This window comes from Phallusia mammillata, chromosome 6 (genome assembly GCF_965637545.1).
Source record: "Phallusia mammillata chromosome 6, kaPhaMamm4.hap1.1, whole genome shotgun sequence".
NCBI classification, from domain to species: domain Eukaryota; kingdom Metazoa; phylum Chordata; class Ascidiacea; order Phlebobranchia; family Ascidiidae; genus Phallusia; species Phallusia mammillata.
In genome coordinates, this window is record NC_137257.1 from 17,893,702 (window position 1) to 18,106,906 (window position 213,205).

Genomic DNA, 213,205 nt, shown 5'->3' on the forward strand with positions numbered 1-213,205 from the left:
CGTTTGTGTTGAAAAAGTGTTGGCTACCGCTGGCTAGTAACTGTGGACAAACCACTTAGCTCTAATAGTCGCACAGTCGATATAATATGATAAACACTTTAATTGATGGTTACATACCTTTAAGTATTCAGTTAATTTTGAATCCCCGAGGTAAATTATTGTACTAAATAAGTAACTAATTGTTAATAGGATAAACGTCTAAACAACTTTTTTAAACAAAATTAAACATACTTAAATTACAAGCCAACAAATTGGGTTAAAACATTTTGTAGCGAACCTCCATATAAGTTTAGAGCAACTGTTATCACTTCGCTTTTATCTCAAAACGGATAACCAAACGTATAACTAATGGTGATGCCTATAAACACCCAAGTAAGTTATTTAGGTTCTACAGTAAAACGTCATACTTAACTTTAGAAACAGAAACCGTTTTCTGTATGAGCCTTGTTCACTTAAAATTCGCTGTTATTTTTACCACGCCAAAATGCGCAGTACAATATCCCATTGTTTCACATTAACAACCCACGTTATAAACGCGAAACGACGTGTGTATTCAAACTCTATTTAGTATCATCTCTGACGTAACAGTCGCTTCGGTTTTCTGGTTTTCCAGAAATTTCCATGACAATATTGTTGACCGGCGCCCGTGGATTAGAATAAATCATTTATGGACAACCTGCCTACGCCACAGGAGACACGAGATCACGTGTTAACGCAATTCAATCGATTAATTACGTCACAGCGGTTGGTCACCGGAAGAAGTGACAACTCGTCTAAATCGAACGCGCATGCTCTGTTGTCCAGGTGGGACTGTTACGTCACAACTGGTTGCATTGTGACGTCACAGGGATGAGCGAGGGAATCTATTTTCGCGCTAGTTTAATTATTAACGACCGGCAACAATTGTGTGTGTGTGGTCCCGAAATTCTCAAAAAACACCTCTTTTTAACGTCACAGTGGAAAATATATGCATTTTTTTGTTTCCTATATTGACGCGACTTCAAAAATGTCGATAAAACAACGTCACTTTAAAAACGATAATCTGCGATCTATGCGTTTATTTTGGTGTGAATAATACACAAAACCAGGATGGGCAACCTTTTATGCACAATGCCTTATAGGTGTTTTATTTTAAATTTAGACAACCCAAATAAATAACTGCTTGGTCTTTTAAATTTACTGACTGCACATCCATCGAACGTTACACAAGCAAACAAAAGTCTTGCAAAATTGAACTTTGATAATCATGCCAGCGTTTTTTAATCTTTTTTTCCACTTTTTTCACTTTTACAAGTCGATTTAAATTAAAAGTCTTTCGCACACAAGTATCATGTTAATAATAGAACCATGTATATGACATGCAAGCAGGTTTCGCCTTTAGATTTTAAATTACAAAATGCCCTAATGAGCAACATATACGCTGTCCTACTGTTATATTTATTTTCTTGACCCGCTTATTCATATACGTGAAGAACAAAAAATCGATCGCTATTAGACATCCGAAATTCCCAACGCACAAAGACGTCAGAGAACATTGCTTTGTTGCATAACAATCCAACGACGATTTATTTTTAAAACTTAAGATTCCGAAAAACCTTTCATGACTTTAATGGTCCGCAAAATAATATCTTATACGCTTTTAAGGTCTCAAAAGTTTGATAAAGAATGGTTTTGCGTGAAAATGAGTCGGAAAGAGGTGAAACGTGTTAATTTCTGTACAGTGAAAGAATAAATATTTTAATATCTAAATCGGTGCCGCGTTTTATTAACTGAACTATGGGTTCAAATACATCAGGGTTAAAAAACACCCAAACTTTACATGGTATAAGGAGTAAAATAGAATTTTTTAATGAACCCGTTAACGCAAATTTCTCTTATTAAAAACGAAAAGCTTTGTACTTGGTCTTTACAACATTTGCTTAGCTTGTTTTCTGCCAATAATTCCATTAAACAAAAGTTGCGAATCCCTAAAACATTTGGCATGAACCCTAAAGCAAGTAAAGCTGGCAAACACCTTTGCTAAACATAAAAGTTGTTCACTACCTAAATACGAAGGTTCCCAAACCTCGGGTTTTCCCAAAATCTGTGGGCTTTTCACTGCTTTACTGAATTTCTGGGTTTTCTTCCCAAGTTCTAGGATTTTAAAGAGGTCGTAAATTCAAACTTTGTTTTCCATTCAAGTGGTTCTTAACCAGGGATAAATTGACTCTAACCCGCAAACGGATGACTTGACATTTTTGAGGGATGCATTAGATCTTCTTTTTTGTTGTTTTCGTGATGTCTTAGTTTTAAACTTACGGGGTTCTTATTTGAGCAACGACAACAAAGGTTTCTACCAGTTTGGCCTTCGCAAAAAACAATGAAGTAGAAATCAACAGTGACCATGAAAATTTGGTGAAAAAGATAACTATTGTAGTAAAATCCCAACTTAAAGTTTTCGAAGTAACATTCGAACAAATAAATGGAACACGCTTGTTTTAGTGCCTAAAAATAAGTGTTGGATAAAATATTTGTGAATTTTGTTTTTGACAGCAAACTATTTTTTTTTTATATAAATAAACACTTTTACCAGTTTAGGGTAGAACTTTACCAACGAGTGGCAGTTTCCTTTAAAGCTTATCGTTTAATGACTACACTTCCCTTTAAGGCAACGAGCGGTATTTAAAACACAATGATTCATTGCGTAACGCAATTCCGGAAACAACTCTCGAAACCGCATTTGGTTGACAGCTTATAGCCCCGAATCAATGACATTACGACTACCTGTAAATGCGGTCTATGTGGCAACATGAAAAAGCGCTCAGTCTCTACCTTGCGTGTTGGACCCCTGTGGCATGTATGTAAATTGATGACAAGCCATCTCAAATCAAAGCGGAAATTTAGACGGGTCAGTTTGTCTTTTTGTGCACGTGTATAATGAATAGTTTACCGCCGCCGTTGACGCCATTTGGTTCCGCAAACTTATTAGATGTTTTTAGGCCCCTAAGTTGCCCAAAACAGGTCTAAGCAAAGAAAAAAAGAAGAGATTTTTTCTCGAATCTTTAGCCGTTTCAATATTTTCATGTCCCTTAGGCGGCGGACATTTCAATATTTTCGGCCACGTATACGCGTGTGGCGCCAATGAGCAACGAGACCGCAGGTTTTAAAGTCAATGAACGTTCCTGACAGCAAACGCCTGCAGAATGACGTTGGATGTCGACAGTTCTACGATGAATACTGAGCTCATTATCTTATACACGATTTTGTAATTTTGAACAATTGGTTTAAAAAAAACATGCTGTTTGACAGTTTTTTCTTACTAAACGACAAAAAATGCGTTTAACGGTTTACAACAAATTTGTCACTATACTGAATTTGTTTGTTATGACGTTTTCGTTAAAACTTAGCAACAATTGAGGTTCGGTGCAAGAAAGCTTAAAAGACGGAGTGTTAAAGCGGCACCAATGCTGCACACATTTGCAAACCATCAATTTAAACGCGCTCAAAATCAAACCGGTACAACAACAACTTTTGACGTAGCTTTAAGTCCACAATCTGCAAAGCAAACTGTCAACGTAGCAGCTCAAAACAGCACGTAACAGATGAAACTGGACCAGCTAAAAACTAGAGACAGACGTTCCAAGCACCCACACATCACAATCTCCTTACTTTTGAGAGCCCTTGACGGTGACATGAGCATGCTGTTATTTCCTGTTCGCTTGAAAACTGATAGCGGCATATACGCATGGCCGCGTACGGCAGTGTAAGAAGACAACCGTTTTTTAGCACGTTTGCTTGAATGCCATAAAGCTTGACGCCTGCCCACTGTTACGTAATAACCGATTTCGAATCCGATAATTGTGCAGTACAACAACACAAAATTTCTAAACATGCTGTGTAAATAGCTCCTGCTAAGTTTTAGGAAACCTAATATTTTAAACGCACGGCTAATTTTGATTGAATGCACAAAATTAAGTGGAATTTCTCAACAAAATCACACGGTTAGGCATCTTATGTTATTTTTTTTTCCACGAATCAACTTAAGGACCTTGGTTTTTGTTATCCTAAATTGCAGCACATTTCCTGCCAAATTAATTTTAACATAATGTATAAGTTCTCATTTTCCGCTACAAACAAGGTAACAAATTCAACTAAAATAAACCTTTCCCTTTTGAAAAACAGCCATTGCACATTTTTTACCAAAGCTATGTATTTGCTGTAAACTGCGTGCAACTTTATCAAGCACAAATCTGAACTAAGTCGACGGTATCCTATAGTTCTTTGCTCTAAGCAACTTGTACGTTAAGCCTAATGTATCTTTATGACCAATATCCTCAAATTTTGCAACTCTGCATCAATACCATTTACAGCGCGTCGTAATGTGCTTTCTACATACCAACTACCGTTATTGAATAACCTCTTTTGTAATAATACTGCATTGACACAAATGGCGTCAATTCGAGGTCATATGCAAATCAATTGACGGTGATGAGCAACCTTACTGCACTGTCTCATAATGTGTAAGTAACAACCATAAAAACTAGAATTCTAACCTAATTAGTCACGTAAATAAATCCCTAAAACATTCACAGGTGTCAAATAAACTTTTTGACATGGCAATTGGACTTCAAATAAACTGCTGTGCTTCCTAGAGAACGGATAAATCAAAAAGACGTTCACCCTGTCGTCAAACAATATAACAATAAAATTCCGGTGTTATCCGGTCAAACTGGACGGCCCTTTGTTCACTGACCACTTTTCGGACTCTATCGGCGTCCCACGACCTGGGCCCGGAGGCCAGTACACTCGGACTGTTATTTATCTCTCTAGCAATGGGAGACATTCGGTTGTATTGATTCGAATTTGCCCTGTTTATGACGTCACAATCGACATCCGGACCACGGATTTTGTGTATTATTGAGCGAGGCGGAAAGAAAACTGTGTTACCGCGCAGTTTGTGTAGGATTTCGCCAACAAAAATTATATAGCACATATTTTCTTTTATGTAACTTATGTCTGCAATTGTTATCACTTCAAAACAATACAGACGGTTGTATTGTGCATTTTAAAGTAAACTTTGTAAGCTACATGACACCATTAGGCTGAAAAACCCACACTTTAAAAATGTTACTTTATAATATTACATTACATTAACTTTAATTAAAATGGGGAAAAATCCCTAGATATAAAATAATCTGAAATTGCCGATGTACAATAACCACATCAAAATGCGTGACATTATAGTTTTCCGATCTTTGAACGCACGTACACAGCGAGGTATACTAATATATTTTATACGATGCGTTAAATACTTGAGTCATACTGCGTCGACCAAGACGCTTTTTAACATAGTAAACAAGACTTGAAGAGTTTTTAAAAGCAAAGTTTTTTATGCTTTGCATGCATTGAACAAAATGATTGTTTTGAAACAAACATAGCGAAACATTTAGTTTTCCGTTCACTTGTAAAAGCTATAGCAAGAAGCTTGAACTAGGCAATGCATACAGTCAAAAATAAGCCCTTATATTGATCAATTCTTTACCAAAAGTAACACACGTGACCAAAGTATACCCATAGTGCACCAAAACCGGTTCGATTATAAATGACAACTTGTATACTAAGAACTACGTGTAGTCAGCAATGGCCACCAATCTCAGATTATCCTCGCAAGCTGCAGTGGTGGAACAAAGTTTAAACATAAACAAAGTGTCGGAAAGCGGTGGACGAAACGCAGAAATCGGATCATACGACTGGTTTGCCTTACATCTTTCAAGCTTTTTTGTTCTTTTACTGCATCAATGATGGTTTTATATTAATAAGTGTTTTCATAACATGGTTCTCAAATCCCCATTTATCTTGTTGTGTTTTACGCAACCAAAAACACTATAAGCTGTCAACCATTTGTTCATTTCTGCCACAAACTCAAAACATAAAGTGACAAATTAAATGTTGTCTGTAGTATGGACAACGCCAGTCAAACCGGGGCAAATCATGCAACTGTTACGATAAAAAAGGTTTTTATGACCTTTGTTGCCCATTGAAGCCTAAACCGACAGACCACTGCATGTTAGCAGTGCAAATAAGTCGCGTTAATGATTGTCTCAATTCGTACTGCATTCCACTGTTACATAAACCTTTAATTGAAACGTATAAAGTATATACACCCACAAACTTGCATTTCCAAATAACCATTGTCCACAGCCGTTATAAAATCCATTGGCAAAATAGAGTATATAATGCCGCATATATTTGGTGAACGTTTGATTCGAAGTAAACTTCAAATCTGCTCCAAATGTACAATCAATAAACTTTACAAAGCAATATTTTGACGGGATTAAAAGTGTCTGTAACAGTTGCCGAAGTATACGCATTCCTACACTGTTACACAACCAATCTTTTACACTGACAAACTCAGTGACAAGCGGAAATGTAATCAAAATCGAAATCTCCAACAATAATATCGAATCAAATCGACCATCAGTACAGACTATTTAAAGTTCATACAGTTTTAAGCACAAATTTGTTTCCGCAAAAGAACCAGAAATAGCACATCGAATAAAACCACAACAACATCACGATAAAGCAGCGCCCTGCTGGCCCCCAGAACTAACGAATAATAACACGGAGATTGCCACTGCGTTTTCCCGTCGCTTCAGCGTGAGGAAGCATATGCTGGTGGCACGCGTCGCAAAATTCTGTTTAATTATGAGAAGAACTGCCATGTCATTAGCGTGATGTTTATTTACGATTAGGCACATATGGGCCCGCCCTGGAGACGTGCTGGCAGTTTGAAAGGCCATATAGAAACTTTTAAGATTGATTGCTTTAAACAACTACATTTGTGGTCCATTGATGTGGTTTCAAGTATAGTTTTAGGTTGACTACATCTAAGTTTCTAAACTTGCCAATTTCGTTAGTTATTATTATTATGAAACAAATATGGTAAATTATCCATAATATGTGTCTGAATTTTAACATGATTCTATAAAAATGAATAAATAAATTACTTTTAATAACCCCTAACTCCAGTAAATTGTTTAGCTAAAATGCCTTTCTTTTCAAAGGAGCAGCGAAACGCATTTTAGAACGGGAAATCTGCAGCGCGTTCAGCCTTGATCTATACCAGCTGTTTCCTATACTGTTTTGCGCGCCATTAGGATTCAACCTTGTGCAATGCTACTGTGTCGCTATATTTTCTTCCACTGATTCAATTGAAGGCTACATGGACCTTATGGTGTACATTTTAGCAGACAGTGCTATACGCAACTATGCCAAGAGAAAGCAAACAGGTAAAACACAACTAGGCCAAGGGAAGGGAGCGGGCAAAAACACGAATTGACACACGGCTGCACCCTTTTTCGTTTTTCACACATTCACATACCTTTGATGCAACTAGATTTTCAAAAACATTAAATGTAAGTTTATGCAAAAAATGCTTACTCAAGATGCATGTTTTACATTGTAAGTTACAATTACAATTTGTAACATGATGATGCAAACTGCAATCTACGAACAGCGTCAGGTGTGAAAGCACAAACAGGACACACACTCGGCTGGGAGGTGGCTTGGGATACAAACGAGCCGTCAAATAACAAAACCAATTGATTTCGATTTCCCAGCGAGCGGCGCGTCAATACATTTGTAGTGGAAACCGTCACTAACAACCGACCGTTAACCTACACAGGCCTTCGTGTCATCCGATACACGATACCTGGTCCTGCCTTTCCCTTTACTGACTCTCCTTATCAGCTGCTATGTCACGTGACCTTTACATAATGACGCACCAGGGTTTGCAACAATTAAGACAATAACATTTTTGACAAAATTGCGGCTGGTTGCAAATAATACCAATGTCTACAGCATCTGAAACCAAATAAGCCTGTGCGATTGCGTGAAATTTGTGTTTGATTAAAATATAATAAATTTTTATTGCATTATTTTTCTACCCGTTTGCAAATGATTAAAACTATTCTATAGCATAATTCGTCACCTATATTGACAAATGATTTTTGTGCTATCTTTGCAAGTACCGAAATAGTCCTTTTGCTGGAAATAAATTTTGCCAACGCACTGATAAATGCTCCATTACCCTGCCTCACCTACACACATCGGTAAACAAATTTATGTCTGCAACACAAACATTATCGCATTTTGGCAGGTTTAGTTTGCATAGCACGGGACATTGTTAGATCATAGCAGAAAGTTTTGCACTAAGCGAACTATGTGGACCTTTTGAAAGCTTAAAATTTCATGAGGCCAATTTCGTGTATAAGTCCTATGAGACACGGTAAGTGGCACACGGTTATACAGTTACACACACAGACGTTATAGACCAGTGGCTGGGTCATGGCCCAGTAGTGGGCCACCAAGACATTTTCAACGGGCCACAGAGCCATTTGAATAGATTCTACTGTTTTGTTATACTGTAGATGTTATGCGCTTTGTTTTGAAAAACGTAATTTTTGCAAAGAATTCTGAATCTTGTAGCCAAATTTCAGGAGCATGTATCTCATTAAAAATAAATTGCTGGATAATTTCGCTTTTTTGACTTATTTTTTTGTTTGTGCCTAAATTTACAGCACGTGGTGGGCCACGAATCGCTATGAAATAGACATTTGGGCCACAGACCAAAAAAGTTTGAGAACCCCTGTTATAGGCAAGTCTGAGGCATTTTCGCATAGCAGCGAGGCAGAAGGCTACTCAGGGGTCGAAACCAAGGTTTTGCCGCCTATTTTTGTCTCCAGTCTTTTTACACTAGGTATCAGAGCAACGACAAAACCAAACGAGCTATCAAATTTGCTCAGTTGCCAGGTGTGAAATCAAAACTGGCAAATATGAAAACCCTATACTTCCATCGATACAGAAAACATTACACAACAGAACACACTAGGAGGTAATATGATTGCAACGTTACATAATCAGTTTCAAGGCGCGTTTTTTTTACAAAAATCCAATACATTCCTTTTTTCTTAGCGCATGAAAATGTTGCGTAACAATTTCAATTGCGTTTATTGATTAATTATTTTTAGCGAACGTTCTAATCCTATATCTCAGTCGCTTGTGTTCCGGTCCCTTTGCCATTATTTCGAGGGCTCGCGGTCCTTAAGCTGGAATGTGCATTTCAGGAAAACGAAAGTTGATTGCAGGATTTTCGCTAGTTGTGCAAAATTGCGCATAATAATGATCTAAACTCTATAAAAGACAGCTTGTGACATCACAGACAAGACAAAAAGCAGTACGATTGTGCGCGAACAATTGCATTTTTGATAGTTGTCTTTCAATAAAGGCTATTGTTTAGCAATGGAGACAGTCGATTTCTCAATTCTCTTGATTTAAACTTATTCAGTAGCACAAACTGACGCTAAATAAGATTATAGAATTACTTGACCCGCTTCGCGGTCCCCCCAAAATTGCCTCACGGACCCCTAAAGGACCGCGGACCCCAGTTTGGGAACCGCTGCATTAAGGCATTACTTACCTAGGATAAAAATCAAACAATAAACAACCACAATTTTGGAACCTTAATTTGCCAAATTAAAGCCCACAAATAAACTTCTATAATTTATCCTAAAAAAGTTAAATACTATATCTCCGAAGGAAAAACAGCGTTTGAATATCCGTCGCTTTTTTCTCAGATAAATTGTTTACTGTTCTTTGCATTCGGTAAACCATTACAAAGAGTGTCAATATGGCTTAGCCCAGGGGTTCCCAACCTTTTTTGCTGCTCGTACCCCTTTGTCAGGCCAAAGTATTCTTCGTACCCCCAAAAAATTCTGATGGAATTTTTCAGATATATATTGCTAAATTAAATTGCTATTATAGCTCAATCAAACGCCTCCTTTATTTGTGAATTTTTTTCTTCACTTTGTGCTTTGTTGCTCATTGCTGGCATTAAGTAAAAAAGCACTGTTATGGGGCAATGATGCTTTTTACTAAACAACAACAATTATGTGCAAATTAAGTTAGCTTGCCACAAGTCCAGGCAAATATACAAAGCGCCAAACTCAATAAGTACACTGTTTGACAGACAGAAACGAAACAATTCGAACTGAGTTATCCCACAATACTTGGATGCGTCGGCCAGTTCCAACCGCTAACACAATCGTGAATGTTTTGTGGCGCTTCCCTCTTTTGAAAAAGCACTCGCGAAACACTGCGGAAGGCTATGTGAATTGAAATCCGTGCAGTACCAGAGACGCAAAACATGTGAAATAACAAAAACTCGATTTACTTAGTAAGATTTTGTCATAAATTGATGGAACGAGCATTAATCAAAAGTAACTCATTATATTGGACTCAAAAACATTTGTGTTGAGTGTAAAACATTACTCAAATTGTACAATTTAATTTTCTGTTCTGTGCTAATTTCAATTGATTTTGGCGCAAGATCAAAATCTAAAAAAGACGTTCCAAGAGACAACAACATAGTTTACCTTTATACATCGACATTGTACCTAAATTGCACCACTAGCTACCCAAGATGCTCTACGGGTATAAAAGTGGAAAAATTTCAGGTCACATCAACACGTGAACATTTTGAAATAATTTTGGGAAAAAAATTGAAACAAAATTGCGGAACTTTTTATTCATCCTGGCTAATCACCAGGTACGTTTGATGTTTTCCGTTCATAATTCGTTCCGCTTTTTAACCCTTTGTGTCTTTTTCCACGAGCTAATGATTCATTTACGCAAAAATATATAGTTAAATTAAAGAATATAACGACATAATAGGTGTAAAACAGAAATTTTGATACAAATAGTTCACCTAGCATTATCCTATAAAACGGATCAGGCTATTTCAGCCATCAAAAATGACATTTTCAGTTATATCAGTTATTTTGTTCTGCAAATAATAACAAAAGAATACATAATCCAACAAACAAGAACTCAACCAACCAAAAAAAACATCTTTTCGCTTTTACAACTAACAAAACTTTAAAACGCTCGTTTTTACATAACCATTAGCTAAAAACATTTGTGTTCCATTCACAATACTCACTTTATTCAGCAACAAAACAAGCGGACAAAAGATTTCAATGTTTACTCTTGCAACCGTACATCCGTGTGTGAGCGAACAAAACAGAAAAGCGATTGTTCCATTTCGACTAAATGCTGATTATTGACTTTGTGCAACAATCAATACATTTACACCTACTCCAATTTGGTAACTTTGCAACAATACATAGCCTTTCCTAGCTCAAAATGCGTTTTGACCAAAACATTGTAAATTTTACACAGCTTAAACGTTGTTCAATTGGCTTTAGGATCACGGCAAAAACAGCTAACCAAATTTTAAGCCACACTCACGGCTCGAAACTGCTGGAATGCTCTCCCATGACTCCTGCGCTGCGACGCTCCTATTTATCCCTTTCTGTTTCTTTTTTTCTCTTGCTCTCTCACCCTACTGCTCCTTTTTTCTAACTTCTCTCAAATTGCTTTTTTCGCAAACTCCCGCATCGGAGACCGAGAATAGGAAATTTGCCGCGGAGCACAAGCTTTGATTGCCCAACAATAAATCGTGCTTTCCCTAAGGTAAAAATTTGTCGTTTCTTTTCGGATAAAAAAACACGAGTCAGCTGTTGTTTAAATTCCCTACAGTTCGATTGGGCGTCGATACGGGAATTTTTGTAAAGAACGCCTTTTTTCTTGTGAGAAATAAAAGTCAGTGACCGTTTTTAATTTATTCCCAGAAATATTCATTATCATATTACAAAACAAAGTAAATAATAACATAAACTTTTATAATGAGACATAAAAAATTAATACGAAAACGTCAGGATTACGTCATCAATCGTCACGTCATGGAAAGGCAAAAACAACGTTGGAAAAAAACAAGAACACCACAATTATACCAGTTCCCCATTTCACAAAAACTGTACTAAGGAACTAAACTCATTTCATGACGTCAACGCAATGGTGACATGAAAAATATTTAGGAAATGTAAACAGGAACATATTGCGAAACAAAGTAGCTCGTCACTTTAAAACACACGTTTACCGTTGCTTTTGGTAAAATCCCTACGGGAAAGTGTGTTGAAATGTCCTGAATTTAAATACTAAAAAGTAAAAACCAACAACTTGATAATAAACTGCTTTTGGGTAATACTTTATGAGATGTAGTTTTGACCTCACAAAAAAAAGCAATTAAACTTTCCCAGCATGTACAATTAGGTATTTTGTACGCAGTCTTATCCGAAGACTCAGCGAGCCTACTATATTATAAAATAAACATTTCAACACACATAAAAAGTCACCCAGTAAACACTTAAAAGTTTATCTCTGCCTGCTGTTAATCACAACACTAAAAACCTTTAATTACTTGCATAGCAACTTCGCTCAAGGCCGTAATCTGTGGTTTGCTGCCACTCAGTCAAGCTGCTGTGACTCATTCGCTCAACAATAAAATAGACAAGTCAGCGGAAAAGCTGCCCCTAAACCATGCGAAGCGAAAACAACACCTTTTGAGTGGTGTCTTGGGGCACACAAGCTTGTTTCGATACACAATGTTAAGGAGTTACCGCTCGACTGATCCTAAGGGAAATCCCCTATCGTCACACATCGTCTCTTTTGCTTTACGACTTGACTAAATTATTAAGCTAAACAGCAAAACTTGGGAAAGTTTGAAAAGTCGATCTGAGGGTCGCGGGTTCGGTTCCGCGGGCAACAACAGCTTGCAAGGTTACTGAAAGAAGTTTCCCGGTCGGTCGAACCGTGGATAGGTTGTCACGTCTTGAGCTATACCGGAAAAGATAAAGTAGCAAAGAATGCCAACGCTCTTGTGGGAATTTTGAGATTTTCAAAAGGGGAAATGTTGACAAAAAGCTGGGTTTTGTAAACAAGGAGAAATGCCAACAAAGGCAAAACCATGTGATTTTCGGCTTTCAAATACCTTATTTGGTGCTATTGATTGAAGGTAAAACGTTGGCAAAAAAAGTTAAAAATAAATTTGCACGTCTTTACATTAGCAAGGAAGTGACAAATGTCAGCTAAATTAGAAAATAGATGACATACTGCTTCTCCAAAAAGGCGTTTTATGGCATCCAAAACGTAGCATTTACTTAGCCTCTAAAACGCAACATAAAAAAGCTATAAACGCACTTTTGTGGTTTAATTTCGTTTTTTGATCTTTACCTTCCTTGAAAACGACAAATTAATTTTTTTTTTAAATTTAAAAACGTTTTTCTGAGACATTAATTTCCAGCAAGCAATTAAATGTGTTTGTCATTTCTCGTGCAAAAAACACCTCACTCTAAAGCACAATGACAAGTGGTGCTTTAGCTGGCCATAAGACACTCTAAGTAGAACGCAGACTTAAAATTAAGACAAACCCTTCAGAATATGCTATTTCAATTAAGCAACCGATTAGCGTCCTTATTGCGTTCCAACCAATCTTAAATGAGAACTTGACTTGCTGTTTGTGCAAGTAATTGTTCGTTCACAAGCGCGCGCCGTGGCAGACATTAAAACGTTGTGACGTCATAATGTGACAAGTAAAAGGCGCGCTAAGAGAAAAAACAGGGTTTTTCGTTGCAAAACAACACCGATTCCACGAATTCAAATTTGCTGTTGTAGTTTTGTAGCAAAAGAGGGGCGAGTACATAATTCAACATCAGCAGATTTCAGAAGTGTTTTTTAGTCAACTCATGAGATGAAACACTGACAATTTTTTTGTGAAACTGTTGCAAAGGCAGTTTAAATTTGGTGTCTTTTTGATAACCAAGTATATACCACCAAACTGAGTTTTTGTTGCGGCTTACTGTAATAAACGTGTGGCATTCAAAGTGAAGCAAATCAAATCTAAAACCAAACTTGTACGTAAATGTCCTAAAATAAACATGTTACCGGTACAAAAGATCATTGCAATAAAACGCTCAACGTTTTGACTCCAGACTGTAACCATCATTCATTTGTCACTCATTTCCGCGGCCAGGTAGTGGCGTGGGATATATCAATCATAGCAAACAACCCTTTTATATTTGACATCTACACATACCTGAACGTAGCACTTTTGATTATTGTCTCGACACGTACAAACCAGCAAAATATCAAAACCACAAGGGAACGCAGTATATTTCATTTTCGTGACGCGAGCCATATCTTGACCAAACGTCTTTTCGTTGTCTGTCATTGATTGCTAAAAAATCTACATCTTCGCACACGGGAAATGGCGTCTATTTTTATCACAGCGAACCCAAACGGACTACTATGACCCTGGCACGCAGTGTGTGACAGCCATTGACGTGCAGTGTGCTTCGTCTGTCTCAACAACATTATATTGTGTTCATACCCGAGGTATTACACACTCCCGTTAACTGTTAACTAAACGAGTTAAACCTGACTTACAACAAACTGCAAAATATTTTCCAAGTAACAGAAATAGTCAATAAATTTACATGGAATATATTTCTATAACCGATAAAGGCTCATCCAGCAGTTTTCGACATTTCGACGTCCTATACAAGACATCATATATTTCGTCTAACTGGAATTTTCGGCTCCTAAAAACCACAAGATAAAACATAACAAAAAACGAATACAACCACCATTTAAACCGCGTATCTTAAGTCTTAGTTTATAAAACGTTTCTGTGATTCTACCACCACTTCACGGCATACAAAACTGCTTTAAACTCCATACAATTTTTTGCTTTACTCTTCTAGGCAAAACTAGTCTAAGACTGAAGAACAAAACCACTGTCGCTTAGAACGTGTCGAATTCAGATTTAAAGCAGAGAGCAACTCGTCATGTGTTAATATAGCGTTTTGATCGTGACGCGACAGGGGATTCACCGGAGACGAAACCCAACCGTTGAAGTCGCTCGCGGTTTCGGTTTTTGGGACAAAGTCAAGAGCAATAGGAGAAACTTGTAAAGGCCATTGTCCTGCCACAGCTCTTTGGCTTCTGCAACCGCCTACGTATGACGTAACAGGTTGCGTCACTAGTATGGGACAATTGAAACGTAGGAATAGTTTCTATAGTCGAAGTTTTGTGGCATGTATCAATTTATAGATAACTCGTGGACGAAAACCAATCCGAAATAGATTGAGGAGACAACATAATAGTAACTGCGTAATTCTTGGAAGAACAAAGACTGCTATGATTAGCACATTTCCGGAAGTTTAACGCATTTATAAATAGTTTGTCGACAAATGGGTTTCTTTTTTTAACGGAACGACATTTTTAGTATTACGCAACAACATTTGGGATTGCCAAACTAGGAAGAAATAAAAAATCGCGAACAAATAAACATGTTTTTTCGATCACATGATAAAGCGGAAGGGAAGGCCTATTCATACACGTGATTCGATGGCCTTCAGTATAAGATCAATATAATAACCTTATGCTTTCATCGCCTTATAAGAACTTGGTGTTACTGGAAGGGGCCTTGTATTGGATGTTAATACGTCGGTTGTTTGTAATAAAACGGTTGGAAGAGCAATATTCGTAAAATACGTCCATTAAACAAGTATAAAGATTCATATACGTTAAGCCTTGTGTCAAAAAAGGTAGAAAAGGCAAGTATTAAAACTTCAAATGAACAATACGGCTGACGATGTGGGCCACATCATCATGTTCAACTGCCAACATTCAAATCGTGCCATATGAAAACGAATCAATAGTACGACCCGAAATTTATTTCAAAATGGAACAAAGGTAGACACCGGGCAAATAAGCAAAATAAAAAAGAAACCACATGGTCTGGAATTTTCGTTTACATTTCAATTGCGTTACAAGATGTCTTATCGTGTCAGGGATATGACAATTTCCTAAATCAACCGTTTGCGGACAAACCCAATTGACAAGGTGTTCCGGACCGAAAACGACCATATGTTGTTTATTGTTTTTTCGTCGGTCTTCACATAATGTGTCGCCCTTTGAAGTGTTATGCCAATTATACTCTCAAGCACAAATGTTCTGGCTAGCGAGAAAATTCCGTGTCAAAAAAATCGTTTTATTTAATGAGTGCTACATTTTCCCCTTAACCAGCAACTCGTAAATGAAAACATGGTATAATTTCGAATCTTAGCTAACAAATGAAAACATTTGTTTTGTATATTAAATGAAAAACTCAAAGAAAAAATTGGTAGACCATGTTTTAGATTGTGTTCAGCCGTTATTGTCATTATCAGTACAATTTGTCATAAACCTTATGTAACTGAAAAATATTTAACTGAAAACAGGTCTTTTCGGATAGAAAGTTTACAGTTTCTTTCATTTCAACAAAAATACATTTAGATTATATATTTTGAGCAACAAAAACATTGCATGGCCTTGAAAATGGCCTTCAATACTTCCAAAATAGTTTTTGAAACATATTTCCGTTTCGAAGCGAACGTCACAACAAAGCGAAATACACTTTCGGGAAATTTCGGCCCACGTGACATTCGCTTGCGCATCCGAGGATTTCCGAAGTTGCCTGCGCGAGCCGTGTTTGCGTTTCCGAGGATTTCCGAAGTTGCCAACGCGCGCTTTGTTCGGGTTTCCGAAGTCGCCCACGCACGCACAGTAAAGGGAGTTTTACAAAACAGAAAGCTACAAAATCCCAGTACCGCTACTAAATTCACGTGACCAGTTGCTGAGCCAATAAGAAACCAACGACAGTCAGGTTCATCTACGGAATTTTCCTTTGTCAAGGAACACTTCACTGTCAAGGAACGGAAAGTTTTTTCAAAGAAAGATTTTTGTTTTTGTTGCGGCTATTAAATGTCACAAAGTTATCTGCGCGAGTTGCTAAGCATTCATAGGTCAATTAGTGCTTGCGTTTTTTATTTATGTTTTTGTAACGATGGGTAATTGACAAGCTAAAAAGCAAACAATAATTTTACCGTAAGATTATATCCAATGGACCTAAACTTCCGAGTGTATAGTAAACCTGTATGTTTTTATTTAACAAGTCAAAAAACTGCATTTGCAGTGATGAAACAAAACCATTTGGGAACAGGGTTTAAATTATATGGATAACAGTTTGCCTTTTCCATAGTTATGACGGTAAAGGCCTTAAGTCGTTAAAACTATATCGGTCAAAACAAAATTTCAGGTGATCGAAACATAAATTTTGCTTGTTTGTCACCAAAAGTACCATATTCAAATATAACCAAGACAAACAAACCATCAAAAGCAACAAGACAACGTACATTTACGAGCCTAATCCAATCATTGTTTCACTCGAGGCAAAACTGAAAAGCAAACACACGTTTTCAAAATTGTATTAGCACTTGTCTCCTCGTTTCCGAAATCTGCACTAGAAAGCAAAATCGATTTACCGAAATTACACACACCCCTTACGTTACAGTTCCCAGACGTTCCATTTCTGTGCCCGACCCATCCCAGCACGAAAAAAGTACCGGTTATGTACCTTTGTCGACAAGGTCAAAGTACATGGTTGACAGGAAATCTTGTTACCCTTGCAAGCCAACCGACGAACAGGTGCACGGGGTCTCAATTTAGAGGGGCAACTCTGTATCCTTATTGTGTTCCACCAATCCCTAACCCCCACCGCTAAATCTGCGGCAAGGCGCTTTATTACCCACATCTAAAGGGGGACAATTTTATGGGTTATTGCAAAAATGAGTGAAGGTGTTTGTGGTGAAGACAAAGGTATGCCTTTTTTCTCATCCTTTAAAACTAGGTCACTCTCAAGGACGTTTAAAGGGGATAGGCTATAAATTATATGCTGTTACGATAAAAGGGAAAGTTTATTTTTGTTTTGTGTGTGATTTGAACATTAGCATTTTTGCGCAACTACGATTAGACCTAACTTTGGCCATCGATGAAAAAACATCTGATTCATTTGTACAAAATACATTTTACCAATAATTGGCTCAATGCTACGCCAAAAACGAACATAATTATGACGTCACTGTAAAATAATGACGTCACTGCAACAATAGTAACGTCACGTATACACCTTAAAACAAATGCAACGGAAAGCTTTTTTGCATTGTATTCTGCAAAAAAATCATTGAGTTTAGATCGAATTCTATATTCTAGTATATCAGTTTTTCTCTGGCCTTGTCTAACCATGTTTTACAAAACCAGATATGAGTCAACGGTCTTACGAAAACCAAATGATGCCTCCCAGGAACGCTAGCTAAAAATAACACTGTCACGATGTGACAAACTTGTATAAAGACAGATCTAAGCTCTTTTCGAACCACAAACAGTGGTAAAAACTAGTGATGCACCGAACCCGCCTAAAAAAGTTCGGGCCGAATAATTTCGACCGAATCAGGCCGAACCTAAAATCCTCGTTTCTATGGATACTTTCAACTGAACCTTGTGTCGTTGATGCGAGTAAATTGATTTATGACAAATCAAAATCAGTTTCACAATGCGTAAGCTTTACTAAACTTGTAATATTTTGCAGACAACGTGACTCGTATTTTATAGACACAAAAATTAGTTAATTTAGGACGTTTTGTATTGGCGAAAATGATAGTTTAGGCATTAATTCCATGCAAAAAGTCGGTTTCGGCCGGATTTTTAAAAAAGTTCGGACCGAAACCGAAACATCTAAAAACAGCGTATTCGGCCGAAATGTTTCGGCCAACCGAAATTTCGGTGCATCACTAGTAAAAACCATAAATCCTAAAAAGTGCAGAAGCACTACTTCTGTGTCCCAAAATAATTTTGCCGCAGTGAACAAAAACGGCCTGGCATTGAATTCGGTCTGGTGCATTAATTAGGCGAGCTAATTGTCATGACATTTCATTTTTAGGATTATTACTTGGAATCACAATGACAAATACCCTGAAGTTGATTGCGATATGTGATACTTCACAACATTCCTATTCTAGGTTAAAGTGTAAAGCGTGAACATTTTTGTTGGCCTGGTTACAACTGTTTACTTTTGCTTTAAACAAAAACCAAATATTAGCAGTAAATAGCTCAATTAATGATATGGAAAATAATATTGTAACAAGGCATAAAAAAAAACGCATGTTTAATTATTTGAAACACTGCCTAAAGACAGTCACACTTTACCAAGGTCAAAGAATTAGTTTAGCATTTTCAACGCATTGCTGTTCGCCAAAAGTTTGTTAACGTTTAAATCAGTGGTTCCCAACGAGGATACTGATGAATTCCCCACTTAATAATCAAAACATTTTCATTCCTCTTCATTTCCTACAGACTACATAGTAGATGCTAAAACCTTTTAAAATTGGGTCTTTTATCCAGTTCACAGGTTATATTTCTAGAGCAAAAATGTCTATTTACAAACCATACGTACAAATTCCTCCCCTCAAGTTTTAAACGCCCTCCTTTGGGAGGAATTCCTTCCCGTTTGGAAACCCCGATTTAAATGGAGTTATCACAAATCTTTCGTTTTTTCGGGAACACTGTTTCAGTGTTCTTTCCGTCTTATACAACTCGGTGTGATCAAACCAACTATCTTGTGGTCAATATCTGTGCTTAAAAACGTATGAACACAATGAAAATATGAGAAGAAAATTACGGCTTATAGGCTTGACGACTGTCTGTGGGTAACCAACACACAATATAGAATCCTTTCAACACGTTTAATCAGCCGTGTAGTTGCTAAATAACTCGTGAAAGCACGCACGTAGGTTTGGTGGAACCACAATAAGCAAAATTGCACGCTGTATTAAGAGTTTTAACTCTCCTCTCGAAACAATATCAAAAAAGTTTTTTTACACTTTTTTTCCGTTTTGGTATATGATACAATTAACAGTGTATGGTATGTATTGTTATTGATAAATATACTGATTGACCTAATTTACAAGACAATACCTTACCATCTGCACAAATATCATGTGATTCGCTGATAAGGTGGTTATTCAAAGCCTAATTCCAGCTAGAACGTGCAAACACAATAGGGAAAATCGTTTAAGCGTCTGAGAAAGTCCCTGAGCACAGGCCAAGAATAATATCACGCCCACGCACAAGCAACACACATAACCGGTATTGGTAACTATCAGGGAATTGTACGTACCGAGAGAGTTAGGTAACGTGTTTAGCTAAACCAAGTTTCAACTAAATTCTAAAGGTTAGCTGCAAAACAAAAGCCGTATTTTTTGGAAAGTTTCCCATATGGACAAATTAAAAAATAGTGTACAGAAAAGTAATTTGGAACACTACATACGGATCTGTTCATATGAAGGCCACATCAGAAAAATTGTTGCCATAAAAGGCTGAACAATAAGTTAGCTAAAAAAGACTCTTTCATTTATAACATAAAATTTATATTCTTTTTTCGACTACATGTAATTATTCTCACATAAATTCGTAAACTTTTTTCCAAAAAGAAATTTAAATGGTGACTCCGTCGAAACAAAAACATCAAATGTAGAAAAGGTCGCGATTCGCCACTAACCTTTCAATTGAATCACGTGACCTTTATTGTGACGTTATTTTGTCGACGTGCGCTTCGAGAAATTTCTCTCGGGGTTCAGAAAACAAACTGACGGAACTACGTCTGGGAGTCGAAAAACGTCATCAATTCCCATAACTGCATTGTCGCGTCGACTAATAAGATGACGTCACTCTGCCTCTCGAAAAATTTAATTGACTTTCCATTCCTCTCGAAAGGTAGGTTTTTTGTTTTGGTGCCTTCCCTCAGTTAAATAATTTTGTTTTGTGCCTTTTGGCGAATTTCTTTTGGTGAGACTTTTTCTATTCTTTCTTTTTTTTATTTCTTGTATTTCTTTTCCTTACTTTGGTGTCCGGTATTTTCCAAAAAATCGTCTCCTAATTTAGGACTTTCGCGTTTACTCATTTCAAGGAAACCAAAGGCGTACACCAAGCGTCTAAAAGTTCAACGACGCAACTCTCTTCTTCCAATAAGCAACGCGAGTGCAGTAGCTGCAAACCATTCCTGGAAAAACTAAACTAACGCGGATAACACGCTCTGAATCGGCAGCCAGACATAAAGGTCAACATGTCGTGTTCATTCAGGTATCCTTAATACATTACACGGCTCGAAAATAAAATTTAGCTCAAAACGTGCTTGTGGGTGTTTCTGCCACCTGCAGTGTAAAACGACACCGGCGCGGTGGCCCATCTTCTCTGAGTCAGAACTTAACTTTGAGTTGGCTTACCACAGAGTATGAACTTTGCGCAAGGTCTATGGCGCGTACTTCACTATTTTGCGATAAACAGCAAAATGATGTGGGTGAGTGCTGTGGCGTCGACGATTGCAAGTGAACGGCGGACACGCGAAAATGACTCAGTCGATCTTTTGGTGCTAAACAGTCGTAATTATGTTGCTACAACAAAGACCAGACTTTTATGTGAACGCTAGTTAGCGAAACTAAAGAGTTACAAACAATGCAACACTTGCTTGCTTGAACAACACGGGAAACATAAATAAATACATCATTCTGCTATTTAGGAATTTATTTCAAGTAGCCTATGTGCTTTGAAACATTACAAATTTGACATTTTGTGAGTTCTCTGATTTATTAAATCAAAAACATAACTGCAAGAGAACTCGTGTATACAGAATACGCCAGACAGACGTTTTAACAACCGCTGTTGTCATCATTAGTGCAAGTTGTCAATCAGGAAAACACGTGAATGTAAGATAAGAACCGGAGATATTGATCAGGTGTTAAACAGACGCAAAGCCATGGCCACTGTGTTGATTTTAAGATCGTGCTTTTGATTAATTCATACTTGGCAGTTTCGCATTAATATCTCAAGAATGAATAAAGCGACAAGGTCATGCATCGTCTGGAAGAAATTGGACTAAACTAATTATTCAATAAACGGTCATATCTGCCCCACATTAAAAAACTCGCAGTACTGGCGCCGCTAGTGACAGTAATTTAATTTTGAGGTCTGCACACCTGTTGCATGCGAAAGTTAACGAAGTTTGCAGAAACCGATATGCGTATTTGGGGTAAGTCACGAAGCCGTTTGAAGTGACTGCTTGACGTACTGTGGCAATAACCAACGTTCGTCCAACGCTCGTTACGTCCGTTGCAAACAGTGATGTAAGTAAAGTAAGTCAAAGGCCATAAACCTAATAAAGAAACGATTAATATGACATGTACTGCTATTATATATACACAAATGTAAAGCAGTTATAAATATATAATAATTGTTATACCTAAACGATCCCATATTTGTCAACATCGTCCCGAAGCCACAGCCACAAACACAACACCCAAATGCTACGAACCATAAAATCATTACCGAGACAAACTATTGCACAGAAAACAAAGATTATCCAGTGATTTTTTAATTAATTTTAACTGTGTGCATGATTACATATAATCACGAGTCACCAGAGACTCTGTGTGGGGAATTGATACAACACTCTCGCTTACAGACTGAAAACTTTGATAAATCTGATGTGGTCCATCGTTTTTTGTTGATCATTCTATTTGAATTAGATACTGATGATGCCAACTACTTAAGTGAAAATATATATTTCATTAAAAACGGTAGACGTTTACGAAAGTTTTCATTATGTATTATGATATAGCCGATACTTGTTACACTTTTGCGTTGTAAAACGTCGTTTCAGCAATAATTCGTGGTTACTTTTCACCACTAATGTGAACTTTTCACCACTTAAACCCCTGGCAGTTATAGTGACTAATTGTAATCCATGCATATATAGAATATGTTACAAGTATAAATTAGACGTTCTCAATGACCGTACCGAGTAATTTATATATGACTGTCATGATTGTAAACAGTACCATACAAATAAAAAGCGGTACAACTCCACCCTAAATCAATGCAAAACACTGCAATAAGCGCACACATAACAATTGTTGACCACCGCTTGTAACGTCTGGTTTTCTACAATCTACTATCTTCGCTTCGTTGAATTTTTCGTTCGAATAAACAGCAATGTCACCATGACATTTGTATTTGAAACCAATACCGAACAGTACGGATCAACTGCAAGCCGTTAAACTTAAAAGCTGCTGTTGCCAGGCATAATATCAAATTTATAGAGCTCTTCTGGCAAATGTATTTTATACCGACGTTTAGACGTCCAATACAGGTCGCCTTCATCAGGGAAAATAACACTGAATGCGCGTAGTACAGTGCACGATAGTCCTGCAACTTTCATTTAACATTGTGCAATTGTCAAAAAAGCTAAACTGCTCGCAAAACTGTTACGGCGGAAATAGGTGTATCCCGGAATAGTCGAAAGCAACTATAAAACTCAATTCGCACAACACGAGATGCACGGCAAACATGTAAACAAACAAGTAAATAAACGTGGCACCAAAGCGACGCCAGCCAATGTTAGGCGTTAACTGGTTCAACACCAATAAATTTCTAGCTTTACTATGTGGTGTCAGTCTCCAAAAGGCTCCAATATAATTTATAACTTGGCAGATGCACACAATCAACGATGATACAGGTTTTTTTTTTATAAGCAAAGCTTAATTAAATTTGGGATGCTACGCGAAATGAACGTTTTAGGAATGCGTGTTTTACCACGCGTTAGTTTCATTTGAAAACCACTTTTACAATCTGCAATATATTAACAACGCAACATGATGTATGTTTAAAGCCAAACAAACTTAGTATTAGCAACCCACACCCATAAATGGAGACAATTGTTTGGGTTATAAGTCAAAACTATGCACACTACCAGTGTTACACACAGTTTGTAAACACACCATTTGCTTATCTACGATTCACTAGCATTATATTTCGTCGCCAGCGGCGTTATCTGTAAAATCAATTTGCATTTGCATACAGCACTCGCAAAAGTTGCAAAAATGCTTGACCCATATATAGGCGTCAAACGATTTTTGTTCCAACACGACTGTCTGAACTCGCTCTGTATCAGAGAATAGAAACGCCAGCCTTGAGCCACAAACAAGGTTTGCCCCACACAAAAATGTATTTCGTTCTACCCAACCTTTCAAATGCATTAAAATTACGTTTAGTATTGTTTTCCAGTAGCTGAAATGTAAAGAAAACCAAAACGGACGATTGCAATACTTTGTTCTAAGTGAAAAACTGCTATGGCTGGTTTAACTGGCGGATCAGTCTTAGCACGGATCGCAGCAGGCGATTACGATTTGCAAAGGAGACTTTGAACTTGGCATAGCGCGACTGCGTTAATCCAAGTTCGAGGTGCGGCGCCTGCGGTTTTGTCACACCGACTTATGCAAATTAGCAAGAAAGGATGTGATTATATCAAACTGCGCCGGTTTATCGGCCGATTACAGTCAAGGCGTTCATAAAATTAGGGACAGAAAAGGCAGCATGGAAACGGATTATTATAAGTAAGCTCTTATGTAGTGCATAGAACTGTAAGAACAACTGAAATATTGTCCTTTTAGAACAATGAGTGTGAGTGTACATTGTGTAACCATTATCTTTTTTACTGTTCTATGGCATTTTGGTCCAAAGCCAACAAATTGTAAGTAAATCTAAACAATGGTTTAAACAAGTAGTATGCCAAACGGATTGTTCATTTTCTGCACAACCGCCTCGCTTTGCCTCAACAGGTATATATTTGCTTATCCGCTCTTGCATTTCAACTACAAAACATCAAGATTCAAAATCACCAGCTTCAACAAGCCTAGGGTTAACAACGCGTAACACAGCAGCATTTGTCACCAGCTGGGCGAAACTTAAAGCCAACGTGAAAAACGAATTAGGACAAGACCAACAGTGGTAGTCGTGATTTTCCTAACGCCTTAACAATGCCTTACTAGAACAACAGGTGGTCGCTGTGTTTGGTTTGGCAATCTTAAAAAGCGATAGTCGATGGAGACCAAGTTCGAACACAATAGAGAGAATGACAATGTGCGTCCGGGATAAGCCTTGTAAAGCGACTGGTGTACATAAAAAAAACTGTGGTGAGATTGTGCTGCGGTGTTTTTTGGTTGAAAGATGAACGTTTTGTGTGTTTTGTTTGTACGAACATGGTATACACAGTTCAGGTGTTCGTAGTTTCGTGGTATTTGCCCAGTAGCCGTAACCTTCACTAGCAAATGGTACATAATTAATAATATTGTCTTTCCAGCAAAATCTAATCTAGAAGGCCTACTTTCAAATCTGTAATACAATAAATCTTCTTGAACACGCGATTTGAGGACATAAACAACAAAGTTACACTGCCTTTGCAGACTTAACAGTTTCGTCAAAACTACTATCTGTAAAATATTATGCACCATAACTCAGCGCACATACTTTATTCACGCTATTGCTGGTTCACTGAAGTACACGGCTTCTGACGAGCGAAGGCATCAAAGGCGTGGTAGGCATTTTTGCTGTTAACCTTAGTGTAATTCTTTCAGCCTAATGGAACACTTTTTTACCACCGCCATCATGTAAAAAAATAAAAAAATAAAAACGATTTAGCATAAAACATATTTTTGGGCAGCACAATTAAAATCATCATGGGGGAAACATAACGTGCTTAAACAGAGAAAAGGCGAACACAGGACTAAAATGTCAGCCAATTTTTCCTCAATTTGCAAATTTTCTTTTGTTTTCAAAAAATAAAAATCGAAAGAATTTGGTATTTCCAATTATGGGATTGCATTGCAAGACAGTCACGTAACATGCAAAGATTTGCAGCAATGCACAGATCGTACGACATGAAGATTAGAACGTAAATTCCCTGGAAATTTGGGTTATTTTTATTCAGCTGGCTTTTTGCCGAACGCCGACATGCTAAATGTCGATATAATTAACAAATCACGATGCATGGCTCCACATGCAGGTCACGCAAAAGGCCTATCTCTGCCAGTTTCGAAAGCTTTCAGTGCATGAGTATTGACTAGAGATGTACCGAATATTCGGTTTGCCGAATTTATTCGGCCGAATCGGCCACTTTTCCAAAGATTCGGTTCCGGCCAAATAATTTGTTACGATTCGGCCGAAACCGAATCTTTTTAAAACACACATTCAAAGCGTTAAACTCGACTTTTTTGCTTAGTACCAACGAAAATCGCCTCAATTACTATATTTTTTGACACATTATCGTTTTTCCCACTGCAGACAAAAATCAGTAATTCATTGTCGGGTTGGAAATCATGCTTAAAGCAATGTTAAGCTCACAGAATTAAATAGGGGACGAAACACAACTATTCTGCACCAACTGCCTGGTAAAAAAAAACACTTATGTTTTCATGTCAAACGCATAGCTTAAGACTTCGCGTGACGTCATAATGATTCGGTTGATTCGGCCGAATTTATTCGGCAAAACCGCCGAATATTCGGCTCGGCCGAATCGAAATTTCGCCGATTCGGTACATCACTAGTATTGACATTAGAGTGGCAATTTTGTGTCTGTGTTTAATTTGCGTATGACATCGCCAACGCCATACTTTCTGGTCACACGAATTTGAAAACAAACAAACAAACGTTTCGAATATGAACACTCACATCCAAACTGTTTTAGTATTAGAACGAGTTTAACAAGCTGACCTTTAAATGTACGACTTGGGAAAACTACAACAAAATGATTCGTAACACACTAAAAAACGAACAACACTATAACTTGTATGTTGTGTAAATGCCACCAATTGACCGCCGTCAAAGAAAACATGTTTCATTTCCCAATACTGAACAGCCTTGTTTGCGGAAACACACACTATGCATGTGTGCTCATAACAGTCCTTAAGTGCTGTATAAGTGCGTAGTAAGGTGACAATGACCTCTTATCTGGCATTTAAGCGGATTGTGGAGAAATTAAACTGACACATTTGTTGAATCAGCGCTTGCAATTGCCATTCGAAAGACAACAGTAAGGGTGATCAATGTTAAGGAGCATAGTTGCAACTGATTAACCCCATAGAAACGATCACAAAGGTGACAAACTAATGCAAATCCTTAACCGGATCTCGATATGCAAAACACACAACTTGATTTCCTATTATAACAATAAAATTTCGTAGCACGAACACCTCTGTAATCCTAAAAGGAAATTGCCAGATCAGCACTAAAGTGCACTCGTTTGTTCGTGACTGTAGAAAAAGTTTGCTAGATTTGGAAACCACTTGATAAATCATACACACCGGAGCTACTCAAACTCGAGACCATAGTAGTGTTTGTTTGTACTAGTGTTTGTTTTTGTATGCTGTTCCAACAATTATCTGAAACGTTGGCTTTAAGTTTTAAACCGTTATCTTTGTCAATCGCAAACGAGTGCATACACTTGTCTTATTTACACCATAATATAGTTCTATATAAGGAAGTATGTTTTGCCGTTGGAATATAGGGTCTGATATTTAGAGAAAATACACAGCAACCAGACAACATACACAGTGAAGTGGGCATCTAAAGTTATGACCAATAACTACAGACATAGCAATACTAATACAAACATATTTAAATGCAAGAACCGGTTTCAAATGTTAACCAGATGGTTTGGTATTATAAATTTGTATCCAACTGTAGCAGCAGAATAAAACAGTTGCAAAGGTTTTAGCAAATTTCATTTCAGAATATTGAATATCAAAATCGATAACTTACATTACTATACCGAGCGGTTACCGCAGTTAAAACTGATCCAGCATATATGCTGGTTTAAAGTGCTCAAAAAAATCAACCGATTGGCAACATACAATAAAAATACATTCAACAGTGCGAAACTGGCTTCACAAATAAAGGCTAATCCTCGTATGCGTACGTTGTGTTGTTTCAAATACACACAGCAAAAAGGTATGCTAGTGGTATTCTGTACGATTTCTATTGCCAATTCAAAGTTTCAAACACACACCACTCAAGTCTTAACAACTTTTTTAATCTAAAAACAACTAACCGAACTTGCAGCCACAAATTTACCGGTTTCCCTTTCAAAAGTTCAAAAGCTCTGCGCAATGCCCTGACTGCCCGCTTTACTGAAAGGTCACAAGTCTATTGGCTTAGTCTTGTCATCGCCCTATTCTATACGCTGTATCAGTGGCGATTATAAAAAGGTCAGGACTGGCCAAGCATGGCCAATCCGAAAGCCAGATAAAAACCATAATCTTCATTATAGGTCGTTTAGCGAATGCGGCTTTTGTGACGTCACGTAGGCTTTTGTTAATGTCGAATGGCATAACTAAGTAGAAGGGCGAGTGCAAAGACACCCAAGCGGCGCGTTTTGTGGTGTCCTGACTTATTAATATTTAATTTAGAACAAAATAAATAGTCACGGTAGTTTGTCTTCGTACTTACACACCAGTAATATTTCATAATCGTTGTTCCAAAAGGCTTTTAGAACTTTCAGCGATTACTGAAAAAGCACCTACCTCCGTGTACACTTGTTCTAGCGACTCTCCAAATTCAAACCTTTTTAATGTTGTTGATTTTCGTTTGGATTACTAATTCTTAGGTCGCATCGTCCTGAGCTGGTTTTGCTTAATGCTGATGTACAAATGTGTCTTTTAAGTAGTTCTTACAGCTGCAATTCCTAATGCACGGTTGAACACAAAATACATCAAAACCATAACACATAGTACAGCAAACATAGAAGCATGCAATAATCTAATAACATACTTGCCAGCATAACCCAAATCTAAAATTCTTACATTAACGTGTGTCCTAAACTGCTGAGCTATGCACACAAGTAACAAACAAACTGCCCTGTACTTGCATTGGCATAGGCCTATTGTATTTGTTGTTCAACACGTTCGCCTACAAGCGCCCGAAGCTAGTTTTGGTTAGATACAGGATTTAACGCTTCTAACCCGACCGCAACCTAATGCCTAAATCTAATTTTCAGCTCTTAAGTACGTTTTCAAAACAGGTAGTCGTTCAAATAGCCAATTTGTTGCATTCGGAATAGCTAAACACACAACATTTAATGTTTACCATATAGTTTGGAGCCTAACTCGGAACCCAAATCCTTCTAAATATTTTCAACACATACACTTGTATACGCTGACTCAACAAGCCGTTCAAAAACGCCAGAGAAATGCGACAATCAAGCTTCATAGATCTCATTGTAGTGATTACAGTAAAAGGCCTAGCATAAGCCTTGCTCAGGCCAATGTCACGATCTGCAATTACCATCAAATACCAGCGCCCGGCATTGAGCGTGCAAATGATGCTGCAATTAGAAGCCCGAACTTACGTAGTCAAACTGCTGACAACTTAACTTTGCGGGTTTAGGAAGTGGGTCACGTGATAATGCATAATGTGCTTAACTGTCGCTTGCAAGCAAGGTCGTAGACTTGGGATACAGAAAGTGCACAATGGGTTTGTCATGAACGACCTGAGGAGTACACTAAAAAAGTCGTGTGCTTTAAAACTGTAAGTGTTTATTTTACCAGTTAAATGCCACGAATGGCTTAACACGATACTTTTTCACCAAAACCCTAAAGAAAGAAATGTACAATGGCTATAATGATGCACGTTTTCGTTATCAGAGGTCCTTATTTTACAAACCGCTGCCAAGGGTCTTGTTTTTCGTTTATATATTGCTGATGTAAACAAATTATTTATCTCCTAATATTCTATCTACTGGAAGTCCTGATTGGTTTCTTACTTGATTCAATAATTAGGCAAAACGATTTGCCAATCAGTCGCAACTGTTTACGACGACACCATATGTATCGTTACGTTCTTTGTTGCCTGTTTGTTAAATTGTTTGCGCATAATAGGCGTACATTGGTTAGACGCGTATGGCTGCAGGGCCTGTAATGTATGTTTTCAACCAAACAAAATTCAGCCAAAATTTTAAAATTTTAATCTAGAAAAGAGTTTTAGTCAGTCCACGGCCGCCAGTACATATATTTTAATACACATGTTCACGGCCTCATGGTTCGTCTCCGCGGACGCAGGTTGTGCACCGTTGAAGAATGTGAATGCTGGAACTTGTTGGAACCGTACAGACAGGTGGTTAGATCACAACTAGCGTTGCATGAGTAATTGCTTTAATTAAAAACTTGATTGAATTTGAGGGGCAAGCTAAGACATAGTCAATAACGTCACCACATAAGAAATAAAAGAATATGCGTTGCACTAACTTAAAGAAGAAGTCTTGTGATAACTGTCAACCAGTGCACAACGCCACCTGGTGAATGGTTTCCTAAAATAACCGCATCCTACCAAAAAAGGACACGTTCGTGCGACTGATGAGATAATGCATTTCTAATTTGGTCGCTATGTCGCCGGTGCAAAAAAAAGGCTCTTACCGCATTTTAACATACATGAGTACACTGCAGGAAGCAAAAACGCAAGACATTAGCATAAAATGACCTAGGGTTTACGTGCTGTGGTCATATCTACGTGAATTCTATGAAAACACCCGCAATGGTTTGCACGCTGGAAGCCAAAGGGCCTTCACCTGACATTGACGCTTCACACATTTACGACCACGCGCTCGTCTAACGGTTAAATTTGGTACAAATGCAAATTGGATTCAGTGGGAAACCTACGATGACTCGCGGAATCGCAGACATTTCCTCTGTTGATCAAACCCGTGTGGCAATTGGGAAAATCCGAGTCAAATGAATCAACACTAAATATCGTTACATCAATGCGAAACAAAGCAACTAGCAAAACTAACGACGACTTCTTACAGATGAGTAGCTGCTATTCACTTAATATGGCATTTTTATACGCAGGGGCTACAAGAAAGGAATGATAAATTTTCGGAGTTTGGGCTTTATCTGCCTATTTCTGTGTAATCTTCTTTCAATATGGAAAACCGAAACCACCGAAACAACTTGAATAAAGGAAAACGGAGCCAACGGTTTGTGGCCAATTGCTGCAATTGAAATGCACAAAACCACATATTGACGTGTCGAATATTGGGTGAAAATTAATACTGACTGCAAGTTCCATGCAATCAGCTGTGTTACTCTCGGTCAAGTTGAACGCAGTGTGCACCATAAATGGGAGATATTAGCTTTCAATTTCGGGGAAAGTGTTGGCTGACATTGAAACGGGAAGTTATTTGTCACGGTTATGTAAAATGTCCGAATCACATACGACTAGGAATGTCACCTTTGGTTACATTTTAAGCTGTGATGCAGTCTAAGCTTAAAACAGCACGTAATATATCAAAGTTCAAGTTTTCCTTAGCGTTGTTCATTTCAGGTCAACTCAAAATCTTTATGCAAAATAAGAAGTATTTGCAGGTAATAACTTTCCATAAATAGCCTCAGCTCTACACTGCAAGTCTGAAATTAAATTTATGCACTGAAGATGCATCAATAATAATAGGTAATATTTGAATCTTCAAATTTACTGATATGTTTAAACAAATATTGAAAACACTTCGCAACGGTGACAAAAAACTTGTTGTCTAATCTTGGCTGACGCAAACTTTATTTGTCAATTTATAGAATAGAATAGACCGTCATGGCATTGGGCACAGTAGAAACCGATGTGCATTTTCTTGGCCGCCTAGCCCTAGAATTTCTGGTCTAGACTGCTGATTGGTATCTAGCCCTTTTGTCCTATGTTTGATCCCATTTCTTTAACAGGATTGCCAATCAACAAGTAATTATCAGGTTGCAGGAAACTCAAAGAGGTCATTGTTTAAGTATGACAAAATAGAACAATTTTACAGTCATGAAATCTTGCATTCTAGGAACATAATGTCCGTTTATCTTAAATTGTGTTTCTTTATTTGACTGAACAACAAACGCCCCTATTGTTATACTCGACTTACCACAAAAATCCACTCTTAACCATGGCAGTGCGGTAAATGCATCAAGATAAATTACAGATACAAAATTAATCGCATCACAGTCAGACTGGAGAACAGAAAACAACCACGGCTTCATCCGTTTAGTGACGTCACAAACGAAGAACAATGTCGTTTCAGAGGTTGCCTACCCGTGGCAGAGTGGTTTTGCCCATTGCTGTCAAAACATAGCAATTCTAGGCGGTGGATTTGGCAAGTGTGGTTGCCAAGCCCGTTTTAAAAGCACAGCACTCGACCACACATGCAAAACCCTTTGTCCTGTGGTGTTTTTGCAGCCGTCAAGCACCTCTCATTGCCAACTTTTCAGCCAATAGTACTGAATACAATGTAAACGCAAATGGTGGTAATACTACACATGAAATTCGAAAACACGGTCTATCTGCATTTGTACATAGTATAATTAAATTTTGCAAAACGTTAAGCCTTGTTTTTTTACAATTACAAGAGTATTGCATTTTAAACATGCAAATTTTACCTTGCCTACAGTTGAATAGAATTGACGAACAGGTACTGAATTACAGTGCGTCACGTCTTAAAACATATCCATCTTCATAAACTAAAACAACTTAATGATGCTCCAGGTTTGATTGAGTTCCTGCAATCGGTACTTTAACAGACATGTTTAACCAAAAGCGCAATCTGTTAGTATTGCAATTTAGGATCCTCCTTGAAACTGTTTTTTTTTTCAAACTTCACAATTCGTTTGCCGGTTTGTTTTGCTTCTCATTTATTGCTGTTTTTGCAAAACACGTTTTCTTAAGGATTAGTGTTGTAAAAACTATTTAACTTTGAAGTGAGCACAACGTGCAGAGAACAATTTAAAAACTTTTGTTGACGTTACAATTATGACGCTATATTGCTTTGTTAAGGACACTTGTTGCACAAGCGATTTTTCAAATTAAATTGCAATCTAATTTCGGTGCGCTGCAACGTCACAAAACACTTGGAAGACTGTGACGTCACGCGAGAGGCGGGCCAGTCGCGGTTTGCGGAAACTTCACATCGGTTCGTGACGGACGGCGACCCATTTAGCCTTGGTCGCTTAATTCCGAAACCGAATTGCAACAATTAAACAATCGGACGCGTGCGCAAGGCAAGGACACCGAAACAATCATAACTTAATCGTCGCTTGCGTGCCTTTCATCGCTGCCACAATTTTCCTCTTTTGACGTCATAATAGCTGTGACGCGTGGGCATTTGTGACGCGACAGTGCAGCAAAATGTACCTGATCGGAACTGCAATTTGAGTAGGTAGTTACCTTACACCTGTCATCCTCGACACATCAGCAGTGAAAAAGCTATTACCAAGACAAGGTGCTTTTACGTCGCCGCCACACGGACAATTTAAAATGCGCGTGAATGGTTTGAAATTGCTTGTAAGGGCCTTTGCGATTTCACGTTTTTTAAGACGATTAGTAAGATATTTTTGGAAACACGCAAGTAGACAAGCAAATTTGCAGATTTAATTTCCAAATTGCATGATTAAGCGTTTGATATTACTTGCGCTGTATTTCTTAATGAGTGTTTAATCTTTACAGCTGAAAAGCGCTTTGCAAAATACACTTCAAAAGAATGCTAAAACATTGCAAATTCTTTATCGCACAAAGAAAAAAACTGAACTTTATTGTAATGCACTATAAATTCCACCTAATCACAATGTAAAATCCGATTCTACAATGTGTACAAAATACTTACATTTAAAGAGAGTCTGCAAAACATATTTTCATCATATTATATTTGTACATTTTGCATTGCCCAATTTGTTTACCGCGGTATTTAAAAATACATTTCTAGCCTATGAAATGCCTGTTATCCAATAGCCCACAGCAAAGCGATGAGCCATATACGGATTTTTAACCTGACTTCACGCTGGTCAATTTTTGTGACGTCACCTTACGGCCGCAGGCGCGTTCCTAAAAATAACAGCAGCAGCACAAGATCAAATGCATTTGTTTGCCAGTTTTTGACACTTTGGAATGTTATTAAATGCGGATACAAATTACCATTGACCACAAAGGTCATTTATCGCTAATGGCAAAAGTTTAATGGCCAGCGATTTAATATTGAAAACAACATGCCTGAGACTATGGTACCAAGGTTCTCAATCGTTCTTCTCATACATCCCTTGACAGAAATTGTTGACTAATTTGCACCTACACCCAAAATTAATTACGTACACCAAATAGATGAGTGTGGATGGCAAATTTACCCCAAATGTAAAAATTTACTGACCAAATAAGCGATAACTGTCATCGGTTTAATGCATATTATTTTTTAGTGATTGACCTGGTGCCTAAAACAACCTTCCAATATCCCTCTTTATTCCCAATACGCAAATTCAGGTCATAAAATATCCTAGTAGCTGGAAAAGAGGGCTATAAATTCATGCATACGTATACGTAAACTGGGGTAACATAGGTTGTGGGCGCTACAAATAGTAACGAAAATGGTTTCATTCAAAACAACATGTCTCTGTTTTGCTTGTGCAGCGCAGAATAAACGTTCCCGATTGAAAAGCTTGTGTAACCTACGTCAAATTCCAAACAACACAGCTATCGACGAGTCACGCTCTTCTTGTATTGCGTCACAAAAGGGCACGGCGGTATTGTAGCGACAATGAATTCCTGGCGACGGCATTTCGAACAAATAAAAACCAGGACGTAATGTTCAAAATTACATCAAAATGGAAACATATTTCCCGTCAAAGCGTCATATCTTACGTCGATAGAGCAACCACTTCCAGGAGAAACGACGGTTCAAAATGGAAATCGAATTTTAGAAGCTTTGGTCAGACAGGTAACGCTGTTATGACAGGGTTTGTCGTTACTGTGTCGTCGTTTCAATGGATAGAACCATAAAATCGAGTAAATATCGCAAGGACAGCAACCTGACAAGCTAGAAACAATGGTAATGTAAACAATGTTATTGTAAACCATTTTAAAGATATTTTGGAATAAAAAGCAGAAAAATACAATTTCAGCCCACGGCCTTTTCGGCCCAATTTCGGACGATTTGTTTTAAGAAAAAAAATTGCGACCTTATTACAAAGGGTTTGAGTCCATGAAAGATTAAGTCCACATTACATTTGCACTTCGCAAAGGAAATGATTATTCCCCAGGACGCTCTAGTAAACTTGGTGCGGGATTTAAAAACACTATTTTAAGCAACAGCCATCTTAACAACACAAATTAATGTTTACTGCACGACTTCATTCGTTAGTATGACGCATTATCGTCTTATTGACCGCACACTAGCGTTGAAGCTCAACCACAAAAATAAGTGTTACAGCTAAACTAAAAATAAATCGCAATAATTAGATTCCAATGCACGAAGTGAGTTTATTGCGTGTTTTAACAAATCAATAGAATTATATTGTGACGAGTTTAACGTCACAATGCTCAAGTTGAACGATATCGGCCCGAAAAATCTGATTGCAATATGTCAAAAATGACATTTGAGAGATGTATTAAGTTACTGAATACTTATCTTGGCGAAAAAGTAGGGTACAGCAATGCTGTTCGGATTTGCTAAATTAGCATATCCTCCACTGCTACCTGAAGAATGTATAGCAGGCTTTTATTGATTCATTTTGCACAAACCAAGAATAAAATTTTAAAAACTGCCCTTGTATACATTTACAAACTGCCATTTAGTACTTTTTGTCTTAGTTTTAGAGGAATTTATAATAAGAGCCCGTTTTACTGCATTGAATGTGTTGGTATTATAAAGAGTGTTTCCTAATGCAAATGTATTCAACTGTACAATACCGGAAAAACACAAAGAACTCATCGGACAAGTTTTACCAGTCGGTTGTGAATTGCAGCAAGCATTAAAACAGCGGCAAGAAAACTTCTTCACACCAAGCCTTGTGGTTTGAGGTCGTTCAAATACGCTGCAATCATTGGACGGTGTCACAGGCTACGCGTTGTGTTTACAGTACATCAAGTACTTTGTGTGTGTTGGATTTACTGGAAGTTACGGCCCAGGGCTATTCGAAGGATTGCTTGTCGTGGGAGAACGTCGTACCACAGAATTTCCCACTGATTAATCTCATTCGACGATATCTCGGTCCAGGTTTTTTTTTAAGGTTTGGTTCGGGTGACCGCTAAGTAGTTTTAAGAGACCGCAAGTGTTTCATTTAAATACCAAAAAATAGCCAAGTCCAAATTTTGGGAAACCGCTGGAGAAATTTGGGGGACCGTTTTGGTTCTCCAAAACACCTTAAAAAAACACTGTCTCGGTCAACGATTAAAGTACTTGCTTGATCCTCCATTTTGTACAAAAAATTTCCGTTGCATGTTTACATTCAGATTTTGCCATTGCGCTTTTCGGTATTGACGATTCACACTTTGGTAGTTTTCTACATGTATTCTGCCAACATGCCTTTTCTTTAATTTAGGCCAAGTGTACTTTTATTCCAAATGATTCCTTTACTTAGTCTTAGGGGCAGAATATTTTTTCCGCTACACGTTTACGCTTAGATTTTGCCATAAAAAAGTAGTTTTTTACAAAAACTGTTTAAATATGTCTCGCAAGATATCTTCCTGAGCCCTGACGAAGGCGTCTTGTACGGGACGTCGAAACGGCGATTATTTGTGATAAAAACTGCTGGAAGAGGAATAAAATTTAAAAAATTATGTTTCGTTGCCGACAGGGGCAGCCCCTAACATGAAATGATTTCGAAATGGCTCGAAAGTTGGTGAAAATTCGACATAAATCAACAAGTATGAAGTCAGAATCAACTCTGTTTTATTTTAAATTAAAACCTAACAGCTCGGCCAAGATCCCGCTTCAAGAAAACCAAACCAAATTATGTTGATGCTTAAAGTTTGACGCTGACACGAAAATCTATATTATATGACAAATCAACATACACCCTAACCACATGCACTTGAGTCTAAGAAAGCAATATTTACCAAATAACGGGAAAGTGTAAATTTTACTTAGAATTTAGTCCGATTTATTACATCTTTAAGTCCGGATCCTAGACACGTGACTTACAACTCTGCTTTCATGGTCGCAGTGAAAATTTGCGATGATTCAATTTTTTTTAGGAACCGGTACACTAATGGTGTCCTATAATTACCACAGGGACTTTTTACGCCAGCTATGCCTCGGAACCGGGCCTTACGACCGCCAACCCACCTACGCACAGAGATTCATGTCAATATGCACAATTCCTACTATCAAAATCATTACTGTTAACGGGGCGGTTAAATCACGTCACTAGCAATTGCGTCATTTCATACGTTGCACCATTCTTGCGACATCGAACCGAAAGATAAATTTCCAACAAGTTTGGGCTTTTCTAGGGGTTTGGTTCATATCATATTGATGTCATCAACCTGGAGTATACCTTTTTAATCCGATATTTGCAATAAAGAAAAACAACATATCTTTGATCTAGCCATACTTTTGGTAAATTATTATAGACAAACAAATCAAATTTAATTTCAAGATGTTTATCAAATTTAGCAAAACACTTATTTCTCCCAGTATTACATTTGGAAAAGCGTCTTTAAAAATTGATATTTCCAGAACAATGCAAAATAAGTAGTTAAACGAAAACCTTGAATTGGATCACATAAGAACTGTGGGTGCCGACAGAAACTTTTGCACGAGTAATTTTTTTTTGTATGTACAATATCAAATAAATATGTATTAAAAAAAGAAAACCTGAAGATGTACAAAAATCCCAACATAACCAAGCATCCTTCACGCTTTTATTTCGTGTACAATTTCGTCTGCTCGAAATTAAGCAACGGTCATCATGTTTTTCCACAAAAATATGTAAATTTGAAGGAAGGTGGGCAAGTGGCCCCATGCCCTCATATGCCGATGACAATGAATAGAATACCAACAACTCAATACATGACAGTTTTCAGCTTTGTTTCTTTGTTCAAGCAAGAAAACAATGAATTGGTTTTGCTTTTTGGATACAGGTCGTATTGCAACGAAAGCGTTGTTGCTCCATAGCGCCATCCAGCGACTAGTATTCCCCGCATTCTAGACACAATTTTTGCTTTAGGGCGTTCCCTTGTTCCAAAGCTGCAAGCTACAATTGTTTCGATAAAAGCAATAAAAGCTCTGCAATAAGTTATGGGACAATAAGAGCAATAGGAGAGAAATATGAAAAACAAAAGTTAAAAGGTATCATCCGGAGCGCCTGCGTTTTTCCACGTTCTCTTCAATAAGGCGAAGGACTTCCTCTGCCGCTTTGGGAAGTCTTGTTCCGGGGCCGAAAACACAAGCTACGCCGGCATCGTACATAAATTGGTAATCTTGAGGGGGGATTACACCTAAGAAAGAGTTGAATGGAATAATTTAAAGCGAAACGTTTGGACCTTTATTTCGCCATGTCTATTTCAAAAAACGTATCATGCTATAAAGATCCTATTTTGTATACTTTAACAAAATTGTGACGCGGGCCACATTAAAAAGAGAAGCGGGCCGCAGGTTCCCCACCCCTGCTATAAACTGTTTAGCACCGGGCACATGTACTCGCTTATGACTTGCTAGTAACAAAATCGAGTAGTTACCTCCAGCAATTACGAGTATATCGTCTCTTCCCAGCTTGCGTAACTCGACAACCAACTCCGGGACCAGAGTTTTGTGCGCCGCTGCCAATGTGCTGATTCCCACACAATGCACGTCCGCGTCAATCGCCTGTTGCGCGACCTCTGACGGGGTCTGTGACGTCATCAAATGCATTACGTCATTATGAGAGAAAAAAGTTATACGCAATCAACACTATTATAAGTCGTATGGTAAAGTATCTAAATAGATAACTTAGTACACCAGGCAAGACATAGGCTGGAAAAATCTAGTCTGCGGTGGGATTCGAACCCACGACAGGAGGGACTTGCACTCTACTTGCCATATATGTGATAATGCTGGGTGGCTGATTCGGTACAAGGCCTTCAGTAGGACTGGCGTATTATTGTTTATATATGAGGGTCCTGCTTTAATCGCTGGTCTGCATGAACCATTTAAGGCCGTACTCCGATGTGAATGAATGTTTATCTTTAACTTGTAATTCATTTTGTTACAATTCGTAACAGAAGTGTTTTATTTGCTCAAGGTTAATTTAAAAGTAACCACAAAAAACAAGCTCATTAGTCGATTAACAACTGGCTGCGTATCAATTCCTTCGACCTATTAGCGACAACAAGCAAATGTCTGAGCTTAAACTATGCTACTTCAAACGTCTAACCCGGAGTTGCTTGAGCCAGTTTTAACGTTGTGACGTAACCTAACAAAATATTAACACATTACACTTTACGTTCATAGCCCGGTAAAAAATGATGAGTTTTGTCCATGAAGATTCTATTCTGCCATTTTAAAGCAACAATTTTGGTGAGTTTAATTGATGGCAAGAAATAAAAACAAGTTAAAAAAGTTAGATATTAGTTAATTATAAAAAAAGCTATGTAGGAGGGTATAAAAATGCTTTAATCGGTTACCAGCGAAAGATACAATAATTTAAGCCTGGTGAGAAAAAAACGTAAATTTTGCAAATAACATAATTTCAATATTAACAACATTGTAATTTCCTCTTACATATAATTGCATATCATATCCCAGTGCAAAATGGCGGTTTTACAACATTCATTGCTCATAATATCAACTGACATGATTGAGCTGCTCGTTCCAGTCATAGAGCGGTTTCAACGAGTGGTATTCTCTTGTTCACTCTTTACACCAAACAGACCAGAGTGTATTTATACCTGGCATTTCACTCCACGCAAAGAGTGCTTATATCGAACGCACTAAGTGCCAATTATCTAAAGCACCCGGTGTTTGTTGCTTACTAGGGCGAGTTTGAGAATAACAAGAGATATTTAAAGCTTAAACGCTAACAAAAATGCATAAGGCCGAGTGTTTGAGAATACTTTTGCTTTATTTATTTATTTATTGGGGGGTGGGGTATACTTTGACGATTTTAGTTTGTGTTTTAGCTTAAATATTTCTTTTCTCTTGGTAAATGCTATTTATTCTGTCTTTGAAACCAGGTATTTTCAAGGCCTAGACAAACCCATATTATTGGGACGACAAAATACCTCAAAAAAATGTTGTGAAAAATAAAGGCGAATGCTTTTAAGTCAGTAGCCGGCAAACTGTTTAGGGTGCCATACCAAGAAACCACACCAAACAATACGGGCAGTTTAAACGTTAAATAACTTGATCGTTATGCTTGTGTATGTTTCTTTTCGTGTGTGTTGTTAAAAATGTCGCAACCAAACGTGTTTCGAAGAGCGTAATAATAAACGAGTTAGTTTCAAGTAGTTTAAAATAACGCTTATGTATACTTTTTGGGAAGAAGATTTAGGTATAGTATTTCTCGCAGAAATATTTAGCACTGTGTGGCCCCGCGGTAATAAAAGTTAGTCGACCACTGCTTTAAGTAATTAAATGTGGGAAGGGGCAGTTACTTCTGACACAGAGAGAACCAAACTTAAAGCTCAATTTGTCTCAAAATACATTAATTTGGGAAATTGTAAAAATAGCAAAATATAATATTATATGCTCTAAACCAGCGGTTCTTAACCTTATACTATTCGTGTACCACCTGACGATTTTTTCTATTGATGCGTAGGATGATGAGCAAGGGTGTCAAACTCAAACAATTTTGAGGGACATAAATCAACTTTTAAGTAAGTTGAGGACCGAATTATCGAAACATTTGTAACAATGTAACATGACAACAAAAACGTTGCATGATAAACTTCCAAAAGTTACTTCGCGGGCCACACAAGAACTCTTGGAGAGCCCTGGTATAGAGTATAGACTAAGAAATACTTGAATTAGGTATAACAGAAAGCTACTCGCGTACCACCTCAAAAGCTCCGGAGTACCACTAGTGGTACGCGTACCACCGGTTGAGAACCACTGCTGTAACTAGGGATGGCCCGATAGTACTGTATCGGCGCCGATACCCGACGCTTCGAGCAGTATCGGTACTCGTCCGATACTTTAGCGGTAAAGGTACAAGTACCAATACTTTTTTTGAGACTTTATCATGTGTAAAATTGAAAATGAAAGGAGGCAAAAAAACAACTATCGGCTGTGATAAAATATTTATGGGACTACATTTAAAAAACGCGTTCGTTTTGGATTTAATGAAATAATATGACCTAATTCGCTACAGCGACTTAATGCCGACTGAATTGGAAGGTTAACAAAGCAAATTTTCCTGCATTATTTCATTTAGCAAAATGTTTTTTAGGACTGCCATACAGTAGTGTTGCTTGTGGGCGATTATTTTCTGTTGCCGGTAATATTGTGTCTCCTTTAGGAAACCGTTTGTCACCAGAAAATGTAAACAAACTTATTGTCTTTAAGCACAATGTGTGAAATGATAACTGATTACTCATTTCAATTTCTGATTACTGTAAAAAAATGTTGAGTGCCAGTAGTTTAGTGTTGTTTCTTGGTGCTAAGACTAAAATGGTGAAGTGTTTTGTTTAGGTGATTTATTAGACTGTGTGCGTTGTTAAATTAACTGTGATGATAAAAAAGCAGTTAATGTGTTAGACTCAGTGTGTTGTTATATCAACTGTGATGGGAAAACACATTACAAATACATCAGTTTGAAAATGTTTTTGCTTGTTTGCAAAGTATCGGGTATCGGTATCGGATCGCAGTACTTTTGGGGTAAAATATCGGGTATCGGTATCGGTTCAAATTATTGGTATCGGGCCAACCCTAGCTGTAACCATACATAAAACACTTCTAGCTGAATTTAATTGCCTTTAAATTTAAACAATAACAAAAGAATTTACATCACACATGCTAAAATCAATTTAATCTTATCTGTTACCTATAACCATTCAAAAACGAAATGCAGTTCTTATTACTTGAAACAAAGGACCGATGTCCACGTCGAAACCAAGGTCAGCGAACCCAGTTGCTATGACCTTTGCCCCCCGGTCGTGACCGTCCTGACCCATCTTGGCCACCAGGATCCTAGGCCGGCGTCCGTCCATCGTCTCAAAGTCTTCGACACGCTTCATTGCCGACGCTATTTCATCACTTGCACCGAATTCGGTCCTGATAACAAGTTAAAGGAAAACTGGATAAAATAACATAAATTAAAGGAAAACTGGAAAAAAAAATAATTTGCAGGAAAATAGGTCAATAATAAACACTCGATAACATAGAAAATAAAGGAAAACGGAATGACAAGATAGTAAAAAAATGAACACAAGAGGAAACAATTTATGAAAAACATATTTTTAAAATCACCCAGCCAAGCAATGATAAGATACCTTTTTGGTCGAAACAGCGTGCACTACGACTACTAAGTAAATCCAAAACGAGCCCAACTTTGCTGTCTTCTAAGGTTAAACTGTTTGCAAAAACGCGAGCATGCCAAAATGCATATAAAATAGGTAACAGAGCCTTTTCGAGAACACGCCAACAGTGATATTAATCCGCAACTGGATGTCAGAAAACAGCCCCATTGGGCGGGAAAACCCGGGCAACACAACCCACGAAACTGAATAAGGATGATGGAATGTTACCTGTATGCGCCGCTCACAAGTCGATCCACTGCTTTATGTCGCCCAAAAGCGGTTTCCATAGCGCTTGATATTTCCCCCACAGTGCACCGCGCCCTCGCGCAAGCCACTGCGTGTTCAAGTAAATTCCCATTTCCCCTAGTTATAAAAGTACAATGATAAATATTGGCATACGTCGGTTAAAATTGGACAAAACCTTTTTATACTGAAAATACTGAAATATATAGTTTAAAGTTTTATACTGAAATTGTCGTTAAGTCATATTTTAAAAGTAAAATTAAACCTCGCAGCATCTGTAAGTGCGGTGAGTTCTGCTTGTGCTTTAGATTCGTCTCTCGTCGCACGGATATTCTTTATTTTGTTGATCTGAACAAAAGTAAAGTATGGATACAGTGCACTTAACAATGTAAATCCATGGAAATAAAATAGAAAAGGTTAGAAAAATGTTTTGGTAAGATTTAGGTCAAAATTGCAAAAGCACTATTTTAAACCAAACCTCTGTAACCCAAATATCACTCAAGTCCAGTGCTGGTACCTTAAAGCAGGGGTCCGCAAATAGTGGGTCGCGAGACCTTCCAGTCTGGGTCGCGAAATATTTTAAATTTTCCATGAATATAAGCATCGCATCTATAGTATTAATGAACTTCAGCTTTTTCAACCTCCTAATTATTATTGCATTGTTACAAATGACTACGTAACTGTTACATACAGTCTATGTAACAATGCAATAAGTTAAGCGCACCTGCGCAAGCAGTCATGCTTTTCTGTTACCATTTTGCAATGCAAGGTACGTTCGTTCATCTACTGTTTTATGTGCTGAGTTTCGCTTTGTTTCGCGCAAGAAAATAACAACTGACAATAGCATTATAGCAGTAGTAATATTTATGGCAGATATTTAGTTTCTTAGTATTCAAAATGCTTGGGTCGCGAGAATTTAGAGCAATTTTTTTAGGGTCGCGCTAAAAAGTATTTGCGGACCCCTGCCTTAAAGGATTTGTTACCAGCCTGTAGAGTGACAGTGCATTATCTAGATTCTAGACATAAGAAACATAATAACAGTACCATTTGCTACTATCACTGTAGGACCCTTTTTCTCAACCCGTTTTACACGGCTTAAAAAAACGTTGTTTCAAAATCTCCTGACACACTATATTGTATAAGCATGGCAAAGTTTCATCATTTAAACCAGGGGTGGGCAACCTTTGTCACTGTGGGGCCAAATACAATTGCAACTAGAAAGGTGGCTTTCTCATATACTTCCATTTTATATATTCTATACGATATTTACAAATTTACTATACACATCATTTGATCTACATATATGATTGTTTTTGCAAGCAAAAACAGATGGGTCCCCACACGCGCGTTTGTGCGGATTTAACGTCCTGGTTATTTTTAGATGCTTAAGAAAACACTTAACCAACTTTAGCAATAACCCAGCTTTAAAAGTTTTGTCCGTATTCTTTTTGCATCATTATTGTCATATAATTACAAAAAAACAGTACATAAGAACGAGAAAAATACTTTTAATTTAATCTCATGCTTTGACCTTGATATTGTCGTTCAAGGTCAGTTTTTAACACAATTTTCCACAACTGAAAATGTGCTTGATACTTAATAAAACGACATAGCATAGCTGTGCAAAAACAGCTGATTTCTAATCACCGAAACGACTGTCTCGTAAAACGTCTGTCCGGACGTCAAGCTGAGCAATCCCGCTGTATTCACCCGCCTTAATCGTATACAAGTGAATTACTCCCTTGAGATTTGAGACTTCTATCTGACTGACAGTGTACACATATTATGGGCTGTAAAAGTAACTATTTGGCCGATTAAGGCAAAATTTTAAGTACTGAACGAATAACTTACTGCAAACGATTGTTTAACATTACAGCACATTAGAGCTTGTATTTTTGGCCTAAAACTTATTATTTGGGGGTTTAAGGGGTAAAATGGGTGAATCCAATAAAAAGTTACAAAATTCTTTAGAATACCTTACATTGCACCAACCAACAAACCATGAAACTCTCAGATTATGTACTTTAGTCAGTACAGCTGTTTTTAATTTTTTTGGGGGGGAGGGGGGAGGAGGCTGTGGGTGAACCACTGGGTCGTTTGGGGTCAAACTTCAGGAGGATCAAATTTGGAACAATAACTAACATCTGTGCAAATTTGAATAAATTTAAAGCACTCTTTCTTGACCAAACGCATTTAACAAACCAGCATTAGACAGAAATGAATATTTAGGGGTTTAAGGGGTGAAAATGGGTGAATCGAAAAAAAACATACTAAATTCTTTGAAATATCTTATATTGCACCAAACAACACAGCATATCACTCAGAGATGCTGTACTTTAGTCAGTACAGCCGTTTTTAAAAAAATACGTTTTGGGGGCCTGCGGGTGAACCGCTGGGTCATTTGGGGTCAAACTTCAGGAGGATCAAATTTGGATTAATAACTAACATTTGTGTAAATTTTATTAAATTTGAAGCACTCTTTCTTGACCAAACGCGTTTAACAAACCAGCGTTAGACAGAAAAAAGAAAAAAAAATACGGACAAAAACAATATGTGTCCCCTTCATAGAAGGGGACCCATAAAAACATATTTGGGGCTGTAAGAGTAATTACTGAGCCGATTGCACTGAAATTTTTAATTTTTAAGTAATTACTGAGCCAACAATGAGCACCCTATCCACAGCTGTTTAAAATTTCAGCAGGTTAAGTCTTGTATTTCTGACCTCATTAACATGTGAACAAACAAACAAATATTTGGGGGTAAAGGGGTGAAAATGGATATATACAACTTCAAGTTACAAAATACTTCAAAAAAAACGCTGCAATGTACCAATCAAAAATGTATGAAACTCCAGAATCATCTGGTTTAGCAAGTGTAGCCGTTTTAAAAATTTCACGTTTTGGGGGGCTGTGGGTGAACCGAGGGATCAAACAGGGTCAAATTCACATGGATTTTTGGACCAATATCTATAATGTGTGTAAATTTGAAAAAGTTTGAACCATTCTTTCTTGACCAAAACGTGGGAACGAATCCGTGTTAGACGGGGAAAAAAATATAGACAAAAACAATATGTGTCCCCTTCAGGGAAGGGGACCCATAATAATCAGATCGCGGGCCGCACCTTTATATGACACAAGGTGATTTTACTTCGTTGCATACCAAAAATGCCTTACTACAAGTAAAATTCGCATTCGATTCTCGCAGCATATTGTCAGGTCGCAGAAAAATAGCACCAGGCGCACTAATCTGCTCAAAAACATATAATAATTGGACTCGTTTGCCAGCACATTTGAAATCCGTGTCTCTGCGGGCCGTCATATACTTAAGTGGGAAACCTGCTTTTTAACAAATAATCAAGCAGTGCTAATGACAAAATTGTTTAACTCTAGTACTTAATGTCGATCGGCAAAAACCGACTATGTACAGCAGAGCAATTTGAAGACGCTGCCTAATTAAGGGGATAAAAATCTTCGTATCAAGCGATTTTGCGTTCTAGTGTTACTTAAAAATACAGACGAATCCGGTTAATTGCACATTTCGTTTAATCGACGCAATTACTCGTTTATGTGATTAGCCGGACGATTTTCTTAACAAACCATAGACAACGGTTTCGGATTTTAGATTGCTATGCAACTAAATAGATTATGGTATGCGATTATCCGGATTCGTCAGCAGTAGATAATTAACTCTAACTAGTTAATCAGAGATTCGTGTAACAACATACCTGGCTTTCTCGGACTTGTGTGTTGTCGATTTCCAAGACTTCGATGGGATCTTCCTTCTCCAAGCGATGGTTGTTCACCCCAACTATCACCTCGTTACCTAGCAACACATCACATCAACCAATCAGAATCGTTTATTCGCAAGCTAACGAAAAACGGCATAAATGTAGCAATGTAACATGAGTTACGACCTCTATGCTACGAATACTGTTCAGGGCAACATATTTATAAGCTTTTTTTTATTTTGTGGTGAAGATTATTGCTTAAACGTTTGCAATAAAATGTTTCAGATAGTTTTCATAGATATCTTTTTATGATGTGAATTTTGCTAAATTAAACATAATTTCACAGAAAGGGCTTTAACTTTTGTTTCTAAACTTTGTTTTATCGTTTCACCAACCTTTGAATTATTCAATATTTTTGGGGCACACCATGGGTATAAATGTGATAAATGTCATCCTGAAACTTAAGAACCATATGATAAACAGTAACTTCCCCTATTTATTCAGTTGTATCTGGCCATCTTCCTAGGCACATAGTTTGAGGACCACTGGTCAATCAAACTACGTTGGGATTGGTGAATGGAAACATGGCAAAAACGGTAGCTGTGTGAATTTCTGATACCTGAATCAATCCTAGCTTGGCGTTTTGCTGCACATTCTTCAATTCTTAACTTGGGAATACCTTCTGCTACTGCCTGTGCCATACCACCCAAGTCTTCAATCTCTTCAATGACCTATAACATAATACGATTAAATAGTAAAAGTCTCCAGATAGTTGACCTAAATCAATTAGTCATGCACTTCTTTTAATGTCAGATATACACAATTTTGTACATGTGATAAAGAAACTTTAAAATTGTTTTCTTATTTCGATTTAATTTTTTTGTGTTGACTTAGGTTTAATAACCTAAAACAGAATAGACATGTCAGTTTGCAATAGATAATATTTACTTATTCCATGGGCACAAAAGCTAATACTGGTAATACCACAATTACTATTTACATTAACAAGTTAAGTTTACAGGATGATGCACATGAAACCACCATAAATACTTTTAGTGTCTGAAAATTTTGTAATATGTTTTCTGATGGTATAAATAAGAACACCAGTTGCCAGTCTTGAGCCGCAAATGAACATGAAATACCTTTAATGCAGCATCATAGATTTTATCAGTGAGGCTTTCCATCATATGTGAGCCACCCCATGGATCAACAACGTTTGCTATTCCAGTTTCTTCCTAAAATACAAACTAATATCAGTAATTGTAGGGTAAAACAAATTTTGTGAAAAAAATAAACCAAAATTTAATCAGTAAAATCAGAACTTATATCGGTTTGATACAATCCATTACATTTATTTCATGCATAAAACTACACATACAATAAAATTTGAAAACTGTTCGAAAGTCTTAATGAAAAGTTTTTTTCCAAAAATGACTCATTCATTGATCAAATCTTTTGTTATTTATACACTGTATACTTATATATACCAGAATAATTACGAAAAAATTTAAGACAACTTTACTTTAATATATTTAACATAAGTTAAACTTTTTCAATTATTTTCAAAATTTAAAATTAATTCAACTGTCAATAAATGTGCTGTTACTTTAATATTTCTCAAAATTAATGTTCTACACAAAGTGCACCTGTAAAATAATTTGCGTATTTCGAGCAATTCTTGCACTTGTAACAGTTGGTAGACCAAGTGCTTCATCGTATGAGTTTGTGTGGAGGGATTGTGTGCCACCAAATATTGCTGCCATTGCCTCAACAGTTGTGCGAATAATATTGTTGAATGGATCTTGTTCTGTCAGTGACCAACCTGTGAAACAAATTTGGGGTTTAAACATTCAGTAAACTTGCTGTTTTTGAACGTTATAGTGACATGGGACACACATACATTGGAAATTACAGAAACAAAACAATACTCGTTTTATTTTTTTGCGTAAAATAAACTGTTGTTCAATGATCATAATTTGTAATGCATCACTTTACATTAAAATTTGATACGTTTTACGATGTTATGATATAGTATTAAAGAAAAAATACAGAAACAATCAATCTAAAATTGTTATTTTTGGGTAGCAACCAAAATATTGCTAAGAGTTTTTACGTTAATGATAGCAGCTACTAATTAAAATTCAGTATGCAACCTACTAAGTTTGCCCTTATTTGGATTGTGATTTTGTATGTAATGACTCTTCCAAATGTCTATGTTAAGCTTTCAATGACTGTGAATTAAATTTCCAAAACCTCAAGGAATCCCCTTTGTGTGCATGTGTGTTACACAGAACCCTGTTTAAAGGGCTCTGCTTTAGCTAACACAGTGGGTAAACACACACACACACAAAAAAAACAGATTGCAAAACAATTTGGCACAAATAGACATCACAAAATTATGCAACTTATAGGCAAGGCGCATTGCTTTGACCTGTAAGATTTCCTCAGCACAGTTGGTGACAAAAAAATTAGCCTTACTGTCTAGTCAAGCCATTGTTACCATGCATGTAAGTCCCAACAAACTGGAGGGCCATAGCCTAGCCATACTAGCCTGTAGATCTAATCTCTTGTCGCCCGCTACACTGATGAGACCATTTAGGTCGAAACAGTGTGCACTGTCTGCAGCTAACTTATCATTGTATCAGGACATTTATTTCACAAATGACTATTATTCTTTAAACGGGTGTATAGGGATGTTCAAAGTAGAATAACTGGGTATTCTAGAACAATTGTTTCGAATCTAGAATATCGAATCCAAGTCTTATATTATGTTTGCCTGTGCAATCATTAATCTTGATAACAACGAACGTAGACCAGTTTAATACATTATAAAACCTTCTTTATCATTTAAAACGTAAAAAAAGAACCAACCAAAACAAAGATAACAAATGTGAAAAAAATTGCACAACTCCATTGAAACTAAATGCCCGAAAATCCACATAGACAGAATAATTAGCATTAGGTTAAAAATTAATTAAACAAATTAATTAAAATAACAACTTTATTGGCACCCTAGCAAACGTTGGGACATTGGGTGATTAACTTTCAAACCCCAATTAAACTACCTGCGATTTTGCAACACAACACTTGGACTTTACACCTTTTACTCAATGTTAAAAAATAAAAATGGCTCAAACGTCATGTGTTTAGGGATTTTCCTTCACTGTTTTTGCAATATTAACAGACAATCCCAATGCAATGACCGTTCAATGTTTTTTTTGTCAAAGTCGGAAAACACGTTGCAAATCGCATGGCATAAACATAACCACGTGATCAGATGCCTAAAAACAGGTGCGGCAATCGCTAAATATGCCTCCAATACACCACTGTCGTTATGGCGTTGTTATGGTGACTCGTGACTTGGCATTATAGCGTTGTATAGCGCTCACTGATTTGACGGCGACGAGTCATTTGTCGTCTTTTTTAACTAGTACAATGACTTGGTGTCAACGTAAAAATGTAAGCGTGTGTTTACATTTTTACCCACAGCGAGAGCACACATTTATATCGGTTCCAATTATCCGATTTAAACGGCAAAGAATGATTCGAATCTAACTGGATTCGAATCCAAAGGATTCGATATTCTACTTTGAACATCCCTACGGGTGTAACAAATATAATGAAACATCATACCTGAGGTCTGGCTGTGTGTACGTAAAATACATGATTTAGGATTCTTGGGTTTAAAGAACTTTGTGATTAGATGAGCCCACAACCTTCTTGCTGCCCGCATCTTTGCTATTTCCATGTAAAAGTTCATGCCAATACCCCAGAAGAAGGATAGACGGGGTGCAAAGTTGTCAATACCTAACCCAGCCTAGAAACAAAAATTTGTTCCAACTTGTGAACTTGATAAAGAACATTTTGTTCAATAATAATAAAGCCCCATGCAGGATGCCTAATATGTTGTATTTTTGTTTCAATGTTGCAAATACTTTTTGTTTAAAATTTATTAAGCAACAGGCCAAACAAAAACAGTATTTGAAAAACAAAAGACATGATGTGCTTTTGTTATTAGATTGAGAATGCAAACATGCTGTTTACCGGTTTAGTGTATTTTATTGCATAGAGATCATAAAACCCAACCAAAGCCAAAATCCATGAACCATAATTGTCTACAGTTTCGTTTTGTTAACAAATTTAACTACTAGCCTCTATTCCGGTGCGACAATATTGAATTCCATCAGCAATTGTGAATGCAAGTTCCAGCACTGCATCTGCTCCAGCCTCTTGCATGTGATAGCCACTGATGGAAATGCTGTTGAATCTAAATGTACATAGACAGTTCTAACAAAGGTACCACTGGAAACATCATTAAGCTAAATACAGGAAATATGCAAATGATAATGATGAGAAAATACATTTCAGTATATGTTACTAAACATAAATTCCATTGTAAAAATACTGTTTTCTTTGAGTTTACTTATACTTAAATACTTTTATAACACATTTTTATAATGAACCTTGTTGAAACTTGATTTTGTATAATTTTACCATTTTTCGATAATGGCCATAATAATGGCCTGTGCCTTGGGCATAAAAGAGGTATATACAGTTCTGTTATAGTGGATATCACAAGTTTAGATAAATAAAAAAAACAGTCATACTTTGGCATATGCTTTGAGGTGAATGCAAAAATGTCTGATATGATTCTCATTGATGGTTTTGGAGGGTAGATGTATGTGTTCCTCACCATAAACTCTAAACATAAAAGAAACCATATTATCATGATGATAGAAAGGCAACATATCCATTTTAGTTTGGACTGAAGACCAGTGGTTCTCAAACTTTTTAAGCATGAGGCACATTAAAGAACTAAAATAGTTTCCACGGATAAACAACAAAAGTTCACAGATAAACAACAAAAGTTGTTCAAAAATCGTAATTTTCAAGTTTATTATGGTGCTTTTTATTACCAATTAGTAAAATGTGAGCTTTGAAATGTTGTCATGCACACAAGTATTTCGACATGAAGACCTAAAATAGCAGGGAAGGTTTGCACTTCAAAAAAGGAAATATTTTACGGCACACAGTTTGAGAATCACTGCTGTAGACCCCTGGTTCCGTGAAGTCACATTTTTAAAGTCGAGTTGGGGTAAGTTTTTTGAAAATTAAGTTGAAGTAAGGTTATTGTTGGCGAATGGTGAATCTCACATTTGGCGAATTTTGTTTAAAAGACAACAAATTGTGCAAAGGGCATAAATATTTTATCATTTGGGTAAAGAGTTCCAAAAAAGTTTGGGTCGAAAATGTTTAAACGACCCTACAAGTACAAACCTCATTTTAAAGCAAACAGAAACTTATCGCACTAATGACACATAAATATTTTTTGATTTTAAGTTTGCAACATAAAGTTTCTATTTGAAGAAAAGTGAGACAATTCAAAATGACAAAACCACAAGTTTCAAACCTTTTAGAATATCATTTTGAATTGTTCCAGTGAGTTGCTCTGACTTCACTCCCTGCTCCTCTCCAGCCACAACAAACATTGCCATTACAGGTATCACTGCACCGTTCATCGTCATGGAAACAGACATCTTGTCTAGTGGAATTCCCTCAAACAACCTTCATATAAAAAGTAAAGCTAGAAGAAACAGTCTACAGCCCATTGTTTGAATGAAATAAAACAAAATGTCAACCACGAATTAAAAGATGAAAGATTAATGACAATTAAGTTCTAGTTCCAATTTTCAACAATCTTTGGATCTTTCTCTTGTAACCAAATGAGCAGCAGGCGAATCTGCTTAATAGCATATTTCTTAATTGCCCAATTCGGTTAATTGCATTAATAGTTTGGCAAATGGTTATGCAATTACAGGTATTGGTCTGTATTTTTTTCAAAATGGTATGAGTTGAATAAAAGTTACACTGTCAGAACAGTTACTAAAAATCAGAATAGCTATGTCAACATTTGAACCAATCTTATCAGCTTACCTTTTCATATCTTCAACAGAATCAATAGCAACACCGGCCATTCCCACATCTCCTTTTACCCTTTCATTATCGGAGTCATATCCTCTATGAGTTGGCAAGTCAAAAGCAACACTCAGTCCCTGCTGTCCTGCTTTAATGTTGTCTCTAAAAACACATTTACACAAATTAATCTGAAATGTTATGTAAACCATTTTTCATGTGTACAATAAAAAGACTTGTTTTAATTACCATTGTAACTAGAAAACACATAGATCTTACACATATGAAATTGTTTACTGGTTTGGGCATTAATTTACGAAGCATCACGTGTTTTTTAATCATAAAAGTAATTTAGTACCTATAAAATTGGTTGCTTTTTTCCACAGTACTGAAACCAGCATACTGTCTGATTGTCCACGGTCTGTTTGAATACATTGTTGGGTAGGGTCCTCTGGTGTATGGGTACTTGCCTGAAATTAAATAAATAACACATTTTATCATTAAAATTGGATATAGCAGACAAAAATATGATGTAGCAGTTGGAACATTGTCAATCTAAGTTGTAAGTAATGATAGAGGGTAAACTTATACCAATCAAAAGAGTATCTGTGTTGCAATGACAATTTCAATAACTGGTAACAATAGTTACTTATATAATAAAAGTTGTAAAACAACACAAAAATTACAAAGTGCATGTATTTTAACAAGCAAATTTCCTGTGCTGGAAAAGCATTTCTAGATAAGCAATCATTCAACAAAAGCTTGTCCCATACCAAGTTACAATACATTTGTTTTTTACACAGCATGCTCACTGTTTTGTCCTGTGTTTATTTTTTGCTTGGGGAATAATTGTTTGACTTTGTTGATCGTTAAAAATTACTCTCTTATGTTGAGTTTTGCACGGTTAAATATTTGTCATTTTTAGCATTAATGCAGTTTTAAATAAGCAAAAACATTGCATTGTTTCAAATTTACCAGGCAATTCATCTTCTTTGTGTTCTGTGTCTTTTTTTGTGTAAATTGGTTTCAATGTGATCCCTTCTGGTGTGTGCCAAGTTAGCTTTTCTGCAGGGTCGACTCCTCGGAGCTGTTTTTTAGCCAAGTCGATCCATTCTGGATGCAATGGAGCCTCAACGGACGAAGAGCATCGTGAAGCAAGAATTGTTCGAAGAAATATTAGTTGCTTGTTTGGAACAGATCGTAACAACGCTTGCGACATTATTAAAATGTGTTTTATCAACTGCACATTACATGTATTTTTTTTAATGTTTATGCTTATCTGTAAAAAAGTTTGTAATTTGCTGTAAATTAGGACTCTGTTTTGCAAATTTATGATTGTTATTTATGACATGCGTGAACCCGCTACGCTTGACTGCACTTTCATGCAATGTGAGCACAGAGATCATCCGAAACATAACACGTCATATGTTGTTGTTCGTTTCATTTTTATCTTTGTAGGGCGGGCAACGCCTTAATGCTAAATAGCTGAGCTGCCTTGTAGTGAAACGAATCATTATTTACGTGAATGCTTTGAGAACGTTGCCCCCCCAGTCTCGATGTCCAAATGCGCCAACCTCACCCTCCGATGTGAGTCCCCGTCAAATAACGCTTATAATAACGGTGTAGCTGCAGCGCGTCTTCCATCCCTCCACCAATTGTACCCTCATATTTGTCGCGCTTTTTAACGTCCGAGTTGTATTTGTCCGAGATGAGTTGTACATATTTGTCGCGCAGCTATTCCCGGCCTGGTGAATATTTTAGCGCAATTGTGCTGCTACGATTTTTCCCGGCGAAATAAACTCAACTCAACTCAAGTTCAGCTTTTAATACCGGTTTTGCTGGGTTGGAGCAATTCCGCCCAACTGCCTTGCTCAGGGAAACACAGGTGGTCGAGATAGAATTAGAACCCACAACCTTGACAACACACTGCGGATGCGCAAACTACTAGGCCATATTGGCAACGAAACAAGCACTTCGCCATTTAGGATTTTGCGTTATTTTGAATCAAATCTGTTGTCTTTTTCTTCAATTTGTTGATACTGTAAACATGTTTACAACAGCACTGTAGTTCTAGCCTATTTAGCTTAAACTTCAAAAGACTTTCGTTTTTAATCTACATTGGCCGTATTATGACCAATTATGTTATTGGAATAATTATAATCTTCTGTTTAAAAACTCACAAAATACAAGATTACAAAAAGGGATGAAAATTTTATTAGTGCGGTGTTAATGCGATGTAAGGAGGCTGGCGAGTTCTTCAAAATTATGACTTGATGCTACTTCTGCTGCGGTTTGTCCGTCCTATAAACAATAATAAACTGGATTACAATACCATAAACATAAAGTATGTTTATTTTAAGTTGTGGGAAAGCATATCAATGCAATATGGCCTAATTGTTTGCCATGGTAATGTTTTGCATTATTTTTTTTCATTTAGACGGGCAATCAATTTACACACACACTATGTGCGTGTAAAATAGACCAATATGGCAAAAAATGCTAATTACGCATTCCAAGATAACATTCAGATATTGTCCTTTTGCAAAATAATACTCGGTGTGATAACTTATCAAATGGCATAGGCTAAAGACCTCTTTTTGAGACGCCCTGATTTCGTTTTTATAAGGTTCAAACTTTGGTGGTCCAAATTACACGAGTTTCCCCTATATAGTGTACCAATATAACCCATCGGTATTTTCAACCTTTAAAAGTGGCGCTATGGTATCACTTAATTAAAAAAACGTAAGTATAATTTGGATCATACTTTATCTTTCAGTTCAGGCTTTACACCAAATTCCAAGAGAGCTTCAGCAACCGCTAGATGTCCATATTGAGCTGTAGCATGGAGGGCCGAGTATCCACACTGTTAAAAGTAAGCTTGGATATAACAATATGAGGATATGGGTTTTCGTTACACTTACTTTTAGAACGCCAGTGTTTGGAAAATACTTCAACAGTGACGTCACCACCTGCACGTGACCTTTTGAAGCGGCTTTAAAAAGAGGAGTAACGCCGTCCGTGTTTCTTGGTCTAAAAGAAAAAATATAAAGAATACACCTATCTTACTTATAAAGCTGTTACGTGAGTCAAAAATTGGAGTTTACGTAGTTTTTTATGTTTTTTTCAAGCTATTTTCTCACACATTGATCACTGTAGCCAAAAGCCATAACCTACTCTTTGTAAGCTTGAAATTTATGCCAACAAAGCCTTACTTATCAATTTGAGCGCCCATAGAACAAAGTTCCGTCACAATATCCTCATGACCCATTTGACTCGCAATCCAAAGCGGGGAAACACCGTCCTGCAAAAAATTCATTCTTAAATATAAATCATTTTCGTTTAAGACCAGGCAAAGCGGCAAAAACATTTTGATCCAAACACGGTTGGCATGTGCTCATTAAAACAAAAATACATATGCAATAGTGAAAAGTACACAATGCTCATGCTCTTCTTGTTGTCCACTTTTTAACTTTAAATTAACATTATTAAAAAAACATATTGTCAGTGATCGTCGGCATAGGATGCCTACTACTGAAGGTAAAGATCCTGTAAAATACAACTAAAACTAACTTACAACTCTTCGACAATTAACATCCGCAAGATGACGCTCGAGTGCACGTACAACTTCCAAATGACCGTTTTGCGCAGCAACAAACATGGGTGTGGTCCAATCTTTCAAAGACAAGTGAACGTTAGCTCCGTTTGTGCATAAAAGCTCAACGATGTCAACGTTGCCCATTTGCGCAGCCGCAAAAAGAGGCGTTCCACCTGTCTGTATATAACTATGTTTAAAATGCATGTTTGAAGAATAAGTGGTCACTGAATGTTCGAAATATAGCTTATATGAATATAAAATGTAGAAAGTTCTCAGTTATAGAAAATTCATAAGCTTTATTTTGACGTATCATGCAAAAAGGGTTCTTCTAAAATACGCAATATATTTACAAAACGTATGAAACTTTCGAAAATGTTGAATACGGTTAATATTTGTGATCGGTTGAAGATTTTTGTAATAACAATAGCGTTATATTTCGATCTCAAATACCACTATTGGTTAATATTCATCTTCATCGTATGTTACCGCTTGTAAACATGTTAGCCCAAATAGAGTATCTGAGATTTTTCTATTTAATTGCATAGATTGCGTATTTTCGACCTTCTTTAAGATAATTAATAAATGGCAAGTCATACATAAATGAGGTAACAATTTTTGAAACGTAATGTTGAAACGCAGACGCTCGATCGTAACAAAAATTTTGCCTATATCCTTGATACTTATGGTTTTGGTTTGTTGGAAACTGAACCGCTTTTAGACTCACCTGGTTTTGAGCATCAATACAAGCGCCATACTGCAAGAGAGTTTCGACCACATCGTAATGTCCGCATTGTGAAGCAAGGAATAAAGCAGTTGAACCAGTCTAAAATTGAAAAATGCTCAACATACTGATACAAAATTGTCCCAACTACACACTCGTTTTATAGGTTCACATGGGCCCTTACTTAAACCAGTCCCGTACAATTCCTAAATCCGGCCCAAAACCCGAAAATATAGATTTTCTAAAAAATAAGTCCGAATTGCGACCGAAAGCTCAATTTACAAAATGCACGAATTAGGCAAACATGTTTAGGAACGATTTACACAAAGTTTGTTTGTAATTAAAATCAATACACGTATCAGGTTCGGGTCGGGCCTGTATCTTTTCCCAAAGGCTCGTTTACAATTTTGTTCCAAATATAATACATTAAGTGTTTTCCCTGTAAAATAAGGCCCCAGCATTAAGTTTAATAAATTACTAATTTTGTTCATACTCACAGAGCGTCTTGAATCTACAAAGGCGCCACACTGTAACAGAATTTCAGCACAGTCGATATGATCCTCCAAACATGCAAGCATAAGGGGTGTCGTCATTTCCTGTGACGTAAGCAGTTTTACTGCACATGAACTGTAGTTATGTAGAACAACGATATTTTAACTAGAACATGTTTAAGTCAGTTGAACTGTTTTAAACTTGTAAAACATAATACGCACACAAAGCGAGTTTTCGTTTTATTTATTTACGGCTGAACATTTTTCGTAAATCTGCAGCAACAAATTCAGCGAATAATATGTACACAACAACATAAGGTCCTGATTACGTGATGGTTGTGTTTTAGTGGCTGTTCGATCTTGTCCGTGTGTGGCCTTTTTTACCTGAAAAACAACAACAACTAAAGTCCAAAATATCGCAGATAATTTCATAAAGCTGCTATAGATTTGAAAAAAAATATTGCTAAACGACCTTTTTTTAGAAAACTTCTTCTAAGACCATATTGGTGGGATTATTGCTAACGCGTTTAAGTGATAAAAAATGACACCATTTTTACAATTAATCTTAGTAATTTTTAACGATTATTATTCTACGCACCACTTGGCTTGATATTGCAAGCCAAGTGCTCACCATCGAAATGCTAGTTAATTTAAAAACGGTTTGTATATGAGTACAAGAAAGAGAATTTCAGCCAGTTAAAAAAAAACAATTTGGATTTAAATACAGAGTATAGGTACAATATCATTGGCAGTAACTTTTGATGGAACGACATATAGCGTTCAATAGACAAAAAATACTCATTTTTTGATCTCCCTTCTTGCAAACAAAAACTTCCCAACGAAAAACCTCTCTTCTTATGAGAATCCTTGATTCTAGTAACTAAGTATACTGACAACATAAACTTTCACCGATCGAGTTATTCTCACGTGAAGATTTAGATTGCAGTGTGTTGTACCAGCGAACGTCAATCACATTTCGATCGCCGACGTAATTATCAAAGTAGAATTGTGGGTCTTCCTGTCGCAAAAGCCGATCTTCCATACAAAGTGTGTAAGATGTCAGTTTCACTGCACCCTGCTTTGGAGGTTTTGCCTAAAAAGTAAATGAATTTGCTCAAGGCTATTTTAAATTGAAAAATATTGCAGTTAAAAACAGGTGAATACTTGAAAACCAAAACTTTGATAACTTTGAAAAAATTGTAGTAATTACATATTTGATATTTGAAACAAATTTTTTGTTCTAGCTTGACTAACATAAAAAAACATACATAAAAAACTTGTATCTAGTAATGCCCCCATAAAAAATAAAATAAATGAAATTAAAAATAACAATTTTCTAGTCCCTATTGTAGGCTACAGACCTGTTTTGCTGGGACGAACTCTCCGCCAGTATGTTTCAAGGTGGTCACGTGATTTGAATCAGCCAATGCGGATTGAGCTTTTTGCGAGTTGTCTCTTGTTAACTGAAAAATAAGAAAAACAACAACTTAGTTTGGGTTACGGATTTTGAAAAACGAAATAGATAAATCTTACATCAATTTTTGACTTTCGGGATCTTGTGATGGTTTTTGCAGCTCGTGTGAAGAATGAACTCTCTTGAAAAGAATATTTCAAATTAAAAAAAATGAATTTTAAGGGATACGTTTCAAACATAGGAAAAGTAGTTTAAATAAAACAAAACACTTAAGGAATTTGTTTGTAGCAACTATGTTACGTCGTGTTCACAATTTGCTTTTACTGAAACAAAACAAGGACCTACTGTATTTTTTGAAATGTCACATGCTCAGCTTTAGGTGAAACAATAGCAAACAATAAAATGCAAATCAAAAAAAAAATATTGTTATTTTTTGTGAATTTAAACTCCTACTGACCGTCACTGAAAAATTTCTTCTTTTCGCGGTGGTTGAAATTCATAACATCAATAATAGCATCCTTGTTGTATTTTGTTTTCACTTCCTTTCCTTCCAAATCTGAAACAATCAAACAATCAAACAATCAAAGACTTCTTTAAAATACTAATCACTGATAGAAAGAACATGAGAGTGATTAGATTAAACAGTATCAGACCCTCTAACAGGCAGCATGGTCGCTATCTATATATATTTATGAAAATATTTTTCAAGTAACAGAATTAGTGAATGAATTTACATGGAATATATATATTTCACCTAACGAGCATTTTCAGTTCCTTATTCAAATAGAATTAAAAAACATGGGCAGGGACGCAGAAGAGTAATATAAAACTTTACGATCCAAAAAAGTAATCAAGTAAAAAGTGTTCTAAAAATATTTAAAAAAGTATGCAGCAAAAAAGTACTTTTCAAGAAAAAAGCTAAACCACTGATCCAAAAAAATACAATTTTACGTATAAAAGCCTAATAAAAGTTAGTGAAAGTAAAAAATAAATATCATAAAATGCACAAACCGCTAGATGTCGCTAAATGCGCCAAAGCGAGAGGAGATTTTCCTCCGTCTTCATCAGTTTGCCTCATCACCATTGAAGGTTGACCGCGCAAAGTAACGCTCCTTCCCACTCTTTTTGTTCTCTTCTTTTTCTCTTTTTCTCCTGCTCCTCCTTCCGCCTCCCCCTCCTTTTTGGGACTCAAAGCAGGAGAATCAAAGTTAGCCTTTCCAACGAGGTTTTGGGTGAGCAACGCCGGAGACTGCATTGAGGCTATTTTTGTAAGGGTTAATTCGTCCGCTGTAGCGATCGCTGGGAAAGTCCCTTTTACTGCACCGTAGTTAAGCAAAAGTCCTCTTGCAATTGAGGGGTCATCTTTTTGCTGAGATCCGCTGTCTTCTGAGACTGCATCTTTATTGTCAACTGGTTCTGTTACTTTTGTGGATTGTTCAGTATCAGACGCCATTACTTATATCAAATGTCCAAAAAGGAACTTTAAATATTTTAAGTGGTAGTCTGTACACTGTAACGTTTATTAATAAAACAAAATTTTACATATTTTACAACTTTCTATGGTGTTTTCTCTCTAGCAAAAATGCTGCAGTGCGCAGTCTTCTGTTTTTAAGTGTTTGTTAGATATACTATGATTCTAAGCCGTTCTATAAATAGTAAATGAATTTAAAATGTACTTTTCTAAAATATGATTTAAATGTAAATGTTTAGATCATTTTTTTAAAAGAGTGGAAACTATTTTACGGGTCGTCTTCACATTCTATTGTGTAATAATATAAAAAAACGCTTTTACCCATTTATAGCCTTCTTTGATGTTTCCCGCAACTAAAATACTGTACTACCCCCTCTCCTGTTTGCCAGTATTAATAAAATAAAACCATTATGCTTAGCCTTTCCATCAAAAATATACGACTACAAAATGTGTTTTTTTGTAAGTGTGTGAAATTCAAACATATAACTTCGCAATACAAAATATTTTTACCAACGCACGATTGAAATTCACTGCCGACATATAATCTTGATAGCTGAAACGGATTGTCAATTTTTTGACGCTTCTTCTATTTCTAACATCACATCGACTACCTCGTCATTTCCGTTCTAAAGTTTCTAGGCCGTCAAATGCCTAAAGATGCGTTGAACTGACCCATATGACATAACGTGTGGTCGTGACGTCACGTTCTACGCAAACCGCGACTTCCGTAAGGTGATAAGTGCATGGACATTACGTTTTAATAAATACAACATTTGTGACCTCAAATCATAGGTCATGCATAAAGGTGGCTTATTTGTATAAAGCCTGATGTTACGGGACCCACAGTGCAATTAAACATTTTCTACTCTGCCCGTTTTATAATTTGATAATATTTTTCGAACACTCCAAGATAAACATATTTATTAAACTAAAAATACCTTGGTAAAATAAAACTGTGGAGTTACCTGATAAAAAATTATTTATTCTTTTCGAAAGTATTCCCACAACAATATGAAGAATGAATTTAATTTCCTAAGATCACTTTGCGAGGTAATGTTTCAAGGGCAATTCATTACTTTACAAACAAGAAATTTGGCGCGAACAAATGCCTCTTTTGTTACTTGAAATGAATAAAGGGCCACATTTTGCTAGAATACTTATTTATCTGCCATTTTTTGCTTGTACAGTTGCAAGGCTTAATGTTACATAAGATTGTAGAAATACTTTAAGATCCTCGCGGTCCCTCTGAAATCGCGTGGTGGACCCCTAAGGAAACGCGAAACCCATTTGAGAACTGATGCAATATAGAAAATCGTATTTTTTAGCTTTGTATTTGCAGGAGCACCCTACTGTACTTCTACAGTAGTAATTATATGTTATAATCGCATAGAAGTGCAGATCTCTTGCTGTAGACTAAAAATTCAGTGGCCTGGGACCTACCCAGCATATTAGGCTTTAAAAAAATAATTCCAAAAGAACTTTTGGTCCAGAATTAACGTTTTCAAATTAATGTCAACGTAGACTTACGCTCCCAGCTGTTTATCATTTTAGCAAAGCTAATTGGCTCAGAGTTGTAATTTGGAACAGGCTTTTATGTCGGGTTTAGACTTGAGTTTAAATATAACAGGCCTGATTCGGAACTGACTTAAAACTTGACTTCATTTGTGCCTTAATTGTATCAACGTTTGGGTCTAATTGTAGCTTTGGTAAAACAAAGCGACTTTAAACCGGTTTTCAAGCACGCACTTTTTGAGTTGGATCAGGAATCACTTTCACAGCTGCTTACAATTTTGCAGTAGCCAAACTGGTTAGCGTAATATAAACCTGCGATGCAACAGTGTAGAAAAGTGCTGCAGACCGAATCATCAAAGAAAATGTGGCCTAGTAATCAAATCCTTTTAAACAAAACCTATACAAGTAATTAAAGTTAAAAAGGCCACTTGTTGACCTTCGGCATTTAGCATGAGCAACACGTTACCGACAGTTTAACATCAGTCGTGGCTCTAACATTCCAATTATGACCTGATGACGCATTGTGTAACCCTATTTTAGATCTCATAACCCCAGGAGACACCAAACATCTTATTGGTAGGTTTTTATTAGTGAGTAAGTCAATGTCAGTCAGCTAACCTAAATGTTGACATGGGTGACGATGTTTCATGCAATACTTATGCTGACTAGCATTGCTACAATAAAATGGTTACAAAACGTCAATCTGCTCATCTAGTTTTTATCTATGCTTGGCCGTCAGTACATGACCTATGTTTCATTTACGAGAGTGCCAGTATAGGTTATGTCCTTGGATCCTCTGTCAATTGTATTGCATTTTGTATAAGCATCGAGCCAATAAATGCCAGTTTCCTCTGTGGTGTGTGCCCAGTTGTGGCATCGCACAGAATAGATGAGACATTGGTTTTTACCCTGTTACTCCCAAGTCCCTACAAACTGGAGTGTCGTTGGATGGCTACACTAGCCAATACCGCCGATCTCTCACCAGCTGCACTGATCAGACCTAATAGGTCGAAACAGGCTGCGTGCACTGTTCTGACGTAGTTACACAATGACTATAAGTACAGTTGTAAGCGGGCCTGAAATTGGCCCAAAAACCCAAATACAATTCCAAAACTCAAAATTTTGTTGACAAGTTGGTGAAATAGCGCTGCAAATGATCTTAAGTGAAATGCCCTGATGAAGTCCATTGAATTAAATTTAAGCTCAAGCCCTGTTTGAACATGAACTCGACACAAAACCCTGCGGTTCGTCTTATAACTCTTCATAATTATAGCTAAATCACAACTATACCTAAGCAGTGCTTTTTATTTAAATGCTACTTCTAAAGAAACTGTGACGAAAGCATGACGTCACTTACCGCGTCACATGCATCCGCGGCGACGTCACCCGACTCTAGTATCTCAATGAGGTGTTGTATCTGTCCGTGGTGCGCAGCACTAAATAGTGCTTCCTCCATGGCCGGTAGCGTCTAAGGGAATTCAAAAAGACAAAGGTCCTGAAAAAAATAAACGCTAAAATGACCAACACAACAGAGTTTTTAAAGGTAAACATCGCAAGGATGCGACTTTAAAAACTCACGAAATAGTTTCAGTGCTTGGTATTTAAGTTAGTTGCTTCGGTTTTATGAACAAATGACGTATGGTGGTGATGAGTTTTAATGATGATATTGGTAGAGCCAGTGTTTTTTTAAGGTGTTTTGGGAGACCGGTCTCTTAAAACTACTTAGAGGTCACCCAAACCAAACCTTAAAAAAACCTGGGTAGAGCTACTAACATAAGAACTAAGAACAGACAAAGTTAAATACTGGTAGACGGCGTAAAGAGCAAAGTTATTTAAATTAACACTGACAATTGAATACCGTTAAGAACTAAATTTAACGTTGGGAACAGTTTTTTAAGTTAGGTTTGTTGTTAATTTTTTATGTATAAAAAAACCCTGATCCAAGCCCTATAACAGCTTTCAGCTTCAGCATTTTCACACAGTTTGCGGTCCTTTGCGTCACCTATCGGTATTTAGCAAACCGTGAGTGATTTTAAGCGAAATTAGTTAAATTGAGTGCACTTAATTTAAGTCCTAAGTGTTCCTGAATGAAAAGAGTTAGGTCGAGTTCGCTCAAGTGTCTATTGTGAGTTATGAGTAAAATGAGTTGGCTCGAGATCACTTCAGTACACGATGTTTCGACGTAAAATGAGGTAAGTTAAGCATGCTTAAATATTTGGCTTTTCGACTCATTGTTTGATCAGTGGACAAAACATTTCATCTTGTCATACTTGATATTCACAACACAATTCATGAAACACATAACCAAAAAACAATCAAGCAAAATTGCATGCAAATCACTAAACAATCATCTTTTTTACCTCTGCGTGCACTGTCTAACGGGAGTGGACGGGTCAATCAGAAGGTCACAGCCAGAGTGACCAGGCAGACACACAACTCTTCTTGATCTGTTGTAGTTGAGGAAATCTCCACTAGCCACTGTACGATTATCTTCTTTCATTACGCCGACAAAGCCTAATTACATCTACCACACAACCTAAAAATAAAGCAAAGATGCTGCAGGCACATCCAATTTAAGAAAGCCTTCTTGAATTCATACGCTTGATGCGGTAAACCCAGCGACTTTTGTGCTGCTGATAAACTTGAAAAATGACTCCTGTCATGGATTATGTTCATAATTTTGAAACAGAATTACACATGCAAACACCTACATTGCATACATTTGCAGTTTTAAACAACATGAAAGCCTTTAATTTGCCCAAATAGAATAAAATAACAAACTATATACAGACGACACTAAAGCCTTCGTTACACTTTGCTTTAAACCAGTGGTTCCCAAACTTAAAAAATCCCCCAAAATTGCCTCACGGACCCCTAAAGGACCGCGGACCCCAGTTTGGGAACCGCTGCTTTAAACCTACTGCTATCATTAAGAAAAACTTTCTAATGCCTTGCTTCTCAATAAAGGCTAATATCAACAGCAGTAACAATTGTAAAACCACATTTTGGCAACATACACAGGTGAAGTTAATAAATCTCCTCTGGCAGCTGTCTCCTCTGCGTCATTACTGGCATACAAACTCGTCCGAGACATTCCAACCACTAATCAGACTCAGAAGAAACGCGTTTAAGAGCACAAGGCACGGATAACAGCTTCTTTTTATACATTTATTTTTTGTTGTTGGGGCTATAGGCTATACTGTATATTTAACATATCTTGCACAAATTACAGCTCTTTAAATATATTCTAAGGAAGAGTTTACAACATTACATTTATAGCTTGCTTTCTCTATTTGAAATGAAGGTTACTGATAAGCAAGGTCTATATGATTAACCTTTACTGAAGTTGCCAGACGCATGCAAAGTTTTTCCCTGAGGATTTGTCATCAGTTAAATGCAGCACCATTACGCAACAGCACATTTGAAAACCCATAAGACTGAATTCGGAGATGCGGTTTTTGGCAAACTTGTTGTATCCCCACACCTAAGGCAACTAGTTTCGGATACTCTTAAAACTCTCTCATTCCCAAAATCTTTTCCGTTATGTGTTTGTAACCATTTGGAGCAAATTGCGACTTTTTTAAGGAAAGCTATTAGTTGTTTTGATTTTTATCAACTTTCGCTACTTATGTATTAGCTTACCTCTTCACTACCCTCATTTAAACATTTAAAATTTTCCATTTAAAAAAATATATTCGTGAAGTATTTTTTAACGTAAAATGTGTGTTTTAAATACGATTTCTATGATCAAAAATTTGCTGACTCATGAAAGGTGTATCCCCGACATGATGTAGCAAATTTACCACCCTGAAGTTTTAACTCAAGTTCTTGAGCATTTTTATTTGATAATATCATGATTAGAAACAAGCTCGTTGTCCTTTATGGATCTCAAACAGGTATACTTCATTTGTGTTGATCGCTATTTTATCTTCGGAAGTGATCCAAAGCTAAAATGGTGTGTCCTTACTTTTGTTAAACTCCGCTTTTTCTATTTCACAGGTCAATCTGAATCTATCGCAACTGACATTCATGAAGACGGGGTTTTTCGAAATTATGACATCGAATTGTTTTGCCTAAAAGATGAAGGCAAACTATTTAACATTTCCGAAATTAACTGTGCTGTTATGGTTTGCTCAACAACAGGTATGTATCTGGTATGTGTCTTGTTACTGTATTGTTTTGGTCCTAATGTCGGGTTGTTTGTATCTGTATATTATATTGTATGTCATTCCTGCACATAACACTGAAGATTAAAAAGCAACATATGCCCCAAGACACCAATGAAACAGCCGTGAAAGCCTCATGGTTGAAACTTAATGAAAAACAAACATTAGCTACAATGATAAAGAGCACAGCAGTTGCACCTATTAGACTTCTTTTACAAATAATGTGTAATAGAGATTTTTCAGTCGGTAAACTATGGCAGTTAAACAACCAAGTTGTGTTACAATTTTTTTGCATACAGACATACTGCTTTAAAGGCATTGTACTGCAGGGACATCTTTATCATGTGCATTGTACTCCCTGATATTGGTATTGAATGCGCACTTAGGGGTTAAGCACACAGGACATGTTGATCCTGCATGTCTGAGATCTGGTAGGGAACTGTGATATTCTGCTTACTTTCCTATTGATAGATATATTTTACATTTGTGTACTTGGCTTTGGCACAATATTTTTTCATTGAATCACCTACCATTATTTGCCCAAGAGAATACAGTTTCACCATAACCAATGTCCTACGTTATGTTGTGAAATCTTAAAACAGCTGAACTTGAATGGAAATTTTTGCTGTTTAGACTATTTAGCTAACAATCTGTTGTGTAAAATTATCATGGAAAAGCTTCACCAGTGTCAAGTTTTTATTGCCTCATTTTCTCTTCTTAAACTGATTTAAATTACTTTTTAGGTGATGGAGATCCCCCAGAAAATGCTCGGAAATTCATTAGAAACCTTAATCGCAAAACACTACCCGAAAATCACCTTTCTCAACTGAACTATGCATTGCTTGGTCTCGGTGACTCAAACTATTCTACATTTTGTGGAGGTCCTAAAAAGCTTGAGAAAAGCCTAAAAAAGTGTGGAGCAAAAAGTTATTACAACTCTGCATTCGCTGATGATGCTACAGATATGGAGGATGTAATTGAGCCGTGGTTAGATGGTCTTTGGCCTGCTGTTGAAAAGTTCTTTAGCAACAAAAAAGCATGCATGTCTAAAAACGAAGAAAATGAAACTACTGTAATTGAAAGCAGTGCAGAAAATGATACCAATAGCGAAAATAATGTTATTAATTTTTCTGGGGTCACTGCTGCAAAGATACAAAGTTGCAATAAGTCAGATGCACAATCTACAAAGCAGCTTAATGATAAAGAAATTACGTTAAACTCTAAAGATACAAATTTCAACATCAACTTGCAAGAGGTTTCCACAAAGTTTTTGGACATGAGAATATGTAGTACCCAAGTCCCCTTGGAACAATGTTTACAAAAAGGCAGTGATGAACTGTCAAATTTAGACCTATCACTGCCTTGCACATTTCCTATTTATCTTGAAATCGAGTACCTAGAAAACCAATTACCAACTTCTGGTTCATATCAAAATGGAACCAAATTTCCTGTTGCAAGTGGCGAGATTATTGAAGCGAAAATTGACAACATAAGGCAATTAACATCAGATGACGCACTGAAAAGAACTTTGGAATTCACATTAATTTCTGACAAAATGTTTGACTTCAAACCTGGGGATTCTTTCGGAATTTGCTGCGAGAATGAAGACAGTGAAGTTGAGTGGTTAATTAAAAGGTGAAACATTTTCATTTGGCACAGTTTTCGAAATGTTAAAAGTGTGAGCCATATGCACTGCTTTAAAGGGATTCTTGAGCGTAAATGTATTTTTGACAAACTATTTGCTTTTTTATATTCCAAAAATTATTATGTTCTATGTGGTAATGTATTAAACTTGTCTAGACTAGGGCCACTATTATTACTAGACCAAGTTTCAATTAAATGCTGAGTTTAAGCAATGCCACTAAGGTTTTTTGGTCAGAAAAATTAACTAAAACATGAATTCATTGTAGAGAACCATAACAATGCAATAACTTTTTGGTATTTGTTGTCCCTGTCATAAACATTTTTGTCATTTTGCAGGTTGGCTTTGGAAAAATCTGCCGATATCCCAGCACAACTGTCCATCAGCAAAAACACTCCTAAAAAATCAGTTCCAGCTTTCATACCCTTAGTTTTCACCATAAGACAAGCACTTAAAACTTGCTTTGAAATACGCTCAGTGCCGAAAAAGCCATTTCTTCGTGCACTGGTAGAATGTACCAGCGATCCAGCAGAAAACCGAAGACTGCAGGAACTTGTAAGCAAGCAGGGGGCCTCAGAATATGCTCAACATGTTAGAGAGGCAAATGTGTGTATTTTAGACATTCTTGCCACTTTTGTGTCATGCCAACCAAGCTTTTGTCTTCTTGCCCAACACTTGCCTAGGTTGATGCCTCGTAGGTACTCAATAGCGAATTCGCCCCTGGGTGTTTCGAATGCAATAAAGTTTGCTTTCAATGTTACAAGATTTGACTCCCACCCTAGTAGAACTTTCACTAGGAACGGTGTCTGCACTGGAATGCTGGAAAAAATCTTTGATAAAAAACACCAGAAAGGCTTGGATAAAACTGTTAGAATTTTTCCAACAAAGAGCACTGGGTTTTGTTTACCAGAAGACCTAAGTCGTCCAATTGTAATGATTGGGCCTGGCACTGGAGTTGCACCCTTTGTAGGTTTTCTTGAACATCGGCTGGCTTTAAAACCCTCAGGTGATTTTGTACTTGGGGAATCATGGTTATTTACTGGTTGTCGTCACCAAGACAAAGACTTTTTGTACAAAGATACCCTTGAGGATTTTAAAAGCAATGGGGTACTGACACATCTTAAAGTGGCCTTTTCTCGTGATGTTACAAGACCACAGCCAAAGTACGTGCAAGACTCTCTGAAGTTATGTTCTCATGAAATGATGAAACTAATATTGTCTTCGGATGCTGTTTTCTATATTTGTGGCGATGCAAGAAACATGGCAAAAGATGTACGACAGTGTTTTATTGACATGATCGCCAAGTGTAAAATCTGCTCAGATGAAGAAGCAAATGCTGGATTTAAGAAAGTGGTTTCCGCCAAGCGATACTTAGAAGATATTTGGACGTAACATTCTGGACAACCAGTTGTTTGTGTTTTCAAAGAATTTTACTTTGCATTTTACATATCATTCTAAACTGTTGATATATTTGAATTGATGGTGTAACACTTTGCTAGCATTGTTCTTTATTCCACCCATGGAACTGCCTTTCTTCATATTTTGTGTTCTTACCTATGAGATGTGTTTTAATCAAGGTTGCCGATTTGAAGGTATGCTAACTCTGACTCAAAGTATTTCTGGAGTCTTTCCAATCTTACTGTGTTTGTAAGGACAATGGATATTGTGTCAGTTACATAAAAGAAAATCTGATTCAAACTCTTTCAATTGTAAAGACTCACTTTCTGAAACCTCCAACTGATCAACCCTTCTTTTAATATTGCATAATTGTAAGAAATGTAGTCAAACTATTGTGGTATTTATAATAAAGATTCTTGAACATATTGTGTCTAAGACAGGTGAGTTGTCTGGTCTTTACAAAGATGTGGTTTCTCATTTTACTAAGGTTTGTCAATCCTGTACAATAGAAGTTGGAACTGAATTTGTTGAGCCAAATTTAAGGAAGCTCCCTAGAATAAATTTACATATAGTCCTAGATGGTATTTGTGCTTGTACAAATAACACCAGATTTGTTCGTACTCTTACAATTTAATCAAAAAACATTCATGTCTATGGTCTAATACCCTTGTATCATAGGCACTCAGTTTAAAATTTAAAACGAGACTGAACTAACCAAATTAGTCAAAAGGCTACAAACTTGTGCTGGATGTTTGATAAAAAACATGCTTATCAAACCTAAATCAAGTAAATATGAATCGGGTTAGACACAAGATAATTCAGTGTGAAAACCACTAAATCTGTCGCTACAGGTTAGACACAATTTGCCAAGTTATTTTAGGTGAAAAAATAGTCTCTCTTCTCGTGATAGGCTGCAGTTTTATAATCCCTGCGCAATTAAACAGATTATGCAATTATTCGCGTTTGTCTGTATATCAGCTACAATAGTACTAACAAACTTTCCCATAACGTTTTAAACCAGTGGTTCTCAACTCATTTCGGGCCATGGACCACCGGCCCAGTAAAAATAATATCGTGGACCATTTCATTTTGTATCAAAATTGAAGTACGCATATGAAACGACCATTTGGGCTTGACACAAAATCCTTTAAACCGATTTTTAAGAAGTGAGATACAATTATTAACAGCTAACATTTTTATACTCTTTCAAGATGTTATATGCAATCATCTCTAGTTTATCACCAAATTTAGTGAATGTCTTGTGGACCACCCAAAAAGTCATCATGGACCACTAGTGGTGCATGGACCACCAGTTGAGAACCACTTTTAAACAGAAAGTATGCAATGAATAAAGGCAAGCAAGTCTGTATTTGTGTATATCAGCAAAATAAAAAGCACTTTGGTTTTGCAAAATCCCACTTTACCAATTAATGAATCATTTTTATGCATGAGCACAAAACCCCACTTAGAATTCTTAAACATGGAATCAGTTTTAGGTAACATTCAAAAAGTATAAAAGTACCACGGCAAAAGTGAAATTAGGTTTGTGGGTATTGGTTATGAAATCATGAACATTTTTACAGTGGCTACTCATAAACCTGCACACTGTTCACACTAAATGTTTTTTGGTTCAGGCAGCAGTTTCAGAAAAACCAGTAGGATCATAGTTCATAATATAGGCCTGTTTTGATTCCTCAGTTTGGTCCAGTAAAAGCTCTAATTTAATTATTCAATATGTTGCTTAATACTTTGTTTAGAAGAGGGGTCACCAAACTTTTTTCACAGCGGGCCGGATAATTTTAATAATCAAGCGTGAGGGCAAACCCTGATGCAGCCTTTCACAAACTGAAACTCGCAAGGCAGTTTTGACGGGATGGCCAAGGATTTATGTCTTTTCACAATCTTATTTGTATTCAGAATGTGCCGCTGTTAAATTGTAAGATTATGAAGAATATATAAGTGTCTCATCTACCAACTACTGCTTCTTCATTTCATTAAAATTTACAAAAGGTAATTGTTCATGCACAAATACTATTCTTTGTTTTGTCTGTGACGGAACAAACCAATTTTGGATCATACCCATATGTTGTAAAGACCAGCCAAAAATATCACTTCAATCCATTCTGCAGATTTGAGCAATTTATAACGTTTTATGTTAAAAAAATTCCATATGTTTTATAAACAAAAAATACCTTTGGGGGCAGGATAAAATGACACCGAGGGCCGGTTTCAGCCTACTGGTCGTAGTTTGGTGACCCTGGTTTAGAAGGTGCTTCATTAAGTGAGTCACCCCATATCAAGCAATGCCAAGACCAATCAAATGCAACATGATTTTAAATTATAAGTAAAAAGCAATGTAGTGAGATGTGTATGTAGCGTAATAAATAAAAAACATTTAAATAAAATCATGATGTCCCAACGACAGAAATAAACTAGACATGATGTCACCACTTTGGTCAAGTTATATATGACATTTTGGTAAAAAATACACCTCTAAAGGCCTAATAATAGCTCTCCAGAATGCCTTATTAAACAAGAATATACAGTATTGTATTGCTACACAAAGCCTATGACTGGTTGCAATAAAAACTATATGGCTGTTGCCACTATTTTAAATGGAGTAGCATTTTTCCTGGGTCCTCCAAATAATGTTTTAGTTCATTAGAAAATCGCGCCATGGTGGCCCCTTCAATAACCCTGTGATCTCCTGACCAGCTGACACACATGATGTGTTGCTTAGTTACATTGTCATGGTGATCGAAGCGTGGTAATGCCTGCAAAAAAATCAAAACATAGTATCATCATAAGATCAGCGAAGATGAATTCATTCATACTGGGATCAGCCCTGAAGTGTAAATGTAGACCAGCAATCATGGCATACTTATCCATAAATTAAATCATAGTACACCCAGCCCATTGATTATAACAAATCAAGCATATGCTTTGGAGCCCGGCTTGATACAGTATGGCGCCTTTAATGGGCCTGGCATACTATAAATCATAAGATATACTTGCTCTAACAGTTCTTAGTATTTTGTGTTGTAAATTCTATTTGCTTAAAAACAAAATTGATCACTTAAAATGTTCACACAGACTCATTTTAACATTTTACAAGAATTTTCTTGTGTGATGTGTCTAACATAGTCAAATGGTAAATAGATGTTTTTCTATCACAGAACCCTCATTGCTCACTGATTTTTAGCAAACCAAACTTGAAAACATATTTAAATGGTTTTTATACCTGTATTCTTCCTAATGCACCGATTGCAACTTGTGGTGGAAAAATCACAGGTCTCATGTAAGTTCCTCCAAGCTGTAAAAAGTTGAGTTGAGTTTATTTTACTTGGTGAAACAACACATATTGACAAAATTGCACTAAAACAGTCACAACGCCAGAAATAGCTGCGCAATGTTGAAACAATATGAAGTGAAAAACAGTGAAGGGCACAATTGATGGATCTTGACTAAATGTGCTGCAGCTACACTGTATTATAAAACAGGGGTGTCAAACTCATAGGGGTTTGAAGGCCACATAGCAGTTTGGAAATTATGCCAAGGACCCCATGTGATTTTTAATCTATTTTTATACACACAAACTTAATGCTTATTTTTAGTTAGAGGAACGGTTTTAATATCGTTTCTATGCATAACATATGAGTTTTTATTTATAAATTAAATTTCCGTAAATGTCTGTTTAACTAATAACTTTCACTTTAAAAGGTTAGAAAAATGGATTGTATTTAGATGAAAATCTTCCAAAATACTATATTACAATTGTTGTTGAGTGTTTGACGGCCACATTGGAGGGCTCTGTGGGCCGCATAGTTTGACACCCCTGTAATGTAGAGCTTTATGTGAGGGGGATCACAAGAGAGTGAGTTTGGCGCTCTGTGAGTACTAACACGACTGGAAAAATGAATTAAGGGCTATGCCATGGTGAAAGAATGGTGATTTAAAGTTTGTAGTCTTCCTGATTAGGATTTGACGAAATTTACTGTAGTGCATAACTGCATATTTCAGTCACATAAAAAAAGTAAACAAATGTAAAACTTTGTATCACTTGTCCCACTGAACATAAGTATATGATACTCACATTTCCAACATTTGAAAGACTAAAAGTGCCCCCTGCCAAGTCATTGGGGGAAAGTCGATTGTTCAATCCTGCCTCCTGCAGTCGATTCAACTCTGCTGCAATTTCAAGGATAGTAAGATTTTGAACTTGTTTTACGGAAGGCACCAGAAGACCATCAGGAGTATCTACAGCCAAACTTATGTTGTGGTCTGCCTTTAAAAAAAAGTATATGATACATTGTAATTTTGTTTTTTTAGACCTAACACATTTTGATTTTTTAAATGTTTAGGCTTCTGTATCATGTTTTTATAAATGATAAAAGAAAATTTTTGGATTTAAGTATTTTGGCCTGCTTATTGAATATCTTATTTTTTACTTTATATTACTTTTGTTGCTAACAAACAAACCTTACTATTCTATTGATTGTAACCTATATACAAGACAAAAAAAGGAAGCTTAAATTAAATCCTAAATTAAAATGACATTGCTGCATCCAATTCTAATTTTTTGGCAAAATAATTTGTCACATACAATGTCTTGAAAATGTTACAAAATTAGAGAGAACCTAAAGGTTCCTAAAAAAAGAACCCACTGAACCGAAAACAAGAATCCAATTCCACATGCAAAAAAAACATCCAATTAACGAACATACAAAATATTTTGCTCAATGACATATATGCAAGAAAACACTTTGAATTGTTATCATTAACTTTTATTTATATCTTCAAATATACTTATCCAAAAGTACCTTGTATATAAGATTCTGGCCATCAATTTGTGAGTTCAGTATCGGGTATTTTGCAAGTGCTAGTGATGTAGCTTTAACAATGAACGGCATAAAGGAGAGTTTTCCACCAATTGCATGTTTGACTTCTTTCTTTAAATGCTTTCTTAATTCTACCATCCTGGTCATGTCATATTCATCATTGTACCCAAATGCCGGAATTGCTAATGCAGCTGTCATGCTAGTAAACATTGCCTGTAGAGAATAAAACGTTACTTTGTGTATCTTACTGTCTATGCATTCATAGTTGGAATAATATAAGTTTTTTGTTTCATCAATTCTATAGAGCTCTCCTGGCAATTGTATTTTCATACTGACATTTTGGTGTCCTCGACAGGTCACCTTTATCTGAGTAAATAACACAGAATGCACATAGTACAGTGTATGGTTTGCACAAACAGGGCAACACAATAAACATCAAAATAGATGTGATGCGTTCAGCGTGCTATGCACCTGTTTAAAGATTAGAGGTCCAATCATTCGATAGCATAGTGTTTTCACTGCATTGTGAACTGCTTGCATTTAATTCTTTTTTCCTTTGTTTACCATGCACTGGAATGTGCACCTTCAATGTTATTTACCCTGATGAAGGTAACCTGTATAGGACGTCGAAACGCCGGTATAACAATACACTTGCCACAAGACCTCTGTAATTTTGGTATTATGCCTAACAGCAACAAGTTATATTTTTTGTTTCATTTTTTTGTTGACAGGCAATGCATGAATGAGTTATGCTTACAATAAGTCTGTCAATGAACCACCTAAATTGATCACAGCTATGAAGTCTGTTAAATCATTTTTATTTATTTTTTGTGGTTAGTGAGTTGGAATGTCCATTTACGTTCAGCCCATTGGGTTTTATCGGGTGAAAGAAATGCTGCTTGGGCTTCTTGTTTATTGAAACACAGGTGGCAAAGACAGGGTCAGAGCCCCCAACCTTGTAAACACAAGGTGGTTTCTCCAACCACTTGATCATCTGGGCGACACTTTTGACCAACCCCTTTAAAGCCACAATTATAGTTAGCCGCATTTTCATACCTTTCGTATGCCCTTGATTGGTTCAATTTTATCTTCAGCCAGTGGCACAACTTTAGGTGAAGGTGGTGGTTTTGGCACAGCGGATGTAGTAGATTCATCAATATGTTGTAACAAGTCTTCTTTTAATACTCTGCCATCCTTTCCTGTTCCCTGAAATTTAATGTTATTTTTGAACCTGTTTTGATGTTCTTGAGGAAGTGTTAACATTATATTCATTTTATTTAAAATATGTGCTCGGCAAAAACATGTGATTGACTTACATAACAGTCAGAAAGTGCATGAGCCTAAATTGCAAAAGACAGTTACCCAGCAACAAACAATCATAAACAGGAAATGACATACATTTAAATGCAGCAAATTAAAATGCTTCATACATCTTTCAAAATTTTGAATTGGTTATTACTAGGGATGCGCCGAGCCGAGCCAGAACCCGAGTACTCGGTACCGAGCATATCTGTTTTTGATGCTCGGTGCTCGGCCGAGCAGTTGCACAAACTGACCCAAGCACTAAATTTTTTTTTGACGTAATAATGCACCGAGCGTGCTCGGCCGAGCACCGACCATTAACGTGAGATGCTCGGTGCTCGACCAAACAGAACATTTGCAGTTTTGGCACATCCCTAGTTATTACCAATATCAGAGCAACGGAAAATCTGGGCATCCAATTGTATCTTAAGTTAACATTTATAACATACAAACAATGACATAAAAACCACTTACCTGGATCAAAGAAAGATTGATATTGTTGCTTTTTGCCATGTGTCGCACTGCTGGAGTAGCAAGGACTTTATCAGAGGTAACTGCTGCTGGACTTTCAACTGAAGATGGTATAATTTTCTCTGGTGTCAATGGTTCAGCACTATCCTGTGTTGGTTCTTGACTTGACTCTGCTGCATCTAGTTTAAATTACAAGATTTTGTTTTACCACTAAAATCATAGGAGTTGGGTAACACAATATACCAGTAATTCTAAACCGCGGATCTCAGGTCTACATCAGACCTCAGAAAATCACGAAAGATGACATTATTATTGTGAAAGCTACTATATACAAAAAAAAAATATTGTTTTAAATTTATCATTGATAAAAGTTTGTAATGCAGCATATTTGAACACTATCTGTAAAAAATCTTCTTGCAGAGAAGTGTTATTAAAAAAATAAACTATTCAGATTCTTGTTGTTTGCACCTGCATTCTTTTCTCAATTCGTTTTTTTTACACACTTACACACTTGAAAAACTACCTTTTGGCTTCGACAGTAAAAAAGTATGAGAACCATTGCATTAAGCCAGGGGTCACCAAACAACGGCCCACGGCCACATTTTTTGGTTTGCCAAACCGTATTGATACCATTGTAACATTCAACAGCTAATTTGGTCCTTATTAACGTTTTCCAGTCGTGATTTATAGAATTGGTGTTACCTAGTTTCATAGGAATACAACGCCCAGGACCAATCCAAAGCCAGTTTGTTACGTGTGTCAATTTTTCACAGACAAGTGTCAATTGTGCGCAAAAATGGCCTTATTTTGTTTGAGGTGACGTAATATACAAGCATTGCTCTTAAGATGAGACTAACCATACAATTTATAGTCACATCACCAGATTTGATGTGGGATTGCAGAAAGGCCATACCTTGGTGCACCTAGAAAAATCGCCCAGCGGGCTTAGTCTGGAAAGACGGCGCTTTATTTTTTTAAAACTTATCCGGCCCGCAGTGAAATTATTTTTAAACTTATCCGGCCCGCAGTGAAAAAAGTTTGGTGAAGACTGCATTAAGCAGTTGAACATGGTACCTTCAGTTGCAGTTTCTTCAGATTCGACTTTAATGTCCACAAGCGCATCTCCAACTTGTGCAATATCTCCAACTGCATAATATTGCTTGGTTATAACTCCATCATATCGACTAGTGATAGTCACAGATGCTTTGTCACTTTGGACCTAAAATTGAAACAATTACACATGCTATCACAGTTGTACTATTACACTCTCAGCAGGTAGAGTCAAATTTTTTCTGTGGAATTTTTTTGATTTTTTGTTTGTTTTGGAGTTACAGGCAGTTCACCTCAATTAGGTAGAGTCAGAAAAAACTGTAAAGTGTGGAGTCAAAAATTCGTAAAGATTTGAAGGACAAGTCTATTTATAACTAAGGCTTTCAAACCTCCTACAAGTCAAGCATTATGTGTGATTACCCCTTGAGAGTTTGTAATCTTGGCACAAAGCACTTTTGGGGAATTTTATTGGGTATAATGTTTTAACCTTTTTACCTTAATTTAACAGTTAGCAACACAATATACTATGAGCAATTGAGCAACAAGGAAAAAATAACACAAACCAACCAATTAATAGCCCACCTCACAAATGTTGTCAAATTGCTCAACGGTGTCTCCGACATTTACATACCATTCCAATACCTCAACCTCTTTTATTCCTTCCCCAATATCTGACAGTTTAAATGCAACTGTAGACTCCCAAGCACTCCGACTTGTATAAAATGTTCGACTAATATTGTGAAACAATGTTTTGGGTTGTTGTTTTATTATGGTAGGTTTTGGGTGGATAGAACATCTTGAAGGCAATGATGATCTGGATTTATGCCTAATTGTTGCAGCTATAAAACTGGATCTCTGAAAGACTGATCTTTGTAGCCTTTGCATTTTATAAATTATTTATTGATGTTTCTAAAACAGAAAACCATAAAAGTTATTTATCAACAATGGGTTGCAAGGACGCCCGGGCGGCATCCATGCAATTAAACAGAGACATGGAAGAGACACAAGCCAAAAATCGTTAAACGTTTGGGCCCCAAACACATTATCGAGTAAATTTTTGTATTAATTGATTTAGCCTATTCTTTATTCAATACATATTGAATATAAAAATGCATCTTTTGAGCAAACTAAGATATTTGGCTAGATTGGAAAAAGGGCCTAAAATCTTGCATTTTTTTCTATGATCCAAGTCTATATGCATTGAAGAAAAAAGTTGCCAGAAGAGCTCTTTAAACTTGATACTATGCCTGGCAGCAATAGCTTATATATGAAGAAAAAAGTGTTGAAAATTCATTGTTTACTAATTTGATATGTTTTGCAGTAATCTCACGGTAGTTGTTACAAAGCATCAAACAAATTGGGTCAATCAGTAAAACTTCTTGTAAAAAAAAACACCAATCAACATAAGTTGTCCTTGCTACGGTCGTTAGAGAGCCTATTACCCTTATCAACTGTATTTTCAGCACAATATAATACAGTACAGATACAGAGTATCAGATGGTGTTCGGAAAAACACAACAATGGCCTGATTTTGCAAACAAGTGAGAGAGCTTTAGCACAAATTTGAATGAATTTTTTGGCCATTCTTTCCCAACTGGTGCCCTGCTAGTTTGGAATTTGGATGCGTGCATGGCATCGGCATGCACACATGCAGAGTGCAACTGCAAACAATGTTCATTGTGCACATGCCAGTGCCACATGCCAAACAGTTAATTTCTTATTACCAATACCACCTGAGTGAAAAGATTTGCTACTGTGAAAAGAACACATAAACAACAACAAAATGTTCCTTATCCTTTTTTGTAGAAAACCTAAAAAGTAAAAACTCACTTTCTTGCAAACATGTGCAGTCAAGCGTGGAGCACCAATCGGAAAGAAATAAAAAAACACGCCTCTATTTTGTAAACTAGACACAGATGATTTTGTTTAAACTTAATTAGTTATTAAAGTATCTGTTTGCTTTCCCAATTTTTTTAATAGCAAAACAAGAAAAATATCTCCCAATGACATTTTTGCTTATTTTACTTAACTGGTTTGGATTGAGTGGTTCTCCAGCTGGGGGTTTCCCCACATGCTGTCCAAATAATTTTCATGTTTTGTAATGTTTTATTCATGAAGGCTTTTGATGAAATTTCGTTTGTTTAAAGTGGATGAACATTGAACTGAACTTAAATTTGAAATGAGAAAATGGACGTTACAGGAGCAAATGTTGATCCTGGTTCACAGCTTAGGAACGTAAGTAGCCATAAAAGCAAACACTTTTGACCAAGTACTAGCTTCTATTTTACCATTGCTCTTGCTGTGTTGAGTATTTTGTTAGCGTATACTCAAGATTTTTGCAGCTGTGTCCTGTGTTTTTGTGCCTCTCTACCAATATGTGTGACTATGTTTGTTGCGTTTAGGTGTATGCGAACTAAATGCGAAACTTCAAGTGGAATGAATGCTAGAGATTCTTTTACAACAGATTTTTTACATTACACATAAAAAATACCCAACTATTGTTTGTAGCTTGACTTATGATTTTAAATTTCAGGTGAAAGATTTTTTAATGATTTACAATTCCTTGACGGAGCATTGTTTTATGAAATGTGTGACAAATCTTAATTATCGATCAATGACTTCAATAGAGGTAAGACATTAGAAACAGCATTTTGTTGTTTAGTTACTTTATTGCATGAGTTTTTAATATAAGAGAAGTTAAATAAAACTAAAAAACAATTGAGTTTTTCAGTTATATTTATGGGTCCCCTTCCCTGAAGGGGAAACATATTGATTTTACTCAAAATGTTTTTTTTTCTTTTTTTTTCTTCTACCCAAAGTTTGTCCGACTCGTTTTTCCATCAAATGTTTGATGGATTTGGCTGAAATTTACACAGATGGTAGATATAGTTATGTAGATGTACATCCCACTTTGTTTTTGTTAATAACCCTAGTATTTACCCTGCTAGCCCCCTAAAATGGGTTATTTTCTTCCCAAAGTTTGTCCGACTCGTTTTTCCATCAAATGTTTGATGGATTTGGATGAAATTTACACAGATGGTAGAGTTTGTTATGTAGATGTGCATCCCACTTTGTTTTTGTTAATAACCCTAGTATTTACCCCGACCCCCTAAAATAGGTGAGTTTGTAAACAGTGTCAGAATTGGCTGAAATTTGGATAGCTTATAGAGTATGCCATTTATAGATGTCGATTGTTGTGTTCAACCCTGTAGCCCCAACATTTACCTCACAAGCCCCCAAAGTGTAAAACGTACTTGTATGTTACTGGGCACCACAAACGAAAGATTTCTGTTGCTCAATAGTGTTACAAGGGCAAGGAGTTGTATGTTACTCGTTTGTGACTTTGTGGATTGCTTGGTGAACATTTTTGTGCCATGGCAGTTAGGGGGTTTTTAACAGCCCTATGACGTTAGAAACATTAACGGTTTTTGCTCAAAACACCGCTAGTGGTCGAAATTTTAAACATTGGCGGATTGGGCTGAAATTGTGCAATACTATTGATTGAGTCATTGAGGTTTCATATTCTTTTAGTTTGTGTGTCGGACCCCATTAGTTACCCTACTAGCCCCCTAAAATGGGTCAGTTTTTTAAACAGTGTCGGGATTGGATCAAGTTTATTAAACATACTAAGTCCTCAAATGTTATGTTTTGCCCTGTAGCACCACAACTTAACCAACTAGTCTCTAAAATGTGTAACCCTCTTCACAATGTTCGAATTGAATGAAAATTGTAGAATTTGCTATTCATTTTTTGTTTTACCCCATTATGCCACTTCTTACTCCTTCGTTTCTTTGAAAAAGAACGTTAAACATGACATACTTCAAACAATACCTGGGGTGAATCTAAATTTATATAGTTTGTTCTCTACATAGTATTAATATTTAAGCCCAGTCCCGATCACTGCATTTTACCTTACAACACTAAACTTTCACGTGGTTATCTCTTGAATGCATTATCTACAACCTTGCATGTGTGGGGACCCATGAGTTTCTGCTTGCAGAAACAACTAAGGTTATAAAAGACAGTGGATGGTATGGGACCCAATATAAAATAAGCATAGGAAATGTATCAATGTTTTAAAATAGGTTATAGTGTATAGGGTAATAGGTTATACATTATATGCAAGGGCAATATGTGCTAAGCCACCCTTCTAGTTTCTATTTTACCTTTAAAAGATTTGAACTTTTTTTAAATATTACAGCAAACCTGCATCATGAATTGTGCTGACGTGTTTACGAAAGGAAACCAAAGATTTATGAGAATATTTATGGAACACACCCCAGAAATGGTCAGAAAACGGAATGAAGAGGCAGAAAAGCAAGCTAAAAGGGCTGAAATGCTTCTGGAGGCATCTTCTCAACCTCCAAAAGTTGCAGAACCTATGAGATCTATTGATATTGATGATAATCAATTGATACTTTAATTATTTACAGTTATAACATACAATAAAAAAGTATTGGTATTCTTTTTGGAAGCAAACAAATACAATAATATTGTATGCATTTTACACATTATCTTTATGTTTTCCGACTGAAACATAAACACACACAGAAAAAAATATAATTGACATGAACATGTACACCACTATTGCACTGACAGAAAACAAAATTGAAATCGAATAATGATGCATGTGTAGTTGAATTCATTTCAAAACGACCAAATAATTCATAAGGAATGGCCAGGGAATATTTATCTAAAATAGTTCGGACAAGTATGTGACAATCTTTCCCAGCATTTGTCCATCTGCTCAACCACACGATCATCCAGTTTTCCCTCAGTTGTATAACTCAGGTTTTCTTTGCAGTGAGCTACTGTGCTTGCTCCAATAATCACGCCATCACCTTTTTCAGCACCGAGCTGGGAGTGATGGTAAAGCCACCTTGAAAGCATATAATTAAAATACAGCTTCTTTTGTAGATGTAAAGTTTGTTTTTTACAAATTCTAATTTTGTCGATACACTGCAATGGGAGGTTCCACAAACTGTCTGTATTTTGGGGAGCCAGTAGGGTAACTGGTGGGGCAACAGCGTGTACAGAAATTGACACATCATAACTGTATGAGTAACAAAGTACTTGAATCCAATTTCATTTGTTTCTGGTTGGATATGTGTAAAATAGCTTCAATGTATTTCTTTTAATAAAGTTTACCTGTAAGCAGCTTCTGCCATCGTTACTTTTCCAGGGCCATACAACTCATCAAGAACAGTTTGAATTTTTGCAATGCTCTCAAAGTTTTCTTTTCTCCAGTACCTAAAACACAGTTACATGAATAGTCGCAAAATGCTGGTACCTTTCAAAATCAAAGTGCAAGTCCATGGCTGGCAAAACCAAAACTCAAAGTTATCTTGTATGGTATCTAATTAGCAAAAATACAAGTGTCTGTCAACATAGTCTGTCTTGTACTGCTGCCATAGCCTAAAATTCAGTGGTTCCCAACCTTTTTTGTCATGTATGTGCACCCTTTTAGTCGATATTCAAATATAATTCCCCCCTGCAAATTTAGTTTGCTAAATTATCGTTTACATTAAAATTTTAATGTATTTCTTAGAACAGAAATTAAAATCTCGATTATAGGCACTATAGCCTCTAATACTCCTCTTTGTACTATATATCATGAACTTTACTGAAAATATTTTATATTGTGACACAAATTCCCCCCTGGTTGGGAACCACTGGCCTAAATCAAACAAAAACATTTAAGTCCACCTGTCCCTGTACACCTTCTTCCATTTTCCAGCACCAAAAAACCTGCCAGGCTCCGTTTTGTCCCAGTCTTCGAATATATGTTTTCCACTTAACAAGCCACCAGCAAGTGGGTTGTAAGCGTAGAAACGAATTCCATAATACTTTAAGCAGGGAAACAGTTCCTTTTCCACTTGTCTTGTTAAACAATTGTACATGCCTATAAAGTTTACAACAGTGGTCAGCAAACAATTGGTCATGACTTTATTGGGTTGCAATGTAATTTAGGTGCAGTGTAAAATGACTTACCTTTGTGTTAGCATCACGTTTAGTAACTAAACCATTTGTAAAGAATGGTTTATTTGGCAAAAAAACAAAATTCAATGGGTGTTTTTATGGAACCAACTTGCTGTAGTTATCAACTATGTTATGTTAGCTTTCGGAAAGGTTTAATTTTGTAGGCTGACAGTTATGACTGTAAACATTTTTGGGTGCTATAGTACAAGTTTGATGGCCACTGGTTTACAATATTGCCATCATTTCTATTCATTAAAATCTACCCTACCTTGATATACTGTGGGCTGTATCCAGTTGTTATTTCTGCAAGCAGAGACGACCTGGAACAAACATGTTGTTGACATTAACCTTAAAAACTTATAGGGAGTTAAAATAAACAGAAGCAATAATAAATTTAAAACAACAAGCATACCTCTGCAACTTCCCATGAAGCATAATTAGAAAGACCAAACTCTTTAAATTTTTGTTCCTGATATAATTCATTTACTGCCTGCAGTGTTTCAGTAATAGGTGTGTTATGGTCAGGTGCATGAAGGTAAAATATATCCACCTGTTTTGTCTGTGAAAAACAAATTTAAACAATCCTACTGCATTTAAAAGTCATAATCATAATTACCATGTTTCAAGCAAAAATCGACTATTTTTGAAATCAAGGACTGCTGTGTATTAAACCAACAGAAAGTTGTGTACATTTCACTGTTTTAAAATGTAGTTCAGCTAGGTGGCATCACAAACATCTTATTCAAATACAATCAGTTTGCAACTACATTTTAGGTCAGAATTCATTTTCAGTTGTTGCAAGTATCAAAAAATAAATAGTCAACCACTGGAATCAAATCAGAATCGTCATTAAAACAACAAATTCAAAGTAGTTACACACAAAACACTCAACATTGATAATCTTACCAACCTGCAATCTGTCAAGACTACTTTCAAGTTGACGTCGAACACCACTTTGAGTTAAAGTGTTTTCCTCCCAGGGGTTGGCTTTAGTAGCAATTTTCATCTTTTGACTTATTTTACATTTCCCAATAGACTCCTCAGACTTTCCTCCACCATACATCAATGCAGTGTCAATTTCATCATTTTTTGATCTAAATTTGTTTTTTATCAGTATCAATGAATGCAATGTAATATAAATGTTCACTTAACCATTAAAGTAATAATGTAAGAACTTATTAAATACTTACTCATGAAATAGTTCTAACATTTCTTCAGTGGCTTTGAGGTCAAGACGAGTTCCAAAATCTCCCGTTCCAAGAATGGTCCTTACTCGTGATTTAGACATTTTAATTTTGTTATACGGCAGTTTATAACCTTCAAAAATAGCGGGAAATTAATGAAAACTGCAACATTATCCCATACGAATTTAATTTGTTTATTTAAAACGAATAAATATAGGTGTCAGCGATTTCCGTATGAGGGAAATCACCTAACTTGGCGCAAAATAACTTTAAGTTACAACTTACAACCTACTTAATCAAATGCAAACAAAGCCTCCCTTAAGAAAGCTATACCAGTTGAAATGACCAAAACAAAACTGTTTTGCCCGCAGTCATTAATATTATCCCAGCAGCCTTTTTCTCTTCCAAACATGCCAAAACTACGTGACTACTTTTCTGTAAACTTTGCAACACGAGTCTGCTGTAGGCCCATACGGAATCAGTTTGGTGTAGTCGCAAAATTACACTATCAAAAGCTTTAAGTCGACACCCAGTCCCGAAAACTTCTTGAAGGAGCATATCCGCCATTTAAAAAAGTTCAAATTAAACGCTTCGCGTGTCAACATGGTGTTTTGTTTCCGCTGAATTAAATAGCATGCAGACAAATTCTTACGCGTGGAATCGGATTTTTATTTATATACTGCATCATCACAAACAATGTAATATTTATTTCATATCAAAAAGTACCTGAATAAGACGTTGCAAATAGGTCTGCTACTACGAGTTGCCCACCCTTCGTCTAATGGGGAGGAATAACTTATGTGAGCACGATATTCAACCTATTTCAATAGCCTATACCGTGGCTATCGCTAATCCAGCCGCTTCAAGTTAAATTCAAACACTTTGTCATTTTTCGAGCCTTATCTAAGCTGACACAGGCTTGCCTTTTCTTTAGCTCCTGCCTCTCCAAACGTTAACATAAAAATGGCATTTTTCCCGAAAATCGCGTTTAATATAGACATGTGTGAGGGGATTTCCCAGCGATGTGAGCGGTCAAGTGTATGTTCATTGGTCAGGAGGAACTGGGCGCCGTTTAAGGAGCGCGATGTATATTCTATGACGCAAGGGATGCTAGTTTTCTAGCCTGCTATACGCGGCTGTACTTTTGTTGTGGAAAAAGCTACACAAAATGGCGGGTATTGGCATGTTGCCGCTGCAACCCCTACATCTCGCCCACCACTATTGCTCTGACAGAACTACAGGGAAATGACGAAGCAATGTTCATCTAAAATAGTTGGGACAAGTATACGACAATTTCTCCCAGCACTTGTCCATCTGATCAACCACACGATCATCCAGTTTTCCCTCAGTTGTATAACTCAGGTTTTCTTTGCAGTGAGCTAAAGTGCTAGCTCCCATAATTACACCATCACCTTTTTCAGCACTAAGCTGGGAATGATTGTAACGACCCGTGAACGCGCCCCGGTTACAGCGCGGAACGTCACACGAGGGGGGATTGAAACGCGATTCCTAAAGGTCTCCAACAAGCACTCCACACAGATAGGGTGTTTTGTAGATCTTATATTCAAACACTTTCAATGAAGAATGAAGAGGACGGTGGGAGGCGTTAGATACGACAGGAAACGGTTTCTACAAAGACATGGCATTAGCACTGCGCTTTAAATGTAGGAATGTAACTTTAAGCTCACCAACTGTTATGGGAACCGGAAGAAAACAAATAACATGGGCGATCCCAGAAATCACTGTCACACACCTAAATACACAATAAAACATGAGACCACAATATGCCATTATGACGTCATACACAATGCTTACCAAGCTATGTAGAGCAACAGTGTAGAAAGTCACGCTTCACGTGAGTATCGTACAAGAACGCTGCGTAAACAATTACAACTTTAGCAACTTGAATGAACCCAACTACACGTACAGTACGACTATTAAAAAAGGGAAATTACATTTTAGGTCATTGCAGTTTTGGTCAAGTTCACAGCGGTTAGCATTCATTATGGCAATTCACAATATTGAGTCATTAAACACATATATACAAGTGACTCACCAATAATCGTCAACACGACAGTAAACAGCTTTTCTACAACAACCGACGCAGCACCGTGCCCCACGGAAGTCAGCAACGAAAAGAACTAAGCCACGTTGCGTTATCACACAAAACTGGCAGTTGATTGTTACGTCACACAACGCACCAGGCTACAACACAAGTTGTAGTGAGAAAATGCGGGAATCTATAGAAATCGGCAATTACTGGCAAATCAAAAGTAACAATGATGGTAAAGACACCTTGAAAGATTAAAGCGTCAATACACAAAGATTTCACTGTCGATATTTTATCTGTGATAGGATTATATCAAATACAGTATTTAACACAGCAAAATAGTAAAATAGATGCTGTTAACTGTCAAAATTTTCTATGGTTCTATTGTCAGTATTTCAGTACATAAAATTTAACTGTATGCAGCTTGTGCCATTGACACGACTCCGGTGCCGTACACCTCATCAAGAACAGCCTGAATTTTTGCAATGCTTTCAAAGTTATCTTCTTTCCAATACCTAAGAAATACAAGTGCTTTCAATACAAAATACAAGTACTTTGCAATGGTAAGCGTGACCTACCTGTCCCTGTAGATCTTCTGCCATTTGCCAGAACCAAAAAATCGTCCAGGCACCATTTTATCTGATTCTTCAAATTGATGCTTTCCACTCAACAGGCCATGCACAGGCCAGGGGATTGTAAGCATAGAAACGCATTCCGTATTGATTTAAGCAGGGTAAAAGCTCATTTTCCACTTGTCTTGTTAAACAATTGTACATGCCTGTAATGTGTAGAACAGGGGTGGGGAACCTTTTTGTTTGTGAAGGCCACCAAACAGTTTATCGACACTCGTTCAGGCCGCACAGACTATTTCTCAGGCCAAGGACAGTGACATTCATACTTTTTGACTTACAGAATGGTTGATGTGCTATTGGACTTACGGTCCAAGTTAAATAAAATTCGTCACTACATTTCCACCCTTACTACAACATTCAGGATTTTATTAACATAGAAACTCGCTTGTTTATCAATATCAATCTAAGAGCAGCTTGTGACATCACAGACGAGTTTAAGACATTCGATTACGCGCAAACAATTGTTCTTTATGCAACACAAGTAAGATTCTAGAACCTTGGTTTCTTGGCAGTTCTACGGATATCGCTTTCTTTACCAGTACGCAAACATTTGGCTCTAGTTTCAAAACCGCTGCCCTAGAACCAATCAAATAGTAATGTGGAATAAAGGTAAAACATACGTTTCTGTCTAGTTTTTAGCGCCTGGTGCGGTGTGTGTTATCAACATCCTAAATTGTGTTCTGGATTCGAAGGCCGCATGCGGCCTTAAGGACGCAGGTTCCCCACCCCTGGTGTATAAACTTCAGGTTCTTATTTCACCTGGTTAGACAAACTGAATTAGTAACTCAGACCTACTTTGATATACTGTAGGTAGTACCCAGTTGTTGTTTCGGCAAATGGTAGCCATCTAGAGATAACAAACATTAAAAGACTTAATGACCAGGACACATAAAATTAAGTGACCAGGACACAATCAGAAAATAAAATAAAATACACACCTCTGCAACTTTCCATGAAGCATAGTTACAAAGACCAAGCTCTTTGAATTTTTGCTCCTGATATAAATCATTTACTGCCTGCAACGTTTCAGTAATAGGTGTGTTATGGTCAGGGGCATGAAGGTAAAAGATCTCCACCTGTTTCATCTGCAAATAATGTTACGGAATTATTTCGGCAGCTTTGGGAATTCGGCTAAAAGATCTTTCAAGTGGCGATGTTAAATTCCAATCAACCCCTTAAACCTATAAATTCTATACCTTAAAACCAAAACTGCCTCCCTAATTCGGAAACGGCCCGAACCCTGCAATAACGGTTCACCACTAAGCCAAAGAAAGACCACAAACTGGTTTCACTAATGGGCGCCTTGTTTAAATACAACGATAAAAAGCCTTCACATAAAACAACTCCGAATTCGACAAGTTTCACTACAAGTCAACGCCAGCAATACACGACATAAAACAACACGGTGTTACTCGCACGGCGCCCAGAGGAAGACTGACCATGCTTCCTTCTCAAGCACGTTTTACCACACCAATCACGTTGATTAACAAATCACGTGATTCCAAGAGGCACATCCGGGTATCGCAGAACCAACAAGGGTGAACACGCAAACGGCACATATGAGGCGAACGTATAAAACACAGGAAAAGCATCACGTGTAACAAGAACCATTTAGTGAGGATACTGTGTGGTGAGAATAATACGCAAAACAATTAAGTGAAGAAATGAGTGGCGAAACATGACAACGATTAAACAAAACAATTAGGTGAAGAAATGAGTGGCGAAACATAACAACGATTATACAGACTAAACAATAGTGAAACACAGGATAATAAACTGTAAAGAATGTTATGTGCATGAAGGTGTGTAATAATCCGAACAAATATAACAAAGTAACGTGAAAGAATAAGTGAAAATACGTGTGTGAAGGTAAAGTATTCAAAAGATGCGTCATAAATAGAACGTGATTAAAATTCGCCACAATAACATATTTTATCATTATAGAATTTGTGTACAAATAAAGTGTTATTTAAAAATATACTTGCTGTGGATATTAAAATTGTAAGGCAATGCGTTGCAACTTAAGTGATGATAATACAAACTTGTGTTAAAATGGTTTAACAAATGAGAAGTTGTCAAAGCAGTTGTAACAAATAACAACCATACGAACCTGAAGTCGTTGAAGACTACTTTCAAGTTGAAGGCGAACACCACTCCGAGTTAATGCGTTTCCTTCCCAGGGATTGGCTTTGGTGGCAATCTTTATTTGTTCACCTAATTTGCATTTACCTATATATTCCTCACATTTTCCGCTTCCGTACATAAATGCAGAGCCTATTTCCACGTTTTTGGACCTGCCAAAAAGCAGTAAGTGGTTTGAAACAAACAGATTCCCCAGCTGCAGCCAAACACCACAAAATGTCTGCTATAGCATTAAAAATACTAGAAAGGTGGCTTTCTGATTTCTCTTTTGTATATTCAATATCCTATTTACCGATTTACTATACACATCATTTGATCTACACATGATTGTTTTTGCAAACAAAACGAATGGGTCCGCACACCCGTGTTTGTGCGGATTTACACAGTTATTTTTCTATTTTTCAGGACAAATTATTAGAAAGCATTAACATAACTTTAAACAGGTTTGGCCAAATTCTTTTCGCATCATTATTGTCATATAATAAAAAAATAATAAAAAATAACAGAAATAAATACTTTTAATTTAATCTCTTGCTTTGACCTTAAAATTGTCGTCCAAGGTCAGTTTTTAAACACAAATTTTCCCAGAAAACAGTTGCATTACAGACACTATAATTAAAAAGGCATTTACTACAAAAGTATACATAACTAATTCTCCTAAATTTGCACCTAAATTTGTTTCCCAAAACTAGGATCATTGACTTGTAGTAACCTCTCACGGTACAGAAGCCGAAAGACCGTTTAATCCTTCGTGTTTAACAATACCGTTTGCCTAATTTATACATGACTTAAATATACATTCTTGAATTAATTCGTCAACAATAAAGAAGCTACGATTTTAACCGTGTTTGGATTACCTACAAGTTGACCTTTATAATGACCCTTGGTCATGCGGCGACCATAAGCTGACAACGAAAATTTAAGACCATTTATCGCGGCTTTCGAAAAGTTACGTGTATTCTATCACCTTTATGTTGATCAACAATGTTTTGCCCCCCCCAAAAAACGAAACCAATGTACGTTGATCGAGTTTAAATTACCTCTTATCAGATATAGGTGTGAACCTAACCTACAGTTGTGAAACCTTCGCTCAAAGTGCGCATGATAACTTAATAAAACGACCTGATATTGTTGCGCAAATACAGCTAATTTTTACAGCTGATCACCGAAACGACTGTCTCGTAAAAGGTCTGTCCGACGTTAAGCTGATCCCGCACTAAACCGCCTTAATGGTTAACCAGTGAATTACTCCCATGGGCCTTCTGTCTGACTGACAGTGTACACATACTGTGGGCTGTGAAGGTAAATTTTTGGCGGAAGTCAAAATTTTAAATACTAAGCCGAGGGCTTAGTAACTAAACGAATAACCTACTGCAAAGAATTGTCTAATATTTCAGCACATTGGGGATTGTATTTCTGGCCTAAAACTAAAACCCATTATTTCAGGGTTCAAGGGGTGAAAAATGGGTAAATCATATTAAAAGTTAGAAAATTCTTTAGAGCACCTTACATTGAACCAAACAACAAAGCATGACACTTGTAGATGGCGTACTTTAGTCAGTACAGTCGTTTCAAAAAATTTACGTCTTGGGGGCCTGTTGGTAAACCGCTGAGTCATTCGGGTTCAAACTTCGGGAAGATGACTATCATCTGTGTAAATTTGAATAAATTTGAAGCACTCTGTTTTGACCAAAAGCGAAGAACAAACCAGCGTTAGACAAAAACGAATAGTCTGGGGTTTAAGGGGTGAAAATGCGTGAATCCTATTGAAAGTTACAAAATTCTTTAGAAAACCTTACATTGTACCAACCAACAAAGCGCAAAACTCCTAGATTATGTAGTTTAGTTAATACAGCCGTTTCCAAAATTTTACGTTTTGGGGACTGTGGGTGAACCCCTGGATCATTGGGGGGTCAAACGTTAGGAGGATCAAATTTGGATTAATAACTAACATCTGTCCAAATTTGAATATATTTGAAGCACTCTTTCTTGACCAAACGCGTGGAACAAACCAGCGTTAGAAAGTAAAAATAGAAAATAATATGGACAAAAACAATATTATGCGTCCTGTTCAGGGAAGGGGACCCATAATTAAAGTATCCTAGTATAAATTGACAACATAGAACTTTATCATACTTACTTTTGAAATATTTCGAACATTTTCTTCGTGGCCTTGAAGTCCAGACGTTTTCCAACTTCAGCACAACCAAGAACAGTTCTGATTTGTAAATTTAACATTTTGATTCTAACGTATAGATACGATCTGAAAAAATAACTTTTGCAACTTTAATGTCCCAACGGAGATATAATGCAGATACATTGGCAAACTCAGTACTTGCGCACTGAAAATGCTGAGTTGAAGTTACTGAACTAACAAACTGTCAACAATTCTCTTATACGGGGATTCACCTAAGCTGAACACCTTGTTGGTAGAGCTACTAACACCATTTCGACAATCTCTGCACTGATGATGACAACAGAGATTGTCGAAACGTCTGAACGATGTATTCTATATACACCAGTACCTTGGCAGTAATGTTTATGATTAAATTTTTTCTATTAGTTATATAATTTACATTCTAGCAACAGGGCCGATTAATAATGTCCCAGCGCCTTCTAACCGAGCTACCATATTTTTGCACGTACGAACTGCTGTGTTCTACGATAATTCACTGAGGAAAAGACTTAACAAACGGGCGGAAATATATGCAATGATGAACAAATGCCATTTGTTTGTGCAGATCATTCTAGAACAGGGGTCGCCAAACTACGGCCAGCGACGTCATTTCATCCGACCCGCGGGAGTATTTGGTGTTAATATATGTCTTGGAAAAACTAAAGCTTGAGTTAACTGTACTGTAAATGTATTTTTGCAACAACATATAGGGTTAAGTTTGTCTACTTTTTAAGTTTGTCTACATAAAATGATCCCAGAGGCTGTTTGTTACATCTCATTTAATACTAAAAATATCAATGTCGTTGGTATTATGCGCGACCAAACACCTTTTTATTGTTAATTGTGATGGAATAGATAAGCTTACTGCACCCCTTTCAAATCACCAACCAATTTTCGCACCTCTCGTCTGTTATTGTTTAAATAAAAACTATTGTAATTTAATTTTTATACAGCATCCCCGCAGCCCATAGGAACAGTTCTCGTACCCCTTGGGGGTGCATGTACCCCTGGTTAAGAACCCCTGCCCTAGCATGATATTTTTAATGTTATCCAGCCCGCCGCGAAAAAAGTTTGGTGACCCCTGTTCTAGAAGAACAAATGACTTAAAATTTCTTAGCTATGGAACGAAAGGTAATGTTATGTCCATATTCCGTCGTTCTATGAAATGCTTTTGCATGCGAAAATGCAAACGTTAGTGTAAACATTGTACACAATAATATGATGGCCGCTACTCCAGTGCAGCATTTTGGTTTTGTTTCGGCAATACGGCACAGTACGTATTGCGTTGACTGTACTAAGTTCCTCGCTGCGTAAAGCGTACCGCAGGACCATACAGTACCAAATGTCAAAACCTAAAAGTACCGCAGCGCACCTGATGGGGTACGAAAGTACCGCACCTTGATTGCGCATTGCACAACAAGCGTATGGTTATTTAGTCACGTCTGCGCACGCGCGAACTGTAGCGTGGTTTCGGTTCGATATGATTTTGTTCATTTCATTTCCAGGTTTCTTGTGCGAGTAGTTGTGTATGTTTCTGGGTTTAATAAACGATTAACAATTATGATTTAAACGGTAATATCACTGGTTTTGTGAGCTTACCCCTGCAGTCTATGAGTTTCTTTCAGCTGTGGATTATGGTGGCACATTGCAAACAAGTTCTAAACTCTCAGGTAATCTAAGTTTTATTGGCCATTGAACCGAACCGAAAATTACGATTTCCTAAAAACCCGAACCGGAGTCGAACCCTACATTTTGTTTGGCATTGGCCCTAAACCGAAACCGAACCAGAAAACTGCCATCTATACTATTAATTCTGTGATTTTTTCAGAACAGTGCACTGAAGAGTATGCGCGAGATAACAGCTATATGGCGTGTCAAAAATAACAAATTTGAAAGTGTTCCGCAGTGCACGGTTAAAATTCTTCTTGAGTTTGATAGAGTTAAAATTACACGAAGGCGATTTGAATCGGTTTAAAACACGGACCGGGTAATTTTCCCGAACCGGAACAAAACCCGAATTCGAAATTATACATTAAAAAAACTAAACAGAACCCGAACCCTAGAAACAAAACTATGTGAACCCGAAACTAAACCTCAAATGCACCAGAAGGGACAATACAAATCAAAGGGATTTTGTCGCAAACCACTATGCTCCCAATAGTACTTTTGCCAGCTTGTTGTGTACATTTGGTAATGAATGATTTGAGCTTTGTATTATGAGCTTGAACGTTGTTTGTAAATTAAAAGTAAAATGCCCTATGCCTTTTCCTGCGATGTTTAACATTTTTGTGCATGTGGCGCTTGATTTGAGTTGAGTTAGGTGGGCTGGTTAACCAATTTTATCGGGATGCAAATGAATACGAAAAGCTAAGTTCTGCATATGACACGCAGTTCGATTCCCTGGTTTTAAGCCTTCTTTACATGTGATTCTTGCTATCATAGGTACAAAAAAGCCTTGCCTGAAGATGTGTTAATCAATCGTTCAATGTTTATTTTTGCAAGCGAACACAAATCTTAAATTTGAAAGAAACATCAATTGACCTTTCGGTTTTCGATTCAAAAAGGCGTCAAATTTTGTTTTATGGTTTCTTCGTGTTTGTCAAACATCATCCAAACGCGTTTGTGGTATTGACTGAGGAAGCAGAGATATGACATGTTATGCGGTGTAAGAAGCTGTATAGCCATTTGCGTTACACTAGTATTGCAGATCAAGAATTACTTCTAAAATGTCCAAGTATTTTGGAAGGAGTCATAAAGTAGTATTCATCTAAAATAGTTACGACAAGTATACGACAATTTCTCCCAGCATTTGTCCATCTGATCAACCACACGATCATCCAGTTTTCCCTCAGTTGTATGACTCAGGTTTTCTTTGCATTGAGCTAAAGTGCTAGCTCCCATAATTACACCATCACCTTTTTCAGCACTGAGCTGGGAATGATGGTAAAGCCACCTTAAATATGATTGAAAGAATCAGATGAAATGCTTTAACTAAAGGTGTACCGTATTTGCTCGATTGTAAGCCGCCCTCGTTTATAAGCCCCCCTCGATTGTAAGCCGCATGTTGAGGTGTTAAAAAAATAATGTAAGCCGCCCTCAAATGTAAGCCGCACGCTGGAATTTTAGATACGATTGTTTCCTAATACATCTTTCTGTAGTTATATGGTATGACTATTTGCCCATATCTGTTAGTTACGTTGATAACTGTACCCGACAGAACGTATATCGACGTATAATCTGTACACGCATACATTTTTTGAACCCCAAATAATTTAAAATGTTGGAGTGCAGAAATGATTTCGGTATAAAATTAAAATATAAGCCGCCCTCGATTGTAAGCCGCCTTCAATTATAAGCCGCACAAACGGCAGCTAAAAAACAATATAAGCCGCGGCTTACAATCGAGCAAATACGGTATTTAGACAAATCTTAAATCATGGTCACACAACACTGTAGGACGTGCAATAAACTGTCAACATTTTAGATTCAACATGACAGCACATTGCATAACACAGTACACATAAAGTTTACCTGTATGCAGCTTGTGCCATTGTTACTACTCCAGGGCCATACACCTCATCAAGAACAGTCTGAATTTTTGCAATGCTCTCAAAGTTCTCTTTTCTCCAGTACCTACAAAACCGTTACAGGTTTGTGAAAAAATGCCACTTTTTAACAGTAAACAAGATGGCTCGTTTGGCTTACACTTAAACCCTTGGTACTGACTTTTACGGAGCAAAGCGGGGGTCGGGAACCTTTTTGCGAGAGAGGGAATTAATACAGTTAAATATTTTAACATAAATTTTCGTACGAGCGATACAATATTATATATTTTTTAGTTTGAGCACAATTAACATAAATGTGCACTTTATTGTCTTTCAAGCAACTTAGTACACGACATTCCATAACCCGAAAAACATTTGTTGTTGCCTCCAACGCATCACTTAAAACACCTTGAAGTGCAGTAACACAAACAACGCACTATTAACCGCAACTCTTTGATTTGATATCTGCAGACATATTTATTAATTATTGTGTTAAGAAATGCAAGTAATATTCGTCTGAGGTCAAGTCATCAAATAAGGCACATCTGGCCATAGGCGAATTCATAATGTAACAAATACTTCTTTTATCAAAATCGCGGTATATATATTAGTGTGTGAGGGGAATTTCCACTGATGTGGTCGGTCAAAGGCGTAATGGTTGGACAGGATGAACTTGGTGCACATTGCGCTAGAGAAGGGTATATTCTATGACGTACCGCAAGCTATTTTTCTGGCCTGATGTACGCGGCTGTGATTTCGTTGCGGGAAACGCTATGCAATATGGCGGGTATTGGGCATATATAGCCCCTGCACGTATGCTTAATACAAGTTAAGCAAAAAGAGTAAAATCTCAAACCACCAAAAGCATTATTGTAATGTTGGCTGATCCTAGTTTATATTATGTTCTTTTGGACGCTATAAAATAAATATGTAGTCCACCTGTCTCTGTACAAGTGCAGCCATTTGCCAGTGCCAAAAAATCTTCCTTCCATTTTATCCGATTCTTCGAATTTATGTTTTCCGCTCAATAGGCCACATGCCAGAGGGTTGTAAGCGTAGAAACGAATTCCATAATGTTTTAAGCAGGGAAAGAGCTCCTTTTCCACTTGTCTTGTCAAGCAATTGTACATACCTGCGAACAGTTGTACATAACCATAAAAATAATTTTCATTGGGCTAAACATTCAGCAAAACATTTTACCTTGATATACTGTAGGTTGTACCCAGTCGTTGTTTCTGCAAATGGTGACAATCTAAAGATATTAATATATTGTTGAGCAGAACTTACAAAAACGTCTTGAAACAAACAAAATATCATTACAAACAACAAGCATACCTCTGCAACTTCCCATGAAACATAGTTACAAACACCAAACTCTTTAAATTTGTGTTCCTGATATAATTCATTAACTGCCTGTAGTGTTTCAGTGATAGGAGTGTTATGGTCAGGGGCATGAAGGTAAAAGATCTCCACCTGTTTCATCTGCAAACAACATATTTTATCAATTAAATAACTCCAAAACTTAAATTAAATTTCTTCTCAATTAAGAAACCACACAACTTATGCGCTAGTAAATAGGTAAAACATATGTATGGTTCAGCTAGATCAGTAGTTTTCAACCTTTTAGTGGTCGCGTACCACTTAAAGCAGGGGTGTCCAAAGTGCGGCCCGCGTGGGCATTTCAAGTGACCCGCAGCTGTTGTTTCACATTTTGTTGCGTATGACCCGCCATAATTTGAATTATAATTTGATTTTTGGATGTGGCGACTTGCCACTTCGCGCGAAAGCGTTTCCATGGAACTTTATTTACCGGTAAAAAGGAAGTATACATGGTAATGACGCAACAAAATCCCAACATTTCCTTAAATGCCGTAAATTTTGTGTTATTATTGTCCGGTTAAAAACTTTGCAAAAATACGTTGGCCCGCGGCGTCTTCACCTGATATAAATTGGCCTCCATTAAAAAAAGTTTGGACACCCCTGACTTAAAAGTTGCCCATGGTTATCGCGTACTACAAAAAACAAAATATTGAATCAGACAAACTCCAATTTACTGAATCTAATAGTTTAGAACAGTGTGGTCCAATTTTTTGTTGCGGGCTATTTAAAATCGTTAACTTACTCTGCGGGTCAGTGTCTAAAATTTTTGCAGGAAATTTTGTTTACTCTCTTTTATAGTTATATACCAAGTAGCAGCCGTTCAAAACATTCAGTTTCTGATATATGGCGCAAAAATGCGCTCGCGAACGGTTTGGAACGCAATGCAGTTTATTACACATAATAATGTCTTGTCATGCGTCACAATGGAAGAGTTTTCATTATTTTGTGTCATTTAATTCTCACATTAAAATATTGAAAACAAAATTTATCGTTGTCATTAAAATTGTGGACTGACACATTATTTTGTCTATATTTTAATATTTAACTGTTGTATTCAGTCGAAGGGTTGCTCAGGCGTACGAACATTCCATAGCATTTCATGTTAAAGGTCCCAACCTCGCCTTTATGTTATATTTAAAAAAAGACTTTCAGAATGCAAGTCATATTTTACTTTATTGCATCTTTGACACTATACGAAAATGACTGGTTGGAATTTAAACAGTTGATACGTTAACGTTGTAGTGGGTAATACTTATTTAGCAATTGCAACTGGACATTTAATACGATCAGGGTCTGTCCACACAAAACTCTGGTGTTTAAGCGTTCGCAACCCACCTTTTGGAATTGCGGTACATCTCAATTTCCCAGAAAACTCCGTTGTTTAATTGTTGGCGCATAATATTTTTTGTTATATCTAAGTTATGGCGAAACACGACAAGACCTATTGTTTACAAGATACGACCAACGTCTTAGTTTTGCACCTTCAACGAATCAGTTGAAGTCAACATAAGTGACATGCAACCGCGTCGCTTTAAGTAACAAACGTTTCATGTTAGCATAAGCGATTTGTGAGCAAAAATACGGAAAATCATAAACTACCGAAAGGTGTTCGTATCACCGGTTGAGAACCACTGAACTAGATGATAAGTTATCATAAGCTTGTCATTCAGATAGAATTTGTGTACAGATAAAATGTTATTCAAAAATATACTTGTTGTGGACACTAAATTTGTAAGGCAATATGCACTTAAGTGTTGATAATACAAACTTGTGTTCAAATGATCCAACTATAAATGCACAACAGTTGTGACAACCATACAAACCTGAAGTCGACGAAGACTACTTTCAAGTTGACGGCGAATACCAGTTGGAGTCAAATTGTTTCCATCCCAGGGATTGGCTTTCGTGGCAATCTTCGTGTTTTTACTTACTTCGCATTGACTCATAAACTCTTCACATTTTCCACCTCCATACATAAATGCAGAGTCTATTTCCACATTTTTAGATCTGTCAAAAAGCAGTAAGTGGTTTGAAATAAACGGGTTCCCTGAGCCATAGCAAAACGCAACACAATGTTAGCTATAGCCAGGGTTGTCATACCGTCCTTATTTCTAAGATTTGTCCTTATTTTGAAGGGCTCTGTCTTAGAAAAGTTCATTGTCCTTATTTCTAAGAAATGTCCTTATTTTTGAATTGAGTGCTTATTTTGTCTTATTTTCATCAATTACTAGTCAAATCCCTGCTACAAGTAAAAGTAAACCTAGACCTGAGCTGTTGTGAGATGCACGAAGTACTTTCTACGAACAAGGAGTTGCTGGAACAGCTTGTTTCCGACCAAAATATTGCCAACGATATATATAATGCAAAGATTTGTTGAAAACGTTTGTTTCGTGTCGTATGAAAATCTAATTTTTCGGTTGTCCTTATTTTTGGTTTCAAGTCGATGGCAACCCTGGCTATAGCATTAAAAATAATAAAATATCCTATAAACTGACAATATAGGAGTTCATCATACGTACTTACTTTTGAAATATTTCAATCATTTCCTCAGTGGCCTTGAAGTCTAGACGTTTTCCAACATCAGCACAACCAAGAATAGTTCTGATTTGTGATTTTGACATTTTGATTCTAATACAGAAATGTTCAAGATCTGAAGATATAACTTACTTTGTAACTTTAATGTCCCGAATGAGATAGAATGCAGATATATTTGGCTTGTTTGTCAAACGCAATATTGAGCACTTAAGATGATGAATTGAAGTTAGTGTACTAACAAACTGTAAGCAATTAAATCAGCCAAACTGAACACTTTGTTCCGCTAGCCCAGAAGTGCAATTTAGCATAAATGTCAAATCTGAATTTGTATTAAGGATCTTGGACCGAATTGACACTACAGAACCTGGTTGGTTTTGTTTATTTGATTCTAAATAAACTGAGCAAAACCACAAAAATGGCTGTAATACGTTTGAGAATTCATAACGTTGAGTAAATCCGATGGTAGAATAGAATAGAATGCTCGGCACTAAGAACCGCCGTTACAAACTGCACCCATTTAGGTGTAAACATTTACTGTTTTTTATGAAGCTAAAAAACGGTAAATGTCTTTGATTAAAGCTCTAAACGCCTATCCCTGGCTGGGTAAATTGAGTCACCTGTCTGAGCGCTTGTCACGTTAGGTTCTGGAGTTCTGATAAATCTAGGAGGCTTAGAACGTGGTGAAATTATGGCGGTTCTCTTTCAAATTATATCTTGATTTGATAACCTTTTTTGATTTTTGCATTGCACGTAATCAATAACTGATAAAGACATACAGAGCGTTTCTTTTCTTTCTCTCTGTACTTGAGTAAACGTTTTAATTGCGAAAGATTAGAATCAGCTTTCACCATAATTGGAGAAAATAGAAGGCAGAAAATGTCGAAAACAAGTTATTTATAGTAGCGCATAAAAATAATTTTACAGTAAACCTTTTAATGTCATAGCGCTCTCTAACCGAGCTGCTATGCTTTTTTGCATGGACAAACGGCTGTGTTCTACTTAAATTCAGTGAGGAAACGATATCACAAACGGGCGGAAATATGTGCAATTATGAACAAACACCATGTGTTTGTGCAGAACATTCTGAAAAAACAAAATGACCCAATATTTCTCAGCAATATAACAAACGTTAATGTTTCCCGTCGTTCCATGAAATGCTTTTGCACACGAAAATGAAAACGCAAATGTAAACATTGTACATAACAATATGATGGCCGCTACACCAGTACAGCATTTTTGTTACCTTTTGGCAATAAGGAACGGTACGTATTGTTATGGCCGTACTACGTACCTCGTTGCGAAAAGCGTACTGTACGACCATACCGTACCAAATGTCGAAATCTGAAAGTACCGTATCGTTCCTGGGGTACGCCACTATGTTTGCGTACCGCGGTTTTTGCGTAGGTGCGCGTACCTTGAAATAAATCAATCGGAATCAGATTGGAATCGATTTTACGATGATGTAAGTGGTGTCTAAACAAGCTGCTCCGCTCCAAAACTTGCCATTCGAAATGCAAGGCTGATAATATATTTTGCGATGGGTTCGTGAAGCGACATTAACTGTGTTATTTTTTTACAGAAATGTTTTTTATGTCAAATCCTTGAATTTTAACAATAGCGTTGATAGCAGTTTGGATTTTAGCACAATGTAATTGCTGCGATGCCATGTAATGAAATTGCCACGATTTACATACCAGGCGATTAAATTATCTCGATGAAATTGCTGCAATGAAATTCCCACTGAGAACTTGCTGCGATGGAATAACAACAATAAAATTGCTACGACGAAACTACCATGTTAAACTGAATCAACCCGTGGCCAGTGTTTCTATAACACAGATTCCAAAAATGCACCTACAGTACTGTATTTATCAATTGGTTCTTATTATCTCTGAATGAAAACAGTAGAAATTAGGTTTTCCAATTATATTCCACAGCTTCAAACCAAACCTTTCTGGGACATCCGCATGCAGCATGAGGTATAAAACGCATGCTTTGACAAAGAAATGTACATTACTAGAAGCTTTACACCAGTGGTTCTCAACTGGTGGTCCATGAAGACTTTTTGTGTGGTCCACAGGACGTTAAATATATTTTTGTTATATTGTAGGCGAGTTGCATATAATTCATTGAATATCCAGTACAAAAAAAACTTATCCAAGTTATTGGACATTTGTTGTTATCTGTCTATAGAATTGAATTATGTATTAAAAGAATATATTTCAAGCCAACATGCTTTTTGCGGATGCTTATCCTAAATTAACAATCGACTGGTCCACGATGTTTATTTTATTTGACAGGTGGTCCATGGCCTGATGCGAGTTGAGAACCACTGCTTTACACGAATGTGTGGGTACAAAGGTGTAGTAAATGGCCTTCGTAACCTGCTTAGCAACACCGTGCTTATGTTGGTAAATTTGCGTATAGCGTATAGATCGTGATAAAGATCAGCCTCGACTGGATCTCGGATGATTAGTTGATTGAAGCTATACGTTGTAGTGATATAACTTCTGTTGGTATTGAACGAACTTATTTGCACGGCAATGTCTCTAGTCAAAACACCTGTTGAACTCTTCTTTAGGAGGGAGTTCGAAATAGTCTACTAGATCAAAGAATCTAGCGCACCAGTCTCTGTGTACGTTTCTGTAGAAAACCAGCGGGCGGCACGGTGGTACGCCAAGCGGTATTAAGTGTGGTAGGTAAAGACTACCTGTACTTTCGTCCTCACTTTCAGACTGTTCCTCGTCAATCAATGTCATGAGTCTCGATAAACAAGGGTTGTACCTCAATTTGTTTATTGTCTTATTCAATCAGAATCTTATTCAAATAGAATGCTTATTCAAATAGAATGTTTGGGAAACAAAAACGAGTCATTAGAAATTAATAGTAATAACGTTTACATATAAATTCAAGTTTAACTAGCAACCAACACATTACTTCCATACAAGTAATTGAACAGTAAGCCAAAGAGTTAACTACGGTATAGGACTAAAACTGTTATGAGCCATTACATTAGCGGTACGTTTTATAAATTCATAACACGTGACATTAAACTGTACAACTATGCTCTTGCCGTTGGCGCTTGCACATTTTCTCACACACAAAACAGCGACTATTTCACCGCATGAGAAAACATACGATTTAAGCGGGTAAACATCAGATAGCAAAGTCGATCAACCTCCTAATTTAACTGTAACAGGGAATATTATCAACTCGAGCATTTTAGCAAGTAAAACCAGCTAATTTGGTAAACAACTATTGCAAAGTTTGCACAAATTATGACGTAATCGCTACAAAATACCCCACGCCATGTTTTTAGGCAATGGTCATTGCGTTTTTATGGACATTAAAATAACACACAGAATATTTACAATATAAAAGGGATACAATTGACAATTTGTTGATTTCTGAAAATTTTGGATCAACTTCACAACAATAAACACGTAACAGCACAGATATAACAATGTTAGCAGTAGACATTTGAAACAGTATGAGCATATACATTCAAAAACAAACAACATTCAATTTACACCACACCAATTATCAAACTTGATTATCGCATTTCGAGCGTAACGTTTTTGTGTTTCTGGAGTTTGATTGTCTTCAGGAGCCAAACATCCGAATGGTCTAAATTTGGTGTCTGTCGGAATGGTGAATTTGAATGTTCTCTGCCTTTGATCGTAATAGTGGTGGAAAGTCACTTCGCTTCTGAAACAAGAATAAAACAAGCAGTACATGGAAATAGCAATGACACATTAAGTTCTACAAGCAATTTTTTTTGGACAATTTCTGTACGTGATACAAACAAATACAACAATTATACATTGCAAAATCGCAGTTGTGAGCGGCACATTCATTGCCAAAATTGTTGCCTATGTACAACTTTCATTTGTAAATTTGGATAGGCAATGAACGATGGCAATTCAAATTATAGCCTTGGCTGTTTTAGGAAACAATGTAAAAAAAAACATTTTAATTTGTTTAACGATGATTTAAAACCACATGTACTACACACTTCAATCTACACATACTCATGCAAACAGAACAGCTTATCGACGTACACCACTTGTATAATCTACTTCAATGTTTGTGCAGCTTCACTACACGCTTGATTGCGCATTGCACAACAAGCGTATGATTATTTCGTCACGTCTGCGCATGCGCGAACTGCAGCGTGGTTTCGGTTCGGTTTGATTTTGTTCATTTCATTTCCAGTTTTTTGTGTGTGAGTAGTTGTGTATGTTGCTGGTGTGTTGACCGATTAACAAATGTTTCAAATGGTAATCTTCAGTTGTATAATTAAAAATACCCAGTCTATAAACTTCCTGCAGCTGTAAATTATGGTGGCAAAGTCCAAAAAGCTATAAACCCTCAGGTAGCTGAAGTTCTATCGGCGATCATATTGATGAAGTGCATTGCAGTAGTGGTAAGTTTTCATTACATATGTTTCTTGCCATACGAGTTTAATGTGAGCATTGCTTGTGATGAGCGATCACCAATTCGTTACCACTATGAATTGTTTTTCGCAGATACAGAACTGCCTTATGCATGAAGATGTTTCAATCAATGTTTATTTTTACCAACGAACACAAATCTAAATTGAAAAGAAACATATTGGTAGGGAGACATGAATTAACCTTTCGGTTTTTGATTGAAAATTACGTCTAATGTTGTTTTCATGGTGCCTTTATGTTTGCAAAAATCATTGACTAAAGAAGCACAGGTGACATGTTATGCGGTCTAAGAAGCTACATGGCCATTTGCGTTACACTGCTATTGTTTTGCAAGAATTACTTGTCATTTTGTCCAGTCATTCCAATCAAAAATATTCACTCATTTTGGAAGGAGTCACAAAGCAATGTTCATCTAAAGTAGTTACAACAAGTGTGTGACAATCTTTCCCAGCATTTATCCATCTGCTCAACCACACGATCATCCAGTTTTCCCTCAGTTGTATAACTCAGGTTTTCTTTGCAGTGAGCTAAAGTGCTGGCTCCCATAATTACACCATCACCTTTTTCAGCACTGAGCTGGGAATGATGGTAAAGCCACCTTTAATTTGATTTGAAGAATAAAACAAAAACTTTAAGCTAAAAGTGTATTTAGGCAAATCCCTAATGATGTTGGCATACCACAATAGGATGTGCAATTTCTAATTCAGTAGCCAACATAAAGTTTACCTGTATGCAGCTTGTGCCATTGTTACTTTTCCAGGGCCATACACCTCATCAAGAACAGTCTGAATTTTTGCAATGCTCTCAAAGTTATCTTTTCTCCAATACCTACAACATCATAACAGGGGTACTACAAAATTGAACTTTTCAGGTTGAGGTCGGGAACCAGTATACAGTGACACATGTTTCCGTAACAGCCATACAACACTTTTTGTACTTCGAAAACAGCTAACTTAACAATGCACTTTTTTGTCTTTGATGCCATTTAGTACGTGACACTCTAGCGGGACCAGAGGTTCGTAAACTGTGGCGTGAATGGCGTGAATGGTTCGCAGGGGAGGCCCAGCACAATCTGGCTGCACAGTTGTAAGTATTCATTACTCTGAAATGGATGTCCAGTTGTACTATAGTCGGCTGTAGTTTTTTATTTGTTCGCAATTTCACATTGGAGGTTGTCATGAGTTTCAGTGCACCTACCATTTCTCGGCGACATATGAGTAGTTAAAAAGAATACTGACAACGTGGTTCTGTGCGCTCACACAGCCTTCTTTTTCGCAACTTATCAGTGTTGAAGTGGCTTTTTCCGACCCTTGGAACACGATTAACAGTAGCTTAAAGCGGACCTACTATGAATATTGTCATTATGTTGAGAAATGCAAACTAAAGTTAGTCTGACAGCCAGATCATTAGGTAGTCATCAAGAGAGCCACATCTGGCTCGCGACCGTGGGATCCTAAACCCTGGATTAAAGTAACGTATTCTTAATACAAGTTAAGTAAAAAGAATAAAACCTATATAGGCTTATATAAGCAGCACAAACACTACTGTGATCCTGGCTTATATTACTTTACGTTTTTATGTGAACTATGAAATAAACGTGTAGTCCACCTGTCTCTGTACAAGTGCAGCCATTTGCCAGTGCTAAAAAATCTTCCTTCAATTTTATCCGATTCTTCGAATTTATGTTTTCCGCTCAATAGGCCACAGGCAAGCGGGTTGTAAGCGTAGAAACGAATTCCATAGTACTTTAAGCAGGGAAACAGCTCCTTTTCGACTTGTCTAGTCAAACAGTTGTACATACCTGTGTAGTAACTATTAGTAATTGTCATTGTGATAAACATTCAGCAAACCGTTTTACCTTGATATACTGTAGGTTGTACCCAGCTGTTGTTTTTGCAAATGGTGACAATCTAAAGATATTAATATATTGTTGAGCAGAACTTACATAAACGTCTTGAAACAAGCAGAGTATTTTTGAAACAACAAGCATACCTCTGCAACTTCCCATGAAGCATAGTTACAAACACCAAACTCTTTAAATTTGTGTTCCTGATATAATTCATTAACTGCCTGTAGTGTTTCAGTGATAGGGGTGTTATGGTCAGGTACATGTAGGTAAAATATATCCACCTGTTTTGTCTTTAAGACAACAAATATAAACATTAAAAGCGATCCTAAAGGCAGGTAATCGAGGGTATAACCGAAATCAAACTTATTTATGTCAATTTCGCAATTAAACCTAAGCCTTATTTGTTGCTCCATATTGAAACCACTTGTGTAACTTATATTACAGCGTACTAAATATGCAACTACGGTGGTTCAAAATAGGTCAAAAACATCTTATTCAAATAGAATCAGTTTGCTTTTAATTTTGAATCCCAAATTGTTTTTTTTGTGTCGCTACGAATAATAACTGTACCAACCTGCAATCTGTCAAGACTACTTTCAAGTTGACGGCGAATGCCAGTTGGAGTTAAATTGTTTCCATCCCAGGGGTTGGCTTTAGTGGCAATCTTCATGTCTTTACTTACTTGGCATTTACTTATAAATTCCTCACATTTTCCTCCTCCATAGAACAATGCAGAGTCTATTTCGACTTTGTTTGACCTAAAGTTGTTGTTTTTTTGTAAGAAGCAAGACTATCACTGATGATGGCATGAGCATATGCCGAAAGGTTGAATAATAAAGCATGTTACTTTTACGTCAACTTGGTCCGTTATTTTACGGCTGTTTTGGTGAAAGTAGAAACTTATTAGCCTACAACAGGGGTCACCAAAATTTTTTCACTGCGGGCCGGATGAGTGCTAATAATGTTTCACGCGCCGCATAGTTTACATGCCCTAGCGCCGTCTTTCCAAACTTAGCCCGCAAGGCGTTTTTAGGTGCGCCAAGATATGGTCGTTCTACAATCCCATTCAAAAAGTAGTCATGCGACTGTTGAACTGTGTAATTAGTATCATCTTACGAGCAATGCATGTATATTACGCCACAAGTGACAAAAGAAGGCACTTGTTTGCGCACAATTAACACTTGTAGTCTTGTCTGTGACGTAACAAACTGACTTTGGATCAATCCTGGGCGTTATAATCCTATGAAACTCGGTAATATCAATTCTGAATATCCCCAAAGAAAAAAATTTGTAAGGAGTAGATTAACGTTTAATGTTACAAAGTTGTTAATGCAATTTGGCAACCTAAAAAAATGTGGTCGCGGGCCGGATCCGGCCCGCAGGCCGTAGTTTGGTGACCCCTGGCCTACAATACTTTACTTACTCATAAAATACTTTTATCATTTCTTTAGTGGTTTTAAAATCTATACGAGTTCCGACATCCCCAGTTCCAAGAATGGTTCTTATTCCCGATTCTGACATATTTAAGCTATTCTGTTATACAGCTGTTTAAAATCTGTGAGATGAAAAGTTGGTGATTTAATAACTCAATATATAAGCTTTTTAATGTCTCGACTTTAAATGGAGCCAAAATGCAAGTTTAACTGATGTATTTAGCGAAAAAAGCTAAATAGAAAGCGAAATGGTGCCAGCAATATGCTTGAAAAAAAATAATCCAGCTTGTATCGTTTTGACTTTAAACATACCATATGCATATAGGCTTATTCACTTTCAGCAAAGCCCTCCCTTTAGAAAAGCTAGTACATGTTCAACTGACTAGAACTAATAAACTTTTTGGAACGTAGTTATTATTAATCCCCATGAATTTTTTTCTCTTTCAAATGCTTAATGCCAAAACGTTTTAACATTAGCTACAACGAGCACGTTAAATTCAACATTTAAGCGAACTAGAATCATGTTAAAGTGAAAGGTACAAACTTAGTTCTAACACCTATCTGCTGCGACACACGGAAAATTAGCGATTTATGTGTGGTTTTATTTCTGTATAGCAGTTGCATATAGTAGGAACCTCATAAAAACTGTAGCCTAAAACTTGATTTAACATCGGCCTCTCAGGGTTTCCTCTGTAATGTTGCCATACGTCAGGATTTCCCCTGACATGTCAGGGAATTTAGTGTTTAAATCTGCGTCAGGGACAAATGTTAAAATGTACGGTTTCTCCGTACCGACGGAGAAATTTTCTAGTAGTTATAGCTACAACCGCGTCCAGTGTTTTTTTAAGGTGTTTTCAAATTTCTCCAGCGGTTTCCCAAAAAGCAAATAAGGCTATTTTTTGGTATTTAAATGAAACACTTGCGGTCTCTTAAAACTACTTAGCGGTCACCCAAACCCAGTGGCGGCTCGTGCCTAAAATTTGTGGGGGTGCTGAAAGCTATATGTGTTGAAACTTTAACATTCTGTTTCCCTTGCTATTCCTTCAATTGAAAACATGTTTTTTCACAAATTTTAGCCTCTACTGAACATATATAAGTTGGCAATATATTGAAAAGCTACATTTCTAGTTTTCTAGCCACTTGTTTTGTGCAAGTAATACAAATCTTAATTAGCAACTCCATTGTGACGTAATTTTTGTTACGCAATAATGTACACGAGTGTAAACAGCAGACGGCATCGTTTGTGTATTTTGATTAGTGATGTACCGAATCGGCTAAATTTCGATTCGGCCGAAACCGAATATTCGGCGGTTTTGCCGAATAAATTCGGCCGAATCAACCGAATCATTTCTGACGTCACGCGAAGTCGTACGCTACGCGTTTGACGGGAAAAAAATGTTTATCTACCAGGCAGCCAGTGCAAAATAGTTGTTTTTCGTCCTTATTTCACTTCTGTGGGGTTTAAAATTGCCTTAAGCATGATTGGCAATCTGCCAATGAATTACTAATTTTTTTTTACTACCGTGGGAAAAATGATAATGTGTTGAAAAAGATAAACATTGACACAATTTCGTTATGTTTGGGCTTTTAAAAGATTGCTTGGACCTTAATAAGCAGAAAAGACACGTTTAACGCATTAAATTTGTGTTCGTAAAAGATTCGGTTTCGGCCGAAACCGAATCTTTGCAAAAATGATCGATTCGGCCGAATAAATTCGGCAAACCGAATATTCGGTACATCTCTAATTTTGATTACTTGCACAGCGACGGGCCAAACACAATAACGTTCAGTAATAATGTGAAAAACAAAAACACACGTGGCACAGCTTCGAAACGAAGCGGTTGTAAATACGGTAAAACACAACAGAAATATAGAAAAAAAAATAGATATAAATGAGTCGAAAAAGGTCGAAGTATTTCAGTTCGACAACAAAAATTGTCATGTTTCATTTAAGTAAATTTAGTCACATTCAGCGTTTTCAACATATTCTATGACACTTCACAGATTATTGTCACACAAAAAAACTAGCCATACAGCTTTTTGTTGGTATCATAACTAACAAATTTAACAACCAGTACATTACATTGGTTTCAGAACTTGTTCATTTAAACATCTTTCTTGAATTTTTGTGTACAGACTATTGATTGTATTTTAGTTTCTTAGCTGCTATAATTGCTGCTTGCTGGCAAATAGCTTAACATTCCTTTTTTAAGTGCAAAACGCCTTCAAGCTTTAAAATTTACAACACTCTCACTTAAATTTAAACCATATTATTAAATCTTGTGGTTCCTTTTTCCAACCAAAATGAATCATGAAGTTATAGTTTGGGCATGATAATTGATATATTTCCAAGTCTTTTGGAAATATTGGTGTTCCTCAGAAAAATTGGCATCTTTTTCAGTGTTAAAAAGAACTGTTTTGCCTTTGAAAGAATCATGGAAACAGCAAAAAGGATTTTTCATCCTAGTAATTTAACTTGTCAAAACATCATCTCTAGATTAATTATTTTCAAAGTAATCATGAACATCAGATCTACAGAAACATTTTCATTTGAGTAACTAGCTTTTCTTTGTCAACAATAGGATGTGCTTGGTGTCACTACTATCTTGTCTGTAGAGTGTTCATTCTTAAGAAACACTTCCTGTGAAGCAATTTAGCAGCTACTGTTCAGACAAACAGTACATGTCCATTATATCAATACACATGACTGCAATTGGTTGCAAATACTGTCAACATGGTGTGTTAAGAAAGCCACACTTTAAATTGTCTTCACTCTTTTTTTTGTCTTCATTTCAAAATTCCTGTTGCTAGCAGTTGTTTGTTCTGCATTTGATATTGCCTGAATTTCAGTGAGGCATTTAACTTCACAGTCACAAATTTAATTTTTCTTTGGTAGCATTAGGAACTAAAACTGAGTATTTCTTGTTGTTGCTTATTCCTGCATGACATTGGAGTAGAAGATGTTTTGTCCCATACTTTCATAAATCTTTTTAATTCAGTTATTTATTATAAAGGTTAATTGTGACTTTTAAAGGTGTTAGATGACCTTTTTTTCTTTTTCAAGGTGTTAGATCAGTGGTTCCCAAACTTTTTCATATTTTTTTCAAAACGGTCCCTTCGCCATTATTTCGAGGGCTCGCGGTCCTTAAGCCTAAATGTGTATTTCACACAAACGAAAGTTGATTGCAGGATTTCAGCTAGTAATGCAAAATTGCGCATAACAATTATTCAAAGACAGCATGTGACATCACAAACAGGACAAAAAACATTACGATTGTGCGCGAACAATTGCATTTTTTGATAGAATTCATTCAATAAAGGCAATTGTTTAGCAATGGAGACCGTCGATTCTCAATTCTACTTTGATTTAAACTTATTTAGTGGCACAAACTGACGCCAAATAAGATTATAGAATTACTTCAACCGCTTCGCGGTCCCCCAAAATTGCCTCACGGACCCCTAAAGGACCGCGGACCCCAGTTTGGGAACCGCTGTGTTAGATACACTTATTTAATTCAATGATAACTGTAAAAACTAAAACCCACTTGCAGTCATCTTAAAAAGTCACGACTAACAGTCAAACAATAAATTTATTGATAGCAAAATAATTATTTAACTGCACTCACTGTCGAACTTAAAAACACAGTAAAAGGTTAACGCAACTGAGATAAGTTTGTCAGGGATTGTGTATTATCAAATATGGTCACCCCTCACCCTATACTCTAGGGCAGGGGTCTCAAACTCAAACTGTTTTGAGGGCCAAAAACAAACTTTTAAGTAATTCGAGGGCCGCATTATCGAAAGATTTGTTACAGTTTGCAACATGGTTTTTTTACAACAAACATATTGCGTGATGAAAAAGCGAAATATTCATTAATCCCATTATCTTCATTAAAAACAATATTGCAATAAATAACAAACAAATATACAGTGTAGCAAAGTGAAAGAGCCAATTCTGCTTGATTGCTTTGTGTGGAAACATACAATGACACAACAATGAAAAAAATGACACAACAATGAAAAAAATGACGCAACAATCGCAATTGTTGGTTTTTCGATCATGCCATGTTAACGTTGCAAATACCACTTTCAGAGAATGATTATATCATGCAAACTCACTGGTTTTACAGGGTATTCCGAGTAAAACACATAACTTTCAAAAGTTCCATCGCGGGCCGCACAAAAACACTTGGCGGGCCGCGTGTTTAGACCCCTGCTCTAGGGTCAATTAGAGCAGTGCTCTTCAACCTTTTTTTGGTTTGGTGAACCCTTAAAGTTGTTGTGACGAACTCATGCACCCTGTTTACCTAAAATGAAACCCATTCACATAATCAAGTTTAATGCCCGTCAAGCGTCGCCCTATACACGCGCCAATAACGAATTTGCTGCATGGGCTGTTGGGTATCGACTAGAGATGTAGCGAATATTCGGTTTGCCGAATTTATTCGGCCGAATCGATCATTTTTGCAAAGATTCGGTTTCGGCCGAATAATTTGTTGCGATTCGGCCGAAACCGAATCTTTTACGAACACAAATTTAAAGCGTTAAACGTGTCTTTTCTGCTTATTAGGGTCCACGCAATCTTTCAAAAGCCCAAACATAACGAAAATTGCGTCAATGTTTATCTTTTTCAACACATTATCGTTTTACCCACGGTAGTTAAAAAAATTAGTAATTCATTGGCAGGTTGCCAATCATGTTTAAGGCAATTTTAAACCCCACAGAACTGAAATAAGGACGAAAAACAACTATTTTGCACTGCCTGCCTGATAGATAAACATTTTTTTACATCAAACGCGTAGCGTACGACTTCGCGTGACGTCATGATTCGGTTGATTCGGCCGAATTTATTCGGCAAAACCGCCGAATATTCGGTTTCGGCCGAATCGAAATTTAGCCGATTCGGTACATCACTAGTATCGACGTACATTAACTGGCATTTGATCGAAAACTTTTGACGTAAATTAATGTCAATCCGCACTCTGCGCAAAACTTCTTTTGACGTAGATATACGTCAACCGCACTGAAAGTGTTAGAAATCAACATTTAAAAAAAAATACTGAGGTTCATTTATAATTTGTACGTTAAGTTGCAACTAGGCTACATCTTTTTTCTAATATCGTGAAAGTCAAATATTAATGGTTCATTAAAAGTTTGTGATGCACCCTTGTATATCTTTTCGTATGGGTGCACACCGGTTAAAGAACACTGAATTAAAGTACGAAGTTAACACTTCCCGTATCTAACTCAGGTTGTTTAAACAAGTTTGACTCTTAAAGAGAATAAGATTCCTAAACCATCGCTTACAACTCTGTGATACTCTAAAAAAATTTAACCTTCTGGTTCTATCCTTGAAAACTCTTGATTTTACTTGTGAAAATGTCTGGCTTATATCTGTGTTAGTCTAAAGTAAAAAAAAATGTTTACCTAGCGTACTAGCGCACACAATCATGCCGATTTCAAAAGTGACGATAATTGACCTTTCAGTTCCTTATGGCGTAAAATAGTTTCTTTACAACGCTAAATATTAATATTTACGTGAACAGCTGCGGCTACTAAATCGTTCTTGATAAAAGAGTTGTTATCCGATTAGAACGTGGCTTAAAAGCAGAAATCCGAACAATTGGAAGTTGTTTTCGCTACCACGTAAAAAATGAAAAAAAGCTGGCCGATAAGGAAGGCATTTGATGCACGTATTTGGAACCATATTTGGACACAAAACAGGCGAAGTATGACGAAACACTGTTGTGTGACGTAACTAGAACATATACAGTCATGAACTACAACAGGCTAAAGTTTACTAATCACAATTTTAATGCACATATCCAGTGTTTTTTCTAAGGTGTTGGACTTGCAACTACAACTACAGTTTTTGGTATTTAAATGAAACACTTGCGGTCTCTTAAAACTACTTAGCGGTCACCCAAACCAAACCTTAAAAAAACCCTGGCACATATCAATTAATACACCGTCTGCACCGAAAGTGTTACTGATTTCCTAATAATCATTGCTTCATTATTTGCACCACAAATCGCTAACATTACACATTTGGAAAATAGATTTCAGGGTAACTATATTTTAACATTGATACGTAATTACAACACAGCATGTACTAACGGCACATAATGGCTGAGAAATAAATATATGATAGGAAACATGGAATGCTGGGAAGTTGTATTGTATGTACTAGAATCTACTAGATCATAGAATCAATAAATTACATAAAGTAGGCACTGCTTTTGTTCAAGCAAGTAGACCTAAATACACATTTTCTTGAAGAATGATCAGTTGGAAGGCACTATTTATGCAATTTTTAACGAGTTTTTTAGTCTTCACTGGAAGTTAGCAAGAAGGATTATACATTCGATATGTCTGAATCAAAAGGACAAGCCATATTGCAATGATTTAATTTGGTCCAATCTTACAATTAGTGCTTTACAGCAGTGGTCGGCAACCGCCGGTCCGCGAGGAGTTCGTTACCGGGCCGTATACTTCTTCAGGTTTAATGCTTTGAAACATTTTGCCCATATATCCTGGGGATGATAAACTAACTTGGGCGTTTTCGTTGCTAAATATTTGTAGATTTTTAAAGGCCGGTCCGAGATCAAATTTCAGTTTCAAAAACGGTTCGCAGAGCAAAAAAAGTTGCCGACCCCTGCTTTACAGCATAAATCTTGGTTCATTTTAAAACATGTTAAATGCAAAATGTTACTCAGGTTTTGCTTGTAAACCTCATTAGGCAACAATTGTTTATTAATAATAGCGAAGGTAATTATTTTGAAAACATGATTATGCAACACTTTTGCAGTACATAGTTATCTGAAATAGTTAGGACAGGTATGCGAAGCAACTGCCCAGCAATTCTCTATTTGTTCCACCACACGCTCGTCTAACTTGGCAGTTCCAATGTAACCCAGATTGGTCCTGAAATATGCAAGACTGGAAGCCCCTAATATGACTCCATCACCTTTCGCAGAGTCAAGACAAGAATGATGGAACAACCACCTGTAAAAAATTTGCAGATGTTGTTTTTGTGGCTGGAAGTATATGACCTATGTCAGGGTGGTCCAAGACTAAGATAATGTAGGGCCATGTTAGTGTGGTAAATACTTGGCGGGCCGTAAAAAAATGCCTATTTTGTCAATACTATCACAACATAGTACATCTGCTTGCACTGTTTCAGAGTTCCTCCAAATACCAGTGTTTGCAACAAAGAGAAAATAAATCAACGTGTGTATGCCACCACAAAGTTATTATTGCCTTGTAATAAATACATTTAGATTTGCTATTTGATAATGAGCATAGGGCTGTGACAACTGCAATAGATTCGATGCAGAAAGTGTTTACGGCCACAATAAGGCAACTGACAAGTCATTTACAGCCCGCAGACACGGGATTGGACGACCCTGACGTATGAAATTTGACAGTTTTATTTAAACTTTTACAGAATTGAATTAAAAGTCCGGATGAAAACAACCATAAACTAGAAGGGTGGCTTAGCACATATTGACTTTGCATATACACTATAACCTATTTTAAAACATAAATATATTTCCTATGCTTATTTTGTATTGGGTCCCATATTAGCCATCGTCTTTTATAACTTTAGTCGTTTCTGCAGGCAAAAACTCATGGGTCCCCACACATGTAAAGTTGAAAATAATGCAATTCAAGAGATAACCATGAGGAAGTCGGGTGATGTAAGGTAAAACACAGTGATCGGCACTGGGCTTAAATAATAATACTATGTAGAATACAAGCTATAAAATTAGATTCACCCCAGATATTGTTTGAAGTATGTCCTATTTAACGTTTTAAAAAACTGACCCATTTTAGGGGGCTAGTAGGGCAACTAATTGGGTTCGACACACAAACTAAAAAAATATGTAAAAACCACAATGACTCAATCAATAGTACTGCAAAATTTCAGCCCAATCCGCCAATGTTTAAAATTTCGACCACTAGAGGTGTTTTGAGCAACAACCGTTAATGTTTCTGACGTCATAGGGCTGTTAACAAGCCCCTAACTGCCATGGCGCAAAAACGACCACCAAGCAACCCACCAAGGAGCAACATACAACTGGTTGCTCTTGTAACACTATTGCTCTAAAGAAATTTCGTTTTCGTTTGTGGTGACCAGTAACATACAAATACGTTTTACACTTTAGGGGCTTTTGGGGTAAATGTTAGGACTTAAGGGTTGAATGCAACAATCGACACATATAAATGGCATACTATACAAGAAATCCAAATTTCAGCCAATTCTGACACTGTTTAAAAACTCACCCATTTTAGGGGGCTAATGGGGTAAATAACGGGGTTATCAACAAAACAAAGTGGGATGCACATCTACATAACTACATCTATCATCTGTGTAAATTTCATCCAAATCCATCAAGGATTTGATGGAAAAACGAGTCGGACAAACTTTGGGTAGAAGAAAAAATAAGAAAAAAAAAGAAAAAACAACAAACATTTTGAGTAAAATCAATATGTGTCCGGGAAGGGGACCCATAAATATTAAAACCTAGTTTGTTGTAAAGGATTGGTTTTTGCTTTATTTCTGCAATTATAACTCAACTTGATTAGAATCAAACAAACAAAGATTTGTGACTAGGTCATAGAATTGCATTTTGCAACATGTTTACTTGCTGCATTGTAGTTCCACTAACACATTTGTGGCGTTTACCTTTTCAAACTTTGTTTACTGCTTTTCTGATTACCTGAAGATAAATATGCATAATCGACCTACCTGTAAGCTGCTTCGGCCATTGTGACGGCTCCAGGCCCATAAACTTCATCTAGGACAGTTTGAACGTTTTTGATGCACTCAAAATTGTCTTTCTTCCAGAACCTAAAATATGAATAGCTTTATATGACAATTTTTGTTTGTGTTATTTACAAAAATAATTTGCAGCTCTTTAGAGTTCAGTAGCAAGATTTTGCAAGTAAATTTAAAAATATTCAAAAAACACTCAGATTTAAAAAAGTTTTAGATCATACCCAAACATCACTCAAATTCCGAAAACAGTTTAATTATATACATGATTTTTGAGGAAGCAATTGGCACTTTTTAACATACACATAATTCTGTGGTCTAATCAAATGGAGAAAAAATACAAGACCATAAAGTAGATTCAATAAGTACCAAGTACTTTGCCTACATGATATCTCTACACACAGTTAAAGTTTAGGAATCACTGCCATATGGTGTACAAGTACAAGTTATTTTGTAGTCATGAGCCAAGCCAGAACCTAAGTACTTCGTATCAAGTATCGCTGTTTTTGATGCTAGGCTGAGCGGTAACACAAACTGACCTGACCACTAAATGTGTATGATCATGTCCTGCTAACATACAAAACTAGTGTTCGAGAGGGGATCCAGGAACGAAAATGACTGTTGTTTAAATGTGCTACATGGTGGGAAAATGTTCTTCTGGGGACTGTACAGATTAATACACTGCTGATGATGTAAGGGACCTTAAAAATCTATAAAACGTGGAATTCGGGAATGTTTTCGGCATCGCAATGCACCGAGCATGCTTGGTGCCTGACCAAACAGAACATTTGCAGTTTTGGCCCATTCTTTTATTTAATGATTTCAAGGTCATGAAATACATTACACTTACCGATCTCTGTAAGCCTTTGCCCATCCCTTTCCGAAAAATCGACCAGCTTCAGTTTTGTTGGCATCTTCAAATTTATGTTTTCCGCTTAACAGTCCACCAGCAAGAATATTGTAACTGTAGAAAGAGAGCCCAAAATACCGCAGACATGGAAAAAGCTCTTTCTCAACTTGCCTCGTCAGACAATTGTACATACCTAATTACAGAAGCCATGAGCCACAACTAAAACAGGGGGAGTAATATTATCCATTTTTTTTATCAGACTAATGATTTGGGGTTTATATTTGCAGAATCCATTTTGTTACACACAAAATCCCCAGGAGTAGGCATAAGTTCAGAAAAAAAGTAAAGTATTCAATACAAAAAGCTTGGCCACAACTTTGGCTTTAATGAACTCAAAATTTCCTTTAGAAAAGCCAAGTAAAATATTAAAAAAACAATAGTGCAATGAAAACGGGCATACATAAGTTACCTTGATATACTGTTGGAACAATCCAACCATTGTTTTTGCAAATAGTGCAGATCTGTGTACAAAAAACAAACATTTTTTATGGTTGACACATCTTATGTGGATGATACTGTAAGGTTGAATATATATACATAATCAACCTTACAGTATCATCCAAATTTTAAGATTTAGCGTCATAGTACGCCAGGGCAGGCAATGATAATATTTCAACTTTCGACCACTGAGCCTGTTGGTAAAGTTTGAGTTGCAGAAAAGCCCCAATCAAGGTTTTGGGGGCCTGTGGGTGAGCCGTAGGGTCAGTCATGGTCAAACTTAAGGACGATCAAATTCGGATTAATAACTAACATCTGTCTGAATTTGAATAAAGTTGAAGCACTCTTTCTTGACCAAACAAGCATTACAAACCAGCATTAAACAGAAAAAAACAACAATATGTGTCCCTTTCAGGCGAGGATGGATTAAGTACATGAGAACAAACTGCTACATACCTCCGCAACTTGCCATGCTGGGTAATTAGACAGACCAAACGCTTCAAACTTGCCCTCTTGGTGTAGGTCGTTTACTGCCTTAAGTGTATCTGTGATTGGTGTGTCATGATCAGGCGCATGTAGATAAAACAAATGGACACTTTTGACCTAAAGAGTTTTTGTTTTGTACAAAACATTCACAAAATAAGTTTTGCCGTTTGAAATCATACAATTAATACAAATAAAAAACTGTTTTTACACACTACAAAAAAGTGTAATACAACCACTGTTTTCAAATGTCTCACTGGGGAGCAATGCCTTTTAAGTTGGGAACCACTGGTTTCTGTTCAGACGGTATGTTACTTAATATAGTTCTCAATACAACTTTCTTTAAGATGACATTTTATTTTGCTCTTTATTGCAAAATGATATCAAATAAAAAATAAATCAGATGTGTTTTTTGCTTTTACATGCACCTCAGCTGTGCATTTATTACCTTCAGCCTCTCTAAACTTGTTTCCAATTGATTTCGAACACTCTTCGCTGAAAGTCCTTTCCCGTCCCAAGGGTTGGCTTTAGTTGCAATTTTTATTTTTTTGTTCTGAGTAACTTCACATTTTCCCATGAATTCCTCTGTTTTTCCACCAGCATACATGAATGCTGTGTCTATTTCCACATTACCTGAACTGTTAAAATGCAATTTGCATGTTTCAAAGTTTTTCATGAAATCAATGGATACCCATTACTCAACAACAAGTTTGGGACACAGACACAAAATTTAACACAGGTAGCAAATGCTTAATATTACCAACCATTACAACCTTTATGTCAGTTAATAAGGTAAACCAATGCAAATGGTAATAATACCTCTTAATTTTGAGGCAAAGATGGAGTAACAAGTGGTTACAAAAATGGTAATATTGCCAGAAGGCTTCAATTTAAGCTTGATGTTAGACTTATCCCAAAAATCGAAAAGAGAAATATTATTTTGTTGGTCTCATATTTTCAAAAGTAAGTTAACATACTCTTTAAATTCATTCATCATTACACCACTGTCATTTAGATCAAGACGTCGTCCCATCTCCATTGTTCCAAGAATAGTTTTCATGGTTAAATTTTGTCTTTTAATGTCTATCACGAAAGATTTTTTCAAGATACCTGTAATAAAAAACATTTTAATGTTACAATTTCCTTAGTAGTTGGCAGTTGGCACTAATTCATACCAAGTATATTCCTTAATAGCCATAGTACCTTTGAAATGATCGCAAAAATAATACAAACATGGGTGCTAACAAGAGCTAAAAATAAGGACAACAGAAATAGATACATTACTTTACACAAAACACTCTTTTTCAGTGAAAATAATTGACACAAACAAATATCGCATTCGCAACCCTGATTATAAGAATTCATTAGTAGAGTTCTTAACATAGCGTGTTTAGCGTTTTAGCAATCGATAAGCATTAGAAAAATAAGTCAGACAGGAAACAAAACAACTTGCGTTTCCGCAGAAGTGAGAAACGTTTTCGTGCTGATTTCCTAGATAAGCCAAAAGTAGATGGCGTTACCGCGTTACCTTCATGTCAAATTTACATTAACCTACGTTGAACGCTGCAAAAAGACCCGCTGCTTGATGCGTTGCAATGGGCGCTGAGAGAAGAAAATGTACGTTTAAATAAACATTTGGGGTTGATCCGAGTGCATTTTCGAATAACTGAAGCTGTCATCTTTGATGTTGTCTTTCTGTGTCGTATAATATCAATAAAGATACTACATGTGTGAATAAACAAAATCTTAACATCTCCCACGTTATTGGTTGTTTTTCTGACCAAATATCTGTTTTTAGAATCCAATTATTTATTAAGTCCATACGACGTTCAAAGCTATGATGTTTTTACAAACTTCAAAAGTATTTAACAAACGTTAATCACCTGTTATTAATTCGAATTTCTGCTGATCTTCTGTTGCGTACCACCGGATTTGTTGCACTTCTGATAATTTTTTTGTATCTTTATTCTGTACCAGCATATATATACGGTATATACATCTAAATTGCAAATGATAATTTCCTTGCGGAAAAGGATGCAGCAGTGTGTAGAATTCATCAGGAAATAATTACAAAGCGAACAAGGAACAATTAGGAATATACGTAAGGACAATTAAAGCTGTAGTAATGGTCGAATCTTTCCCCTGCCTATAATTCATGACTGAAGTACAAAGCGGAAAACACGTTTTGTATGTTTAGTCGGAGTAACCAAGTCATCCATTTTGTTCACAAATGCCATATATTTTGTGCACCTTATAATTGTCCTTGCTTCTTTCAACCACTGACGAACAGACAGTATATGGTCCCTTTGGAATACCAATGTAGGCCTACCTCAAATTTAACATTTTTTGTCGAAAACCTGATAAATGTGTCATGTTCGAAGTGGTGAAGTAGAGAAAGTCAAAGACATACACATGCTTACATGGTACATACATATATAGACTTAAATTGTATACAACACAATTGTGTTGTCCAACTATATCTGCCATATTTAAGTGGTTTCTATAATCTCTACCATTTTACTGTATTTTGAACAAACAAATGGGACACATAGTATAACCTGCTTTTTTACATCGCTGGAAAACGCATTGTACTGTATATAATGTAAACCTACATATGTATCTACCATGTAAGTAGGTTTGTGTCAACACTTACCCTTCTTGCCAGATTTGAGACAGTACACGCCTTTCTACAGAATTCAAATGGAGCATTCTAGTTTGACAATCATGAACCCACTTTTACAAAGCAACATTTATTGGTGTCATACAGCCAAGATGTTGGCAACGCATGAACAAGCAGCAGGTTTGGTACTTCACAATATCAGGCAGGACAAGAAATTACACGGTAGTCACATCAATCGCTTGGACATTAAAAGAAAGTAATACAAAATCATGACTCTCCACAGCGCATGTAGAGTGAAATGTGCTGTAACTGCTGTGTTTTTGTCTTTTCAAGGTGGCATGTAACACTGTTCTTGGTTCCTACTTGGAACCTTCTCATTTACATCATGCCTCCCATTCCGCCCATTCCGCCCATTCCACCCATTCCTCCTCCCATACCACCTCCAGGCATGGGTGGGTCATCTTTTGGCTCTTCGGTAACGACACATTCTGCAGTAGTGAGAAGTGACGCAACACCAGATGCATCAAGAAGGGCTTGCTTTACCACTTTTGTGGGATCAATGATACCCGCTTCAATCATGTTGCGGAACTTGTCTTCACGTGCATCGTAGCCATAGTCGCCTGTTTGTTGAAGAAGTTTTTCTGCAACAAGTTGTCCCTCCATTCCAGCATTGTCAGCAATTTGTGAGCAAGGAATTCGCAAGATTTTCTGGATAATGTCAACACCGACTTGTTCATCTCTACAAGAAAAAACACAATGTGTCAAAAGTAATAACAAGCAGCAATTATTGAACTTTTTTCTTAAATTGGGTTTCTTTTCCTGTCGAAGTGCACCACACTCACTTCCATGTAAGCACCCGCCACACGGCGCCCTATAATCCGGTGCAGCTGCAGCATGTTGTGCCACTATCCACCAATTGTGCCCTCAACTTTTTTGTGCTCAATAACATTTTAACGTTGCGCAGCTATTTCCGGCTTGGTGATTGTTTTAATGCAATTGTGTTACTATGTTGTCTTTCACCAAGCAAAACAAACTTAACTCAAATTTATACAGTTTACTACATAAAAACGACTTTTCAATGTACCTGGTGTTTCCTTTGAGTTTAGAGACTGCATCATGGCAGCGGAGAAGAGCTACACCACCTCCTGGGACAATTCCTTCCTCCACAGCTGCCCTGGTCGCATTCAGTGCATCTGTTACACGATCTTTCTTCTCATTCACTTCAACTTCACTGTTGCCTCCAACCTGGTAGATTAAAAATTGTTTTAAATATATACCTTGTTTGTTGTCAGTTTCGACAAAAAGATATCTAAATTTTTAACTTTGGGCAGCAAGATTGGACTTCCACAGGTGTGAATTTGGGCTTTAATTTTAAAATTGTCATTTTTAAACAGGATAAAACATTTTGGCTAATCATTGCTGCTTAGATTATGCACTGTATTTCAAAATATGCCAAGATAGAACAACAAATGGTAAGTCTTTGGTGGTTTAAAATGAAAAAACTTTTGTTACAATTGTGACTACAAAGGTTAAGCACCGACCAAACATTAAAAACAGCAATGCTCAGAACCAAGCAGTCTGGTTCTGACTCGGTTTATCCCTATAACTACTTTACCTTGAGCACAGCAACCCCACTGGCAAGCTTGGCAAGTCGCTCATTTAGTTTTTCAGTTTCATAGTCACTTGTTGTAGACTCAATTTGTTCATGAATCTGTGCCACTCTGCGTTCAATATCATCCTTCTTTCCCTTGCCACGAAGAAGCAGACAATCATCTTTTGTAATTGTAATTTCTTCCACCTGCACAAAAATTGATACTTAGTTCAGTGTTTACTTAGCTGTTTGGCAATATTGAACTAAATGTAGTGCAGGTGATAGACAATTGTATGGTACTGAATGCTTGACAGTAAAGGGAAATTCAATACTCTCATAAACAATTCCGAATCCAGTAAACTGATTATTGGGATTAACCAGTGGACTCTCTTAACAAATGGTCACAGTTAAGATTTCAGACTTAAATTTCAGACGCAAATAAATGAATAATGTGATTATCCAGTATGCAATTAACTGAATTCAACTGTATTTAAAATCACCAATATTCAACAGATTAAGTGGAAATGTTTCACAACCAAAAGTATCCTAGTTGAACACTATATCTAGTTTTCGACAAAAAAGATCTTACTTGTCCAAGATCATGTAGTTGAACATCTTCCAATTTCAATTCCAAGGCTTCTTCTCCAAACACCAGTCCACCTGTTGCAACTGCCATGTCCTTGAGCTGGTGTTTACGGTTATCACCAAATCCTATAGATAAAAATTAGTATGATTATAATGTAAATTTGGATTTGAAGAAAGGGTTAATGATATTCTTGATGATAATGACTATGAACAATGCTAAATTTGGAAATCCACCAATTTTTTCCTAGCTACATAAAATGCATCTAAAGCCTAAAATTAAGTTCCAATGGGATAGAATCACAATAATTGTAAAAATTGCTAGTCGGTTCACTTACTGCTCTTCTCAGCAAAGTAACTTACTTCTAATTGCCAACTTTACATGGGTACATGGTGTTTAACCTTATGTGGTAAATAATTTGTTTTGTCAAAACAAGAATGGCACCCACATGAGCATTTTTTGTATGTAATGAAAGTTTATATATTTGGGCTAATTTTAACATGTCAACCTTGGCACACATGCCAGAGATTGTCAACCCCCAAATTATTAGTATACTTGCCTGGGGCCTTGACTGCTGCAATTTGGAGGCCAACTTTAAGTCTGTTTACAACTAGAGTAGTGAGTGCCTCTCCATCCACATCCTCGGCAATGATCACAAGGGGTTTGCGCTGAGAATTTGCCAACTCCAGAGCAGGAACAATTGACTATAAAAAGAAAAATTAAAGTTAATCCCAAGGCATATCTACCAGACACACCACAAAAACAATATTACTTTTATAAAATTTTGTAATTTTGTTTTAGTATTAAAAATGCACCTGAACAGAACTGATTTTCTTTTCAGACAACAGGACATAAGCATCTTGAAATTCAACTTTCTGTCCCTTGGAAGTGTTAATAAAGTATGGTGAGATGTAACCTCTGTCAAATTTCATTCCCTCAATAACTTCCAACTCATCATGCATTGTCTTTCCATCTTTCACAGTAATAACACCATTTCGTCCCACTTTCTCCATTGCTGTGGAAATTAATTCACCAACTTCTTTGTCTCCATTTGCGGAAATTGTAGCAACTTGAGCGATTTCTTCTGGAGTGGTGACTGGTTTAGACATTTCTTTCAAATTGTCAATTACTACTTCTACAGCTTTTTGGATACCCTTTCTCATCTCAATGGGACTTGTGCCGCGTGCAATTTTTTCACTACCCTCCTTAGCAATAGCTCTGGCAAGAATAGTAGCTGTTGTCGTCCCATCACCTGCTTCTTCGTTTGTGGAGTTGGCAACATCTTGTACAAGTTTGGCCCCAATGTTCATATATTTGTTTTTGAATTCAATTCCCTTGGCGACTGTCACACCATCCTTGGTAACTTTTGGAGAGCCCCAGGTTTGCTCAAGAATTACATTTCTTCCCTTTGGTCCCATTGTAATTGCAACAGCATCTGCCAATTTGTTGACACCTGGACATATAAAAATATTTTTATTATTCCATTGCATGGCTAAATTAGATTAATACAGTTTGCTAAACAAAACACAAGCAATTGAAAATTAAGTTTATGGCTGTAGAATTTGCATTGAATTAATGCATTGAGAGAAAAATACATAAAAAAGACAGCTAAATGTAATTATTAAGGTGCAAAACTAAACCCATACCATACAAATGTAAAAATACTTACCTTCAAGCATTTCATCTCTGGCATGCGTTCCAAACTTCAACTCTTTACTTGCATATGCTCTTGAAGCAAGGATTCTTGACATTGGTTGCGCATTGGCTTGCAAAACTCGAGTTAATCTATGCATCTTGGCTGTCTTTTAATGTGTAATTCACGCTTAACAATGATTCTACTGCGAAGTCAATCTGACCGCGACAAAGTGGCTGCAAAACAAAAACTTTCGTCACAGAACGAAATACACCAACCGTATTTTGCACGAATATTGTAGCTTGCGGCATTGAACATCGTATTAAAAATGGCACATTAAACTCACTGAAAGCGCTTAACCGCTCCAGCTTCCAACAACGAAAAGCAATAAAGCCGGTCGCACGTGTTGCTCCTTGCTTATCACGTGGGTCGATAGAAATTGCTAGATTGTTTCGTCATCCAGAACGTGACGTCATCGAGAATTGACGAAAAAAATGAAGACAATTTCATTTAAAATAAACGAAACTAAAGTTTTCGCCTCAATTTATTGCAATATTGTGACAACTATGATTTTGGATATTAGATCTTCAAACGCTTATTTTTACGAGGTTTGAAGTTTATCAAGAAAATTATTGTAGCTTTGTGACTTATGTTTTTAAATACACGTGCGTTACCAAGGCACAATTTTATTATAATTTACAAAGTATGAGATAAAAACAAAAAAAATTACTTGTAGCCAAAAGAAAAGTTTTGGTAAAAATTTAAACACCTGAAATTGTCTTCAGTCGTTGTGAAAATTAATACGTCGCAAATCTACTGAGCGTGGTTCTTCCTTTTTTCAGCGCAATGGCTGACGGATTTCAAAAGGTATTTTGTCTTCGTTTTTGCCTTGTTTATTACGTTTCTGATTAGACACGAATGATATTTACTTTTTCAATAGATGCTTGACCCTAATTGTCACTATTCCTGGCTTTTTAATGTAATATACTGCTTTTATAATAGCCGAATGGAGCTGTGTTTATAAACAGAACAGACAGTATTAAACACTGTTCCAAAAATTCACTTTTTTGCTAAAATGTTTCTTACTTGCTTGTCAGTGATGTTTTCCTACATTGTCTGAATGCATGACTTGTGCATTGATTTTATAACCTAATTAACCTGAGACAAGCAAACTCCTGTCTATTTAATCTATTAAACTTTCCAGGTGTCATGATTTAAGTATTTACAAAATTTTACATTTAGGTGAGGGTGATTGATGCCAACGACCATCTCCTTGGTCGCTTGGCTGCTGTCATCGCAAAATCTTTGCTAAATGGTAAGTACATAAAAATAAAGAAGCAGTTTTTTGTCATATTACGTTCACAGTCAAATTAATATTAATGCATTAATTGTGTTTTGGCACCTGTATTTTTCCAACAGCTGCATACAAAAGGGTTTTAATTCCTCAAATAACAACTGTAAAGAGGCATAGTTAACAACGTCATGTAAATTTAGTTCTATCTTTACATTAAAGCTCTTTTTTGCTTTCTGTGGCATGGGCTGCATTACACAAATTAACTTTTTTACAGGACAAAGAATAGTTGTGGTGCGATGTGAAGGCATCCTCATTTCAGGAAACTTCTATCGTAACAAACTGAAGTACTTGGATTTCCTGCGAAAAAGGATCCGTACCAACCCCAAAAGAGGCCCATTCCATTTCAGGTCTGTCCTCAAATATCCACAGCTACCTTGTTTGATAAATTGTGCCCATGATGATTGCTTTTACCACAGAACTTTGTTTGAATCCTTTCAAGATAATGCGACAAACCATGCACTACCATCTGAGGCATTTGTCCACACACAAAACCATTATTGCCCAAGATATAATTTGAAACAACTTATAATATGTGGATATGTTTTAGAGCACCATCAAAGATTTTGTGGAGAACTGTCCGTGGCATGTTGCCGCATAAATTGTATCGTGGAGCACAGGCTCTAGATCGTCTCAAGGTCTACGAGGGAATACCCCCACCATATGACAAGGTTGTTACAATGTTTTAGTGCTTTATGTATTCTATGTAGAGCTTGCAATTTGTCGGTGATGATTGCTTTACCACAGAACTTGTTTGAATCTTACAAGATCGTGCAACTAACCATGCACTACCATCTGAGACAACATTGCAATGCAAACTAGAACTTAACCTGGCATCACACTCAGTTGAATAACTTTGGTGTGTGTTGTTTTTCATTAAACTATGATACTACAGCAAAAACGGACATTTTTATGAACTGTTTAAACTTTTCTTGTTTGTCATGAAATGTTATATTATTTGTGCAGAAAAAACGCTTTGTCCTTCCATCTTGCTTGAAAGTGGTAAAACTTAAACCCAAGAGAAAGTTTGCTGAGCTCTCTCGATTGTCACATGAGGTTGGCTGGAAATACAAGGAGGTGATTGAAGCTCTTGAAGCCAAAAGAAAAGTCAAATCTAAAATGTATTGGGACAAAAAACAGTCACAATTGGTAAGTTGGTAAAGTTCAGTCATATTAAGTTTTTAAATGGTACACATTGCAGTTTGATTGAGTTTGCAAACTTCTTCAGACACCTAATTAAAATTACAAATCATTACAAAAGCGCCCATACAATAAATGATAAGTAAGCTACAGACAGAGCATACTATTTCTACTTATAAGGTCTCTTCATTGCAGCTGGTGAAGGCATAGGCCAAATTGGCTAGTGTAGCCATGTAAAGGTGCTCCAGTTTGTTGGGAGTAACAGACTGAAAAGCCTTGCCTCATTAATTCTGTTTAAAGACATAACTGAGGATAAACTCTGTAGTTTGGTTTACAAACATGCTTTGCCTATGTACCAGTTCCCTCTGTGATATTACTGAAAATGCAATATTCCTACAGCAAGGCCAAGGATTTCAATCATAGTTGTGTGAAGTACCTAAAAATGTTCAAGACTTTTAAGTAGTGGTTTGTGACTTGCCAATGATGTTTTCCTACATTGTCTGAATGCATGACTTGTGCATTGATTATAATTCCTATTCACACTGAGGCAAGATCTTAATACTTTTTCCTTTTAAATGGTAACGCTCTGTTCCTTAGCCATAACCTTGTGCGCTTACATCAACAAAAACACAAAATGCAGATCTTTAAGCAACAAACCAAAATTGTCTTGGAATAAAATGTGTTTACCAGGAAAGGTAAATTTAATCTTTGTTTTGCAGAAACTGCGAAAACAGGCGATTGCCAATGTTTCTGACAAGATCGCTGATATTGACAAGCAGATTCATGACATGGGATGCTACACGGTTTGAAACCAATAAACAAACCACGAGAATTGCTTTGTCTGATATATCAGCAACTCAAAAACTTACAGATATTATTCAAGAGAGTGCACAGAGGTTTTCTAACACAACGCGACCCCTTTGCAAATATATAGAAAAGTTTTTCTACCAAAATGTGATCATGAAAGGTTTGCCATCAAATGTCACTGTAACGGTTAAACTTTTTGTTCTTCAGCAAGCCCTTAAAATTGTGGTCATGGCGCACGTCACCATAATCATTTTCACTGTACGGATAAAATCATCCTGAGATGGGTTGCGTCTTCGCGACTTCAACAGTGCTTGACGGACCCTTTATGGGGTCGAAGCTCCCAGGTTTGGAAACACTGCCTTGAGGTCTGGCGGGTTTAAACCAGTGTTTCATACCGGAACGGAACGTTATACCGGAACGAAATAAATAATTTTTGACTCAAATACGGAAATAAAAAATATTCAAAATACCGGAACGGAACGAAATACCGTTATATTTTTTTCCGGTATTTCGTTTTGGACATTTGACATGAAACAATTGCTGAAAATTTCGCGCCGTTAAGATATAATGAAAATTGAGGCTCTTACAATTTACATCCGTTTGACCATCATTGACAAATGTTATGTGACGTAACAACTACCTACAAAAATTCTTGTGTGTTGCAACTTTCTTTCTTTTTTCGCTTAATAGTTGTAAAGACCAGAAAGGAATGTTCTTTTTTCAGACCGAAATACCGCTATAATTTTATTTCGGTCAGACCGGAACGAAATAAATTATTTGCTCAGAACGAATAACGTTATTTGGTTTCGTTCCGTTCCGGTATGAAACACTGGTTTAAACAAACCGTAGCGTTCTAAAATTGTGATTTGTAAAATTGATCGATGCCATGCAACCTCAAAAGTTGCACTGTAAAAATACGAACATCCCGTCTTTGTAAGTTTTAACAGATCCTTAGCTTAAATCATTCCACACAAATATACTTTTTAACGATTGATTTGCACGCCGAAGTTGGTGCAAGAAAAACAAAAACAGTTCCTAATTTGTTTTGTATAGGACGTCGAAACGTCGGTATAAAAATAAAATTGCCGCAAGAGCTCTATAACTTTGATTTTTTTTCGTGGTGTAGTCATTTAAACTTAAAAATTGTTTAATTTTGACGCAACCCACCACAGATTTTTCACCACATCAATGTTTTTACCATACCGGTAAAATGTTTGTGACGTCATAGTACATTGCTGAAATTAGGGAGAAACAAAATTGCGTTTAGTGAGTGGTAGATAAAGCGGAGATAACAACAACAAAATGGCGAGATCTGGTAAGTATACTACGTTTAACTCGTCATTATTGCAAGGATTTGTCGTAGCGGTCAAGTGTTTTTTTTGTTTCCCAGTGCCGTATCCGATAAATTAATTAGGTCGTGTACACAGGATACCGCCCCGATTAAACATTGTCCCTAACGTACCAGAGGACCGAAAAGGTTTTTACTTTACACCCCTGTTTGCGGCAATCATTGTTTTGTGCATGTGCATTTCATTAGTTATAATGCACGGTATTTCATTAACCATTAAAGTGTCCGCACCTAAGAGTGATAACTCACTTACTCAAGAAAATTATGTCTAGGCCTATGTACTCAAGCAATTTATTACCAGGTAGCGCAGAAAGTAGAAGTTTTCGCTTTACACCCCGGTTTTAAGTCAATTCTGGTAATTGTTCAACATTAATTATAACTTCATACTATTTAGGCTACTTTTGCTTAGGCTACATAGACATATAGGTTGCCTGAGTAAGTAAGTTGTTTCCTGTCAACTAAACTGACTAATCAGTATTGAGAGAAACAGACCACTTTACTTTTTTTTATTCGCAGTTACTGTGACGTTTCCAACGATGAACTTTCGCAGGTGGCTGCTTTTAGCAATCGCTATTGGGGTCACTACTGATGTCGTGCTTTTGCTTGAACGATGCATCGGTACGTTCTTCCACCGGTTTTATTCAATGTTTTAAACTAACCTATGAGCGTAGCCTATGTTTCTAAAACACCACAAAGAAAACGGAAGTATGTAGCAAACGCATATGCATGGCAAAATTGTTCATTTCATTCAGTCATTTGTAGGTGGGTAGTAAATTTTTTTTTTACTTTTATAAAAGGTCGAAGGGTAGAGCAGTGGTCGGCAACCACCGGTCCGCGACAAGTTTAATTGTTACCGGGCCGTAGGCCTATACGTTTTCAGGCTAGGATGCTCTGAAACATGTTGCCCGTGCTTCCCGGGGATTATAAACTAATTTATGCGTTTTTATTACTAAATATTTGTAGTTTTTTAAAAGGCCGGTCCGCCAAAAATTTAGGTTTCAAAAACGGTCCGCAGTGCAAAAAGGGTAGGCTATGCCGACCCTTGGGGTAGAGCATTAAATTAAAGTGCTTTAAAATGATTTAAATCCATGAACCGGTTTAAAGCGGTTCTGTTAGCCGAATCAAAATTAAATGAGAACCCGCAAGCGGTTTGGATGAAATTCTGAAGTTCAAATCCGAACCATTTTACATGCTGTCACTGCTATATACACACCACACAACCAAGAAATACGCAGTGCATTATTGTTAAATACCAGAATTTTATTTCAGGATTACTCAACTGCTCACTAAATCAAGAGGACTCAACGGGTGTCAACTTCAATCAAGAGATTCCGGTCTAGAAATAAACTATATCCGTTATTCTAAAATTCGGTTCATTCATTATGCAGTGGCTTATAACGCGGATATATTACTTTCAACAATAATCATTTACTAAAAAGCACACCCATCGGCCTTGTGGACATATGTTCAACAAATTTTAGCAATTTTATTTGAATGTGTGGCAAAAAAAGTATTGAAAAGAGTCTTAAGCTGCATAAAAACGAAGAATATTACGTTTCACCGTACTATTGGTATTACTTTTTAAACTAGGTAATATAGTTTTTATGACCTTCCTTACGACAAACGTTTTTTTGCTGTGTAATGTGTACGTGATTTTTTTTACCAGCGCCGTTGTTACGCTCTATTGCAAGTCGAAACTATAGTATGTGTTATTTTTTCATGCTGATGCTAGCTCAGAATCCGAATTCACGCTAAAGGTATCGGTATCCTAAACACAAGACTAAACATTAAATTGTTGTCATAACATAGGTGTTTACAAATGTATCAAAGCCGAACTGTATTTTTGCACGAACAGCAACCTTGCTTGGCCGGCCATGTGGTCACGTGGTTTGTAACACTTATGGTCAGTGATTGGTCAGTTACTAGTTTCCTTTCCAGATTTAATTTGCTGTTTGTTATGTTTGTTGGAGCTAGTAGATGGAATTTATGCAGTTATGTTTTGCTTTTATATAAGTGTGGATAAAATAAAACATGTTTATTTTTAGCAGACATTGTACTGATATGAATTATGAAATAGAATGTAACATAAAAATAAAAGTTGGAAGCTTGTATATTTTTGTTCTTATGTTTGGTAAAACAAGCATTTGGTTGAACAAATAAATAAAAACTTGGAGCAGAAAATGCTATGAAATCTGTGTCTTTAAAAATAAAATAAAATTGTCATTGCATTTTGCAAATATACTTGCAAGTTGCAACTGTCATTAAATGGTGTGCTATAATGCCAGCCAGCAGCCACAATTGAACCACAGTGTTTATGCTCAGCATTTTGCTTACATAAAATTATTACATAAAAAATATGTGTAAACAAACGTTCGTTTCTTGTTAATCAAAATGACTGTGTAGCCCAGTGATTTTCAACCTAGTGCTCTGTGAGAGATTGTCAGGTGTTCCACAAGAAATGTATTAATTTGACTAGTGTTCCATGGAACATGAAATTCACTGGTTTTACACAAGGGGTGTGGAGATCTTTTCATGTAGGAAAGTAATTATCCACTTTCAACAGTTCAAATTTTGCATCCGATTTGCATCATATATTGTTGTGTAATATTTAGACTCATTGTGAAATAATAAGATTGTAATTGTGTTGTTGTTCCACAAGATGATTTAATGTATGAAGTGTTCCGTGGCTCTCAAATGGTTGGAAAAAACTGGTGTAGCTAACTGCAAAGCTGTTAACTGCGGAATACCAATTATAGCCTGTCACTATTTTGCACGTTATACCATATTAACATTGCTACAGCAATTGTTCCTGTTTTTTTTTTACCAATCAATATGAACTCTACTTTTTTACAGTATAAAACCTAATAGCAAAATTTGTTGAAAAAGAATTCAACAGACTGTGGAATACTGATACAGGTGTATTGAGCTTCAAATGGAACAAATGAATAAAATTTTGAACTTATTTTCCAACATCATGATAAACCAGCCGTAAATAATGAGTTTACCCAAAGACCCTTACATCAGCATTTGTGAAGAGTTCTCTGCGGTAACGTTAATGCAAAAAATGTAAAAAATAAGAGACTGACTTCTATGTTTTTTTGACAGTCTTTCAAGCAGGATTTGATTGACCTAAAAGTTTTCGATGAGTCACTGAAACATCATGCCAAGGCATTTGAGAACTGTCTTAAACTGTTACAAGTTGCTTCCGATTCGGTGCATGTGCAAAATTTGTGGAATGGACTAATACGGTAACCCTCCTTTATAGGCAAATAGGCATGGCTTACGGCAAGCATAAAGTGGTTCTTTTTTTGCCGAACTTTTACTGTATTTAGTTGTACGGCACCCTCAATTGTTTGCTACATGTGGTGATGTTAAAAAATAACTTGATATATGTATGCGTCCCAACAAGAAGTAAACACAACCCATTAGAAATATAATCTTCTGTCACTTATAACCACCAAAAATGCTGTAAAAACAGTAGGGTTGAAAAATGTCCTGGACACAGCTTACAATCTAATAAATATAATGGTATATGATTTATATATATATGTTTCTTGAGCAATCTGATTACGGGTGTTTTTAAGGCTTGTTAATGTGTTTATTACACCATGTTTTGAGATGTTGTGTTGTTAGTACAAATGAGGAAAACTTTTCTAATTGATGTTAGTGCTCTGTATCTTGCATCAATTAGGGTAATTACATGAAGAAGCCAGATGATATATGTGTGTATCCTGTCATGTTTTTTTTCTTCAGAAGAACTTAGATTTTCAGCCAGTTATGTTATAATGTCCTGATGTATAAAGTCACAGTGATAATCAACACTTGTATATATATTATATTCTTGCAGAAAAGTACGGCTCATAAAACTGTTTTTTAGTTGAAAACTGTCTTAACTTTTCCAACCTTTTATTTCTTGTGATTTCAGATCTGCAACTAACTCCTTGTTGAACCTGAAGCACCAAATTTCGAAACCTTGTATGAGAGAATTTGCTTCTATGATCAAACCATGGTTAATTGACAAACAATTTAGGTAAGTTTCATTGGTCAATGTATGTTCAATCTTACATGCAAACGGTATTGATGAATAAACTCTTTTACACTTAAAATTAACAGCTTTTTCACAATTAAACATCTTGATAATACATTACTAAATTGTAAAATGGGTGGTTTTGAACTGAACTTCTAAGTCAAACCTAAACTCAGATGTAAACAAGTAATTTAGGTTGACTTTAAGATGTCGTCTGGTACATAATTCAGGGTTTTGGGCTTGTCAGTTTTCAGCAAAGACCAGTGGGACAAAAACATTGTTTCAAAAAATAAAACAAAAATCAGTATTTGGCAATTTCATTTTGGTTGACCCTAAAATCAACCATAACAGAGAAACCAAATTAATTTTAAGCCTTCTGTCCTTTACGAGATTAAAATGTTTGCAACAGATTTGTCAAACCTAAAATGAAACAAAAATAAACTACAAGTTTAAAGAGATCTTCTGGCAATTGTGTCTTTATTCTGACGTCTCGACGTCCTGTACAGGTCACTTTCATCAGGGTAAATAACACTGAAAGCACGTAGTACAGTGCACAATAAACAAAGGAAAAAAGAATTAAATGCAAGCTCTTCACAACACAATGAATACACTGCTCAGAGCGAGCCTTTATTTTTTGGTGAGACTGGTCAATGCATAAAAAAACACTTATACTTCAATGTAAAATCCCAAAAACATGCACCAAGTTGTAGGCCTGATATAAATACCAGGCATTTACAACAAGAAAAACTATTTTTGTCAAATCGTTTTTCACTTTTTTTAGGGGACTAAACCATGCGGATTTGCTGAATATGTACAACCTGGCTGTTGATGGCCCATGGTCAAAATCACCTTACAAGGAATTGATTGATGGTTCTATAACAGATGCTAAAAAATGTAATGCTTTTTATCATATGTGTAGTTTGCTTATACATTTTGTGGTGTCAAAATGCTTATACATATTGTGGTGTTAAATTTCCAATTTCCGCAGGTGCTTGTAATACACTATAAATGAGCATCCTTCATTACTGCTATTAACTAGGTTAATCACAAACCCTAAACCTCTAATGATTGTTTCATTAATATGCATACTTTACTCCTAACAACATCTGTGTAAATGACCTGTCCTACCAAAAAATATGTTTAGTTCACAAATCTATAAATACATTTCCTTTCGCTAAAATAATGAGCTCTGTTCTCACACAGCTATTTGTTTTTGTTTTCACACAGCTATTTGTTGCATAAAAATGTCTGAAAAAGGTATAAATTGCTAAACAAACTGTTTTGAGTTACCTATTGAATGCAATATTACAATACTTTTTGTTTTTAAGTGGCAGAATCTTTTGAACACGACCCAGATTGTGCTCATTTTCGATTGAGAGCATTACTCAACAGCAAAAGGTTCAAACAACTGGCAATATTCGGAACAGCAATGTTAATTCATCCCAAAGTATGAGCATAATATGTATAACTGTGTGACCTAAATTTTTGTACATCTACTATAAGTCAATCTTTCTGAATCCAAAATTAAAGCACATTGACCTATAAAAGTTTTTTAGTGTTTCCTATTTTTAGCAGTGTTTTGTTATATATATATATATTTATATATACTTTATGGCATAACTTGGTGTCATCCTGTATAGTTTTGTGGTCCTAATTGGTACTTCTTAAACTGGTAAGCGTTATGTATCATGAATTCATGATACTGTGAAAAGTTGGAGCACACCTTTTGACAATTTTTTTTGTACATGGTGAATTTTTTTCTTAGGTTCATATAAATAGGTGTACAAATATTATGAGGTCTGGCCTGGTGCCTTTGTTAGGCCTAAAAGACACTTCCTAAGTCTTCTTGCCTTAGATTTTGTTTGGTTGTGTACACATTTTTCACCTATTAAAAACAATAAGGTTAAACAAAAGTTGGTGGATGTGTATGTGGATTTAACCATTTTTGTTTTTTGCAGATGAAAGGAAACACAGAGTTTGAAAACGCCTTCCAACTCTTTGCCAACATGTCTCTGTCATCAAAAAGGATTCAAGACCTAATGACTTACTTTAACCTCAACATAACAATGACTGTAAGTGCCAAGATTGTATTGAAACAAATGATCTATTCTGGTGATAGCTAAAAATAGTTAAATCCTGTAATACAATGCTTGTGTCATGAACTATCATCGCACCTAGCTAAAGCACCTTTTGCAACGACAACCTATGGTTTTCAATAAATTAGTGTTGTTATGGCTGATAAGTTGTAATAAGTTTGCAAAAACGAAACTAACGAAAGCCACATCAGAGCATCAAAGCCTTTGACGTTGATTTGCTAACACTGATCAGTGACTGGGCAAAGTTTAAGGCAAGACAACAGTTGCACCAAGCAAAAATAACATATTGCATGCATACCATTTATCGGCCATCCAAAAGCAAAAAGACCAATATCAATAAGCGGTATTATGCTGAATATAAGCACCTGTAAGGGGCCCAGCAAATAATCGGTCTATCTTTCTTTAGTCTGTGGCAAAACAAATACCAGCTTCTTGACAATAGAGGAAGATTACCGAAGCTTTTTATGTAATGGCCAACATTTCACCTTAATTTAAATGAGATATTATTCACTAATAAACAAAAAAATGGTCAAGGCTGTCCAGCTTATGAAAGGTAACAAAAAGATTTTTGTATTGATTCAGAGAACAGTTTATTGATGAACCATGAACAAGCTGTAGCTTTTGCTCTGGCATTTACCTGTTATATTGACCACCAAATTGTTTGTGGTCCTGCTTGATATCACAGCAAAACGTAACAGTTACATACATACATACATACATTTGTTCATATTAAATCTGCATGGTTTACTTTGTGTAGTCACGCTATTTAGAATGACAAAGGTAATCTTATGGCACAAACAACTGGCAGTGTTTGTGTTGTTTAAATGAGCGTGGGAGTTGCTTTTGTGGCCCACAGAGGGCTACAAAACTGTTGACAAAACAAACTAAACTTAACTCACTTTCACAATTACACTTTTGTTTCTATTTTTAGGTGGTGGATGAACTGCTAGAAGAAAACGAAAGTGCCGAAAAACTATGCTCAGCAGCAATGGAGTATTTGTGGAAAAACCAAGAAATGAATCATATTGAGTATGTACAGACTGGTTAAAAGCATTAGCATTACAGTAGTATTGTTCAATCCAACTGAAATGTTGTTTTTCCTGGAATTTTTTACCAGCTTCCCACCATTGTTAACAAGTGTGCACATGTTTGCTTTTTGTAAATGCCTCAAAAACTAAGTTGTATATGCTAATTTAACGCATGTTTTATTTGAACTACTTCCTGCTGTAAATTCCAATGGTGCCAAGTAATTGTGGGTCCCCTTCCCTGATGAGGACCCTTTCCCTGATGAGGACCCTTTCCCTGATGTTTTTGTCAGTTTTAAAAAATTTTTTTTTTCTGTCTAACGCTGGTTTGTTCGAAGCATTTGGTCAAGAAAGAGTGCTTTAAACATTTTTTAATTTACACTTATGTTAGTTAGTTATCCAAAGTTGATCCTCCTAAAGTTTGACCCCATATAAGCCATCTGTTCACCCACAGGCCCACAATATATCAAATTTTGAAAGCGACTATACTGAAGTACACTATCCAGGAGTTTTAGCATAATAACATCTTACAGAACCCTAAAATGACTTGAAATTTATTTTCTGCAAGCTCATTAATGTGACATTTACTCACCAGTGTATTTTGTGGGGAATATATTTGTAACACATTTACCCGCTGGTATGGAAAACCGGGAAAATTTATGAAAGTTAAATTTGTATTTTTAAGGCCTGGAAAAGTTTTGAAAAAAAACAACTTTCGCAAAAGTCCTTGAAAAAGTATGGAATTTGGCGCCTGTTTTATCGTGAAAATGCCAGATAGAGATAGGAATTTCAAATTACGCAATGTTTATATATTTGTTGCAAGTATGGTAAATTGGCAGCACATAGCAAAGCCTTTTTACGAGTTTTATGATGGGAATTGCTAGATTTGAAAGAAATAAGGTTATGGAAATTTGGGTGTTTTTTCTTGAAAAGTTTTGAAAAAGTCATGGAATTTATAAACGAAAATCGGCAGGAACCCTGTGAGGGGGGCGTGGAAATAAAAAGGTTAAGAACTGCTGCTCTAGTTGGTTGCCAGTTTTGTTTTATTATGGGTCCCCTTCCCTGAAGGGGACACATATTGTTTTGTCCGTATTTTTTTTTTCTTTTTTCTGTCTAACGCTGGCTTGTTAGACGCATTTGGTGCTTCAAATTTATTCAAATTTGCACAGATGTTAGTTATTAGCCCGAATTTGATCCTCCATAAGTTTGACCCCAATTGACCCAGCGGTTCACCCACAGGCTCCCCAAATGCAAAATATTTAAAACATGGTTTGTTATATGCGTTTGGTCAAGAAAGAGTGCTTCAAATTTGTTTAAATTTTGTCAGATGTTAGTTATTAACCAAAATTTGATCCTCCTGAAGTTTGACCCTGAATGACCCAGGGGTTCACCCACAGGCCCCCGAAACGTAAAATTTTTAACGCTGATTTGTAACGCTCCGTTGGTAAAGAAAGAATGCTTCAGATTTATTCAAATTTGGACATATGTTAGTTATTAATCCAAACTTGATCCTCCAAAAGTTTGACCCCGAATTACCCAGGGGTTTACCCACAGGCCCCCGAAACGTAAATGTGTCTAACGCTCGTTTGGTCAAGAAAGACACTGTAGGCAGAAGTCCCAAGAGAGTAACTCACTGGTTTACGATAGCAGGAGGGCCCAGCTTGACGTCGGACAGACGTTTTACGAGACGTCGTTTTGGTGATCAGAAATCAGCTGTTTTGCACAGCAATGCTATTTGCCAAAAGTCGTCACAGCAATGCCAAAAGTTTGACCCCGAATTACCCAGGGGTTTACCCACAGGCCCCCGAAACGTAAATGTGTCTAACGCTCATTTGGTCAAGAAAGACACTGTAGGCAGAAGTCCCAAGAGAGTAACTCACTGGTTTACGATAGCAGGAGGGCTCAGCTTGACGTCGGACAGACGTTTTACGAGACGTCGTTTTGGTGATCAGAAATCAGCTGTTTTGCACAGCAATGCTATTTCGTTTTATTAAGTTATCACTCACATTTTCAGTTTTGGCAAAGGTTTCACACCTATGACGTGATTTAAACCTAATAAGCGTGCTTCGGTTTCGTATATGTCAAGCAAAACTTGTTAATCAAAATAAAGTAGAAAAAATAAACTTGACATTTTTGCAAGATAAATGTTTTTTTTTGAATGCTCGGTCAGCCGCCGCATGACCACGGGTTACTTAAGGTCAACTAGTAGGTATTACTAACACAGTTCAGAACTTTCTTTCGTCATAACGTAGCATTTTTTTGGCAACAAATTTAGGAATCAACACTCAAGGCATGTATAAATTAGGTTAAACTGTGTTGTTGAACAGTAAGGACGGCGTGCTATTGAAAACGGTGTCAATAGGTCAAACAGTCGTTTGGCGTGTGCACCCTGTGAGGTTACTACAGGTCAATGGTTTTGCGAAACAAAGTTAAATGAAAAACAAATTGTTATGTGTACACTTGTAGCAAATTGCTTTTTAATTTAATGTGTCTGTAACACAACTGTTACAGCTTTCTAGAAAAAAATATGTTTAAAACCCGACCTTGGACGACAATATCTGGATCAAAGCAAGAGATTAAATTAAAGTATTTGTTTCGTTCTTTTTTAACGTTTTTGTAATTAAATGACAATAATAGTGCAAAAAGAATACGAACAAAAAATGTTTATTGTTGGGTTAATGCTTTCTAATAATTTGCCCTTAAAATTCTAAAAGTCACCGCAACATCTGTTTACCGTAAATCCGCACAAACACGTGTGTGGGGACCCATTAGTTTTTGTTTACAAAAACAATCATATGTGTAGATCAAATGATGTGTATAGTAAATTGGTAAATATCATATAGAATATATAAAATGGAAGTATATCAGAAAGCCACCCTTCTAGTTGCATACTGAATTACATAGGCTATCCTGGAAAAAAAAGCCTGGCAAATTGTATTTCCTGTTATATTACCAAGAATTGTATGCATATGAAATGTCCAAATTGCTTTGACCAGCAAATACATGCTTACACTTCCTTGTAACATTAAAAAATTCCTGTCATTTTTAGAGAGGTAACATCGAAATGGTGTCAAGTAATGCATTCTGAGCATGGTGCAGATGATTTCTTTAAACTCATATCGGAGCGCTTGAAACAGCAAAAATGCATCATCCAGTCAGTGGAGCAATGTATTATACTTGCCACTGCTCTTTGGAAAGAGGTATGGAGATGTTATTGTACAAATGTACCAGCATTTTAACTGTGTTTTCTTCCACTTTTTCACATTTGCTTATAGTTAAAAAAGCAATGGCGGTATGGAAAATATCTATTAGAATTTGATTTGTTGTATTAGTGGTAACCATGAAATTGCCCAAACCTGCTGTTTTACTTTTATATGTTTGCCCAATATTTAAATGTACATTTATATACATAGGAAGATAGTCTTTGACAAGCATGTTTAGCACAAAAGCATAGATCCAAAGTCAAGCAAATTACTAGGGCCGAGCCAAGCCAGAACCCGAATAGTCGGAACAGAGCATCACTGTTTTTGATGCTTGGTGCTCGGCCAAGCAGTTTCACAATATAACTCGAGCATTAAAATTGCGTATTCATGCCCCGCTTACATATGAAACCATTGTTTGAAAGGGAATCCTATAACTAAAGTGACTGTTTTTAAAAAAATATGTTAGAATTAGATGGTGATAAAACGCATAACTCTGTGGCCTGTATGGCTTAATACACCACTAGGGACGTAAGGGACCTTGAAGAGCTACAAAACTAGCTTAGAATTGGGAATGTTTGTGATGTCACAATGCACCAAGCACCGAGCATTAATATGAGATGCTCTGTGTTCGACCAAACAGAAAGTTTGCAGTTTGTCCCATCCCTACAACTTACGTATATGTTTTTGGGTTTCAGATTCCAGATTTAAGTCGATACTCCTGTGTTGAAATCCTCCACCATGCTCTGTGTCTTCTTGCTGCTGATTCTGACAATCGTTCCCAAATTGAAACCGGAATTTTGTCGTCCATCATTTACTTCGTCCCCAACTCTCAGGTTTGCAACAAATTGTAGCTTTCAATTTTATTGTTACTTTATGCCAGTTTGTCAAAAATATAAAACATCAAACAACAGGAAAAGGCCTAATGTGTAGAAAAGACCTGAACTGATTTTTAATACTTGTCCAGTAATTAAAACAGTTTTCAACCTTTATTCACAAATTTTTTACTTCAAAACATTTTCACTCCTCCCCCTTAGTCTACATCAGGGGTTCTTAAACTGGGGGGCGCGCCCCCCTAGGGGGGCGTGAAGGGTTCGCAAGGGGGGCGCAGCACAATCTGGCATCAAAGTTTTAACTTGCAAACAATTGTAAATTAATGCATTGGAATTATGTCGGCGCTGATTTCGAACTTATTGTTTAAAGTATAAACGCTTCAATACTCTGAAATGGATGTCCACTGCGGGCCGCCGCATAGTTTACATGCCCTAGTGCCGTCTTCTCAAACTTAGCCCATGAGGCGATTTTTATATGGGCGCCAAGATATGGTCTTTTAAAACCCCATTTAAAATCTCTTAAATTGTATAGTTAGTCTCATCTTACAAGGAATGCTTGTATATTATGTCATAAGTGACACAATAAGGCAATTGTTTGCGCACAATTAACACTTTTTGTTTTATCTGTGACATAATAAACTGGGTTTGGATCAATCCTGGGCGTTGCAATCCTTTGAGAGTCGGTAATATTAATTTTACATGTCGTAACAGTAAACTTTCGTAAGGAGTAGATTAAGTTTTGACAGTAACAAAGCTATCAATACGATTTGGCAAACCAAAAATTGGGTCGCGAGCCGGATGAAATGACCTCGCGGGCCGTAGTTTGGTGACCCCTGTACTATATAGTCGGCTGTACATTCTTTATTTGTGCGCAATTTCGCATTAAAGATTGCCCTGACTTTGAGTGAATCAACGATTTCTGGGCAACATATGCGTAGTTTAAAAGAATACTGGCAACGTGTCTCTGTGTTCGCAAAAGCCTACTTTTTCGCAACTTATCAGTGTTGAAGTGGCTTTTTCCAACGTTCGGAACTAACTTGACAGTAGCTTAAAGGGACAGTACCATGTATGTTGTTTCCGAAAAACAAGACAAGCATCATTAGTGCTAATTTTTTTAGGGGGGGCGTGAGAATAAATAATTAGTGTAAAGTGGGGCGCGACCGAAAAAGTTTAAGAACCCCTGGTCTACATAGTAGATGCTAAATCATACAAAGATAATTTCAAGCACTGATTTAGCCCTTGGTCATGCTATAAACATATCTACAAAAATGTTACTGTGAATGGCTTTAGTGGCAAAAAAGTTATGTGATTTGCGTTATTTTTCAGGTTGCAAGGTACTGTGTTCTCACCATATTTGTGAGGGAACCCACAGTGAACCATTACTTTGAAGTCGCCAAAACCTACAAAACGAAGTTTGATCGAAGCAAGGAGTCCCTGGAAAAGTTTGAAATAAGGTGGTTTCCCTTAATAAATTTGTAGTTGTGGTGTTTACCAAGTTGGTTCAAATTGTTAGGGCTGTTTGATTTGCTTTCCGTGTAAACCCATACACACTTAGGAATTATCATTAAGTCAAGGTAAGGTAGTTCCCATCCGCCTGAAACATAGATTTATTGGACTTGCATTTGCTTCAGTGTGTTGCCTAAAAGGCCTAAAGCAGTGCCCCTTCAGTTTAAATCCAACTTGACAAATGTATTGTAGGTTGGGTTTGCAAGAACTTAAAGTTAATGGTTATAATATAATATTATTATGGGGTATGCATGATAAATTGATAAAATGAGCCTGTTATTAGAAACAGGTTGAGAACTACCATGTAAAGTAATCCCTGCAATCAACCCAATCTTGAAGTCTCATTAGTGCAGCAGGTGACAATAGATAGGCCGTATTGGCTAGTGTAGCCATCTAATGGCACTCCTGTTTGTTGGGTGTATCAGGCTAAAAAGCCATGCCACACCTATTCTGTTCGATGCCACCACTGGACATAAACCACAGACGAAATTGGCTCACAAAGTCACAATTACCGGTGAACTGCTTGGTAACCAAAGTGGTGTCAATTCAGTGTCACAGTATCAATGTAAAAGCTTATCATTTATTGGCTTGATGCTTTAACATTATTACTATTCTGTTCATTAGAACAAGACTACTTGACCATTTACAACATCAGTGGCCTTCTGAGTTTCTTCTAAGCAACAACTGGGATTGGATGAGGCTTCGAAAACTTTGTCATGAGACGATGACACGCGACGATGCTGCTTATGTTCAACTTGTCGAAACAGAGGAGGCACAAAAATCTCTTGCTGCTGAAATTGCAGGTAATGAGGTCTATGGTTAACTGAATACCATTTAGTTATCTGTGTGGTTTAATTGCATTGATATCGTAATTCCCAAATAGTGTGTACTGTTTACAGTGATTTTATAACTATGATTATTTATTTTGGGTGAAGGCATAAAAGTTCAGCCAAAAATGCCAGTGTGCCTGAACCCAGAAGCACATTTATTAGGCTGCATTCAGTACACACTATTTCAAACTGTAGGGTCTCATCAGGGCAGCTGCTGACAATAGATTAGCCATGTGATGTAATGTAGCCACCTTATTGCATTTTGGTTCGTTGGGAATAACAGAAGCATATTTATTTATTTGATAAAGGCTAAAAAGATAAAATGAATGTGCTATTTGGGTGTGGTCTATTGTTATAGTTTGAACTGCTATGCACACTTAAGAATGTTTTATTTTGACCACTTGTCTATATCAAACGTCTTATGGGCCAAACTTATTGTATTAAGAATTTGTTGTTTGTGCTTTAAAAATGGGATAATCCTATGCAGCACTAACAGAAAATATGCAAAAAAGCAATGTGATTAAATTTCTTACTTACAAGTATACAACTTTGTTCATCACTGACAAATTTCAAAAAATATGGTTTGCGCTTTTGAATTGGTTCACTATCTTTATCAATTATGTTATGATTTACCATTGACTTATATTTTTATGTAGTTGAGGCTTCGAAAAATGCTGTTATTCCAAGCAAAACCATGCAGGAGGCAAGCCTTGATTCAACAGGTAGTGTTTAATAACTGCTATAATACTCAGTCAGCATATATAGCATGATATTCTTGTGTTTTATAATGTTTCTATTAAAGAGCTGTTTATACTATCCCAGTTTACGTATTTAGCTTAAAGTACTCTTTCAATATTAATAATTGAAAATAAAGCCTTCAGGTAAATTTAAATTATCAAAGTTTCCAAATAGAAATATCCATGTAATAAACCTTTTAGTCCAAAACACACATTTTGCTTGTTAATTTTTTGGGGGACTCATGTATATTGCAATATAATGTATTTGACCCCCAAAACAATTTCTCCATCATTGCTATGTATAGAGTACAATCAGAAAATTTAGTAAAGCTATATTATATAACTTGCAGATACAAGCATTACTGAAGATTCTGAACATACAAAAACTGACACAAGTGACTCATGTGATTGCTTAATTTGCAATTTGAAACAGTCGAATGGAGAAAAAGTGAGTAGAAAAAAGAAAATATGTGTGAATCATTAATGGGTTTTATGTGCTTGAGGTTTATAAAACTACTGTTTCAGAAAAAAAAATCAGCAAGATTTTTTCAAAAAAATCAGCAAGATTACTAGATTAGCCTGTAATGGATAAAATTTGGTGACTCCTTAAACCAGTGGTTCTCAACTCGTTTTAGGCCATGTACCACCAATTCAGTTAAATGAATATTGTGGATCAGTCCATTGTTAAGTAAGAGTAAAGAAAGCAGCAAACAAGCATATTGGCTTAAGCAGTGGTTCTCCACTTTTTTTGTTGCGCCGCCCCTGGACAAGTTTTTCTGGACTTGCGACGCACCAGCCAATAAAAGTTAATGAGGAATCTTATTATTAAAGTTTTTGATACAACAATAAAAAGCCACGAAACGGAACTATTCTGCGACGCCCTTGAAAATATGAATTGACGCACCAGGGCGCACAGTTTGAGAACTACTGGCTTAAAGTATACATATAACATTTGGAGAAGTGATATCAAACAACTGACAGCTAACAATAAATGACAATGTTGTTGTGATCTGCCCTTTGACTATTATCCGCATTTGATTTTTTAGTAAAAAACGTGGTTATATTATGTCTGCTAATGGCAAAAAATTGGTATGTACAAAATGTAGTGAAGGTGCATTAAGATTATTATTTGCTTTTTAGACTCCCTACAATCACATAGGAGCTTGCCATCTACGGAACCCAACTGCTGCTACACCAAAAAAGCCAGACAACCCAACATTGCCCTCCAGTGATAAACATGCTCAATGGACATGTCCAGAGGAAACATGCCACAGGGGTTTTCGCTCAAAAACTGGAATTTCAAGACATCTTAATGCCATTCACAGTTGGTCCTCAGCTGAAATTGGAGTATTTTTTGACTCTTTTGACAAAAGTGTGCAGTCACAAAAAACCAGACTATCGAGAAGTGACTTTCTTGGCAAAACGACAGTCCTGTCTGAAGACAACGTGCTTTCGGTAGACAATCCTGCAAAATCAGAAGAGACCTATACAGAGGTTGAATCAACAGAAACTGAGAAACCTCTAGGTTCATCAACACCCCTTGAAAAAAGTCCCCATTCTAGCACCAAAGAAAATGGAATTATGTCTAACACTGTGCCAACTAACTCAGACAAAACTAATCTTATGAAAAACGTATCCAGCATGGAAGCACCTAAGCTTTCTCTCCCACCAATTTTTCCAGCCAATCATGAACCAATAAAACCAGATGCCACTCAAACTGTTAAAGAACCTCCAAGCAAAATTACAGTTAGTAATCAACTGGACATTGAGTGCCCGATTGAGTCTTGTACTCGGACGTTTCGCCATAGACACACGGTGCAAGCTCACATTGAATTTCGGCATAAAATCGACAGCAAAAAAGCAATCGTTCTCGCCAAAAACGCCAAATTCGTGCCAGCACCACCAAGCAGTTTGCTTAAGAACAAAAACTCTTCAGAAAACGCGACCTCTTCTGATGCGGACATTGTAATGGCGAGAGGATGGTATTGGATGGTGGATGAGTTCCTCTTCCAAGATGCAGAGCAGTCTCTACCTGGATTTCAAACCCTTTACCGAAGACAGGATACATTAAAAAGCTCAATTGCCAGAGATGTGATATGCTTACTTGGCAGAGCGCCGGATTCATATGACTTTACTGCTGTTCAACAAACCATCAAAGAAAATTGGAACTTGGAAATGGTGCCTGAGAATTTGCCCCCACATGAGGAGCAAACTACAGAGAACTTTCAAGATGAAGAGGTCAACTTTTTTGAGACTGATACTTTTCAGTTTGACCACCACGAGCCAGAAGTAGAGCCCCCGTTGGTAACAAGAAAGCTAGCTGACATCAAGTCATTGCTCACAATGGAAGTACAGTTGAAAAGTCCACAGAAACAGGCTCAACAAGCCACAGTTAATCCTGTGTCATCAAAGCGTCCATTAGAAGTAAAAAACAAATTGGATTCTGGAAAGCGAGACGTGGCATGTCAGACCTTTTTCTTGCCCATTGAAGGAAACTTTGGAGACAGGGACCACTTTCATGTGCTGCAGAAAAGGCTACTGGATGCCAAGCCTCCGAAAAGCAAAGTCTTGTCTGTTGCATTCACTGTCAAAACAGGTGGCCTTTTTTTGAGCGTGCCAACAAGGACTATTCCCTCTCAGTGTTGTCTGGAGAAAAATGAAGCAGATTTTAAAAACAATCCTTCTGTCAAGGGTAGGAAGTATGAATATGCCAACACACCTCCTGCTGCAAAGAAGGGAAGTCTTCAACAGAAGAAAGCAATACCAATCGCTGCTAAACCGATGCCAGTCGATGGTAGCAAATTACAGACTGGTGGAAAACCAAAAGTAAAACGCAAGTAAGTTAAACAAATCTTATCTGTGGGTTGAACTCAAATTGACTACCATATTTCTAGCAATTAACTGGAAAATGCACTTGATGATAGCCAAAATTACCCCAAAAACTTAAAATTTGTCCAAAATTGAGGGAAAATGTACTAACACCGTACCTTATCTTAGCTGCACATTTGGCAAACTTATCAACAGGTGGCGCAAAGAGTGCAAATACCTATTTGAATATCTCTAAAAATGCTGACACCAAAACCCAAATGGCCCTAACCGTGGGCATATTTTGAGGTATACCATTTTAAACAGGTGTTCATGCTCTTTGCGCCACCTGTCGGATTTTTGCTAAATGTGCGGCTGACATAAGGTATAGTGTATGTAGATTTTTTCTTAATTTGGGCCGGAATTTTAAGTTCCAGGCCTAATTTAGGCGTGACTTTGCGAAAAAAATAATTTGGGCCAGGTTTTTGACTTCTGTAGTTGGTCAAATTAACACTCTGACTAGAAATGCATGTATCTTTGTTAGGTATGACATTCAAACCATTTACCAAATGGCTGAGAAGTACAAAGATATGGAGGCAGATCCTAACGTGAGCGGGGATGCTTCTAACTCATCAAGGTCTTCGTTCGAAGATGCGTTAAATTACAGCACTTCTGCAGTGTTGCTTGCCGAAAGGGTAAAGCAGAAGTCAAGGCGAAAAAGCTCATCATCGAAAATTGAGGTTCGTTTATAATATGTATGGTAGGGTAATATGTGAATATGGGCTTTTTACAGCATTGAGTAGGGATGGGCCAAAACTAGGGATGGGCCGAGCCGAGCCAGAACCCGAGTACTCGGTACCGAGCATCGCTGTTTTTAATGCTCGGCCGAGCAGTTGCACAAACTGACCCGAGCGTTAAATTTGCAAATTCATGCCCTGCTAACATACGCCACTAGTGTTCTAAAGGGTGTCCATGAACAAAAACGAATGATTTTTCAAATGTATTAGCTTGTGGAAAAACGCGTACTTTATGGACATGTACAGCTTAATAAAACACCGCCGGTGACGTAAGAGACCTTGTAGAGCTAAAACGTAGAAAGGGGATTTTTGGTGACGTCATAATGCACCGAGCGTACTCGGCCGAGTACCGAGCATTAAAGTGACATGCTCGGTGCTCGACCAAACAGAACATTTGCACTTTCAGTCCATTGTGACGTCACAAACATTCCCAATTCCTTGCTAGTTTTGTTGCTTTACAAGGTCCCTTACGACTTACATCACTAACGGTGTGTTAAAAGCTGTACAGGCCCCAGAAGTACGTGTTTATGAACAGTAGTTTCATATCTTAGCATGGCATGAATATGCAAATTAAATACTCAGGTCAGTTAGTGCAACTGCTCGGGCGAGCACAGAGCATCAAAAACAGCGATGCTCGGGACCGAGTACTGGGGTTCTGGCTCGGCTCGGCTCGGCTCGGCTCGGGCCCATCCCTAGCATTGAGTGAAGTGGGTAATGCCAATACGGAACAAAATAATAATACATAGAATAGAATCCACGCCACAAAGTAGACCTGTACAATATCTATGAAAGAATTACCTTTGACATTTTCAATTTGTATGTTACCGCTTAGTGTACAGTAATTCCATCACACTTCTGACATGCTTTGTCTTAAAAAGCGCACAGTTTGGCTTCATTAAAACAATTCTATGACACATATATGTTTAGTTTTGATTGGGGTTTTGCCATATAATGTAATTGTAGACAATGAAACAATATTGACAGTAATTATTAGGGGTGTGCCGAGCCGAGCCAGAACCCCAGTACTCGGTCCCGAGCATCGCTGTTTTTGATACTCGGTGCTCGCCCGAGCAGTTGCACAAACTGACCCGAGCATTAAATTTGCATATTCATGTTCTGTATACGAGAATAGTGTTCGAAAAGGTATCCAAGAACAAAAAAGACTGTTTTTTTTAATTGCGTCAGATGTTGCAATAACGCATATTTCTGGGGTCTGTACAGTTCAACACATCGCTGGCGACGTAAGGGTCCTAGGAAAGCTTCAAATCTAGCGTGTAATTAGGAATGTTTGTGACGTAACAATGTACCGAGCGTGCTGGGCCGAGCACCGAGCATTAACTTGAAATGATCGGTGCTACTCCAAACGGAACATTTGCAGTTTTGGCACATCCCTCGTAATTATCACAATTACAATTATCAATGTAACACAATTTTCCAATATCAAAAATGAACAAAAGTTCTATTTTTGAGCAGGTTTAAATTATCTGCCTGCTCTAACAGAAATTAAACGTTTTTTCAGACAAAACCTCCTGATCCTACCACCAAAGGTGTACAGCAACAGTCTGAACTAAAATCCACAGATGCAGATGCTCCACAAGCGAAACCGAAAAAAATGAAAAAACCCAAACCGTCCATATCCAAGGACATAAATCTAAAGAGAAACTTGCCTCCTCAAATTGATGTGTCAGAAACCGTCAAACGACGTAGACAGGAAATGGCTGACTCAGCAAAACAGGCGTCAGCAAATTACCAAGAGCTTCTAAAGCAAGCTGAGGAGCTTAATACCAAGAAAAAAAGCCAGAAAGAGGTCGCAAGCAAAACTGTAGTTGCTAAGATACTCCCTGAAAAGGTTTCCCAGGAAAAAATGAAAAAGGACGTTCCTTTACCACCAGTAAAGACGCCTGCTTCGGTGAAGGGTGAAGATTTAGGAGCTGCAAAGGCAAAGGCCTCAGAGAAGCAAGCCTTGAAATCTGCATCTAAAAAGAGAAGGATCTCACTTAGGAAACTGTCGAGTATTTTGAAATTAGATGAAGAGACTGAAGCAGGGTTGGGTGCTGATGAAACCGCAAAGTTAGATGACAGCGTTTCGATGCAATCTGAAGACTCGCTTTACTCTCACAGTCGAAGCACTTCAAGCAGCGAAGCTAACCTCGATTCTTCAGACTATCGATCTGAAGGGATTGTATGCGCTGAGTGCAAGAAGCGCATGAAAAGCGCCTTCGCTTTGGCTTGCCACATGCGAAAGCGGCACAAAGGTCATTCCAAGAAGGTGTTCTTTCCAGGAGCTGAAGCTGTTCCATCAAGCGATGTGAGTAGCTCGAAAACGAAGCGTTCAAAAAACGAGCTTGAGCCATCTGATATTACCGAGGCGGGCAGCAACCTTACAACTGCTGCAGAACAGGTGGCTCATTCAAACGACAACGCCTCACAATGCTCCAATGAACAGTTCTTCGCTGACACCGAAGCCTCTTCAGACTCTGAAAGTATGTTCCCCATGCTGAAAGGATCACCTAAAATGTCCGAAAACAGGTTTTCGCGATCATGGGAAGAGTTCGAATCCCCTCGAAATGAAAGAAGTTGGGAGGACTCTATGCGTGATCATTCAACACCTATATGCTCCACTTCATCAGAAAGCGAAAACCTGCCGCAAACTGATGCAATTGAGCGTTCAACGCCGAATAGACTTACACCCCCAGAAGCAGAAACCGACACAATTCCATCCAAGGAAGTCTTGTGGATACAGAACGATAGACACCATTACTGCTGTTTGGTTTTGGACTGTATCTGCGCTTACATAGTAAAGGCATCATTGTTTTCCCATTTTCGTCGAAAGCACCCTGGTTTACGTCCGTGCGGTTCTTATAAACTAACTGACTCTCAGCGCCGAAGATACGTTGCTATGACAGCAAACCACATAGTGCGCACATCTGGAAAGTTTGATCTGGCTTGCCACGCTTTTGCTACTGACTCGCCGAAATCTGAGTCAGCTGGAAAAAAGTCTAAACGTAAGTTTTTAATGTATAAGTGTTATACACGTCTGAGGTTGTTAGGTTTTTTTTTTCTTTGTACGATTTACGTGGGTCAGAAATTATGGAAAAGGTGACAACCTATACAGTGAACCTCGGTTAATCAGAACCTGTTGAGACCTACTAATTGTCCGGAAAAATCCGGATTAACCGATGTCGATTAGTTAAAACCTTAACACGTTACAAATCATTTGTACCTCGAGGTGTGTCCGAATTGGCGAAGATCTGGAATAACTGAATCCAACCGAGGTTTACTGTATTTTCATATAGTTTTAACTTTTTTTGTAGCAACGCGACATTTTTTTGTAGCAACGCGACATTTTTTTGTAGCAACGCGACAGATGTTAAAATATTAAAACCCTGCTTTAAATACTTTATGCATAAAATACTTTACTGTAGCTAAGTTAGACATCATGGTATACCAGGCCAATTATTGGCGTCATACCGAATAAGTCGGTCGGTCGCCAAGCACGCCAATAATGGGCCTAACTTATTATTTACATATGAGTGTGTTGTGATCCCTGATTTGCATACCCGCTTTATTTTTGGGTCCCCTTCCCTGAAGGGGACTCATATTGATTTTACTCAAATTGTTTGGGTTTTTTTCTTTTTTTTCTTCCTTTTTTTTCTTCCCAAAGTTTGTCCGACTTGTTTTTCCATCAAATGTTTGATGGATGTGGCTGAAATTTACACATATGGTAGATATAGTTATGTAGATGTGCATCCCACTTTGTTTTTGTTGATAACCCCAGTATTTACCTCGCTAGCCCCCTAAAATGGGTGTTTTTACCCATAGTTTGTCCGACTCGTTTTTCCATGAAATGTTTGATGGATTTGGCTGAAATTTACACGGATGGTAGATATATTCATGTAGATGTGCATCCCACTTTGTTTTTGTTGATAACCCCAGTATTTACCCCGCTAGCCCCCTAAAATGGGTGAGTTTTTAAACAGTGTCAGAATTGGCTGAAATTTGGATTTCTTGTATAGTATGCCATTTATAGGTGTCGATTGTTGTGTTCAACCCTGTAGTCCTAACATTTACCCCACAAGCCCCTAAAGTGTAAAACGTATTTGTATGTTACTGGGCACCACAAACGAAAGATTTCTGTTGCTCAATAGTGTTACAAGGGCAACCAGTTGTATGTTGCTCGTTGGTGGGTTGCTTGGTGGACGTTTTTGCGCCATGGCAGTTAGGGGCTTGTTAACAGCCCTATGATGTCAGAAACATTAACGGTTGTTGCTTAAAACACCTCTAGTGGTCGAAATTTTAAACATTGGCGGATTGGGCTGAAATTTTGCAGTACTATTGATTGAGTCATTGTGGTTTTTATATATTTCTTAGTTTGTGTGTCGAACCCAATTAGTTACCCTACTAGCCCCCTAAAATGGGTCAGTTTTTTAAAACGTTAAATAGGACTTACCTCAAACAATATCTGGGGTGAATCTAATTTTATAGTTTGTATTCTACATAGTATTATTATTTAAGCCCAGTGCCGATCACTGTGTTTTACCTTACAACACCCGACTTTCTCATGGTTATCTCTTGAATTGCATTATTTTCAACTTTGCATGTGTGGGGACCCATGAGTTTTTGCCTGCAGAAACGACTAAAGTAATAAAAGAAGATGGCTAATATGGGACCCAATACAAAATAAGCATAGGAAATATATTAATGTTTTAAAATAGGTTATAGTGTAAATGCAACAACAAAATGTGCTAAGCCACCCTTCTAGTTCCAGTTTATGTTGATCCGAACTGATGTGTAACGTTTTTTTAGTTAAACTCACAAAGTATGTTTTTATTTCTAAGCAGTGAAGGCTGAAAGGCGGACGGCATACAAACATGCAGCAGTACAAATTCAACTTGGATCCTCAAACCCTGTAGCACAGTAAGTTATTTTGCAGGATGGAATTAAGGTTTAGTAACACAAACTTTTTAGTACTGTGGCTTTAGGATGGTAAAACTGGCAACGTTTTTTCACTGATATCTTCTTTATAGAACATGTTTATTCCAAAACAAAGTTGCCAACTAAATTGTAGGCGGTTTAAATATGCGTTTTGTTAGCCCCAAATCTAGTGGTTCCCAAACTTTTTGTGTAAACGAGGCTAGGACTCCAAAATAACATGTACTTGAATTTTATTTACAATCTTGCTTTTATAATTTTCCCTTCACAGAATAACAATTCAGAATCCTATAAGTCGAAAACCACTGGTCTGACGTAACTTATAACTCACGTATGTTCTTGACAATTAATTACATTTAATGAAGCGTAGAGCGCCAGCACCGAGAAGATTCCTGTCATGGGTTCGAATCCCACCACAGGCCAAATTTCTCTATCTTATACCTTGTCATGTGTATGCGACCTGGCGCCCTTAAAAGGCTTGATGGGCTATGAAAATAGGATACTCTTCTGTAAGTTTAACGTTTCTTGTTTAAATGTTAACTGCAACAATTTATTTCTAGGAAATGGGGAATGGCTCGAGAGTTGTCAATCTTATACAACAAAAGAGCAAATCGACGAATTGCAATGGCCTTAAAACCGGCTCCAAAGAGAACGATGCAGGTATATGGCAGTTTTACTTCATCTCATTTCGTTCCAGCGATTGCATTACATTGAACTAAAATACAGCCGATGTAAACTAATGATACAATAAACATTCTGTTTGAAACTTTTTTTTGGCCCAAAATTTTATCCAACTAGTTTCGGTATGGAGATGCAGGGCGGAAGAATTGTCGGTGATAATCGCAATTAAATTCTTCAAAACTGCTGTTCTGGTGTTTTTTGTTTATTCTTGAATGTTATATATGTGACATAATACCACCCGGACAACAATCGTTGTGTAGAAACTTGGTTTCTTTGTTCGGTTATAAGTTGCGAATTATAGGTCCTAACTTAGGGATGGGCCGAGCCGAACTATAGAACCCTAGTACTCGGTACCGAGCATCGCCGTTTTTAATGCTCGGTGCTCGGCCTAGTAGTCGCACAAACTGACGCGAGCATTCAATTTGCACATTCATGCCCTGCTGACATACGAAACAAGTGTGCGAGTGGTATCTAAGAACAAAAATGACAATTTTAATGCGTTAGAATGGTAAAAACGGGTACTTCTGGGGCCTGTTCAGTTTAATACAGCGCTTCCCGGCCCACTGGTGGTCCGCGACGAACATTCTGGTGGGCCGCGAAGCTTTTCAAACTATTACCATACCAGTATAAAAGTGTAAAAAGTTACACAGTATGCGTGCGAGCGTACTTTCAAATTTAACCACTTTTCTCTAAAATATAATATTACTCACTATGAAGTTGTAAAATCTTGATGGTTGAACTGTCTTTGTTAGCTAAATTTGGTCTTTGCGTAGCTTAAAAATGCATAGTTTTTTATTTGAAAAAGAAAAAGCAAGGAAAGTAAAGAAAATTAAAAAAAATCCCAGAAAGTAGTACATCATATCAAATCAGCACGCTCATGCTTCACATTAACAGAAAAAGTATTGCTTGTGCAGTTATTATTTTTCTGGTTTAGTTCTTGTTCCGTTGTGGTTTTGTCGCATTATTAAACGGTGGTCCGCCAAAAAAAAAATTTGGGCCGCGAGCTAGAAAAGGTTGGGAAGCACTGGTTTAATACACCGATCGTGCTCGGCGGAGCACCGAGCATCTCACGTTAATGCTCGACCAAACAGAACATTTGCAGTTTTGGTCCGTCCCAAGTCCTAAGTACTGAAAAATGTAGTAATGAATGTAACACAACTTCCGGAAACGAAATAGTGAAATCGAAAAACATCCTAGGACAGTGGTTCCCAACCTTTCGTGGACCATGGCCCCCTCAAAGTAACTTTTTGGCCTCGTGGCCCCCTTCAAGTTACCATGTAGGACCTGTGGCCCCCTTAAAATGTAGATAGCAATCTCGCGTTGGAATGCGGTATTAATTTTGGCCTTAAACAGGTCTAATAGAGTAAATGAGCGTGATAAACCTCACTATAAACAAATAGTATGTGAAATAGTTGATTAAATTCGGGAATAAAGTTAAAGTGAAAATGACTTTTAGTGGGTGTTTCTTGTGAATATACGTCCGTGGCCCCCCGGAACACAGCTCGTGGCCCCCCTGGGGGGCCATGGGCCCTGGTTGGGAACCACTGTCCTAGGACGAAGAGTGTCAATACATTTCGTTGCTATTGTTGTTCCATTCTATTTCGTCCCCCTTGTCTTTGTGCTTCATGCCCCCATACCTCTCCCTGGTTCAGAAACCCTTAAAACATTTGATTTTATCAGGTCGTTGTTGCTATGTAAGGCCTGCTATTAGGGATGCGCCGAGCCGAGCCAGAACCCGAGTACTCGGTAAAGAGCATCGCTGTTTTTGATGCTCGGTGCTCGGCCGAGCAGTTGCACAAACTGACCCGAGCATTAAATTTGCATATTCATGCCCTGCTAAAATAGGTAACTAGTGTTATGAACAAAAACAAATGATTTTATGAACAAAAACAAATGATTTTTCAATTGTATTAGATTGGGGAAAAACGTGTACTTCCGAGGCATGTAACAGCTTAATACACCGCTGGTGACGTAAGAGGCCTTGTAGAGCTAAAACGTAAAACGGGGATTTTTTACGTGAGATGCTCGGTGCTCGACCAAACAGAACATTTGCAATTTTGGCACATCCCTACCTGCTATAATATATTTGTTTATTTGCAGAAACTAGTAAGGTGCCCTAGCGGTTCCAGCGAATCTACGGAGAGTTTTGAAGCTGATTATGAAGCCGAGTATGAATGCTGGAACTGTAAGGTAAGGATTCCAAAACCAAATGTTTCAATTTTTTGTCTGTAGGATATTTTTACTTTTGTGATAAGGCGTAACTGTATATCCAAGGAGTTTAAGTTTTGATTTAAAAAATACTTATGCCAGTGGCACTTGGCATATAAGCCAGAAGTTTTAAGAAATTTAGTTATTTTTTTGCACAAGGAGAAGCCATGTAGCCTACAGGTCCATTCGTAATAAATATTTTTTGTGAAGTAAAAACAGTAAAGTTTTGTGCTAGTAAAATTTTTTTTAGTTTTATGAAAATATATTTAGTTTTATTAAAATATGCTCATTACTGCAGTATTTCAACAAAAACACATTTGTATAATTTTTGGTATTTTGATTTTTCTCGATCAAAGGATTTTTACAAATGCGTTTTTTGTGCAATATGGAAGATGTTTTGCTCTTTCAGGAAATGTTTCACACACGTACCAACCTCTCCAAACATATTCAGTCGCATCTGAAACTTCTCTCGCTGATTTCGAATCGGTGTGACTACAATGCATGTCTCTTTGCCTTCAAGTGAGTATTTCCATTTTAATTTTTTAACAATAACGTCTTTGTAACTGACTTTTTCGCTTAAACGGCTCACTAGTAAGTCTTATGGGCTGCGATTAAAATGTTGGATTCGCCTAAAAAAATGGCCACCGCGTGTTCATCTTAATGCATACATTGGTCTTTTAGATTTCGATTCGAACTTGTATTATACTCGTACATGTGTGCCAATACACATTTGCAATGTAGTTAAGGAACAAATGCCTGTAGTTAACACAATACTAGGTTCGATTTGGGGGTGACTGGGGTAACATCTTAAAAAAAACCTTTGTCTTTTGTTTAAAATAAAATATGTCAGATAAACCACAGGCGTTGAGTTAGTTCAAATTAAAAACGGTTGTTCGTAATATTTTAGGTCACATTGATGATAAACGCACCCCTACATTTTTGTGCATAATTAAAAACATAACCTACGAATTACACGATCATTATCGTTTCGAAAATTGGATGTCGTTTACATTTATATTTTTTTAGCAATGAAGAGGAGCTTATGGCTCACAAACAGTTGCATTTTAAGCGGGATTCCAACATTTGCTTGTTCTGTCCGAATGCTTCTGCCCGCTTTCGATCGGTTCGTCGTCTTTTGATCCACGAAAGCACAGGACACCCCGACTTGAAGGTAGGTTTGTGTCATAAATATTGTGAATTTGTACCTTCACAAGCCTGTCAGAACGGCAAATTTTAACCCACGCAGTAAAACATACACGTAGAAATGACTACCATAAGTTATAACTATTACGGGGCTTCGACTACGACCAAATACGTCTCGTTTCTGTTTCTTTCGTGGAAGGAAATTTTATTAATGTAAGAACTCACATCATAAAATGTTGCTTAATACCGATGGGTGGCGCAAAGAGCATTTGCGAATGTTTAAAGGAAATAGTGTAAAATGGTGAGAGTTAATGCTATTGGGGTTGGGGTGAGGTTTTACATTATTGACAACAATAAATAAATTATAAACTTAGTTCCCAACGATAAATTTAGTTTCTAGCGCTATCCCAGAATAATTATGCGCTCTTTACGCCCTCTACCGATATTTAGCAGACTTTGTCCGTTGTGAGTTCTTATGTTAGTAGCTTTACCCTTGTGGAGAGCTTATTTTTTGTGGGGTTTTTGCCTGCGAAATCCATTATACTATATACCACAAAAACTGTTTTACAATTCCATACAACATTTTTGTGCCTAATAAAAAAACAACATAGGGAACACGCAGAGTTTGTTAGATGGCATTTAGTTGTCCAACCTTTTACTCGTACTCGCTAAATTTTCGAGTATTTCCTTTTAGGTAGTACAATTTGTAAACTTTGCGAAACATTTTTACACCAAAGGTTCCTAAGGTTTTTTATACACATGTGGGAAAAGTGGTGTTTGCACCTTTAAAGCACCAAACAAAGGCATGTTTTTATCATCAGGTAAACATGGAAACTCTCCGGCGACAGTTTTGCATCCATCCTTACAAACACCAGAACATTCAAAAATTCCTTCCCGTGTTTACGGACGCCAACCATGAAGCAGACCACAGCCACTTTGAATCAGATGAACATTTTTTAGCGGACAGCCGCAGAAGAGCATCTGGCAATAATGGGGAGATATGTAGCGCATGCCAACAACCAAACGTTTTTTCTTCTGTGGCTACGCCTCGTTGCTGTGGGCATGCGATGGTCGACGAAGAAGTTCAAGACGTGCTTACTGATATGATTCACGCTGTGAAGAAATATAACAAGAGGATGTCGAAAAGGGAAAAACGGCTAGATAGGATGTTAAAGGCAACGTTTAATTCCAATTCTGAAGAGGCTTTACAGCAACAAGACTTGGAAGCACCAGGCAGTGGAAAAAAGCTAAATCTGAGCCCCACTGTTAGTATTCCTGACATTAGGCTTTCACCTGTGGGTTCGAAAGAACACAAGCTACTACGGAGATTTAGCGAAAGGCAAATACATGCGGACCAGCAAACTGATTCAATTCCAAATACACCTAAGGAGGGTACATTACCCCACAGTGAGCAAAGGGAGAACGGTTCGAAGCAAGGAACACCACCTAGCTGTGTTAAGTCTCTTAACCCTGTTATGGATGCCCAAGCAGTTATGCAAAGCCCTTGTTTCTCTGATGATGGAACCGTTTCTTCACAGCCATATGCTCAAGATGTTGAACCCGAAGATCATGTAATATCTTATGTTAGAAACCTAAATGCGGATTTCACAGGTGCAAGTATCCCGTCTGAGGAACAATCTAAGCACTGTATCAGGCTTATTTGTGAATCCAACCATGATTCATTACAAAAAGATGCTGATGTTGACGAGTCTCGTTCTGAAGCCGTTTTAGTTCAAGACAGTGACAATTTCAAACACGTTTCTTCACAAGAAAAAATGAGCAGCGATTCTTTCGACTGGCCAACGGTTGCCAGTTCACCCCAAAATGTTCCTGGTGTAGAAACAGATAAAGCTCCAAGTGTACCAGCTTCACATAATGCCGATTTCATTGCATGGACCGAACACCAGGGCAGTCCAGGTCAGCTGGCAATATTGCCAGAAAATATGTCAAATGAAATTGATGGCAGTGATAATGATTCCAAATCGACGGTGACAGAGCATTTTTCTGAAACATTTGATGCGTCAGCGAAATTCAACAACACTTTTGATGGATTATCTGACGTATCTGATTCAGCTGACATGACAGCAGAGGGCTATGAAGGGGCAGACGCTTCAGCAGAACCCTCAGATATACTGATGCCTTCCAGTGTTAATGAGGTGGACCCTAATGTGTCTGGAGAAATCCTAAACAAATTAGTACAATCACCGACAAAACCTGATCCATCTTACACAATGATAGACGGCGATGCCAAAGCCAAAGAAGTTCCACCTGCATTTCTTCAGCGAAATACACAGTTTGATGTATCAGAAACCTATGACAAAACGCAAGATTTGTCAAATGCGTCAACACAAAACGAAGACGAATTGGATGTGTGTCAAGATGGTAATGCTGATACAACTGAACTGCCACCTGCGTCTCCTCAACCAAGCACTAAGTCTGATGCATCAATAGAAAGCAACGACTTTTTAACCAATTTCAGTTCACCACATCAACGACCGGAAATACAAATGGACGTGTCCACGGAGGACAAGAACCAATCAAGCGAGTTGCCAACTCCATTTGATGAACCTTGCACCACACAGACGAATCAACCTTTTGCAATTAATGAGCACGCGCCAGTTTCACCAATGGCGCTATCAGATGGCAAAAACCAAAACACTGATGCCTTTAACAACTCTACAGAGACGCCTGCTTCTGAAGTGTTATCTACTGTAACTCAAGATGTGAAGAGTGGCTCTGTTGGACCATCATGTACTGACGCTAACCTTGAAGAGTCACCCAAAGTCTTGTCAGAAGTTTCAGAAGTCATGCACAAACTTCTGTGCGACGTTGAAATCGAGGAACAAGCCCAGTTTTTACGCTTGTGTGGAATGGTGCCAACGGACATTATGTATCTAAGGTGAGTTACAATCAAACCTTCAAGGCCACACAAAAAGCTCTGTGTTTTAATATGTATAAAATAAATTTAAACCGTTGCTTCGACGTAAATTTAGGTGTTTTTACTGACCATAATAAACTGAAACATGAAAAAGACTACCTGCGATTGCGCTGCAACTGACAATAAAACCGTAAAAATAAAGTAAATCGCATTTGTCATTGTAATTCTTTTGCCCGTAACTATCGCATTTGTTTGTTTTGGTTGCAGCAATGCTGATACATCCACTGGTAGCGGCGTGAGCGTGCATGGCTACAAAGCAGAAGCATTTATGTGGTTGGAGATAGCAGAACAGGTGGTGTCCTACTATGACACCAGCGAACCAACCAAAGTTCCTGAGCTGCTAAAACAAGCGGTCCCCTCAATAGATACAACACTACCTGAACATAAATTGACCAACTCCACCATAGAAGATGGTAACTCAAAGGACTTAATGCCTGACACAATGGTTCACGAGAATGCCCAAATTGAACGAGCCGACACCAGTCAAAATGGTCATGCGAGTTTTCCATTACTAAATAAAATGCTGGACAACAACACTGGTGTCAATAACAAGACGGAAGAACCAGTTTCGTTAAATGGTTCGGAACCACTACCATCGATCGTACCAGAACAAGGAGTCGTGATTCCAACCACATCAGATCAGCAAGACTGTGAAGTTTTAGCCTATTCACCAGTCAGACATTTACCAGAAACCAAAACTGCTGTACAGGAATCAAATGCTCCACAAGTATTCCACGGAAGTGATGACCCCAAAACAGCAAAATTGACTCTATGTAACGAACCAGAAACAGACTTTGCACAGAAATCTTATGATGTTTCAGCTGAAACAACATCTGATGTCCAATATTCCCAACTAATTAACCAGGAAATACTACTGCCGCATTCCAAGGAGCCAATCTACAACACTGAACAAGATCAGCAAATGAACCCTGTTGAAGAATCAAATCAACCACTAGACCATAATCAGATACCAGAGCAACCAACTGATCCAACCCAGAAACCTGAACTGTCAGAAACATCTAAACAACCAGTAGACGAAAACCAAGATCCCAGACCATCAAAGGATCACTCTCAGCAACCAGAAGTGCCATTGGACCAGTTTGAGCAACCACAACAACCAGAGGACCAAATCCAACACCGAGAACAACCATCAGATATCACCCAGCAACCAGAAGTACAAATGCATCTGGTTGAGAAACAAACACACCTAGTAGGCCCATACCAACACCCAGAAGAACCAGCGGATCGCACCAAACAACCAGAAGTACCAATGGACCAGTTTGAGAAACCACAACATCCAGAAGACCAAGAAGAACCAACGGATCACATCCAGCAATCAGTGGTACTACATCAGCCGCTAGACCAAATCCAAAAACAACCACCACACAACTATCAGCAAATTAACCACCCACAACCACCACATTTGGGTAGTGATTTTGCCAGTGCTCGTGATATGTCCTTGTTATCATCTCATATGCTGAGTATGTCGGTGGCCCGAAACCATCCCTTATGGACGGTAGACGCGAATTTGACTTACTCGGAACTGGTCAAACACGACTTGAGTACATGCCCTCAACTGCAGCAGCTGCTTTATTGTCGATACAACGTGGTGGTGAACCCTGATTTGGGGTACCCTGTTTCTCTGTTAAGTGGAGTGTTAACCTCTTATCCAGCTCCTTCTGATGATGCCAGATCGCTGGCTTACAGCATGATTCAAGCCGCTAGGACCAACGTACAAACACCAGAGGTGCAAGGTTTGAATGAGGCAGATGGTGCTACTGTGACTGAAGCCGCAAACCAAACCAATGAAAGTATTTTAGACACTTCTGTAACAACTAGTGGTGAAGGTACGGAAGAAACTGAATCATCAGACACAACTGACCTTGATACATCTGTCCAATCAAACTCTATTGTTGCTGCCACTGAACCAACTGTTGACGAGCCAATACCTAGTACATCTGTCACAGAGGACTCCAAACGAGAAGATGATGCCCCTTTGAGCCAAGATATCAAAACAGAGGAAACGGTCACTAAATTGGAAAGCTCGGCTACAGAAGATCAAGACGCGCAAATAAATAGTCACTGTGAACCGAAGAAAAGCGAAGAAAAGGTCGCTTCGTCTTTAATCTCAGGGTTTATGGAAGATTTTAAAGCGGAATTAAAGTCAACCAACAAGTCCTATCGAAGAGCTGTTGTCCAAGATCTACCATCAATGTTTCACGTACGAGGTCGTCCCAAAGCAAGATTGAATACCTCCGGTTCCTACTCGGTAAGACGAAAACCCAGGTCGATGGCCGAGATTGTGGCGCTGTGTGATAACTTGCCAGCTCTGCAGGAATATCAAGCTAATACTGAAACAGATCGTAAGGTGCCTAAGTTAAAGGTGCTTAAAAAGAAAACCAAAAGAGTTCGAAAAAAACCTGGTTCGGATTCTGAAAATTTGAGTTTTGGTGCTGAAAGCAATTCTTCGCCTATGTCAGATTGGTGTGTTGCGGATAAGGTTGTCACTGGGAGAAAACGACCAAGAAAACAAGTTCTTACAAAGAAAAAGTTTAAGAAACAAGACTTGTTAGTGTTTAAGTCGAAAGTTACACCGACGCCTGACCAACAATTAATCCCTGTTAAAAAGCGAATGGGACGGCCGCCAAAAGTTAATGGCAAAACAACAGCGAAAAAGGCCAAAGCTGAAGCTAAGTTAAAGGAAAAGAAGAATCAAGCACCAGTTGAAAAGGTCAAAAAGAAGAAAAAAGACAAAACTCTGAAACTCGTCCCAGTTTTAGATCGAATTAAGATACCTGAAAACTCCACGGCAAATGCTGCAGAAATTAGCAATCGTATTTTGTTAGATCATTCTTATTTGAAATCTGAAAGCCCACCGATGCATTCTACCAAAGGAAAAACTAAAAAAGTGAAAAGAAAGATATATCCTATTGTACCCCGTTTATCTGCAAGCCCAGCTTTAGCCAGCACTATCCCGACTTCATCGATTACCTTAACACCAGCCAGCACGCAAGATACAAAACCGGTCCAAACTTCAATATTTTCATCACCATTGACTTCAATTTCACCTCCAGACAGTGCAAAGGCATTTTCTGCAGCGACTATTTCAACTCCAACACAAACTGCGACAATCACACCGTTGAAATCCTTTGGCACCTTCGTCTCAACTACATTGCCGAATCCGCTAGACGAGTTTCCATGCTCGATGTGCGAAAAGACCATCAAGGGCACCAAGCACTACATTACCCATCTGAGTGTGCATCACATATTCTGCAAGAAGAAGCATAGCTGCAAGAAGGCTCACTGCTTTAGATCTTTCGAGTAAGTTTTAGTTTCATTTTGTTGCAGCTGTGCACCCAATGGGATTGTGCTTGTATGCCGTTGACTTTAAAACAAAAACCTTATACTGCTTTAATCTCTCCTTTTGATTCCATCTTTTAATAGTAATTAAAAACAAAAAAGGCAACATTTTACTGATAAGCAGGGTTGCCATACTGTCCTTATTTTTGGGATTTGTCAATTTTTTGAAGGGCAATGTCTTAGAGAAAGTTATTGTCCTTAATTCTAAGAAATGTCCTTGTTTTTAAACTCCTTATTTTGTCTTATTTTCAACAATGACAAGGAACAAACTTAGTGAAATCAAAGTTAATCACACCCTGCTACAAACAAAAGTAAACCTAGACTTGAGCTGTGGTAAGATTCACGAAGTATTTTCTACGAACAAGAAGTTGCTGAAACAGATTGTTTCTGGCAAAATATATGGCAGATAATATGTCCTGGCTCGTATAAATGCAAAGATTTGTTCGAAAACGTTTGTTTCGTTTTGCATAACAATTTAATTTTTTGGTTGTCCTTATTTTGGGGTCCATGTCGATGGCAACCCTGCTTATAAGGCCTAAACTAGGCTCAAAATTGCCACGAAATGAAAATAGTAACTGCTGTATTAAACAAAATATTTATAATGCAAGCAGTTTTAATATTATGGGGACAATAAAAGTTTAAGCCTTAAAAAGATACCTTAATCAGTTATGAGATATGATGGAATTATTCACAGGCTTGATTGTAAAACTTACTTAAAGCTCCCATTACAACAACATCAAAGCTATGCGTGTTTTTCGAATCTCGCCTTTAAGATTGTGTTTCACCCTTTTGAAAAGTTTTGTTAGGAATTTTATGTAACAGCAAGATAGCTAAGATGAAAATAAATTCATAACTTGGATCAGCCCTGAAGAGTCTAATACAGACCAGCGATGACGTCACACTCATATATACTGATTATAGGCTTATTGAAGGCGTATATGATGTAGCTGTGATTTGCAACAACATAATGTGTATTGTTTCTATTTCCAGCACCCCAGAAGAGCTTTACTTCCACAGCTTGTTGCATGACACCCAAGGCTTTCCGTGCTTGTTTTGTCGCGAATGGTCGCCCACCCTGAAAGACATCAACGCTCACATTGACAGCAAGCACATCAATCTACACGCTGCTTGGAACAGTACACTTGCAGACATTACCCGAAGATGTGGTAAAAGGTAAGTTGTGCTGACATTGTACAGCGGATAAGCAGCCATATATAGGCCCACCTTTGTTGTAACGTCTGTCAGATTCTAAAGATGGCATCTTGGTGTATTGCTTAAAGGCATATTGCTTTATAACCTTACGGCATATTTGTGTATTGCTTTATGGTATATTGGTGTGGCACCTAATGGTATATTGGTGTATTGCCTTATGGCGTATTGGTGTATTACTTTCTAAAGTTTTTTATTTCTGCCGATGGCCGAGTGGTTTCGTTGTTCATAACGCTGTGGGTTCGAAACCCGCCTTCGTAATCTTTTTTCTGAGCAAGAAGGCATTGCTTTAACCCAGCTATACCTGATTGTTCAAAGTCATGAATTCCCGAAACGGAAAAATCCCATATGGATATAACTTACCAAGCTAGTGGTTTCTAAACCCCATTTTTTTCCAAGGCGTAAATATTAAGTAAAATTAGCTTGTGTGTCTTTGCATCGTGTAAATTTTTTAAAAACTGTAAGATAATACGGTTACAAGCGATTGTAACAGCTAATTTTATCATATAATACTTAAGTTAATGGCTATATGGCCCAATTTATATGATTTTATGAGCCATGACCTGCAGTCTGAGAACCAGCGAACGTAATGAAACTAATGATACATCTAAAATTCGTAAAAACGAATTACCTAATGTTTCATGCACCTAAACCTACAGCCATACGATTTAGTATTACAATGATTCAATCTGAATGTTTTTTTAGAAAGCAAGATTATTTGGTTACTTCATCAACTGCGTCATTACAATCAAGTCTAGGTAGGTTATACCAGTTTAAAAATCTCCATGTGTGAGAATTTTCTAAATGTTGTCTTGCTTACTGTTTGCAGCTCAAACGTCACCTTCAACGTCAAACAACCAAGAATTAGGTTTTGAAAACTCTGGGCAGCAAATTAAGTAAGTTTTTCTTCTGTACACAAACAAACATGTAAATACCAACGGGTGGGGAGATCTTTCTAGAACTAACAGAACATGTATATACATATTTTACATGCGCATATTCGTTGCTTTAAGAAAATCTTACTAGCCGTATAGGTTAAGACTTTATGCTCACACTGGTGATTAAGTATACATACAAAATGCTTTTGTAGTTAAAATTACACAGCAATTTCAACCGACTAGCTTTGGTTAATCACATAGCTACCGTTTTTTTCGATACAGTGGAATACAGCCTTACCTAATAAATGGTGTAATTTTAGATGCAGTATGCAAAAAAACACGAAATATGCTGTTAATCCGAATTCTTCATTATACTTTTGTTAATCATACGTTTAGTTTCGTTCATTTATGACCTTTTTGTTTCCTGACAGAACTTCGACCACGTCTTGTCAGCAGCAAGCATCAAAAAGCAAGGATGTTTCTTCTACACAGTTTAATATGCCGTTCAGGGCCATCAGTCAGGTTTCTGTAAAAACAGCAACCAATGGCACTCAGACCAATAACGCTTCGGTCCCTGGATTCGGCAATACCAAAAAAACGCAGATGCAAAAGTTGTTTGTCAAGCAGTTACCCTGTAATACCGCTACGGCACAACAAAGTACAACTTACAGCTATAATCAACCACAGACAATGTCTTTTGATTCTTCAAAGTCCATGCTTATCATGAAACCAGGTGTCTTAACCAGTTCAGTACCGACGAATAGAAAAAGTCCCACCAAAAAAGTCGAGCCCCGTGAAAGCAAACATCTCACTTCAATGAACGCTCAAGCCCACTTGAAAAAGCTTTTTCTGGAAGCACAGGCGATGAAATCGAAAAGCGAGTCACCAGTGTTGGTAACTAACGGAAAAACTGTTCTGGAAAAGGCTGTAAAGTTTCCTGAGTGTATCGTAAACAGGGCAACCCCTGTCCAAACCGTTAAACTACCAATCAATACTGTTCACGGAACACAGGTGTCAGCCACGCCAGTACAATTTGACCAGACCTCTCACTTGCCAAACGTAACGACCGTTTCATCCGTGCTTGGCCTGTCACGAAACCTTCCCTTTGTTTGCAGCAACCTACCGCAGCAAAATGCAAGGCAAAGTAAGAAAATGAAATCTCTTGCTGTGGTTACACCAATAATGAGGAGCGTACCGAATTCTCAACACAATATTATGATGTTTCAAGCCAATACAGCACCAGCTGTGTACACGCAAAGTATCCCTGCTAACATGAACCGTTTAAATCATCAGAATGTAAATCAAATCAATGTAGTAGGGAATTCCTTTCGTAATATATCGTCAAGGCCTCAACAGCCTATGGAAACATTGCCTCATCAACAAGAAACTGTTAGATTATCAAGCCAAGCGTATAACCGAGATCAGGCGCGTTTTCATTTTGTACAACCTGCTGAAGCTTCTTTCAATGCAGTGATACAGGCTAATGTCGAAATTCCGTTGGTAAACCGGAGCACTCCAAGCCAAATGGATGCAACGGTGCATACAAATCCACAAGGGCCGTTTCCACAGGCCAATCAACCTGTTTCAATGCATCACAACGTGGTTCAACCTCAGAGCATGCAACAGCCGGAAAGATATAGCACCACCGTATTGCCTCGACAAAGACTGAAGCCAATGAACCAAAGTTTTACATTTGTGCAAACGCCAGTTACTTATCAAAAGCAAGGGCAGCCGACGAATATAAGTACGGTTCGGCAACAGCCTCAATTCGGCGTACAGTCAAATGTTGTCAACCAAAATCAGACTGTACACTTAAAGGAAACCGGAAGTACCCAAGGACCTAAAAGGGTAAAATGCACTCAAGGACCTAAAACACTAAGCGTCCCGTTTAACTACAGGCAAATCGCGCAACAGTTACGTGGACACGACGAAGTTTCCCAAAAGCTCAATGAACACTTGATAAACCAACTGGAAGCGTCAGTCGAAAAAGCTCAAAACCAAAATCAAGCTCAACCTTCACCAACGCAGTACTCCACACATACGTTTGTGCAATGCGATATACCCGAAGATGAACAAACGGGATCAACTTCCGTTCGTGGTGAGCACAGCGGTTCCGTGCCTTCAGTACAGGTGGCTAATGACCCCCAGGCTCAGTTGGGAAACACAGCAAAAGTACGACCCACATGCACAGTGGGCGTGGTAAGAGGAAAGTCACCGGGAGCACCTAAACGACAACTATCGACTAATGCACCTGTACAAGCAAAGCGACGAAGGTCTGATTCGGCAGGTAAGCCAGCAATAAAGCAATGAAAAACACAAACTGAGAAACTACGTAACGATTTAGGCAAGTTTTAGTGACCTATTTTTGGATTTGTGACATATTACCCAGGCGCTTGTTACGTCATGCATTAGTGACGTCATTGTACCCAACTTAAAAAATTATAACTCAAGTTTTTAGTTGTTGTAAGCGTTGTTTGTCCAATGTTTTTGACGTATTAACGGCAAATACATTCAACTTTCCGGATCTTCGCCTAATTCAGGCAATTTTTTTTCTCCAAATAGAACTCAAAAAGTAAAGTTAGTTTGTTGCCTAGCGAAAAAAACAACAAAACAAATGAAATTTATGTGTTTTTCAGTGCGACAACAATTTGCATACATGCCCACGCACGATAGAAATGGAAGGCAATTGTTTATTGACCTGGATAAGCTGGGCGAAAATCGGATCGATTTCTTGGAATGCGAATACTGCAGTAACATGTATTCCAAGTTGGCCGACTTACAGGTATTTTGACAATTGTCCCAAACACTGAATTTTTGCAATCGTTGGCTTATTTATGATTGAATTCATATCGGTTTATAATAGTCGTGCACTGAAGTTTTGTTTGGTAAACCGTTGCTGTTTTTTTGATGTTTAAACCCGAACTACACACATGAATCTGAATGTAAACACTTGAGTCAGGCCCACTTTTTACTGAAACTTATGCCCGAACTTCAAAAATTGAAAAGTCGACTTACAAAATTTGACGTAAAAAATTCCTTTATGAAACTTTTTTGTGAAAAATTTTTATGATGTGAAAACTTGTTCACAGAGTCACATGAAAAGTGATCATTACCTTCATCTGTGTCCAACCCCTCAATGTGGCGACGTTTTCGGGAGTGAAGACTCTCTCGCCAAACACATGAGAGAAAAGCATAGGTATGTGTGTGAACAATGTCAAAGGCAAAAACAATAGTTCTATCATGTCAAAAACATTTATCAAGTTATAGCATTTCAATAGGGATGAGCCGAGCCAGAACCGGAGTACTCAGTACCGAGCATCGCTGTTTTTAATGCTCGGTGCTCGGCCGAGCAGTTGCACAAACTGACCCGAGCGTTAAATTTGCAAATTAATGCCCTGCTAACACATGTAACTAGTGTTCTAAAGGGTGTCTATGAACAAAAACGAATGATGTTTCAAATGCACTAGATGGTGGAAAAACGCGTTAAAGTGAGATGCTCAGGGCTCGACCAAACAGAACATTTGCAGTTTTGGTACATTTCAACATATATTATTCGATGTAACGTTTCGGATATTATTCCTAGTATTTTGTACTTTATTGTTATTATTTGTTTATGTATTACCTGGGTTTTTGAGGCACGCTGAAATAAGTTTAGGAAACAATGCCCTAACATCAACCGTATTCATGTAAACAGGCAACCCATCGAATATGTCCGCACTGAAGAAATTCCTGAAGCGACTGAATCAACCGCTAAACCGGCTAATTCCAACGATTCGGCTAACAGAGAAAACGATGAAGCAGGGCAAGACAAAGCCACAACTAATAGGGAAATCGCAGCCAAGGTTTGGAACGCCAGTAAATCGAGGTAAGGTTTGAGTTACCCAAAAACTTCAAGCTGTTTTGGCCCTAACCTGAAATTTAATCGCACAAACTTAGTCGGATCTTTACTATCTTATTGCAGAAGAAAATCTGCTTTTATGGATGTTCGGTAACAACAAAAAACACATTAGCGTTTAATGCAGTGGTTCCAAACCTTTTTCGACGAATTCCTAGCCTAACATTTCTAAAGAATTTTATTTCTCCCTAATATACTACATAATAGATGTTTAACCATCCAAAAATCACACCCCCGGTTGAGAACCACTAGTATAATGCATTGAGTCAATATCTTTTTTTGATAAATCTTGAATATTATCAAAAAATGACTTAACATTTGTTAAACTATGTTACAGAAGTGACAAAGAAGAAAATCGGAAACGTTTTGAGTATTATTACATTGATCATAGTTCCGCTGGTGTCCCCGAATGTGACTTGCTTTGGTGTCTGTTCTACGAAGTTAAAACGTTTGCTGAAAGGTAGACACTGTAAACTGGTTTACATCTTGTTATTTTATTCAAATCCCACAACCTGTAATGTTTTAAGTTTCGTCGTTTTTGAAATATTTTTTGGTTATAATTTTTCTCATTTGCGATATTTACAGTGTTGGTTTAAATTTCATGCAATTAAAACAAATCAAAAGTTCGGTTTTAGGTGAATTTTCAAAAAACGTCAGGGCCGAAACCGAAACATGGGAAAACGGCCAACCGAAACTTTGATGTATCACTACTTTAAACACTATATTTAAATATCAATAGCAACACTCGAAGCTTGTGTGAAATCCACAGCTCGGGTTCGAATCTTGAACTCTAAATGCTTTTCCAAAAATAGTTGTTTGTATCACACAAAACGCAATAATCTTACCTTTATTACTTCTTTACAGGAGTAGTATGAGAATAACTGAACAGGGTTTGCAATGCAAGAGGTGTCCGATCGCTCAATGCCCTGTTTTGGGCGGAAAGAAAGCTCTCTACTACCACATACTGGAACAGCACAGCCTTGAAAAGGTGAGCTTACTCCTTCGCCATTTTGTTAAGACGAAAATGAGTATTGAGAGCCTAGATATCAACAAACTCCCCTAAACTCTCAAAAAAGAAACACAACTGCAAAAAAATAAAGTTCAAAATTCCATCTTTATTTCACACCAAACATTTACAGATTAACACATGTTGATTTCAATACTAAACCTTGCAACAAAATACTTATGGTTTTATTTAGATCTATGGATTTCTGCAAAAGCGAATTCAAACATCGAAAAGGCGGAGATCTTTTCCTGTTGTCAATCCCGAACCAATTGTCATAGAAGACGATGACGACGACGTTTTGCCAAATTCCTCATCTTTGCAAAATCAATCTAACCCTTACTCAGCGGGCCCTAGTATTAAAGTTGAGAAAAAACACAGTGAGAAAATAGGACCCTTTGACAGGGAGTCCTCGAAATATTCCGCTATGGCCTTTTCCCTGCTCGAGAGTCGGCGGGAATCTTTTGAGATCTCATGTCCCGAGGAAGAAGTGGATGAGAGTTCTGCGGAGATTGAGCATCCACGTTGTGATGATTCATCTTTTTCTGTGGACGCAAGACCCCTTCAAGTGATTGAGAATGTTTCTGCATGTGAAGAAGTGGAAAGCATTGACGCTGTAGAATTGATTGTCGACTCGCCCACAGAAAAGGTACCTATATGATAATTCTAAGCATTGTATTTTTGAAACGTTGTTTAAATGTGACATGTAGAAGTGTTCATATTTGCTCAAGAAAGTTATTTTTAGCCAAACCTATATTTTAACTCTCTGCAGATCGAAACCAGTTACGAATGTTTGGTATCCGATTGCACGACTATCCTCAAGTAAGTAAAATACTTGTACGATTCCTGCTTTTTAAATTGTGCGTAGTTATTATAAACGCGTCGCAGCAGCAGCCTGTGTATAACTTTTTTGATCATTTCACTGACTCTTAAACTACAACAGGGGTTCCCAACCTGTGGTACGCAAAGGTTTTTCAGGTGGCACGCGAGTAGCTTCCGCTTTTTTTCATAAAAACCTGTATTCACAACTTTATATTTTGTTTCTTGGTTTTGTTTACCAAATTTTTTTTTACCGAAGCCCATTCTAATTGTTACGTAACTATTGCAGTTGTTTCGTATCATAACGATTTTGAAAATACAGGTCATTTTATTGTCAACAAGAAGCACAGTTGCTTTGAAAAACCGTACAACGCTGTGTGACAGTGGGCGTTAATTATGTCAAAATGATTGCTCTTGATAGATACCATCTACTGTTTTATATCTTAAGCTACCAGCTTAAGGTTTAGTGTTATTTTAGTAGGCCAATGTTATTACTCTGAATAAAATATTATTCGATTAAATTAGTCGTTCTCCAAGAAGTGGTACGCGTGGCAGTATAGAGCATCCAAGTGGTACGAGATCGTAAAAAGGTTGGGAACCCCTGAACTACAAGAACATTTTTTGTGAACGGGTGTAAACCACCTAAATTTCACTGTGAAGAATTGGTTGTACATTGCAACTTTATGTCCTTTTCCTTGAACAAACTTGTTTCGGTGTTTAACTGTTTCATTGATGTTTTTAGGACGAAATCGGAGATTGAAATTCACATGAAGACGCACAACAGTGTAAGCTGGTATCACGTACAAGGAACGCAAGTCTGGCCCATGTATGAGTGCACTGTTGACCTTACTCCGGTAAGTTCTAAGGTCAGATCTCATTTTGAATAACTCTACTTAAATTGTCCACTCAATTAACAAGTATGTGTCTTGTAAGTGTGACGACGAAGCTCCTAGTGCCAATGACGCGAAACTAGTGACGTCAACGGCCGACCCGGAAAGCCCGACGTCACCAAACGACGTGACGTCACCAGCGGAAGAGTCGGAAGCTTTTGGTGCGTCCCTATGCCTTGTTTTGGAAAAATGCAATACCAGTGATGAACCATCCCTATGACGTCACTGCTGAGATCGTCGTCCGTGACGTCATCATTACTCTGTATTCTTTTCGCGTTGGTGCCTTTCTGCTTTGTACTGCCACGTGTCAAGCGTTGATTTCGTTTCTATTGTTGCGTAGTCTTTTTGTTGTTTTTTCACAAGCCATCGTGAGGAACGAATTGTAAATACGGTTTGGGCAAATTTGCTTTTCTGGATTCAGGCAGTGCGAAGTGGTTGAAAGAAACAGCGGTTCGTTTTTCACTACAGGTTTCACTTGGTAGAAAATGCTATGACATGCTCACAGAATGCAAAGAAACGCTTCATAAAGGGGAAAAGTAAATTGACACATGGAATTGTTTGAAAGCAAATTCTCCACCATTTTAAGCATAATTATCCTATTTGGAAACACGACGAAAGTTAATGGTAGGAGAGGATGGAAAACGGTGCGCTATAAATGCAGAAACACTGCACAAATCTTACCAACTGTTGTGGTAACCGGAGAGAGTAAATAGCACGGGTATTCAACCCGCAGTAATTACTGGTACACACCTAAACCTACAATAACATATATCACCACAATGCGCCTTTGTGACTCACACACAGTTTTTGCCAAGCTATGTTGGTCGACAGTACAGGAATAAGTCACCCTTCACGTGATGATAAAACAGGAATGCGGCGTAAACAAAATACAACTTGAGCACCTTGTCTAAACCCAACTACATGTACAGTAGGTTACAGCTATTACAAAGCAAAATGACATTTTTAGGTCATTGCAGTTAAGTTCGCATTCATTATAGTAATTCACATTTTGTAGCCATTAAACACAAATGTACAAAGTGACTCACCAATATCCGTCAGCACGACAATAAACGGCTTTTCTAATTCAACCGACGCAGCACCGTGCTCCACGGAAGTCACCAACAAAAAGAACCAAGCCACGTTGCGTTATCAGACAAAACTGGCAGTCGATTATGACGTCACACAACGCAATAGATTGCAACACAAGTTGTAGTGAGGAAAAGCGGGAATTCGGCAAATACCCACAAAAAGGGTGTAACAACATATGTTTCATAACACAATGGATACATGGGCGCCGGCACGTAGGGGCAAGAGGGGGCACTTGCCCCTACGCAAAATTAAAATTACAAACACCGCAAAATTACAACATTTTCTTGAAAAACGCGATGACTGAAAAACGGTAATGCTCTTAGAACAGTGTTTCTTAACCTTTTTAGTGCTCGTACCCTTTGAGCGTTTATAAAATTTTCTCGTACCCCCTGTCTACAATGGCCGACGGAAGTAAACAAAATTGTAACAATAGAAATTAACCTCAGTGTATTTATAAGTTATGCGTTGAAAGCATGCATCAAAACAGTCTTTTAAGTTCAACAATATTTACAGCACACCAACAATCAGTCAATTCAAATCAGTCAAAGACATATAACAAAGTAACTTGCTACGCATTTTTCACAAATATAGCTCATAGCGTATAATTTTACACTGCATGTCGTACCCCCTGCTTTGGTGCTTCGTACCCCCAAGGGGTACACGTACCCCTGGTTAAGAACCCCTGTCTTAGAAGGAAAGTTGATCTGTTGTTGTTTCTATAGCCTCTACCATTTTTATGCTTTTTAAACGGACAAAATGGTTCATAGTTGCGTGGCTGTGCGGGAATTTTTCATCGTTGACGCAAATCTACTGCATATTTTATGCCATATGTACAGAAACTTAAAATAGGAGTCTATCCTTGCATGCGTGTATTTGTCAAAATTTGACCCCTCCTGGAAAAATTTCTGCCGGCGCCCATGAATGCATATAACATGATGGAACAGCGTAAGTTGTTTGATCTGTACCGGTTAACCACTTAAGGCAAACAAAAATTGTGCCTTCAGCATATTCGAAAACGTAGGCCTACAGGAATATATACGTTAAGATACTAAATGTTATTATGAAACCTGCGTTCGCTTTCATCAAATCTGAAACAGCTTAAGCAGTGTTTAAGGTGTTAAGTCTATTACTTAGTTACGGATATTTTGTGAACTCAAGGAAAACATCACAATTAGGGTGTTTTGTGAAGAAACAAGAAATCTTTTGAAGTGGATAGAGGCATTTATTTTCGATTTTTCAAACGTTGCAGGTAAAAATGACTGTGCTTGGTACACTAGGCCTAATTACTGCATTATTGGAAATGATATTAGCTGGAGGGGTTATATTCGGATGGCCTTCACTACAACTTGTCCTCATGCAGGAAGGCTATTTTGCTTTCAACTGTTCTTCAGCATCACGCAACGAAACTCTTGATACATGCTCTTTTAACGAATCATCATACAACCTAGTCTTTACTCTGTCTACTGTTGCACTTATGATAAGCGGAATCCCATTTGGTTGCATATTTGACAAATTTGGAACATGGACCAGTAGAATCATTGCATGTTTTCTTAACACTTTTGGTTGGACATTGCTGGCTGTAATGTCACCAAAAACAGCTGGTTTACTTTTTCCAGCCATGATATTCATTGCAACAGGTGGATTGCATTTCTTTGTTAGCAATGTTCAGTTAAGTGACCTGACAACTCATCGTAAGTCGACATACTTCTATTTACTGGACGGTAGTTATGACTCCTCTGTGGTGGTCTTTTTCCTAATTAAGGTGGCGTATGACAACGGCATTCATTTACGAAGTATTTTTCAGTTCATTGCCTGTCTAAGTGTGTTTTCATGGTTACGCACGTTCCTCTTGATGCCAAAAGACAAAATTCAACTAGAAGGAAATGGCAATGCAGCCAGATACGGGATTTTTAAAGACCTAAATTTTGCGTATCGAACTCAAACAAACTCCGAAATTACATTTGAGTCACAGAATCAAGTCAACTCAAATCCAAGTGAAGAATCAAATCAGGAGCAGATTTCTTCTGTCGACATGAAACAAAGCAAAGAAAAGGAGTTGTCTTTAAAGTTGTGTTTAAAATCTCCACTGTTTTGGTCAAACCTCATATTTCTTTGCGTTGGGCATTTACGTTTGTCATTCTTCTTTGGCAGTTACTTAACTTGGATTAGTCAGATTCAACCCCCCGATAGAATTGATTTTTTTGCGAATCTTTTTAGTTACATATTGATTGCTGCCGGCCTGGCCGCACCTATCAATGGTGTAGTATGCGATGTAGTTGTTAAGTACAGCCGTGATTCAAATATCAGCCAAAACACCCGAAAACTACGTGGCCTCTTTGTATCTATGCTGATAACCGGATGTCTTCAAATAATCCTGAATATTACAGTAATTATTAACAGCATTTATGGTTCTCTAATAATTTTGCTTTTCTTTCGGTCGTTTCTTTTCGGTAGTGTGGTAAATTTTATTGCCCAAAACTTTCCTATGGTTCACTTTGGTCAGCTTTACGGAATTACGTTTTTTGCTGCGGGAGTTTTTTCACTTCTGCAATACGCGTTGTTTCTAACCATCCAAGACTCGTATTTGTTTTTAATTGTGAATTACTTTCTATTAGCAATTTGCCTTCTTAGTTTCATCCACCCTGTTCTTATACTAAAAAAAGTACTAAAGAAGCAGCAATGACAGTTTTGCATTAGGGGAAATTATTCCGTTTTTGAGAATTTTGTTCTGCTGGTTTTGCTTATAGCCTACTTTGAATCTCGCAAATTGACATTGTTTTCACGACACGAATCTTTTAAAGTTTAATTGATGTCTGATGGTTTAAGGCTTGCGTGACATTCTTTGAATCGTGCCAAAACATTGTAATTATAAGAACATCAAAGCTTTTGACTATCTTCACTGACATTTCGTTTGCGCTTAAATCGATTTGGTTTGTTTGTACAAAAGAGTTACGAAAGTTATATCCTTGTTGAAGTCGAATAAGGCATTTTTCACTAAAATAATTCAAAATGTGTAAGAAAATCAAGATTTTGCTCAAGATACACATATGAAAACAAAAAAGTGAAATAATTAGTTAAATGAAACTGGTGGCTAATGTGGCAAGGTCGTCCCGCCGTATTTTGCTGTTTTCCGTACTTTTCACATTTGTACGTACGTCAGGTGAAATGCGATGAAAAGCTTTGAGCTCTGCCTTCCAAGACGATGGGTGCGCAAAAAATAAATTGTCTTTGCCCACAAATGAATAGAACACGTGGAACTGCGTAAGATATGAATGTGTCCCATCTAATTTTTTTGCAAAACGAAATCGGAGGTTAGAATTCACATGAAGACGCACAACAGTGTAGGCTGGTATCACATACAAGGAACACAAGTCTGGCCCATGTATGAGTGCACTATTGACCTTATTCAGGTAAGTTCAGAGGTCATGTCTTATCCTGAATTAATGTTCCTAAAAACTCTATTTAAGTAACGAATATGTGCCATTATATGTGTAACGACGTAGCTTCTAGTGCCAATGACGTGGAACTAGTGACATCATCGGCTGACCCGGAAAGCCCGACGTCACCAAGCGACGTGACATCACCAGCTGAAGAGTCGCAAGCTTTTGGTGCGTCCCTATGCCTTGTTTTGGAAAAATGCAATACCAATGATGAAGCATCCCTATGACGTCACTGTTGAGATCGTCGTCCGTGACGTCATCATTCCTCTGTATTCTTTTCGCGTTGGTGCCTTTCTGCCTTGTACTGCCACGTGTCAAGCGTTGATTTCGTTTCTATTGTTACGTAGTGTTTTTTGTTGTTTTTTCACAAGCCATCGTGAGGAACGAATTGTAAATACGGTTTGGGCAAATTTGCTTCTCTGGATACAGGCAGTGCGAGGTGGTTGAAAGTAACAGCGGTTTGTGTTTCACTACAGGTTTAGCTTGGTAGAAAATGCTATGACATACTCTCAGAATGCAAAGAAACGCTCGACAAGGGAAAAAAGTAGCTTGACACATAGAGTTGCTTGAAAGCAAATCCTTCACTCCTTAAAGCATAATTTTCCTAATTGAAAACATAAGAGAGTTGGCGGTAGGGGTAGTACTCTTTGCAACCTTCATGACCAGGAAGTATTTGACCACAGTTTTCAATGTTAAAATACTTATAACAGAACGACTTGATACAACCAGATGCAAAATTAGTATCCCTTGCTCACACATCTTTCATAAAAGAAGTTTTACACAATCGAACGCTTCCTTTGGTTTGTTTCATTTTAAACGTATTCACCCACGATAAACTAATAATGTCAGCCGGCTGAACAGGCAGTGAAAAAAATCTAAAATCAAAATTGTTGTGTGTGGCCAGGAAGTTATAGTGACTCCACATATCAAGCCGAAAATAAATGCGCGCGAACTTGGAATATTACCAAGCACAAGCAAATTGATGGTACAATTGGAAGATCAGTGTGTGCTACAGCTACACTGTCATTACAGGAAAGTTGGTTTGTAGGTACCTAATATGGTTATCATTCAGCTTCGTTTGTTAAAAAATTACCACTGTATGAACAAAACTGAGAACAAAAAGTGCAATGAGAAGATACCTACAACAAAAAACAAATACTCGTTTTCGATGTTATAGTACTGCAAAGATCTGAAAAGTTCACCCGATATGTATGTTAATCCCCAAAGCTTTCCAAAGTGAATCATCGGAAAAGTTCCGAATCGAAAATTTGATACGCTACCGTGAAGAAAAGTTAGCAGACATTAGCGTATCAAATTCAGTAAAATACAAAGAAATTATGAATTACATTTTTTGTCTTTCAAAACAGAAAATTCCTTTGTGTAAAAAACACTTAGGCTACGTGAGGTGAAATAATAGGTAAAAGCATTGACCTGCTTTTTTTTTAGTTCACAAAACACATATGTATCTTAACCGCAAGTGCATGATGGAACAGCGTAAGATGTTTAATCACTACTGGTTAACCACTTAAAGGTAAACACAAATTGTGCCTTCAGCAAATTCGATCAGCACAGGAAAATTTAAGATGCTAAATATTAGGCTACATAAGCCATTGCTGCCAGGCATAATATCAGATTTATCGAGCTCTTCTGGCAATTGTATTGATGCTAAATGTTATATTAAACCTGCGTTTTGATCAAACTAGAGGCCGTGGTCCCTTTGGGGGTCCGCCACTCGATTTCAGGAGGACCGCGGGGAGCTTTAAGTAATTCTACGATCTTGTGTAATATGAGATCTTGCGAGTGCGTAAGCAAAAATTAGATAGAGAAACGAGTGTTCTTACGAACCTAAACTAAATTCATTCTGTATGTTGTTGTGGGAATGCTTTCGACAGAAATTAATTAACTTTCAGTTTGATGATTGGACAGTTTAATTTTGCAACAGGTATTTTAAATTTTATAAATATATTTAGCTTGGACCGCAAGTGCTCGAAAAAATTGAGAAGGGTTCGTTACGACAAACAATTAAAAAAGTTTGAGAACCGCTGGTTTAAGGTGTCATGTATATTTACGCAGTTACAGGTATTTTTTGAACACAAGAAAAACATAACATGGGTGTTTGGTGAAGAAAACAGAATACTTTTAAAGTGTGATAGAGGCTTCTATTTTCTTTTTTTACAAACCTTGCAGTTAAAAATGTTTTAAATTCTGTTTTGTTAAGTGCCAAAAATCTAATTAAATATCTGGGACTATATTTTACTCGCATTTTTGTTTAGTCGAAATCATTAAGGTTCTTAACAAATCCAGTCAAGTTTCAGGACGCACCTATATTCCCATGTTTTTTTCAAACGTTGCAGGTAAAAATGACTGTACTTGGTACACTAAGCTTAATTACTGCGTTATTGGAAATGGTATTAGCTGCAGGGGTAATTTTCGGATGGCCTTCTCTACAACTTGTCCTCATGCAAGAAGGTTATTTTGCTTTCAACTGTTCTTCAGCATCAAGCAACGGAACTTTTGCGACATGCTCTTTTAACGAATCGTCATACAACTTAGTCTTTACTCTGTCTACAGTTGCACTTATGATAAGCGGAATCCCATTTGGTTACATATTCGATAAATTTGGAACATGGACCAGTAGAATCATTGCATGTTTTCTCAACACTTTTGCTTGGGCATTGCTGGCTGTGATGTCACCGCAAACAGCTGGTTTACTTTTCCCAGCCATGATAATGATTGCTGTAGGAGGAAAGCAACTCCTAGTAAGCAATGTTCAGTTAACTGACTTGATAAGCAATCGTAAGTCAACATACGTGTATCTAGTGGACGGTACTTATGACTCCTCTGTGGTCGTCTTTTTCCTATTTAAGGTGGCGTATGACAACGGCATTCATTTACGAACTATTTTCCAGTTCATGGCCTGCCTAAGTGTGTTTCCATGGCTACGCACGTTCCTCTTGATGCCAAAAAACAAAATTCAACTTAACAAAAATGGCAATGCAGCCAAATACGGGATTTTTGAAGTTCTACATCTTGCGAAGCGAACTCAAACAAACTCTGCAGTTACATTTGAGTCACAGAATCAAGTCAACTCAAATCCAAGTGAAGAATCAAATCAGGAGCAGATTTCTTCTGTCGACATGAAACAAAGCAAAGAAAAGGAGTTGTCTTTAAAGTTGTGCTTAAAATCACCGCTTTTTTGGTCAAACCTCATATTTCTTTGCGTTGGTTACTTGCGTTTAGTATTCTTCTTTGGCAGTTACATAACTTGGATTAGTCAGATTCAACCAGATAGAATTAATTTTTTTGCTAACCTTTTTAGTTACATATTGATTGCTGCCGGCCTGGCCGCACCTATCAATGGTGTAATAGGCGATGTAGTTGTTAAGTACAGCGGTGATTCCAACACCAGCCGAAACACCCGAAAACTACGTGGCCTCTTTGTATCTACGCTGATAACCGGATGTCTTCAAATAATCCTAAATATTACAGTAATTATTAACAGCATTTATGGTTCTCTAATAATTTTGCTCTTCTTTCGCTCGTTTCTTATGGGTGGTGTGTCAAATTTTCTTGCCCAAAACTTTCCAATGGTTCACTTTGGTCAGCTTTACGGAATTACATTTTTTGCTGGAGGACTTTTTTCACTTCTGCAATACGCGTTGTTTCTAACCATCCAAGACTCGTTTTTGTTTTCGATCGTAAACTACCTTCTATTAGGAATTTGCATTCTTAGTTTTGTCCACCCATTTCTTATACTAATAAAAGTACTAAAGGACTAGCAATGCCAGTTTTCTATGAGCGGATATTATTCTGTTTTTGAGAATTGTGTTCAACTGGTGTCGCTTATACTTTATATCTCGCAAATTGTTATTGTTTTCACGGCACAAATGTGATGGTTAATGCTTGCGTGACTTTCTCTGAATCGTGCCAAAACAATGTAATTATTACAAAACTACATTAAAGCATATTTCACTCCACTGATATTTCATTTGCACTTAATTCGATGCTGGTTTGTCTGTACAAAGTAGTTACAAAAGTTAAATGCTTGCTCAATAATTCGAACATTTTTCACTAAAATGATTTAAAATGTGGAAGATAATCAAGATTTTTGCTCAAAACAAAATAAATGAAATAATTAGTCAAATGAAACTGGTAGGTAATTTGGCGAGGTCGTCCCGCCGTATGTTGCAGTTTTCCGTACTTTCCATATTTGATCGTTACGTCAGGTGAAATGCGATGATAAGCATTGAGCTTTGCCCTCCAAGGCGATGGGTTCGCAAAAAAAAAAATTTTATTTCCCACAAGTGAATAGGACATGTGGAACTACGTAAGATATGAGTGTACTGCAGCTCAACCACTTTAGGCAAACGGTGTGCCTTCTGCACATTCGTACAAGTGTAATGATGCTTCTACGTTTTGCACAAAACCTGCGTTTAATTTCAGCAAATCTAAAACAAAATAGGTTTTTGACATCTGTGTTATTCTTCACTGTTTACAGTTTTACATGTATACGCTTTAACAAAGATAAGCAAAGGGTGAATTAAACTAAGAACACAAAGAACCAACAGAAGATAGTTTACAACGGAAAATAAATGTAAGTTTTCGATGGTTAAAAACAACGCGTACTGCAAAGTTCCGAAAAGCCCAGCTGATATATATGTAAACCCAAAAAGCTTGCCAAAATGAATCATTGGAAATGCTTTAGCTATAAAGTCTATCACACTACCGTACAGAAATGAACGATAGAAAAGCAAAGTTACTAAGGACCCATATATGCTGTTTGCCAACACTGTAATGTTCAGAATTATTTCAAGTGTTCCTGTTATTAAAATGGATACAAAAAGACCACGTAGTTTTCGGGTTTGGGGGCTAATTTCTGGCGAGTTGTTGTACTTAATTACAGCGTCGCATATTAAACCATTTATAGGTGCTGCTAGACCGCCTGATATCAAAAAGTAACTGAAAAGGTTGGTGAAAAAGTCGAGTCTCCCTGCAATTTCTATCTGACTAATCCAAGTTATGTAACTGCCAACATAAAATACAAACCGCAAGTTGCCTACGGAAATGAACATAAGGTTGGTCCAAAAAAGTGGGGACTTTAAACACGATTTTAAAGTCTTCTCCATTTCTGTGTTTTGTGTCTCATCAACGGATGAAATTTCATTCTGATTTAAATTGGCTTGAAACTGCACCTTTGCTTTCCTCGCAAAATTTAGGCGAGTTTGCTTTGCAAGGTGCAAGACTTCAAAGATTCCGAATTTTACTGCTTTGCCATTTTCTTCAACTAAAAGTTTGTTTTTTGGCATCAAAAGAAACGTGCGTACCCATGGAAACACACTTAGGCAGGCCATGAACTGAAAAATGGTTTTAAATTGAATGGCATTGTCGTACGCCAGTTTCACAAGAAAGAAAATTACCACCCCGGAATCAAATGCACCAGTAACCATAAAGTTATAACCCGATTTGAAGTTGGTTGTCAGGTCATTTAACTGAACGTTGCTGATTAGTAAATGCAATCCGGCTGTTGCAATGAATATCATGGCTGGAAAAAGTAAACCAGCTGTTTGCGGTGACATCACAGCCAGCAATGTCCAGCCAAAAGTGTTGAGAAAGCATGCAATGCTTCTACTGGTCCATGTTCCAAATCTGTCCAATATGTAACCGAATGGAATTGCGCTTATCATAAATCCAGTAATAGCCATAGCAAAGACTAGGTTAAATTTTGCTTCGCCGGAAGAGCATGTGGTTGCGTTACTTATGTTTGAAGAGCAATTCAACGCAAAATAACCTTCCTGCATAAGGACAAATTGAAGTGAAGGCCATCCGTATATTGCACCACCTTGTAACAGCACTTCCAGCAATGAAGTGACAAGGCTTAATGTATTAAGTAAAATCATTTTTACCTCAAAGATTTGTAAAACAAAAGAACTCATAAACAAACAGATACTAACACTAAAAGGATTTGTTAAGAAAATATTACAGGTAAATCAACTGAACAACATGCTTTTGTTATTAACCAGCTTTCGGCCCGGTAACATCCAAATTTCGTAATAAAAACGCTGAATCAAATTGATGGTGAAATATTTCCTGTCCTCTACCCTAAACATAAGGGCACAATCGATCTACTGAATACGTTGCCTTGCCGGTTTATGACTGAAATCGCTTTGTGTTTAAAAACAAAATACGCGTGACAGAAAACTCAATTGCGTATCGGATGTTTGTCATTTAAACAACAACAAAGTCATCAAATTTCTGTAAACGAAATAGTTCATAATCTGACCGGGGATAAAGAGTAGGTGCTGGGCTATTCGGGTTTACGCTTCAGTTTAAATAATACGGCTTGATTTCAGCCTGACTTTACTTATTTGAGCTACATTTCGCCAAGCATACACTTTGGGCTTTGTTTCAACTCTCAGCAAAAAACAATTCAACTTCGGGTTGGACCCATTTTTTTGGATTCTGGACTAATTCAGACGACAATTTTAGGCCGGATGGGTTTTAGGTTTGGTAATAGTTTGATGTAGGACTTTTATGGCTAATCTAAATTGTTTCCAAATGATCGTTTCTGTTTTGAATGTACGATTTGATGTCTTTCTTGATGCAACCTTTTTTACGTTGTGTTGCTAATGTCAAGATTGTTCAGCCAAAGGGGCGGTCAACGACTGTTGGTATTTGTTGTACGATCAACGACATTTGGTATCTGAAACGTATCTCAAAGGACCGTTTAGGCCTAAAGGACATAGGGTTACAAATTTACAGAGAAATTTATGCTACCGCGGACATGTATGTTGAAACGAGCTGACGATTCTTCGTTGATTAAAACGCTATTACCAAACATTTGATATTTGAAAACTGTCTAAAAGTAGTTTTTAGGCATAAACGACTGACGGCCAAATATTAATAAAGAAAAATAAACAATCGTGTCGAGTTGAAAAACGTTTTTTTATTTAAAAAAAAAAATTGGTTGACACATTGGCAATTTGGTTGCTGTTAATGTGATTTTCCAAACATATTTTTAAATTTAAAAAACTATTTTATCTGCTCGAACAAATCGATGTCAGTTTTGATTCTAATGCCCTCATCGGAAGTTTCACCGCAGACTAATGCATTGGATCTGAGCAACAAGTGACTAAACCCGTTACTGTGGAACAAATAGACTCCATTAAGGAGTTGATTAATTTTGATCACCACTACTCCAAACCCCGAATGAATATCCACCGTGTTACAGCTGCTAACAATGCTGCAAGCAAACTCGTGCTAGTACAATTGAGCCGCTCTTTGCGTTTGACCAAGTTGATCCGTCAACATTCCAACCTGTTCGAAGAAGACCAAAAGCCAACTGCCCTTTTTATTATACTTTGCTTAAGTTTATGCAAAATCAGATCCAAGCCTCGTGAAATGGCTTACCCCAGGGGTGTCCAGAGTGCGGCCCGCGACGGTATTTTACATTCCCGCAGCTGTTGTTTTAAATCCCGTATGGCCCACCATAATTGGATCAAGTTTTTGGGTTGTGGCGACCTGCGACTTCATGCAAAACCTTTCTATAAAACAGGGGTGGGGAACCTACTTTACATCGCGGGCCGCATGAATTGCACAACATTTTCGGGCGGGCCAAATATTTTTTTGTTTTCAAAATTTATGTAAAATATCCGAAGCACACAAGTGGTTTTACATTTCATCGCTTCAGATTTGATTTTTTCTTTGATGTTACATGTATGCAACTAACAAGGCATACAGGTTTATCACTTATTTCGACTAAAAAAGTAATAGTTTGTCCATTCTTTCTGGAACACCGTAGCTCCATTATACCGATCTGTCTTTTTCCCAAGGAGATATTTTTAAGGATCCACGCTAATAGCCCTCAAACCATTTTAAAACTAACACCACATGACAAATGATTTGTTTGCTGCAAGGAAAGGCAATCAAGTGACTGTTACGTCACAAATATACCAAGTGGTTGAATATAGAGTGTGGCAATTTTTAGAAGTTTGGCGTCATGTTGTGGAATGGAAAGATTACCAGTAATGTCTAAGCCATTTCAAGGAAATATTTGAACATAAACATTTTATTGTTTTTTTATGCTATGTTGTATACTGTACTTTAACAGAATTGTGACGGGGGCCACATTAAAAAGACAAGCGGGCCAAATGTGGCCCGCGGGCCGCAGGTTCCCCACCCCTGCTATAAAACTTTATATACCGGTAAAAAGAAAGTATACAAGGTGCTGACGCAACAAAATTCCACAATTTTCTTGAACTCCGTATATTTTTTGTTTTTATTCTACGGTTTATTCTCCTTGGGCGTCTTTATCTGATAAAAATTGGGCCTATTAAAAAAAGTTAGCACCCCTCGCGGCTTACCCCATTTTAACAATCACGAACTTGACAAAACCTATGATGTGGAAGGTATCTCCGATTCGTCGCTTGGTTCACACAGACGCGCGAAAACAAGGAAAACGTCATGTATGCCTACCCCTACGCTGCAGCCACCTTGACGAATTTGAAAACTTATGTGGGAGTAGAGCTGCTCACATAAGAACTAACATCAGACAAACTTGATAAATACCGATAGGTAGCTCAAAGATTACAAGTTTTTCGAGACCGGAGTGTGCTATGAACATGTAAAACACAGCACCTGAAGTTGGTATTTAACCAGCAGGGGTCACCAAACTTTGGCCCGCGGATCGTATCCGGCCCAGGGCGTCATTTCATCCGGCCCGCGACAGTAGTTGGTCTCCATATACGGTAGAACTTCTAACATAAGAACTCACACTAGACAGGTTGGCTAATTTCCGATAGGTGATTAATTTTCCGATAATTTTTTATTTTTGTAACTACTTGGTATAGACCAGGGCTTCCCAAACTGGGGGTCGCGACCCCGGAAGGGGTCGCTTAACAAACTTGAGGGGTCGCAGAGAGCTGTACCAATTTTGCAGAAGATACTCCATACACTGGCGTAGAGTACGGGGTGTCGCACACCCCCCGCCGTGACCGTTGTATAACGTCAAAATGTCATATTTGCTCCAAGTTACGTCGGTTTTGAAACGTTTGCAGCTAAGCGCAAACGCGCTTGTAGCGACGTCATTGATCAAACAAACGTCGGTTGAAACGCAACGCTTGCAATTGTTTTGAAATACACAGGCATTTTAATGCAACATAAAGATGACAAATAGAGTTATAGACTACGCTTAAGTTCTGTGTGGCGCAGAGAGAAAAACATTTTCTAATCAAAATAGGTAATAAATTTACGATTTCTAAGCAGTGTTTAATGTCCGCTTGCAAAGCACTGCAACGGCCCGAACTTAGCCCGCACGGTGATAAGTGCCTATTTGAAAAACAGTGTGACAGAAGCTAAAGGCTAAAGCACGTAAAAGTTATCGGTGTTTGAACGTGTAAAGTAGTAGACTCCGAGTACCGGTACGTTGTTTTTAGTTTCGTTTCAGTAAATACAACAAACGTATTTTTGCATTGTTTATCATATTATCCGTGAAGGGTCGCGGAAAATTTAAAGAGATTAAAAGGGGTCGCGATCAAAAAAGTTTGGGAAGCCCTGGTATAGACAACCCCATATATGACAGCCAACGAAAAAATACAAACTCAAATGACCCGCGCAAAAGGATCAATGCTGTTTACGCACTTAACTTTACGTAGGCTACCAATGCCGTTTACGCACTTCACTTACGTACATGTATTTACGAAGTCGAACCGTCTGTTTTGCAATCGTCAATTTTGCCAAATGCAGAATACCGCAACTTACTACGTGATAATTCAGTTCCTATTAAATAATTATTTATTTGATTTGTGTTATAATAATGACATTTTTAAAGGCAAAAGATACCTTCTTTTTTATAAATCATTTTAATGTAAAATTAATGCCTCATGACAATCACTGAAGCAAGTATTTTATTGTTTGCAACTACAGACAAACCAACATACAATAAAGTGCAAACAAAATGTTACTTTTGGCGTTAGTAAAGCTTTCATTCGCTTAAGTAACGTTAGGATATTTGGGTAAGATTACATAAAACATAAGAAAGTCAAGTAGGCTTTAAACCAGGGGTGCACAACCTTTTTGCTACGACGGCCGCATTGCAGATTCTTATTTCACCGACGGCCGCCAATGGTACCTGCTTATGTTTGTTTTATAATTACTTTTGTAAAGAAATTGGTTTATATCATATACACCATCTAATGGCACCCAAAATGTCCAGATTAATTTGTAGCTCTTGGTGCATAGATTGAGCTGCACAGTATGAAGATTAGTCAAGTGTTTATGATGTCATAATCGAAATTGTGATGTTTGTGGTACCTTTTTTGTTCGCATTGTTTGCACGCAATAGGCGTACAAAAAGTCTGACGCTACCAGGCATGCAATACACTTTTTAGTACCACAAAAACTAAAATTCAAAACATTTAGCAAAATAGCTTTATTTACGTCACGGCCGCCAGTACATATGTTTTAATAAACATGTTCACGGCCGCACAAACTCGTCTCTGCGGCTGCAGGATGTGCACCCCTGCTTTAAACCCACTAACATCAATCAAACTGTCAAGATTAACGTATTCCCATATTGCAAGATTTAGTAAAAATAGCGTTACCGGCGCAGCAAGAAACATAACACTTAACAGCGGATTAATTCCTCATGAAAAATTGTAATATCTAATTCCTTGTTACCGCACTGGCCTTGTTTGTGTAGGCCTTCACAATTATAAGAGCAGGGTGGACAAAACTAAGAATGCAAACTGCCAATAAAAGGTAGTTTACAATCGAAAACAAATACGAGTTTTCTATGGACAGAAACAACGCGTATTGTAGAAGTGAAAAAAGTCCTGCAGCAAAAAATGTAACTCCGTAAAGCTGACCAAAGTGAACCATCGGAAAGTTTAGGGCAAGAAAATTTGCCACACTACCGAAAAGAAACGAGCGAAAGAAGAGCAAAATCACTAGGGAACCATAAATGCTATGAGTTAATACTGTAATATTTAATATTATTTCAATACAGCCAGTTATGAACATTGTGACAAAGAGACCACGTAGTTTTCGAGTATTTTGGCTGATATTTGAATCACCGCTGTACTTAACTACTGCATCGCATATTACACCGTTGATAGGTGCGGCCAGGCCGGCAGCAATCAATATGTAACCAAAAAGATTAGCAAAAAAGTCAATTCTATCGGGAGGTTGTATCTGACTAATCCAAGTTATGTAACTTCCCAAGTAAAAAACCAAACGCAAGTAACCAACGCAAAGAAATATGAGGTTGGTCCAAAAAAGCGGGGATTTCAAACAAGATTTCAATGACAACTCTTTGTTTTTGTTTTGTGTGTTATTGTTGGAAGATTCTTCGGGATTTGAGTTGTCTTGATCTGGTGACTGCAGGTTGAATGAAGAGTTTATTTCAGTTCGCTTAGCAAAATGTAAGATTTCCATTATACCGTATCTGCCCACACTGCTATCTTTGTCAACTAGAATCTTGTTTTTTGGCATCAGGAGGAATGTGCGTAACCATGGAAACACACTTAGGCAGGCCATGAACTGAAAAACACTTGTAAGATGGATGCCACTGTCGTAGGCCACTTTATTTAGAAAAAATACCACAATGGCCGAATCAAAAGCACCGTTAAGTAAGAAAATGTACGCCGATTTAAAATTGGTTGTCAGGTCACTTAACTGAACGTTGCTGACAAGGAAATGCAATCCACCTGTAGCAATCATTATCATGGCTGGAAAAAGTAAACCAGCTGTTTGTGGTGACATCACAGCCAGCAATGTCCAGCCAAAAGTGCTGAGAAAACATGCAATGCTTCTACTGGTCCATGTTCCGAAAATGTCGAATATGTAACCCAATGGGATTGCGCTGATCATAAGTGCAACAGTAGCTAATGAAAAGACCAAGTTAAAAGACGCTTCATCGGATGAGCATGGTGTAATTGTTCCGTTGTCTGGCGGGGAAGAACAGTTCAACGCAAAATAACCTTCTTGAATGAGGACAAATTGTATGGAAGGCCATCCGTATATCACACCACCTTGTAACAGCACTTCCAGTAATGCAGTAAAAATGCTTAATGTATCAAGCACAGTCATTTTAAACTGTAAGTTCTATGGAAAAAAGCAAAAATGATGTAGGAATTATTTTATTTGCATTGACAATTTGACATTACAAAATTAAACTTTTTTGCATATTCTAATATATTTTGCTTAAAAATCTGTAGTTTATTTATATTAATCTGCTAAATTTAGCCACTAATTTTGATAAAATGTAATGTAGTTGTGCTTTATTAAAAAACGTAAATCACAACGATGTACTTCGCGGAGCGTATGAACTAAAATTAGCTTGTAGCATGTTGACTCAATTCATTCAAACTTCTGACATTGCATTATATCTATTTTGTTAGTGATCGACGGCTTTCCATCACATTCTTGTGCCTAAGTTAATGCGAAATCAGGTGAGGTAACATATCCAAGCCCCTGGGAATAGCTTACCTCAATCTGCCAATCGCGAACTTGACAAAACCCATGATGTGGAAGTTGCTTCCGACTAATCGCTTTTTTCACACAAACGCGAGAAAAAATGGAAAACGTCACGTATGCCTAGCCCATGGGCAGTAGCCACCTTGACGAATTTGAAAACCGTTGTGAAAATTAGAGCTGCTTACAAAAGGGCGAACATCTGGCTAATTAGATAATACCGACGGGGGCTCTAAGACAGCGATCGCCAACCTTTGGGTCTCGACGCCAACTGGCAGTATTGCGGGGCCTCAGTTGGCCGACACGGGTGGATGCACTAGATTGAATTTCACACCGCGTGCCAAAACTGCAAGTTTTTGGAGACCGAAAGGGTGATATGAACATGGGCAAAACGAAGTTTCAAAGTTAGTTTCAATGTTTTTTTGTGTTATGAAACCCCACCCTAATAGCCCTAACTGTCGGCGTTTTTGCAACGTCTCTTTTGACATATGCGTCAGTGCTCTTTGTGCCATCTTTCGGCATTCAGCAAGTTTGTCTGATAAATATACATAAGAATTAGACCCAAGCTGCTGTACTTTACTACTACATCGCTTATTACAGGGTTTATTGGTGCTGTGAGACAAACTGCAATCAATATGTAACCAAACAGATTTGTTAAAAGTCAAATCTATCTGAAGGTTGTTGCAAAGTTCCTAGTTAGCCTATTAAGACTACAATGCCTGTCTCGAGTTTAAACTGGCGTCACAATTTAAAATACAATTTATATTAACAAACGTTAGGTCTTTCAATTCATACTTAGTCAAACGTAAATTCACTCTTACGCTTATGGATCTTTGTGTACTAATTTCAGTTTAAGTTAAAGTTAAACTATTTAGCAGGGCAATAGCTCTAAATGCATACAACCTTTAACACAACACAATATAATTTTAATAAATGAGATACGATATGACACACAAGGCAAAAATGGCAGATTATCTTATAACAAACATATTATGTCAACAAGTCTTAAATTACCTACACATTAAAAATTATAGAAACATAGTGCTTCGACAAAGGCTTAGCAAACTGTTAGTCTATGCTTCAGTCTTAATACAACCAATTGCAACCCTGAACATCAAATATCTGCCCCGACGCAGCTAAGGCGAGGCGTTAATATGCCTCTTCCCAGCTTGCGTCGTAGGTTCCTTTTTAACACTTCAAAATAGAAGGCATGCGAATAGACGTTACGAGAGTTACGAGAAAATATACATCATTCATTCATTTTTGAAATGCGTGGTTCTAGTTTGTTTAACAACGACAAGCAAAAACGTATTTGTTGCAATCCAAAAAAACGAGCCGTGTGCAAAAGAACATGACATTCTGCTTTCTGTTGGCAAAACATATAGCATTCTGTTTGAAACTTGATCACATTTCATAGGAAACGGAAATGAGTACTAGTCTGTGTTGCCATCACGCCATGTTGGATGCGCCATACCACACCATGTTGGATTTCGACGTATCACATTATGTTGAATTGCGCCATATCACGCAGTGTTTTCGTTGCGTTGTGACGTGCTTGCGTTCGTTTTTTTCCTTTTGTTTTTTGTACACTGTACTACGCACATTCAGTGCTATTTACCCTGATGAAGGCGACCTGTATAGGACATCGAAACGTCGGAATAAAAATACTTTTGCTAGAATAGCTCTATGAACTTGATATTATGCCTGGCAGCAATAGCTTATATATATCACACCATGTTGGATTATGCAACATGCACGTTTATCCTGTTTTGACAACCAAAGTTCAACTAGAAAAAAAAGAGAAAAGTTCAACTACCCTATGTAATAATATTTTTACACCTATTAATGCTTCTGGTGTATCAGCACCAGATGCTTTAGTGTTAGGGCTGCTTGTTTGCAAATTATTACATTCGGCCAGATCCAAAATGCCTCCAAAGTCGGTGTGTTTGTCCAATTTTACATCTTTTGCGGGAAATAATAATAGTGTGTTACATACCAATTACCTGTTTTTGGTTTTACTAAGTGCGGTTTGTTTTTATAATATCATGCATCTTTAACTCCCATGTAATTTGCATACAAGTTGAAGTACTCTAAAGTAACTGCAAAAACATACCTTTGCAAAAAGGCTGTAGACTGAAATATATTGCTTTGTTGTTGTGTCATGCCAAGCGAAAATATCTCAACTTAAACAATGATCTAAAAACTGCACCTGGTTGACACTTCTAAAGTTCTTCTCAGATGCAGCTGCAAAATCCCGAAACTACATTTTTGTAGTTTATATATCAGCAAAGTAAATTTATTTCAGCAGGAATATCCTAATTAAATGGAATTAAATAGATGCAAGAACCTTGAATGATAAATGTTACAATAATAATAACAACAAAAATGCATTTTCTAGTCATCTCTATTGATGCTTTGACTGACGTTGAACTGCAAATTCCCATGTATTTAGGAACAAAAGGTTTCATTTTTAGGAAATGTGTCCCGTTTTACGCAATTGCAGTATTGCGACATGAGTTTGGATACATGTTTGATGTAGGAATTGTGATAAGGAATAAAAGAATTCATAACGTAACTACATTTCCTGAAAGTGACAGTTTAGAGTGGACCAAAACATGTTTGAAGACCATAGGCTACTTTGGGTAAGTGTCACTTACACTTACTAGTTGATATAGAGTAATACGTTGAACTGTTTTTGTTAGAAGTTTGCATGTCACAGTTTTGTGTGTGAAGTTTTCTTGTAATTCGTATAGTGTGAAAGTCCTTCCATCAACAAAGATTATCATGCATTTGTATCTTATATCAGACAACTTTTCTTTGTGACTCTCTCAGTTTGAATTAATTTTGTTGGTGTAAGCTCCAATTATATTAAGTTTTATTCCAAAATACACTCGGCCGATTTAAAGCTGTCTGAATGATGCTGGTCCATATAACTTAGGGTTTAAATCAGTTCCTGGTTTAGAAAACAGGTACCCAAAACTGGATTGGAACTCACAACTTAATGAACATTGGGTGGTTGTAAAAAACTTTGGCTATTGCTCGCTTTGTGCTGATTGACGCTGCGACTGTTGAACGCTGATCTCTCTGATTGCAAATGTTTTCAACCAAAACAACTACAATTTAAACTCTTTGTTTCTGGTGGCATCAGCTTTGAAATTATTCGGCAACGCTTTGAAGGTTTCTTTCGGGGATTTCTCTTCCTGTCGAATCCCACTCCCCTTTTAACATGATGGTTAGATTCTAGGGCTCTCACCAATGGTCCCACCATCGTTCCCCCGAAACGTTGCCGAATAGTTTCAAAGCTGATGCCACCAGAAGAGTTTAAATTGTAGTTGTTTTGATTGACCATTATTTCTTAATTCTTTTAGTCTAAGTACAAGATAACATAAACCACAAAAGTGATTCTCATTAATTTTGGTTCATCATATGTTTCCTTGTGGTCCCGTCATACCCACCAAACTTTCATCAGAACCCGGTTCTAAAAATATATACATTCGCTTATTTCTCATTTCCAAGTGTGTTTAGCAACATTCCTATGTTAAACGTTTTCCGCATTAAAATATGGTGTGAACAAGGCTCGTTCATTTTTAAACTTTAAATCGTAGATTATTGTTAGGTCACATATTATATTAATTAGCATTTTTTTCGTTCAAACAATGAGATAAAAGTTTTCACAAACCTACGAATCTTGTCCCTGGTTCATCTGACCTGATGTGCCCAAATGTTCTGAAACAATTTATTATGTCCAGCAACACACAAGAATGAAAATGCGAAGGTAAAACTAATCCACCTTGATGTTGGAAACCCAAAATGGCTTGTTACGGCACAAACGAACAGCAGAACAACAGCAAAAATCAGTTTCTTCATTATAATCCGAAATCTTCTCTTCTACAAAAAGTGATTTTACTCTTAACTTATCTGAAAATTTTTCCACAATAACATTTGCAGAGAGCAACTGGCAACTGGATTCGACTGAAGCTTGTTCCTTCCTTGACAAAAACTTCCTTTTTGTTCGAAATATTCCTGAAAATTTTTATCCAAGCTCCCTGTATATTTGGTTTATTTCAGGGGATGTTTAACTATTGGCACGGGAATACTTCATTTGAGCTTTTGTATTTGTGATTACCAAACTAGCTCAAAAGTTTGTTTGCTCACCTATTCGGTCAACATATAGGATAAATGAACACAAACAAATATAATTGACCTAATTTCTGCTGTTGGTTGTATTATACGTGTTTGCTCTTCTCAAATTTCAGCAGTCTCGGTATGTCTTGGTTGAGGTGTAGATGCAACATTGATCCACTAATTGTGCTCTCAACTTTTTTGCGCATCATAACATTCGTAGTTTGCAAAATCAGTTGCAAATTCGCTCAGTCCAAACTCACTTTGTCACAAAATACAAAATAGAAAGATATTTTATTTTTTAAATTATCCGAAACAGAATTTCGATTTCTTGTTTGTCCTTGATCAAATATCTTCATTGTCGAGATTTTCTTCGAAATCTACAGAAAAATAAATTGTTTTAAACTTGTGAAATTCTTTTTGTTTGTGGCGACGTGGGGTCAAAAATCAGTTTGGTTTTTAAGTAGAAAACGTACATTTTTTTCTAATTGTTTTTGTATAAGAAACACTTTGTTGATGCAATAGGCAACTTTAATTAGCTTTATTAAAAATTTATTGTAAACGCCTCTCTTGAGATGCCAAACTCGGGTTTTCATAATTCCTAACCTTCAAGAACATTTTTAGCTTCTCCTTTTCATTGTCGATTCTTTCAAAGTCCCACGCGAAAGAAACCCTGCGAAAGCATCACACGAAATACTTCGATTACTTCAAACTACAAAGACGACTTTGCAGATGATGTTTTAGGTCTTTAATATTTTAGACCACGGGTGTGCAATCCTTGTCACGGAGGGGCAAAATACAATTACCATGATCAGATCACGGACCGCACCTTTCCAAAGCACAATGTGATTTTACTTTGTTGCATACAAAATATGCCTATATTGAGTTAACTTTCGCATTTAATTCTAGCCGCATTATTGCCAGGTTGCAGTAAAATAGCACTGGGCGAATTGATCTGCTCAAAAACATCTAACAATTGTTCTCGTTTCATAATCCAAGCGTCTCTGCGGACGGCACAATCTTGAATAAATGGGCCGCATTTGCCCAACGATCCGCAGGTTGCACACCCATGATTTATTAAACACATGAACTTACCCTCCGTTGACACTTCGAACTTTTGTAGCCACCTTCTTTCGTCTCTTCTTGCTGCATCCTGGATCAACCCACACTGCTATCAGCAAACAAACGACGAGAAACAAACTTAACTTCATTATAACTTTCGTTTTAAGCCAGCTGCTAATACAAGAAATCATGACAATGCGGTCTTTAAAAGAAGCTCTTTGATGTTTTAATGTTTATCGTTGCAAAATACTTTTTAGAAACCGGATTTAAATGTAAAAACCCTAAATGCAACAAAGAAGTTTTAAATCCTTACGTCCTTAACGGTGCCTTCCACAAACATTAACTTAGCAAACAAGCAAATCCTGTTGATGTTAACAACCCAAGCATACGTTAACTAGTAAGGCAAATGCAGAACAAGAACGCAGACTATTCCAACTTACAAATTTTCCAAATATACATCAACCGCACAACACTATCGGTTTACTGCTAATATTTAGGGCGTACATTCCAGTATATATAGGCCTTCAGATGTAAAGATTGTCTTTATGCCTGTGATCGTCAAAAACACCGACAACAGTTTTTTTTGTTTTGATGACTTTAATAAGTTCAGCAATCTATATTCAAATCGGTGTCTCTAACTGTTTATATTGTAACAAAGCGTAAAATTATTAGCACATAAAACAAGTTATTGAAGTTTCAAACTCAGTTTCATATCAAAATGAAGGGATTTTCGATATTTTTAGTTTATCCTTTTCTTTTTCTGTCTTCTTCAATCAGTCTTTCTTCGAAATCTGCATGAGTATGAAATATTTGTTTAATTTTATGCCATCGGTTATGAAGTTGTGGAGTTGTGGGTTTGATTCCCGATCTGACAAGGTTTTTAAGCAGGAAATATGATCTCACTGGGAAGATTTATGGTTGCATAGTGGCTTTTTATTGCGGATTTACTTAATATGGGAAAAAAACACAAGCTGTAAACTTCTTAAGTGAGATCTTGTAACCGACACTTGTTACCTTTGAAAAGATCTTCGAACATTTCAAGATATTCGTTGTTTTCAAAATCCCATGAACGGAAACCCTAAGAAAAAAATTCATGCAAAAGTTTAAGCTCAAACGAGAAAAGGTCCTTATTAACTGACAAATATACACACATTGTCTTTGTTCCGTTTACAACTTGGTTGTACATTTCCTGACGAGCAAATTTAAAATTTTGTAATTTGTGTGTTTACAAACCATCTTACCCTTCCGTTGGCGCTCAACACAACGGGGGGGATTTTTTTCTTGCTGTGTCCTGTGTCAACTAACATTGCAACCAACAAACAAACGACAAGGAACAAACTTAACTTTGTCAGCATCTCTTCTGTCTCGCTGCAAACACAAGAAACGATGAAATACTTCTTCATAACTTAGACTGGTTTCAAAATGAGTCTGGCGTTATAGCTGTCACAGCGCTGTTTGTTTCTTTAATCATATTTAAAATCACCCTACTTAATATTTGTTGTGGTTTAATGCAACAAGTTTGCAGGAAAAGCTAATATTGGAAGGAAATAAAAAATTCTTACTAAACCTTTGGACTAACAAATTAAACTTCATCTCTAGCCTTTTCCCGAGCCAACATATGTCACAATGTACTGCTGGAAGTTTGCACCGATGTGAACTCAACTTATACACAGGAAGTTGTGATGTGAAATCCACATGAAATAATAAACATCTTTTGATAAACATCCCGTTTCCAACTCATGTTGAATATTTGTGTTTTCATGAAATGCGACAATGTGGACTTTGTCAAATACTTCTGTAAAGTTTTAACCATCTCAAACTGCGCAGCTCTTTCCTACGCTATACATTTTTCCACCAGATGCAAACATGCGTTTTATTGCGTAGGTCTCATACTTTGAGCAGCCGCAGTCCGACCCTTTTCAGAATTATTTCATTCAACAACAATCTTACATTGAGCTGATCTAATTATTTTATTTTGGCGACAATTCAAAATGCGAGCCCTTGAATCTGATTGGTCAGACAGCGGTGACTTCACCCCGATGGTGGCTTTTTTTCGATTTGAGTTTGAATGTCTAAAAAACGCGATAAACTACAAATATATGAGATTGGTTGTTTTGATTGACCGTTCTAAATATGGTATTTTTTATGTAACTTATTTTTAGTTTAAACAAAGTAGGTTTAACAGGGTAAACGTGCATTTTGCTTAAGTCAACATGGTGTGATATGGCGAGATTTAGCGTGGTGTAATATTGCAAATCCAACATGGTGTGATGGCGACACAGATTATTTCCGTTTCCTATGTGATCAAGTTTCAAATAGACCGCTGTATGTTTTGCCAACAGAAAGCAGGATGTCATGTTCTTTTGCAAACGGCTAGGTTTTAGTATTGCTACTTGTACAACATTTAAGTTATATTAGTAACATTTATTCTAAATTGAACATTAAATTTAGCTGATGGTTTTAAAATTTTGGCGTTCTGTGATTTTAGTCATAGTGTTGTGATTGAGATAATCGTTTAAACCAAATTTAGATTTTAGATTTTTATCCCTGCACGCAATAAAGCATTAGGTTTCCGGCTGCTCTGTGAACCCTATTGTACCACGCTGTAAAAAGCCAAATCGTTCATTTAAGTTTAACCACTTTCAAGGCTTATTGTATCCGGACCTGACTGTGTGTGGGGAATTTGCAGTCCAACGTCAGTTTGTTGTTATTGTTGTTGGAGCATTTATGAAAATGTAGTGTCTGGATTTTGCAGCTGAATCTGACAGTGCCTTTAATAGAAGTGTCAACCAGGTACAGTTTTTAGATCATTGTTTGAGTTGAGATATTTTTGCCGGGCAAAACCACAACAACAAAGCAGTATATTTCAGTCTGCAGCCTTTTGCATAGACCCTGTTTTTGCAGTTGAGAGTACTTCATCCTGAATGCACATAACAGGGCTACAGGGGTTAAAGATGTATGTAATTATAAAAACAATAGCGCTTAGTTAAACCACAAACAGGTAATTGATATGTAACGCACGGATCTCATTTCCTGCAAAAAAAGTAAAATTAGGCAAAAATACCGATTTTGGAGGCATTTTATTGGATCCGGCCAAATGTAATAATTTGCAAACAAGCAGCCTGTGGCGAAAATCAACATGGTGTGATGGCAACACAGACTAAGTCTAATTGCCGTTTCCTATGAAATGTGATCACGTTTCAAATTGCACGCTTTATGTTTTGCCAGAAGAAGGCAGGATGAGCACAGAACCATCAATATGAGTCAGAATATTTTTACATATGGTAGTTGAACTTTTTTCTGTAAACGGGTAAAAGCTTTATGTTGAAACGAAAACCTCAAAAACTGTACAGATTAGTACGATGCACATTTCTAGTCTTTTGATTATTTATTCACAATATCTTCCTAATTATTATCTAAAGTCAACAAAAATTCAAATTAAACTTTAAGGCAGAGATCACAGGTCCAACAGTGCATGACGTAATTTCCACCCGTTCGGGTGAGAAAAGGTGACGATTCAGCTTGGACTTTGTCACGTTCATGGTTGTCATCACAAGGTAAACGTGCAACGCAAGGATTGGATATTTTGCTTCACTTGATTTCGCACCAGCTTGTGCAAATCGACTTGTCAAGTAGACAAAACTGACAAAGGAGATTACAATGCAAAGTGTTTTACTACATCTGGTCAGAATTGTATTATTGTGACGAATTTGTTCAGTTAACACGTTAGAGGTGGGCAACTTCTTAAAATATGGCTTTGGCTTGCGTCAACGTTTTGGTGTGATTTGTGGCAGTTGATTTGATAAGCAATCAGAATCTGGTAGATTGTAACTGTAGACCCGGTTTGTAAAACTATTACATAGCAACAAAAACATGCAATGATAAAGTTTGATTTATTTTAAATGTATTTGAACATCAACTAGGAGATTGTTGGCATAGAAAATCAACGCGCGTCACGAGCAGGGCAGGCGTGTTATGGTAGAGCTACTAACGTAAAAACTCACAGTAGACAGGTTTGTGAATTTCCGATTGGTGGCGCAACAGAGCATAGGCTTATACGGTGACAATAATTGCGGAGTCAAAAAATATTACATCAATGTTTTTTTGCTCATTACCAGAATTGTTTGTAAAAATGAATGTGCTTCATACACTAAGCTTAATTACTGCATTACTGGAAGTGCTGTTACAAGGTGGTGTGATATACGGATGGCCTTCCATACAATTTGTCCTCATTCAAGAAGGTTATTTTGCGTTGAACTGCTCTTCCCCGCCAGACAACGGAACAATTACACCATGCTCATCCGATGAGGCGTCTTTTAACTTGGTCTTTACATTAGCTACCGTTGCACTTATGGTCAGCGCAATTCCATTGGGTTACATATTCGACAGATTTGGAACATGGACCAGTAGATGCATTGCATGTTTTCTCAACACTTTTGGCTGGACATTGTTGGCTGTGATGTCACCACAAACATCTGGTTTACTTTTTCCAGCCATGATAATGATTGCTACAGGTGGATTTCATTTCCTTGTTTGCAACGTTCAGTTAAGTGACCTGGCAACCAATTTTAAATCGGCATACATTTTCTTACTCAACGGTGCTTTTGATTCTGCCGTAGTGGTATTTTTTCTGAATAAAGTGGCTTACGACAGTGGCATCCATCTTACAAGTGTTTTTCAGTTCATGGCCTGTCTAAGTGTGTTACCATGGTTACGCACATTCCTCCTGATGCCAAAAAACAAGATTCTAGTTGACAAAGATGACAGCGCTGTCAGATACGGGATTTATGAAGTCGTAAATCTTGCAAAGCGAGCTGAAATAAACTCTTCATTCAACCTACAGGCACCAGATCAAGCCAACGCAAATCCTGAAGAATCTTCCAGTAGTGACGCACAAAACAAAAAGAAAGAGTTGTCATTGAAATCGTGTTTAAAATTTCCGGTTTTTTGGACCAACCTCATATTTCTTTGCGTCGGTTTTCTTCGTTTGGTTTTTTACATGGGTAGTTACATAACTTGGATTGGTCAGATACAACCTCCCGATAGGATTGACTTTTTTGCTAACCTTTTTAGTTACATATTGATAGCTGCCAGCCTGGCCGCACCTATCAATGGTGTAGTATGCGATGTAGTAGTTAAGTACAGCCGTGATTCAAATATCAGCCGAAACACCCGAAAACTACGTGGCCTCTTTGTATCCATGCTGATAACCGGTTGTCTTCAAATAATCCTAAATATTACAGTAATTATCAACAGCATTTATGGTTCTCTAATAATTTTGCTTTTCTTTCGCTCGTTTCTTTTCGGGAGTGTGTCAAATTTTTTAGCCCAAAGCTTTCCAATGATCCACTTTGGTCAGCTTTACGGAATTACGTATTTTGCTGCAGGACTTTTTTCGCTTCTTCAATACGCGTTATTTTTAACAATCGAAAACTCGTATTTGTTTTCTATTGTAAACTACCTTCTTTTGGCAATTTGTATTCTTAGCTTTGTTCACCCGGTTCTTATACTCGTCAAAGCCTACACATCACAGTCAGTAAATTACTAAATTAGGGATTACAACTTTACGAAATACAATAATTGTTTAAGTGAATGACATGAGTCGTAAATGCCGCACAAAGCACTGAACTATGCTCTAAAGACGGCTACGTTTTTTTGCTTATTAACAGAGATTTTTGATGTCACCGTGTTAGACGAGGTGAAGCAGACTGCCTTCAAAGAGAACGGCGGTCACTATCACTACACTCTGCTGTATAACATACTCCAGCCGCAAAACCAAAGCCCACGGCGACCTCAGCTGAACCTTCCTGGATATTTAATCTGGAAATCTCAGTCCCATTTTGTTACACATTGGATAAACTCATGGACCAGTAGAAGCATTGCATGTTTTCGCACCACTTTTGGCTGGACTTTTACTGGCTGTGATGTCACCACAAACAGCTGGTTTACTTTTCCCAGCCATGATATTCATAGCAATTTCTGGATTGCATTTCCAGATCAGCAACGTTCGATTATGTAAGTGGCGTACGACAGTGGCATCCACCTAAAAGTATTTTTCAGTTCTTGGCCTCAGTTGTTCTTGTTTTATTTAATGTGCGGCTTGACATAATTTGTTTAATAAAGGCTTACCACAAACGCAGTGAAATGATATTGGTTTCAGGTCGAACTATTGTGTGGAGCAGTAAATGCATCAAAACACGTTTGACAAAATACACGTAGTCAATCCATGTTATAAGCATCCATTGCAAATTGGGGCGAGGTACGCCTTTAGCATGCGCACAAAGCGGACGAGGTCAATTACATATTTGTGGGGAAATATCTGGACACCCCTGAAGACATTTTGTCATTTGTGACATTAATTCTTCGTTCTTGTGCATAGTTTGACAGCTTTAAAAGGGTTACAACTTCTTATCGCAGCGAACTTGGTCACACTCAACAGAAATAATAGTATATCACGATTTAAAGAGTCACAAATGTAACCGTATGATATCTTTAAAGACAGTTGTATTAATCAGTTTTGAGTACATATCTTCAAACATGGTTTTGTAGTCTATCCGTTTTACGACAATGACGTCACCGCAAAAATACAACATCTGACGATCACAATAAATACATAAATCACACAATCCACTGGTTTAAAGATATTGGTGAAAAATTTTGTTTTCATAGTGTTTCATAATTTTTTGAACGCATAATCTTGATTAGGATTAAAGCAGGGTGAATAAAACTAAGGAGACAAAGCGACAACAGAAGATAATTCATGACAGAAAACAAATACACACTTTCAATGGTTAGATACATCGCGTATTGTAAAAGCCCAAATAGTCCACCCAACAAAGTAGTGATTCCGTCAAGTTGACCAAAGTGAATCAATGGAAAGCTTTGAGCCAGAAAATTTGCCACGCTCCCAAAAAGCAACGAACGAAGTAGAACAGCTGCTACTAGAGAACCATATACGCTTTCGAATATTATCGTAACGTTCAGCATAGTTTCCACTAATCCTGTCATCAACATAGAGACAAAGAGACCACGCAGTTTTCGCATTTCCAAGCTCGTTTGTCGGGAAGAACTGTGCTTTACTACTGCATCGCATATTAGACCGTTGATTGGAGCAATCAGACCGGCAGAGAAAAACGTGTACCCAAAAAGGTTGGTAAAAAATTCCAGTTTGTCTGCATTTCGTATCTGACTGATCCAAGTTATATAACTACCAAGAAAAAAAACCAAACGCAAAGAACCTACGGACATGAACATGAGATTCGACCAGAAAAGTGGGGATTTTAAACACGATTTCAAAGATTCATTTTCTTTGCTTTGTGTCTCATCGTCGATGGAAGTTAATTGCACATCATTGAAGTTGGCTTGATTCAGCGATTCAAGCTCAATTGAATAATTTGATTTGGTTCGTGTTAAGAAATGTAACACTTCAAAATATCCGTATCTGACCACAGTTGAAGTTTCATCAACTTGAATTGTGTTTCTTGGCATCAAAAGAAACGTGCGTAACCATGGAAACACACTTATGCAGGCCATGAACTGAAAAATGTTTCTCAGGTGAATGCCACTGTCGTATGCAAGCTTAATCAGAAAAAAAGACGACCACTGCAGAATCATAGGCACCGTTTAATAAAAAAATGTATGCTGACTTAAAATTGGTTGTTAGCTCACTCAATTGAATATTGCTGATGAGGAAATGCAATCCCCCTACAGCAATCATTATCATCGCTGGAAAAAGTAAACCCGCTGTTTGTGGTGACATCGCAGCCAGTAAAGTCCATCCAAGACTGTAAAAAAAAACATCCAATGCTTCTACTGCTCCATATTCCGAATTTATCCAATATGAAACCCAAAGGCACAGAGCTTAGCATAAGAGCAACAGTGGCTGAGGTGAAAATTAGGTTGAATTGTTTTTCATCGGATGAGCATGCTGCAATAGTCCTGTTACTTGACGATGAAGAGCAATTTATTGCAAAATAACCTTCTTTCATCAGCACATACTGCAATGAAGGCCATCCGTATAGAACACCAGCTTGTACTAGCACTTCCAGCAACGCAGTAGTAATGCTAAGAGTATGTAGCAACCCCATATTTACTTGGCGTACTAACATGAAACAAACAATTGGATCCAATAAAAGAACTAAAAGTTGAAAAGTAAAGTTCAGTGGAACTAAAACTGTAAGGTAACTTTAAGAACCTAAATGAAGTACGATTTATAACGCTTAGCCCAATATTCTCGTTTTAAGGAACATTTTAACTTAACGAGTCAAGTCAAATATTATAAAAGGTATGAATGTGTGAGTCATGCAGTACATTTATTTACTTTCCGTATCCAAAAGAACAAACGTGACAAATTGGTTCCAACGCGACACTAAGATTTGTAGTGAAGAACAAAAAAAACATCTGGATAAAATGTACGAAAAGTTTATTTTAACACACTATTTTAATATCAGCAAAATCATTTGTCACATTTTATGTTAACAAATTAAACAAAGACTAGACGCAGTCATTAAGCCACATGTAGAGAGAAATAATTGAAATCATCTGAAAATTTGACACTATATCTCGCAACCCTTGTTTTGCTGCTTTGTACCCCCAAGGGGTGCATGCGACTGTGGTTAAGAAAATCTGACCTATGGCGTTTTAACTGAACTTACAAACTGCAAACCTAAACAAAACAAAACTGTCAAAAAATGTCCTGTCTTCAAATTCAACCTTTCAAACTTAGTTCAGTTTTGTGGCACATAGTTTGGCCTCCGGCGGTGAGATTGATTGTGAGAATGAACGTTTTGTTTGGTAAACCACCTCTGACACCATAAGATGAACCCACTACGTTCACGGTTACCTGTATTGACAGTCACGTTTGAGACGTGGTTCGGTGTTATATACGACAAGTGACATTCCAGGAGAAAGACGACATCTAACGACCAAAATAAATACATGCATCAGACTTTTCACCTGATATAAATATATAACAGTGAAAAGTATTGTTTTCATGCTGTTTCATAATTTTTTTCCAGCAATGCAGTCGTTACGCTTAATGTTTTTAACATTATCTTTTTCATCTTATTCTGCAAAATCACAACAAAATGCTGTCATGGCACCGAACCACTTCGGCCCAATGAAAATGCGAAGAGCGAATAAACTAACAAACTTTGTTTTGTCAATTGTTTGGTTTACACGAATTCCAATTTTCCGCAGAACGACTATTAAGTTACATCATGATAAAAAAATGTTTCATGGCATAGCGCTTGCAATAAAGTTTTCAAAATAACACTAAACACAAAGCAATGTTCGAAAATAGTTACAAAATGTGTCGTGTTGCATGATGCAAACTAGTTCCACTCTGAATCAACTTGTCTTGGATTGAGATTTTGCAATAATTCTCACGAGCCTGTACGTTTACCCGTAGTTTTCTATTCTGAAAACTTTATCTTTTTTGAAAAAATAAAAGTAGGCGAATCCGACAATTAGAAATAAAACCTTTCCGAAAATGCAATAGATCGTCGCAGCTGTTTACAATTGCTGATGGACTTTTTTGTCACCCTCTTTATACGTAGTTTAGTCAGAGACACTAAATGCCTTTGCTTTTTTGAACTTGCGATTTGTACAATGAAGTACAATATGATCCCTGAAAGACACAGAATTCTTCGCAAGGGTCGTAAAAATCTAATCACACCACAAATTGTCCTGCACGAAAAATTACAATACAACCCCAAGGGCCAAGGCAATACAAAAACAACGCAGCGTGGCATCCTAAAGCAAGCGGAAATACTGCAAATTTTAATCAAGAACAGCCATATGCGAGTTTTTTGGAACAGAAGGTTTTGTAACGATCTGTTGTTACTGTTTGTAACCCTTACGTGGCCAGCTTTACTCTTCACATCAGTTAAAAACTTTTCAAATTCGTCAAGGTGGCTGGGCTAGGCATTCGTGACGTATTCCATTTTTTCGCGCGTTTATGTGGAAAAAGGGACGAATCGGAATTACCTTCCACATCATGGGTGTCAAGTTCGCGATTGTCATAGGGTAAGCTCTTCGAAGAGGCATGAATATTTTACCTCACCTGATTTCGCATAAACTTGAGCAAAATTGAATAGACCAAAAAGTAATACAGACTCGTTCGCTCACTAACAAAAGAGATAATGCAAAGATTACAACAGGATGGAGTTAACATGGTAAGAGTTTAGTTCAGTCCATACGTTCTACAAAGTACTGTTGCTTTGCAAATTATTTTGATTTTTTTAATGAAGCGCAACTTAACATTGCGAAGTATTTTCGGATTACATTTAGCACTTTAATATAATTAAAACTAAAGATTTTGCAGCAAAATACATAAGATTGTGCAAAAGTCTAATTTTGTTATGCCAAGTTGTCAACGCAAATAAAATAGTTCAGATAAATTCCATTTTAGAGGCTTTTTTAACAGAACTTGGAGTTAAAAATGACTATGCTTGATGCACTAAGCATTTTTACTGCATTACTGGAAGTGCTATTACAAGGTGGTGTTATATACGGATGGCCTTCCATACAATTTGTCCTCATTCAAGAAGGTTACTTTGCATTTAACTGCTCTTTCCTGCCAGGCAACGGAACTATGACACCATGCTCATCTGACGAGTCGACATTCAACCTCGTATTTACATTAGCTATTGCTGCACAAACAATTAGTTCGGTACCATTTGGTTACATATTGGATAAATTCGGAACATGGACCAGTAGAAGCATTGCATGTTTTCTCAACACTTTTGGCTGGACGTTGCTGGCTGTGATGTCACCACAGACAGCTGGTTTACTTTTCCCAGCCATGATTTTCATTGCAACATCTGGATTGCATTTCCAAGTCAGCAACGTTCAATTAAGCGACCTGACAACCGACCATAAGTCAGGTTACCTTTTTCTGCTTGCCGGTGCGTACGATTCCGCAGTAGTGGTGTTTTTTCTGATTAAAGTGGCCTACGACAGTGGCATCCACCTTAGAAGTATTTTTCAGATCATGGCCTGCATAAGTGTGTTTCCATGGTTACGTACGTTTCTCTTGATGCCGAAAAACAAAATTATAGTTGACAAAGATGGCAGCGTGGGTAGATACGGAATTTTGGATGTCCTGCATGTAGCAAAGCGAACGCAAATGAGCTCTTCATTCGAAACGGGGTCGCCGAATACAGACAGATCAAATCCGGGGGTTGAATTATCAACAGAAGAGCCACAAAGTGAAGAAAATGAATTGTCTTTGAAATCGTGTTTGAAATCCCTGCTTTTTTGGACTAACCTCATATTTCTATCAATTGGGTATTTGCGTTTGGTTTTTTTCTTTGGCAGTTACATAACTTGGATTAGTCGGATTCATCCTTCCGACAGAATTGACTTTTTTTCGAACCTATTTGGTTACATATTGATTGCTGCCGGCCTGGCAGCACCTATCAACGGTGTAATATGTGATGTAGTAGAAAAGTACAGCGGTGATTCAAATATCAGCCAAAATACTCGAAAACTACGTGGTCTATTTGTCACCATGTTCATCACCGGATCCATTGAAATAATCCTGAACGTTACAGTATTAACTAATAGCGTTTATGGTTCCCTAGTGACAATGGTTTTCTTTCGCTCGTTTCTTTTCGGGAGTTTGTCAAATTTTTTAGCCAAAAACTTTCCTTTGATTCACTTTGGTCAGCTTTACGGAATTACAGTTTTCGCTGCAGGACTTTTTTCACTTCTACAATACGCGTTGTTTCTGTCCATCGAAGACTCGTATTTGTTTTCTGTTGTGAATTACCTTCTTTTGGCAGTTTGTATTCTTAGCTTTGTCCACCCGGTTCTTATATTCGTCAAAGCCTACACATCCAGTAAATTACTAATTTAGGGATTACAACTTTACATGATAGAAAACTATTTCGCTTTCAAACACATTGCTTCGTGTCCAACCAGTGTCGCTTTTACCCTAAATTGTACAAATTGGGAATGTTCCACGAAACAATTCTTTAATTTTTGATTGATGCTGCTAGGTTTGATTCCTCTGTGACTTTCACATGTTGTACATAATTTGAACCAAGCATCGTAATAATACCAAAGCAAATTAGAGCTTTAAACTATCCCCATCTATGTTTTGTTTGCACTTTATTGCATTTTGAATGGTCTGTGCAAAGTAGCTGCAAAAACAACAATACTTGGTTAAGTGAATGCAATGAGTCGTAAAATGTGGTAAAAGGCGTTGAACCATGCTCCAAAGGCGGCTTCGCAAAAACAATATGTGTGATGCATCTCCACGTTGAGTCTTGCGTGACTAACTTGTCGCATTATTACCCCTGCTATAACGTTGTAATCTTTCACAAGTGTGTGACGATGAAATTTCGCAAAATTTACCCAAGTGCGTCGAGTTGAGTTGTAAAACATCTCCGAACGTGTTGAGTTCGTCAGTCGTAAGAGATTGTCCAGGTCACCGTGTTAGACGATGTAAAGAAGACTGCGTGCAAAAAGATCGGCGGTTCGAGCCACTATCACTACACTCTGCTGCATAACATACTCCAGCCGCAAACCAGGGGCACCAGTGACCTCGGTTGAACCGTCAAGATCGACTCTTGTCCGGTGTCAACGCAGGGTTACCGCATCTTCGTGGGCAAAATTCTTGACGGTTTAGATAACCATGTTTTGCGACACCAAACTTTCGTCACAATGGATTATATCACATGTTGTTAAATAAGTTGTAAAGCAGTAGATAAATTACAAAGCATTTTTTCAAATCCGGTCCTTTAAAAGAGTTTTTTCGCTTTCAAGAGGCGTAGTCTCCCGCTATGTACGCGCCAGGGTGTTTCGTGCATCAAAATCAACACAGACAACAGTTATAATGTAAACCGTTAAGTCCCCCATTAAAAGACATGTGAAAGCTGTAGGTTAAGCGAGTTGGCGTTATAACTCCGGACATTGAGAGTGTATTTGAAAATTCTTTCCTGACACATACTTTGCGTCCGAATTCCGGACGAATGGTAACCCTATGACAACGCCTGACAAATGTCATAACTGTATGAGGACATGTATCGGTGCGTCTACCGGTCGAGTTGCTTAGGAGAGAAACCCAGCTTGTTGGCCAGAAAACAAGCCACTGGCCGAAAGATGTCTGACATATTTTAAGCGACTCCTGGTAAAAGATAACTCACTGAAGTACACGTGCTCAATGCAGTCCTATTTCGAGTTTGGGTACGCAATGAGAGATGCCTCGAGAAGAAATTAACTTGTTTGATGATAGTTGTTAGTTTTTACCACACTATCCTGTATCCAAACCATGCAAGCCAGACAAGGTTTGTAATGTTTTTAATTGCACTACTAAACAAAAGGGCGTTTCCCCTTTAAGGATGTACCCAGTTCTCATAAATACCTTGGTTGGTGTTTATACTTGCTTTTCGTGAGAGCGGCCTGGTTCCATCGGCATTCTGCAATACGCGATGTTTCTAACCGTTAAGAGTGTGTAATTTTCTTTCTGTCATGAATTATCTTCTTTTGTCGCTTTGTCTCCGTAGTTTTATTCACCCTCTTTTTACCCTAATCATAATTAAACGTTCAAAAAATTACGAAACAGTATGAAAACGATATTGTTCACTGTCATATTCAAATCAGGTGTATAGTGTGATCACTTATTGTAGTCGTTTGGTGTCGCCACTGTGTGTGTTGTGACGTAACTTGTCATATATAACAGCGTACCGCGTCCTTGATCTGGGCAGTCAATGCAAGCAGCCGCTTTGGTGCAGGTGTTATGAGTGGTTCCAAATAACCTGGTTGGATCACTCTCATAGCCAGAATTACAATGTGTCACAAAACTGGATTAGGCTCAAAGGGCTTTATTTGCTAGCTGTTGAATATGATGGAAAGAACAGGGTCAAACCGACAACTGGAAAATTTGAAAATGGTGCAATTTGAATCTGTGGCCTAAAGATTTAAGACTACTGTTGTCCGAAAAAAGAATATCACCAGCAAATGATACAAGATTTGTTTTCTATCAAAACGATGGTAAAGATATGAGGTTTTTATTAACCGAATTATCAAAAAATTAGGAGCCCTTTGTTACTCTCCAATCCGTTGTTAGTATATATTATAAGTTACCCCCCTAAAAGCTTTTGTGCACAAGAATAAATCAAAATCTGCAGATTCTGCGCGTTGCGACGTTAATCATAAACGTTGTTGCACTAAACTTGCCCTAGGCTAGGGTTGCCATATTTTATGAAACACAATCCCTGACAAAATTTATCTCGGTTGCTTGAACCCAGTTTTTCTCAAACTTTAAGTCTAAATGTGTTGACGTAAGTCTGAGCTGAGTGTGTATTTCAGAAAAACGAAAGTTGATCGCAGGATTTTAGCTAGTTATGCAAAATTGCGCATAACAATGATCCAAATCTGACATCACAGACAGGACAAAAACATTACAATTGTGCGCGAACAATTGCATTTTTGTTAGTTGTCATGCAATAAAGCCTATTGTTTAACAATGGAGACGGTCGATTCTCACTTGAATTTTGATTTCAACTTATCCAGTTGCACAAACTGACGCCAAATAAGGATATAGAATTACTTCCACCTTTTCGAGGTCCCCGCAAAATGCCCTAAAGAACCGCGGACCCCAGTCTGAGAACCGCTGCGTTGACCATTTTTGCGATCCAAACCTTTCTATTCCGGAATAAATTAAAATATTGGGAAGTCACACGGACGGCGACACGAGAAAACGTTACATACGATACTCTGATCCTTGTCAATTAACTTTCTGCGCACGCTTCTGTTTAGTTAAGTTTTTTTTTAACCAAAAAAAATAAACGATGGGAGTCACAAGGACCTTTTTAAATTTGAAGAAAAATGCCACTGTAAAAATGTTCTGATGTCTCACGCATTCGACTTTTAGTTGTTAGTTAGTTCCCTGCATAATAGGTACACAGTTAAATGAAATTTCCCACGTTCTCGTGTAGCTTCGAATGCTGTGTTTTGTTGAGACGCGGATTTTTATTTGTGTATTTAACGCATATTGTTGAACATCTAGTAACAAACAGGTATTGTTACGCGCGCACACACACCAAATAGTAACATGCACGTTAACCTGTTGCGCGCCGCCAGTTTACCTCTTATCGTTTCATGGTATAGACGCGGTTGTAGCTATCTACTAGAAACTTTCTCCGTTGGTACATTAATTTTATAATATATGCATATATTTTTTGAATTCCGGACTTTTAAGTACATTTTAACATTTCTCCCTGACGCATATTTAAACGCTAAATTCCCTGACATGTCAGGGAAAATCCGGACGAATGGCAACCCTACCCTAGGGTATAACAGAAAATTTCGTCTAAATCTGCAATTCTTGTCATGATGTATGTTTTAGCTTCGAAAAAATCGTTTGGTAAATGCACTGCTTCAAAATTTACCTTCAGTAAAAATGGATATGCGCTCTACGTCGATTTGATATGTCAACAGCGGTTGTTCAAAACGTGTGCAATGGATGTCAGTTACTATGTAGCCTACAAGGTGTTGGTATTTTGAACAATCCAACGTTTAAATCTGTTTGTAAAGTTCCTTAGTTGATGTTTCCTAAGTTGATTTACAGCTTGCAGTTTCAGAAACAAACAGTGTTTACTAAAAGTAACTGTGTGCGCGGCAACATAAGCATTGCAGAAAAAATATGGCAAACACAATCTAACTTATGTTATAACTTATGGATAAGCCACTGTAAGTAACAGTTGCAAAAACGTAATATTCTGTGTTGATTTATTGCTTGAAAATAGTTTCCGTTCAAACGTATCATTTCACTCGATTAAGGTTTCTTGCTTCCAAGATGTTTCATTTCTTCAAAGTGCTGCTACTATACTATCAGTTGAAACGTAAAACTGTGCGTTCTGTAAAGTCTTAACGTGGGAAATCTCTTGAGAGTCAAGCTTTGCACAAAACAACTTGTAAATTTCTTTATTTGTGGTCAAATGTATGTTGGTACGGGTGTGCATCTAAAATTATATAAAGTTAAAAAATTAGGTGATACTTGTTAAATCGCCGATTGAAAACAACAATAGTAACAACCTAACATTACAAAATCTGCAGTTAAAAAATCACATATGGCTGTTTTTGATCAAAATTTGCAGTATTTCCGCTTGCTTTAGGATGCCACTCTGTGTTGTGCAATTTTATGTGTATAGTGTTCCGCTGCCTAGTGCTTTGTCAGAGACTAGACATAACACAAAGTGTTTGTTTATATGCTTTCGCTATTGCTCGCGCTCATAGAATGAAACGGCATGGTCAATACGGTCACGTGATATACTGTTAACATAGAGATCATATATTAGTAATTGTAAACACTACATTCCTCCCTAAGTTATAGATGTTAAATCACAAAGTTATTTAACATAATACACAATGGCAGTTTGTGTAGAAATGACACAGTACAATGACACTTACTGCTATATGAAAATACAAATAGGTATTCGGATACAGTTTGGCAAGATAACACAGTTTGTTTGACACTCATATATTGGCTTCTTATAAAAAGGATGTTTGAAGTACGTTGTGAAGAATAGCACTGAATACGTTGTGTGAAGAATAGCACTATAGGTAAAGAAATGCAATATACAAGCAAATCAAATATTCACACTAACACTTAAATGTAAGTACCATCTCTCAGATGTTGAGGGGGTCTACGATTTCTAGTAGGGTAACGACGAACAGGGTCATTTCCTACAATATCATTTGCATTTTGTTCTTCACAAGGTGTTGTGTTATCATGGTCATATGTAAAGTACGGGTGATCATCATCTGTATGTACATCATGTTGTGATGATTTGTTTATTTTCTTAAAGAATGATGAATTTCTGGTTACTGTTTTGTATTTGTTTTGTGCCATGATCATTGTGCCTTTGATGTGTGTGACTGTGAGTGCATTTGGATTATATGGAAGCATTAATTTTCCTTTCTTTCTTTTAAAAGAACTTTATCGCCAATTTGAAAATGCGATTCTTTTGCATGCACTCGGTTGTCAGCATATTTTTTCATCTGCTTTTTAGCATTCTCATCTGTGATACGAAGTCGTGTGTCTTCTTTCTTCTCATCGATGTGAGGAATGGTGATTTTGATTTTTCTTCCAAACAGTAATTCAGCAGGACTCACTTGTGTTGTAGAATGAGGTGTGGCTCTGTAATTTCTTAGAAATTGGTGTAAATTACTTTTCCACGAGTTAGTTTCAGCATTCATGATTCTCACAGCTTTGTTAAGGGTTTTCATGAATCTTTCTGCTTCAGCATTTTCTGTGTAATCTTTCGATGAGCCAATGTGGAGTAATCTTTCGATGAGTAAATCCAAGTTGTTTTGCAAATTTCTTGAATTCATGACTGGTAAATGGTGGACCATTTATCAGTTTTTAAGATATTTGGTATCCCAAAGCATGAAAATGTCTTTTCCAATACAGGAATGACTGATGTTGCTTTTGTGGACCTGATAACTTCAACAATTGGATATCTTGAGTAATCATCAATTAATACAAAAAGATATTCTCCTGAGGGAAATGGGCCTGAGAAATCTAAACTAAGTTCTTTCCATGGACTTTTTGGTAGTTCAGACATTTGCAGTGTTGATAATTGTTGGTAACTGTAGCAGCTTGGCAGTATATGCAATCTTTGACTGTTTCTTCCACTGTTTTGTCAATTCCAGGAAACCAGACGTGTTCTCGAAGGAGTTTCTTGGTTTTTACAATCCCTTGGTGTCCTTCATGTGCTAATTTGATGACTTTCTTTTGTAGTACTTTTGGAATGATTATTTTTGAGCCTTTCAGAAGTAGACCATCTTCTGTTACTGACAATTCATTTCTGATTAACAAGAATGGTTTAAGATTTGAATCTTTTATTTCTTCTTTCCATTTGTTGCTTCTTGTCAATTCAATCACTTTTTGAAGTTTTTCATCACTTTGTAAGGCTTCTTTTATTTCAGCTTTTGTTAATGCTGGTGGTATTGCAGATGCGGCAACAAAATTGATGTATTTTTCAGTATCATTTGTTTCTTGTACTGAATGATGTGTAATAGAATGTCTTGACATGTAGTCTGCTGGGTTGTCTTTGCCAGGACGGTATACAACTTTGAAATTGTACGCTTGCAATCTCAAATTCCATCTTTCAATTCTTGTTGGAGGCTTTGATGATGGGTTTTTGAATATCAATTCTAAAGGCTTGTGATCTGTCACAAGTGTAAATGGTTTTTGTATTCCATACAAATAAAGGTGAAAATGTGCACATCCCCAAACAATTGCTAATGCTTCACGTTCTGTTTGTGAATATCTTTGTTCAACTGGTGTCAGCACTTTGCTGGCATAAGCAATGATGTGGAGGTTTTTGTTTTCATCTCGTTGGGTAAGGACAGCACCTAATCCAACTGGACTTGCATCGACTATCAGCTCAGTGTCCTTTTCTTGATCAAAATAGTGTATGACAGATTTGTTTGTTAAACTGTCTTTTAGTTGTTGTAATGCGTGATCATGTTTCGCATTCCACTTCCAGGTAGAATTCTTGTGAGTAAGTTCTCTTAACGGTTGAGTAATTGTAGCATAATCTTTTATCAACCTTGAACAGTAATTTGCTAATCCAAGTAAGCTTCTTACTTCTTGTACTGATTTGGGAATTTCAGCATTTTTGATTGCTTCAATTTTCTTTTCTTGAGCATAGATTCCTGATTTGCTCACAACAAATCCAAAGAATTCAAGTTTAGACTTGTTAAACTCACATTTTTTCTTGTTCAATGTAAGATTCTTCTCTCTGAGTGTGTTAAGTACTGCAGTAAGACTTTTGTCATGTTCGGCTTTTGTCTTTCCAAATACAATGATGTCATCACTAACATTCAATGCACCTGGTATGCCTTCAATCAGTTGTTGAATAATCTTCTGAAATAGTTCTGCAGCTGAACATACTCCGAAGTTTAATCGTTTGTATCTGTAAAGACCATCATGTGTTGAGAAAGTTGTGATGTATCTACTGCTTTCATCCAACTCAATTTGATGATATCCTTTGTTAAGATCCAACTTGGAGAATACTGTTGCTCCATTCAAACTGTGAATCATATCATCAAGTGTAGGACAGATGTGTCTTTCTCTGTGTCTTTCTCTTTTCTCTGTGTCTCTCTATTGGCTTGTCTCATGTCAACACAGATGCGAATTTCTTCTGGACTATTTGGTTTTGGTGGAGTAACTATTGGAGAAACCCACGGGGTAGGACCTTTAACCTTTCGATAATGTCATTCTTTTCAAGATACTCTAGTTCTTTCTTTACTTTGTCTCTGATGTGGAAAGGTATTCTTCTGTGAGGCTGTGCGACTGGTTGCACTGACTTGTCAATGTGCAGCTTTGCTTTGTATCCTTTCAGTTTGCCTATTCCTTCAAATCGGTCAGCGTATGATTCAAGGATATTTTCTTCTGCAGCCTTTACCACAGTGTTTGCAACTTCAAGCAAATGTAGCTTTTTGGATGTACCGTAACTCGACAAACATCCATGTTTACCTTTCACCACATACAACTTTGTTTTGATTTTGTAACTTGCTGTTCTGACTTCAGCATGTATCTTTCCCAATATGGGCAGTGGTCTCTTTGCTCCATATGCATGTATTACTGTTTCAGTATCTTCTAGTGCGCAATCTTTCAACTTTTGAAGAGTTTTCTCATCAATTATGTTTACAGAAGCACCAGAATCAACTACGAAAGGAATTTCTTGTTCATTCACTTTCAGGATCATGTGAGGTGTTTTGTAATTAATACTTTTCACTGTACACATGGATACACATTGTGATTCTTCATCACTGTAATCTGAACCAGAGGTGTTTTCTGCATTTCTCACATGCTTTTTATTTCTGTTAATGAAACAACATTGGGGAAAATGATTGTACTTTCCACACTTGGAACATTTCTTTCCATATGCTGGACAAGACTTGCGTCCATGTTTATGAGGGTAGTTTCCTGCACAAAAGTAGCATTTCCTTTGTCTCAAGTCTTCTTGGTCGACTGATACTCTTCTCTTCTCTTTTGGAAATCTTTTCTGCTTTACTCTGGAAACCATTTCTTCATTTGTTGTTTCCAACTTGACTCGATTTGCAATTGCTTTTGCTTGGACTTCTGATGATTCCATTGAATATGCAATATCAAGCAGTTGTGTTAAATTGATATCTTTTTTTTTCAAGTGCTCTTAATCTTAACTTGTTATCTCTGCACTTGCTGATGATTTGACTTTTGATCTCTTTGTCTCGATCATTGAAATCACAATCAACAGATAGTTGTCGAAGACGTGAATAAAATTGATTCATGTTTTCATCTTCTTCTTGTTTCGTCTCACGAAACTTGAATATTTCATAATCAACATGTTTCATTGGAATAAAGTATTTGTTAAGAGCTTGCAGAGCTTTGTCATACTCTTCAGCATTGCCATTATCTGGTAATGTTTCAAAAATGTCAAATACTTCTGCTCCTGCATAATGTAGCAAACATGCTCTTTTTATCTTGTCACTTGTGATGTCTTTTACCACAAATAAGTTTTCAAGGCGTTTCACCCATTTTGTCCAACGTGTACCAGCAGTTGAATGATCGGTAACGTCAAATGGAGGTAAACTATCTGACAGTGTAGCAGCCATCTTGTTTGTTCTGCTTTTTCGTCTGTCTTTCTCCTCAACTTTTAGGTGTTTTACGAGTTTCAAGGTGACTTTAAAAGTATCTTCGTCAATCCTTGATTACTATTAATTATCCTCGTCGCCAGTTATAGTGTTCCGCTGCCTAGTGCTTTGTCAGAGACTAGACATAACACAAAGTGTTTGTTTATATGCTTTCGCTATTGCTCGCGCTCATAGAATGAAACGGCATGGTCAATACGGTCACGTGATATACTGTTAACATAGAGATCATATATTACTAATTGTAAACACTACAATGTGCAGAGTAATTTATGATTTGATCGTGGTTAGTTTTTGATGCCGAAAAACAAAACTCAACTTGACAAAAATGGCCATGCAGCCAGATACGGGATTTTTGAAGTTCTACATCTTGAGAAGCGAAATCAAACAAACTCTGCACATAAATTTGAGCCACAGAATTAAGTCAACTCAAACTCAAGAGAAAGACCAATTTGTGTGCAGATTTCTTCTGTTAGCACAAAACAAAGCAAAGAAAATGTGTCTTTGAAGTTGTGTATGAAATCCCCACTTTTTTGGTCAAAGCTCATATTTCTTTGCGTTGATTACTTGCGTTCTCTGCGCTATTTCTTTGCGTTAGTAGCCTATTCTTCTTTGACAGTTACATAACTTGGAATAATCAAATTCAACTCCCTGATACAATTGACTTTTTTGCGAATTATTTTAGTTATATATTGATTGCTGCCGGCCTGATAGCACCTATCAATGGTGTAGTATGCGATGTAGTAGTTAAGTACAGCCGTGATTCAAATATCAGCCGAAACACCCGAAAACTACGTGGCGTCTTTGTATCCACGCTGATAACCGGATGTCTTCAAATAATCCTGAATATTATAGTACTTATTAACAGCATTTATCGATTTACTAATAGTTTTTCTTTTCTTTTACTCATTTCTTATGGGCGGGGTGTCAAATTTTATTGGCCAAATCTTTCCAATGGTTCACTTTGGTCAGCTTTTGCGGAATTACATTTTTTGCTGGAGAACTTTTTTCACTTCTACAATACGCGTTGTTTCTAACTATAGAAAACTCGTATTTGTTTTCGACTGTGAACTACCTTCTGTTAGGAATTTGCATTCTGAGTTTCGTCCACATGACAAAAAGTGGATATAATTTCCAAAAGTGGATATAATTCCGTTTTTGTGAATTTTGTTTAATGGTGTTGCTTATACTTCTCGCAAATTGGCATTTTTCAGTTTTGTGGCACATAGTTTGGCCTCCGGCGGTGAGATTGATTGTGAGAATGAACGTTTTGTTTGGTAAACCACCTCTGACACCATAAGATGAATCCACTACGTTCACGGTTACCTGTATTGACAGTCACGTTTAAGACGTGGTTCGGTGTTTTTTTTTTTTTTTTTTTTTTTTTTTTCCACGGGGTTCGAACCCAGGACTCTCCCGGGGACGAATCCCGATCAGGGTTTTTATGTCTGTATATGGGTCAGGCGCGCCGGACCATTCGGCCAAGTTCCTGCCGTGGTTCGGTGTTATATACGACAAGTGACATTCCAGGAGAAAGACGACATCTAACGACCAAAATAAATACATGCATCAGACTATTCACCTGATATAAATATATAACAGTGAAAAGTATTGTTTTCATGCTGTTTCATAATTTTTTTCCAGCAATGCAGTCGTTACGCTTAATGTTTTTAACATTATCTTTTTCATCTTATTC

At 37.3% G+C, this 213,205-nt stretch overlaps 18 protein-coding genes, 2 long non-coding RNA genes, 3 other non-coding genes and 1 pseudogene across 29 annotated transcripts; 11 read left to right on the top strand and 13 right to left on the bottom strand.

Moving 5' to 3' along the window:
• Positions 1–37,282: 37,282 nt before the first annotated feature.
• Positions 37,283–53,041, bottom strand: LOC145232897 (methylmalonyl-CoA mutase, mitochondrial-like). Its single transcript, XM_080097574.1, has 16 exons — positions 52,727–53,041; positions 52,110–52,221; positions 51,773–51,916; positions 51,249–51,403; positions 50,446–50,539; positions 49,991–50,105; positions 49,472–49,655; positions 47,485–47,660; positions 46,981–47,073; positions 46,458–46,569; positions 45,836–45,933; positions 42,377–42,459; positions 42,097–42,231; positions 41,431–41,623; positions 38,113–38,263; positions 37,283–37,872 (listed from the first exon to the last, which is right to left on the bottom strand). The coding sequence occupies exons 1-16, from the start codon at positions 52,968–52,970 to the stop codon at positions 37,727–37,729; spliced, it is 2,235 nt and encodes a 744-aa protein (XP_079953700.1). The 5' UTR covers positions 52,971–53,041; the 3' UTR covers positions 37,283–37,726.
• Positions 53,042–53,975: 934 nt separating this feature from the next.
• Positions 53,976–62,443, bottom strand: LOC145233716 (uncharacterized). Its single transcript, XM_080098491.1, has 8 exons — positions 62,313–62,443; positions 56,565–56,663; positions 56,071–56,169; positions 55,326–55,523; positions 54,964–55,052; positions 54,673–54,781; positions 54,516–54,614; positions 53,976–54,052 (listed from the first exon to the last, which is right to left on the bottom strand). The coding sequence occupies exons 1-8, from the start codon at positions 62,409–62,411 to the stop codon at positions 53,978–53,980; spliced, it is 867 nt and encodes a 288-aa protein (XP_079954617.1). The 5' UTR covers positions 62,412–62,443; the 3' UTR covers positions 53,976–53,977.
• LOC145233584 (uncharacterized) lies at positions 56,787–59,475 on the bottom strand. The gene is made up of 6 exons (XM_080098339.1): positions 58,984–59,475; positions 58,430–58,528; positions 58,092–58,153; positions 57,920–58,021; positions 57,486–57,651; positions 56,787–56,942 (listed from the first exon to the last, which is right to left on the bottom strand). Exons 1-6 carry the CDS (start codon positions 59,423–59,425, stop codon positions 56,902–56,904), a joined length of 912 nt encoding a protein of 303 aa, XP_079954465.1. The 5' UTR covers positions 59,426–59,475; the 3' UTR covers positions 56,787–56,901.
• Positions 62,444–64,727: 2,284 nt separating the features above from the next.
• Positions 64,728–68,586, top strand: LOC145232892 (methionine synthase reductase-like). Its single transcript, XM_080097569.1, has 4 exons — positions 64,728–64,851; positions 64,955–65,098; positions 65,865–66,756; positions 67,102–68,586. The coding sequence occupies exons 1-4, from the start codon at positions 64,809–64,811 to the stop codon at positions 68,153–68,155; spliced, it is 2,133 nt and encodes a 710-aa protein (XP_079953695.1). The 5' UTR covers positions 64,728–64,808; the 3' UTR covers positions 68,156–68,586.
• A 924-nt stretch (positions 68,587–69,510) lies between these two features.
• On the bottom strand, positions 69,511–76,750 carry LOC145232893 (lipoamide acyltransferase component of branched-chain alpha-keto acid dehydrogenase complex, mitochondrial-like). Its single transcript, XM_080097570.1, has 8 exons — positions 76,405–76,750; positions 75,847–75,991; positions 74,776–74,951; positions 74,056–74,205; positions 72,982–73,212; positions 72,255–72,446; positions 71,403–71,474; positions 69,511–70,935 (listed from the first exon to the last, which is right to left on the bottom strand). Exons 1-8 carry the CDS (start codon positions 76,705–76,707, stop codon positions 70,768–70,770), a joined length of 1,437 nt encoding a protein of 478 aa, XP_079953696.1. The 5' UTR covers positions 76,708–76,750; the 3' UTR covers positions 69,511–70,767.
• Positions 76,751–77,894: 1,144 nt separating this feature from the next.
• On the top strand, positions 77,895–80,329 carry LOC145233732 (mitochondrial import inner membrane translocase subunit Tim10 B-like). Its single transcript, XM_080098506.1, has 3 exons — positions 77,895–78,057; positions 78,356–78,451; positions 80,024–80,329. The coding sequence occupies exons 1-3, from the start codon at positions 78,010–78,012 to the stop codon at positions 80,243–80,245; spliced, it is 366 nt and encodes a 121-aa protein (XP_079954632.1). The 5' UTR covers positions 77,895–78,009; the 3' UTR covers positions 80,246–80,329.
• LOC145233731 (aflatoxin B1 aldehyde reductase member 2-like) lies at positions 80,054–83,942 on the bottom strand. The gene is made up of 8 exons (XM_080098505.1): positions 83,712–83,942; positions 82,992–83,118; positions 82,712–82,895; positions 82,214–82,360; positions 82,070–82,121; positions 81,529–81,724; positions 80,971–81,072; positions 80,054–80,701 (listed from the first exon to the last, which is right to left on the bottom strand). Exons 2-8 carry the CDS (start codon positions 83,087–83,089, stop codon positions 80,512–80,514), a joined length of 969 nt encoding a protein of 322 aa, XP_079954631.1. The 5' UTR covers positions 83,090–83,118; positions 83,712–83,942; the 3' UTR covers positions 80,054–80,511.
• Positions 83,943–84,131: 189 nt separating this feature from the next.
• Positions 84,132–90,047, bottom strand: LOC145233929 (aflatoxin B1 aldehyde reductase member 2-like; annotated as a pseudogene). Its single transcript, XR_013861215.1, has 7 exons — positions 89,950–90,047; positions 87,778–87,961; positions 86,606–86,752; positions 86,463–86,514; positions 85,614–85,813; positions 85,449–85,550; positions 84,132–84,435 (listed from the first exon to the last, which is right to left on the bottom strand). The product of XR_013861215.1 is annotated as an aflatoxin B1 aldehyde reductase member 2-like (transcript).
• LOC145233930 (uncharacterized) lies at positions 84,531–85,428 on the bottom strand. The gene is made up of 2 exons (XR_013861216.1): positions 84,674–85,428; positions 84,531–84,614 (listed from the first exon to the last, which is right to left on the bottom strand). It is a non-coding gene; the product is annotated as an uncharacterized LOC145233930 (long non-coding RNA).
• A 2,413-nt stretch (positions 90,048–92,460) lies between the features above and the next one.
• Positions 92,461–97,552, bottom strand: LOC145232559 (aflatoxin B1 aldehyde reductase member 2-like). Its single transcript, XM_080097206.1, has 7 exons — positions 97,434–97,552; positions 96,734–96,917; positions 94,866–95,012; positions 94,731–94,782; positions 94,470–94,662; positions 93,517–93,618; positions 92,461–92,938 (listed from the first exon to the last, which is right to left on the bottom strand). Exons 1-7 carry the CDS (start codon positions 97,529–97,531, stop codon positions 92,749–92,751), a joined length of 966 nt encoding a protein of 321 aa, XP_079953332.1. The 5' UTR covers positions 97,532–97,552; the 3' UTR covers positions 92,461–92,748.
• A 3,330-nt stretch (positions 97,553–100,882) lies between these two features.
• On the bottom strand, positions 100,883–105,269 carry LOC145234426 (aflatoxin B1 aldehyde reductase member 2-like). The gene is made up of 7 exons (XM_080099160.1): positions 105,172–105,269; positions 104,323–104,506; positions 103,892–104,038; positions 103,758–103,809; positions 103,508–103,700; positions 102,626–102,727; positions 100,883–102,497 (listed from the first exon to the last, which is right to left on the bottom strand). Exons 1-7 carry the CDS (start codon positions 105,267–105,269, stop codon positions 102,308–102,310), a joined length of 966 nt encoding a protein of 321 aa, XP_079955286.1. The 3' UTR covers positions 100,883–102,307.
• Positions 105,270–108,849: 3,580 nt separating this feature from the next.
• LOC145232887 (aflatoxin B1 aldehyde reductase member 4-like) lies at positions 108,850–118,463 on the bottom strand. Of its 2 annotated transcripts, XM_080097565.1 has the most exons (9): positions 117,675–118,463; positions 117,347–117,486; positions 116,769–116,901; positions 116,240–116,429; positions 115,765–115,911; positions 115,280–115,331; positions 114,811–115,003; positions 113,934–114,035; positions 108,850–112,186 (listed from the first exon to the last, which is right to left on the bottom strand). In XM_080097565.1, the coding sequence occupies exons 2-9, from the start codon at positions 117,468–117,470 to the stop codon at positions 111,997–111,999; spliced, it is 1,131 nt and encodes a 376-aa protein (XP_079953691.1). In that variant the 5' UTR covers positions 117,471–117,486; positions 117,675–118,463; the 3' UTR covers positions 108,850–111,996. The 2 variants fall into 2 exon arrangements, with proteins under 2 accessions (XP_079953691.1, XP_079953692.1); XM_080097566.1 differs by lacking the exon at positions 117,347–117,486.
• A 62-nt stretch (positions 118,464–118,525) lies between these two features.
• On the bottom strand, positions 118,526–122,524 carry LOC145232886 (60 kDa heat shock protein, mitochondrial-like). Its single transcript, XM_080097564.1, has 7 exons — positions 122,255–122,524; positions 121,401–122,038; positions 121,145–121,289; positions 120,592–120,713; positions 120,027–120,209; positions 119,496–119,656; positions 118,526–119,150 (listed from the first exon to the last, which is right to left on the bottom strand). The coding sequence occupies exons 1-7, from the start codon at positions 122,376–122,378 to the stop codon at positions 118,790–118,792; spliced, it is 1,734 nt and encodes a 577-aa protein (XP_079953690.1). The 5' UTR covers positions 122,379–122,524; the 3' UTR covers positions 118,526–118,789.
• Positions 122,525–123,000: 476 nt separating this feature from the next.
• LOC145232888 (large ribosomal subunit protein uL13-like) lies at positions 123,001–125,541 on the top strand. The gene is made up of 6 exons (XM_080097567.1): positions 123,001–123,085; positions 123,461–123,533; positions 123,787–123,919; positions 124,120–124,240; positions 124,536–124,718; positions 125,429–125,541. The coding sequence occupies exons 1-6, from the start codon at positions 123,065–123,067 to the stop codon at positions 125,516–125,518; spliced, it is 621 nt and encodes a 206-aa protein (XP_079953693.1). The 5' UTR covers positions 123,001–123,064; the 3' UTR covers positions 125,519–125,541.
• On the top strand, positions 123,306–123,388 carry LOC145235288 (small nucleolar RNA SNORD72). Its single transcript, XR_013861784.1, has one exon. It is a non-coding gene; the product is annotated as a small nucleolar RNA SNORD72 (small nucleolar RNA).
• Positions 123,960–124,048, top strand: LOC145235286 (small nucleolar RNA Z195/SNORD33/SNORD32 family). Its single transcript, XR_013861782.1, has one exon. It is a non-coding gene; the product is annotated as a small nucleolar RNA Z195/SNORD33/SNORD32 family (small nucleolar RNA).
• LOC145235285 (small nucleolar RNA Z195/SNORD33/SNORD32 family) lies at positions 124,289–124,374 on the top strand. Its single transcript, XR_013861781.1, has one exon. It is a non-coding gene; the product is annotated as a small nucleolar RNA Z195/SNORD33/SNORD32 family (small nucleolar RNA).
• A 64-nt stretch (positions 125,542–125,605) lies between the features above and the next one.
• On the top strand, positions 125,606–128,975 carry LOC145232889 (uncharacterized). 4 transcript variants are annotated; one of them, XR_013860942.1, is made up of 3 exons: positions 125,606–127,165; positions 127,381–127,482; positions 128,134–128,975. It is a non-coding gene; the product is annotated as an uncharacterized LOC145232889 (long non-coding RNA). The 4 variants fall into 4 exon arrangements; XR_013860943.1 differs by having other exon boundaries at positions 125,606–126,831; XR_013860941.1 differs by having other exon boundaries at positions 125,606–125,860.
• A 746-nt stretch (positions 128,976–129,721) lies between these two features.
• LOC145232885 (uncharacterized) lies at positions 129,722–169,078 on the top strand. Of its 2 annotated transcripts, none has more exons than XM_080097561.1 (36): positions 129,722–129,910; positions 129,970–130,112; positions 130,790–130,894; positions 131,673–131,785; positions 132,220–132,338; positions 132,850–132,963; positions 133,919–134,016; positions 137,062–137,212; positions 137,911–138,048; positions 139,372–139,499; positions 140,176–140,354; positions 141,038–141,103; positions 141,469–141,566; positions 142,259–143,955; positions 144,468–144,663; positions 146,240–147,725; positions 149,562–149,637; positions 150,213–150,312; positions 152,434–152,523; positions 152,951–153,060; positions 153,568–153,712; positions 154,506–156,583; positions 156,830–159,943; positions 160,973–161,155; positions 161,897–161,949; positions 162,021–162,087; positions 162,501–164,356; positions 164,706–164,851; positions 165,159–165,265; positions 165,764–165,934; positions 166,302–166,424; positions 166,829–166,952; positions 167,164–167,616; positions 167,740–167,789; positions 168,529–168,652; positions 168,720–169,078. In XM_080097561.1, the coding sequence occupies exons 1-36, from the start codon at positions 129,860–129,862 to the stop codon at positions 168,894–168,896; spliced, it is 14,229 nt and encodes a 4,742-aa protein (XP_079953687.1). In that variant the 5' UTR covers positions 129,722–129,859; the 3' UTR covers positions 168,897–169,078. The 2 variants fall into 2 exon arrangements, with proteins under 2 accessions (XP_079953687.1, XP_079953688.1); XM_080097562.1 differs by having other exon boundaries at positions 168,529–168,640.
• A 1,942-nt stretch (positions 169,079–171,020) lies between these two features.
• On the top strand, positions 171,021–173,432 carry LOC145234427 (equilibrative nucleobase transporter 1-like). The gene is made up of 2 exons (XM_080099161.1): positions 171,021–171,894; positions 173,269–173,432. Exons 1-2 carry the CDS (start codon positions 171,021–171,023, stop codon positions 173,430–173,432), a joined length of 1,038 nt encoding a protein of 345 aa, XP_079955287.1.
• Positions 173,433–175,565: 2,133 nt separating this feature from the next.
• LOC145234428 (equilibrative nucleobase transporter 1-like) lies at positions 175,566–176,984 on the top strand. Its single transcript, XM_080099162.1, has one exon. It carries the CDS (start codon positions 175,566–175,568, stop codon positions 176,982–176,984), a length of 1,419 nt encoding a protein of 472 aa, XP_079955288.1.
• A 699-nt stretch (positions 176,985–177,683) lies between these two features.
• LOC145234429 (equilibrative nucleobase transporter 1-like) lies at positions 177,684–179,102 on the bottom strand. Its single transcript, XM_080099163.1, has one exon. It carries the CDS (start codon positions 179,100–179,102, stop codon positions 177,684–177,686), a length of 1,419 nt encoding a protein of 472 aa, XP_079955289.1.
• Positions 179,103–183,864: 4,762 nt separating this feature from the next.
• Positions 183,865–185,289, bottom strand: LOC145234430 (equilibrative nucleobase transporter 1-like). Its single transcript, XM_080099164.1, has one exon. It carries the CDS (start codon positions 185,287–185,289, stop codon positions 183,865–183,867), a length of 1,425 nt encoding a protein of 474 aa, XP_079955290.1.
• Positions 185,290–201,298: 16,009 nt separating this feature from the next.
• On the top strand, positions 201,299–202,717 carry LOC145234431 (equilibrative nucleobase transporter 1-like). Its single transcript, XM_080099165.1, has one exon. It carries the CDS (start codon positions 201,299–201,301, stop codon positions 202,715–202,717), a length of 1,419 nt encoding a protein of 472 aa, XP_079955291.1.
• Positions 202,718–213,205: the final 10,488 nt, after the last annotated feature.

Excerpts from the sequence above, each read along its gene's own strand:
- LOC145232897 (XM_080097574.1), bottom strand. The coding sequence starts at position 52,970 with ATGTCGCAAGCGTTGTTACGATCTGTTCCAAACAAGCAACTAATATTT. Across the intron at positions 47,074-47,484 it reads ATACGCAAATTATTTTACAG|GAAGAAACTGGAATAGCAAA; the intron begins GTGCACTTTGTG and ends TTTGTATTTTAG. Across the intron at positions 45,934-46,457 it reads CCAAGCTAGGATTGATTCAG|GTAACGAGGTGATAGTTGGG; the intron begins GTATCAGAAATT and ends ATGTGTTGCTAG.
- LOC145233584 (XM_080098339.1), bottom strand. The coding sequence starts at position 59,425 with ATGGCGTCTGATACTGAACAATCCACAAAAGTAACAGAACCAGTTGAC. Across the intron at positions 58,529-58,983 it reads GCATTTAGCGACATCTAGCG|ATTTGGAAGGAAAGGAAGTG; the intron begins GTTTGTGCATTT and ends TGATTGTTTCAG. Across the intron at positions 58,022-58,091 it reads CCCGAAAGTCAAAAATTGAT|TTAACAAGAGACAACTCGCA; the intron begins GTAAGATTTATC and ends CTTATTTTTCAG.
- LOC145233716 (XM_080098491.1), bottom strand. The coding sequence starts at position 62,411 with ATGGAGGAAGCACTATTTAGTGCTGCGCACCACGGACAGATACAACAC. Across the intron at positions 56,664-62,312 it reads CCGCGGATGCATGTGACGCG|GAAATGACGACACCCCTTAT; the intron begins GTAAGTGACGTC and ends CTTACGTCACAG. Across the intron at positions 56,170-56,564 it reads TTGTAGATTCAAGACGCTCT|ACTGGTTCAACTGCTTTATT; the intron begins GTGAGTATGAAC and ends TTTCAATTTTAG.
- LOC145232892 (XM_080097569.1), top strand. The coding sequence starts at position 64,809 with ATGATTAGAAACAAGCTCGTTGTCCTTTATGGATCTCAAACAG. Across the intron at positions 64,852-64,954 it reads CCTTTATGGATCTCAAACAG|GTCAATCTGAATCTATCGCA; the intron begins GTATACTTCATT and ends TCTATTTCACAG. Across the intron at positions 66,757-67,101 it reads GTTGAGTGGTTAATTAAAAG|GTTGGCTTTGGAAAAATCTG; the intron begins GTGAAACATTTT and ends GTCATTTTGCAG.
- LOC145232893 (XM_080097570.1), bottom strand. The coding sequence starts at position 76,707 with ATGCAAAGGCTACAAAGATCAGTCTTTCAGAGATCCAGTTTTATAGCT. Across the intron at positions 74,952-75,846 it reads TGAAGAAACTGCAACTGAAG|ATGCAGCAGAGTCAAGTCAA; the intron begins GTACCATGTTCA and ends AATTTAAACTAG. Across the intron at positions 74,206-74,775 it reads TCAATCTTTCTTTGATCCAG|GGAACAGGAAAGGATGGCAG; the intron begins GTAAGTGGTTTT and ends ATTAAATTTCAG.
- LOC145233732 (XM_080098506.1), top strand. The coding sequence starts at position 78,010 with ATGGACGTTACAGGAGCAAATGTTGATCCTGGTTCACAGCTTAGGAAC. Across the intron at positions 78,058-78,355 it reads CTGGTTCACAGCTTAGGAAC|GTGAAAGATTTTTTAATGAT; the intron begins GTAAGTAGCCAT and ends TTTAAATTTCAG. Across the intron at positions 78,452-80,023 it reads GATCAATGACTTCAATAGAG|CAAACCTGCATCATGAATTG; the intron begins GTAAGACATTAG and ends TAAATATTACAG.
- LOC145233731 (XM_080098505.1), bottom strand. The coding sequence starts at position 83,089 with ATGTCTAAATCACGAGTAAGGACCATTCTTGGAACGGGAGATTTTGGA. Across the intron at positions 82,896-82,991 it reads ATGTTAGAACTATTTCATGA|ATCAAAAAATGATGAAATTG; the intron begins GTAAGTATTTAA and ends AAACAAATTTAG. Across the intron at positions 80,702-80,970 it reads ATGGCAGAAGCTGCTTACAG|GTGGCTTTACCATCACTCCC; the intron begins GTAAACTTTATT and ends TATGCTTTCAAG.
- LOC145232559 (XM_080097206.1), bottom strand. The coding sequence starts at position 97,531 with ATGTCAAAATCACAAATCAGAACTATTCTTGGTTGTGCTGATGTTGGA. Across the intron at positions 96,918-97,433 it reads ATGATTGAAATATTTCAAAA|ATCTAAAAATGTGGAAATAG; the intron begins GTAAGTACGTAT and ends GCTTTTTGACAG. Across the intron at positions 94,663-94,730 it reads ACAACCTACAGTATATCAAG|GTATGTACAATTGCTTGACA; the intron begins GTAAAATGTTTT and ends AACTGTTCGCAG.
- LOC145234426 (XM_080099160.1), bottom strand. The coding sequence starts at position 105,269 with ATGTCAGAATCGGGAATAAGAACCATTCTTGGAACTGGGGATGTCGGA. Across the intron at positions 104,507-105,171 it reads ATGATAAAAGTATTTTATGA|GTCAAACAAAGTCGAAATAG; the intron begins GTAAGTAAAGTA and ends CAACAACTTTAG. Across the intron at positions 104,039-104,322 it reads GTAGTCTTGACAGATTGCAG|ACAAAACAGGTGGATATATT; the intron begins GTTGGTACAGTT and ends GTTGTCTTAAAG.
- LOC145232887 (XM_080097565.1), bottom strand. The coding sequence starts at position 117,470 with ATGACAGCTTCAGTTATTCGAAAATGCACTCGGATCAACCCCAAATGT. Across the intron at positions 116,430-116,768 it reads ATGATGAATGAATTTAAAGA|TTCAGGTAATGTGGAAATAG; the intron begins GTATGTTAACTT and ends GCATTTTAACAG. Across the intron at positions 112,187-113,933 it reads ATGGCCGAAGCAGCTTACAG|GTGGTTGTTCCATCATTCTT; the intron begins GTAGGTCGATTA and ends AATTTTTTACAG.
- LOC145232886 (XM_080097564.1), bottom strand. The coding sequence starts at position 122,378 with ATGCATAGATTAACTCGAGTTTTGCAAGCCAATGCGCAACCAATGTCA. Across the intron at positions 122,039-122,254 it reads CAGAGATGAAATGCTTGAAG|GTGTCAACAAATTGGCAGAT; the intron begins GTAAGTATTTTT and ends TTATATGTCCAG. Across the intron at positions 119,657-120,026 it reads GTGGGGTTGCTGTGCTCAAG|GTTGGAGGCAACAGTGAAGT; the intron begins GTAAAGTAGTTA and ends TTAATCTACCAG.
- LOC145232888 (XM_080097567.1), top strand. The coding sequence starts at position 123,065 with ATGGCTGACGGATTTCAAAAG. Across the intron at positions 123,534-123,786 it reads CGCAAAATCTTTGCTAAATG|GACAAAGAATAGTTGTGGTG; the intron begins GTAAGTACATAA and ends ACTTTTTTACAG. Across the intron at positions 124,719-125,428 it reads ACAAAAAACAGTCACAATTG|AAACTGCGAAAACAGGCGAT; the intron begins GTAAGTTGGTAA and ends TTTGTTTTGCAG.
- LOC145232885 (XM_080097561.1), top strand. The coding sequence starts at position 129,860 with ATGAGTTTACCCAAAGACCCTTACATCAGCATTTGTGAAGAGTTCTCT. Across the intron at positions 166,953-167,163 it reads AACAGCACAGCCTTGAAAAG|ATCTATGGATTTCTGCAAAA; the intron begins GTGAGCTTACTC and ends GGTTTTATTTAG. Across the intron at positions 168,653-168,719 it reads TTACTCCGGTAAGTTCTAAG|TGTGACGACGAAGCTCCTAG; the intron begins GTCAGATCTCAT and ends GTGTCTTGTAAG.
- LOC145234427 (XM_080099161.1), top strand. The coding sequence starts at position 171,021 with ATGACTGTGCTTGGTACACTAGGCCTAATTACTGCATTATTGGAAATG. Across the intron at positions 171,895-173,268 it reads TCTTTGCGTTGGGCATTTAC|CTTCTAGTGCCAATGACGTG; the intron begins GTTTGTCATTCT and ends GTAACGACGTAG.
- LOC145234428 (XM_080099162.1), top strand. The coding sequence starts at position 175,566 with ATGACTGTACTTGGTACACTAAGCTTAATTACTGCGTTATTGGAAATG.
- LOC145234429 (XM_080099163.1), bottom strand. The coding sequence starts at position 179,102 with ATGATTTTACTTAATACATTAAGCCTTGTCACTTCATTGCTGGAAGTG.
- LOC145234430 (XM_080099164.1), bottom strand. The coding sequence starts at position 185,289 with ATGACTGTGCTTGATACATTAAGCATTTTTACTGCATTACTGGAAGTG.
- LOC145234431 (XM_080099165.1), top strand. The coding sequence starts at position 201,299 with ATGACTATGCTTGATGCACTAAGCATTTTTACTGCATTACTGGAAGTG.